Genomic DNA, 288358 nt, shown 5'->3' with positions numbered 1-288358 from the left:
AGCAGGACCAGTGGTCAGGGATGATGAGAATTGTAGTCTCAAAACATCTGGAGGGCTGAGGTTGAGGAAGCCTGCCTTAACTCCTATGCTGCAATAATAGAGGGCAAAATATGTCCAACAACAACATGAAATGTGGAAATGGGAAACACTGTTTGCGGGTGTTTTTAACCTGCTTGACTCTCAGCGCCAGATGATGATTTGGCCCAAGTGTGGGTAGGCATAAAATGCAAATCAAGACACACTCCTTTGCTTTGGAATCAAAGGAATATCTAGCAAAACAAATCTAATGTAGGAAGGACTGGCAAATGACAGGCTGTATCTAAGTTAATCAGGTGCATGAATTTCAATAGGTCTACTCTCAGCATGGCTAGCATTGTCCACAGCCCTGAGTTCTTGTGTTTTGTAGGCTTCATCAGTGTCCATAGTGATTGATGCCATCAATCTTGGAACAATTATTATCGTAGACTGCAAGGGAGAACTCTTCTTTGTCCTACTGATAATAGGTTGAAAGAAATGAGACTCATTCCATCCACAAGGTACTACGTTCCTTCTCCCACTTGAGTGGGCGCATATGCATGGCCAAAAAGAAGAAATTAATTGTTGTAAAAGAGGGCAGTAATTCACAAAATAAAAAATAAAAATATTTTTTTCATTTTATTTGGTTCTTTTAAAGTTTTTATTTATACTTTTCAAGTTTATACATTTCATTAGTTTTACAATCAATTTAACATTTCAAAGCTTGACTTCCTTCCCCCTTCCTTTAAATTTATTTTTTAATATCTCCTGCATATCAAAATTCATTTAATTTAGTTGTTTAATTATCTACTTTAAATATATACTCTTAGGAAACTGCAGGTTGATACCATAATCCTGCAAATGTTTTTATCTGTTTGCTATTTATCTGTAAATATGCAATAAACCATTTCAATTCTTTTATAAAAAGTTGTCTATCTTGATTTTTTATTCTTCTGGTAAGTTTTGCCATTTCTGCATATTCCATAAGTTTTTGTATCCATTATCCATTATCCATTTTATTTGTATTCCACGTTTACACACCCACACACCCATACCCACAACCCACACACTCCATGCTCAAAGCAGCTTGCAAGAAACAAAACAACACATTTCAAAACTGAATAGTGCAAAAGGAATTCCCTACTAACACAGCAAAACAACACAGTAGCAAATATAATAATGTACAGAGAACAACATTTCAGAACTACAAATATAACAAGATTACGTAAACAACATCCCAGCATCCAATAACAAAAATAACAAGGGACGTTGCTAGCAGTCCTCCACCACAAACCCAGACATTTGCTTAAAATTGTAAAAATCCGCCCAATGAGCATGTAGGTCCCTCAAAAGAGGACGTGTCTGGGATTTCCCAGATATATGGCAACCCTAAGTACACAGCTTTCTCCCTCTGTATTCTCCAAGCAGAAGGACCGGGTGCGCAGCCTGGGGGTCATTCTGGACTCACAGCTGTCCATGGAGGTGCAGGTTAATTCTGTGTCCAGGGCAGCTGTCTCCCAGCTCCATCTGGTATGCAGGCTGAGACCCCACCTGCCTGCGGACTGTCTCGCCAGAGTGGTGCATACTCTAGCTAACTCTCGTTGGGATGACTGCAATGTTCTCTATGTGGGGCTACCTTTGAAGGTGACCCGGAAACTACAACTAATCCAGAATGTGGCAGCTAGACTGGTGACTGGGAGTGGCCGCCAAGACCATATAACACCGGTCCTGAAAGATCTTCATTGGCTCCCAGTACATACCTTTAAAGCCCTAACCAGCCTCGATCCTGCATACCTGAAGGAGAGTCTCCACCCCCATTGTTCTGCCCAGACACTGAGGACCAGCGCCGAGGGCCTTCTGGTGGTTCCCTCACTGCGAGAAGTGAGGTTACAGGGAACCAGGCAGAGGGCCTTCTCGGTAGTGGCGCCTGCCCCATGGAACGCCCTCCCAGCAGATGTCAAGGCAATAAGCAACTATTTTACTTTAAAAAAAGCAACTGATTAGGCAAGTTTTTAATGTTTGATGCTGTATTGTTTTTAATATTCGGTTGGAAGCCACCCAGAGTGGCTGAGGAAACCCCGTCAGGTGGGCAGGGTATAAATAATAAATTGTTGTTGTTGTTGTTGTTGTTGTTGTTATCCTCTGAATTTAGAAAAATAACCACAACAAAATTACCAGAGCTTTCTGCACTCTTTGGATTATGTGAGACTCTATGCGTGGATAGGCGAAGTCCCCCAAACCCTGGGCGCCCCCCCCCCATGTGGAATAAGACAACATGCTATGGGATTAAAATTGGCCACAACTTTATTATATTTCAGATGTGGGTAGACCTTGGCTCAGGCATTGGGCATTTATCCCTACCAGTCCCCAGCTGGGGATCTGGGGAACATCAGAGTTATCCAGTGGGGGGGGGGATGGGCTGGCTCTGGAGAATATATGTTCAAGCAGAGAGAGCTCGCCCCCGTTACGCCGTCGTCGTAGGGGAGAGCAATGACAACCTCTAGGCGTACAGTTGAATCCTCCCCTCAAAAACCCCTTTAACGGGGAACCCTGGTATCACTGCCGCAAAGAGGAAGGGGGCATGGGTCACCGCTGCACGCCCCCCCCCCATTCAGGGAAGATAGATTAAAGGATTCCGCCCAAGGCCTGATACCGCCAAAGTTGTGATGTTTTGCTACGGGGAAGGCAAAACCTGCCAATGCAGGAGAATTCCTTTCTGGCCCTTCAACAGCGACCTTGACGTAGCAGCGCCCGCATACCTGTGGAGAAAAGGTTAACCTGAAAAAGAAGTCTTAAGTGAGGGTGGGTAGGGTGGGAGAAGCTCTGGAGCCAACTGAAGATTCCCAGGTAAGATCCTCCCTCTATTGTGTGGGCAGGTAGTCCCTCCCCTACTGGCCTGGTCTCCTTGGCAACGCTTCCCCAGGCAGGATTGGGCAACTGACTGAGGTAGGTGGAGTCCTCCAGGTATCCCACCTGGGGGAAGGCGAAGGCAAGCCTGTGCTAATGGAGCCTCACAGGGTCCAGGGTCTGCGTGCAACCATGCAAAAGCCCCCCCCCCATTTAATGTGGGGAGCGGTCATTACCAAAAAATTCTTGTTGGAATGCATTGCATATTTCATGCTGTTGCTTTTTCAGCAAGACCAAAGAGAAATGACTGATAACCATGTATGACTTCTTTCATACAAGATTCTGCTTAAAGACTGAGAAAAAGCATGAATGGCAGCTTTTCAAACTGTGAAAGGCAGAGGCATTGTTCAGCATATATGAAAAGATGTAAGAACTATGGAACTGGTGAACATATGAATATCTAATGCACTAAAAGGGAACGATAGGAGATGATTGACTAGTAAAGTGAAATATTGAGCGAGCCCAGATTTGTCACTGAACATTTCTGTGCCTGACTGAGTTGCTCTGATTATATGCAACTGTGGTTCGTACAATGGATGGTGGAGCTTAAGAGACAGTTTGTGTTGAAGTGTGAGCAGTGAATCGCTTCTGCTTTCGTATTTCCATTACTCTGTAAAACGAGCTTCTTCTAAGTACATTGCCGCGTGAGATTTGGAAGGATGGAGTCCACGAAGGCATCTTATGTTAAAAATGACAGGATGGATTGTACTAAGGAATGACACACTTCTTTGACACAGTCCCTTAGCATATCCGAGCGAGGCTGAAAGCAGCTGGCCTTGTCAAAGAAGAGATTACAAGAGACTCTCACGGCTTCCATGGACTTTTGCCCCAGGGCCTTTAGTCAACCATGATGGGGATATTGGGCATATGCTAAAGCAGTGAAAGTAAAAAGTGGCACGAGGCAATTTTCTTATTACATTTTGGCACAGAAAAAGAGTCAGCAGAAGATGATGTCATTTTGCACATTTTGAATATTTCTGAATGTACCTGACAGCTGAGGAAAACAGCATACAGCCTGCAGAATTTTTACATCCATGTACTCTTCAGGAAAAAGGGACGCGGGTGGCGCTGTGTTTAAATCACTGCACTGCTTGGACTTGCCGATTGGAAGGTCAGAGGTTCGAGACCCCATGAAGGGGTGAGCTCCTGTTGTTCGGTCCCAGCTCCTGCCAACCTAGCAGTTCGAAAGCACATCAAAGTGCAAGTAGATAAATAGGTACCACTCCGGTGGGAAGGTAAACGGCGTTTCCATGCACTGCTCTGGCTTCGCCAGAAGCGGCTTAGTCCTGCTGGCTACATGACCCTGAAAAACTGTCTGCAGAAGCAGACAAAAACCAGCTCCCCTGGCCAGTAAAGCGAGATGAGCGCTGCAACCCCAGAGTCATTCGTGACTGGGCCGAACTGTCAGGGGTACCTTTACCTTTACTCTCATTCTACCAGGGAACATTCAGAGGACAGCTGTGGGCAGGATTCCTGGACTGCCAGAGATCACACTAGAGGATCCTTAGGTTCACCTCCAAATCTATGATTCGATGATTCCAAAGCTATTTTATTCTGATTTTAACAGAATAAAGTCACCTTGAGTTTTGGTGATGGGACGATCACAAGGGATTCTCAGTGTTTTGCTGATACATTGGAGCACGGTGAAACTGTTATATCAGTGTAAAGGCTGTGCCATTGTAATTGTGCCAGTGTAGGAGGAAATGGATGTAGATTAACTGGTAAAGAAAAAGTAATTTACATGCATTGTATATGCGATATAATATTGTGCCACAAGATGGCGATATGGAGTCCTGTTTTTCTCTACCTGTTTTCACTGTTTAAATTTGTGCTTTTAACCAAAACACTTCTTTGATGTGTCTAGATCAGGAGTCACCAAACTAAGGCCCATGGGCCAGAAGCGGCCAGTGGAGGTCATGTGACTAGCCCACAAGCCGCCCCTGAACCGAACCAAACAGAGCCACCCGTCCACTGCACTAAACTGGCGCAGCGCGATGCGGGGACTTGCTTCTGCGGCACTGAAAATTGCATCTGCACATGCGCAGATGACAAAAATTGCGGGCAGGCGTGCAATCTGACCCACGGAAGGATCTCTGGGGGACCAATCCGGCCCTGGCAAGATAAACCTTGCCGACCCCTGGTCTAGATGTAGCTGGGTTCTGGCGGAAAAGGAATAGGAGGAGTGGCTAGCTTGGTTGAAATCTTATGCTTTTTTGTGGGTTTGTTATGCCTCTCCCTCAGCTTTAGAGGTCCAAAAGTCTATGCATTATAAGTCTGTGTGGTTGTGAAGTTGTTCTCTGGAGCACGAATTCTGGGTTCTAGTTCTGTTGTCTCTGTTTTCCATTTGAACAGACTGTTCAGTCTGTTTGAACAGTTTGAACAGACCTAAACGGCCTCGGTCCAGTATACCTGAAGGAGCATCTCCACCCCCATCGTTCTGCCTGGACACTGAGATCCAGGGCCGAGGGCCTTCTGGTGGTTCCCTCACTGCGAGAAAGCAAGTTACAGGGAACCAGGCAGAGGGCCTTCTCGGTAGTGGCACCTGCCCTGTGTAACACCATCCCCCCAGATGTCAAAGAGAACAACTACTAACAGACTTTTAGAAGACATCTGAAGGCAGCACTGTTTAGGGAAGCTTTTAATGTTTGATGCTTTACTGTATTTTAATATTTTTTTGGAAGCCGCCCAGATGGGCGGGGTATAAATAAATTATCATCATCATCATCATCATCATTATCATTATTCAAAACACACCAAAATATTAGGCTTGCCCCATAGATAGATGTCCCTTCAACAAGAACCCACATTGTGCTTCCCTAACACACATCCCACTGAGCTAGGAGCCAGATCGTATTTCTTCTTGCAACCTTACTGATGTAAATTTTGAATTTGCCAAGAATAGGGTGGATGGAGAGAAATTGAATCTTTTTTTCTTTTACAGGGATTTATTATTATTATTATTTTTAGAAATTGGAGAACAGATTCTGAGACAACCCTAGGTACAACAGTTGGTCTTAATAGACAAGGGGATTCACATAAGTGGACATAAGTGGCTTCAGATAGGATCCTTCCCAAGCTGTTTAGGGATTTAAAGATAATAATCAGCACCTTGAATTGCACCTGAAAAGGATCTGGAATAATAATAATAATAATAATAATAATAATAATAATAATAATAATAATTTATTATTTATACCCCGCCCATCTGGCTGAGTTTCCCCAGCCACTCTGGGCGGCTCCCAATCAGTGTTAAAAACAGTACAGCGTTACATATTAAAAACTTCCCTGAACTGTGCAGTCAGTGCAGCTGACACAATAAGTGGGTCACATGATCGCAGCCCCAATAGAGTTTTTAGCAGGAGAATTCTGAGCCAATTGAAGTTTCTGGATGATTTTTAGAGGTGGCCTAATACCCATAAGGGATGCAGCTGGCACTGTGGGTTAAACCACAGAGCCTAGGACTTGCCGGTCAGAAGGTTGGCGGTTCGAATCCCCACAACAGGGTGAGCTCCTGTTGTTCAGTCCCAGCTCCTGCCAACCTAGCAGTTTGAAAGCACGTCAAAGTGCAAGTAGATAAATAGGTACCACTCTGGCGGGAAGATAAACGATGTTTCCGTGCACTGCTCTGGTTTGCCAGAAGCGGCTTAGTCATGCTGGACACATGACCCGGAAGCCGTACGCTGGCTCCCTCGGCCAGTAAAACGAGATGAGTGCTGCAACCCCAGAGTCGGTCACGACTGGACCTAATGGTCAGGGGTCCCTTACCTAATACCAAATAAGAGGAACCAATCTTACCATCTCACGAAATGGTACTTTGTCTTTAAAGTCATGCTGACTAAACCTTAACAGGCATGGTGAAGATGGGCCAGGTCCGTCTCATATCATCTTCAGAATAAAACAACTTTATGGAAGCCTGAGTTTCCACAGATCCATCAGTAAGTTTTAAATACTTAACAGCAGAAGCAGCTCTCTAAAGCTTAATGAAATTAACGTGCTAATGAGTTTTTAATTTGAACTCTATTTTTCCTCACTTCATTTCACAATATGCTTCTAATTATCTGCCATCAGTGACATCAGGAAATATTGAATGCAGAAATTGTTCGTAATGTCTTCTAACCTGGTAGTTAATACAGGCTCACTGACAATGAGAACATATGCTCAGGTCATTTTTTTAGGGTGCATTCAGATGCAAGGAGCATTGTGTTAGTTTTCCTAATTAGCTATTTTTATACATCAGACATATAAAGAAGCTGAAAACCAAGACCAAATAAACCGAATGAAGAGAACCTTTTCCTCAATTTTGCATTTAGTATGTTCTCCTTTTAATTCACTTCTCCCGTTATTTAAATCCTCTTTTTCCTTTCTATCAAATAAATCATTTTTCTTTCCTCCCTGCACTGTCCATTACCCTATTTCCTCAATTTATCCTATGTCTGTTTTTATAATTGTATCCAAGTATCCTTTTGTAATTGTAAGAAAGTATTTTTATTTGTTTATTTTTTATATATATAGAGGGACGCAGGTTGCGCTGCGGTCTAAACCACTTGGGCTTGCCAATCAGAAGGTCGGCGGTTCAAATCCCCACGATGCGGTGAGATCCTGTTGCTCAGTCCCTGCTCCTGCCAACCTAGCGGTTCAAAAGCATACCAAAAAGTGCAAGTAGATAAATAGGTACCACTCTGGCGGGAAGGTAAACAGTGTTTCCATGCACTTCTCTGGTTTCGCCAGAACTGGTTTAGTCCGGTTGGCCACACGACCCGGAAAAACAGTCTGTGGACAAACGTCGGCTCCCTCAGCCAGTAAAGCGAGATAAAGGCCACAACCCCAGAGTCGTCTGTGACTGGACTTAACTGTCAGGGGTCCTTTACATTTACCTTTTTATTTATTTTTATTTAATTGTATCCAGGTAATTTTAAATTGTATCTAGTTTTTGCTTTTTCCCTCTTGTAATTGTGTCTTTACTACTTGTAAATGTGAATCTTTACTGTGACCCTTATTGCAATTGTGACATGTGGCGTCTTTGCAAATGGAATCGACCCCTTTGTATCCTTGTGCCTTATCAGTGTTTGTTCAACTTCTCAGTGATTGTAACTACTTTCAGGAGAATAAGAATTGGAACTCATGTATTCAGATTGCATCACTTTATTGTAACCATGAAAGCATAAATGTTATTTTTAGCTTCAACCCAATCACTTCCACTCGGCTCCCCTTCCATCTTTCGCAAAGTGCCAGACAACCAGATCCGTTTCCTTTGACCCTCCAGGGAGAGGAATTCAAATGTTAGATAAAACTCCAAGTATTCTGGACAACAGCCGTACGAGAAAATATGTAAAATAACCAAGCAAGTATTAGAAATCACCCCAGAATTGGCCCTACTAAACATTTTCCAAGACAACAATGCCCACTTACACCACAAAGAACTCATAACCCACCTACTCTCAGCAGCCAGAAACACCATAACCGGACACTGGAGAGACCTGTCAGGAGTAAGCATGGGGCAATGGTACCAAATAGTATGGGAAACAGCCCTACTAGAAAAATTAACCAATAAACTGAAACTGACACAGGGACAAATAGAAGAAGATGCCTTCACCCCAGTATGGCTCCCCTTTATCACATACACAGCCCAATAAGACAAGGACAAAAACCCACCAACAGCATACAAATCAATATGGCTAACCTGATCCAAAACACTCACCCACCCCACTCACACATGAAAACAAAGACCACCACAGCCAGTCACAAACAAACAACCACACCCTAGGCCAACCCCAACCTCTCTCACCACCAAAGGAACACAAGTGAACAGCACAAGCAACGCTGACACCAAACCCCACATATATTAAGTAAAATAGAAACATCACCACCCGACCCCACCCCACTCATCCTTCCCTGCCTCCACCTCTTTCCCTCATTCTTCCTAATGTCTCAACAGGTGAAACAGATTTGTAAAAAAAAAAAGAGAGAGATGCATGGGGGGGAAATACAAGAGAGAGACACTGCACATACCTTTGTGAATCAAGGAAATCTTTAATAAAAATACATATTAATTTTTTTTAAAAAAACTCTTATCCAGGGGTGGGCAACCTAAGGCCCGGGGGCCGGATGTGGCCCAATCGCCTTCTCAGTCTGGCCCGCAGACGGTCTGGGAATCAGTGTGTTTTTACATGAGTAGAATGTGTGCTTTTATTTAAAATGCATCTCTGGGTTATTTGTAGGGCATAGGAATTCGTTCATTTTTATTATTTTTTCAAAATATAGTCTGGCCCACAAAATATAGTCTGAGGGATAAAAATCTAGGATCCTGAAATATTTTTGGCCTCACTTCTTGAACAAAATCAGTCTTGTAATGTTCCACTTCTTTTCATTTCCGAAGCATAGCAAATGAACTGAAGCGCAGCTCTGAAGCATCCTTTGGTAAATGATTTGTTGTTTTAGATGACTGCATGAGGATATTGAACCACAATATGAGCTTACTGAGTTAACACTGTTAAAGGTTTATTCTTCTTAATGAAGGGCTATAAAAATGAACGTGGTCTTTCTTGAGTGCTGTATGCACATTTCTTTTCTCTCTTTTTTAAAGAAAGGGCAAGACTGCTCTTGGATTTAATCAAGAAATAAGTGGTCTCTGAAAAGCTAGCCCTGTTAAGTTTAATTACCAAAGTGTTTTTTCAGCTGTAGAAAATTGAGCTACGGGTGTTTGCTCTTTGGCGTGGTGTTAACATGGTTTGGAATTTTAACTTATCAAAGAAAAGAAATTCAAGGGGCGGGAGGTGACATTATTCAAGAAAGTGGCAGATGCACACTTCATAAAAATGCCATGAAATGCAAATCGTGTCCTCCCTCAAAAAGGGCACCTGTTGCGGTGTGACCTGGCAACCAAACCCTGTGTTGTGGGTGGGTACGATTGGATAGCCACAACACCCGATTGGTAGGTCCCTTGATGCTGGGTTTAATCAGGCCAATGGGACGCTAGCCAAACGGATTGAGGCACCTATATATGCTCATGCACTGAGCTTCCTCTTTGGGCCAGTGCATTGGAATACCTGCCCAGCTCTCCCTATATTTAGGGCTTGCGCTTGTCCTTGCTATGCCGTTGTGTGTTGTCGGTCGTTGGGACAGGGGCACGGCAGGAATTTTCCCCACTTGGCTGGTTGGCTGTTGCCATTTGGGCTTCGCCTGTCACGTAGCAAATCGTCACAACTTGTAAGGTTGCGGATAGGCTCTGGTTCAGGTGATAGGGATGTGACAACACTCTCGCCATCCCTATGTGAAGGGTATTCCGTTAAAGGAATCCAGGGACTCGATGGTTTGGTCAACCCTGAGAGGGGGTTTTGCCCGTGCCTGAGTCCAGGGGGACTTCTGGGTGGTGGACTAGCCTGTTCCCGACTTTCTGCCTATCCAGGTGTTCACCCTAGGCTGACCTATGCTGGTGCCCTGGGTCAGCGCTACCTGCCATGGTGCAGGGAGCTAGTCGAACCAGAGCCTATGCAACCAGTCACTTGCTGTAATCAATAAAGTTGTGGCCTAAATTCTGCCAAAAACCAAACCAAAATTTGAGTCTTGTCTGAATTTATTTAAGGGGGAGGTTAAAAGGTCTAAACACGCAAGTCCATGGCATCTGCAATTTATTTGCTCTGCCTCTCTGCAACCATCAGCTATCTTACTTTCATAGCTGTTATCTTGAGCCTAAAATAGATATCTGCCCATAACGATCAAGGAGGAGGTTTGACCTTTCACAGGATGGGAGAAAGCCTACACAGTGTGGATGAGTCATTCCCAGATTTAGATACTTTTTTTGGCATTTCTTTTCACACCAGTGAGGTCGGGCCATTCTGTCTTTGCCTTCATGGCAGCTTTGCAGAGCTCCATTGAAACTGTGCTCAAGAGGTATTATTTATTGCCTCTTACCTACAATTAGAGGGATCTCGGGTGCAAATTAGGAATAATAAATTAAGAAACATTTCAAAATTTGGTTTTGAAGATTGGTTCGATGAATAACTTGGAAAAGACCCTCTAGATCTTCAGAATAATGGTATATCAGTTTGACAAAGTTAAGAATTTTGCACAGCATTTATTATAAGAGCATTGGAAAAACCTCATACTAGGAACAACAACATCCAGGAGTTACATGGGGCCAGGTGGCACATAGCCTCTCACATGCTTTTTGATGCTTTGCCTCCCAGTAAATATAGTTTACATGACCCGTGATAAAATGTAACTTTAAACAGGTTGATAGGCTTAAAAAATAGACATTAATTTAATAAAATTTCTCACACAAAATTTCTAATATGACCCCAGGGTGGGTACAACTACAGGATAAACAATGAATAAAGCAGATAAAAGCATTACATGTAAATAAAAAAAGCTCATTTTAAAATTAAGAACAGAAAAGGTTGTGTGAATTGGTCCTTGATATATAAGTTCCAAGGAGCTTTATGTTCAGTAAATAATAACCACAGCTGAAAATGCTTTGGAATATTTTTGCCATCCTTTTCTTTACCGTTTACCAGTAATCCCAGGATGAAAACACTAATTCCTTCAAATTCACTTATAATGGAACATCTGGTTTCCCTAAATAACATGTGCTCACGGCTCGTCCTTTGAGATGTTTGCATTGTGTGACTGATGAAAGCTGAGCTGAAGTGTCTTCTACTGCTCCCTATGCACCCTTTTTTCTCATTTAATTGAAGCGCTTATCGTGTAGGACGGACATACATAGAAATTTAGTAATTTTGCATTACTAATGCTGTAAGCCCAAGAGAGTATTGGATACTGAAGCAAGTAGTAATAATGAAGCAATGTATATATTCACATATACGCTCGTCGACCTGGTGTGATACAGCTGTGAAAAAGTTGCTAAGGATCATTAGGAAAGGAATTGCATATTGTTTAACAAACAACAACAATTTATTCATACCCTGCCCATCTGGCTGGGTTTCCCTAGCCACTCTGGGCAGCTTCCAACAAAAGGTTAAGAATACATTAAAACATCAGTCATTAAAAACTTCCCTAAACAGGGCTGCCTTCAGATGTCTTCTAAACATCAGATGGTTGTTTATTTCCTTGACATCTGATGGGAGGGCGTTCCACAGGACTGGTGCCACTACTGAGAAGGCCCTCTGCCTGGTTCCCCGTAACTTCGCTTCTCACATTGAGGGAACCACCAGAAGGTCCTCAGCGCTGGACCTCAAACGACAACTGCCAATGTCATAACTCAATTATACAATTATACAACTCTATGGTGAAGCTGCGTTTGGAATACTTTAAACCTCAAAAACACATAATTACATATTTCTGCCTTAAAATAGAAACACAGTAGCTTTTAAAGTGCGAGTAATAAGTATTTTGCTAAAGTGTGTTCTCCTTCATGGAGAGCACGTGTTGCGGTGGGGGCTGCCAGGACACTCCAAAGTTGGGGGGCGGGCTAATTGATCGTTGGCCACTGATACGATTGGGGCTTCCCTTGTTGTTGGGAAGAAGTTAATGTTGCCATTTTTTGATTGACAGCCAGAAATGCTAAAACTCCTTGCACGAGGCTAGAGCTTCCTCTTTTCGCCCGTGCATCAGATTGCCCGTCCCTCCCTCCCTAGAATAGGGTTGTTCGCTTTGACCATGCTATGCCTGTCATGGGGTCATCTGCTCTTGGGGCAGGGGCCCGGTAGGAATTTTGTCCATCTGGCTGATTGGCTGGGGCCATTTGGTTTTTGCCTACTGCGTAGCAAATCGTCATAACTTGTAAGGTTGCGGTTAGGCATTGGTTTATGGTTTGGTTGGTTGAGGGGCATGGATTGGCTGTGCCTGCCCCTCTAATGCTGCTGCTGCAAGGGATTCCGTTAAAGGAATTGGGGGCTAACTATTGCTTGTCCACTCTGTCAAGGGGGCTCGGGCCATAGCAATGAGCTCCTGGTTGCATTTGGGGTGAGGGCAGGTTCCCTGCTCCGCGTAACCCCCAAGTGTATTCCCCCATTCTGACTTTCGCATTGTGCGGAATGTCAGTCTGTCCCCCATGGTGGGGGCAGATAGTCGCAACCAATGCCTATGCAACCACTCACAAATTTGTATTTTAATAAAGTTGTGGCCAAAATTATGCCAAAAATCTTAAACAAAAACTTCTGTGTGATGTGTGAGTTATTGGGGTGGACCTGGGGACCTTGACAGGCAATCTATTTGATGCTGGAACACAGTCTGTGCATCCTGTGGGCCTTACAGAATTTCTCCTTAGGAACGTTTACTGAAACTATCTCCTCAGGGAGCCATTATTATTTATGCTGACTACCTAAGTCACACACTGTTCATCATGGAGTCTACTTAAGACATAAATAAATAAATAAATAAATAAATAAATAAATAAATAAATAAATAAATATCAACTGCCAATATGATTATTTTGTTGTTTTCGGAGGAGGGGGAAGATGCCAAAAGGATATGAAAGCTTTTCCATTATTCTCCTACCAGAGAAGAATGGAAGATGATGGACTATGCTGAAATGGCTAAAATGACCGGAAGAGTCAGAAATCAGGAAGACCAAAATTTTAACAAGGAATGGGGAAAATGTGACTTTTGGTTATTAGCCGTGACCCCCGCTAATTGATTTACGAACCTCGATTAGCGATTTATGGCTGCCCGGTCCGGCGCGCTTCCCTCAGCTGCGCCACTCAGTCACGGCTCAGCAGAGTTTCACACAGCGGTGTAGAACTGTCACCAGCTTGATTCAGCTTCCAGACAAACACACAGAGTCCAGCTTGTCTATTTACAGCATTTATTCCAACATTTCTCAGGAATTTCCAGGACTATTTGCAGCCATGCCAGACTTGCGTCTTTTCCCCACGGAACACAGAGTGGGACTGGCTAACTCCTCCCAAACTCCTCCCAGCTTCGAAAGCTGACGTCAGAATGGTGTGGCATCATGGGAAGAACTTAACTCGTTAAGTTCCAACTCCAACACCCTCCCTTGCCGCACCTTCTGACAAGACCCTTTTGAGTTCAACACCTTCCCCTTTGCCTTGTGCTCCTTCCCAGCATCTTTCCCAGGCACCTGTTGAACCCCTTCAACATTCCCAGAATCACACTGTGCGAACCAGGCCCACGCACTTGTTGCTTGGTACCTTTCCGGCGGAATGCCCTTTGTTGAGCGACTAGACCTTCTGGGCACAAACTCAGATGTTGCCTCTGACTCACTGCCACCAGGACCTGTGTCCTCAGCCTCACGGGATTCCCCCTCTGACTTAAAACGTTTTCGAACCCTCTCCATTACACTCACCGGAGAACTGGGCTCGCTTTTGGGTGTTCTCTTAACCTGTGGAGAAATTACAGATACCTCCTCCTGTTCCTGACCTTGGTCAGTTACCTGATCGTCATCATCAGACTCAGTTTCTTCTTCCTCCCCCTCAGAATCTTCCTGTTCTGAATCAGAAAGACATTCTGAAAGAACATCACGCTTGGAAGCAGGTTTTGACTTTTCATCCTGCTCATAGAACTCAGCGTGCTTGCTGATCAGTAACTTACTCTGATCACCTGATGGAAATGCAAACCTCCATGCACTTGCTGTTGGCTCATACCCACAGAAGATCATTTTCCGGAACTTGGATCCATCTGGCCCCTGCAACGCAGCAGGTACTGACACAGACGCATGTGACCCGAACATACGCAAAAAATGAATCTGGGGTTTCCTGCCATGCAACAGCCCAAACGGTGTGTCCCCTACCATGGAATTGTAGGTGCGATTCCAGGTGAAGCTCACATACTTGATTGCCTCCAGCCAAAACCTTGGAGGTAACCCAGAATCTTTCAGCAACACCTGTGCAGTTTTAACCAGAGCCTGACACTTGAGCTCTGCCTCCCCCCTCTGATTGGGTGAAGTCACTGTGTGACGTATCCCTTTCTTGCGAAAGTACTTCTGCAAAGCAGAACCTGTAAACTCAGCTCCCCTGTCACTTGTGACAGCTTGCACTTTGGTGGAAAACTTTACTTCCACCTCCTCAATCCAACGTTTGATCAGCTGTGCTGCATCACCCTTGGATTTGAGACCGTGTGTCCAGGAATTCTGTGTAAAATTATCCTGTATCGAGAGCAGAAACCTTGACCCTCCCAGACTTGGTTCTTTTACAGGACCCCACAAATCTACGTGAATTTGTTCAAAAGGCCTAGTGGTTGTCCTCTCAACTTTTGGATAACTGCATCCTTTTACCTTTGCCAGCTTGCAAGTTTCACAACTTACAGCATGTCCACATTCTAAAATCTTACACCCCTTAGAAACCTCCGGCAGCACCTGTAGTTCTTCTACTGAACTATGTGCCGTCCTAGCATGCCAAATATGGACACATTCATCATGATTGGGAATTGTAGCACGCAGTGCTTGTGCTTTCTTAACCTTCCCATCACCCTCCAGAGACGTTTTAAGAATGAAGAGATCATTCTGCCCCTTTTTAACCTTGGCAAGCATCCTCCCTCCTTTGGAGATTGTGCACACATCACCCTGAAAACAAACCGTAAATCCCATTTTCAGTAGATAAGGCACAGATAAAAGACAGTGGTTCATCCCAGGAACGGTATAACACTCCAGCGTTTCCTGTAAAATACGAAAATGCAGATTTACAACGTTAGTCAAATTTCCTTTCTGTCCATTTGCAAACAGTACAGATTTCCCGGCAGGAATTGCCGTGCAGTTCCACCTCTCGACAGCAGGTGTCTCTGGAATCAAATTGCGATTAGCTGCAGAGTCAATAACAAAACGAAACTTGGAATTTTCCACACGGCCGTCTTCGAACAAAGCCATGCTCGCTGCTATCTGATACGTCTCCTCACGTTGTTTTCCACGTCCTCCTCTTGCGTTCCCAGGCTGGCCTGCTCTCCCAGACTGGTTCCCATGGAAACCCGACTGATTCCCATGATAGGTGTCCTTGAAGCCTTCCTGTCCAGCTGCCCTCCCTTTCTGTGGGCAGTCTCTTTTCAAATGACTGTGAGATCCACACACGTAGCACCGACGAATGGCAAAAGCCTGAACAAAGCTCTCATCTTGCTTAGCCCCCCCCCTTTTTCCCGGTGGAGCTACCTGCACCAGACTTGCTCTCCCTGATGCGCCTTTCCTGTTCGTCGGCCAAGCGTCCTGTGACGTACGCCAAAGTCAGATCCTGCGGACTCATAGACTCCAGAGTTAGACATAAATTGTCATAACTTTTGTCCAGAGAGCTTAGCAAAATATAAACCTTCAATTCATCTGTAAAGTTCACCTGCAACAGCCGCAGTTCATTAAACACAGAGAGCATCTCTGTAACATGTTGTCTTATGTCCCCACCTGGACGCAGCTTCATTTCAAACAAACGCCTGGTGGTGTGGATTTTAGCACCAGCCGTGGTCCTGTGGTGCACTCTTTCAAGAGCAGCATAAGCTTCATGCGCAGTTTCCAAACCCTCCACATGGGGCAGCTCTGAACCCTCCAAACTGAGCACTATAGCTCCCAGGGCCTTCTGGTTTTTTCTCTGCGAAGCATGCGCATCTGCAATTACTGCTGCTTCAGCTCCGGCGGCTGGTTGAGGCAGTGGAGGCCTTAAGACCGCGTCCCACAGACCCTTGGCTACCAGCCAGGCCTTCAGCTTTCTGCTCCATTCTCCCCAATTTTGGCCGTTTAACTTTTCAAAAGGTACGGAGAATGAATCATGGCCGTCCGCCATCTTCTTCCGTTCTCCCAAGGGGGCCCCAAGCTGTACTTACAGTAACGTCAGCTCCTCTGGCTTCTCTCCTTGGAGAAACGATATCCTGCTGTTCTCAGCCCCTGGCTCCACAGCAAACCTCTGCGTTTTTCAGCTAGCTGCTTTCAAACTCCGCAGCTGCTCCTTTGCCTCCTGCTCGACACCGCAGACTTCAAACGCATTCCAGCAGTATCTTCCGTGACAGTTTTACAAGCGATGATTTAGGATCCATAACCTGTGACTTTTGGTTATTAGCCGTGACCCCCGCTAATTGATTTACGAACCTCGATTAGCGATTTATGGCTGCCCGGTCCGGCGCGCTTCCCTCAGCTGCGCCACTCAGTCACGGCTCAGCAGAGTTTCACACAGCGGTGTAGAACTGTCACCAGCTTGATTCAGCTTCCAGACAAACACACAGAGTCCAGCTTGTCTATTTACAGCATTTATTCCAACATTTCTCAGGAATTTCCAGGACTATTTGCAGCCATGCCAGACTTGCGTCTTTTCCCCACGGAACACAGAGTGGGACTGGCTAACTCCTCCCAAACTCCTCCCAGCTTCGAAAGCTGACGTCAGAATGGTGTGGCATCATGGGAAGAACTTAACTCGTTAAGTTCCAACTCCAACAGAAAATTTATAACTTATCTTAAAGACCATTGTAAACAGTTAAAATCATTGGTGGGACTGGAATATCACTTGTAGTTTAAGGATGAATTCTGGATACAATGGAGATGTAAAGGATTTGGATTATCATAAAAGATGCGGGAGGAAATGATTAATAATAGGACTCACAAAGGGGAGGATGGAAGTCCAGGAGATTCCTTGGAATCTTGTTTTTATGATTTATGTTGGATATATCTCTGTAAAATTTTAAATTGAAAAACCAAATAAATAGACACACTCTCTCTCTCTCTATATATATATATGTGAAGGCTTTGCCAGTATTTAATGGCTTCATCTAAAGAAATAATGGAAGCATGTTCAGGTCTTGGAATTTCAATGGTGTGGTTCCAACTTTGCGTCCTGTACTACAGTGATGACACATCCCATCATGAACGATTTTCAGGTGATGATGAGATGTGTAGAGCAAAAATTCTGGGAGCCCCACAGGTTTCCACAACTATGGCCCTATAAGGCAAGTGCATACATATTAAGTGATTGTGTTGAGAATATAACAAGGGGTGCCAAAACATTTTCCACTGGCTTGGAAGTCCAGTTTCACCAGCTGAGACACTTATTGAAATGTTGTGTCAGAACGAATGACATGCCATAAACCGCTCTGGTGGTAGAAAATGCTTCCTTCTCTGTGTATTTTTGGTCTTTATGGAAGCTGCCCAGAGTGGCTGGGGAAACCCAGCCAGATGGGTGGGGTACACATAATAAATTATTATTATTATTATTATTAACCATCACCAATCTGTGAGGACGCTAGGTATGAGAGGGATCACAAGGTATATTAAGAAGTACTCCTGGGTTGTTTTTTTTACAAATGTAAAAAAACCAGAAGCATTTTTGTTAGGGATTGTAGGACAAGACCTGCCAAGGAAAATAAAGAACTTATTTATGTATGCCACAACAGTGGCAAGAGTCTTGTGCTATCAAGAGAGCAGTGGCAAGAGAAATTGATGAACTATGCAGAACTGGAAATATCTATGCAGAGAAAATATGTGCAGCGAAATCAGGGAGAGGAGCTGAGGGAAGTCTTTGTGGGGGGGGGGGAGGGGAAATTATGTAGGTGATTATATGGTTTGATAATTTGTTATGTGGAAATTGAGCAATAATTGAGAGCCAGTGTGGTGTAGTGGTTAAGAGCGGTAGTCTCGTAATCTGGGGAACCAGGTTCGCGTCTCCGCTCCTCCACATGCAGCTGCTGGGTGACCTTGGGCTAGTCACACTTCTCTGAAGTTGTAAGCTGTGGCCTAATTCAGTCCAGAAGGGGTTATATTTAACACCTGATGTAGCTCCCAGCTGAAAATGGCCCTTGCAGATGCTGCCAATCAAATGACAATCAGGTCCCAAAGACAAGAAAAAGAATTTAGACCAAACATTAGGAAGAATTTCTTTGCTGCGAGTAATTGTTCAACAGTGAACAGGCTGCCTCTTAAGGTGATAGACTCTCTTTCATCAGAGGATGTGAAGCAGAGGCCTAACAACGACAGGGGCAGAGCGGGTCAGACTAAGTGACTTTTGGGGCACCTTCCAATTATAAGATTCTATTTTTGTTACATGAATCTGTTGAAGTAGGGTCTCCTTAGCAGGTTCATATCTAAAAAAAACTCCATGCCACTCTCTTTCTCTTCCTCCTCCCCCATTCCTTTATTTTATCATCCTCTTTTATTTTATAAAGGAAGATGTGACAAAATGCAGCACCATTTCCTGAATGCCGTGACAGTGCCTTTGCTAAATTCACTGTTTCTTTCTCCTCTGTAAATGAACTTGCAATTTACATTATAGTATGCAGTTCTGCATTGGTGTTGAACGATGAGTTCTAACAGCTTTAAAGAAAAAACATGGAGGTGGCCTTATTGTCTGTTCAACGTTAAGGCCTTAAAAATCCATCCTGTAATATATTTTGAAATATACTCAGAGTCGCAAAGTGATTTCATGCTCTTTATTCAGCTCATAGTGGTGAGGAGGAATGAATGAATGTCCCCTCACAGTATCTGCTTTATATACATTATTTACACAATGGGCTGCACATGATTGGCTAATTCCGGAATTCTACTGTAAGCCAATCAGGTTGTGGATTCACTTCTATCTGGAGCAGGATTGGGTGGTTCCTGCCAACCAATCATACTGCTGCATTGTTCTAGGACCAATCAGACTGCTGCAGTTTGGATCCTATTCAACTCAGTACATAACTATTTGCTAGATAATTCACGTAAAAAGAGGTGGCTGAATTTGACTCTAACCTGGCTAAACTTTGTTACAGCTAACAGCACAATCCTATGCATGCTTACTCAAATGTAATCCCTATTGAGTTCAGTGGGACTTATTCTCAGGTTTGTACAAGGTTGTTGTGGTTGTTGTTGTTGTTGTTATATTTCTCACCCTTCCTTGCAAAGCATTGAAACCGTAGTTTCATTAGAGGCCAACAGAACAGGTTAATTGTAAATAACTTGTTTATTTCAGTGCAATTCCATGCACACTTTTGCGAGAGTGAGTCCCATTCAGTCAATGGGACTTCTGAATAAAATTGCGTCAGATCTCACTGATAGCCGTGAATTAACTTTAACTGAACTGAAGCCTTTTCATCATGTCTCTAGCAGTGCTAAAACTGCACAGACAACAACAGACTGGGGAAATGTAAAGTAATGGAATGTAATTGTGTGCATCTCAATTCATACACTTGCACATAAAAAGGTTTCTGGAACAATGTATTTTGTGGATTATCAAGAATGAATACCTTCCCAAATACATGGCTAAAATATTTATTTTTGTAGATGGAAAAATTCATCATAATCAGTATTCAGAATTACATGCTGTGGGCTTTTGGAGAGAGGTACTCGGAATAAATAGCACATTTTCTCTGTTGTTTTAAGGCATACTTCAGAATAATGCAGCCTGATTTTTGCTAATAGTCCTAAAAAACATTGTGTCTGTTGGGGTTTGTGAATATTTTCAGCGTATCTATCTTAAAAATCAACATCAGGCTGTAGCTCCACACTGACAATGTCAATGGTGACATTTTTTTCCATTCTCTGTGTTGGCTAAATGCACATAACTTGCCTATAACAGGCACACAAGGACTGTAGGTCAGTGAAAGGATGTATGTTGCATGCAGGATATATGTTTATGATGTTAGGCAGCTCCAAGATGAGATGCATTGAACCACATTAGATGCAAAAATGGACCATTAGCTAATGACACTCAGCTCTATTTCATAAGAAGAACAAATTGTGTCCTCCCTAAAAGAGGGCACGTGTTGCGGTGAGACCTGGAGACTGACCTCCTGGTTGTGGGTGGGTCTATTGGACAGCCACAAGACCCAATTGGTAGGTCCCTCGTTGCTGGGTTTCATCTGGCCAATGGGGTGCAGTCTAAATGGATCGAGGGACCTATATAAACCCATGCATGTGTCCCAGAGCTTCCTCTTTCGGCTCGTGCATCGGAACACCCGCCCACCTCTCCCTAATTTTAAGGCATTTTGCGATTGACCTTGCTATGCCATTGTGTGTCGCCTGTCATTGGGACAGGGGCATGGCAGGGATTTCCCTCACTTGGCTGATTGGCTGGTGCCATTTGGGTTTCGCCTGCCACGTAACAATTCATCACAACTTGTAAGGTTGCGGATAGGCACTGGTTCATGTGATAGGGATGGGGAAATGGTCTTGCCATCCCTATGTGAAGGGTATTCCGTTAATGGAATCCAGGAACTCAACTTGTTTGGTCAATCCCTGAAAGGGGGTTGTGCCCGTTCCTGAGTCCAGGGGAGCATCTGGGGAGTGAACAGAGTCTGTCCCCAGGCTTTTCACTTGCCTCAGGTGTTCACCCTTGGCTGACCTATGATAGAGCTCTGGGTCAGCACTACCTGCAAGGGTGCAGGGAGCTAGTCGAACCAGAGCCTATGCAACCACTCACTTTTCTGTAATCAATAAAGTTGTGGCCTAAATTCTGCCAAAAACCAAAACTAAAATTTGAGTCAAATGTGTCTTTATTTAGGGGGGAGGTCTCTGGATCTCAACATGCAACAATTTGTACCCCGTCCATCCTGACTGGGCTGCCCCAGCCACTTTGGGTGGCTTCCAAAAGAATGCAAAGAACACACAATACATTAGACATTAAAAGCATCCTGATACAGGGCTGCCTTCAGATGTCTATGGTAAATTGTATAAATGTTTATCTCTTTGACATCTGAGAGGAGGGTGTTCCACAGGGTGCCACTACCAAGAAGGCCTTCTGCCTGGTTTCCTGTAACTTTACTTCTTGCAAGAAAGGAACCACCAGAAGGTCCTTGAAGCTGGACCTTAGAGTCCAGGCTGAACAACAACCCAGGTGTCCAAACACTCACCCCCCAAACCACTTTCTGGACACGGCCCAGGAGGAAGGAATGGAACCATGGCACAAACAGTGCCCCCAACTCCTAGGCGGTACATAACATCTGAATCAGAAGAGGCCATGCAGGGCTTGGTTGTGAGATGGATGGAGAAAAATGAGCTGAGCCAGAATCCTGGCAAGACGGAGACACTGGGGGCGAGTAGCTCCCGTGTCTGAGAAACTGGTCAATTGCCTACCCTGGATGGAGTTGCATCCCCACAACTTTCTTGGCTTTGGTGGTTAGGCATTGGTATGGGTATTGTTATGTAGTATTGAAGGGTATTCCGGTAAAGGATTCTGGGGGGCATTGCCTTGTCCGAAGCCTATGGAGGTCAGGGCCTAAAGCGCGTCCCCGAGCAGTGACCCCGGGGGAGTCCCTAGTTGACGTGCATCGGCAAGGCTCCCCCTGCTGGTGTTAACCCTTCCCTGTCTTCAAGCAATTAGGCGATAGGACCAATGCCTAAGCCAATACCGCTCATCACCTGTAACCAATAAAGTTGTGGCCTAATTTTAGCCCATTAACCCAAATTACTGTGTCCTGTGTCTTTATTTCTACTGCTGGGAGGCGGGATGTCACCACACAACCAGTTTTGGAGGGTCAAGTAGTCTCAGTCGCTAGAAGCACCCGTTTCCATCTGCAGTTGGCTTGACAACTATGACTACTGAATTAAAAGAGCTTGGCTTTTAATTCAAAATGCAAAAAGCCTTGCAAAGAAGCGTTGCATTGACCACTGAAGTGAAGTAAGTACTCCCATGAAAGAAAAAATGGGGAAAGCTACCTGCCTTTGCTGGACTATTTTTCCCATTCTTTGACTTCCTTTATACAAATTTGTCACAAACTTGAAAGCTTCATTATCACTCCTCATCCCCTTGGCCGTGTAAGGAGTGTCCATCAGTTACCCTGGTGTTCTGGCACGTGACATGGAATCAAAGGATTGTAGAGTTGGAAAGGACCATGAGTGATCTAGTCCAACCCCCTGTAATGCAAGAATCTTTTGCCCAACACAGGACTCAAACCCATGGCCCACAGGTTAAGACTCTCATGTTCTATTGAGCTATCTGTTGCTTAGAACCCCCCCCCCCAAAAAAAAACACCCCACACACATTCCAGACCTGCGCTACTCTGTTACTCGTTTCCCCCTCCTCTAGCTGTCCACCTGAGATATTAAATTCTACTCTGGCTTCTTAAAAATCAAGTCTCTTTCTAAATTTCCCAGTTTACTGGAAGAGAACGAAGGTCATCGGCAGTTGTTTGATTGAATTCATTGAGATTGCCCAAGTATTTTAAGACTTGTTCTGTTTCATGCACATTTGAGTCCCTTTGCCTCCGTTCCTGTCAATATTGCTGGTTGAAACATTGCAGCGAACCTCATTCGCAAAGGTGAAGGCACAGCTGACACAGAGCCGTTCTGTTTTCTTGGCATCGCCTGTCACTATGTTTCCCTCTGAGCTAAGCGGCTGACATTGTGTATCCCTCAATGCCCTCCTTGGCTTTGAACAAGTTTCTAAATTCCCCTCTTATTGTTCTGAGGCATCTGTTCATAGTCTGCATTTTAATCAAGGCTTATATTTTGATCAGACACCTGTATTCTTAAAATGAGCTTAAAATATATTTTAAAATATCTGTATCTCTCATGCCAGGCAGCATCTCTCATGCCAAGCAGTGAGTGCATCGGCAGATGTGCTCATCTTAAAGAGGGCCCCTGGTTTATTGCGGTCATAAAAAGGCTGAGAAGCGAGGTCACTGACCTTACAAATTACAGAATAATCAAGTTGCAAAAACAATTATTATGCCTCCCATTTTAGACTTAAGCCCAAAGGGTAAATTGAAGAAGTTGCTTTTAGAACAGCAGCTGTTTTAGCAGCAAAAGGGGGCTGTAAACTAAGAGGCTTCTCTCGGAAGTTGCTTTTGGAAACTGGTTTTTTACTAAGTTCCCTTTCTTCTAAATGTATATATATATTAATGTATTAAATATATAGGCTTAAATGTAATTATGCAAAGGATTTAGAAAGCATGAAATTTAGATGTTAGATTCTTATTTCATAGAGACATAGAGTCCTAGAGTTGGAAGAGACCACAGACCCATGCCAAACGGGAGGCACTATCGGAGCACTCCTGACATCTGGTTGCCGAGCCTCTGTTTAAAAATGAAATTAAAAACCATCTGGTTTGTAGGGAATAGGGAAAGAGAGGCCAAAGGTTATCTGGTAATTAAGGTGCCTTGTAGAGGTTAATGGCTACTTGTTTGCCATTTATAAATAGAAGAAAATATAGCTCTCTGTCTCCCATAAAAGGTAATAGGAAATGGGTGTATCTGATATGATTGGTTCTAGCAATCAGCCAATAGGAAATTCAACCAGGCTGATTGGACAGAGGCAGCCAAAGGAGGAGCAAGGGGACTGGGCTGAGGGAATATAAGTGCTGGCCATGAGGGCTGGCAGGCAGAGCATTGGTAACCATATACCACTGTGTCTCTCATTTATTTGTCTGACAAATAAATAATTATTTTAATTTCTCTATTGCTGCGTTGAATATTTCATTCCAGCTAAGCGTTAACCACAAGCAGGGTGCTACATTTTATGGTGCTCTTGTGACTCGGATAAGTGGTCTGCTGGAACGCAGCCCCTTCGCCTTACTGGGCGGGGTACAAGAGAGAGGACCACTCACTGCCTACCCAGCGCGCACTGGAAAGTCTTTTTCCAGGGGAACGCAGAAGTCTCGTCTGTCTGATACCCTGCCCACTGACGGCGACGGACCGGGGGGAAACGGAACCAACCAAGGGTAAGTGCACAAAGGGGTTTTTGGCCCTCCAATTAATTGGGAGGAAGAGAAGTCTTGATCAAACTTCTGCGTCTCAGTAAGTGGGAACTGAGTACGCTAGGTGGTTGGGTACATCAGATGGTGATCTGGTGTAGGGAAAAGGGAAGAATGGGAGGTAGTGTGTGGTGAAGTATCCAGCGCATTGTATGTATGAGAAAGTACAATCTGCAGCTGACCTGAGTGTGAAAACGAGTGTGTGAGTGACTGAGTGGATACTTCACAGGGCCATACAATGGGAGTTGGAGGTTCAAAGGGGGAAAATACACCTCTTGAATGTATGTTAAATAATTTTAAGAAAGCCTTCTCAGGGGCATATGGAGTCAAAATGACGCCAGAGCACTTGAGAACGTTATGTGAATTAGAGTGGCCAAAACAAAATACTGGATGGCCATCTCAGGGAACCTTTGATATAAATTTAGTAAGTAAACTTTGGTCTAACATCGCCAAAGAAACTGGAGGGTGCCCAGAACAATTTTCATATATAGATTCCTGGCTGAGCACATTAAATAAAAATCCTCCATGGATAAGGGAATGCAAAGTCCAACGATGCAAATTATTGGCTGTAAAAGCCGAAGCTAGGAAAGGAATCTTGCCAAATAAACTCAAACCCATTTTTGAGGGACCAGAGGAAGAGGTGCTTCCACCTCCACCCTATGCTCCACATCGAAGGGAGCCTAATCCAAACACTCCACCAGTTGTAACCCCAAGGCAAGAAAGTGGAATGAATAATGGGGCTGGAGTCACAGAACTTGATTCCTTGATAGATTATGATAAATATCTTCAGGAGGCATTGGAGGCCTATAATAAAGCCCAAGCAGAAGTGGTTATTCCATCTGTGAGTCCCAGTAGAACTCCATCTACAGTCTCCTTTAGTGAAACAACTGATTGCCCACCCCAAACCCCTGTACATCCAAGTCCTAGAGAACTATTACAGACGTTACAGGGAGACCTTAACCGGTCAGCAAGCAATACAGCCAGGCGTATAAAGCTGTTAAAAGAACGCCTTGGGACAAATACTATCCCCTATGATTTGAGGCCCCTAGAGCAAAGCGAAGAGAAAGATCACGTAGTAGCCCCTCTCAGAAGAGTATTTGATGCACTTGAGGAGCCTGTGCTGGTTAACGGGCAACCTGGACCACGGCCACCTCGAACTTCGACCCTCCAGTACATTCCATTCACAACTACGGATCTGATGAATTGGAAAACACACACCCCATCTTTCGCAGAAAAACCTCAGGCTATGATGGACTTGGTGACTTCAATAATAAATACTCATAGTCCTACTTGGACAGATTGCCGCCAGCTCCTGAATACTCTGTTCACCACTGAGGAAAGGAGAGACATAATTGAAAAGGCACAGATATATTTGCGTGAGCAGGCCAGAGTGGGAAATATTTTTAATATTGACCGTCATCTCCAAGACAACTTTCCCTTGGAAGATCCTAATTGGGATCCAAACAATGTAATTCACCTGGCCAGACTTACCACCTACCGCCAGACGCTTGTGCAAGGTATCCGCAGGGCATGCCAGAAGCCCACTAATATGTCTAAAGTCTCAGAAGTAGAACAGAAACCAAATGAGAGTCCAGGAGACTTTTTAGAGAGGCTGCAAGAAGCCTATCGTATATGGACTCCTTTTGACCCTGAAGCCCCTGAAAACAGCAGAATGATTACTGCTACTTTTGTGGCCCAGTGCGCTTCTGACATTCGTAAGAAAATTCAGAAATCAGAAGGATGGGAAGGGATGCTGATGAGCCAAATTATGGCCATTGCACGCCGAGTTTATCGGAATAGGGATGAGGCTGAGAAACAAGAGAAGAAGAAGTGACAGAAGGAAAAGATGGTAATGTTAGCCACAGCAGTGAAGCAAGACTACCGCCCCTTAAATGGAGGGAGAGGGCGGGGAAGGAATCCACCACTGGGAAGGAATCAATGTGCGAATTGCAAGAAGGAGGGTCATTGGAAGCGGGAGTGTCCTGAACCCCTGAGGTTGGAAGAAGTACGCCCAGGCCCAGGCCCAGGCTCCGGCCCAAGAAACCAGGGACGGGGACGGGGAATGACCCGAGATGGAAGATATCAGAGACCTGGACAAGGACGGGGTAGGGACAATGTCATTGGACTGGCAGAGGAGGATTTTACCCAAGACTAGGAACGACCGGACTCCATAAAGTTAGGCTTCCAGGAGCCCACGGTCACGATTCAATTAGGGAGCCATTTAATAGACTTTATGATTGATACTGGGGCTGAATACTCAGTACTCCCAGAACTATTGCAGAAAAAGGCATCCAAGAGTGTAGTCATTAAAAGTGCCACTGGTCAGTCAGCTAAGAGGTCTTTCCTCCAACCTTTGGAATGCCAGATTGGGGGACATCATTTAACCCATCAGTTTTTGTATATACCTGAGTGTCCAATACCTCTCTTAGGTAGAGATATGCTGTCCAAATTGCAGGCCCAAATCACCTTCACTCCTCGAGGTCCAGAAATGAAACTGCCATCAAAGGCAGCAGGAATAATTTCCCTCTCAGTACCTAAGGAACAATCATGGCGCCTAATGTCAGCCCTGCAAGTCCAACCCACATTGGATACAGAGTTAAACAAGCTCCTCCGAACTCTACAGGTGCCACCAGGAGTATGGGCCGAAAATAGCCCACCAGGAATGGCCAAGAATATAGCTCCAATTGTAGTAACCCTAAAACCTATGGCTACCCCTGTATCTGTAAAGCAATATCCTTTACCCCGGCGAGCAGCAGAGGGCATCCAGAAACATTTGGACCGCCTATTAAAATATGGTCTGCTTAAGCCCTGCCAATCAGAATGGAACACACCCCTTTTGCCTGTTCGAAAACCTGGGACAGATGAATACAGGCCAGTGCAGGACTTGAGGCTCGTAAACCAGGCTATCGAGACCTTGCACCCAAATGTACCAAACCCATATACCTTGCTGAGTTTGATCCCACCAGAAGCAACATTTTTTACTGTATTGGACTTGAAAGATGCATTCTTCTGTTGCCGGCTGGCACCACAGAGCCAACCTATATTTGCCTTCCAGTGGGAAGACCCTTTGACAGGAACAAAAGGCCAGCTAACCTGGACAAGATTGCCCCAGGGATTCAAAAATTCCCCAACTTTATTTGGCACTGCCTTGGCGAAGGATCTAACAAGTTACCCCTCAATACCTGGAGAAAAGGTGGTTCTGCAATATGTAGATGACCTTATATTAGCGGCAAAGGATTTTGATACCTGTAAAGAAGGGACAGAGGAACTGCTCCACTTGCTCTGGCAAGCTGGCTACCGAGTTTCCCAGAAAAAGGCACAGTTATGTTTAGAAAAGGTCAAATATTTGGGCTTTGACATCTCACACCAACAACGAGCATTGAGACCAGAGAGGAAAGAAGCTATTTGCCTTATCAAGGAACCTACCACAAGGAAACAACTCAGAGGATTCCTGGGAACAGCAGGGTTTTGTAGACTATGGATACCTGATTTCAGCAGTCTGGCCAAGCCCTTACATGAAAGCACTCGAGGTGCAGAAAAGGACCCATTCGTATGGGGACCTGAGCAGCAACAAGCCTTTTTAGTTATCAAACAACGACTTATGGAGGCCCCAGCCCTTGGACTGCCTAATTCGGAAAAACCCTTTCAGCTGTACGTACATGAACAGAATGGGATTGCAGCGGCAGTCCTGACCCAGAGATTAGGAAGTTGGAACCGTCCAGTAGCTTATTTGTCAAAGCAATTGGACTCAGTAGCAAAAGGATGGCCTCCATGCCTAAGGGCAGTAGCGGCCACTGCAAGCCTTGTCAAAGAAGCTGATAAATTTACCTTCGGCCAGACGATGTATGTGAATGTACCTCATGCTGTTCTGACGCTCATGGAATATAAGGGTAGTTATTGGCTAACGAACCCAAGGATGGCTAGATACCAAGGCCTATTGTGTGAAAATCCCAGGATTCATCTACGAGTAGTGAATATGCTCAATCCAGCAACTTTGCTGCCCCTACCAGAGGTAGATGATGAAGAATCACATGATTGCCTCCAAATAATGGATGAAGTTTATTCCAGTAGACCCGATCTGAAAGATGAACCATTGAAAAATCCAGATGTTGTATATTATACTGATGGTAGCAGTTACCTGCATGAAGGTGCCAGACGAGCAGGATATGCTGTGGTCACCAATGAGGAAGTTGTGGAAGCTGAAGCTTTGCCTGCTGGCACCTCAGCACAAAAAGCTGAACTTATAGGTTTAACTAGAGCTCTGCAATTGGCAGCCGGATGTAAGGCAAACATCTATACTGATTCTAAATATGCCTTCTTAACCCTGCATGCACATGGAGCTCTATGGAAAGAAAGAGGTCTAATAGGAGCCCACGGGAAGGCCTTGAAATATGGACCTGAAGTAGAAATCCTGTTAGAAGCAGTATGGGCTCCAGAACAGATTGCTGTAATGCACTGTAAAGGTCATGGACGAGGAAGGGATCCAATAACCAGAGGAAATCATGCTGCTGACAAAGCAGCCCGAGAGGCAGCCCAAAAGCCTGTGGGAGGATTTATAGCAGCCCTCATACCAGAGGTAGTTCCAGAAGAAGTTAAACCTCACTATACCCCAGAAGAGAGGAAGTGGGCTGAACAGGAAGGAGCAGTTGTGAAGGACGGTTGGATGATCCTGCCGGACAATAGGATTTATGTACCTCATCACCTAGCAGGCACAATTGTAAGAAATTATCATGAATCTACTCACCTTGGCGGTACTGCAACCAGAGAGAGTCTCAGTCGGAAGTTGTATATTATTAATCTATCACAATTAGCAACTTGCATTTCACAGAAATGTGTTCTTTGTGCTAAAAACAATCCCAGGCAGGGACCGGTACAACCTCCTGGAATCCAACATGTGGGATATGTCCCCATGGAAAGCCTAATTGTGGACTTCACAGAGCTGGTCCCTTCTAAGGGATTCAAGTATCTCCTTGTGTTTGTAGATACTCTTACCGGATGGGTTGAAGCTTTTCCCACCAGAACTGAAAAGGCACGAGAGGTAACTAAGAGACTCCTGACTGAATTGATCCCGAGGTTTGGGTTACCTAGATGCATTGGAAGTGATAATGGGCCAGCGTTCATTGATCAAGTAGTACAAGAAGTATGTCGAGTCCTACAAGTGAAATGGAGACTGCATGCAGCATATAGGCCTCAGAGTTCAGGGAAAACTGAAAGAATGAATCGGACTCTGAAAACCCAATTGGCAAAATTAACCCAGGAAACGGGATTGGGATGGGTAGATGTGTTACCCATAACACTGTTTCGTGTTCGGTGTGCACCCACCAAAAGACTTAAATTGTCACCTTTTGAGCTCCTGTATGGGAGGCCGCCCTCCTTTGTTCAGGATATTCCAGCTGACCTCAAACAAATAGGAGACCATGTGACACAGGAACAAGTGCAATCTCTCTCCCGTGTTTTTGTTTCTCTTAACAGGTGGGCCCTCGAGCGCACGCCGTGCAGCATTGCCGAGCCGATTCATCAGTTCCAGGCTGGCGATAGCGTATGGGTGAAAGAGTGGAAACGAGATCCACTTGCACCTAAGTGGCGTGGACCTTACACCGTCTTGCTCTCTACTCCAACAGCGGTGAAGGTAGCTGAGGTGACCCCCTGGATTCATCACTCCCGTTTGAAGAAGTCCGAAGGCAGTTGGACGTGCAAAGGTGACCCCTCTAACCCTCTTAAACTGACTCTCTCCAAAAACCCCTGTATCTAGCCCTACCGGGAACGGGCTAGGTCACGGGCAACATTAGACGACCGGCCTGCTGCAGCCACAACCTGGAAGCTGGCTGACCTGCGCACGCCTGAAGCTTGAGGAGCATCTGAACCAGCGATTGTGAAAGGAAAGATTCTCTTATACAATTAATTAACTGCCCCCCCTTGTGGAACAATTATCAGAGATATTACTCATTGGGGATCCTCGGGATATATGTTTTGGTCTTGGTGGTTCCCCATTTCTGTCACTGGGGGAATTATATTGGGACTAATATTTATTTGCTATCACAATAAGGTAATCTTTTGTGGAAGGAATGCATATGCTAGACATCAACATGATTTTATTATTAATCCTGATCCCTTGGGAAGGGGAAGGGTCCTTGAATCTGACCAAATTGACTAAATATGGATTCCGCCATGACCACAATATGTGGGTAGGTTTGGCTGAAATGGTAGCCAATGTTGCAAATAGGACCAATTGCCTTGTTTGCTCTCTTGGGCCAGATGATTCAGAGGGAGGTATGCCCTTATTACCGATACCATTAGATGCCATTGGTATGGTAAGCGAAATACCACACCAAACAGAAGTACAGAATTTCCCCGGATGGAACTCAACTAAACCATTACGAGTTATACCTGTACAAGGGGAATTCTGTGTACATAAATCATCAGATGCAGCTGATTCTACCATGATAGGCTCTTCTCATTGTCACTATACTTGGGATAATATTAAGAATACCTGGGCACACGATACTACCTATCGAACTCGGAATACCTTGCCCTGTGCACCTCCTTTTATTCATGCATGGAAAGTGGTATGGAACATAACTGTGACAGAAAAAGGCAATCTAACATACTGCACTGTGAACTCTCTACCTCTTTTACTATTTCGCCTTATGTCCTCCACATACCAAAAACCTCAGACCCGATGGTTGTGGTGGATATGTGGAGAATGGGCATACAAGAAACTCCCCTCCAAATGGAGTGGGACTTGTTTCCTGGGATGGGTATTACCACCAATGTGGATTATGCCCACTAATTTGGCCAAGCGTACACGAAGAAACGCTGATATTTCTCATATAGCAGGAGGAAGTACCCAAAGTTGGAGCGGTACTGATGATTGGCCACCAGAGCGCATTATAGCCTATTATGATCCTGCCTCCTGGAATCCTGGTGAGCTCATACAAGGGGCACGGGATCCTATTTATAATCTAAACAGAATAATTCGATTACAAGCAGTAGTGGAACTTGTAACCAATGCAACGGCTCAGAGTTTGAGACTTATTGCACAACAGTTGGATGAAAGTAGAGCCGCCATTTTGCAGCTGAAAATGGGAATGGATTATGTACTTGCCAAGCAGGGAGGCCTATGTGGAGTCTTGAACTTGACAGGGAATGCCTGTTGCTTTAACATTTCTGATAATGGTGAGGCAATCCGTGTGTTGGCCACAAAAATGGAGAATATAGCACATGTCCCAGTACAAACATGGGAAGGATGGGATATGGGATGGCTCACCAACTGGTTACCTAATGTTGCGGGACTCAAAGGGATATTATTGTCTTGCTTGTTTTTCTTGACAGTAGTGGTAATGGTTTTATGTATGGTGCCATGTATCATTTCATGTTTTAGAAGTACAATTAGCAAGATGATTTCAAATGAAACTCTACCTCATATCATGGCCCTATACAGAGCTTTACCTCAGGAATATGATGAAGGTCAAGCTATCAAGGACACTTGGGATGAAGGTCCTTGAGCTTGAAAGGGGGGAATGAGGCATCTGTTCATAGTCTGCATTTTAATCAAGGCTTATATTTTGATCAGACACCTGTATTCTTAAAATGAGCTTAAAATATATTTTAAAATATCTGTATCTCTCATGCCAGGCAGCATCTCTCATGCCAAGCAGTGAGTGCATCGGCAGATGTGCTCATCTTAAAGAGGGCCCCTGGTTTATTGCGGTCATAAAAAGGCTGAGAAGCGAGGTCACTGACCTTACAAATTACAGAATAATCAAGTTGCAAAAACAATTATTATGCCTCCCATTTTAGACTTAAGCCCAAAGGGTAAATTGAAGAAGTTGCTTTTAGAACAGCAGCTGTTTTAGCAGCAAAAGGGGGCTGTAAACTAAGAGGCTTCTCTCGGAAGTTGCTTTTGGAAACTGGTTTTTTACTAAGTTCCCTTTCTTCTAAATGTATATATATATTAATGTATTAAATATATAGGCTTAAATGTAATTATGCAAAGGATTTAGAAAGCATGAAATTTAGATGTTAGATTCTTATTTCATAGAGACATAGAGTCCTAGAGTTGGAAGAGACCACAGACCCATGCCAAACGGGAGGCACTATCGGAGCACTCCTGACATCTGGTTGCCGAGCCTCTGTTTAAAAATGAAATTAAAAACCATCTGGTTTGTAGGGAATAGGGAAAGAGAGGCCAAAGGTTATCTGGTAATTAAGGTGCCTTGTAGAGGTTAATGGCTACTTGTTTGCCATTTATAAATAGAAGAAAATATAGCTCTCTGTCTCCCATAAAAGGTAATAGGAAATGGGTGTATCTGATATGATTGGTTCTAGCAATCAGCCAATAGGAAATTCAACCAGGCTGATTGGACAGAGGCAGCCAAAGGAGGAGCAAGGGGACTGGGCTGAGGGAATATAAGTGCTGGCCATGAGGGCTGGCAGGCAGAGCATTGGTAACCATATACCACTGTGTCTCTCATTTATTTGTCTGACAAATAAATAATTATTTTAATTTCTCTATTGCTGCGTTGAATATTTCATTCCAGCTAAGCGTTAACCACAAGCAGGGTGCTACAGTTCTACATCCCACACTCAGTGAGGTTCATACTGCGGTCATGTTACTTCAGTATGCTTGGCTTAGAAACATGCAACGCTTCCCTTTGGGATTGCTGCCTTATGCAAATAATACGACACACTGGCTTGCAGGCATTGTTTTACGGCAGTATCATTTGGGTATATCCATAGGGTGATGGTCAATGCAAGCACTACTCAGAGTAGACCCACTGACATTAATGGGCATGATGTACTTAGGTGCGTTTCCGAGCACAATTCAAAGTGTTGGTGCTGACCTTTAAAGCCCTAAATGGCCTTGGTCTTATGGTGGTTCCCTCGCTGCGAGAAGTGAGGTTACAGGGAACCAGGCAGAGGGCCTTCTCGTTAGTGGCGCCCATCCTGTGGAACGCCCTCCCACCAGATGTCAAAGAGATAAACAACTACCTGACATTTAGAAGACATCTGAAGGCAGCCCTGTTCAGGAAAGTTTTCAATGTGTGACATTTTAATGTATTTTTAATCTTTGTTGGAAGCTGCCCAGAGTGGCTGGGGAAACCCAGCCAGATGGACGGGGTACAAATAATAAATTATTATTATTATTATGGCTGTACTCTTAGTAGGACTACATTGAATACAACCCATAGACCAATATGTACAACAACAATATACTGCCCATATGATCGGGTTGCCCCAGCCATTCTGGCCTGCTCCCAACAAAATACTAAAAACACAATAAAGCATCAACCATCACAAAGAGGGCTGCCTTCAGATGTCTACTAAAAGTCAAATAGTTGCTCATCTCCTTGACATCTGATGGGAGGGTGTTCCACAGAATGGGTGCCATTACCGAGAAGAACCTCTGCCTAGTTCCCCATGTCTCTCAGTGACGGAACTACCAGAAGTCACTCAGAGCAAATAGTAGATATATATGTCTTTCACAACCAGATTCATGTTCCCGAGAGCCACTGTTTGATTTATACTTTTTTTTAGTTATTTGACTTATCTCCTGCCCTTTCAAAGGAGCCCAGGGCAGCAGGTGCAATAGTAATAAAACAGTAAAAAAACCAGCAGCAACTAAAAACAGTTTTAAAAAAAGAAAATGTCAAAATGACAGTCGATCCTAAGACTGAATGTGAAACTTACTTGCGCAGCCAGTCCAAAAACTGGGAATGCACTATAAGACTCCCAGATGCTCACCAACAGCCACATCTACACCTGCCCCATGCCTGATGCCACCTGTGACTTCAAAGGTGAAACAGGTGGGAATGGTTTAAGGATATCGGCCAAATTTGAAGGTTTCCCACCCCTGATGTATGCTGCCCTGAGCCAAGTGGAGAAAGGGTGGGATTACAAAGGCAATAAATAAGATACTGTATGTGATTAGGTGAGTGGTGAGTGTGTGTGATTAGGTGAGTGGTAACTTGCTTTCCCCAATAAATATATCCAGAGTAGACTCGTCTGACAAGTGAAAAGAAATCTGAGAAATTAGAGAAAAGTCAGATAGGATGAGCTTGCTAAAGTCAGTTGAACCAATCCAGTTCTTTCCTTTCAACTGAACCACACTGTCATATTGTTCAGATGTACTTTTTTCTTTCTTTCTCTCCTTTTCATATCAAAGGCTTCTCTCTCTTTCACCCCCTCTCTGCATTTTAGGCTTCACAGTGAATTCATTTAATATGTATTACTTTCATTTGCTTATTTGGCTTCAGTGGAGCCTATGTTGTTACACTGCTTTCTAGCAAGGCCTGTTTCCCAGCCCACAAACATCCCAATTTGCATCCTTTTTCTTCTTTTCTTTTGAAAAAATAATTTTTCCACACTTTGGGATGTTTTGTCTACTTACCTGACCATTCCTTTCCCATGATACCTGCCACAACTCTTTTAAAAATGTAACTTGAAGCATCTGATTTCATTTGAATGTGTTTCTTTTGGTTAGATTAGGAGCACGGCTCAAATGATGTATCTGTTTTGAGTGCTAGTGAGAAATACAGTGAACAGGATGTGCCTTTTGATGAAATTTCTCTTTAAAATAACATGTGCTAATAGCATGTTACATTTCTCCCCTCAAACATAATCTTCTAATAAGGGCTCATATGCTCTTATATTTTGCCCTGTACTTCCAAGGCACAGGTTCATGCTCTAAAGGTACGAGTGGTTCGGAGGCTGGCAATACGAGAACGGGGCCTTCTCTGCAGTGGCTCCCCATCTCTGGAATGCTCTCCCCAGGGAAGATTGCCTGGCGCCTTCATTATACACCTTTAGGCGCCCGGCAAAAACATTCCTTTTCAACCAGGCCTTTGGTTGATATGATTTATATCCTATGCCGTTTTAAAATGTGGTTTTTTTTGGGGGGGGCTATTAGGTTGTTGTTTTATTTTTATTAGGTATTTTGTGGTTTTATGTCTTGATTTTATTCTGTGAACCGCCTTGAGACCCCCGGGTATAGGGTGATATATTAATGATGATGATGATGATGATGATGATGATGTGCTGTATCCAAGCATCCCTGCCCCCCTTTTTTGCTCCTGTGCTTTCTCTGTGAAAACCCACTCTTTAACTTTGAATTGCAACAAACAGTATTTTTTAATTTCTGTGGATTGCCACTCACTCCAATTCAGTGGTAAACCGTGGATTTTTACAAGGAAAATGCCAGGGCAACAAATTGGGTCCTCCCTTAAAGAGGGCACGTGTTGCGGTGGAACCTGGCAACCTAACCCTGTGTTGTGGGTGTGTACGTTTGGATAGCCAGAACACCCGATTGGTAGGTCCCTTGATGCAGGGTTCGATTAGGCCAATGGGACACAGGCTAAACGGATCGAGGGACCTATATATATACCTATGCACATGACCCTGAGCTTCCTCTTTGGGCCAGTGCATCAGAACACCCGTCCACCTCTCCCTACCTTTAGGGCTTTGCGCTTGACCTTGCTATGCCGTCCGTCATGTGTCGTCTGTTGTTGGGGTAGGGGCGCGGCAGGAATTTTCCTCACTTGGCTGATTGGCTGTTGCCATTTGGGTTTCGCCTGCCACATAGCAAATCACCACAACTTGTAAGGTTGTGGATAGGCACTGGTTCAGGTGGTAGTGATGTGAAAACACTCTTGCCATTCCTATGTGAAGGGTCTTCCTTTAAAGGAATCCAGGGACTCAATGGTTTGGTCAACCCCTGAGAGGGGATTGTGCCCATGCCTTAGTCCAGGGGGACTTCTGGGTGGTGGACTAGCCTGACCCTGGCTTTCCGCCTATCCAGGTGTTCACCCTAGTCTGACCTATGCTGGTGCCCTCAGTCAGCGCTACCTGCAACAGTGCAGGGAACGAGTCAAACCAGAGCCTATGCAACCAGTCACTTGCTGTAATCAATAAAGTTGTGGCCTAAATTCTGCCAAAAACCAAACCAAAATTTGAGTCTTGTCTGAATTTATTTATGAGAGAGATTTAAGGGTCTCAACACACAACAGCAACAGCAACAAAAGCCCCTGGACATGACACCTTAAATTGTGAACCTGTGCCTAGAAATGAGCCACAAAAGAAAGTCTGGATGAGTCCTAATTCTGTGCAAAGAACCTTTCGGTTTTCTTTATAATGGAAATATACAGTCAGAATGAAAAAGTATATGTTCTTTGAACTTAATCTGCGGCATTTGAGTGAGATGGCTGCAGAAGAGTCAGGCCCCCTATTTAAAACATCCAAAAAGCAATGCTCTCACTCTGAAATGGCTTTATGACAAGTCCATACTATGCTGCCAATCAGATTTGGCTATGCAACATCAGCAGAAAACTAACCAGTAAAGGCTTCTTTCGCTTACTCTGAAATCAAGAGCAGAAGAGTGAGTTGTGGACCAGGGCTCTTGTAAAATCTTTTGCTTCCTGAAAAGCCCTCTCTTGGAGCTGAACATGGTTGTGAAATATGACATACAGCTCTACCCTAATTTTAAGCTTTGTCTCTGAAGTGTTATGTATGTATTTTGTACTTTGCTATGAGTATCCAAGAAGAAGGGGAAATATTATTTTTTATTTAAAAAAATTATTATAAAATACACACATATTGCAAATATACGAGCATACAAACATACATTTCATACAATCCTTAAATATATATATACAAACATACCTACATTCAGTCCCACAGATAATTCCTTTTCCCATCACCATCCACCACCCCTCACCCCACCTTTGTGTTAGACTTCCAATCTACTCAATTGCAATTTCTTTCCACTTCTATTACTTTCTTTCACACACCTTTAACCTAATTTAATGCTTCTTTTTCTATTACACATTGTTATCCATCTTATTTAGTATTTCAGTATTTAAAACGGAACTTGTTTATTCTAATAGGAGTTCTGATTTTTCAATATGGTTTTGTAAGTATCCTTTAAACACCTTCCAATCCCTGTCTATCTTCTCTTTTGAGATCCTTCCAATTTCTCCCATTGTTTTGGATATATTGTAGTACTCCAATAATTTGGCAAGCCACTCTATTTTTGTCGGTATAATACCACTTTTCCAATTTTTTGCAAAAAATTGGAAAAGAAGGGGAAAAATAATTAAAACCACTCTAAAGTTGTTGGAATGGCCTTCTAACATGTCTTTGGTGTGGAGCAACCTTAGAAAGCAGAATGTTTTTACATGGTTTGCTGAGGGTGAAGGTTATTTTTATGATCTCAGCATTTTCATTTAGGTATAAGTTAATGTATTTTTAATAGGCTTTTGTTTTGTCTGATTATACCCAAAGACTTCAGAATGTAGACTCAAACACATTTCTTAATAGAGAATAAAACTCTGCATATAGAGTAGCAGTCTTCATGCAGAACAATCAACAGAACAGTTGCACACGTTTTGCAAGAAGGTGTCTGTCGGCCTGCTTCTTATTTCTCCTATTATTCACTCGGTATTTTGTGCAAAACAAGTCAGGGAACTTCAGGGAGCGAAGTAATTTCCCCTTAACATTCTGATCCTCAACATTCATTTTGCCCGCATTCTTCTCTTCTGCCCCAGGGCTATAAAACTTAAAACCACCTCCGCTCTTTTTAGCAATGTATTTGACACTAAAATGGGGATAAAGATCTGGTTTTGAAAGTGGCGTTGCTTTTGACCACTTCGTGATGAGCTCACAGAATAGCAGAGGCAAACAGTCACCGCCGCATGCCTTGAAAAAGCCTTCGTCACATGTTTAATGTCTATAGAATGAGGATAACCATCGAGAGAAAGATGCAGCCATCCTGAGGGCATGCCATTTTCTGCCCACCCTCTGTCTTACTCAAACACATTCAGGTCACAAAGTACAGTTAATTAAGCGGTCTATTTTCCATGCTGGAAGCACAGCTGAATATTCTAGTCATTTTAATTTGTTTCACTTCCAGAGCTCGAAGGGGAGAAAACAATTATATACTGTACAGCGATCCAATTGCTTGGCAATTATCTATGTTATTATCCCATTGGCTCATTCTGAATGCTGGTAATGGCCAGCAAAGCTGAGATATATTAGTAGGAGACAACTTTTATTCAAATTGATGAGGCTCAACTTCACACAGCAGTGTTGCAAAATTTATACCACATTGTTATCTCAGGGGATTGAATAAATCAGACATTTTAAGGGGATTATTGGCGGGGATATCCCATGAAATGGGATCTCATTGAATCACATCCTTCCCCCACAATAGATCCTGATGCCAGTAAGAATGCTGTTTTCCATCCAAGTCTGTTTGCAGACGGCGGGGAAAGGAGGCCAGATTACAATTTGATTCAGTGTGCAGTAGGCCTTATAAACACTGAGGTAGAACACTGCACTTAATAATAATATAATAAAATAATGATAATACAATTTATTATTTATACTCCACCCATCTGGCTGGGTTTCCCCAGACACTCTGGGCAGCTCCCAACAGAATATTAAAAACACAATTAAACACCAAACATTAAAAATCTTCACAAACAGAGCTGCCTTCAGATGTCTTCTAAAAGTCAGATAGTTGTTTATTTCCTTGACATCTGATGGGAGGGCGTTCCATAGGGCGGGTGCCACTACCAAGAAGGCCCTCTGCCTGGTTCCCTGTAACTTCGCTTCTCACAGTGAGGGAACCACTAGAAGGCCCTCGGAGCTGGACCTCAGTGTCCAGGCAGAACGATGGGGGTGGAGATGCTCCTTCAGGTATACTGGGCCAAGGCCACTTCATACGCATCCCTTCCCTTCGATGCATGTAGTAGAAGCAAGGCAGGTATAGGCCAAAGCCTATACATGTTTTTATAATAAAACAAAGGAACAGATGAATCCGTCAATAGCACCAGCAACCTTAAATACAGCAGAGGGTTTGCCAACTTCAGGCTATGTTGAACAATTAAAACTCGCTAATGCCCATGAAGACAGAGTCAGGTCCTAATCTATAAAACAGAAGCAGGATTAGTGTCAGCCAGGCCAAACTCTAGGAGGACCTTCCAAAATTGGGTTGAGTGTCAAGACACCGAAGCCACCCCTTCGTTGAAAACACACACAAGGATACGGATATTAGGTTAATGTTATTGGGCAAATTTGGCCACAACTTTATTGATTACAGAATGTGAGCAGTATTGGCTTAGGCATTGAATGGACCCGACTATATCTGACTCCTGCCCGATGCACAGGAAGTCCAGTAAGTGTAAACCACCTGTAGGGGGAGCCCTGTCGATGCAGACCAACTTGAGCTCCCCCTGGTGTTCCCATCGGGGTCGTGTCATGGCCCTAGCGCCCGACCTGGGCTTTGGACAAGATCAACACCCCCAGATTCCTTTAATGGAATACCCTTAAGCTTGGAGGGGCAGGTGATGGCCACACCTCCCCTCCCCCATCACAAGGTCAAACAATGCCGAACCTTAACCCTAACAAAGTTGTGGCGATTGCTATGAGGTAGGTGAAAACCAAATGGCCTGTGCCAATTTGCCAAGTGGGAAAATTCCTACCAGGCCCCTCAACGGCAACCAAGTGAGGTCCATAGCAAGGCCAGTGCCTAAAACCTGCAAAATAGGGAGGGAGGGCGGGTGATTGAGGAAGCGAGCCAAAGAGGAAGCCCTCCGGCTCGCACCTCTGTTTAAATGGTCCCGGACACGCCCCCCAGCCAGCGGATTGGCTGGGCGGGCTCTGACCTGGCCGGGATCCCCTGGGCAATGGGGGACTAAGTCCCCTGCCCCCGGAGGGGAGTGGATGGCCACGCAGTCCACCCCAACTCCTCCCCACTTAGAAGTGGAGTGGATATGCCAACATGGAGAAGCCAGGAAGACATAATACTTCATGAGATTCAGAAAGGCATCTTACCTGCTTTATTTATCATGAATTTCCCTCTCCACAGGATTATGAATAAAAACCAATTGATATTTATTTGCTTACTTGCGTAAATTGTACTATCAGTGTACATCTCAATGCCTTTGTTTCCCTGCATAGGTCTCTCTTTCTTTCACAATAACTTGCAAGAATATAACACATTCTAAAGAGGAAGTTAAGTGTATGCAGATGTATATTATTTTGTTGTATTCAGTTTTTCCTGCCACGAAACTGTATTATTTTTAGCCCAGAGATTATTTTAACTCCCGCCACAGCTGTTTTTTGCACATCTTCAGCTAAGCACAACATGGAAAGCAGCCTTCATTGTCAATTTAAATGTCACAGGAGTTGCCATTCCTCCGCTGATCAGCACCATTAATGGATTATGGCTCATTGTTGATCAGACACTTTCACACTCCCCAATAAACATAAATCATGCTTTGTTGACAAAGGGTTGTATCTAACACTGTTGTTGCATGAGTGGAACAGGCCCACCTATGCAATAGGACTTCCTCTTCTCTCTTCCTCGTCCCGCCGCAGTCCTGTGCACCCTCAGAAATTTTGTGGAAGGTTGGAAGAAGGTCTGGAACAAATCTGGGGGCACAGGGGTGTCTGCAGGCGAGGAAAGCAAGGAGAAGTCCCATTGCATGAGTGAACTCGATTCATGCAGCATGTGGTATGTACAACCCTGTGCAGGTATGCTTTCGCTCTTCACAGGCATTCAGGAGACTAGCCAAGTTTATGCTCCCATTCATATGGAGAGAGGAGGAGAATGGAAAAATCCTGTCTACAGCTCCAATTATTGGTGGGAGCTTTTCCTGCATAATGAGTCATGATCCATTATGCCACTATGGTCTAAACCACTGAGCCTCTTGGGCTTGCCAGTCAGAAGGTCAGTGGTTCAAATCCCCATGAGTTCCCATTGCTCCGTCCCAGCTCCTGCCAACCTAGCAGGTCGAAAGCATGCCAGTGCAAGTAGATAAATAGGTCCAGCTGCGGCAGAAAGGTAAATGGCATTTCTGTGTGCCCTCTGGCTTCCATCACGGTGTCATGTTGTGCCAGTTTAGTCATGCTGGCCACGTGACCCGGAAAGCTGTCTGTGGACAAACGTCGGTTCTCTCAGCCTGAAGCGAGATGAGCGCCACACCCCATAGTCACCTTTGATTGGACTTAACTGTCCAGGGGGCTCATAACTTTTACCTTACTTTAGTGTCATACTGGAAAATGTTGATCACTTCTCCTACCTGAGCAGTTATCTTTCCACAAGGGCTGACACTGATACTGAAATCCAGCATCGCCTGAGCTCGGAGACTGGGACATTTGCAGGGAAACCAAAATGATTGTTTACAAAGCTATTGTAATTCCAAGCTTACTGTATGCTTTTTAAACATGGACGACTTATAAACACCATCTCCAACTCCTCAAAAGATTCCATCAACGGTGTTTCTGAAAATTTTACACATCACTTGGGAAGACAGGCGAACTAATGCCAGTGTACTGGAAGAAGCAAAGATCACCAGTGTCGAAGCAATGATTCTTCAACATCAACTTTGTTGGACTAGTCATGTGTGGATGCCTGATTGCCGTTTGCCAAAGCAACTACTCTATTCTGAACTTAAAAATGGAAAGTGTAATGCTGGTGGTCAACAAAAGAGGTTTAAAGACTCTTTCAAGGCAAATCTAAAAAAAAAATATAGTATAAACACTGACAACTGGAAAACACTGGCTTGCGAGTGCTCCAATTGGAGAACAGCCTTTACCAAAGGTGTCATGGGCTTTCAAGACACTTGAACTCAGGACGCAAGGGAGAAATGTGCTAAGAGGAAGGCACAGATCAACTCCTGCCCGGAAACATATGTCCCTACTGTGGAAGGACATGTGAATCCAGAATCGGCCTCTACCGTCACTTACAGACTTACTGTTAAAACTGCGTTGATGGAAGACAATCTTACTCGGCTATGAGTGATCACCAAAGAATAAAGACTTTAGTGTAAAACACCTGTTATGCACACACTCTTCATTAGAGCATCTTGGACATATTTATGCTTGTGACATTTACCATGTAGAGCAATGAGTGTCCTGTGGGAATAATCATCTTGGCAGCTTGACTCACAGGCCAGTATTAACAGCGTTGAGAATAAACAGATAAAATATAACCCACTATACGAGAAACAATCATTTTTGCTTGCTAAGATGGGAACAGATATTGGTTCCTATGATAACAATGAAAAGATATGTTTGGAAAAACAGCCTTTTATAAGTATAATTTTAAGAAACAGTCTGAAATCCACTGCAAATTGGCTTACAATTGAATCAAAACAATACAAACAATTGTCCACGGAAGTCAGTGATTGCTAGCAGCACATAATTGAAAGCAGGATTAATGTAAGAAGGCAAAGTTTGGGCTGAGAAACTTTAGATACTAGAAATGTTTTTAAATTGAAATGTGTTTGACTGGTACACATTTCTTTCTTTCTTTTCTTTTTGGTGATATAATGGCCATTACTAAAAACCAAAATGTGTAGTAGCAAGGTGTTCCCCATACAATAGACAAAGCAAGCAACAAATAAATAATAGGAGGAAGAAATTGTAACACGCCAATAGAAATCCAGACACCCATATTTCCAGAAACATTTTCTATGTGTCAAAGCAAGAATCACATTTTTGTGGCACCTTGAAGACTATCCTGTTGTGACGATAGATTACAGCTCTGTTAATTGCATCAAATGTTATCCACGATTGGCAGATGAACATATACATATATACATGGGAACAGGAGGAGGTGGCGAACTAAATTTAGGTGTTTGACTAGGTGTGAAGTCTGTTGGACAAAAGGTAAAAAAGGTAAAGGACCCCTGGGCAGTTAAGTCCAGTCAAAGGCAACTATGGGGTTGGGGCACTCATCTCTCTTCCACGCTGAGGAGGCCGGCGTTTGTCCACATACAACTTTCTGGGTCATGTGGCCAGTATGACTAAACTGCTTCTGGAACAATGGGACACCGTGACGGAAATCATAGCACACGGAAACGCCGTTCCTCTTCCCACCACAGTGGTACCTATTTATCTACTCACACTGGCGTGCTTTCGAATTGCTAGGTTGGCAGAAGCTGGGACAGAGCAACGGGAGCTCACCCCTTCATGGGGATTTGAACCGTCAACCTTCTGATCGGCAAGCCCAAGAGGCTCAGTGGTTTAGACCACAGCGCCACCCGCATCCCCCCCCCACTGTCGGACAAGCAACTACTGGTACACATGCTTCTCTGTCCCTGTGGTATGTGGTGCAATTGTCTAGCAATATCTGAAGGTCCACTGCTGTATCCTGAACAACGATGGGACAGGGCTAGACCGGGCTATGCAAATACTGTCCCTGTACAATGCCAGAAGTTCTTGCTTGTCCTGACACAACAGGACAATGTTCCTCCCATCCTGCTTAAGTTCTGACTTGTACAAGGCATAGTGTAGCTTTTTAGATTGGGGCAGGGTGTTTATTTCTATAATATTCTGTACAGGCACAGGATTTTGGTGATGGTTTCCATTTCCATGCACGTAGCTGTGGTTTGAATCACCCTTTCATTGCAATTTGTTTCCAGAGTGCCACACTCCCTTGAACGCCTTGATTTATTCTCTGTCTTCAGAATAGAGAAAGATAACGATGAAGTGTTGTATAGTTCTGAATTCAAAGCATTTGGACATTTTCCAAATATTTTCAGTAACACGAAGCCAAAAAGGGACCGATATTGTGAAATGATCCATTAGAATCATAATCCTTCCCGTTTGATTATTTCTCCTTATGAAGGGGGTGAGAAATTTGTCCCTGATTGCCCATGAGATTCTGGATAGGAAGCATTGTCACACTCTGAGGGCTTGCATGTGCCCTTAATATCCTCACAATATAGCTGAATCCAATTGGCTCATGATGTTCTGACAATGTCCAATCCAGTACATAAAACCCTTATTACTTGAGGAGGAATACCACAGTCAATATTGCAGCTGATTAGTAGCATGGAGGAAAAACAGTGTCAGAAAACAGTTCAATACGACTGTTCAGCAACTGCAAACAGCCACAGAAAAGGCTATTGGGAGAGGGAGTGTCAGTTATCCTTGAAATCACTACTTTTGTGGTAAAAATCAAACCCAGACAGCATTTGGCATGGTGCTAATTTTCAAGCCTTTCTGCTGAATTGCATTCAATACACCACCAGGGCAATGAGCTCACTAAACAGAAGTCTAACAATACTAACACTGATGTTAGAGAAGAGACACTTGGCTAAAACATAATGTAATTGCCAATTTCTTTAATGTGCATTTGTAATGAGTTTTATCAGAAGCCTGATTCACATGAACATGCACAATTAGCTCTGACCAAGGCGAATGCGCCACTCTTGCCACATTAGCCGCAGTTTCATTACCGTTCGGAAGTGTGTTTTCCAATGCGTAACTGGGCTGTGTAGCAACCCTCTCGAGTCTTCCTTAATGCACTGTGCAGTCTTGAAGGACACCGGCCTTTCAATCGGAGATGCTCAGCATGCCCAGTTGGGTAGATAATTTCTTGAGGGGGAAATGAGGGCGATGTTGCCTCATCACTGCCTGGCTTCAGAAGCAGGTAGCAGGATGAGACACTGCTGTTGAGCCAGCCTTCCAGCAGCACCATCATGACCACTAACTGTGATGGTGCAAAGGTGGGACTGGATAAGTGGTGAGACTGCAGTGGTAGTTCTAGCACTCTTAACTGTTCACCACAAACCATTTACATTGAAGGAGACTCCTTTGAAATGGGGTCGCCATTGTGCCTTGCAAGGAAACCAGAACTTCTGCTTTGGGTACACCATTTCCTTAAGGGCCAATAAACTGATTTTTGGTTGTACCAATTTAGCTCCAAACCCTATAAACAGAAAGTCATCAGTGTTATGTATTGAAGTTCTCACCCTGGCCACCAGGAGTATCATGTATATAGTTTTCACTCAGGCCCACGTCAGTTACTTTAGGTGGGAAACCCTGGGATGTTGCTACAATATTGACAGCCGCCTGCCTATAAAAGCAGGCCGGCTGAGCTGTTTGCTGTTCAGTTCTGTTCCAGCTTACAGATAAAGAGCTGCTTTGAAGAAATCGCTGTGTCTGTTGGAAATGTAAAGAAACAGAAGATACATTCTTTCACCTTTGGTGGATGTGCCCAAAGATTAAGGCTTTCTGGGAAATGATATATAATGAACTGAAAAAGGTATTTAAATATACCTTCCTGAAGAAACCAGAGGCCTTTCTCCTGGGCATTGTCGGCCAATTGGTGCCAAAGAAGGACAGAACTTTTTTCATGTATGCTACAACAGCAGCATGAATACTCATTGCAAAGTATTGGGAGACACAAGATCTACCCACTCTGCAAGAATGGCAGATGAAGGTGATTGACTACATGGAATTGGCAGAAATGACTGGCAGAATCCGAGACCAGGGAGAAGAGTTGGTGAAAGAAGACTGGAAGAAATTTAAAGACTGTTTACAGAAATATTGTAAAATTGATGAATGTTAGAAGAATGTTGGAAAGAAACTAAGGGGTTTCCAGCTGTAATGCTTTAGGAGATACGAAAAAAAAGGTTTACAAATGGGTAAAAGCTTAATGGTAAGGATTTGCTGAACTAACAAATTGAAGTGGAATACAAAGAAGGAAGGTATGAGGAGGTCTGGGGAAATAAGCGTAAGGAAGATATGTTATGGGAAATTATTTGTTTTTTAATTGTTTTTATGTTGTATTTTGTATTTTGTTTCTTTTTCTTTTTCATTTTCATTGTTATACTTTAAAAACTTTAATAAATATCTTGGGGGGGGGGGGAGAAATGGCTGTGTCGTCTGCTATGTCTACCCACTATTCAACAATCTACAGTCATACCTCGGGTTTCGAACGTGATCTGTGCGGGAGGCACGTTCGCAACCCTCAGTGTTCGCAACCCGCAGCACCGCGTCTGCACATGCATGTGGTGCGATCTGGTGCTTCTGTGCATGCACGTGATGTCATTTTGCACTTCTGCGCATGCACAAGCGCTGAAACCCGGAAGTAACCCGTTCCGGTACTTCCGGGTGCGGCGCAGTCCACAACCCGAAAACGTGCAATCCGCAGTGTTCACAACCTGAGCTGTGACTGTACCTGATCTTGAGCAAAATGAATCTGCTCCATCCCTATTTGTTTCTATTCTGAGCAAAGAAGTAGCCTTTGAGCCAACGGAACCTACTTCATTTGGATTTAAATTTCTAAAATCCTTCCACTCCTCAAGGCTTGGTTGTTCTGGTATTGACAAAGTAGATGTCCTAAGGAGGTGCACCATCAGCTGTCATTTCTAAATCAACTACCTTTATAAGAGAATGAGTGACTAGGCAGCATCAACTAGGTGAAATCAAGCCCTGAATTTGGGAGCTTACACTCTAGAGTTCATCATATATGCAAAATTGCCCTCTGCTGAACAGGTAGCTGAGGGATCAAAGCTATGGTGATACAGTGGTACCTCAGGTTACTTATGCTTCAGGTTACATACGCTTCAGGTTACAGACTCCGCTAACCCAGAAATAGTACCTTGGGTTAAGAACTTTGCTTCAGGATGAGAACAGAAATCGTGCTCCAGCTGCGCGGTGGCAGCTGGAGGCCCCATTAGCTAAAGTGGTGCTTCAGGTTAAGAACAGTTTCAGGTTAAGAACGGACTTCCAGAATGAATTAAGTACTGTATTTTTCGCTCTATAACACGCACCCGACCATAACACGCACGTAGTTTTTAGAGGAGGAAAATCCGTAGGCATGCCACCCGTAGGCATTGCCTCCATAACACGCACAGATATTTCCCCTTACTTTCTAGGAGGAAAAAAGTGAGTGTTATGGTGCAAAAAAATACGGTACTTAACCCAAGGTACCACTGTACTTTCCAGTATTGCCTGTAATTGCCAACTCCAGTTTCAAGCTTGTACAGAGGAGTTTGCTCATCACCAAATGAGAGCTACTGTATGTGTGGCACTGTGTTGCTGCCGTCCTGACAGGTCTTGAATGATGGGGAATAGCTGCAGGCAGAATCAAAGATAATAATAATAATAATAATAATAATAATAATAATAATAATAATAATAATAATAATTTATTTATACCCTGCCCATCTGACTGGGTTTCCCAGCCACTCTGGGAACATTAATAGTCCCAGAGTAGTCCATCTAACATTAATAGTTTCCCTAAACAGGACTGCCTTCAGATGTCTTCTAAAAGTCTGGTAGTTGTTTTTCTCTTTGACATCTGGTGGGAGGGCGTTCCACAGGGAGGGCGCCACTACTGAGAGGGCCCTCTGCCTGGTTCCCTGTAACTTGGCTTCTCGCAGGGAGGGAACCGCCAGAAGGACCTCGGCGCTGGACCTCAGTGTCCGGGCAGAATTATGGGGGTGGAGACGCTCCTTCAGGTATACTGGACTGAGGCTGTTAAGGGTTTAAAGGTCAGCACCAACACTTTGAATTGTGCTCAGAAACATACTGGGATCTAATGTAGGTCTTTCAAGATCTGTGTTATGTGGTCTTGGCGGCCGCCCCCAGTCACCAGTCTAGCTGCTGCATTCTGGATTAGTTGTAGTATCCGGGTCACCTTCAAAAGTAGCCTCACATAGAGCACATTATAATAGTCCAAGCGACAGATAACCAGAGCATGCACCACTCTGTCCGTGAGCAGATAGAAAGCAAGCAAGGTCTTAAGTAGAAATGAAGGGTTTAAAATGTGATTTTGTAGGAGTGCACTGTCAACTGATTAAATGATTCTCAGGATACCTCCCAATTCTATGATTAGTTAGACTAGTTTTGGTAAGAAAGCAGTGAACGGATTCAGATGGATCAATAGTCTTTGGCCAGGCAGGGCCAGACAGGCTCAGCAACAAGGCTGTTGCTGAGCTCATGCTCCCAGCTGCAATCCTGTTGTCCACACGGTCAGAACTCTCTTCCTGTTTGCCAGCCAGGGTCTGGTCCTCTAGCGGGAAAAATAGTAGCCAGTGCAATGGGGCAGTGTTGCTTTCCCTCTACAAAATAATTTTCTCTGGAGGGACATGGCAGGGGGTTGCAGGGGAGTGAGAGAACTTGAGAAAATTGACCTTCTGCCCATTCTGCAGATGGATGCCTTCTCTCAGCAGAGGAACACCTGTTGAATCCAACCCAGAATGTTGCTGCATGTGTGTGTTTTACTTCTCCTGTTCCTCTTCCCTTGCCCACTCTCACTAAACCCTAATGGTTCAGATAACCAATCTGATTAAAAGCCTAGATTTCTCTCTCCTGGTTTTTCTTTTGCACATTTTCCTACATCACAACCTTTTCGTTTGTTTGTTTTAAATCACTTTATATACTGCAATTAGTCATATATGGTAAAGTAGCAGATTATCTACAAAACTGTTCTGTAATGGTATATTACCACAGTTTCATGGGATGCACTTTTATTTTACAATTTGCTGTCTTGCATCTTATCAACCAAGGGAATATTTTCTCTTTTATTGTCGTCAGAATTTACAGCAAGCCGTATACAGAACTTTGGAAACCCTCAAAGCTGATCTCTTTTTTTGCAATAAGTTATGCTGAAGAAAGTCCCTTTGAAATTCTGATAGAAACTATTTTCCCCTGTTGATAATGAGGAATGAGAATCTATTAACACTGATTATTTTCATGACGCCAATTCATTACTTTTTGTGGATAATCAAATCAAAATTCATCATATAAATTGACTACCCCTTTTCATCTGGCAATGATCCATTTTTCTTTCTAATTAGTGTCTTAATTCTCTCCAAGCTGTGCACCAAACTATTCAGATTCCCTCCCCCACAACTTCATGACAAGTATTATTAGAACTAAAAGCCTTTCAGAAGAGAGAATTTCAGTGAAACAGAAAACAGCTCCTCCAAAACAAGCCCAGAGTTATTATGGCAGGCATCAATAAGCAATAATCTATAATCACTGCATTGCCAAATGGATGAAAAAGGACCCTTATATCTTTCTAAAATAAGCTGTTGTGTGAGCTAGTTAGATTTAATGGTCAATAAGCAAATTCAGATTCGGAATATTTATTTGTGCTAAGATGACATCTCTTTGGAAAGCTCCATTACGATCAAGGGCAACAGATGGGAAAACAAAGTGATGATTTTCAGGTTATGTAATATTGCACCAATTTATTGCCAAGCTGTCCTTTTAAAAGCATATCCCCCCGCCTGCATTAAGACAGAAACATCTGCCCCTCGGATCCGGCGCTTGGGTCCTCCTCGCAAGTTAGCCAGCATAAAGCAGCCTGACTTGGCGGTGTTTGCGAGCAGAGAGCAGGGATATGCAGAGCAAATCAATACAGGTGACTCCAGCCAAGAGAGCAAGAGGCAGCCAAGGGAGCAAGGTCTTTAGCCAATAAAAATCAAAATGAACCTCATATATCCCCAGTTGCAGAATGAAACACTGGTGACACAGACGCTGCATCTAGACACATCACAAAATCGTTTCAGTTAAAAGCAGTGTAAATTTAAACAGAGAAAACAGGTAGAAAAAAGGTGGCAGGTGGGAAGAGGGCAGGGGATCATGACTTTGAGCAGAAAAGTTATGTCTCTGGTTACAGAGCTCAGTCGTTGTTATGGGAAAATCTTTGGGCTCACTTGGATTGCCAGACAAAGACATCAGCCAAGAAGCAAAACAGCAGCCTGTAGGCCTGATCTTTATTCAAGGAACTGTTGCAACAGGACTTCTACCCACCACATGGAAGAAGCAGGAAGAAGCCCAGAACAAAGGATAGCTCCAACTTTTATGTTTCCCTTTTTACCCACAACACCCTTAGTGAAGCATCACACATACATCATTTATACATCACAGCTATGCCATAATCTGGGAGGGGTCTTCTGGCAGAAACCTGAGCATCACGTTTCCCCCAATCCCTCCCTTGACCTCCACCTCACACTCATTAACTAAAACAAAAGGTAAGTATGTACATGTTCCTATTCTCCCAGTCAAGTTAATCGCACCCCTTTGTCTTGACCAAGGTCCTAATCAACTGAAGTTGGGTTTACCATTGTCTCTGGAATAGCTCTCCCTGTCTGGCGCTCAGGGGCCAGGATGTCAGAGATTATCTCCCATGCAAGAGGCTGCTGAGTACGTGGTCTCAGGCTTGAGGGATTATGGCCGCCCACATCCCAGGTTTCCCCCTTGGTAACCGTTCCTTTCCTGAACAGAACAAAGTTGGAACAGCACAAATCTGATACTGGAGCGACTTTCTATGACTTTGCGTGTCAAGGTCCCCAAGCCACCCCTAAGTGAACACAATTCACACAGAATTTTTGTTTAAGGTTTTTGGCATAATTTTTGGCCACAACTTTATTAAAATACAAAATGTGTGTGGTTGCTTAGGCATTGGTTGCGCCCAGGGACAGAACTGGCATCTGCAAGCCTGTGAAGTCAGTAAGGGAAAACATTTTATGGGGAGTAAATGGAGCTGGGTACCAGACCCTCACATCTCCCCAAATGCCCTAGCCCCCTTGACAGGGGTGCGGACAAAAGCATGGTGAGCCCCTGGATTCCTTTAACGGAATTCCCTTGCAGCAGCAGCAGCATTGGAGGGGCAGGCACAGCCAATCCATGCCCCTCCACCAACCAATTCCCAAACCAATGCCTAACTGCAAACCTTACAAGTTGCGATGATTTGCTACGCAGCAGGCAAAAACCAAATGGCAGCAGCCAATCAGCCAAATGGACAAAATTCCTACCCGGCCCTTGCCCCAAAAGCAGACAACCCCATGACAGGCATAGCAAGGTCAGTGCGAACAACCCTAAATATAGGAAGGGTGGGCGGGTAATCCAATGTGCGCAGCAAAAAGAGAAAGCTCAACGCTGCACGCAGGGAATGTAAAGCTTCTAGGCTGTCAATCAAAATTAGCAACATTAAAATCTCCCCAACAACATAGAAGAGCCCAATCGCATTTGTGGCCATCTAAACTTACCCGCCCAGCAACAGAGGGACGACTTGTTAGACTCCACTGCAACACACGCTCTCCATGAAGGAGAACACGCCTTCTAAAGTTTTCCCATTGAGCCTGTATGTAGACACATTTATCAGTGAATTTTTGGTAATGTGCAACGGAGGTTCTTTGAATAGAGATGGGGGGGGGGAAACCTGTGTGATAAAGTATTTTGTGGGGATGCTTGCAGGAGTGATTGTGTTTTTGGTAGTCAAGGGGGGGGGGGTGTATGATGTCTGCTGGAGGGGCAAATCTCCCCTCCAACCTTTCTCCAAATTCTGATAACAGTCGTGGATCAAACACTTTGCTTCAAGCAGATCCTGCATTCAATCCTCAGCATCTCAAGTTGAAAGGCTGAGGGAACAGGTGTTGTGAAAGACCTCAGCTAGAGTAATCCTGCGAATCAGAGTGTGTTGTGAGCCCTGTGGAGATGTCATGGAGGGAGGGAGTGGATCCTGAGAAAAGGGGGAGGGGAGAGAGAGAGATCATGGAGTTGGAGATGATCCAGGGGAGGGTGAAATAGGGGCTTCAAGAAATGTCTGAGTTGAAAAAGAAGGTCAGTGATGAAGACAGTGGCTGCCAGGACCATATAACACCAGTCCTAAAGGATCTTCATTGGCTCCCAGTACGTTTCCGAGCACAATTCCAAGTGTTGGTGCTGACCTTTAAAGCCCTAAACAGCCTCGGCCCAGTAGACCTGCAGGAGTACCTCCACCCCCATTGTTTAGCCTGGACACTGAGGTCCAGCTCCAAGGGCCTTCTGGTGGTTCCCTCACTGCAAGAAGTGAGGTTACAGGGAACCAGGCAGAGGGCCTTCTTGGTGGTGGTGCCCACCCTGTGGAACACCCTCGCATCAGATGTCAAGGAAATAAGCAACTATCTGACTTTGGCAAGACATCTGAAGGCAGTCCTGTTTAGGGAAGTTTTTAATGTTTGATTTTTTATCATGTTTTAAGCCACACAGAGTGGTTGAGGAAACCCAGCCAGATGGGCAGGGCATGTATAGATAGAATAATAATAATAATAATAATAATAATAATAATAATAATAATAGCATGCCCCAAATAATCCCTGTTACTATCATTCGCCCCTCACAGAGCTACCATTTCCAGTGCCCTTAACAAACTACAGTTCCCAGGATTATCATGTTTGTGTGCGATTTAAATTTATGTTGTGTATGCAGCCTATAATTCTTTTACCTAAGTTTGTTTTAAATGAAACGTTCGGGGGGGGGCTCAGAAATCTAGAGCAGAGGATCTGTAGGGGGTGGAAAGCCTGTTTAATGTTTTATCTGCTTGCTGCTCATACAATTCTCCTCCTGTCCCAGCTGCTTTCCCACCCGTATCTCTGTCCCCACCCCCAGGGCAAACTGCAGATCAGGTGCATGTGAAGCTGAGAAGTCAAACAGCAGGCTGGGAAACAGTTATGTTGCCCCTTACCCCTGGGGGTTATTCTTCACTCCTGTTTTTAGCCAGGATTCGGGAGGAAAAAACCATGGGAATGCTCATCACACAAAGTTTTGTCTTTGGTGTTAACGTTTGCCTTGGGCAAGCTGAACCGCCAAATTGAATTTCTTTACCCACTGAGCTCCATCTAAAGGGGAAGAAAAAGTTTTCTTAAATTAAGTATTATACACCTTTGTGCATTATTTGGAATCATAACGACACATGGATTTCCTAAGCCTCTGCCGTTTCCCAGGAGGACTGCAAGAAGACAATCAGTATATTTGCTAGAAGAGAGACCAACTTTTGCCGTTGAGAGTCTGACCACTTTTCAGGCTTCGTGGATCTCTAATTGGTAGTGAATATCTGGTTAAAAGCTGCAGGAGAAGGAATCTGGACGGACTGATTAAAATAACAAAAAAAGTTAATAGCTAATCTATTCTTTCCTGTGACATTACTTTGTTAATCCATTTAATCAGATCCAATAATTAGCCCTTGCTGAAAGAGTGAACATTTCATTTGAGAGCAGTACGAGGCCAGGAGGAGGTAGGATTTAAAAACCTGTCCCTGTGCTCCTGTTCTTCAGTCATCTCTGTGAGAGATCCATTATTATTATTTTCCCTGAGAAAAGCATCCAAGAAGGGGGATGAGCCAGCTTTTCCTTTGTGAACTGAGGAATTAACTCCACACAGAAATATATATTAATTAGAGAACCAGCATGGTTAAACGAAAAACAAAAAAACCACTTCTCTGAAATAAATTAAACAGAATCATTGGACCTCTATTAATCTCAAGTAGTTCATTGCATTGAAAAGGGTTGTGAAATGGATAACATCAGGAAGAGGATGCTAGAGGAATAAAGTAATAAGAGGGGCAGGAATGGGGATGCAGCCTGGAAAAGCAATGGAAGTTCATCTAAAGCAGGGATGATAACCTGGCATCCTCCAGATGTTGTTGGACTCCCATTTCCATCAGCTCTAGCTGGCAAGGCCAATGGTCAGGGATGATGGCAGTCATCCATCAGCAACATCTGGAGGGTACATTGTTGGGTTTCTTGTATGCTGATACAACTACAATGCCTCAGTTCTTGATGCTAGGGTGGTTTGTCCCAACATTTCGGAGTACAGGGACCCCTCATTCATTCATTCATTTGTTGCAGGACCACCCCCCCATGATAATTATTGTAATTTTAGGCCCTTTTGTCCCAGAGAACAAATAATCTAAATCAATAGTGTTTTATTGTTGTTGTTTAGTTGTTTAGTCGTGTCCGACTCTTCGTCACGCCATGGACCAGAGCACGCCAGGCACTCCTGTCTTCCACTGCCTCCTGCAGTTTGGTCAAATTCATGCTGGTAGCTTCGAGAACACTATCCAACCATCTCGTCCTCTGTCGTCCCCTTCTCCTTGTGCCCTCCATCTTTCCCAACATCAGGGTCTTTTCCAGGGAATCTTCTCTTCTCATGAGGTGGCCAAAGTAGTGGAGTCTCAGCTTCAGTATCTGTCCTTCCAGTGAGCACTCAGGGCTGATTTCCTTCAGAATGGATAGGTTTGATCTTATTGCAGTCCATGGGACTCTCAAGAGTCTCCTCCAGCACCATAATTCAAAAGCATCAATTCTTTGGTGAACAGCCTTCTTGATGGTCCAGCTCTCACTTCCATACATCACTAGCCTATTTCAGGCTTCCTCAACCTTGGCCCTTCTAGATGTTTTGAGACTACAGTTCCCATCATCCCTGACCACTGGTCCTGCTAGCTAGGGATCATGGAAGTTGTAGGCCAAAAACATCTGGAGGGCTGAGAATGAGGAAGCCTAACCTATTTCATAATTTTTGTTGCCAGATTTGCATGGGTGATGCAAATACCTTTCATTTATTTGCATGCATGTATCTGATCACAATCTCTCAAGGTCACTCACATATTGTTTGTTGAATGGGCACCACCAGTGTTGTAAATTTCTGCGCAATTCATTGCAGGTCAGTGTGTTGCCAGCTTTGCAAGTGAAGACAAACGGTTTTCACTATTTGTTTCAGCTGCAGAGTGCATCGTTTAGTAAATAGCCCTTAAAATACATTCTGCAAGCCTTATGCCTCATGTTTTCAGTTTGGTATCTTACCCTCTTCTCCAGGCTGGGACTCTTGGCTATGGATGTGAGACTACCATTTTGAGGTAGGAAATAAGTGTTTCTGAGGAACTTTACCTGCACTAGAGCAATTCATAATGTTTTGGATATTATTTAATGCAATAGTACTTAATGCAATACTGAGGTGGGAAGTGGTGCAAGGTGATTCTAGATGAAGCTACAAATCTGGAAATAAAAGTTGTTACACAAGTTTTTCAGCTGCAAAATCCAAAAGGCACATTGCATCAATGCCTACCCAAGAGTAGCTCTGTGTTAGCTAAAAAGTCTTTGCAGTTACAGGGAGAGGGCAGAGAAAGGTCCACATTAATACTTTTCACAATTGTTTGCTCCGTTCCAGGATGAATACTGGTGAAATTATACAGATGAAAGAGAACGGCTTTCTCCCCAGCATTGATCAAATGGCATGGAAGACAGGAGAACCCAAATTATCACTTGCTGATTTACTGTAAGCGAAATTGAAATGTCACATTGTTTTGAAAGGAATATGCAAACCTTAAAAGCAAACAAGAAACCTATAATCTATGGTTCAGTTGATAGAATATTAAAAATAAGAAGAAAGAGAAAACTGGGAAGAACTTTACCACAAATTGCAGCCAAAGAGTCACACACACCCTTTCCAGCAACTACTCAGAGTTTATTTGCTGAACCTGCATTTAAGTAAAAAGCACTTGTGTCGCCCTCATTACGATTCCCATGCTGTGCTTTTCTATATATATGCTGATCTTAATATTTGACAAGCGATGGTTTTATTTTGGGGTGGGGTTAAGAGAGATCTCAGCAGGGACTTCAGTTCTCTTCAGCAGCTCTTCCTCTGAGTAGGAACAATTCCCCCCCTCGGAGACGTGATACGCAGAGCTTTGCTCGCGGTGCAAATCCTAGATCAGCAACAGAGCGAATTGCAAACCATTTCAATGTGCTTCTGAGGCAGCAGTGCTGTCCTCTTCTTAGTGCCAATTTATAGTGCACTAAATGAACCATGGCTCCTTATTCTGCAGAATTATGATGTTTCCTCGCATCCTTTCTATTGCATGGGTACCACTTTTCCCACCATACTAATCTAAATAACCTTATTTTTCCATCTATAAGATGCCCCCAAGTATAAGACGGCCCCTATTTTGGGGGACTCAGATTTAAGACAATTGGGGGGAAATGGCCCCATGTATAAGACACCCCCTAATTTTTGACATTATTTTTTAGGAAAAAAACTTAGTCTTATACATGGGGAAATATGGTATATTGTATTACCAGGGAAGTGTAACATTTTCTTCAATGATCACATCCCATTCAATATGAAGTATTGTGTGAATGTCAGCGGCACCAATTGGTCCATGCCAATAATGTCTCAAATATTTGAACATTTATGTCCTCAGTGGCTGTATGTTCCCCAAAGCATGGCCATAAGATTTGAGTGCCCATGGAAGAACTAGTTTTTGCTTTTATTTATTGTGTTTTAAATCTAAAGCTTGGAAAGCAACCAGGGTGTCTTCCTTTCTCTTTGTGACCATCCAAGGAATTTGTAAGGTGGGAACAGGTCAAATCTAGCTTGAATGCATTTTATTTTGCTGCTTCTTCTTTGGTGATCACTCAAAGCCGAGTAAGATAAACATAATAAAAAAATTCCTTCCAGTAGCACCTTAAAGACCAACTAAGTTAGTTCTTGGTATGAGCTTTCGTGTGCATGCACACTTCTTCAGATACACATGTATCTTCAGTGTATCTGAAGAAGTGTGCATGCACACGAAAGCTCATACCAAGAACTAACTTAGTTGGTCTTTAAGATGCTACTGGAAGGAATTTTTTTATTTTGACTATGGCAGACCAACACGGCTACCTATCTGTAAGATAAACATGGTTTTAACAGTGCGTCCATAAGTAACTGTGGAGACCAATTCTGGATCCACACATCCTTCCACAGTGGGGACATTGGTTTCCAGGTGGGAGTTGATCAAGGTGAGGGTTTGCCAAGCGTGCCTTCCTCTTAGCACATTTCTCCCTTGCGTTCTGAGTTCGAGCATCTTCAAAGCCCATGACACCTTTGGTAAAGGCTGTTCTCCAACTGGAGCGCTCACAGGCCAGTGTTTCCCAGTTGTCGGTGTTTACACTACATTTTTTTAGATTTGCCTTGAGAGAGTCTTTGAACCTCTTTTGTTGACCACCAGCATTACGCCTTCCATTTTTAAGTTCCATTTTGAAGTGCAACAGGATGTTGATAAATCTGAAGGAAGAAAACTCGGAATGAGTGAAGTGACATCTCTAACTGGTTACAGCTTTTCAAGCATGTAGGGTTTTCAATGTGCAGGGAACGTTACGTGTTGTATAAAACCTCCTGAGGGGAATTAATTCTCCTTGCCCCTCAAACTATTGTCTTTGATGACTGTAATTTGGTCCTTTCTCTACTATCATAATGACGATCATTTGCTGAGCCTTTTCACGGCTTCATAGGTATTTAGAATGCAAATATGAGACATTACTAATTATTGCCTGTTTACACCATAGGCTCTGCATAGCTTGGGTGCTGTGCCTGAGGTTTTTGACAGTCTAGGTGTGACTGCATTGCACATAACAACAAAGCATATATATATATATATATATATATATATATATATATATATATATACACATTTGATCCTGTTTCCACCAGCACTTTGCATTCAGAATTTGGCCATCTCTAATTCTGGAGTGCCTTGATTTTTATCTCAATTATTTGAACTTGCAACCATTTCCCTATATATATCTTTTATAGTGAGAGGGTAATGCAAATCTGTTGTTGTTGTTGTTCTAAAAAAAGCATTAGCATCCCACTCTAATCAGCCTACTGCTTTTTATCTGTGGGTTCAGAAAGACTGCATGAGCAACATATGTCGCTTCAAACTATAATAGGTGGGGGGAGGAGAAAAGGTTCTTGTTTTGGCTGTGGGTTTGTGTGTTATTGTGAGGGGGGAGCTGTAATTTCTAGCGAATGCTCAAAGTGCAGCTAGCGGCACTCTTGTGTTATTAATTAATGGGGAACTCTAAAGATGTTTGCTATGAAAAGGACCAAATGAAAGCGATTTTAAAAACAATTATTGCATTTGTTATGAGCCTCCTAAAAGCCTTACAAAGATAAATCTGCCAATATCCCTCTTGTTTCAACCAGCCTAAAATATCACATCTTAAAATGTCATGCTACGCAATGAAGAACTTTCTATGGGCTCTTTTGGACATAATGCTGAACTATAGTTTAGGGTTACAAGAATAAACCTAGGTGAGCTTTGAGCTTTTGTGTGCCACTCATCTTCCTTTTCTGGAATGGCTATAAGGAGGATTATGGAGATTTCCATTTCCATTTTGGGTGAACTTTAGCTTGCCTTGTCATGTGACCCTAGACAAAGTCTGTTTAAACTTCACTATGGTTCAGTGAAATAAAGAAACTTCAAACCACAGTTTATGAAGCTGTTTTCTTTTCACTAACTGTAGTTAAGATTCACCATAGTTTGGGTTTCAGATGTACTAAATTGAGATGGAAAGAAGATAAAGTCCCTACCAGGGAAAAATGGCAGATCAAGTTGATGGATTATGCCGAAATGGCAAAAATGACCAGAAGAATCAGAAATCAGGAAGACCAAAATTTTAATAAAGAATGGGGAAAATTTATAATTTATCTTAAAAAAAAACCATTGCAAACAGTTAGAATTGTGAGTGGGATTGGAATAACACTTGGTGAATTTTGGATATAATAGAGATGTAAAAGATTTGGATTGTTATAAAAAAAATGCAGAGGGAAATGGTTAAAAATAAGACCCACAAAGGGGAGGAGGGTAGCCCAGGAGATTCTTTTGAATCTTGTTTTAATGTTGGATGTGTGATTGTAAAACTGTAATTTGGAAAACCATATATACTAATCTAAAATGAAATCAAATCTGCTCCTCACGACCACACTGGAGGGAGTGGCAAGCAAACTCTGTGGGGCTCATCCTCATCATGTAAAACCATGATTTGCACAATCCACCATATTCCATCGAAGCAAATTCATTGACAAAATTCACCGACATTTCAGTGGGCTCTCTTTACAATTCTGATTGAATATATGGGCATGCTGCCAATTTTTTCATGGGAAAGTAAGACGGTAGTTGCTGTTCTAAGAAAAGAAAGAAGACCAGCCAAGGCCTCCGATTTTCACTTTGATGAATGCTGAAGAAAGAGCTCATATGGCAGGACAGTGCTGGAGCACTTCTTCCTGTCCTTTGCCAGCAGTGACACTTCCACATATAATATATTTAACCACATCATGAGCATCTCTTACGCAGAAAGTTGCAGAGCTAATTTCCTGAAGCCTCCATGAGCTCTGCTCTGTCACATGAAGTATGTGCTGTGTGCTAGGATGCTTCAGAAAGCCAGGTTGCTTGGTGTGAGAATAGCTCTAGCTAACAAATCAACTCAATTCATTTGCATAAGAAGAGCATGATAATCCGAGCAAGATGACATCTTGGAGGAGACAATGCAAAAGCAAAATAGCATTAATAGAAGAAGCCAATAAATTCAGGAGTGCTGCTGTGCTTTTAATCCTGAGGTGTTGCGTGCTACCAAATGTCTTCATATAATTCTTTGGCAGAGGCCCTCTCCAACACAAACAATCTCACATTGAATGTATAAATAGCAAATGTACTTCAAGTAACATATTTCCTTCCCTAATGACTTTTGAGTTGTAGAGACATAATTGTTCCCCTACACACAAAGCGAAACAATTTGATAATCTAGTAGTGAGCATTTCAGTTCGAAGCTCTTGTGTTATAACTCTGCTTTACCAAATAATGAAAGCATTAAATCCTAAGCACTCAGCAAAGGTTCTATAGATAAATAGCTATCTCATCATGTCCTCTTTTCTCAGAAGGGCTGCTTTTCATTTAAAACAACCAAATGAAGAATTCCTTAATCTCTCTGGCTGTGACAAACAGCATTTTGATGTCCTGGGCGCAATATGCCCATGGAGCCTGTCTGGTTTCAGGTACAAACATTTTTGTCCAGTGGCTCTGTCATTGTTGTTGTTTAGTCATTTAGTCGTGTCCGACTCTTCGTGACCCCATGGACCAGAGCACGTCAGGCACTCCTGTCTTCCACTGCCTCCTGCAGTTTGGTCAAACTCATGTTAGTAGCTTCAAAAACATTGTCCAATCATCTCATCCTCTGTTGTCCCCTTCTCCTTGTGCCCTCCATCTTTCCCAACATCAGGGTCTTTTCCAGGGAGTCTTCTCTTCTCATGAGGTGGCCAAAGTATTGGAGTCTCAGCTTCAGGATCTGTCCTTCCAGTGAGCACTCAGGGCTGATTTCCTTCAGAATGGATAGGTTTGATATGCAGTCCATGGGACTCTCAAGAGTCTCCTCCAGCACCATAATTCAAAAGCATCAATTCTTCAGCGATCAGCCTTCTTTATGGTCCATAGCCTCCAACATTGCTCCGATGAAAATAGGGATGTCCCATTCCACAATGATAATTTTCCTATTTATACCCCACACATCTGATTGGTTGCCCCAACCACTCTGATCAACTTCCAACGTATATAAAAACAAAATAAAACATTAAACATTTTTTAAAAAAACATTCCATATACAGTATTGCCTTCAGACAGCTCAGGGGTCAGATAACTCCATACCCCACAACATTTCTTCAGTGAAAATAGGGACATCCTTAAGAAAAAGTGGGACATTCTGGGATCAAATCAGAAACCGGGACGGCTTCTCTAAATCAGGGATGTCCCTGGAAAATAGGGACAACTTGGAGGGTCTGCTCAGGGGTTCAACTGCATTCCCATTCCAGTTCAGCCCAGGCAATGCATTTGTCGGTGTCCCAATGTCATTAGCATAAAATGGCTGCCCTCACCCATTGTAAACTGGATTGTTCCTTTCTGTAGAACATCTGATTTATTTATTTTAAAAATATCAGCAACACAACAACACTGTTGCCAATGACCCATTTACAATATCTGAATGACCCATTTGAAGTACAGTGGTACCTCGGGTTAAGTACTTAATTCGTTCTGGAGGTCCGTACTTAACCTGAAACTGTTCTTAACCCAAAGCACCACTTTAGCTAATGGGGCCTCCTGCTGCCGCCGTGCCGCCGGAGCACAATTTCTGTTCTCATCCTGAAGCAAAGTTCTTAGCCTGAAGCACTATTTCTGGGTTAGCGGAGTCTGTAACCTGAAGTGTATGTAACCTGAAGCGTATGTAACCTGAGGTACCACTGTATTAAATTCCCATCTTGGAAGCACCCTGTGAAAGAGGGGCAGGGAACTTCATGTGTGAACGGCTGATACATGAGTGGTTCTTGACTGAATGAAGCTTCTGAGCCTGTGCTGAAAGTTCCTGCCTCTGGAGCAGGAACTTCAAATTCATCCCCAGTCAACAAGGTCTGAGCCCACCCTGACAAAAACAATCTTGTTCAGGGCTAGGGAGACTGAATATTCTGGTTTGCAGCAGTTCTCCAGCTTCTCAAGCTGAGGACTTTCCAGTCCCCCGACATCCTTAACTGTACATACCACTGACTCAGTCTTGGAGCTTCTGAATGCCAAGCATGTGTTCTATCACCAAGCTATGGTCCCAGTTGGAGATAGGTATGTGCTGGTGTCTGCAACTGTGCTGGATTTTGATGGTGAATGAAGTTCTGGTGACCGCCTGTTCTTCAGCAGTTCTTAACACAATGTTGAACTCCCACTCTCATAAGACTCAGCCAGAAATGTTGCTCAGCAATTGGGGATAATGAGAGTTTAAGTCCAACAACATCTGAAGATTCCCTATCCCTGGTGCATGCAAAAGCTATCCCATTTTCCCCCTAGGCTGCTGCATGTGAACAATCCCAGGAAGAGATCTGCAGAGCTTTTTATGACATTGTTGAAAACTGGGCAATGAAGCCCTTATTCTGAGGATGAGGATGATGATTAATTATATTTCTTCTTTTTTTGGTGATCACTCGTAACCAAGTAAGATTGTCTTCCATGAACGCGGTCTTAAAAGTGAGTCCGTAAGTGACTGTGGAGGCCAATTCTGGATCCACACATCCTTCCACAGTGGGGACATAGGTTTCCGGGTGGGAGTTGATCAAGGTGAGGATTTGCCATGCGTGCCTTCCTCTTAACTCATTTCTCCCTTTCGTCCTGAGCTTGAGCGTGTTCAAAGCCCGCAATACCTTTGGTAAAGGCTGTTCTCCAACTGGAGCGCTCGCAGGCCAGTGTTTCCCGGTTGTCAGTGTTGATACTACATTTTTTTAGATTTGCCTTGAGACAGTCTTTAAACCTCTTTTGTTGACCACCTGCATTAAGCTTACCATTTTTAAGTTCAGAATAGTTGCTTTGGAAGACATCCGGACTACATGACCAGTCCAACGAAATTGATGTTGAAGAATCATTGCTTCAACACTGGTGATCTTTGCTTTTTCTTTATTATTTATACCCTGCCCATCTGGCTGGGTTTCCCTAGCCATTCTGGGTGGCTTATAGCATATATTACAAATGTTCATTCCTATTTCTTTCTGGTCTATAGTTTTATTTTGTTTTTGTTTTGTTCTGTGGTGTTGTTTTTTTTAAAGACAGTGTTCTACTCATTCCTGACTTTTTAAAAAAGGATGAGATTTCTTTTATAGCTATTTTTATTGACTCCTTTTGTAAGCTGCTCTTTTAAAAAAAAATCAGTTTAAAGGCAGAATATATTTGCTTTCAGCAAACAAACCAAGAATAATGATTCCCTATGGGGCATGGATGACTTGATGTGTTTGCAGTTCGTTGACCCACAAGGGCTTACCCCTTCCACTTCAGAGAAAACGGCAAAGACAGGGAGGCGTGGAGCTGCCCTGTCCATTGACATGAATGGGTAAGCCTACTCAGAAGTAAACATCTGAATGGAAACAAAGGATTTCAATCAGATGCCAGAGTGTATATGACATTTGCTCCTCAGCTAAAATAATATAACTCTTCTAAATCTGTAAGTCCCTGAAGGCTTGAAAGAGCTGGAATTAGTTTAGCCTGGGTTACATCCCTAATTGCCTGATGTCGCAAGACATGTCAAGAAAGAGGCAAACGCACATTTTAGGAGGACAATAAAAACGGCAGTCATTTTCCTGCCATTGCACCAGCCTCACCCCCTTTTGCTCCCTAATGGAGAAAGATGATCAAAGTTGAAGTCTCCACTGCCCATCACCGGCTATAGAAAGAACATTTCATCTTGAAACAGGGTGTCAATTTCCACACAGCAATGACAGCAGCAGTACGGTGGCTTGACCAGTTGGAAAAGTTTATTCTCTGCTCTGTACAGCTTTCCCGCCCCACACATGCAATGAGAAGCATCCATCTGGAATGAAATAGACCGCAAACTAGAAATGTTTCTTAGCCATCTCCAAATCCACAACAAGGTAATTCAGTCTTTGAAAGACTGGAAACATTCTGTTTTTGTTTGCTTGACATTACAAGAGGAAAATACTTTCTTTTCCCCCTCATCAAGGTCTGTGCAGAGGGATGAGTTCCAGTTTCTCTCAATTTATCATTTTTACCATCTTACATTCAGATCTCCACCTTTCCACATCAATTTGTGGGTTGTTGTTTTTTTTAAAAGCGCTCATGAAAATTCACCACCAAATTTCTCAGAATATATAGTTTTCTGTATGCAGTTTTGTCTAAAGTCTTTTTTTGCAAATATCCCCCCCCACACACGTGATGGATTTTTCTGTGTTATTTTCACTATATACATTTTACTGCACACTTCACCCTAGCATCTGCATTTTTTGTACACATTACTTGGCTGTAGAACTGTGGTGCAGCATTCAGAGAACTGAAAAATTTGAAGGATGCCTGGGTTTCATTTCTTGTATAGTTTCAGAAAGGGATATTTAGCCTTGTAAGTGTGCCCTAAATCAAATTTCTTCTCCTTCCCTACAGGATACCAATTGCTAAGGGCAAACTTGCAGAAATCAGAAGTTGAGGTTCCCCCAAAATGTGTTTGTACATTGTATAGTAATAATAAAACAAAATTATATATGACAATAATCAATTGAACCACAGCCCAGTCTACCTGGGCTCTTACATAAAACTGATTATAACACTGCTCCTGTAACAAAGGCATGCTCCCTTAACAAGTACCTTATGTTTTTATTTTTAGGAAATCATCAATCTGCATTACTAATATGAAAGCTTAATGAAATGATCTTTGTTTAGTCAAATTATTCCTATACCACAGAACTGTGTTTTGCTGGAATGCTTCTAATACTAAAATTACATGTGCTGAACTTCCTAGCATGGCAGGCTTGAGATTGTGTGTGTGTGTGTGTGTGTGTCCTTTTCACATTATATCATGCTTAGATTCTCTGAACCAGCAAGAAAGATCTATGTGCAGAAACAACCTTCTGTATGTAAGGACAATGTGGCTATATGTAGGTGTATTGGAAGAAGCAAAGATCACCAGTGTGATTGTTCCACATCAACTTCGTTGGACTGGTCATGTTGTGTGGATGCCTAATGATCAGCTTCCAAAGCTCTATTCCCAACTCAATAATGGAAAGTGAAATACCTGTGGACAACAAAAGAGGCTTAAAGACTCTCTCAAGGCAAATCTTTAAAAATGTAGTATAAACAGCAACAACTGGGAAACACTGGCCTGCGAGCACTCTAGTTGGAGAACAGCCTTTACCAAAGTTGTAATGGACTTTGAAGAAGCACAAACTCAGGACGAAAAGAAGAAATGTGCTAAGAGGAAGGCACGCATGGCAAACCCTCACTGTGATCAACTCCCGCCTGGAAACCTATGTCCCCACTGTGGAAGGACGTGCGGATCCAGAATTGGCCTCCACGGTTACTTACGGACTCACTTTTAAGACCGTGTTCATGGAAGACAATCTTATTCAGGTTTGAGTGATCACCAAAGAAGAAGAAGATGTAGAGTCATAGATCCTCTCCTGCATCACAATGGTTGAGGATAGGTTTTGAACCGGATGGATGGAGATGCACTTTCCACCGAGAGTCACCAATTAATTGTATGCCTCTATCCTTTTAGTAGGGACGTGGGTGGTGCTGTGGGTTAAACCACAGAGCCTAGGACTTGCCGATCAGAAGGTCGGCGGTTCAAATCCCCATGATGGGGTGAGCTCCTGTTGTTCAGTCCCAGCTCCTGCCAACCTAGCAGTTTGAAAGCACGAAGTGCAAGTAGATAAATAGGTACCGCTCCGGCGGGAAGGTAAACAGCATTTCCGTACGCTGCTCTGGTTCACCAGAAGCGGCTTAGTCATGCTGGCCACATGACCCGGAAGCTGTACGCCGGCTCCCTTGGCCAATAAAGTGAGATGAGCACTGCAACCCCAGAGTTGGTCACGACTGGACTTAATGGTCAGGGGTCCCTTTACCTTTATCCTTTTAGTAAATCGCAGCACAACCCTACCCTCGTCTACTCAAAAGCAAGTCCAGTTGAACTCCATGAACCCACTTCACCTGGGTTGAGGATTGTGCTCTTAGTTGACCATCTTAACCCCCTGAATCAAAGGGGTTCAGTTCAAGCCTAAGGACTGGCTTGAATGCACACGATACAGTGACTTCTTTAAAAGCGATGCAGGTCTGAGTCTGGATGAGTCAGGATGTGGATGGGAGATTGATGGAGAACCTGTAAGCAACGCCTTGACCTCCCCAGAGGAGAGGTGGGATAGAAATGTCAGAAGTTCACAGCTCGGCTTGTAAATACGTCTGGAAACAGTAGAAATCTTGAGCTCTTTAAAATTCAGAATGTCTTCATGTTATGTCTTAGGAGCCTCCAGGAATCAGCAACAATTATCATCCACGTTGCTTAGTTTTGTGAACTGTGAATAATCCAATCCTCACCCTCTGCCTGCATTTTTGCTCTTATTTTCTATGCACAGCATTGCTCAACCGATGTTAAAAATACTCGACGTTGGTATCATTCTGCACCCAGTTTTCAACAGCATTTGTTGCCTTGACAGATCCCCTTCAGTATGCAGCTGCCAAACCAGCTTCCTTTCGTTCTTTTATTACATTTTCTGTGCTTCCCGCTTGTTCTTAGCATTTGCGTTAAATCTCCATCAGTATTTATCTATTGCATCTAATACAAGTGATTATATGTGGGGGCGCGGAGGGAAAAAAAATAAAACTTGCAGGCTTAGCATTATTAGTTTAATTAAACTGGTCTAGATTTGTATTTCCAGTTACTTTAAGTCCTTAGGAAGCGGTTAGCTTTGAAGTTAATTACTGATTGTCTTGCTGGTGGGGAGGCTAAGACCATCGCTTTTGATTTGGTCATGTTGGCATACTTCTAAAGGCTTGCTCGAGGCACCGAAAAAGCTCTGTTGTTTTCACTGAGACAAAGTAAGAACCATTTGACAGTCTCTAGCGTGGATTGTGGCACCTTGAGGAAGTTTTCTGTGGGATATAAAATGCTTGCATTTTCTTTTACTTAGTTCATTAACCCTCTGAAACAATTCTTAGACTTCTCTTGTACAGTCAGCGGGGAAGACTGCATTCCCCCCTCAATTGGGTATATGATTTTTGCATTGTTTGGGGCTCCATGCGGTATTTGTAAGCTAAAAACAGAAAGTGGAAGAAGTTTCAGATGAGGATTGCAAATTGTTGTGCAGGGTACCTACAACTATAGTTGTGGTTCGAGGACCCGAACCTCACACAGTGGAATGAAACACAAGGACACGTGATATAAGGTTAATGGGCAAGAAAAGGCTACAACTTTATTGATTACAGCAAGTGAAAGGTATTGGCTTAGGCACTGGATTACGTCAGCTGACTCCACCCACTTGGAGAGGGGTGAGTCTAAAAAACAAAGGGGGTTTATTCACCAGTAGGTGGTGCCTGTTGATGCTATTCCAACTATAAGCTCTCCCCTGATGTCACCGAGGGTCGTGCCATGGCCTCCCGCCAAGCAGGCATCGGACAGAATACACGACCGCCGGATTCCTTTAACGGAATACCCAAAAGTGAGGGCTGGAGGCTGGCGCCGCAGCAATTTAGGCTGCAGTACACGCCCCCTTGAAGGCACCTGGTTGGGTGCCTGGCCGAGGACGTGGGCGCCAGCCAGGTGGGTGGGAAGCAGGGGGCAAACGTCCCCTGCTTGAGGTGGAGTCCGGCTCCCGGCCACAACCACTCCCCTCTCTTGCAGGGAGGAGAGTCTTTCCTACTGTGGTTGACATGGTGGTTCTCATGCCCCCACCCCACTTGAACAGTATAGAGATATCCAACCTTTTAGAGTCCAGGGGCACATTTTTGAAATCAAACCAGCAGTCATGGGCAGAGGCTTCGTCTTGCGCCCAATACTGAGGGGGCCCAGCGTCACGCACCTGTGATGTCATGCATGCAATGGACACGCATCGTTGGCAGGAGGCCAAGTGCAGAGTGCAACACCGCACACCTTCAATGACCTGTGGCTTCTCATCTCGCATGCTTAGGGGGAGCTTGGTCTCCTCCATTCCCTCAACATTGGGGGGCTCAGCCCCCTGCCCACAAATATTGAGGGGGCCAAATACACCTGTACCCCTATGAGTTGGTGCCTATGGTCATAACATTATATATAGTGGACAGATGAATAATCAGAAGTTATTTATTATCTTAACTTTCTCTCTCTCTCTCTCTCTCTCTCTCTCTCTCTCTCTCTCTCTTCCTTCCTTCCTTCCTTCCTTCCTTCCTTCCTTCCCTTTTTAAAATTTTTATTTCTGGTCTGTGTTTTTATTTAGATTAATGTCTTAGAGTTTTTATAAAAAGATAGTGGATGATAATCTTGATCCCTTTTTCCAAATTCTAATAAAATTACTGGGGGGGGGGGAGAACAGACAAGACTAGGAAATAGTCTGATCTGGCATAAGGCAATTTTCTGTGCCTCAGGGTTCTAAGTAGCACAATATCAGTATATAACCCCTGACACCTGGCTCTTCCTCTTATGTAGATTTTAGGTTGCTGAACACTATGGTGACAAACTGACCATTTAGATAAGATACATTTTGTGTGTATGAAATAGCACATTGACACGGGTATATCTTTCCACACCCCAATGCCCCCCATGCTATCAAATGCATTATTCAGAACAGTGGTTTGCATGAGCCACTAAGATAATAACACAATACAATTCAAAACAGTAACCATGGATTGCACATTTATTAAAAATCCAATTAAAACTATTTATTGTAATTAAGCCAACAAATTTGTTGATCTTGATCTAGTGATTTTAGCTTTTCAAAGTCTGGTAGTTATTTTCACTTCCAGTGACACTCCCCCCACGCCACTCCCTTGCTTCTTAGCACCCCGGGGTGTGTGTGTGTGTGTGTGCCTACTTTGGGAACCACTACGCTAAACAAAATCCAGCTCTGTGGCATGTTAAGATCTTGTCAATAGTAGGAGGTGGCACTTTTCTCTCCCTCTCTACACTCCCTCTTTGTGCGGGTGCCGACATTCTCCAGCAGACACTATGCCTGCCCTCAGACCCCTCATCAAGGCTAAGATCGTCAAGAAGAGGACGAAGAAGTTCATCCTCCATCCTTCTGTCCACTATGTCTTAATTAAGCGTAACTGGTGGAAGCCCAGCTGTATTGACAACAGAGTTCCCAGAAGATTCAAGCGCCAAATATTGATGCCCAGTATTGGGTACTGTAGCAGTAAGAAGACAAAGCACATGTTGCCTTCAGCATTCACACCAAGTAAATTAGCCATAATGTATAGAAGCCAAGATAAATTATGCTGGAAATGTAGGGAAAAAGAAGGGAATTTCCTACATATGTGGTGGACTTGTACTAAAGTTAAAATATTCTGGGATACTATTTATAACGAATTTAAAAAGGTATTGAAATACAATTTTTGTAAAAAAAAACAGAAGTATTTTTATTAGGACAAATTGATGAGGAAATCCACCAAAAAGATGTAAACCTATTCATGTACGCCACAACGGCAGCAAGAATCCTCCTGGTCCAAAGATGGAAACAGCAAGAGCTCCCCACCCCGGATGATTGGCAGATAAAGATGGTAGAGTATGTGGAACTGGCGAAGTTGATGGAGAAAATTAGGAATTGACCCGACGAAAGATTTCAAAGGGACTGGAGCAAATTTATAAATTATTTGAAAGAAAGTTGTAAACACCTAAAAACATTTGTAGCATTAACGTGAAATGTTTTGTAATGTGGAAAGAAGGAGCTAATTTACAAATGAAAGGGTGATTGTTATATGATTATATATGGTAAAGAAGTGATTATAGAAATGTGATAAATATGTTAAAATAGTAGGAAAGTCAGAAAGAGTGACGGAAGGAAGTCATTACTCATTTGGAGTAGTGATGTAAGCTCGAGATATGTATGATATGTATGATAAAATGAAATGAAATACGGAAAACTCAATAAAAATCATGATTAAAAAGGGGGAGGGGGGAGAAGAGGACAAAGAAGTTCATCCGCCATCCTGCTGACCACTATGTCAAAATTAAGCGTAACTGGTGGAAGCCCAGCTGAATTGACCACAGAGCTCTCAGAAGGTTCAAGGGCCAAATATTGATGCACAACAATTGGGTTACGGTAGCAGTAAGAAGACAAAGCACATGTTGCCTTCAGCATTCAGAAAGTTCATTTGACACAACGTCAAAGAGCTGGAGGTGCAGCTGCTGAGCAACAAGTCCTATTGTGCAGAGATTGCTCACAAGGTTTCTGTGAAGAGAATCAGAACTTACAGGGTTAAACAGTTCTGAGTGACGTCTCACATTCTGAGGCGTGGTTATGTTCACATACGGGAATATTTCTCTGTGTGTGAGTTCTCTTTCGGTTTTGACCGAGAGGTGAAAGATGTGCGCTCTGTCGCCGGGCTGATGTATGATGTTTTTCTACACAATTAAAGACTGTTGGAGATAAGCAAGAAAGCCTGCGTGCAGTCCGATTTATTACACACACATTGCAACAGTTTTCTACCGCTGCGAAGACTCTGCTACAGGAAGCTGACGGTGAGCTACCCACGGGAGTCCAGTGTGGCGCAGGGAAACGTGCCGGACTCCATCCAAAAGCCACAGTTTCATCCAAGAATCGGAAGATAATTGTGGAAAGAGCAGCTCAGCTTGCTATCAAAGTCGCCAATCCAAATACCAGGCTTCGCAGTGAGGAAAATGAATAGTTGCTCTTGTCCAACTGTACTATATTTAATAAAAAGTCAAAAAGTGAAAAAAGTGAAGAAGAAAAACCAGTAGGATGTGGCTACATACTGGGGCTTATTCTTTCTTTCTTTGGTGATATTTGCATATTGCAAAGTCAAAAGCATCTTTCACAGCATCATCCAAAGCAGATGGTTAATGAATCAACAGAAAACACGAATTTTATAAAACAGAATGCAGCCTTGAAGCAGGAATGTGCAATTGTGAAAAGGCATTCCTTAGAAAGGAATGCTCAAAGTGATGCTGTGTTAGTGTTTTTTAAATAAGTTTTCCATATTATTGGTGTGTGCAAAATCAGAAATCTTTCTCAACCCGGGTGAGGCACTGAACCCTCTAACCTAGAATCATAGAATCATAGAATCATAGAGTTGGAAGAGACCACAAGGGCCATCGAGTCCAACCCCCTGCCAAGCAGGAAACACCATCAGAGCACTCCTGACATATGGTTGTCAAGCCTCTGCTTAAAGACCTCCAAAGTAGGAGACTCCACCACACTCCTTGGCAGCAAATTCCACTGTCAAACAGCTCTTACTGTCAGGAAGTTCTTCCTAATGTTTAGGTGGAATCTTCTTTCTTGTAGTTTGGATCCATTGCTCCGTGTCCGCTTCTCTGGAGCAGCAGAAAACAACCTGAGCGTTTGGATGATGATGTGTTCATAATGGGAACACCAGTTTACAGAGAAAGTTGCTTTTTAACAAAAACCGTGTTGTAGGTATGATGGGAATAAGCAAAAATGCTGAATGAAAGAGCTTTTCCGGGAGATCAAAGAAGAGTGCTTGCCTTTAATTATTTAAAACATACAAAACTGAGTTGTTTCTTGACAGTAATTACTCTGAACTAAGGTTAAAAGCAATATAATGGCATGTCTTCCTCATCTGTCATGAGCAGAAACTTGGAGAGCGCTTATCACAATGCATAAGCTTGTGGAAGAATGGTAACACTGTGTTTTTTAAGCAACCTGGCTTTTAAAGGATCCCAGGTTTCTTAACTGAAGGATTGAGAAATGTGTTTCTCTACATTGGTGTTAAACCTTAAAAGCAAGGATTTTCTGGGTGCATTTGGGGCACTTTGTGACACGATGCAAAGGGCAAGATGCTACTGCATCCCCATTCCTGTCCTCCAACAAAGGGAAATAGCCAGGGGACTAGGAGGAACACCCAGATTATTGGGTGGAGCTGTGGGTTAAACCACAGAGCCTAGGGCTTGCCGATCAGAAGGTCAGCGGTTCAAATCCCTGCGATGGGGTGAGCTCCCGTTGCTCGGTCCCTGCTCCTGCCAACCTAGCAGTTTGAAAGCACGCAGTGCAAGTAGATAAATAGGTACCACTCTGGCGGGAAGGTAAACTGTATTTCTGTGCACTGCTCTGGTTCGCCAGAAGCGGCTTAGTCCTGCTGGCCACATGACCCGGAAGCTGTACGCCGGCTCCCTCGGCCAGTAAAGCGAGATGAGCGCCTCAACCCCAGAGTTGTCCATGACTGGAACTATCGGTCAGGGGTCCCTTTACCTTTACCTTTAATTCAGTATTATTTACACTGTTTGGCAGAAGATCTACAGGGTTTCAGTCTCTCCTAGCCCTGTCATGAACCTGGGACCACGTTTTCTTGCTGTTGCAGGCTGACATTCTCGCTTAAGATAATTTTGTCTATCATGAGTGTTCAACAACGGATGTAAGCCTGCTATTTTGCAAATAAAAAGTAAAAAATAATCAAACAATATGCCATAGTTATTTGCAGGCACACTGGTTCAGAAACTGGCACCGGCTTTGCTTAATTTCATTTGCATGCAAGTTACGGTAATAGCACAGCAAATTAAATTCTGGTCCATCTTGGGCTCCAAGTTTGTAGATTTCCTCTCCTAGTGAAAGACTGTCTGTTCCAGTCCTAGGCAAAGCTGTGATGGTAGTTGTGCTACCTGGACCTATAAAAACATCATGCTGAGCTCCCATTTTGTTAGCCCTGCAGGCTCATACATAATTAGAGCTTTAATGGGAAGAGCCAGTGGTAAGTGAGAAGTTCTAACATCTCTGTAGAGGGAGATAGTTAAAAGAAATAGCCTATTTAGAAAGTGTCAGCAAGATGGGCCCAGTGGCCTTTACATGTTCCAAGAATATCATCATATACCTTCTGCAAGGTCCTGGTTCACTGGAGGATGACTCCCTGGGTCTGGTGGCTGCATCATTTTCTCTGTAATAGATTTTCCTTTTTCCAATCTGTTGCGTTCTCTGACAGCTGCTCACCAGGGTGACACAATTTGTGGTTTATCTGTCTGTTCTGAAGGCTTGGGACATGTGCGGCGAAAGTGTTGTGACAGTCACGTTCGGCCTGTATTGTACCATCTTCTCTTTAATCATGGATCAATATTGATTGAAATATTTCGCTTGCAATTAATTCTCTCAACATTTCTGCGTTCCAAACAAAGCGAGCAGATTGACAGAGTTGCTCCTTTTCCTTCCAAAATGACAGGAAATGACTTTAGAGTCGCTGCAAAATGGAGTGCAGTGCAATTCATGGTCTCTTGCGACTGAAGAGCAAGACCTGGCTTCGTAAACAAGAGCTTACATTTTGTAAAGCCTTCTAAGGCTAGCAGAACACAATTATATGCCTCTTAGGTTTTCAATAATAATTACTTCTTACTGGGTTAATTGTGCTCCCATTCCACCTCTGGTTTTATTTTGCTATGCAATAAATGCAAGGAAGCACACATGAGAACTGTCACCACCTGTCTTGCCTGTTAATTGATTTATCTATTAAACTACATAAATTTGTACATGGATGAAACGATAGCTATGAAGCAAGAAGCATTGTGTTTCTGTTCTTAAATGACACAGGTGGTCTCGTAACAGGTGCCCATGTTAGAACATTCCCTTCTACTGGGTGTGAAGAGGAAGAATATGTCCTTGCCACCTGCAGTTATCCGGCTCTGCCTGCAGCCTTATTAGGCTGAGTTTATTTATCTCTGGATTAATTGAAAGGGAAAGCAGGATCGAGATTTTTTTTTTTTTAAGCTTTATGCATCTGCATCTAATCTTGCCGCTTTCTAAAATTTATTTATTAGTGTGTGTTTTGCTGTTTCTAATCAAAGAATAAAATAAAATCTGGATTAAGGGGTTTTCTCAGAATGACAGAGGTGGTGTGTGCTGTCTTGGGCTTCCCGATCGGAAGGTCAGCGGTTCGAATCCGCTTGTCGGGGTGAGCTCCCGTTGCACTGTCCTAGCTCCTGCCAACCTAGCAGTTCAAAAGCACGCCAGTGCGAGTAGATAAATAGGTACCACTGCGGTGGGAAGGGAAATGGCATTTCTGTGCGCTCTGGTTTCCGTCATGGTGTCCTGCTGCGCCAGAAACGGTTTAGTCTTGCTGGCCACATGACCCGGAAAGCTGTCTGTGGACAAACGCTGGCTCCCTCGGCCTGAAAGCAAGATGAGCACCGCAACCCCAGAGTCACCTTTGACTGGACTTAACCGTCCAGGGGTCCTTTACCTTTTACTTAGTAGTGGAGTCACTCATCCTTCTTCTTATAGGAAATGCTCTGCAATGTGGGAGGGGGCAAAAATGGCGGGGTCAATGATGATCCTTTGGGAGGAGTGAAAAATTTCTGTATTTTCACCTGAGGAATATTGGAGGGACTGCTGCTTCTGAGCTATGTGACCCATCTAGGCTCTGTGGTAGTCTGTTGCATGCTATAATTCAGGTCTGAGATGTGGTAGCAGTGGCCGGGATATCCAGCCTCCTCCTCTTTCTAAGCATAAACATTGCTTTTTTTAAAAAAGGACAGTGCTTGCAGGCCTGGCTACTTGAAAGCAAGCAACAACCCATTTGCACATGGGATTCCTTCTCAAACCAGGGATATACAAGTAGAGGCCAGCTTCAGTGTTATGTTAAATGAGTGTACATTAATATTTGTATTGTGTGTGTTTCAAACAGAAGCTGTCTGAAGGCTCCCAATGTGGATCAGGACCGTGGCATGTGGGGAGTGGGGTTTTAACCCTTTCACCCATACTGCATATTGTTGTTGTTGTTTAGTCGTTTAGTCGGGTCCGACTCTTCGTGACCCCATGAACCAGAGTACGCCAGGCACTTCTGTCTTCCACTGCCTCCCACAGTTTGGTCAAACTCATGCTGGTAGCTTCGAGAACACTATCCAACCATCTCGGCCTCTGTCATCCCCTTCTCCTTGTGCCCTCCATCTTTCCCAACATCAGGGTCTTTTCCAGGGAGTCTTCTCTTCTCATGAGGTGGCCAAAGTATTGGGGCCTCAGCTTCAGGATCTGTCCTTCCAGAGAGCACTCAGGGCTGATTTCCTTCAGAATGGAGAGGTTTGATCTTCTTGCAGTCCGTGGGACTCTCAAAAGTCTCCTCCAGCACCATAATTTAAAAGCATCAATTCTTCGGCGATCAGCCTTCTTTATGGTCCAGCTTTCACTTCCATACATCACTACTGGGAAAACCACAGCTTTTACTATATGGACCTTTGTTGGCAAGGTGATGTCTCTGCTTTTTAAGCAGATGTCTACTGCATATTACAGTGTTGCATTTTTTAAAGAAGGCACAGGTAAATAGGAGGAAGCAACAACCCCAGAAGTCTTGCACTTTTGAGTTATTTTTTCCTTTGTCTTTTAGTTGTCTGTCTTGCCACCAAGAACTGACACATAGTTTGACAAATTTGTCTTGTTCCTAAATTTCCAGAGGCACAACATGAAAACATACGGGGGGGGGGGGGGACAGCCAAGGAAGAATAAATGAAACTTCTTTCCTAGCTCAAGGTCTTGGATCAAGTTTGTAATCTTTCTAAAATTCTTTATAAACCAAGAAATCAAAGTTGCTTTTTCCTTTCCTACTGACCATAGATAATGGATTCTTTCTAGGGGGATAAACGGCTTGCTCTCACAAAACGTTTTGCTTCTTTCATTGTTTACACTGCCTCCTTTCACTCTCTGCTTCTCCTTCCAATGCTAGTCAAGGTATTTCATCCACTTTTTATATATATGACAGTCTAAAGCAATCAGGAAAGAAAATGACACTTTGTGCTTGTTTTTGAGGTCCCCTGCACCTGGACTGCCAATCCTGTAGCTGAACAAAACAAAAGTTTTGGACAGTTCAGACACCATCTCTTGTGATACGTGAGCAGTTCCACTTACTCTTTGACACAGGGTAACATGGAGAAATGGAGGACTGAGTATTTATTTGACAGAGTATATCGGAGTAGCATGCAGTGCTCTTTTTCTAGAAAAATAGGTGCTTCTTAAAATGACGATGGCGCCCACCTGAGAGGTGCCAGAACTGAGTTCTGGTTGGGAAAAAAGCTCTGGGTAGGAAGTCCCCATTTTCAATGGAGAAAAGTTGGAGGTTATGGAGTTATGTGACCTTTGAGCCAAGTAGATAAGTAACTATGCAACCTTTAGAAGACATCTGAAGGCAACCCTCTACATGGAAGTTAAAAAAAAGAAACATTTAATGCTTTATTATGCTATATATGTTGGAAGCTGCTCAGAGTGGCTGGGGCAACCCAGTAAGACGGACGGGGTATAAATAATGGGATAGGACATCCCTATTTTCATCAGAAAAATGTTGGAGGGTATGGAGCAAAAGGTGTGACTTTTAAAAGTAAAAGTCATTGTGTGGAAAGGCTCTATGTGTAACCCAATTTCTGAGGTGATTAAGGGAAGTTACTGAGATTTCTGGGTCACATTATTAACAAAAGCATCTTGAGGTGGATCAGGGTGGATTCACAAGGCAGTTTATTCCATTTTTGCGTCTTTTCCAGAACTGTTAATTAGGGATATAGGTGAGTTTCCATATGATGTAAAAGTCACTTCTGGAACTATAGTGGAATATAATGCAAGCTTAGCACTCATTTCTATGTTATTTGGAGTGGCTGGGGAATCCCAGCCAGATGGGCGGGGTATATATAAACAAACAAACAAACAGACAGACAGACAGACAAACAACCCCCCCCACACAAGTTAACAACACAGAAATGAGCACTCAACTTGCACTATAATTTCACCATAATTCCAGAAATGGCTTGAAAGCTCAACTGTAGAGCGGAACCTAACAGTTCAGTTAGGGGGAAAGCACGAAAAGAGAATAAACTGCCTTTTGAATGTAGCCAGGGACTCCCTACATTCCAAATGGCTCTGTGACCTTGGCTGTTCAAAAAAACAAAGGGCCATTTCCCCCCTTGAGAAATGAAACCAAATCAGCTGGGGAATGTCAAAAGCATGAGACGGTGGCTGTATTATTAGGCAATGACACAGTCCAAGGACATGATCCAGCCAGGCCAAAGCACTCAATGAGGATATAGAATAGGTAGGGCCATTGAATCACGTAGTTTAGGGATGGGGTGCGCCCTGGGAAAAGTATCACGAGTTGGATGCAGATCCTAGAGGGCCATACAGTGGTGCCCCGCAAGACGAATGCCTCGCAAGACGGAAAACCCGCTAGACGAAAGGGTTTTCTGTTTTGGAGGTGCTTCGCAAAACAAATTTCCTATGGGCTTGCTTCGCAAGATGAAAATGTCTTGCGAGTTCCTGCAGGTTTTTTCCCCTCCCCCCCTTTTTCCCAAGCCGCTAAGCCGCTTATCAGCTGATCCTAAGCCGCTAAGCCGCTTAACAGCTGATCCGCTAAGCCGCTAAGCTGCTTATCAGATGATCCGCTAAGCCGCTTATCAGCTGATCCGCTAAGCCCGCTAAGCCGCTAATGGGCTTGCTTCGCAAGACGAAAAAACCGCAAGACGAAGAGACTCGCGGAATGGATTCTTTTCGTCTTGAAGGCACCACTGTATTTGACACACACCAATGAGGCTCGCAATCCGTGTTTATATTGCATTGCAGCCATATTGCTTTTTGACACTGCTGGCGCGCAAAGGTATTTCATTAGTTATAGCTAAACAATACACATTTTACTATGAGTCTTGGGCCTTAGAGGTATGTAGCAGTGATATGAGAAGTAAGTAAAAGTAAAGTAAAGGACCACTGGATGGTTAAGTCCAGTCAAAGGTGACTAGGGGGTTGTGGCGCTCATCTCGCTTTCAGGCCAAGGGAGCCAGTGTTTGTCCACAGACAGCTTTCCGGGTCATGTGGCCAGCATGACTAAACCGCTTCTGTTGCAACAGGACACCTTGACATAAGCCAAAGCACACAGAAACACTGTTTACCTTCCCACAGCAGCAGTACCTGTTTATCTACTTGCACTGGTGTGCTTTCGAACTGTTAGGTTGGCAGAAGCTGGGACAGAGCAACGGGAGCTCACCTTGTCAAGGGATTCAAATTGCTGACCTTCTGATTGGCAAGCCCAAGAGGCTCAGTGGTTTAGACCATAGCGCCAACCACATCCCAAATAAACAAGCACACAATCACTGATAGGTCTGCCCACCATTGTGAGGCTCAAAGCAATGAAGATGATGTCTCCCCAGCTGTTGCCATTGACTGAGAGTTTCTTGTGATGTCACAAAAGCCCTTGGCAACTGAGTGGATATAAAGGCAGGCCAAGGGGAAAGCCCTTTTCTGTTTCCAGCAGGGCACACCTGGCAATGGATGTGACATTCAGCCCTGCCCAGGTTTCTTCCACTTGGAGGAGGCAAAGTGGTGAATGGAAGGAGGCAATCCTCTGGCAGTGGGATGCTAGGGAGCGATAATAAGTCAAGTTTGCTTGCTTGAAGGCTGCTGGTATCTGTGGTTGGAAGCTGGTGGACGTCTCATGATGGACCTAAGAGAAGCTGGCAGATGTTCGTGAAAACATTATCTGGAGAGTTCATCTCAGACTGCAGCAAGCAGAAGAAGGGTAAAGGTAAAGGACCCCTGGGCGGTTAAGTCCTATCTAAGCAACTATGGGATTGTGGCGCTCATCTCGCTTTCAGGTGAAGGGAGCTGGCATGACTAAACCGCTTCTGGCTCAACAGAACACCGTGACAGAAACCTGAATGCACGGAAATGGCATTTACCTTCCCGCCACAGTGGTACCTATTTATCTACTGGCTTGCTTTCAAACTGCTAGGTTGGCAGGAGCTGGGACAGAGCAACAGGAGCTGACCCCGTTGCGGGGATTTGAACCGCTGACCTTCCGATCAGCAAGCCCAAGAGGCTCAGTGGTTTAGACCACAGTGCCATGTGATGTAATAACATTGGCCTGTCCACTCTATGTGATTCTGTTACATGCTTCACAAGGAACTAGGCCACTTGGGGGTAATAATAATTATTATTAATATCATTTATACCCCACAAATCTGGTTGGGTTTCCCCAGCCACTCTGGGTGTCTTACAGCACATATAAAAACATATGAAAACATCAAACATTAAAAACTTCCCAATACAGGATTCTGCACAGTTAGACATCCAAATTCAACCCTTAAGGGGTTTCTGCAGAAACAGTGCTAGTTCTGCGCTTCCATCCCCACATCAAAAGTGTGCTGTCCACCTCTCTGTTCTCGTTTACCATCTCACAGAGTGTCTTTTCCTGCAGAAAAGAGAACGTTAGGTACATGCATACATTTGCATTTGATGTGTACGTTTTGCCCTGAAGTCAAGAAATAAATGGGGAAAACACAACTTGAACTAAATGACCCGGAGAGTTTTCATTTCATAAGAGTTAAGGACATTAGTGGAACACAAGCAACATTTTAAGAGAGCATGGGGAGAAGAGACAAACAGCAATTTTTGGCATTCATTCAATGTACACAAGTCTCCTTGTGGATTAAGTGAATACTTGAGGGTCGATTTCAAAATATTCCACTGGAAAAATGGTTATGTCCATGTGGGGATGGAGTCCATGGCTCATGTGCTTCTGGCTTGCACTCTTTATAAAGATGTAAGGAGTGAGGTTATTTGTTGTTGTTTAGTCATTTAGTCGTGTCCGACTCTTCATGACCCCATGGACCAGAGCACGCCAGGCACTTCTGTCTTCCACTGCCTCCCACAGTTTAGTCAAACTCATGCTGGTAGCTTCGCGAACACTATCCAACCATCTCGTCCTCTGTCGTCCCCTTCTCCTTGTGCCCTCCATCTTTCCCAACATTAGGGTCTTTTCTAGGGAGTCTTCTCTTCTCATGAGGTGGCCAAAGTATTGGAGCCTCAGCTTCAGGATCTGTCCTTCCAGTGAGCACTCAGGGCTGATTTCCTTCAGAATGGATAGGTTTGATCTTCTTGCAGTCCATGGGACTCTCAAGAGTCTCCTCCAGCACCATAATTCAAAAGCATCAATTATTCGGCAATCAGCCTTCATTATGGTCCAGCTCTCACTTCCATACATCACTACTGGGAAAACCATAGCTTTAACTATACGGACCTTTGTTGGCAAGGTGATGTCTCTGCTTTTTAAGATGCTGTCTAGGTTTGTCATTGCTTTTCTCCCAAGAGTGAGGTTATTACCCCTATACAATTGTCCGTGCTACTGTGTTCTTTCTTTTAGCAGATCAAGATGATCAGGTGACAGCAAAACTGCAAGGTTTTTAGTGCGGGCAATTAGAATAAGATCTACTATTTGATTATTGATGTAAACCTCCAAAATATATTTTCTATAGTTTTTACCTCTATCTTCAGTACATTTTATTTTATTTTATTTTATTGCTATGGCTAGTGGCTGATGCAAATGGGGATTCTTCTGATTCTGAATGCATGAGGAGAAAAATGTACAGGCTGCCTGCACATCCATCTCCATCTCCCTCCAACTCGCCACAAGACTTTCGCCCCATTTGACAAACCTTGGATTGCTCCAGGTGAAGACAAACTGACCTAGGACAATCCAGGACTGCCTCAGTCCGATATGTCCAATTCTTGGATCAACCCAAATTAGCCAGGTTAGGGGTTCAGGATTTGGCCAGATATGGTGCCCATTCCCAATGAACGTAGACTTTGTGCTGAACAAATTCAGCAGGTCCTACAATGGAAGGCAGAGGGCCTTCTCGGCAATGGCGCCCCCCCCCTGTGGAATGCCCTTTATCAAGGAGATAAAGAACAACACAAGTTTTAGAAGGCATCTGACATTTATTGTGTTTTTATGTATGTTGGAAGCCACCCAGAGCGGTTGGGGCCAACCTACCAGATGGGCATGGTCGGGGACAGAGGGTGGCGCTTGGGGGGGGAACTGTCATCGTGCCACTCCTTGGTGTGTGGAGTGCCGCAGGGTGCGATACTCTCCCCGATGCTTTTTAGCATCTTTATGCACCCCCTCGCCCAGCTTGTCTGGAGTTTTGGTTTGGGCTGCCATCAGTATGCTGATGACACCCAACTCTATCTGTTGATGGACGGCCATCCTGACTTGGCCCCAGACACACTGATCAGATGTTTGGAAGCAGTGGCTGGATGGTTACATGGGAGCTGGTTGAAGTTAAATCCTTCGAAGACAGAGGTCCTTTGGCTGGGTCGGGACGATATAGGATTGGGGGGGGGGGGCAACTCCCATCTCTTGTGGGGGCGCAATTAGTTCCAGCACCGTCTGTTAAGAGTTTGGGTGTAATTTTTGACACCTCCCTTTCCATGGAGGCGCAGATTGTAGCTATAACAAAGGCGGCATTTTTCCATCTCCGCCAAGCTAAGCAGTTGGCTCCTTACTTCTCTCACCCTGACCTAGCCACTGTGATCCACGCGATGGTCACCTCTAGACTGGATTATTGTAACTCGCTCTATGTGGGGCTGCCCTTGCGACTGACCCAGAAACTCCAGCGGGTGCAGAATGTCACGGTGAGACTCCTTACGGGGTCCTCGCCGCAGGATCACATTCACCCTGTGCTATACCAGGTGCACTGGCTCCTGGTGGAGTACAGGATCAGGTTCAAGGTGCTGGTTTTAACCTTTAAAGCCCTATACGGCTTAGGACCCTCGTACCTACGAGACCGCCTCTCCTGGTATGTCCCACGGAGGACCTTACGGTCTTCAAATAAAAACATCTTGGAGATCCTGGGCCATAGGGAGGTTAGGCTAGCCTCAACCAGAGCCAGGGCTTTTTCGGCCGTGGCCCCGATCTGGTGGAACACTCTGTCACAAAAGACTAGGGCCCTGCGGGACTTGACATCTTTCCTCAGGGCCTGAAAGACAGAGCTGTTCCACCAGGCCTTTGGCCAAGGCACAGTCTGACCTCCTCCTTCAGTAATCCTCACAGAACTCTAGCCCAGTGGTTGTCATTAATTTGATTTTGAATTGATTTTAGAATGAATTTGTTTTAGAATGCATTTCAATCAATTGATTGTGATTTTATGTAAATTGTGTTACTTTTATTGTTGTTAACCGCTCTGAGCCCAGCTTTGGCTGGGGAGGGTGGGATATACATAAATAATTATTATTATTATTATTATTATTATTATTATTATTATTATACCTGAAACTCCAACAAGGGATGTCCTGTTTTTCACAGCTAAGTGAAACATTTGAAACAGAGGGAGAGGAGACTCATTGCCACTTGTCAAAAAATTAAAAAGGCAAAATATGTTCCTGAATTGACAGTATTAAGAAGCAAATTGCCTCATATTTCCATTATGCACTGGCTTTTTGTCTGTGTATGTGCTGTGGGTGTTAGCTAGAGAGACATTTTTCTGCTTCCTGACTTCCAAAATTAATACAGTATTTATTTTGGTGCCTATCTGAATGTGTTAATAATGCTGTTGCTGAAAGGCATGCAGAATGCTAACTAAAGAGAAATATGGATATTGCCCAAACTAATTGGTTTTACATTTTAAAACGAGTATGCATAGAAATTTTTCACTACAGCTACCCGTTTTTGGGGTATTTTATTATATCCTTATTAATCATCAAATAGGCAGTAAGATTTGACCTACTTCCTTCCGTCCTTCACTAGCGTAATAATTTAAGGAAAGGGTCGGATTCTAAGGACCAATTCCAGTATTATAAGCAGGAATGACTGATGTGAACAACACTTGTATTGCTATATCTGTTCAGTTTCTGTTAATTGGTTCTCGTGGGAAACTTGCAGATTCTGGCTAACACAATTAACTCAAGCTGGTGTCAATTTACTCTTGGCAGAAAGCCCAGGTCTGCTTGACCTAGAAACTACTCACTCTGATTGGTTAACGACCAGCACTCAACTCTGTTATCAAGGGATTGCTAGCTCAGTTTGATGTTAGGTGTGTTAGGAGTAAAGTGCTGTGTATGGTTAAGAGAGAGAGAGAAAGAAAGGATTTATTTTGCTTTGTTTTATATGCAGAAACTCTGCTGGTTTTATTTTTCCTTTTTAATAAATCCTGTAAATAGTTATTCTGAGTCTAGCTGACTAGTCATTACCGCCGCAACTAGCTTCCTCGCTGTGCAGGAAAACTCTGCTACGTTTGGGCTAAAGCCAGTAGGGCTATGCCTGACACTTCAAAGTTCCATGAGGTTATGGGCATTGTGCTGCCAGCCTGAGTTGTGGTGGTGCCAGCATCAACGGCGTTGGTTCCAGTAGTTCCAGAAGTTGTTGTTCTCTGGCTGGTTCCTGACCGTGGTGAGCTGGTGACGCAGTGGACACAAGGACAACAGCTGCAGCGTGTGAGTGCTGGGTGCTGTGGTTCCTGTTTTCTCTCTCGGTGGTCGTGAGTAGCTGGTTCCGGGTTCCAGGGACATCGCTCTCAAGATGGCCTCACAACCTGTTCAGATGGCTTTTGAGCGTCTGAATGACTCCAATTACTTGCTGTGGTCGGAACGCATGCAGGCAGTGCTGCAGAGGGATCGTCTCTGGCAAGTGGTGAGTAAGTTTCCTACGAAGCCTGATGATGAAGACCTCGATAAAGACCAAAGAGCAAGGGCCACAATTGTCTTGGGGCTGGAAGATTCCCAGTTGCCGTATGTGAGGGGAATCAAGACAGCTAGAGGTGTGTGGCAAGCACTTAAAGAACTCCATGTGCGTGAGACAGCGGTTTCCAAGCTGTTCATTCGCAAGGCATTGTACAAGGCAATGTTACAGCCTGGGGTTACAATGCAGGAACACCTACACAGTTTACAGTTAAAGTTTTCTGCGCTACAGGAAAGAGACTGTGCGTTAGACCAGCAGGAGAAGGTGGCTATTATTTTGAGTTCTCTCCTGGAAAGCTGGGATAATTTAGTTTTGTCTCTAGAAGGCATACAGGAGCGTGATTTATCAGTCAGTTACGTTACTGGGCGTTTGATTGAAGAATGGCAGAAGAGGCAAGAAAGGTCGTTGGCTGCAGAGGCTTCTACAGGTGGGCGGTTTGGAAGGAGTTCTCATGCCGTGCCAGAGGTGAAGCAAAAGCAGCGTACTGGTGAGGAGTCAGCGTTTGCTGTTAGGCGTTGTTTCCGATGTGGGTCTTCAGCACATCTAAAACGACAATGTCCGGAGTTGGTCAAGTCTCAGTTGCCGGTGCAGGAGCAGAGACGAGATCAGCAGCAGCGTAAAAAGAAATTCTTCAAACAAAAACAGTCGGCTCAGCTGGTGACCGGCGAGGTCAAGATTGCTGATGAGAAACAAGCGGTCTGGGTGGTCGATTCTGGAGCGTCTCGGCACATCGTAAATTCAGATGAATTGTTTGTTTCCAAGAACTCAGCACAGCGCAGCCAGGTGGCTCTAGCAGACGGAAGTACTTCCGAAGTGATTTCGGGGGGTGCAGTTTTTGTTCCTTGTCTGCGTGAATGCCTGCAAAATGTACTTTGTGTGCCTTCATTAAGGAGCAATCTGATGTCTGTAGATTGTTTGCTAAAAGCTGGGTTTAAAGTGTATTTTGAAGGAGACAGTTGCATTATTAAGAAGGCTGGTGAGATTTTAGGCACTGCTAAGTCAGAGGGAGGCTTGTTTTGGCTTAAAGCAGGATCTCAAGTTGCAGCAGTAGTCAGTAAATCTCAGCCTGCAGTGAATAACAAAGCTATACATGACAACTGTGTGCACTTATTGCATAGGAAAATGGGGCATGCTTGCTGGAAAAGTGTACTAAAAATGTCTGAATTGGCTGATGGGGGTAATTTAAAGAGTTGTAACAAGTACCTTGATTGTAATATTTGTAAAAAGGTTAAAACCCACAGAGTCTCTTACCCCAGAAGTGACAGAGTTAGTGAGTCACCGCTACAGCTGGTTCACATGGACGTAATTGGTCCATTTGCTGTAAGCAGGGGTGGAGCGCGCTTTTCACTAACAATTGTGGATGACGCCACGCGTTACTCTTGGGTTCTTCCCATGAAGAATGAGGGTGACGTGTTCACTAAGTTTAAAGGCTGGGTGGCATCTGTGGAAAGATTTCTGTCCATTAAACTCAAAAGGATTCAGACGGACAGAGGTGGCGAATTTATGTCAAATGCCTTTAAAGATTGGTTACAAAAGCGTGGCATTGGGCATAGAAAAACGAACGTTTTTTCCCCAGAGGAGAATGGCGTTGCAGAGCGAAAAAACAGATCTTTACAAGATATGATGTTTGCCATGCTTGATGATGCTGATTTGCCCATGTCTTATTGGGGGGGAGAGCATGCTCACCGCGTGTTATCTCCAAAATAGGCTCTTTCATCAAACAATAGGTACAACCCCGTACTTCAAATTGTTTCAGAAAAAACCTAAAATTGACCATTTGCATGTGTTTGGATCAAAAGCCTGGGTATTAATTCCGAAACAAATGAGAAAGAAGGGAGATCCTAAGACCAAACAGTTAGTGTTTGTGGGTTACCAGGAGCTGGGAAAAGGTTTCCGCTTTGCTGAAGGGACAAATGGCATTGTGATCTCCAGGAATGCCAGTTTTTGTGAACATAGTGGCTGGGAGAGACTACATGCCAATACTGAGGTTTGGTTTGAACCTTCCCAGGAGCTTCATGACTCTGAAGGTAGACACAGAGAATCAGAGTCTGAGGGGGAGGAAAGTTCAGATAAGAGCTCTCAAGAAAGTGGAGTTAACCAGAGACCAGTTGCTAAGCAACAAAAGAGAGGTCGTAGTTCTGAGGAGGAAAGTGGGTCAGAAGAAAAATTTTCTCCCAGAAGATCTAAAAGACAAAACAAAGGAGTGCCTCCGGTGCGTTTTTCTCCAGATACTGCAAATGTGTTTAGTGTAATTGCAGAGCCCAAGAGTTTTCAGGAGGTGTTAAAGTTACCAAAAGAGGAGGCAGAGCTCTGGAAACAGGCAATGGAGGAAGAGATGTCCTCTCTGAATGAGCACAAGGTCTTTACACCAGTAGCAGCGCCTGAGGGGGCAAAGATTGTAGGCTGCAGGTGGGTGTACAAGCTTAAACCTCTGGTGACAGGAGAGTACAAATACAAAGCTCGTTTAGTGGCTCAAGGATATTCTCAGAGGCCTGGAAAAGATTATGACGAAACTTTTTCCCCTACTGCTAAGGGGGACAGTGTAAGGCTGATTTTAACGCTTGGAGCAAAGAGAAAACTCCTGTTAAACCATTTTGATATCCAGACTGCATATTTACATGCATCAATATCAGAAGACCTGTATCTAGCCGAACCGCCTGGTTATGAGACAGGTTCCAATAGAGTGTTGAAATTAAACAAAGCTCTATATGGTCTCAAACAGGCTGCAAGATCTTGGAACAAATGTTTCCATGAGGCTTTAGTGTCATTTGGTTTCAAGCAGAGTACAGCTGACAATTGTGTTTATGTACGTGGTACAGGCAGTGATCAAGAATTTTGTCTGATTTATGTAGATGATGTATTGTATGCCTGTAAAACAGATAAACAAACTAAAAGGTTTGCCAAGCAATTGTCCAGTAAATTCAAAGTGAAGGACTTAGGCCCGGTTAGGACATATCTAGGGTTGGAAGTGTGCTGGGCCCAAGATGGCAGCTGCCTAATTAGTCAGCAGAACAAAGTTAAACAACTACTGACTACATACAGGATGCAGGATTGCAAAGGGGCAGCGGTGCCTATGGATCCAGGTTTCATAAAAACACTTCATATAGATGAGAGTCCTGAATTTGAACATCCTGATGTATATCACTCTGTAATTGGAAGTTTATTGTATATAGCACAGTGGTCCAGACCTGATATTAGCTATGCAGTAGGCATATTAAGTAGATTGGTCTCAAAACCCACACTAAATGCCTGGAAAGGGGTAAAACAAGTTCTGAGGTATCTCAAACAGACAATTGGCTATATGTTACAATTAAATTCTTCCGAGGACGAAATGTTGAGTTGCTACTGTGATAGTGACTGGGGAAATTTGCCGGATAGAAAATCTGTCACAGGACTAGTTATAATGGTCGGTGGAGCTTTAATCAGCTGGCGGTCACGCAAGCAAGACGTTGTAAGTGTGTCATCAACAGAATCAGAGTATGCCGCATTGAGTGAATTGTGCAACGAGGTGATTTATTTCAAGCATTTGTTAGCAGATTTAAATGTAAATTGTGGAGAACCAGTACAAGTTTACATTGATAATCAAGCTTGTATAACCTTAAGTAAAACAGAGGGTTTCAAATCACGTTCAAAACATATCTCTGTAAAATACCAAAATGTACGTTGCTGTGTACAAGACAATGTAATCACCTGTACTTATGTATCAAGTGAAGAAAATGTAGCAGATGTATTAACTAAACCATTGGCAAAGATAAAGAACAAGCGAATGTGCAAGGGTTTAGGTTTGCTGGAAAAATAATCTCCTACATAGGTGTATTTGGTGTTAATTGTTCAGCAGAATCTGTGAGGGGGTGTTCAGTTTCTGTTAATTGGTTCTCGTGGGAAACTTGCAGATTCTGGCTAACACAATTAACTCAAGCTGGTGTCAATTTACTCTTGGCAGAAAGCCCAGGTCTGCTTGACCTAGAAACTACTCACTCTGATTGGTTAACGACCAGCACTCAACTCTGTTATCAAGGGATTGCTAGCTCAGTTTGATGTTAGGTGTGTTAGGAGTAAAGTGCTGTGTATGGTTAAGAGAGAGAGAGAAAGAAAGGATTTATTTTGCTTTGTTTTATATGCAGAAACTCTGCTGGTTTTATTTTTCCTTTTTAATAAATCCTGTAAATAGTTATTCTGAGTCTAGCTGACTAGTCATTACCGCCGCAACTAGCTTCCTCGCTGTGCAGGAAAACTCTGCTACGTTTGGGCTAAAGCCAGTAGGGCTATGCCTGACACTTCAAAGTTCCATGAATATCTGCAGTAAAAAGAAAAGGGGAGAAAAAGCATTTGGTATCTGGTCAGAGCTTGGGATTTTGTGGGAATATATATTCATACCTAGATAATTTAGATATGCATTTAAATGCAGGATTATTATTTTTTTAAAAAAATGCCGATTAATGCAAAAAATGCAGAAATCACCCACCCAATGGCTGGAATGCAAATACAAATACTATTTTTATTAATCTATTAATAAATGTTAATTTATTAATTTATATCCACCTTTTAATCACGGTTCCAAAGGCAGCTTACATAGGGATAAGATACTGCCCTGTCCCTGCAAAAGGTAACCTGGAAACTAAAACCAAAATTAAAAATCAAATTAGTGTAGACTAATATATGAATGAGGGACGCAGGTGGCGCTGTGGGTTAAACCACAGAGCCTAGGACTTGCCGATCAGAAGGTTGGCGTTTCGAATCCCCACGACGGGGTGAGCTCCCGTTGCTCGGTCCCTGCTCCGGCCAACCTAGCAGTTCGAAAGCACATCAAAGTGCAAGTAGATAAATAGGTGGGAAGGTAAACGGTGTTTCCATGCGCTGCTCTGGTTCGCCAGAAGCAGCTTAGTTATGCTGGCCACATGACCTGGAAGCTGTATGCCGGCTTCCTCGGTCAATAAAGCGAGATGAGTGCCGCAACCCCAGAGTCAGCCTCGACTGGACCTAATGGTCAGGGGTCCCTTTACTTTAATATAGGAATGTGAACAGTCTAAACCAGGGGTAGTCAACCTTTTTATGCCTACCATCCACTAACACATCTTTCTTGATGGTAAAATTTCCTTACTGCCCACCAGCGCTCGATGGAAGGAGGATTCCGCTTGTGCTGTAGAACCGCCCACCTAGAATCCTGAAATGCCCACTAGTGGGTGGTAGGGACTGGTTGACAACCCCTGGTCTAAACAGAGCAATATCAGATTTCTGAACAAGGCTGCCCATGTAAGATTCTTTTTCCTATTTGCCTGGTGTGAAGGGATCAGGTGAACCTTCCAAGTCCTGTGTGACGCTACTGAACAGCCCCTGCTAGATATCTACTGTACAACATCTGTGTATCCATTTTTGAACGCTAAAACACCTTCGGTTTTCAAGGAAAGCAGCCATTTCTCCTCCTAGAACTATTTCAGTTTTGACTTCCAAATGTAATATGAGAACCATGCCTTTTCAAGCTTGTGTAAGATGCCCAGTTGAGTTCGGTCGTTGGCTGAAAAGGTGAAGTACAACAGAATTTTATTTAGACAGTTTGGTCTTCTACGAGCTGAGAAGAAAGTGTATAGGGTAAACTTGTGTTGCCGTAAGGCAGGAAAATGATTGATTGTGTGTGTTGAAAGGAACTCAACAAATGTGGGTCCTCATGTGTGTAATAGGTTGTGCCAGAAGCTTGTGTTGGGTGAGGAACTGGAAGAAAAGAAAATGGCAATCTATTTTTGAAAGGGACTTTTTGTTACTAGTTCCCCCCCCCCCTCAGTATTAACAAAAGCTGAAATGATTCACAGGAAAACAGGTGTAGCTAAACAGAAACTTAAATACTTTTCTCACATTATAGTGCATATTTAATACCCTAATAAAGTGAAGAAGCTTTTAAAATCTTAAAAATATGTTTGGCTATTAAGTTTGTTGATGTATTTTACCTAAAAGCACTTGGTTGCAAAGGAATAAAACTGCCTTTGCAACATCCATTCGTAAGGTACTGCTTTTTGCCTTGCAATATGACCAAATAAATATGTAGTCTACAGTAACTGAAATTTCCCCCTCAAAATAATAATAACTCTCAATGTGTGGATCATTTAAAATATTGAATTCCATGAATGCAATTAGTATTAGATGCAGGTAAGTTAATAAAGACAAGAATTCTGCCTTTTAGACCCATCTATACAAGTAAAACACAAGTTTATTTTTTATTGGAAATCTAGGGCACTTTTGCAGAGGAGATGTAAGTATTTTTGAGATTTTTTAAATCTTCACCACACAATAAATCTAGAGATGTTGATTTTCGTTGCCTAAAATGATCAACCGGAGGCATCTCCAAGTCTTTTGCCTGAGGCAAAAATTCAAATTTTACTCTGTTGGGATAATGCAAGGCTCCAGGCAAGCTGCTTTTTAAATTTCTCACAGTGGCGTAGCGTGGGTTGTCAGCACCCGGGGCAAGGCAAGTAATTTGCGCCCCCTAACCCGTGGATTTGCGCCCCCTAACCCTAACCCCCAGATGTTGCGCCCGGTGCGGCCGGCCCCCCCTGAACCCCCCACGCTACGCCACTGGCTCCATGTGCCCTGGGGGGTCTCTTTTCTATGGTTCTATTAGGCCGCTCAGTTGAGAAGTGTAGGCCGAAGGAGCTAATCATCCTTGCAGAGTTGGAAAGGGACCACAGGGCTCATTTAGTCCAACCCCATCTTTTGCCCAACAGGGGACTCAAACCCAGGACCAAGGTTAAGAGTTGTATTCTCCAGCCTGAGCACCCCAAGGAGCAAGAGTGATGGGGCTGTAGGGAGAAGGGGCAAGTGCCCCACAGGAAGTGGCCCAGGAAACATGATAGATGGCTGGTTTGCAATCCAGGGGCAAAGGGAGGGGTGGACACTGCAGCCTCCAGACCTCTCCCCCTCCCCCCAGGAGAGGAAGGTAATGAGACCCTTTATAAAATACTTTGTTTATCCTTGACACTTTTGAAACTCCCACACACATAGAGATTATATTATATTATTATTATTATTATTTATTATTATTTATACCCCACCCATCTGGCAGTTTATTCAGTATGATGATGCAATGTAGGGAATAGGTTTTTTCCCTTTAAAATACGTTGTTTGTCAGTTAAAAATGATTCTTCACAAACAAACCTTTATTTTGGAAACATAACAAGAACTGACCACTCTCTTTTATACTGTCACTTTAAAAACAAACAAGCAAAAAAACCAACCCCTGTCTCTCCCTGCCTACTTTCAAATTGGCAAAACCAAAGGGGGATTATGGAAGTTGTGCTTGCAGAAAGGTTACAACGTTTTTAGAAGGGGGAAGGGGCAGAATGGGTGGGAGGCTGGGAGCAAAAGGCCGTTCAAGCTACAGCTTTGCAGCTACAGATTGTGGTGATCCCTCGTTTTAGGCGGCTTTATAGATCCTAGAGGTGGAGAGTTGGAAGGGACCCTGAGGGTCATCTAGTCCGACCCCCTGCAATGCAGGAATCTCAGCTAAAGCATTCTTTAAAAAGGGGCTAGACATGTTGGCAGAGGACCAGAGGCAGGGGGCCTCTGGGAGACCAGTTGCTGCCCCCCGGGGGCGTGTCCCGCTTACGGCCTCAGTCGTGGGGAGCTGCTGCCTGGCAGAAGGGCGGAAGGTTTGCTTCCAAGTTGAGGCGCGGAGAGCGCTCCCACCTCCGGCCTGTTCCTCCCGCGCCCGGGCGCGCGCCTCCCATGCCGCTGACCCTCCCCGCCAGCCGGGGCTTGCCACCTGCTCCCGCGGCCCTTCCCCCTTTGCAGACAGGTTTCTCGTGCCTTCCTTGTCAAAACAACCCTGCCAGGTAGGCCACCACCGCCGGCCCAGGTTGATCGTGCCAGGGCCCACAGGGCTGGGCTGGTGGGACCGAGCGGGGGCATTGCGCAGCCCGTCTGGCTAAGCCCGTGGAGATCACCTGCCTTCTCCCCTCGCCCCGCTCCCAGTTTCTGGCGCGGCGCTTCCCTTTTGCACCGGCGCTGCTGCTGAGTCACAAGGGAGCCCCAGAATAGCTCGGGCTGCGACTTGACACCCGGGCACGCAGCGCAGGGCGCGGCGAGGCCCGGCGGCGCGTCGGGGTGCGGAGGCTGCCCGTGCTGGCCAGGCGTCGGTGGCGGCGTCGGCGCTGCTGCAGCGGCTGCTCCTCCTGCAAGCAGTGAGTGGAGCGCAGCCGCAGCGGCGGCGGGGGGCGCGCGCGCTAGGGCGCAAGGCTGGCGGTGGCTGCAGGGAGCCCGGCGGAGGAAGGAACTTGTCCCTTCCCTCTGGACTTGCGCCCCCCCAGATGTTGCGCCCGGTGCGGCCGGCACCCTTGGCACCCCCCACGCTACGCCACTGATTTCTCATCCTACTTTTCCTATCTGTGAATCCTTCCTTCCCTCCACAGGTTAACTGGGATAATACAGAATAAACAGGAGCAGCTAAGAAGTAAGTGTTGATTCTAAGCAAGTGCTTGCAAGCTGAATGATTAGAAATTCACTACAGGGTAGTTAGAACAGAAGAAGAAATATGTCGGTTACATGCATGGTGAAATAAGATGATGACCAAGCCTGACTGCAGCTTATAGTTAGTGAACTCAAGTTTGAGACTGGATTGGGATGGCATGCCTTTAAGCCAAGAATGGCACAGAAGCAAAAAGGACTGCAAAACAAAGTGGCTGGGAGCACTTCTCTGAGGACTCAGCTACGTTGGCAAAGAAAAAGTGTTTTATATGCATTGTATATGCATTATAAGGGACGCGGCTGGCGCTGTGGGTTAAACCACAGGGCCTAGGACTTGCCGATCAGAAGGTGGAGGTTCGAATCCCCATGACGGGGTGAGCTCCCGTTGCTCAGTCCCTGCTCCTGCCAACCTAGCAGTTCGAAAGCGCATCAAAGTGCAAGTAGATAAATAGGTACTGCTCTGGTGGGAAGGTAAACGGCATTTCCGTGTGCTGCTCTGGTTTGCCAGAAGCGGCTTAGTCATGCTGGCCACATGACCCGGAAGCTGTATGCTGGCTCCCTCGGCCAATAAAGCGAGATGAGCACCGCAACCCCAGAGTCGGTCACGGCTGGACCTAATGTCAGGGGTCCCTTTACCTTATATGCATTATAACACTGTGGCAGCAGAGGGCGATATGGAGTTCCCTTTTTGCTAACTAGATTTCTCAATCAAAGTTTGCAACACGTTTAATTATTTGATGGGTCTAGATCCAGCCTTAGTTTGGCTTAATGTATCATGTAAGGTAAAGGGACCCCTGACAGTAAGGTCCAGTCATGGATGACTCTGGGATTGTGGTGCTCATCTTCTTATTTACTGCCACATGGGAGGAAGCTGAGTCCCCGAAGTCTGACACTACCCCACTGAAGAAGCAGGAATATGTAAACCAGCATTCACCAACTTGGAGCCCTCGAGATTCTTTGGTTTAGAAAAACCATCAGCCCCAGCCAGGGTAGCCAGAATGGTTGGGCCTGATGGGAGTTGTGGTGCCACACCTCTGGAGGACACCTGTTTGAGGAAAGCTGAACTAACCAAACCTCCCATTTCATGCAAATCCGGATGTCTCAAAGGAATGTGCCCTCTAACCTTCTTCTGAGAGGCTCTGTTAATCTCAAGACGTCACTTTTCCACGGGTGGTACTGATGCATGCTTTGAAAAGAGTGGTGCTCGTCTTCTGCAAGGGCAGCGAGGAGAACAAAGGGCAATGACATACATGACCAAGTGTTTCAAAGCCAGTTAATGAGACACTCTGCATAAGAATGAGCTTCTTTGAAACAGACACCATCTCAACTTTAGTGGCTACATGGAGAATAGATTCTCATTAAGTTTTGAAGATTAATGATCAAAATCAGAATTCTGAATGCCATATGTATGACAGGGATGTCAGAGTCAAAAGGATAAACACCCCACTCCCCCCCCTCAGCCTCTAGAATATGTGCCACATGATGCGATGCAAATTCAATTGTGTCTTGTGAGGCCTCCTCATTCATTTGCTAGATTTTTTTAAATAAAAAATAATATATAGAAATCATGTCTTGTAAATCTGACCTTTTCAGTATTCTGTATTTTGACTAGCTATCTAATTCAGCCCCCTTTCACAATTCACTCTGAAGCAGTAAACAAGGTAAGAACAGAAAAGGACCAGTGAATGGCATCATGGAGCTTTGAAAAGGCCACCATGAAAAGGCTTAAAAGGATCTGTCAAAAATCCAAGGTGCTATAAAGAGTTTGATGCTGTTCTCAAGACAAAAGAAACACTGTACAGGCAGTCCCCATAAACCAGAGAGCAAACAAAGCCTAACCTCAACTTAATATTAGGTTCTACCGCAGGGGTCAGCAAACTTTTAAAGCGGGGGACCGGTCCACTGTCCCTCAGACCTTATGGGTGCCCGGACTATATTTTGAAAAAAAATATTGAACAAATTCCTTATGGGTAAGGAAATAAAAAATGAAGATAAAAAAAATATTTCTCTATGCCACCACAGCCGCAAGAATTATGCTGGCACAAAACTGGAAAACAGAAACTATACCTAACGTAAGTGACTGGCAGGTCAAAATGATTAACTATGCCAAGCTAGATAGATTAACAGGCAGAATACGAGACCAAGACGACCAGAAATTTCAAAAAAATTGGAGTAAATTTTGGAAATATATTGGAACAGATATATAGGAGGAACTGGCGGTATTAGAAAAACTTTATCAGCTAATAATTATAAACTTTAATAAACTAATTACGCAACCCGGGATTTATTTGATACTTACCAAAAGGGTGAAGGGAAGTCAAAGGCTAAGTAGAGCCTAATGTTTATATTATTTTTTTGTATGATTGTACGCTTACTTTTTGTATAGCATGAAAATAGGATGAATAATTTATGTTAAAATGTTTATTTTTGTATTTGTTTGTCCTTTTTTTTTTCTTTTACAAATTCTGAATAAAAATTTACTTGCAAAAAAAAAGAAAAAAAATATTGAACAAATTCCTATGCCCCACAAATAACCCGGAGATGCATTTTAAATAAAAGGACACATTCTACTCATGTAAAAACAGGCTGATTCCGGGGCCGTCAGCGGGCCGGATTTAGGCGGCGATTGGGCCGGATCAGGCCCCCGGGCCCTAGTTTGCCTACCCATGTTCTATAGGGTCTTGTGTAATGCAACTTTTGTCAATGTGGTCCCCCTCGTTTCTGGTTGACTGTCAGGCATTATGGGAGATTGGCCCTTACGGGGGATCTATATCTATATCTATATCTATAACACCCCCCAAAACACCCCCCAAAACACCCCCCAAAAACCAAGACACAGAAGAAAACAATGGCATGGCCCTCCTTCCTTATATCAAGGGCACTACAGATAAAATTAGCAAAATCCTCCATAAACACAATATCAAAACAGCCTTTTGCACCAACCAAAAAATAGCCAATATCCTCAGAAACCCCAAAGATAAAATCCAGTTGGAAAACCAAGGGGTCTATGAAATACCCTGCAAAGTCTGCCCAGCCACGTACATTGGACAAACAAACAGACGAATAAATGCACGTATCGCAGAACACAAGAATGCCGTCAAAAAAGAAGAAAAAACTTCCTCTCTTTTCCAACACATGAAAGAAACAGGACACGAAATTAATTTTGCAGATTCCAAATTGCTCTTTAACATGGAACATCACCACAAGAGAATAATCATGGAAGCCATCGAGATAGAGAAACACCCTCACAACATGAACAAGCGTGACGACACGTCCCGCCTGCCAGACATCTGGAAATTAGCCCTCCCCACAAAAACCGACACCAGAACCAGAGGCACACAGAACGCCATCACCAATCAACCACACCAGACCCAAACCCAGACCCTCTCCACAGATAAATTACAGACACCATCCAGTAGCCAAACCATAGTGGCACCTCCGGATGCTGCACCCCCCTGCAATCCCTACACAGATCTGGCTGGCACAGGGCACAAAACCACAGCTCGCCCCTATACACGAAGCCAAGCCAGAGCACAACTAAGTGCAGTACAGCCATCTTCTCAGAAAAACTCTTCACAAGCTCAAGAGGTCAAGACACGAAAGCTTTAGCAACTAATCCACACTTAATGACCCACCTAAGTGGTACTCAGAATATCACTCAAGAAATCACTCAAGATATCCCTCAAGTAATTAAGGAACAAAAGAAGAAAAGGCACACTAACCTGGGAACTTCCTCTCTGCCCAGAACGTTGGAGGCTATACACCACACCCCCTCAACAGTATTTATAGGAACTCAAACACTGAGATCCTGCTCTGTTCCAGTAACAAGAAGCCGAAAGCACCAGCCTGAAGATGACGAGTGAGACCTCGTCGAAACGTCGCCTAGACACCCCAACTCTTACACGGGAAGACACCCGAAGACACCAAAACCTGCATCTATATCTATATCTATATCTATATCTATATCTATATCTATATCTATATCTATATCTATATCTATATCTATATCTATATCTATATCTATATCTATATCCACAGTGGTGCCCCGCAAGACGAATGCCTCGCAAGACGGAAAACTCGCTAGACGAAAGAGTTTTCCGTTTTGGAGGTGCTTCGCTAGACGAATTTCCTATGGGCTTGCTTCACAAGATGACAATGTCTTGCGAGTTCCTGTGGGTTTTTTTCCCTTCCCCCCTTTTTTCTAAGCCGCTAAGCCGCTTATCAGCTGATCTGATCAGCAGATAAGCCGCTAAAAGCCACTAAAAGCCGCTAATAGCGCTAATCCGCTAATCTGTCAATGGGCTTGCTTCGCAAGATGAAAAAACCGCTAGACGAAGAGAATCACAGAACGGATTCTTTTCGTCTTGCGAGGCACCACTGTATATCTATATCTATATGGATAATAATTTTCTTAGTTTTCAATTACAGTCCAATAGTAACCTCATTATAACAATGCCAAATTACAATATAATTACTAATACCAACCTTTCAAATACCAAATTACAAAATTTATGTGCCCCCCCCACATGCTAGAATAGATGGCCATTATGGGAGATTGGCCAGAATGGCTGGTGTATTTTGCACATCTGCGCATAATGGTAAAAAAATGGGCTGTTAGCAGCTGTCTGGTAGAAGACTGAAGGTGTACAAAACTTAATAACTAAAGTTATTGCTTAGGTCACTCGTATATATTAACCTACCCTTTTAATCATAGCATTCTTTTAACCTATAAGAGGGCATTATCGCATATTCACTTTGGCAGTTTTGAAGGCATATTGCTTTTCTTCACAACTGGTTAGTGGTACTGAAGGGGGTGGAAAGGGACGCCGGTGGCGCTGTGGTCTAAGCCACTGAGCCTCTTGGGCTTGCTGATCAGAAGGTTGTCATTTTGAATCCCTGTGATGAGGTGAGCTCCTGTTGCTCAGTCCCTGCTCCTGCCAACCTAGCAGTTGGATAACCCTGATGTTCCCCAGATCCCCAAACAGGGACTGGGAGGGATAAATGCCCAGTGCCTAAGCCAAGGGCTCCCTACATCTGAAAGTTGAATAAAGTTGTGGCCAATTTTAATCCCATAACACGTTGTCATGAGTCATTATTCCTCCTGGGGGTCGTCAGAGGGTCTCTGCCTGGCCACACAAATGGCACAGCTCACTTTCAGCAGAGTCCCACTGGGGACCTGAACTGGCAGCTGCATGATGGACACAGTGCTTGCTTACCAGCTTGGAAATACTATTTGATGATGATGACGACAACTACTACTAAACATAGAGGGGTGAAGGATTGAACAGGGGGCTTCTATGCAAATCATGTGCTCTGCCACTGGACCATGCTTTCCCCCCACAGTCTGTATTAAATGGATGGATTGAAAATGTGGACTATTTGTTAATTACAGATGATAGAGAACATTGCAGGAGAGAAGAAAGGAATTTAAGCAAAATGGGAAAATGTTGACCAATGCAACTACTGTTTTTGGTGTGCCACACACAGACACCTTTAGGGTGCTTTGTGTAGTAGCAGTGCTTTCTTTTAGGGGGTAAAAAGTAAAGGTAAAGGGACCCCTGACCATTAGGTCCAGTCGCTAACGACTCTGGGGTTGCGGCGCTCATCTCGCTTTACTGGCCGAGGGAGCCGGCGTACAGCTTCCGGGTCATGTGGCCAGCATGACTAAGCCACTTCTGGCGAACCAGAGCAGTGCACGGAAACGCCGTTTACCTTCCTGCCACAGCAGTACCTATTTATCTACTTGCACTTTGACGTGCTTTCGAACTGCGAGGTTGGCAGGAGCTGGGACCGAGCAACGGGAGCTCACCCCGTCACGAGGATTCGAACCACCGACCTTCTGATCGGCAAGTCCTAGTCTCTGTGGTTTAACCCACAGCACCACCCATGTCCCATCTTTTTAGGAGGTACGTACCCCTAAACATTTTGTGTTGCCCCAATGCACTGACATGCCAGCTGTCTCCACAGTAGCAGCACGGACTGGAGCTCTGTCATTCTCTCCACTCCAAGGAGGGGAGTCTGAGGTGGCCATGTTGGAGGCGACAGCACTCCTCCTCCCCCTCTTGCCGGCTAGAGTCAGCTGGCAAGAGCTCGCCCCCCCTCTCTAAAGCCGACCCTGCAACCACCATCACTGGGGGCCCTCCTGTCCTCTCAGCACCGCCTACATCTTGAGTTCCTCATCTGGGGGTTGGGGGGGGAGGAAGAGGGGGAGGGGATGGGCAAGCAGCCAAAATGAGCGTACCCCTAAACAATTTTTTAAAGAAAAAAGCACTGTGTAGTAGTACAGTGGTACCTTGGGTTACATACGCTTCAGGTTATATGCGCTTCAGGTTACAGACTCTGCTAACCCAGAAATAGTACCTCAGGTTAAGAACTTTGCTTCAGGATGAGAATAGAAATCGTGCTCCGGCGGCGTGGCAGCAGCGGGAGGCCCCATTAGCTAAAGTGGTGCTTCAGGTTAAGTACAGACCTCCGGAACGAATTAAGTACTTAATTCGAGGTACCACTGTATATAGAAGTCTAAGCTAAATTCAGTCCTGACAGTTTAGCTGGAAACAACTAAAAATCAGGACAGGTCAGGGCCTTTTTTAGTACCACGTGCTTCAAATATTCTGCAATTTCTCCAGAAGAGCATCTCTCAGCCACAAAATTCAACAAGTCTGCTTCTTCGCAAAGACTTTTGTGAGTTGTCACTCTTTGAAGGAAGTGGGGAGTCTCTAGCTCAGTGTGCACAGCTGTTTCACAAATGCTCAATTTCCTTGGAGGAAGCAGGGTGGTTAAACCAGCATAAGACAAATTTATGTCTGTAGCTTACATGTGCTCTAATGCAACCTCTGCAATACAAACCACGGTACCTATCCTTTTAAAAGCACTTAAAAATGAACAATATTTTATGTCTGCAATTCACTATTTTTTTTAAAAAAACACACGTTTCTACTTCTCCCACTAAAACCAGACATGTCTTCCAGATTTTAAAATATAATTTCAGAGTCTGCAAATGTTGCAAAGGGTGGGATTAATGGGTCTCTTCTCTATCCCTTTAGGACCTTACAGCTGGAAATTATCCTGTATACTATATATAAACTACTATTTTATATATATATATATATATATGTTTTCGTAGATTTTCACGGGTACAGGAATGCAGGTTTTGGTGTCCTCGGGTGTCTTCCCGTGTAAAAGTTGGGGTGTCTAGGCGACGTTTCGACGAGGTCTCACTCGTCATCTTCAGGCTGGTGCTTTCGGCTTCTTGTTACTGGAACAGAGCGGGATCTCAGTGTTTGAGTTCCTATAAATACTGTAGAGGGGTGTGGTGTATTGCCTCAAAAGTTCTGGGCAGAGGGGAAGTTCCCAGGCTAGTGTTCTTTTCTTCTTTTGTTCCTAAATTACTTGAGGGATATCTTGAGTGATTTCTTGAGTGATATTCTGAGTACCACTTAGGTGGGTACTTTTCCAACACATGAAAGAAACAGGACACGAAATTAATTTTGCAGATTCCAAATTGCTCTTTAACATGGAACATCACCACAAGAGAATAATCATGGAAGCCATCGAGATAGAGAAACACCCTCACAACATGAACAAGCGTGACGACACGTCCCGCCTGCCAGACATCTGGAAATTAGCCCTCCCCACAAAAACCGACACCAGATCCAGAGGCACACAGAACGCCACCACCAATCAACCACACCAGACCCAAACCCAGACCCTCTCCACAGATAAATTACAGACACCATCCAGTAACCAAACCATGGTGGCAACTCCGGATGCTGCACCCCCCTGCAATCCCTACACAGATCTGGCTGGCACAGGGCACAAAACCACAGCTCGCCCCTATACACGAAGCCAAGCCAAAGCACAACTAAGTGCAGTACAGCCATCTTCCCAGAAAAACTCTTCACAAATTCAAGAGGTCAAGACACGAAGGCTTTAGCAACTAATCCACACCTAATGACCCACCTAAGTGGTACTCAGAATATCACTCAAGAAATCACTCAAGATATCCCTCAAGTAATTTAGGAACAAAAGAAGAAAAGAACACTAGCCTGGGAACTTCCCCTCTGCCCAGAACTTTTGAGGCAATACACCACACCCCTCTACAGTATTTATAGGAACTCAAACACTGAGATCCCGCTCTGTTCCAGTAACAAGAAGCCGAAAGCACCAGCCTGAAGATGACGAGTGAGACCTCGTCGAAACGTCGCCTAGACACCCCAACTTTTACACGGGAAGACACCCGAGGACACCAAAACCTGCATATATATATATATATATATATATATATATATATATAGACGCGGGTGGCGCTGTGGGTAAAACCTCAGCGCCTAGGACTTGCCGATCGTATGGTCGGCGGTTCGAATCCCCACGACAGGGTGAGCTCCCATTGCTTGGTCCCTGCTCCTGCCCACCTAGCAGTTCAAAAGCACCCTTAAGTGCAAGTAGATAAATAGGTACTGCTTTATAGCGGGAAGGTAAACGGCGTTTCTGTGTGCTGCGCTGGTGCTGGCTCGCCAGAGCAGCTTCATCACGTTGGCCACGTGACTCGGAAGTGTCTCCGGATAGCGCTGGCCCCCGGCCTCTTAAGTGAGATGGGCGCACAACCCTAGAATCGGACACGACTGGCCCGTACGGGCAGGGGTACCTTTACCTTTAATATATATATATATATATATATATATATATATATATGTTTTCGTAGATTTTCACGGGTACAGGAATGCAGGTTTTGGTGTTCTCGGGTGTCTTCCCGTGTAAAAGTTGGGGTGTCTAGGCGACGTTTCGACGAGGTCTCACTCGTCATCTTCAGGCTGGTGCTTTCGGCTTCTTGTTACTGGAACAGAGTTACTTTGTTACTCTGTTCCAGTAACAAGAAGCCGAAAGCACCAGCCTGAAGATGACGAGTGAGACCTCGTCGAAACGTCGCCTAGACACCCCAACTTTTACACGGGAAGACACCCGAGAACACCAAAACCTGCATATATATATATATATATATATAACTAATGGTATATTGAATGAGATACAAATAGGCAAGGATGATACACTTGTGGGGAGAGCTTTTCAGATGGCAATATATACACTAGCTACAGAAAACAATGGGGCTTCATTTGCAGTGAGAATCAAAGAGAGCAGGAAAAAACCAACATGGATCTTTTTGTACTGCTAGAAAGTTGTATTGTTGCTTAAGGTCATGAGTTGTCCTTGTGGAGATGTCCAGAAGAAGGGTTAAGCTCCGTTAAATTGAACTTCTGTAAAAGGTTGAATTACACACATGAACCAAGTTTCCAAGTCTTAGCACGAGCCAATTGATTTCATGGGAATTTTGCTTGAGTAAGCAAATTCCACAGTAGGCTGGAAGGCCATTTTAAAGATGATCTTTTTAAGCCCAGAAAAAGGAGAAGCATCAATTTCCCGTGTTTCAGCAAATGGCTAATGTGCTTGTTATGGTACCACTGGAGGCAAAAACAAGCTGTAGCAGTGGAAGAAAACTGACAACCATTTTTCACACACAGACTGTCATAATACTGGAAAAAGTGAAGCATGAAAATATTGCCTTATGGGACATACTAAGCCGAATGAGCAGAATTTCCAGGAGTTCATAGATTTAAAAGAAGATACAAACCCTGTACATGATTTCATGCTGGACATGCAAGGGCAAAAGTGTTTAGAGGGGTGCATGTCAGCCCCTAAAGGCAAACTTAACTAATTCATATTTTCCCAAACAATTGGTGGACCAAAACGCAGTGACCTCCCACCTTAAAAATTGCATTGCTCAGACTTTTGCAGTGGAGTTCTTCAGCCAAGTAATTTGTACACAATGCACAAAATAACAAAATTTACTATATATGGGGAAACCGCTTTGAAAAATGTGTATATCAGGCAAAATGCCCCAGAAAACATATTTATTAGGAGGAATTTGCATAAGACTGACCATCTGGAGAAATTTGCAGTACAACAACAAAAAAAGACCTGGTCAACAGCTACTATTAGTCTTGGGGAGATGGAAGCTGTCAGTGGCACTAATGGGAAATTTACTTCATGCCAAACTGGTAGTACCTGGAGTGGGTGGACTGTTTCTTGAGACTGCAGCAGGGAAGGGAAGGACTCTCCAGATGTACCTCAGTCCAGATTCTCCTGCAATTTGTGTTTGTGTGTGTATGTGTGTGCAAATTTTTTATTAAATTTTCTATTTTTACAATGTAAAGTACTCATTTTTACATCTTTAAAATGACAATGACGCCCCTTCTTCTCTTTCCATGGTTCATTTTACATATCATAAATCCCTGCATATTTTAAAAAAACTATATCATTCAGTATTCCATTATTACATCCATCATGACTTATTGACACTGTTGAATTTATCTTAATGCTGCCAGTGTTTTTAGCTGTACACAGTTATTTCTCATATATTCAATAAACATTTTCAAGTCTTCTCTAAACATATGTTCTTCTTGTTCTCTTATTCTATATGTTAAGTCTGCAAGCTATGCATATTCTGTCAATTTAAGTTGGCACTCTTTGGTTGGGGCCTCGCTCGTTTTCCATTTTGGGGCTAACAAAACATTTTGGGGCCACAGTAGTAGCAGACATAAATAATCTTTTTTGTCACCTGGAAATTACAGTCTGAATTATCCCCAACATAAAAGACTGTGGTGTTTTGGGCGAAGTACTTCTAATCATCCCCCCACCCAATTCATTATGAGTCATTTCCCAATACTCTTTTACCCTTTTACAAGTCCACCACATATGAAAAAACATTCCCTCAAACTCTTTGCATCTCCAGCACTTATCTGATTCAGTCTTATAAAAGTCTACTTGGAGATAAATACCATTGTGAATCATTTTCAGGTAGTTCTGTGAACTTCAAATTCTGCACACACACTTGGAAGAGGCCAACTGGTGAATGGAAGGAGGCAATCCTCTGGCAGTGGGATGCTATGGAGCAATAATAAGGCAAGTTTGCTTGCTTGAAGGGTGGAAGTTGGCTGATGTCTCATGATGGACCTAACAGTAGCTTCTGGCACAATCGGTCACCGTGACGGAAACCAGAGCACACAGAAATGCTGTTTACCTTCCTGCCACAGTGATACCTAGTTATCTATTTGTACTGACATGCTTTCGAACTGCTAGGTTGGCAGGAGCTGGGACAGAGCAATGGGAGCTCACCCCATCACGGGGATTTGAACTGCTCAGCTTCTCATCAGCAAGCCCAAGAGGCTCTGTGGTTTAGACCACAGCACCACCACGACATGTGGTGCCGCCACCAGGAACGAGTCTTAAAAATGATTGACTGTAGTATACATCATGAATGCAAATTTCACCCCCCCACAAATCTGATTTCAGGGAAGAATCTGGCAACCCCTGGCCATGCTCTCAGCAGAGAATACAAGCTTACAGGATGCTAGGCTCATCGAACATCCGGCTACTGCATTCGGGAGAGGGTAAAACATGAGCATCACAATATTATCGCTGCAACAGAGGAATGGTTACGAAATATACAGTTACGCTGATGGGTGTTCCAACAGAGAAATAAAGGTTCGTTCCCCATGTTCGAGGCTGCTTATCAGTTTCACACCGGCCACATTGCCTAACTGCATAGCTTTGCATAGAATTAGAAGAAGGTCGAAGGTGAATATCCATCTTCGCAGCAATCATGGCTTGCTTTGGAATACACTGCAGAGCTCAGCCTGAAATGGACAGATGCCAAAAATCAGTGATGTGCCGAGCTTGTGCTTTGTTTTCCTACTCATCAGAGCTGTAGCACATCAGACGAATGAAACAAAAGCTGTCTCTTACACCTCCGAATGCCACAAAAGACAAAGCGCACAAAAATACCTGTGGGCTCCTGATTACAAATTGCTGCGATGTAAAAACCAAACGCAGGAAAATGTAAACATCAGTTTAAGTGAAGTAGCATGGTGGGTTGTTGTTGTTGTTTTGAGGTTGTTGGGTTTTGTTTTTTTGCACACTTCAGGAAACTATTTTTGTCCCTCATCCGGCAGGAGCCCATATGTTTTATTTGTCTGCACATCATTTTGTGTAGTGAAGGCCAGCTATTCACATCAAAGTTAAGCGTAAATGACATCTGCTGGAGGAAAGCATAAAAATGGCGGTACTGTGCTAGGAATGCGTAGTATAACACATGGAAGTATATAAATTTCAGAGATCCTTAATAAAAGAGTAGTTAAGCCACCCAGGACATATTTATAGTAGCTGTGAAGATGTGTCATTTTTGAAAAAGAAACTTTCCTCTCCATTATGATGAATAAGCAGGCACTAATCCCTAAAGCTCCAGATATTTGACAATGAGTCTTCAAAATGGGTTATGCATCATATTTTTGAATACTATATAATATTATTGTATGTCGATTGTAACCACAAAATTAGCCAGTCTAGTGCTAAGTATGCTCATCTAGTTAGTGTGAATTGCTTAACTTTTTTCTAACATATGGAAGTCTATTGTACATTGAAAGATGAGTTGCTACCTGGCTGAAATTATGTACATGCTTTATTCAGTTTTTCCAACTTTATTTATACTTTTCAAGTTTATATATTTCACTAGCTTTATACATTTCACTAATTTCACAGTCATTTTAACATTTCAAAAATTGACTTCCTTCCCTCTCTTTCTGCAGTTCCTTAAATTTATTTTTAATATCTTCTGCATATCCAAATTAACTTTATTTGCTCATTTATTCATCTACTTTAAATATATACTCTTATAAAACTGCAGGTTGTTACAATAATCCTGCCAATGATCTTATCTGTTTACAATTTATCTGTAGATATTCAATAAACCATACTTTTATAGAAAGTTTGTTAACGGAAAAATAAGAAATCAAGATAAGTTTCGCCATTTCTGCATATTCCATAAGTTTTTGTATCCATTCTTCCTTTGCTGGGACTTCTGCTTCTTTCCATTTTTGGGGCGAGTAACATTCTTGCCACTTGTAGTCACATACATGAATAAGTTTCTATACAGTTTAGGTAGTTCTGTCCCTATAATTCCCAAAAGAAAAGCTTCTGGTTTTGTTTTGTTTTGTTTTGTTGTTTTTTACAAAGGTTATTTTAAACATCGTTTTCGTTTCATTATATATCATTTCATGGGAAATGAAATTATGTACATGCTTACCTTGAAGTAAAAACTACTCAAGTCAGTGTAACTTGGGCCCCATAGGGGATATAAATTTAAAGCAGTATCATATCATTTTAAACAGGCACATCTCTCCTCAAAGAATCCAGGAAGAGGCCATTTGTTAAGGATAATGAGAGTTGTTAGGAGACCCCTATTCCCCCCACAGAGCTGTTTAACAAACAATTTCTCTTCATGGGGAATTTTTGGGACTGTGGCGAAGTAGCAGCCTCAATGTAGCACATACATCAAGAAAACAGAAGAAAACAAACACTGAAAAACATATTTCTATATGTCCTGCTGCCCAGTTTTGCCTCTCAAAATGGCCAATATTTCATGCAGCTGCTGAATAACGTGCAGGGTTGGGAAGAAGATTTCGACAGCATCGAATGTGCCAGTGAAAAACTAACAATAATTTATTTTCATCATTATTTTGTTTTCAGCCAGCAAGACAAGCCTAGGAGGGCTGTCACGCGGAAGCAGGTGGCAGGTCTAATTAGGTTGGTTGGCTGTATCAGGATTGTTTCAAATGCACCTTTTGTCTTATTCTTTCCACAGTATGTACCACACGGTCCTTAATCCAAGGATTAAAATAAAAATAAAAATCAAGAATCAAGCAGTTAGCAGTTTTGTACAGACTAGCTACCTGAAATTGCTACCTGTCATGATCTGCTACATAGACTACTGTCTCTCCCACCTGCCCTCCTCTGGTGTAGACAAGGTATCGTTATAAGTTTTTGTCACAAATTCTCTGCGGCGCTTTAGCAGAAATGCTCAGAGTTCCAGGTTCTTCAGTGCAGTGCAGTATATTTACTGTGAGCTATATATACAAGTATATACAAACCTAGACAGCATCTTAAAAAGCAGAGACATCCCTTGCCAACAAAGGTCCATATAGTTAAAGCTATGGTTTTCCCAGTAGTGATGTATGGAAGTGAGAGCTGGACCATAAAGAAGGCTGATCGTCGAAGAATTGATGCTTTTGAATTATGATGCTGGAGAAGACGCTTGAGAGTCCCATGGACTGCAAGAAGATCAAACCTATCCATTCTGAAGGAAATCAGCCCTGAGTGCTCACTGGAAGGACAGATCCTGAAGCTGAGGCAACCTCACAAGAAGAGAAGACTCCCTGGAAAAGACCCTGATGTTGGGAAAGATTGAGGGCACAAGGAGAAAGGGAAGACAGAGGACGAGATGGTTGGACAGTGTTCTCAAAGCTACCAGCATGAGTTTGAGCAAATTGTGGGAGGCAGTGGAAGACTGAGCTTTTAGCGCCCTATCCCACGGGGTCATGGTTTCACCGAAATCTGACCTTGTCCGATTCACAGCAAAGTGCTGCTATACACAAGCAAAAGCCCCCCTGCAACGTTTGGTGGTGAAAACCCCATATTTCATGGTGCATCCCCAAATGAACCCTTGGCATCCTATCCCGTGGGGTCATGGTTTTTCAGAAAACCCGGTGTCGTCACTTTCACTCCACAGTGGTACAAAATACCTGCAGAAGTATTGGCAGTGAAAACCACACATTCCATGGCACCGAATACAATGAGCCGATACAATGAGCCTTCAGCCCTATAACCCACGGGGTCACGGTTTTGCCAAAACATAATACAGTGGTACCTCGGGTTAAGTACTTAATTCGTGCTGGAGGTCCGTTCTTAACCTGAAGCTGTTCTTAACCTGAAGCACCACTTTAGCTAATGGGGCCTCCCACTGCCGCTGCGCCGCCGGAGCACGATTTATGTTGTCATCCTGAAGCAAAGTTTTTAACCTGAAGCACTATTTCTGGGTTAGAGGAGTCTGTAACCTGAAGCGTATGTAACCTGAAGCATATGTAACCCGAGGTACCGCTGTAAATAGGTTTTAATAAATATTGTCATCCGGTGACAACACCAGGACGCTTTCTGATCCTCACTTCTCTTCCCCACTCTCTGTCATTGTCTGTTGGATAATCTAAAAAGGTTAGTATAGAAAATATTGTTGCATGCCACCCAAATCTCCAAGTGGTGTGTGAGATTTCAGGGGTTACTGGAGCTTACCCAGGGGCTTAATTTCCTTCTGGAAACAACCTAAGCCTGAGATGGAGGGCTTCACAGCATTAACCCACAAAAATATTATTGTTTCTCCCATTCCCACAGCCTTGGATTCAAGCAGACATCTAGCATGTCTTTCTCTCCAGTGGCAGACTTGGGGTCTCAAATTTCTGTGGCATCCTGTGCGATGCCAAAATTGAGTGCCCCCTGCCTCTCACCTTCCAATCTACATCATAGTTGTTGTGCTGCCTGCAGTGCTCCTAAGGTTCTGCACCGAGTGTGACCAAACCTGTTGTGCTCTCCTAAATCTGCCTCTGTTCCCCTACTTTTGGAGAAAAGGGGCAGGGCTTCTTCAGTCATGAAACCTGCACTGTGGAATGCATTCCCCAGGGAAATGCTCCTTGCCCCATCTTCAGAGTTGTTCCACCATTATTCTGGGGCTTTTTAGGGAAACTTTTGTGGGATGATGACTCCTTTTGTGGGATGCTTGACTCCTTCCAAACACTCTAAACTCTGGATTTATCTGTTGCTGCCTTGCACTGAACCCCTTAATGGCCCATCACCCAGGCTATCACATCACCAGGAGGCTAGCCTGGCTATTCCAAGAATTAAAAACCTTGATTAAATTCTAACACTTGCTGGATCCAGGATTAGAGGGGTCTGGCACCCAGCTTAACATCCCAAACTCATAATACCATGCTTGGCTTTGTCTAGAGAATCATTGCTGTTCCTCTCCAACCCATGCTCCCTGCTTGATGCATGTCAGCTAAAGATTTACTTTCCTTTCCTGTCTAGGATTAGTGAGCAATTACTGTTTATTTTCCTTTTGATGCATCTTCTGCTTCCTCTCCCTCACTTTCTCTGGACTCCTGTAATAAAAGGCTTGCATTAAACCTACAGACTTGAAATTGAAGGTACATTCTTTCACCTTTGGTGGACGTGCCCAAGGATTAAGGCTTTCTGGGAGATGATCCATAATGAAATGAAAAAGGTATTTAAATATACTTTCCTGAAGAAACCAGAGGCCTTTCTCCTGGGCATAGTTGGCAATCGGTGCTAAAGAAGGATAGAACTTTCTTTATGTATGCCACAGCAGCAGCAAGAATTCTCATCACAAAGCATTGGAAGACTCAAGACTTACCCACTCTGGAAGAATGGCAGATGCAATTAATAGACTATATGGAAATGGCGGAAATGACTGGCTGAATCCGAGACCAGGGAGAAGAGTTGGTGGAAGAAGATTGGTGGAAATTTAAAACTTATTTACAGAAACATTGTAAAATTTTTGAATGCTGATGACATTGAAATGAATCGAAGGGGTTCTAGCAACAAGGTAAAATGTAAGATGGGATTGATAATAGATAAACTAATAGGATATGAATTTGCTGAACCAATTTTTAAAAGGGATACAAAAAAGGGAGGCGTGAGGAAGTCAGGAAAATAAGTTAACTAAAGATGAGAAATTAAAAAAGAGGGAGTTTTATTTTCTTTTTTATGTGTTTTTTTCTTCTTTTTTGTGTTTAATGTTTGTACTTTTGTATTTTGTAACTTTGTATTTATTTTTTTGTCTTTGTATTTTTCTGAATTTCTTTATGGATAAAACTTAATAAAATATTTTTTAAAAAAATAAATAAATAAACCTACGGACTTGATTAAGCATTTTGCTAACTGAGGATCAGTCTCACCCACTTGCCTAACTTTCAATCTGTGCTCCAAGGTTTCACGAGGAAAAGAGGAGTCTTCTAAGAGACCTGTCTTTTCTCTGTGAATACATTCAGATTACATGTACTCAGATTTTGGAAATTCTTTGAAGTGTGTGCCTTCCCACCTGTCCTACCTTGCAAGTAAAGTGTGAGCAAGTGAACATTTCGTTACAGTCTATCAGGTCCTCTGCCCCCCCCCCAATAATATGTTCCTCATTTCGACGAAGCTACAACTTTCCCCTTGCTTCAATGAAGAGAGACAGTTCTAACCTCCTTTCTGCGACGGATGGAGGTTTCTTGGCATTTTGCTTAGAGACAATTTACACCCTTGTCACACAAGATGAACTAAGATTTATAAGACAATACAGAGCAGATCTGAACGCCGTATCCCCTGTAATGAAAACAAAAACTCATCGGCCTGGGAAGGTTCTTTTCCAATGAAAATAAGCAATTCTGGAGAGGGGGTGGTAAGCGACTGCTAAAATTGTATGTCAATGGCTGACCTGTGCACATGGCGTATAGAAAAGCTGAACTTTGATCTCCTCTTGTATACCTTTCCTTTGAGACTAAAAAAGAGAGAGAGAGAGAGAGAGAGGGAGAGAGAGGGAGAGAATCCAAATGCCAAATAAGCAAAAAGAGGTCATCAACTCAAACAATTAAAAAGAGAGGTCCGTAGAAGAGATTGTTTTCGAAGAAGAGCTCTAATTTCATGCAAATTTCCAAGCATAGAGGACCCAGCAGTGTTTCAAGAGTACAAACCATGTCAGAATAAGAGGATCTTGACATTTTATCAATGGTCAGCTAATTGAGTTTTTGATGGAATATGTATTAGTAACCAAGCCCAAAGCAAGCCTTGAACTTGATGACCTGAAGGATGGTAGACAGGAATTTAATCTATGCTCAAACCATTTAACTCTGGCCATGGAGGGGAAGTTCAGGGACACGACCACGCTACTCATGGAAGCCTACATAGGTTGTGCACACACCAGAGTGTTAACGCATATATGGGATGCACAGATCTGATTTTTCTCTGTGTGCTTTTGGGCACATTTATTTGCACATGAGTGATTGTAATTGAACTCTCTCAGGGTTTCCCATCCACACTAGTGCTGTTTACCTTCTCACTACAGCGGTACCTACATGCACTGGTATGCTTTCAAACCCCTGGGTTGGCAGGGGCTGGGACAGAGCAACAGGAGCTCACCCCATCATGGGGATTCGAACCACTGACCTTCCGAACAGCAAGCCCAAGAGGCTCAGTGGTTTAAACCACAGCACCACCTGCATTCTGTTTCTTTACCTTTACCTGCAAGTAGGACCTGAGCACAACAGCACTCTGCCGACATGTGATTCTGAGCAACTAGTATTCGGAGACAGCGATGTCGTGGATGTGCTTAGATATATTTTCTTTTCAGAAAAACAGACCATCATGTCATCCAAAAAATAAAAACAAAAGGTATCTTTCACACAAGAATACTATCCAGCTTTTCCCTTGTTTTGCTGTTTTTGCTTTTTCCAACTGCAGAGCTTTGTGTTCAATAAAACTGTGCTTAGCTAGTTGTTTATATTCCATTATTGCAGCTATAAAACATCTGCTTGACGTGAAGTCTTAATGCTATTCCCATAAGCTTAGTATGGCCAGAACTGGCTAACTTTATCTTATGAATAACATTAATTAAAATAATAAAGCAGGATTGTTAATGCGATGCAGTCTTTTCATTTAAAATATTATAATTCAAAAGTATAAATGTGATCATAGTCAGGCCAGCATAATTCATGTAAACCTGCTGTGAAAATGTTATTCCAAGCTAGCTGCTGCTTATAGCATATAACAACCGCTACCTAATGCATGGCACTTTGATGATTTCCACAAACGATAGATGATGCTTTTTAAAGGTTATATTCCAAACCATAATATATGCTACTGTGCTTGATGGATTAAAACAGCATGCCTTCCATTTGTGATATCTTTTAAAATAGCTGGAAACGAGTTTTGAAGTATGCTTAATGTTCACTTCTGACATGAGTGAAAGATGCTCTTCATAATGTCACCATGATTTGTCAAAGAGGTGTAGTAGACAGTAAAATTACAACTACAAAAACTACAACTACATGGTAACCATGATTCTTTTGAACATGTCTATTTTCAGCCATTAACACACACACCCTACCCCAACCCCCCCCCCCACCAAAACATACCACCCCAACAATTGATGAATTACAAATCATTGTCAGAGTGATAACCAGGATTAACAACATCACATTTGTTTTATTCCTGTTTAGAGTAGCATCTGCTTTGGTTATGAGCAGAGCTTTAAATCATTGCAAACATGAAGAGCATTTTTTATATATTGTTGCGAGCTTCGGGGGGCAGGGTGTTAGTCTGCATGCTACCTAAATCTCTTGTAGTTCTTCAGGTCTTGGATCTAGCAAGGGTTAAACTGTAATGGAAGATTCAATTGTTGAAGGAGTTCCTCAGCGATACACTGGGTATTAGATATTAGTCATTACACACACACACACACACACACAGTGGTACCTCAGGTTAAGAACTTAATTCATTCTGGAGGTCCATTCTTAACCTGAAACGGTTCTTAACCTGAGGTACCACTTTAGCCAATGGGACCTCCTGCTGCCGCCACCTCGCGATTTCTGTTCTCATCCTGAGGTAAAGTTCTTAACCCGAGGTACTATTTCTGGGTTAGCAGAGTCTGTAACCTGAAGCGTCTGTAACCTGAAGCATCTGTAACCCAAGGTACCACTGTATATATATCTTTATTGCGGTCCATAGACCCACAACACAGTTTCAAAACAAGATACAGTTAAGACAACCAAACAACAGGTGAAAGAGACCGAGGTAGTCATTTTGTTATGTCTGGAGCATAGTGGTCTGCGTTTCTTGCGACCTCCAAAAGACACTTTGCCACGGTCTGTGTAATATCATTTGACCTATCCTCCAGAAGTTATTTAATATGGGAGGCTTCAGATTTCCCTGGCCAATTTGCTAGTAAGGATTTGATCAGTTGATCTCTTGCTTGCTCATACTGCCCACAATGCAGTAGGGGTCATAATACAGATATGGAAGCATGGGAACGATTGTGGAATATGGATATAAAATTTACAGCACGTTAGGGTTTAAGAGAAAACTATATGAAAGTGATATATCGTTGGCATCTAACTCCAGCCACATCAGCCAGGACACTGAGGTCCAGCTCCGAGGGCCTTCTGCCAATTCCCTCACTGCGAGAAGTGAGGTTACAGGGAACCAGGCAGAGGGCCTTCTCAGTAGTGGCACCCTCCCATCAGATGTCAAGGAAATAAACAACTACAGTGGTACCGCAGGTTACACACGCTTCAGGTTACATACACTTCAGGTTACAGACTCCGCTAACCCAGAAATAGTGGTTCAGGTTAAGAACTTTGCTTCAGGATGAGAACAGAAATCGTGCTCCGGCGGCGTGCCGGCAGCAGGACGCCCCATTAGTTAATGTGGTGCTTCAGGTTAAGAACAGTTTCAGGTTAAGTACGGACCTCCGGAACGAATTAAGTACTTAACCCGAGGTACCACTGTTTCTGACTTTTAGAAGACATTGAAGACAGTCCTGTTTAGGGAAGTTTTTAATGTTGAATGTTTTACAATTTTTTATGTGCTGTACACCACCCAGAGTGGCTGGTGAAACCCAGACAGTTGGGCGGGGTAATAATAATAATAATAATAATAATAATAATAATAATAATAATAATACAGTTGTTGTTGTTGTTGTTGTTGTTATTATTATCATTATAATTATTAAACACATGTGTCTAATGGGTGGTGGGCAGCCCTCTTCTTCTTCCTCCTCCTTCTAACTATTCTTCATTCTGTCTTTCATGTTCTGAAAAGTTGAGAAATAGAAAGGAAATGTGTGAGACAAAGAGTTCACATTACTTTGATACTTATTTGCACTGGAAGATTATTTGTTACATTGTGTAACACCCTTCACCTAAGGCACTTGGAGTAATGTTTTCCGCTTGGAATGACCCAATTTAATAAATTAGGGGGAATGAGAAAAAGCTATGCTAGGCTATCTAGTAAGCTTTATGGTGGAACGGGAATTTGAACTTTTCGGTTGTATCCAAAGTTAGTCGTACTTAGAGCAAACCCAGAGAAATGAATGGACATGACAAACTTTCAGTGGGCCTACTTTGAATAGCTATAGGTCAATGTTTTCTATGTATAAGTTTAATATGGAAGTTACTACACTAGACTGATATCATGAACTGCAATTTATGACCCATTTTCCAAGGCATGATAACTTACTCCACCCTGTGCTATTTTGACAGCATCTTGAAAAGCAGAGACATCACCTTGCTGACAAAGGTCCATATAGTTAAAGCGATGGTTTTCCCAGTAGTGATGTATGGAAGTGAGAGCTGGACCATAAAGAAGGCTGATCACCGAAGAATTGATGCTTATGAATTATGGGGCAGGAGGAGACTCTCAAGAGTCCCATGGACTGCAAGAAGATCAGACCTATCCATTCTGAAGGAAATCAGCCCTGAGTGCTCACTGGAAGGACAGATCCTGAAGCTGAGGCTCCAATACTTTGGCCACCTCATGAGAAGAGAAGACTCCCTGGAAAAGACCCTGATGTTGGGAAAGATGGAGGGCACAAGGAGAAGGGGACGACAGAGGACGAGATGGTTGGACTGTGTTCTTCTTGAAGATACTAACATGAGTTAGACCAAACTGCAGGAGGCAGTGGAAGACAGGAGTGCCTGGCATGGGGTCACAAAGAGTCGGACACGACTAAATGACAACAAAAAGCTATTTTGATCAGGTGAGGATACTGATAACTTTTCCCTTTGTGATTATTAAGAACTTTGACATTACCTTATAAGAATGACAGTGCACTGAACTCCAAAGGGACACTTTATTGCTCAAGAATGTATATGAGTGATGAAAACAATTGATGGTTTACAAGGAAGAGCGAACATGCTTGTTTTTTCCTGCTCTGGAGGGTAGGACTCAAATCAATGGCTTCAAGTTACAAGAAAGGAGATTCCAACTAAACATCAGGAAGAACTTTCTGACAGCAAGAGCTGTTCAACAGTGGAACGGACTCTCTCTGGAAGTTGTGGACTTTCCTTCCTTGGAGGTTTTTAAGCAGAGGTTGGATGGCCATCTGTCATGGATGCTTTAGCTCAGGCATAGGCAAACTCAGCCCTCCAGATGTTTTGGGACTACAATTCCCATCATCCCTAGCTAACAGGACCAGTGGTCAGGGATGATGGGAATTGTAGTCCCGAAACATCTGGAGGGCTGAGTTTGCCTATGCCTGGTTTAGCTGAGATTCCTGCGTTTTAGAGGGTTGGGCTAGATGACCATTGAGTTCCTTCCAACTCTAAGATTTGATGATCTGTAACAATTTATATATATCCAGAAACACACATTTCAAATAAAATACTTAGAGTAGTATGTGGCTTTTGGGTCTGCCCCCAGGCTCCTGATGGCAGGTGCATTAAGTGATATTGCTATAATTTGGCTATTATTGGGGAAATATTGGACAACTAACAAAAACCTATTTGCAATAAAATAAAATAAAATAAAATAAAATAAAATAAAATAAAATAAAATAAAATAAAATAAAATAAAATAAAATAAAATAAAATAAAATAAAATAAAAGAAAAGTGGCAGGTGCAGTCAGGTTCCTGGTGCTGCTCAGAGTGATTCTCAGCACTGATCCTGCCTTTCACCAGTGACCCCAGAGAAGCCAGCAGGAGGAGGAGCTAAGCAGAGAGCCAGTGTGGTGTAGTGGTTAAGAGCGGTAGATTTGTAATCTGATGAATCGGGTTCGATTCCCCGCTCCTCCACATGCAGCTGCTGGGTGACCTTGGTCCAGTCATACTTCTTTAAAGTCTCTCAGCCCTAGAAGAGAAGAAGAAGAGTTTGGATTTGATATCCCGCCTTTCACTCCCCTTCAGGAGTCTCAAAGCGGGGCTGAGAGACTTCAAAGAAGTGTGACTGGCCCAAGGTCACCCAGCAGCTGCATGTGGAGGAGCGGAGACGCGAACCCGGTTCCCCAGATTACAAGACTACCGCTCTTGACCACTACACCACACTGGCTCCCTACTCACCTCACAGAGTGTTTGTTTGGGGGGGGGGGGAGGAAGGGAAAGGAGAATGTTAGTCGCTTTGAGACTCCTTCGGGTAGTGATAAAGCAGGATATCAAATCCAAACTCTTCTTCTTCTTCTTCTTCTAGCATTTTGCCTAGAAGCCTTATAAAGCTTGTGTCTCTTTGTTATGTTTTGTCTTTATAAATATGGACTTGATTAAGGTATTTAGTTGGCTTTTCCTTCTAAAAGGCTAGCCAATGAAAGAAGGACTCCCAAGAAAACAGGAGCCCCCAGGTCTGCAGAAATATGGCAAATGAGAACATAACCCTGCTTTTCTGTTTATGAAGTTCTAGCTGTGGCAGTGATATATTGGTGTGACCTTTGCACTGAGCTTTCAAAACTTCTCTGCCTTTCACTTCCTGCAGCTATTTATTTATTAGTTACATTCCTCCTGCTCCATCTGCCTGCCCTTCCTCTCTAAGGAGTCACACCTACAGACGTTGCTATGGGCTTGGAGTGCCGCAGGTGATTTTCTGCTGAAGCAAAAGCTTGCTTGCACGATGGGAAAGATGTCAAATTCAACTTGCTTCCACTGTGCTACTTTATTTGTTTGTTTCGTTGACAGAAATAGTCACAATTAGCCAAAGCGTATGTCAGAAATGCTTATGGTCGATGTCATATTTTGGTGTCTGCATTTCTGCCATTGGTTGCATAGGAAAGTACCTAGCAAAAAATCAGACCGAAAGGAAGGGAATATGCTGAATGCTTTTCCAAATAGGAAATGCCATTCATGGGAATTGAGGAGGAATACCTCAGTTTTGGAAGCAGAAGGGGGTTGTGTGATTTGCTAAAAGGGAGTTTGAAAATAAAAATAAATAAAGAAGACTTAGAATAGGGAGGTAGAGTCATGTGAGAGCTTTCCAAATTAATTTGCAATGATTCAGGTAGTCTTTGAGTAACGTCTTGAAGCTGCAACCCTTTCCACATTTATATATGATGTGTCTCATTTCATTTCATTTTCCCACACACCTGTGAGTAGGAAGAAAGTGATTCCCCCCCCCTTTGGCATTCACAATAGAAAGAGCAGATTGGAACATCAGACTGGCTAAGGGAACAAGAGGAATTGGAGGGAGAAGACAGTTCTACCTAAAGCCCGGATGCTGAGATCCAGCGCCGAGGGCCTTCTGGCGATTCCCTCATTGCGAGAAGCAAAGCTACAGGGAACCAGGCAGAGGGCCTTCTCGGTAGTGGCGCCCGCCCTGTGGAACGCCCTCCCATCAGATATCAAAGCGATAAACAACTATCTGACATTCAGAAGACATCTTAAGGCAGCCCTGTTCAGGGAAGCTTTTAATGTATGATTTTAGTGTATTTTTGGTTTCTGTGGAAGCCGCCCAGAGTGGCTGGGGAAACCCAGCCAGATGGGCGGGGTACAAATAATAAATCATTGTTATTATTATTATAAAGCGTTGCGCAAAATAGGAAATGAGGAATGGAGAAATGGCAATGGCATCATTGAATAGAGACAGAAAATAGTCCAAGGTGTATGCAAGCGAGATTGATGGTGAGATGAAAAGAGGGAGGAAGACAGCGGAAGAGCCAGGTGGGTGTGAAAGTTGGGTCAAGGTGAATTGAATCTGAAACAGGTCAGTGAATCAAACTTCATCTAAATGTTCTCATTTTGAGCACCCTCAGACTTGCATTATAGGTGGGTGTAAGAGCCCAGGAATGAATTAGAAACAGCTCCTTCAGGTATTAAATCGAAGTCCAAAGGTCACTGCACTGTGATAACATCTATGAATTTTATCTGTCTGCATAATTAAAGCAGCACTGAATGAAAAGCTAACACCGAAACATGGCCTATATTAAAATGCTGTTTGAGTACTTTTTAGCTGCAGAGAAGTTAGAATGTCCCAAAGTTCCTCCAAAGTTGAGACTTGACTCCAGAATCTTATCTACATCTATAAAATTATATTATGGCTTGTGAGGCAGTAAACACTTACAGATTTTTATTTTTTTCCGGCTCAGGGTTTGTTCACGATATGGACATTGTAGGACTACAAAAACCAACATCTACTGGCCATGCTAGCTACATTTGATGAGAATTGAACAACATCTGGAAGGTCATACAAGTTAGTTACTCCTGCCTTACTAGTAAACTTCTTTCCCATGTATTCTGTTATTGTCCCTTTAAGAAACAAACAAACATGGCACATTGAGGAAACCCGGATAATGGGAGAAATTCAACGTAGCGCTAAGTAGATCACTCTGTCGGCAGAAGCATTTTTGCTTGCCTGATGATGGAATTTTCTCTGTCCACCCCCCACAAAAAAACACGTTCTGGGAGATTTTCTCAACCTGAGGCAATATGGGGAGGCTATGGGGATGCATAGGGGGGGGGGGAGTAAAGAGAAAAGCCCCATTGCATTAGATATTAATGCCCTTGCTACATCTGAACAACACCCACTTGATGAACAAATTAGATAGATAGATAGATAGATAGATAGATAGATAGATAGATAGATGATAGATAGATAGATAGATAGATAGATAGATAGATAGATAGATAGATGATAGATAGATAGATAGTATAGTGGTACCTCGGGTTAAGTACTTAATTTGTTCCGGAGCTCCGTACTTAACCTGAAACTGTTCTTAACCTGAAGCACCACTTTAGCTAATGGGGCCTCCTGCTGCTGCCACACCGCCAGAGCACGATTTCTGTTCTCATCCTGAAGCAAAGTTCTTAACCTGAAGCACTATTTCTGGCTTAGCAGAGTCTGTAACCTGAAGCGTATGTAACCTGAAGCGTATGCAACCCGAGGTATCTTAGGATATTTTGCTTTGCCCAGGCAGGTGCATTTTGTGACCCATGAGAGCAGCAAAATAACCAGACTGTACAACGGTGATGGGATAAAATCAGGCCAAATGCTTATTGACACCAGCAGGCAGGGCAAGGGTTGGCATGGCATTGGGACCCAGGATCAGTTCATCATTCCACAAGCCCCACGTTGATGGAATAGATCTGCTGGGTTTGGATCACTCCAAACCAGTATGACAGGAGTCGGCCAGTGTTGAACCTTGTTGTGGTGCAAGCCAAGCAAGCAAGGTCTCACTGGGGAACCAGGGTGCAGATTCCAACCAGGCAGATACAGAAACCACGCTTGGGTTTGCTGTGGTCAATGCTCCCCTCAGGCCCCTTATAGGGAGCCCCCTATACTATGCTGATCCTGACCAATGCCATTTCCATGTTCTTCCACCTAAGAAAGGGAAGCCATAACTTGACAGAGGGAAGGGCGAAAAAACCCACAACCAAGTGCCAATCAGGTTGAGAGAGAGAAATTTCTTTCCTGCCTGCCCTGTCACCCAGCGACCCAAAATTGCTTAGTGAAGGGCTCTAACCTGAGGGCAGGTGTGCAGGAAGCAATATGGCTGTGAGCTCCAGGGGAAACAGCCTTATATAGGCTTTCCCCTCCCCACTTCAGCAAAGGCTCATGGGACAGCTTTTCCCCACAAGCCCATCACACAGAAAAGATACTGGCCAAAACGTTGCCCAGCATTTTGCTGCAATCTATGGGCCATGGCTCTGCCAGGTAAAAGTTTCCCAAGATTATTGGGCACAGAACAGGACTTATTAAAAATTGTGATTGAATAGAGAAATGTAACATAGGTTCACTTACATCACCCTCAAGGTGCTTCTGATTATATCCATTCATTTATTAGCTTTATATAGCTGGCCTTTCTTCCAGTGAGCTCAAGGCAATAGGCATGGTTTTTCTCTTCCACGTTTTATCAACCCTGTGAGGCAAGTTAGGCTGAAACATTGTGAGTTACCCAAGAGTAAGGTTTGTGGTAGAATGGAGATTTGAACCTGGGGCTCCCCACTCCTGGCCTTCTTGCTTAAGACAAGAGTTTGTGATTTAGGGAGCATTCTGTTTTTCTTACTTTTATCTCCTTTTTTTAAAAAATGCGAACTGTTCCTTTTGGTAAACCAAATAGAGAAATCTCCATTTACAGGGCTTCTGGTTCAGAAATTTAATAATGTTAAAATCATGGTTTTTGTGTGATTTTGTGAGCTGCCTTTCTTCTTCCAGCCATGCCATTTGAACTGTGCTTAGCAAATCCATGAATTGCTTTTCTTTTGCACCTCAGATGCGTCCATAAAGCCTGACAATTACAATGCACTTACATTATTATTATTTTTTTAGTATGTATGAAGGCTCTTGAAGCATATTTCCTCATGACAATCTCAAAATGTCTGGTTCAGCATTTTCTAATCCAATGATAAGAAAAATACAACTGTAATATTTTTTTTGATGCTATTGGCTGTGAACATTTTCTCTCTCCTCTGCAACAGCTGCTGCTGAGGCACTGAAACATTTGTCAAAATATCAAGAGTTGCTGGCAGATATTTATGGATTATTTTTCTATTGCCCAGGTGGGTTGTATTTCCTGCTCCCTCCACGAAATATCTGCAGTTTGCATATATTCCCTGTATATCGAACAAGACAACCAGTTTCTGCCCCCAATCCCACCACAGTTTGATAATGTTACACTATTGTTTGCAATATGGAAGGCGCTGTTGAGGCACCTCAGAAACGCATACAAGGAATCATTTTTTCCTTACAAAAAAAAACCTAGGCTGAATGTCAGTCTTTTACTGATTGCCCTTTACATCAATTTGTATTTCTGCTCCAACAGGCTTGCTCAGAAAACTGAACTCAACACCTCCACAAAATCCATTTTCTAGCTTTACATCTGAATCATGACCTGATTTTCCACATTTAGTCATAGAGAGCAGAGGACTCCCATTTTACTTACTTCCCCTACTCGGCTGTGACTCAAATATTAAACCAAAGGCACAATCTTGGTCTCTCTCTTGGGGCCTCTTCGATTGTTGTGGTTTTGCTTTTTATAAGTACGCCGTGTTTGTGGGAATTGCAAAGCTATAAAACACAATGAGGCAACCATATCTGCAAGGTCTAAATAGCACATAAAAGCTTATTGTTTGGGATTCATAGGTTCCCACTGTGTTGTCACCAATGGGGAGAAAATATTTTCCCTTCCTTCCATGATATATGAAAGTTTTTGGATGACTACATCTGTTTCTTAGGGTGCTTAGATGGATGCAAAGTATCTATGGAACGGTACTGTAGCAATCTTGTACTCACTACCTGCGACAAAGGAAAAGCAAGGTAATTTGTGTAATACTGCAAATAATCCAATCTTGCAATTGGACTGAAAAGCTGAAAAAGTTTCCAAGAACAACTCAATACATCTATGCCAAGGAACTTTCACAGCTTGCACCTTTGTAAAAGGGAATTAAGGTTGAAGAGCAGAAAAGAGGCCGATGATAACACAAAACAAAGAGAAAGCAAGGAAACGCAAGGAAAGAAGGAAATCAGTTTTACCAATTTTCTTCCCCATAAATGTCCAGAAAAATGTGATCAAGTTTTCTGCAATGTGTCCCTTTTGTCCAGGTAACTAGTACATTCATTTATTCATTTGCGACTAACTCAGGCATTCCCTCTAAAGAGGCTTCAGTTTAGGGCTACTCTCAGCCTCCATTTATTCAGAAGTAGCCTTTCTTTTTCCATTTTTTTACAGCAAGAGTTGTCCTGACAAACCAGAAGAATCTGTGAGGGTCCCTGCCAGTTGGGTCCCATTGCGGCAACTGTCACACCCTCCATTGCTTAGCTGGCAATTGGAGGTATGGGTGCAAAGGTTGGGATAGGATATCAGACCTAAACTCCAACTCAGAGGGTGTAGAGCCCTTCTTCATCATGGGCTGGAATTGGAGAAGAGTCTTTGCCTGTTCTGCACTTTCTCCCTAGCTAAGGTGAGAATGATTCTCCCTTGATGGACTACATGGAATTGGCGGAAATGACTGGCAGAATCTGAGACCAGGGAGAAGAGTTGGTGGAAGAAGATTGGAGGAAATTTAAAGACTATTTACAGAAATATTCTAAAATTAAGGAATGTTAGAATGATGTTGGATTGAAGTTAAGTGGTTTCTAGCGGTAATGGTTTAAAAGAATATGGAAAAATTGGATTTTTAATAGGTAAAAATTTAATGCTATAATATAGTAAGATTAAACATCAGGATAATAAGGAGGGAAAGGAATTGCTGAACTAATAAATTGAACTGGAATACAAAAAAGGGAGGTTTGAGGAGGTCCGGGAAATAAGTAAATGAAAGATAAGTGATGTAAAGATGGAATTATTTTTAATTTTTTTATTTTTTTATTTATTTTTTCTTTTTCATTATGTAATATTGTGAAAACTTCAATAAATATTTATATAAAAAAGAAAGAGAATGATTCTCCCTTTTTTAAAAAATGAGAAGCCTCCCTTTATTCCTGTTTTCTGCTGTCTTCTCTGGAACGTCTCATTGTCTTGATATTAAATTCAGTATAATAAGGATAGTCAATGTGGTACCTCCCCAGATGTTAGGCTACAGCTGTCATCATCCCTGACTGCTGACTGGGATTGATGGCAGTAGTGGTTCAACATCTGGAGGACACAACATTGGTTGCCCATGAAGTACCAGATATTGGTGTGGACCCTTGAAGTTAAGGAAAAGGAAACCAAAAGGGAAGTTTCCTTTCTTACTTCTTTAGCACTATATGATCCATGCTGACTGGATAATTTGTCAGGAAAGAATTGGACATTTCTGCTGAATATAGAGTTCAAGCCAGCATATAATCAAATTTGATTCTTGCTACAGAGTTCTTGCTATCTTTACTGCTCTTTCCGAGCAGTTGCACACCGATTCAAGCTACTCCCTTAACCTTGCGTCTTGGTGGGATTTGTATTGATAAGCATTCTTGAATTCCTGAAGCTGAGAGGAGTTTTGGGGCAGCGTCACAGAGTTGAGTTTACTTTGGATGAGAGGGCACAGGAGAACTATGGTGCGTGTAATATCTGCTTATTTACAAGCATGTAAGCATTTCCTCTGTTGCAAATAGCAGGTTTCCACACAACACAACCGCTAAACCCGCTACAGGTTATTCAAGTGCATATTCATGTCAGTCAAATTCAGCCATAAGTTTTCTTTGATCTGTTATAAGAATTTAAGGTCTCAAATATATAAATTAAATGTTATAAATTTACAAGGCAAACACATACATAAGTATGTTAACCACGTCTGAAATAGTATAGGAGAACAATCCTGAAACCATGTTGACTCTCCCAAATTGACTTCAAATGTTTCTCTGCAAAGAGGAAGGAATGGGGAAAGCCTCCCCATTGTCTCTGTGCTCACAAATCCTGCCTTAAGGGCACATTTGGGTATGAATAGGGTGAGCCTGTGACCTGGGCTCAGGAATTAAGTATTTATCATCAGAAAAGAATGGCCAGGCTGTCCAGGTAAACCCATTAACAGGTTTCCTGCCAGACAACATTCTGCTGTAGAATCTGTGATGTATGTATGTTGTACAGTGGTGCCTCACAAGACGAAAAGAATCCGTTCTGTGATTCTCTTCGTCTAGCGGTTTTTTCGTCTTGCGAAGCAAGCCCATTGACGGATTAGCGGATTAGCGCTATTAGCGGCTTTTAGCGGCTTATCGGATCAGCTGATAAGCGGTTTAGCAGCTTAGAAAAAGGGGGGGGAGGAAAAAACCCCCGCAGGAACTCGCAAGACATTTTCGTCTTGCGAAGCAAGCCCATAGGAGATTCATTTTGCGAAGCACCTCCAAAACGGAAAACTCTTTCGTCTAGCGAGTTTTCCGTCTTGCGAGGCATTCGTCTTGCGGGGCACCACTGTATTGGGGGGTGATCTTGAGCTATAAGGTGGGCAATTTCAAATGTCTATATAAGGGTTTGCGCACCATTGTTCGGGGTTCCTCCTCCCTCCTGCATGTGGTGAGTGAAGACCCTGCTGCAACAGTTTAATAAAGATCAGGCTTGCTAGCTGCTTTGCTTCTCAGTACAGTGGTCCCTTGGGTTAAGAACTTAATTTGTTCTGGAGGTCCGTTCTTAACCTGAAACTGTTCTTAACCTGAAGCACCACGTTAGCTAATGGGGCTTCCCTCCGCTGCCCCGCCACTGCCATGTGATTTCTGCTCTCATCCTGAAGCAAAGTTCTTAACCCGAGGTACAATTTCTGGGTTAGCAGAATCTGTAACCTGAAGCATCTGTAACCTGAAGCATCTGTAACCCAAGGTACCATTGTATTCTCTGGTTGGCCTCTGTTATTTTTTCCTACTGATAGGGAACCCACTTAAGGACTCTATACAGGCTCTTGGAAACCCCATAAAGGAAAAGCACCAGATTTTTAAAATAACAGATCGCATCCATCTAAAGCACTCTTGTAGCACTGGGAGGGGTCCCTTAACAACTTTCAGCATCACTACAGTTCCCAAGATTCTTTGGGGGATGCCATGATGCTTAAAGTGGTCTAAGAGTGCTTTAAAAAGGATGATGTGAATCCATTGTATATTGTACATTGTCAATCTTTTGTGTTTGAATCAAACTTGCAATGAACTATGTCTCTAATCCTCCAACTAGCTGAAAACAGGAGAGCGATTTACAACGGAAAACATTTACAAGAAAGCCAAACTCAAATGGGAACTTTCTTCCCATTGCAAATAAGAAATTTTGGGCAAGATAACAAACTTTTTATAAAAGAATAGAAATGGAATATTTACAGATAAATTGTAAACAGATAAAAGCATTGGCAGGATTATTGTAATAACCTGCAGTTTTATAAGAATATATATTTAAAGTAGACGAATAAATGAGTAAATTAAGTTAATTTGGAATGTGCAGAAAATATAAAAAACAAATTTAAGGAACCGCAGAAAGAGGGGGAAGGAAGTTGAGTTTTGAAATGTTAAAATAATTGTAAAATTAGTGAAATGTATAAAACTGACAATGATAAATAAAATAATAATAAACAAATAAGAAATGTGTTGGGTGATGGTGATAGTTCATGACTGATAGTAGCAGAATGAGAATATGTTGGGAAAACCTCTTCCTCCAATGTCCTGGTCACATTCTGGTTCAGCTCAACCCAAAAATATCCATTTTTTAAAAAACAAATAAACAGCTATGGTTTGCTGAACTACATGAGAAATGTTGCATTTTCCCTATCCTGAGGGGGGGGGGGGATTCTATACTTGGAAGTCCATGAATGTAAATCACAGTATTCTAGCCTTCTGAGCACAAGTAGTAGAACTGAATTCATTTCTTGCAACACAGGGAAAAGCAAATCACATTCAACCAACTTGGGAACTTGCAGCTAACTTCTATTTCATGTATTACCTTTGAATGTAACTGATTGGTTGCTTAATGCTGGTAATGCAAATATCCTACCAATCCTAAGTAGCTGAGAAGTTAGACACTATCCAGCTGCTTAACACATCTTGGTGGGGAATATGACCTCATTGAAATTGATCCACAAATTCACTTAAATGAGTGTCAGACAGACAAGGACTCCATTTGACATACCCTCCAAACTCTTCTTTAGACCATAGAATACATTTTTAACATGATATCTCTTACCAAGTCTCTGACACTGATCAATAACTATTTTATATGCTTTAGTCTCATGTGCCATGACATACAATGTAGGATACAAAAGCCCACTGTAACAGATAAAGTTATATTAACTATGGAATGCTCCATTTCTTCTGAATAGGTAGAATTCTGCCATGTTACCTAGTGCCATATTATGTGATATATACTAAAATAAAACATACATACTTTTTAAAAATAAGGAAATGTTGGGGGGGATCATTACAGTGCTGCAAATAACTGGTGTTTTAAATATGATGACCAACTGAAACTGAGAAAGTCAGTTGAGGCAAAAGGATTTTGGACTTCTGTCACCTTTACAGTTTACAATTTTGCAAATGTAGGAAAAGAAGGTAAGAAGCCATGATTCAATTGTTAACACAACAAACAGCAGTACTATTCCCCACAGAGACATGATTTCATTATTTTGCTCATTATAATGACAGACTGACATTAAGTAAGAATTCTGCCCCAGAAATCCATCACTAATGAAAACCACATCTACATCTATCAGAGCGAACATATTTAAAATAACCCACAGATATTATTATACCAAGTGAAAATAACACACATGCAGAGTACAATGTCACCAGAGTCTGGAGGGGCTGCGGTTAATAGGGTACTTACATTCAGCTGTGGTGGAAGTATCTACAGGTAGTAAGATTTTGAGACGGGCAAAAAATGGTTAGAACATCAAAATGAATGCTATTTACACTGTTTGACTTGGGAGGGAGCAATTAATGACATTATTAGATTCACATTATTTGAAGGCAGACAAAGCTGTTATAACACAACTCTGGAAGAGTAAAGCAGCCATGACCATAGCTCACTGGGACAGTAAACATTAGAAAATTGCAACTGTTTATTCGTCCAAACCTTGCAATCACGGGGGAAAGTGAACAGGATGCCCCCTTTTTTTGGAAGAAAAGAGTAGCTTGATTTTTTTATATTAATAAGATTAGCAGTACAAAGGATGCTGTTCAAAGATCTCTAAATGCAACCTTCAGCAAATGGGATGGCCAGTCCTCCAAGCAAAAATGGTTCTTTTCCAACTGTCTAGGATGTCACTTTGACAATGGGACAGGCAGACAATGCCTGGTCTTCAACCAACACAACAGGAGCTAATTGTGCTTGCCTTCTGTTGCTTACTTTTTGCTTTTCCCCTTCCCCTTTTATAACCCCCTTGCGTACCCAGTCTCAGCACCCCGTCCCCCAGCAACCAGGCCACCAAGGGTGACTAAAAGGACAAAACAACTATTGTCCTGTTGAGAACAATGCTGGCCTGTTTTTAAGCCCTGGGAGTGGACCAGAGTGGAAACCTTAGCAGCCCTGATCCCTGCGCTACTGCGGATTGGCCCAAAATCTAACAGGGCCTGGCAGGAACCCAGTGAGCACTGCAGCAGCCAAGCCAAGGGAAGGGACCAACAGCCAAAACAATCATGGCATGGCTCCATGGGGGGGAAGAAGCCACCTTGCCAGGTCGCAAGTGCTGCCCACTCTTGGACCGGGTAAGCGGCCATTACCTTCCTAATGCTACAACCTTCTATCCCCTGTTCTTGCAAAAAGAAAAAGTGGTTGATAACCTCATACTACTTATTTTCTTAAACTACCAACCTGTAGTGGGTGGCGTTGTTGTCTAAACCACTGAGACTAGGGCTTGCCAATTGGAAGGTCGGTGGTTTGAATCCTTACGACGGGGTGAGCTCCCGTTGCTCGGTCCCAGCTCCTGCCAACCTAGCAGTTTGAAAGCATGTCAAAGTGCAAGTAGATAAATAGTTACTGCTCCGGCGGGAAGGTAAGCAGCATTTCCGTGTGCTGCTCTGGTTTTGCCAGAAGCAGCTTAGTCATGCAGGCCACATGACCCGGAAAAACTGTCTGTGGACAAACGTCAGCTCCCTCAACCAGTAAAGCGAGATGAGCGCTGCTACCCCAGAGTCGTTCGCAACTGGACTTAACTGTCAGGGGTCCTTTACCTTTACCACCTGTGCTGCATAAAATGGCTCTGTAAAGCCTCTGCGTAGGAGGAAGTCATCCTCCTCTTCAAATGGATCAAAGGTGTGATCTTTACCAAACTTTCAGAATACCCCTGACTATCCAGCTTAATTACTCCTCCGTTGTTACCTTGACCTCTCTCAACTGCACATTGCACTTCTCCTTTTGCTTCTTCCAGTTTCTGCCAACTCTGCATGGCCTTTCACAATTCAGTTCACAGTTCAGCTTGTCAGCTCTCCAGTGCAGACGAACGGTTACATATTTCACACATTTCTACATTTTTGGTTAAGTGCAAGCATAGGCATAATTGCTTCATGCCAATTCAAAGTACTGTAAAAGTTTTCCTCGAGTCAAGTTAGCTCTGCTCTGTGCTTCTGTGTTGTGTAGCATCACTATAAATTACCCGAATGAAGGAATAGAGGAGATGTTTATCAAATTTGCAAATGACAACAAACAGAATTCAAGATTATCTCGACAGGACGGGGAACGGGGCTGAAGCTAACAAAATGAATTCAGCAGAGATTAAGGTAAAGTTCTCTCCTTAGGTAGGGAGAATCAGATACATAAATCTAAGATGTGGTGCACGTGGCTTGACAGCCGTGCATGTGAAAAGGATCTAGACCACAAATTAAACATGAGTCAGTAGTACCATGCAATGACTTAGAAGACGAACACAAGGCTAGTGTCAAGATTGCAAGATGCAGATGTATCATTCTATTATGTTTTAGTCAGACCTCACCTGTGTCAAGTTCTCTGGTTTCTGTCACGGTGTCCCCTTACACCAGAAGCTACTGTTAGGTCCATCACGAGACGTCCACCAGCTTCTAATCACAAATACCAGCAGCCTTCAAGCAAGCAACCTTGCCTTATTATCCCACTGCCAAAGGATTGGCTCCTTCCATTCACCAGTTTGCCTCCTTCAAGTGGAAGAAACCTGGGCAGGGCTGAATGTCACATCCATTGCCAGGTGTGTCCTGCTGGAAATAAAAAAGGGCTTTCCCCCTGACCTGCCTTTATATCCACTCAGCTGCCAAGGGCTTTTGTGACATCACAAGAAACCCATAGCCAATGGCAACAGCTGGGGAGGCATCATCTTCATTGCTTTGAGCCTCACAATGGCAGGTGGACCTATCAGTGATTGTTTGCTTGTTTATTCAGGACATGGGTGGTGCTTTGGTCTAAACCACTGAGCCTCTTGGGCTTGCCAATCAGAAGATTGGTAGTTTGGATCCCTGCAATGGGCTGAGCTCCCACTATGCTCTCCCAGCTCCTGCCAACTTAGCAGTTTGAAAGCACACCCAGGCATCTAGATAAATAGGCACTGCTGTGGTGGGAAAGTAAAAGGCATTTCCATGCACGCTGGCTTCCATCATGGTGTCCTGTTGCAACAGAAGCGGTTTAGTCCTGCTGGTCACATGACCCAGAAAGCTGTCTGTGGGCAAACACCAGCTCCCTCGGCCTGAAAGTGAGATGAGCGCCACAACCCCATAGTCACCTTTGACTGGACTTAACCGTCCAGGGGTCCTTTACCTTTAAACCACAGTTTTATAAGGATACTGACAAACAAACATAAGGATGTGAACAAATGGAAAATGCCCAGAGGAGAGTGACGAAGACAGTAAGAGGTTTGAAAGCCAAGTCCTATACAGAAAAGTTGAAGGAACCAGGTATATGTAGCCTAAAGAAAAAGTGATTAAGAGGCGATATGATAGCTATTTCAGATATCTGAAGTGCTGTAACAAAAGGTAGAACCTAAACCAGTGGGTTCAAATTACAAGAAAATTAATTTCAAGTCAACATTAGGAAGAACTTCTTGATGTTACAAGCTGTTCCAGCTATGGAAGAGACTACATTGTCCTTTGTTACAGATTTTTAAGAAGGCTTAAACATCAGTAGTGAATTTCTTGCATTAGTAGGAAGGTTAAACTGGATGACCTTTGACTTCCCTTCCTACCTTAATTTTCCATCTATTCTGGGATTATTTTTCACACTGAGCACTGAGATGCTTGCCAGACTTACTTGCACACAACGAAACTAACATGTATCGGTGCTTTCAGTAATCTTTGTAGACTTCATTGTAAAAATCATGTTCAGTAGTAAAGCAACTCATGAAGCATACTTTAGATAGGCTTTCCTGATGTGCACCACTGGCAGATGGCTCAATACCCTCGGCTTTATTGAGGACACTCTAGGATATGTTTTCAAAGAACTGCTCATTAGCTGTTCAACTTGCCTTGACATTAATGGTAGTCATACTGCTAAATCACGGCATGACATGTTGATAGTGTTCTCTCTCATTCAGCTATATCCATGTCAAAGGATACCAGAGCGAGATACATGCACTGTATACTAAAGCATCTGCCGATTTGCCATTGCTATACTCTCCCACCTTTAAAGGATAATGAAGAACTCTGATTTGTAGGCAATAGATAGAACTATCCAACCCAAACCCCAAGACACCAAATCTCTTCTTAAGGAAAGAGGCTTTTGAACTATCAGTTATTACACATCCTTTTGACAGAGCTTAGAAATCTGATAACTGTACATTGTCTCAATCACCAAGGACTGCAGAACTGGGTAGCGTGTGTTTCTCTTAGTCTTGTGTGTTGGGTTGGAATAACGACAGACAAGAAGCAAGTGTCATGTGAGAGGCATCTCTCGAGCGAGTCCCGAGGGGATTCTTTTATTGAATATTACAACATTGCCACAGGTGCGCTCGTTGCTGACTGGTTGACACAAATACAATGTAAGGGCATTAATCATGAAGGTTGGGAAAGGGAACACATGGTTACTAATGATTGATATTGCATGACTTGAAAGAACATAACAATCGCAGTCCGTAGATGTGGTCAACAATGCATTAAGAACAGGTCAAGGTACACTGTTTCATGAACTCAATGGGAACTGTTCAGAACATTCTCAGACTCATGTGCAGAGGCAAAAACTTCCCAGCACTTGTGTGCAGAGGGGGAAAAGTCCATGTTTGAACATCTCATGCCTGGAACACCATCTTTTTCTCCTGTTCAGGCAACTGAATAATGGGGGCAGGAGGACAAAAGAAGAAACTTTCCACCTTTTCTTTTTCTTAAAAAACAGAGTTCTGAGAACTTGGGTAAATTTGATCCATGTGTTTCATATTATATACGTGAGCGTGAACCTAGAAGAAATATTATTGCTTTTGAAAACACACACTTCTCAGGATCTACTGTGTACATTGTCTTATTCTTCAAATTTGGGGAACAAAACTGCAAACTGAAATACTTCTTTTCAGGATCTCGTATGCTGAACTTTAGTTCCTTGTTAGGTCATGCGATGTGCCGCCTTAAATATGATATTACCAAATAATAACTTGGATGGAAATGGGAACTGTGTTATAAAGTGTGTCTAGCATGTGGCCGATTGGATGTTGGGACTATAATTCCCAGCACACTGATGATGTTGGGTGGAGCTGATGGAAGCTGGTGTCCAATAACATCTGGAAGACCACAAATTAGCCTCTAATTATCCATGTTTGAAGTTGGCTTGTTTCCCTAAACCATAGATAACATGAGCTGTAGTTTGTCTGAGTTCAGAGTAACTGCAGATAGATGAAAAGAGAAGTGAGAACTTCAAATCTCCTCCTCATAGTTATGCTAGGCCAGCTCTCAAGAGACTGTTATCTACTTTCAGAATTCAAAACTGGCAGTGATCTACCCCCAGTTTTTTTTGGTAGGAGTCAGTTTTAGTGATGCGAAGGAAAGGGAGACAGAGATAGACCGTGATCTACCAAAACCTCACCAGGATCTACCAGTAGATCGCGATTGACCTGTTGGACATCCCTGTGCTAGAGGATTTTCACACACAAATTTGGAAGGTCATGCATTCAATGCTTAACCATAGTTTGGCATTCCAATGCTGACCAGCAAATATTTTTATACCGAATACAGCATAAGTTTACAATGAGCAGATGCACTTAATTTCACATAATTTACAAACTTCTGACATGAGGTCATCAAGTAGAAAAATGGAGACAATTACATCTTCTCAGCATAAGCTCATTTGGCCATATATCCCCATATCAGTAATTACAAAATCTTTTTTATTGCCAGAAGCCTAGAAAAATAAATACAGGAATATTAAATAATAGTGCCATTTTTGCTTGCTGTACTAACATTATGAGTTTATCCATTGCAAATGAAGCAGCTCAACTGACGAATGAATTGGAGTTGTCTATTCAAATTAGAACAGCAGCCTTTTGCAAGCACAGCAAAACACCAGTTGCTACAGCACATAATTTATTTTCACGTTAGAACAACTGGTGCATGCACTCTCAAACGGGATATAATTCCACAAAGGGAACAGTTGCTCTCAGGAGGTGAAATCATCTTATTGTATGTCTATTTCTGTGGTTAAATGAATCTGTTTGCAATATACTCAGGACAAAATTGTAGGCAGCAAATGGAAGGAATGAAGTCTGGAATTCTCCACTAACTATGCATCATGGCAATAAAGAAGAGTTTCACAGTGAGGCAGAATGGGGTAGCGTTACATCTCCAAGTCATCTAAGGTTGTTGAGCATTTTAAGTACAATATAGAAGGGTCTCATTTCAGCCATACATTCAGGCCCTTTAAAAAGTCTCGTTTTGCTCTGGAAAGAGATTCCAAAGACTTCTGCTACTTATTTAGGCTTCTATAAATATTTATGAAATGTATAAATATTTTATTTATTCCAAGACTTGATGGTGGAACAGAGGATGCCCATAAAATGCAATCACTGGGGAAATATGTCTAGTAGCAAACTAACAGCCAGTTACTTTTTTTGTGTAATTGTGGCACAGCACCGATGCCATTCTCTTCTCTTGGTCTACAAAGCTGGAAACTGTTGACCTTCAGCCAGCTTGTACATAATACAAGAGCATGCTTATTTAGGTTATCCTCCGCCTTTGTTTTGAGGTTTTAAAGCATTCTAATTAGCTACGTCTTTCTTAGACCTTGGATTGCTAAAATGAGGACAGATGGCTTCAGTTCTGCAGCTCTTTCATTCCAAGTGCCTATTACACCACCAGAGGAACTTCTCAGGGATTTGAGACTGCAATACTTCCAATACAGGTCACGGCAGTTGGATTCTGTACCACAAGGCTGCTAAACATGTCACACTCATCCCTGCTCATGAGATTCATGTGCATCTCAAGAGTTCAACTGAAGACTTTCTATCTTGCCCTTAACCACCATCCCATATGAGTTCCTACCATCCACTTGGTGGTGGTGGGGAAAAACCATATGTCATTATGTTCAGAAAGGATGAGTCAATGCCCATTTTTTCTTCTAGGTTGATGCTTACATATATGATATGAACCACATGAATCAAATTTTCCCAAGTTCTTAGGCCTCTGTTTTTTAAGAAAAAGAAAAAGAGGAAAGTTTCTTCTTTTGCCTCCCCCCCATTCAGTTTTTAATTCATTTAATCCATGTGGCCTAGGACCCACGTACCTACAGGACCTTCTCTCCTGGTATGCCCCGCAGAGGACCTTAAGGTCCACAAATGACAACACTTTGGTGTTCCCAAATCGTAAGGTGGTTAGATTGGTCTCAACTAGGGCCACGGCCTTTTCAGTACTGGCCCCGACTTGGTGGAACGCTCTGCCACAAGAGACTAGGGCCCTGCGGGACTTGATATCTTTCTGCAGGGCCTGCAAGACAGAGCTGTTCCACCTGGCCTTTGGTTTGGACTCAGTCTGCCCCTTATGTTTTCCCTCCCCTTATGGTTTTGATCCATGGGCTACTTTTAAAATGACGCAGCAATTTAAATTGTATTTTAACTTGTATTTTAACTTGGTTCCCCCCCCCTCCTATTATGTTTTTATTGTAATTTTACTGGTATTAGCTGCCCTGAGACTGACTCTGTCCGGGGTATAAATAAAAAGTTATTATTATTATTATTATTATTAAACCAGAGCAGCACACGGAAATGCTATTTACCTTCCCATCAGGGTAGTACCTATTTATCTACTTGCACTTTGATGTGCTTTTGAACTGCTAGGTTGGCAGAAGCTGGGACCGAGCAACGGGAGCTCACTCCATCACAGAGATTCAAACCGCTGACTTTCTGACTGGCAAGCCCAAGAGACTCAGTGGTTTAGACTACAGCACCACCTGCATAGCATGTATATTCTTATAATCAAAGTGTTTGGCCAAAATATTGGCTCTCTTTAAATCTGCCAGTAGACCACTTTTTACGCCTCCTTTGCAATTTTTTTTTTTAAAGCTACCACCTTGTAACAGCAAGCAACAATGTACCATTTGTAAGAAAAGCAATTAATGTTATGTACTGAAGTTCTCACCCTGGGCCAGCAGGGGGATACTGTAGATAGTTTTCACTCAGGTCCACATATGCAAATAAGGGACTGAAAGTGACGTTCAGTGATTGGATAGTTACAGAAAATGGTTACTGTTGCGTTCTAGTGGAGCTGTATATAAGCAGGCTGGCTGAACCCTTCAGTTCAGTTCTGTTCTGGCCTGTGAATAAACAAGAGCTGTTTGAAGAATCGCTGTGTCGTCTGATATGTTCACCCACAACTTAACAATGAATATCTTCAAGGGGAAGAAAGGTTCTTTTTTGTTGGTTACGACAGCTTAAAGAGCTGTTCCTACCTCCCCTTTGGCAATTGCACTTTCATTATCCATCCCATTATAACTCCCCAAACTGCTATGCCCAGGAGTCGCTATTAGAAAGTTTCACTGTAATTTCAAAATACATGATATTCCTGTGGTCTTTAATGTTTCACATACACATTCATATAGAATATATGAAACCTTAAATTATAGCAGGTAGCTTTAACAACAGGAATATTTTTAAATAAACTGGATAAGCGAAAACGGAATCAGTCATGACTGCCACACAGACCCTCTAAGTGTTCCTATTTTCCAGGGACAGTCCTGCATTTACTGAAGCTGTCCTGGTTTATTATTTGATCCCAGAATGCCGCCTTTTTCCTTAGGACTGTCGAACACTGTCTTACGTGTGGAGGAAAAAACTTAAACATGTTGCGGAGTTCAGCAGAGTTTCCAGAAATAAACCAGAGGCAATATTTCATTCAGCAGAGCTTTTACTTGTGCTGAAGGCAAATGTAGCTGAATGGTTACAAGTCCAATACAATCGGGATTGGCTCAGTTCATACAGAATTCAGTTGCAGCACATAAAAACTTATAACAAGACTAAACCTTAACACTATAGCATACAGAAACAGAAACACCACACCAGAAGGAATGGAGATAGCAAGGGACCCAGGCTCCTTCTGCCCTATATTTATAGTCAGCGTAAATGCAAAATAGAGATAAGAGAACCAGATATCGCTCTTATGTGATTGTAATTGTGGGGCACCGGAATCGTTGCATCACATAATTTTTGATTGTGCTTTTCACTCATCGGCCAGGAGCAAGTTTCTTGCTCAATATCTAAAGGGAATTGCCGATGATACGAATGAAGCCAAACTGAGATATCTATTAAATGATGATGACCCCCTAAGATCACTCACGGTTGCCAGATTCTTGATCAGCGTCCTATCCCTAAAGAAGAGAAACGGACTCCTGTGCAGCTCGGAAAATCCCTTTAAACCATGATCTATGTTTTAAGATGTAACTAGGTGAATCACCATTGATGTCTTCTATTAATTTATGAGCAGAGGGTGATGTTTATGTTACAAATTTATTGTAATGTATGATGTTGGTCTTTTGTTTTTGTTCTGCTTTGGTTCTTGTCTGTTTTTTGTAAGTTTTGACGGTTTTAAATTTGGAGGTTCAAGTACATTATGTTGGTATGGGAAACTGTCGTGTGACGGGCCAATGGCCGTAATAACGATCAATCCAATCCAAAGAGATAAGAGAACCAGTTCAAACCAGCTTCCCAGAAGGTATAACCCAAACTTCCCAGAAGTTATAACTCCTCTGTCTGCTTCTCTCACACAGAGAAGCTTCTAGTAGCTTCTAGTATTACTCAGAATAGAAAAGAATCTTTACACATGAGATCAATACTTTCTGCACCAAGAAACGCAAACTGACAAGGACGTCCCTATTTCCCTCAGAGAAATGTTGGAGGGTATGGAGTTATCTAACCCCCAAGCCAAGGAAATAAGTAACTATACTTAGAAGATATCTGAAGGCAGCACCATATAGGATAGATGTTAAAACATTAAAAAAAAAATGTTTTATCATGTTTTTATATATGTTGGAAGCTGCCCAGAGTGGCTGGGGCAACCCAGCCAGATGAACAGGGTATAAATATGATTATGATGGTGATGAAATAGGATGTCCCTATTTTCATGGCAGAAATGTTGGAGGGTATGCTTACCCACTAAACTATCTCCTAGGTGAACTGGTCCCAAGTTGTCAAGAGCTTTAGATGCTAAGAACAACATCTTGAACTTGGCCCAGTAGCAAATTGGCAACCAGTGCTGATTTCTGAGCACAGATTTCATATGCTGACAAGACCTCGCTCCTGTCAGCAATTGTGCTGCAGCATTCTGCACTAACTACAGTTTCTGGCTCAAGCTCAAGGGAAGCCTCACATTGAGTTCCATGGCTGCAATTCTCCATCGACTGGTTTTTATTCCCTGGGTTAAAAAACCCCCACACTGTATATATATATATTGGAAACTTTGGGGTTCCCTGAGTACACTGCTCTCTCTGTTTCTCAATGACCTCATTCCTGTCAGCACCCAACACCTGAGCACTATTGGAAGCAGAAATAGATATCAGCCAGTTCCAGCATTTTGTCTTGTTCTGCCAAGACTGCAATACCCTCTAGCATGGCCAAGAAACAGAACTCAGGAAAGGGCTATACAGATTGTATACAGGGTGTGTGTGGTGAGGCAAGAGACTTGATTCTTAACGCCTCGTGTCACTAGGGGCAGAGTGTAATTTCAGCTCTCATCCCCAAGCTGCATTTCCTTGCTTTCCTTGATATAAATTAATGGTTGCTATAACAGGAGATTAGATCACTCAGAATTTAATGGATACAAATGTTGCTGCAATTAATTAATTCATCTCTAGCTCAGGGATACAGCAGCATTTATGATACCGCAGGCCAGGCTGGAAGGCAATCAGAATTTTAAATCTGATAGGACATCCCTTTTATGGTAAGGATGAGAAGATCATTTGTAAAAATAATAATATATTAACTGTAAACAACTCTAGGTGCCTGTAGTGGTTCTAGGGGTTGCTCGTGCGTAAGCCGGTGCCCACACCTGGCTGGGTTGCCTAAGTGAACCTTTTCTGTCCGGACAGCCACTCACCCGTGGCTGTCTCAATCGCTGGCAGAATCCGTCAGTGGGCGTTTCTTAAACTTCTTCCAACAAAGAAGTTCTTTCATGCCCAGTCTCCTCCTACTTTCCCTGCGCGGAAGCCTTCTGCGCAAGGAGGGCATAGGCAGCGGAGGACACTTCCTCCCCCCGCTGGTCCCCGGCAAGGAGTCATATGACCCCCTCTCAGATTCCCCCATCTGCCCCCCTTCTCCACTGGAGCTGAGCTGATTCCCTTCCCCAGAAGATGGGCTGCCTCTCCCAATCCCGGGACTCTCTCTGGGATCCCTCTGGAGCTTGCTCTCTCACTCCGGCACTGATAGCAGTTCCCTGACAGTGCCCCATGACTCTACGTAATAAATCATTTTTTGGTGTGTGAGCACATGCAGAACTGGCAAAAGGCTTTTTTGGGGGGTGTTTTTTTCTGCTCCAGGGAAATTAATTTTTTGCCATCCTCTGCCATGTCACATTATATGCATTCTTATTGTTTGCGGACATCTTCTCAACTTAGCTTTCACAAACACAAGCAGTGTCTGAACAGTCTGCATGTTTGAACTCAAGTATACAAAGGTATGGCTTCCGTTTAAAAAATGTTACTTGAGCAGCTGCGAATTCTAATGCCAGAATTGTCAGTAGATGGGAGATCGCATCCTTCTGAGCGCTTCAGACCATCATCTCCTTTGATCTGTAGCAGACATGTGACATTATTGTTATATGTCTGACCTGGAGCTGAGTTGGTAGATATGGCATTACACAAAGAACAAGATAAATCTTCATTGCCTTTTTACTCTTCTTGTCAGTTGCCGGGAAACAGCTTTGGTGGTTTTATATAAAAACATTCAACACTGATATGAAGATTTTAGGTATCCTATCTTGAGCTGCTATTGCCATTCATAAGAGCCTTGACTGCAGTGGTCCATAATCTTGTCACTTTGGAGACCCACCAGCAAAGTTTTTTTGCTTATTTTCCTATTCATTTTCCACACATTTCATTTACTCTTTTGACCTTTTCTCTCCTTTGGGTTTTGTGCAATGCTTGGTGGCAAACACTTGACCATCTCATTAGTGGTTACCAAAACATCATTGTAAACAATGATGACATTAACACAATAACAGTGAGTTCAGAACTTCCAATTGTCCCTATTTTCTGGGGGGCAGTCTTGGATATACAGAAGCCATCCCAGTTTCCAATTTGATCCCAGAATGTTGGAGAGAAATGTTGGAGAGTATTGAGTTATGTGACCCCTGAACAAAAGAGATATGTAGCTATACAACCTTTAGAAGACACCTGAAAGCAGCCCTGTTTTTAAAGGTTTAATGTTTTATTATGTTGTTATATATGTTGGAAACTGCCTAGAGTGGCATGGACAACCCTATCAGATGAGTGGGGTAGAAATATAGTAATAATAATTAAATAGGATGTCACTGGAAAAATGTTGGAGGATATGTGAGTTAGACCTAAAACAGTTTCCTTCACTATAGGAAGCACCATTTTCTGTTGGAAGAAATGCTTTCCTTCCTCTCTTTCAACAATTTATATATTGGGTTTTCCAGTGGAGGGAGGTCTATTGGGATGAATGGGGCATTGCTCAAACAACCTCAGCCTGCCCCACTTTACTTACATCCAATCCAGGGGGGGGGGATCTTTTGCAGGATCTAAACTTAAAGCAGAAGCTTGGAAGACACCTTGTATGCAACTGCAATCTGTCCAACCCAGGAACCTCCTAGTTTCTGTCTCTGGTCCAGATGCACTGAGTGCATCAGAACCGTTTGAGGTGTTTAGGTGACCATTTCTTATCCTAAGCAGTTTTTCTTATGGAATGGGAGCAAATGGGTTTAGAGGGTGAGAGGTTGGGAGCAAGATCAGAAACTGCATCAGAACAGTTATTGAGTTAATTTGTGTTCTACCAAACAGAGTTGTTCCACCAGGCCTTTGGTCAGGGCCCAGCCTGACTCCCTCCTCTGGCAACCTGCACAGAACTTTGCTTAACGGTTGCCATTAATTTGATTTAAATTAATTGTTATAATGAAATGTTTTAGAATGTTAGATTATTTGATTGTTTGATTATTTGATTGTTGTTAGCCGCCCTGAGCCCAGCTTTGGCTGGGGAGGGCGGGATATAAATACATTTTATTATTATTATTATTATTATTATTATTATTATTATTATTAATTGTAATTACCAATTGTACATATTTTTCTGCAATGATTACCATTTATATGTTGCACTTCTTACTGAAGCTCCCGGAAAAGGGGAGGGCAACAAGAAAAGGTTTTGTTTTTTTAAAGAAAATGTTAATAAGTAAATTTGAAAAAACCAGAAATTTCTGAACTCAATATGAGCTAGAGTTCACCACGGCTCTGCCCCAGAAACAGGGTTTAAAAATCATGGCTTCCACCACTGAATATAAAGCATAATAATTAAGGTTGCCTCTGATCATATGTAATTTGACTGTTTCCTCCCTCTGAGCACCCTAAAATCATCTGTGATTAGTGCGTCGAGTGTTTAGGTCAGGGGAGTTGAGCCTAGTAACTCTTTGTAAAGATCAACCATTGATTGCTTTGTTCAGCTTTCGTCTGCTCTATTTTAGTCATTGATGGATTTAAACTAAGCAACTAAGTAAAATTGTACTGTAATTTATATGCATAACTTGTAAATTCTGAGCAAATACTGTTACTCAAAGATATGTTTTCAGGCAAATCTTTTGGGGAGAACTTTATCTATGAACCTAACATGTTGACTTAATTAAAGTTTATTCATTTTATAAATGTGCCGTCCACTCGACCAGAAAGCTCACCAAGTGATGTACAAATAAAAGTTACAGATAGGTAGCCGTTTTGGTCTGCCATAGTCAAAATAAAAAAGTTCCTTCCAGTAGCACCTTAAAGACCAACTAAGTCAGTTCTTGGTATGAGCTTTCGTGTGCATGCACACTTCTTCAGATACACTGAAACAGAAGTTGCCAGATCCTTCTATATAGTGAGAAGGTGGGGAGGGGTATTACTCAGAAGGGTGGTGGGAATGGGTGATTGGCAGATAGCTGAGATGAGCCTATTCCCACCACCCTTCTGAGTAATACCCCTCCCCACCTTCTCACTATATAGAAGGATCTGGCAACTTCTGTTTCAGTGTATCTGAAGAAGTGTGCATGCACACGAAAGCTCATACCAAGAACTAACTTAGTTGGTCTTTAAGGTGCTACTGGAAGGAACTTTTTTATTTTTACAAATAAAAGCATAGCTAAAACACGGCTAAAATGCTTAGGTTACAGCGAGCCACAAAATAGCCCAGGTTTTTCATTTGAAAATGTCACTGCCATTTGGCAGTTCCTTCCTCTGATTCTCTCATTCTTTTTTTCCCAGGCCATCGTGCAGCACCGGTTCATGTTGTATAAAAATAAAAAGGACTATTGAATATCCCCCATAGTTTTCTATTCATCTGCTTCAACAAAATCCTGCCGGAAGACTGGAAATGGCTTGCTTTGGTCCTCCTCTCCAATGCACTTCATGGACATGGTATTATTGATCCTTCTGAAGTATTTCTTTATCAGCCTGGCCTTGGAAGTTGCTGAGCTACACCCAGGAAGTACTGAAGCCTCTTATTTCTATTGAATGTAATAAGTTGTGGTCTTGAGTTCCTTGGAGAATTAAGTGTATACTAAGTACTGCACTAAATTGTAAGCGGGATATTCGATCAATACTTTTCTGTATCACAAGAGGCTAATCCAGTCATAAAAGAATATTTAGATCTGTTTCTGGAAGCTCACAAGCTTGTAATATGAAGCTACTGTATAAGTTTTTCCAGTAGACATGCAGACAGATGGCTTCTAGCATTTTCCACAGGAAGTTATAAAGTCCTCACATGCATTTGAATTCTAAACATGGCTGATTAGAAAGCAGAGTTCAAGTTCGGAACATAGGAAACTGCCTTTCGCAGGTCAGAGCATTGGTCCACTCAGCTCAGTCTACTCTGATAGGTAGCACCTCTCCAGGATTTCAGACACAGCTCCAGCTCCAAGGGCCTTCTGGCGGTTCCCTCACTGTGAGAAGTGAGGCTATAGGGAACCAGGCAGAGGGCCTTCTCGGTAGTGGCGCCTGCCCTGTGGAACACCCTCCCATCAAATGTCAAGGAAATAAACAACTATCTCACTTTTAGAAGACACCTGAAGGCAACCCTGTTTAGACTGGGGTAACCGAGTCATATGGATAACATATAAATAAATTATTATTAATATTAATATTAAAGATATCTAGAATTCTAAAGAGAAATATCATTGAATAAGAAATAGATGTTTAAGAATGAAAGTGTTAATGGTTAATGGCATTGTGATCTTAGGACATATTGCTTACCAACATGAAAATCCCAGAGTTCTAAATCTGATTTCTTTATTGACAGCTGCTCGAGTTATTATAGCTAGGAAGTGGAAGGGGCAAGGTGAATATAAAATGCAATAATGGTATAAAGAGGCGTGGGATATAGCAATTGATGATAAATTAACATGTACAATTAAGGTAAGATGGGGAATATGCAAGAGAAATGATTTTGAGGAGATATGGAAGGTGTTTGTAGAATTTGTACTGTTAAAACAGAAAGGGGTCAAACCATCGCAAGAGGTGTTGATATTTTGGGAGGTCGGATAGTTACAATGGAACGGTCTTGGGGTGGGGTGAACATTTTTATTCTTATATATTTATTATTACTTTGTCAAAATAAAAAAATATTTTTTTAAAAAAAAATCTGATTTCTGAAGCTATGCGTAGTTAACCCAGTATTGAATTTGGCTAGGACACTGCTCAGGGACACCAGTGCAGCTAAAATATAATGTATGAATGTGGGAAATCTATATGCTCATTCTGGTGTAAAATTGCCGGAGGGGCACGGTTCAATTCTCAATCTACACCAGCTGGTATTGAACTTGGAAGACAAAATCAGAAGAAGCATTTGAGGCCGAGGACCTTGTTGAAAGAGATGCCAAGTAGGAAGGGTGACTTCTCAGTGACTCATATTTGATCCAAAATAAAATTGATGTTAAGAGAGCAAGACTAATTCTACACTGAAATGAAGAGGACTGTGGACTGAGTCACTAAAATGTCGTGCAGATTGAAAGTCTGTAGCGCTTCCATTAGAACTGTAAATTATTAGGAAGTTATTAGGGAGCGCAAGAGAGAAACATGACCCTTACCACATAGACAGCATGAGCTCATTATAACCGAGACAGATAAAATCCACTTTCAGGGCTAGGTAGTAGCTGGCGCTGTTGCATTAGAAAGTAATATCTGGATCCGAGTTGCTTCATAAACTCTGCATTTGGATATTTGTTTTGCCAGTGTCAATGCCAGTGTCTTTGTCTTTGTGATTGATTTCGGGTGAGTACATGGAAGAGTCAAGCAGAGTTCACAGTAGCCAACGTGAGGTGGACAATTGTACGGCATGACTAGATAAATAACAGTTGAGAGCGGGGAGATAAAGAATGCAAACCTCTGCACTTTGGAAGGAAAATTGTTTGCTGAGCCGCCAAGGCAAATCTAACTGCCTGAATATTATTAAATGATGGCACAGCAATGATATCAATCTCATATATCCAATCAGGGTGCATAATTAAAAACATAAACTCCTGTGGGGCTGGCAATTTTTCATAAAACAGTCCCCTAACTCCCTGCCAAATCTCTCTTCCTTGTCTTCCGGAATGGAGAAGCCTGGAACTTGGATGCCATCATCAATTGCAAGAGACCAGAAGAGGTTGCAGATGAGCTTAAAGGTTGCACACTTCAGCTAGTTTCTCATTGTTCTCCTGTAGCATGAGGAGGACTCCGTGGTACCATTGTACGTGGTATTTTACTTAATACGGATGGCTCCTGCTCCTAAGACTTTGAAACAGATAAGACGGTGGGGAACAGGATAGGGAGGGAACAATTCTAGAGTGAAAGAAAGTGAGCAAGGGTCGTCATGAGTAAGGTAAAAGGTAAAGGTAAAGGACCCCTGGACGGTTAAGTCCGGTCAAAGGTGACTATGGGGTTGCTGTGCTCATCTCACTTTCAGGCCGAGAGAACCGGCGTTTGCCCACAGGCAGCTTTCTAGGTCATGTGGCCAGCATGACTAAACCACTCCTGGCACATGGAGGACCGTGATGAGTGCCAGAGAGCACGGAAACACCGTTTACTTTCCCGCTGCAGTGGTACCTATTTATCTACTTGCACTGGCATGCTTTCAAACTGCTAGGTTGGCAGGAGCTGAGACAGAGCAACAGGAGCTCACCCTGTTGTGGGGATTCGAACCGCCGACCTTCTGATCAGTAAGCCCAAGAGGCTCAGTGGTTTAGACCACAGCACCACCAGCTCACTAAAATCAGAAGGTGTCCAACCTAGGGTGGAGGCACAGTTGATGACAACAAGAGAAAGGACCTTTTCACTCGCTGCACTGATTATTAAAACAACTTTGAACATTCCAAATAAACAATCACACAATCACTGATAGGTCCACCCGCCATTGTGAGGCTCAAAGCAATGAAGATGATGCCCCCCCCCCAGCTGCTGCCATTGGCTGTGGGTTTCTTATGATGTCACAAAAGCACTTGGCAACTGAGTGGATATAAAGGCAGGCCAAGGGGAAAGCCCTTTTCTACTTCCAGCAGGACACACCTGGCAATGGATGTGACATTCAGCACTGCCCAGGTTTCTTCCACTTGGAGGAGGCAAAGTGGTGAATGGAAGGAGGCAATCCTCTGGCAGTGGGATGCTAGGGAGCGATAATAAGGCAAGTTTGCTTGCTTGAAGGCTGCTGGTATCTGTGATTAGAAGCTGGCAGACATCTCATGATGGACCTAACAGTAACTTCTGGCACAATGGGACACCGTGACGGAAACCAGAGCGCATGGAAATGCCATTTATCTTCCCACCGAAGTGGTTCCTATTTATCTACTTGTACTGGCATGCTTTCAAACTGCTAGGTTGGCAAGAGCTGGGACAGAGCAACGGGAGCTCACCCTGTCATGGGGATTCGAACCGCCGACCTTCCGATCAGCAAGCCCAAGAGGCTCAGTGGTTTAGAGCACAGCGCCACTCACTTCCCTGTTATCATGTGTACAAGTTTGGTGATAGGTGGGAAAGAGCTCACAGGGTAAGTAAAAAGCAGGGGTGGGGGTGAGGAAATGATGGGAAGGGTTTTGAGAAAGAGGGAAGGAGGGGTGGCACCACATACAGGTTGGGAGGAGTAGGCCAGGGAGAAGACTATTTTTAAACAAGGACAGAAAACTTCCATCATTTTGTAGCCATTATCCTTTTTTTAAAGACTGTAGGTGCCTGATTTACAAATGGTCATATCCTAATATTTTGCCCTTCGCAAGATTGTGGGTCTTTGTATCTCATTTTCTTTTTAAAAAGTCCTGTGGAAAGTATAACTTTGTATTGTAGTAGTTGTTCCTCTTTTTTTCCATCACCGTCAACAGCATAACTGGCCAGAGCAGCTGTGGCAACTCAATCAGATGGGTGGGGTACAAAAAATAAATTGTTCTTGTTCATACCAAGAAGCTCTATTTATGAGGAACAAAGGAACATGGTAGGCTGCTATGACGATTAGTATAATTTCCTGCCTTGCTGCCAACATTTAACTCAGAAGCAAGCCACGTTTTGTTTTAATAGGATTTACTTCAAAGCAAATGAGCATAGCCTTCCCTAATTGGATGCTCTCCATATGTTGCTGTACTACAGTTCCCATCATTCTGGAGTAACATCTGTGTGGGATAGAGGTGTTGGGACTTGTAGTCATTTGAAGGGCTCTGCGTTGGTGAAAACTAGTATATGGGCATGCATCCCTTACATGTTTAAATTTTATCAAAAAATAAAATACAGAGAATAATAAGTTGCTCTTGAATTGGATTTTGGGTTTTGTTGTTGTTTACTTCTAGAAGTATTATTTGACAAATAGCAATCCCCTTTCTTTTAAACGCAAGGTTTGAAAGGACAATTTTATGGAGCTTTGTAGATAAAAGTAGCCTCTGGTGCTTTTAGCAGTGCAGAGAAGCAATTCATAAAAATTAAGAACAATAAATAAAATGAATAGCCATCATGGCATGCCTTGTGTTTATTTAAAGGCATAATAAAATAAATACAAACAGAAAGACCACGCTTTAATAAATGGATGGGGGCTACAGAGAAATTACTGTTTTAATAACCGAGGATTTCCAATAGAAATCTCTCCATTTCATCTTCCCTCTGAGGAGGCTGAGGCCTCAATAGGAATGTGAGGCCAGGAATAAAGGAACATGGTAGACTTATTAACTTGTAGAGCACTTTCTTTAAAAAGTATCCTAAAGCTGGATATTCTCCGAAGGTAATATTTAAAAATGATATTTAAATGTCTCAGGCGCTGCCTGCCTGCCATCATGTCCAAAGCTAATGTATTTGACAACCGCCCTCACTGCCTTATGATCAGCCTTGGCATTGAGTGAAAATGTTAAATTTAATAAACTGAGTGGTTTTTCTTGGTTAGTCTTTCCAGAACAAAATTCTAAGTCCATATTTCCGGCCATATTTTTTGTGACCCTGCAAAATATTTTTTCCATGGAAGGAGAAACTCATCACCCCTTGTCTTGCAGTTTTAAAGCAACCATCAGTCTAACAAGACGTCTCCTTTTTTTCCCTTTTTCTGCAAGGCATTATCAACCTTGCTAAATATGATCTCTTCAGTCAGGATGCTATTAGCAAAGTCTCAATTGCAAAGAAATATAATCTTTTGAAATTGGTTATCCTGGACCATGCCAAAAGCTTAAGTGTCATGTTTCATCCCATTGTTGTTGTTTTTTAAACCCATTCAGAAAAACTGTATTTTTATTAATAATTTTTGAAATCTGTAGAACTAATTCTATGCCTTTCTTGCTATGGCTGGGCTACCGTGCAAACATTTTAAATTTGTGAGAGTAATTATCCGATGCGTCTTATTTCTAAAACATAAAATGTGAATGTCCTATACATGTGCTGTATACTACCAAGGGAGACACGAATACTGTCAAATGACTCTGTCAAGGGCTGGAGTTTCAGAGGGTGGGAAACAAGGCAGAGAGTTGAACTGCTAAGTGGTTGGACTGGCAAGCAGGTGACAGAGACACAAAGGCAGGTAGGAGCACTCTGGTGACAGCTTGAACTGAGCAATTCATGGTACTAAGACTTGGATCGCTTTTAGGGCCAGTCAAACCCTATTGGCTCCTTATATCAGATGATCCCTGCCACACTAGTCACTATGTGAGTGGAAAGCAAGCTAGTAGCATCTTCTTTCATTCTTGGTATACAGTGGTACCTCAGGTTACAGACGCTTCAGGTTACAGACTCTGCTAACCCAGAAATAGTACCTCGGGTTAAGAAATTTGTTTCAGGATGAGAACAGAAATCGCGCAGCAGCGGCGCAGCAGCAGCAGAAGGCCCCATTAGCTAAAGTGGTACCTCAGGTTAAAAACAGTTTCAGGTTAAGAACGGACCTCCAGAATGAATTAAGTTCTTAACTCGAGGTACCACTGTATTCACCTTTTGGCAGATCTTCCAAGTGTCCCTATTTTCCAGGGACAGTCCCAGATTTATGGAAACCATCCTGCTTTCTGATTTGATCCCGGAATGCCCCCATTTTCCCTAAGGACACCCTTATTTTCATTGGAGAAATGTTGGAGGGTAAGGAGTTATCCGACCCCCTAGCCATCTGAAGGCTGCTCTGTATAGCAAAGTTTTTAAAGTCTGATGTTTTATTAAGTTTTTATCTATGTCGGAAGCCACCAAGAGTGGTTTGGGCAACCCAGGCATATGGAAGGAGTATAACTAGTAAAATAATAGTAATAATATGGTGCTACTACTACTAATAATAATTGAATAAAAGGTAAAGGGACCCCTGACTATTAGGTCCAGTCGTGGCTGACTCTGGGGTTGCAGAGCTCAACTCGCTTTATTGGCCGAGGGAGCCGGCATACAGCTTCTGGGTCATGTGGTCAGCATGAGTAAGCCACTTCTGGCGCAACCAGAGCAGCGCATGGAAATGCCGTTTACCTTCCGCCGGAGTGGTACCTATTTATCTACTTGCACTTTGACGTGCTTTCGAACTGCTAGGTTGGCAGGAGCAGGGACCGAGCAACAGGAGCTCACCCTGTTGTGGGGATTCAAACCGCTGACCTTCTGATCGGCAAGTCCTAGGCTCTGTGGCTTAACCCACAGCGCCACCCGCGTCCCTTAATAATTGAATAGGACATCCCTATTTTCATAGGAGAAATGTTGGAGGGTATGCCTTCAGTGCAGTTGGTACAGGGCAGTGGTCACGAATTTTGGGGGGCCAATGAGGATATTTGGAATTTTGAGAGAGGGTTGCAGGGAACACAGAGCCGTGAATCTGCTCCAGCAAAAAGTAAGCAGAACCTGAACTCTTGCATAACAGTAGCAGTAGGTGCTGCCTAGTTGTTTGCTGCAACCCTGTTGCAAGCTGCTGCTTGTCTTAGAGGGCCCCAGAATATTCCAGCAACCAGCTACTGCAACAGAGCCTGTGGTCTAAACCACGGAGCCTCTTGGGCTTGCCGATCAGAAGGTCGGCGGTTCGAATCCCTGCGACAGGGTGAGCTCCCGTTGCTCTGTCCCAGCTCCTGCCAACCTAGCAGTTCGAAATCACGCCAGTGCAAGCAGATAAATAGGTACCGCTGTGGTGGGAAGTTAAATGCTGCTTCAGTGTGCTCTGGTTTCCGTCACGGTGTTCTGTTGTGCCAGAAGCAGTTTAGTCCTGCTGGCCACATGACCCAGAAAGCTGTCTGTGGACAAACGCCGGCTCCCTCGGCCTGAAAGTGAGATGAGCTCCACAACCCTGTAGTCGCCTTTGACTGGACTTTTCCATCCATGGGTCCTTACCTGCAGTGGTTAGAGCGTGGAACAAGAACCTGGGAGACCGAAAATTCAAATCCTTACCTGGCCACCTTGGGCCAGCTACTCTGTCTCAGCTTAGCCTATTTCATAGGGTTGTTCTGGGGATTAAATGATGAACAGGAGAGCCCTGTAGGCCACCCAGAGCTCCTTGGACAAAATGGCGGGATCTAAACGTAACAAACAAACAAATAAAACTCTGCAATGGAGCCTTCCAAATCAGGCAACCCTTTACTATGTATACATCCCATTGTACATTTTTAAATCACAACTTTACCTCAGAAAAAAAATACAATTTCTCCACAGAAGCAAGCTGCAATGTGATGTTCATGGAACATAGTGTAACCTTGTGCTCTTTAATACACCTGTCACACCTACGTCATACATTTTAAATCACTTTAAATACGTTCAAATCACTCTCAAATACTCTCAAACAGTCATGTTGTTGTTTAGTCGTTTAGTCGTGTCCGACTCTTCGTGACCCCGTGGACCAGAGCACGCTAGAGCACGCCAGGCACTCCTGTCTTCCACTGCCTCCTGCAGTTTGGTCAAACTCATGCTGGTAGCTTCTAGAACACTATCCAACCATCTCGTCCTCTGTCGTCCCCTTCTCCTTGTGCCCTGCATCTTTCCCAACAAGTGCGCCTTCTTCTTTTTTGCATTCTCTACCTCAGGCACCCGTTGTGCCTTTCAGGGGACGAAGATGACATCAGGGTATGATATACTTTGAGCTACATTTCACAGAGGGAGTGGAAGGAATTTGGCATAGGGCTGCCATTTTAGTTGACAGCTCATAACACGTTCCACCTTTAGAGCTGACAAAAAGTTACAAACACAGTTATTATTTTTCACCTTTAAAAAGGGGACCAACCTTCTAAACCTTGTTTCCTGGGTACATTTTGTACCCGAATACAACAGGCAATGTCATAAGAAAATGGCATTTTCCAAAGCACTAGAGACTGCAGTAAACAAGAACGCTGAGTTGATCTACTTCGATTTTATTCTTCGAAAATCTAGCAAGTGAAATATGCGAACGGGCAGGTGTTTTGAAAGGGCATCATTCTCTGTAGCTGCCTTATGCTAGCAAGTGTTCTCCACCCTTCCAGTAGAGGAAAATCTTCCCACTTGCCTGCCATTTGATCAGCTGGAGTCTTGATCTAAGTCAAAGACTAACTAACTTTAATGTTCAGATTTCTTCAGCGACTCTGCAGGCATTTCCCAGTAGCATGTTTTCACACAGCGAGGCTTTCATTGTATCACCGCTCTTCATTATTCACAGCATATTCAGTCACGTAGAGAGTGAAGATCGCGGGGCTCATTTTTCATTGGCACCACGCTGCCTTGCCTACTCTGCTGGCTGCCTGTTTAGAGCTTGCACATTCCCGGGAACCTGTGTTTAATACTCTCTCTTCCTTTCCTTCATCCCCATCCATCATTTGTACTGTAATTATTGTTTATTTTTTTTATCAGCTTTAGTTATGGTGTTGCCCCCAGAAGCTGCTTGGATCAATGTGTGAACGTGTTGTGCTCACTTGATTGATTCCTCACCCCCTGTATCTGCCACCAGACTCGCGGTGGAAATCTAACCAAGTTATTTTCACATTTTAAAACAACTTCTGGGAACTTTGGGTGATGCGATTCATCTGAAAGCTTGCAGGAAATATAAACCTATATTAGTAATAATTTTATTATTTATGCCCCACCCAACTGGCTGGGTTTCCCCAGCCACTCTGGGCGGCTTACAGCACATAAAACATGGCAAAACATTAGGCATTAAAAATTTCCTGGCACATGGCTGCCTTCAGATGTTAATAATCAAGTTAATGCCCTATCTTCATTATCGAAAAGTTGAGTATGAAAATGCAATATGAATATTCTTATGAGAGACAAGGACAGCTATGGCAAATTCAATATGTTTTTCAAAACATTTTTTCATGTTTAAGAAAAAATGAAAATAATATATCGTTGGTATCTAACACTGAGTAAACTGGGGGGAAATGTATAAATCTAAATCAAACAACTCTTGGAAATGTAAAGAGAAAGAAGATTCTTTTTATCATATGTGGTGGTCTCGTAGTAAGGTTAAAGTTTACTGGGAAATGATATATAGTGAAGTGAAAAGGATGTTCTAAATAACCTTTGTAAAAAACAAACAAACAGAAACACCCAGAAGCTTTTCTTTTGGGAATTATAGGGACAGTACTACCTAAATTGTATATAAATTTATTTATTTATGTATGCTACTACAGCAGCAAGAATGCTACTTGCCCCAAAGTGGAAAAAAGTCCTAGTAAAGGAAGAATGAATACAAAAAACTTATGGAATATGCAGAAACGGCAAAACTTACTGGAAGAATAAGAAATCAACAAACTTTTTATAAAAGAATGGAAATGCTTTATTGAATATTTACAGATAAATTGCAAACAGATAAAAACATTGGCAGGATTATTGTAATAACCTGCAGTTTCATAAGAGTATATATTTAAAGTAGATCATTAAACAAGCAAATTCAATGAATTTGCATATGCAGAAGATATTAAAAAATAAATTTAAGGAACCACAGAAAGAGGGGGAAGGAAGTAAAACTTTGAAATGTTAAAATGATTGTAAAATTAACGAAATGTATAACCTTGAAAAGTAAAAATAAGAAGTTTTTTTTTTAAAAAAAAGATTTTTGTTTTTGTTTTGTAAAAAGCATTTTTACAGCACTTCCACTACCAGGATGTGTGGGAAGCTGAACATCACGTATGGATGCTGCAATGCCGGAATCCTACCCTTCGCTTTGGGGGAAGGTGATGGTCGGAGAGCCTAACCTAAAGGGTGGGCGGGGTGGGAAAATCCAATCAGCTGGAGCACAGAGAGGAAAAGAGGGCGGTCCTCAGCCACACCGACCCTAAATAGGCTGGGCCATGCCCGCCACGCCAGCCAATTGGCTGGCCAGAGGGAGTGACGTGCCCAAGGATTCCCTTAGTATTGCGGGGGCTGTAAGCCAGCCCCCGCATGCCTGGGGAGGGGCTTGAAGCCCGCAACCCCACCTCCTCTTCAGTTCAGAAGTGGCTGAAGCTGAACATCAGTTATAGATGCTGCAATGATATGCAAATGGAACTCACCCAATAATGCCAGAGGAACACTCTGCAATTTTGGGAATAGCGATTTTCTCCTCTCTTTTTATTTATACAGTAGTACCTCGGGTTAAGTACTTAATTCATTCTGGAGGTCCGTTCTTAACCTGAAACTGTTCTTAACCTGAAGCACCACTTTAGCTAATGGGGCCTCCTGCTTCTGCCGCGCCACCGGAGCACAATTTCTGTTCTTATCCTGAAACAAAGTTCTTAACCTGAAGCACTATTTCTGGGTTAGTGGAGTCTAAAACCTGAAGCGTATGTAACCTGAAGTGTATGTAACCCGAGGTACCACTGTATTTTATTAGTATAGGACATGCTGGGAAGTAAGTCCAATGGAACTCATCGGAAATACTGGCTAAAGAGTTGTAGCTGGTGCCCATTGAGACTGGTGGGGTGGTTCCCTGAACCAGATAAGTGCTGGAGATGTAACGAGGTTGAGGGTACATTTTATCATATGTGGTGGACTTGTAAAATGGCATTGGGAAATGATATATAATGAACTAAAAACAATCTTTAAAAGTACCTTTCCAAAAGAACATTATCCCCAATGAAAAGAGCTTATAGCAAATTCAATATATTCAAAACACTTTTTAAAAAAGCATTTTCACTGCACTTTTTAGGTGGAATCTAGATAGACACGTATAAGACTAAAGAGAGGAAAGCTGTCAGACAGTGTCAGTGTCACTTCCTGAACTGGTTGTAAGTAAGAAGGCAGGCAGGCAGCAAGGACAGCCTGCAGTTGGTGGGGCAGTGCCCCATTCACCCCAATAAAGCAGCCTCCACAGGCCCCCAATAGACCTATTTAGGATCAAGCAGTTGGTATTAATGGACTTTAGCTTGGCTTCTCATGTCCTTACTGTGTACAATGTAACACATGCACAATGGTGGATTCTCTTTCCTAGGGAAAGCGTGTTCTCCCTAACAGCACGTGTTGCGGTTGGGGAAACAGGCCACCCTACAGTGACTCGGCAAATTGTTAGCAACCCAAGCACTAAAGGGTTAATTGGGTTGCTGGAGAGTTCTAATTTGGCAATTTGGAGGAGGGGCCAGAGGCTATAAATACAGGGGCCAGATGAGGGAACGTCCTCTTGGCCGTTTTGAACCGGATCACGTGGAGCACTTGGACAATCTTCTCATTGTCTGGTTACATTTCTTTATTTCTTTATTTTCCCCTTCTTTTTAATCCTCTCTAGTCCCTTAAATAATTTAATTCCCCCCTTTTCCTGTTCAATTTCCCACCCCACCCCTTACCCTGCCCTGTAGGAAGATTCTCCCTGTATCTGTGGCTTGCCTTTCCCAATAGTGAGAGAGCCCCCGTTAGGGGCTTTCTTTCGCAAAAAGGTTTCCCCCATTTCTCTTGTTGAAATTGTGGGGCTAGTCAGGGCTGTTCCCAGCTTAGCTGGTATCACTTTCGTTTATAGTATCCCCGAAGGTTGGCTTTATGGCTCCCTGTGCCTCCAAGGACTATGAGCACTCTGTATATGCTCTTGAACTATGCTGTTTCTGAACAAGTTTATTTTCTTTAAGTTTGTTTTGCCCTGATAGTGGCGACTGCCATTTTAGAGATGAGCCATCGTGGCTTAGTGGCTAAAGTGCAGGACTAGGACCTGGGAGACAGGGTTCATATACCCCTCTTAGCCATTGTTATAACAAAACAAAACAAACTGCTCCTTTTGAGCTATTCTGTTGCTGGGTAGTTCGGCCCATTTGTGATAAAAGAACTTTGGGTTTCTTGAAGGGGTGCTTCCCTCTAAAAGGGCAAGCAGGGGTACCTGGACAAGCTGTGGGCTACCTCAACTCTGCTGTTTCACTGGAAACATTTATGCCTGGCCTAGCAGGTGATCCTAGGGCTTTGCCCTGGAATTCGATGGCCTGGAAGCGTTTCCGGCCTCAATAGTGTCCCCATGTGGTCCATGAAGCATTGGTTTCACTGGGTCAGCGGATAGTGCCGGTAATGCCTAGGTTGCAGGATTGGTCCCTGTATGGGACAGCTGCATGCTCCCCCATTGCTCTACCTGGACACTTAAGTCCTTTTGGTGGTTACCTCACTGCGAGGGATGTAACGGGCGCCATGTTTGCAATATGCAACTGGGAGAAAGCACCTTTGCGTGCCCGCATTGCAGTTTGCTCTGTGCGTTGCAGAGCACGGCGCTGCACGGGCTGCAATTTCATTGCATTGCTAGGAGATTTGCAGTTGCAGTGCACGGAGGGTGTGTGCATTGCATGGAGGATGTGTGTGCATTGCACGGAGTGTGTAGTTGCATTGCACGGAGTTTGTTGTTGCATTGAACAGAGGGTGTGCAGTGCACGGAGTGTGTAGTTGCATTGCAGGGAGTGTAGTTGCATTGCATGAAGGGTGTGTGCATTGCAGGGAGTGTGTAGCTGCATTGCATGGAGTGCGTGTGCATTGCATGAAGGGTCTAGTTTATTGCACAGAGTGTGCTGTTTTTTGCATTGCACGGAGTGTATGTGCATTGCACGGAGTATGTAGTTGCATTGAACAGAGGGTGTGCAGTGCACGGAGTATGTAGTTGCATTGAACAGAGGGTGTGCAGTGCACGGAGTGTGTAGTTGCATTGCATGGAGTGTAGTTGCATTGCATGAAGGGTGTGTGCATTGCAGGGAGTGTGTAGTTGCATTGCACGGGGTGTGTAGTTGCATTCCACGGAGGGTTTGTGTGTGCATTGCACGGAGTGTGTAGTTGCATTGCATGGAGAATGTGTGCACTGCACGGAGTGTGTTTTTTGCATTGCACAGAGTGTGTGTCTGAAAAGGAAGCTGGCTTGGCGGCAGCTTGGTTGGGACTTCTTTAGGGGTTCTGGCCAGCGTCGGCCCTGTAAATTTACATATCATGATGGCAGCACAAGATGCCCCCTGCCCAAGCGGGGGCTGGAAGCTGGCAAGCAATAGCTCAATACCTTTGGCCCTTATTCCCATTTTATTTAGGGATCCAGTTGGATATCGTTGCTAAAACATACCACTTGGCTATGGAGAAGCTGTCTGCCTTGAAGGAAGTTAATTTGTAATACTTCCTCTGTAGCAAGTGATGCTTCACCAGATCCGATCTTGCTGGGTCACTTAACTAATCTTCCCACTAGACCAGGCTGCCTAGATTTCACCCCTCCCATATCCAAGAATCTCCTGAGGAGTCTGCTGATTCTCCAGAGAGGAGGAGGCGTGTTCTGGTCTCTACTTATTCTGCTCCAGCACCAAGTCAGTCAGTGAGTGTCGGAGAGGGAGAGAGACTGAGTGTTAGAGATCATGTGTAGAGATAAGGTTGCTGCTAAGGGCAGCTGCAGACACTCAGTGCACTGCAGCGTTTATTTATACTTAGACCTATTAAGCTCTGTATATAGTTTGTATAGTTGTAGATAGAATAAAGAAGATATTCTACAGAGCTGCTCTCCGAGTTGTTTATATACTCTGATAGACTCTGCTGTGCGACGACTGTCTTTTGTTGGAGTGAATCCGGTGCTCACAACTCTAAGCTGTGAGTCCACAGCACTTTGACCTGTTCCTGTGCAGAAGGTGGTCTCTGGAAGTGCTACCCAGCTTGCCTAGCCCAGTTGGGGCTGAAGTGGATGAGTCCAGTTGGTGGCACTGGCTCAAGGGCGATGCTGACAGAGGTCCCCTTACCTTTGTGTATGCCTACCAAGTGTGGTGAAGGCAGATATCAGGCGATGGTAGCAATTCCTGAATGTATGCAATAGTAGTTCGCCATGGCAGGATACCTTGAACCCGCTCAGGGATTTTCAGGTTCATGCTGGTGCTGCTGGATCTTTGCCCTTTGGTTTTTATTTCAAGGGCTGCTGGTGTGCAAAGCTATGGCCTCAAGCCTGGTGTGGTGAGGCAATCATGTGACATAACTTTTCTTGAGTTTTCCCCATTGTAGTAGCAGTTCACATGTGGCCCGGGGAGTTCAGTGACCATCGGATCTGCTTTTGGTCTGATAACCAGGTAGTGGTGAACGTCTTGGCAAAACAGTCCTCATGCTGTAGCACAGTCTCTGCCCCTCCGCTCATGCTTTCGAGCTGCGCCACTTAAGGTTTAATATTGTGCTTTCTACTCTCCAAATTACCCTGACACTATCCGATTTTCAGATGAAGCGCTTCAGATCTTGGGCTCCAGACTCAGCTATTGCCAGACTTTTCCAGACCTGTGGCATTTTGACAACAATTAGTAATTTCAGAGAGCGGCAGCTTCCATTTCCCCTTCTGCTTTTACCTCTTATGGGAAGGCCTGGATGAATTTCTTAGCCTTAAGCTGGCAGTTCTCGGCCATTCAGAAGAATTGGCCCCCATCCTCTGAGCAGATCCTGCAGTATTTGGTCCACCTGCTGCAGATTGGGCATGCGGTTATAACTATCCAAATTCAGTCCGCTGCAATGTCTGTTACATTGAAGCTTTATTTTTCAGAGACCCTTGTATAAAGTTTGCAGTGCGCAGGGCCTTGGAAGGTTGGAATAGGCTCCAACCTCATAGGACAGTGGGCAGGAAGTCGGTCAATTTTTACCTATGCAGTATCTGCAACAAGTTAAAACTTGTCTGCGGGTTAAAGATCAAGGTGAGACTCCTTTCAGTAGTCCATTGCATTTTCGCACTGAGGGTTGGGGAAATGGTTGTTGGAGCCAGCACGGGGCTGAGAGTCTGGAGGCTTATTGCTTCAGGACTTTTCCTTATCCATTGGAGCTTGTAATTAGAGTTGGTAACTCTAAAACAGACTTAGTGGGCAGGAGTGCCACAATCAGGCTTCCCGCCATAGGTGAGGAGGGCCCTTGCCCGGTTATGGATAACAGAATATTTGGCTTTTTATTCCCTGGGGGCTGGCCTGCTCCTAGTGCATGAAAATGGGTTCCCATTAGCCCGGCATCAATGTGCTTACGTCGTGCACCAGTTATTACAGCCTGCGGCTTGCTTACCGCTGAACACTCCTCATTCCTTACAATTAGGTGCTGCTGCAAAGGTTGCACACTGGGTGCCTGTCAGTAGACAGGATTGTGAATACGGGTCATTGGAAGTCTGACGCTGACAAGGGTTATATCAGGAAGTGTCACAATGATGTCTGTGCTGATGCTTGTCTGTTATTTCCTTTTTTCATAGGAGCAGCTGTGCACATTTGAGCCACAGCATTGTACACTAGGCTGGCAAGCATGTTGACGAGTTTGGACTGGGGCGCCATCTCAGTCTTTCTGCCCATGTGAACATATACAGGATGTCCAGATGGGGAATGCTTTGGGAGGAGATCCTTCCTTTGGTGCGGTCGAGTGTGTCCTGTGCAGGTCCTCCCGCAGTGCTGGTGGTACAGCTGGGCGAGAATGTTTGCTGTCTTCCTCCAGCATAAGTTTGCATTCCTGCATGCAAGAGGGCTTGGATTGAGTTGATGGCAGCTCTGCCTGGACTCAAAATAATTTAAGGCATTGGTTCAAGGTGGTTTGGAGGGGGGGTTGGAGCACCTCTCCCCTCCAATGCGCAAAGATGTTCCATTAAGGGAATCCAAGGATTCGCCATGCTTTTGTCGACCCCTTTCGAGGGTTAGGGCCATGCCAGAGTCCCTGGGAGCATTTGGGGTGAGCTTGAGTCTGATCCTGGTTCATTGCTCCCCCATGCTGTTTACTGCAACTGGCGACATGGTGGGGCCCAGTCGTCAGTGCTGCCCTGCTGAGGTCAGGTGCAGCTAGTCGGGAACCAATGCCTAGACAAACTACCACCGAGCAGGCCAAAAACCATGTTAATAAGGTGGTGGATAATAGAATAAAGTAAATAAAGTAAATAAAATAATAAATAAAATAAAATAGGTCCTTGCTTTAGGTGGTTCTGTAATATTGCACCCGCCTAATTTTCTTCAAGGCTATTGCCCTCTTTAAGGCAGATGGGGTGCATCTTTCCCCTAAGGGGAACGACACCTGGCGGGATGCAATTGCCTTGGGATTCATTGCTCCCCCACAATGTTTGCTGGTACTGACGATATGGTGGGGCCCAGTCGTCAGTGCTGCCCTGCTGAGGTCAGGTGCAGCTAGTCGGGAACCAATGCCTAGACAAACGTACCACCAAGAAGGCCGGAAAGCATGTTAATAAGGCAGTGGAAATAAAATACAGGTCGTTGGAAATCGAATGCATTCAAAGATTATGTTCGTTAACATTATTGGTGTCTTACAATTTTTGCTTGTTTTATCTTATTTATCAGGTTTAGCGGTGACCCGTGTTTGGATTGTGGGGCACAGTATCGTCCATTGGGCTGGCGTCGCAGCACGGCAATCTGGATTGGGTCCAGATTCCGGCTTTCCTCCACATATTCGCTTGTCTTGGCTGTCCAGACGTGGGATGCGCTGGTCGGAGTTCCTGCCAAGTATCCGGAGGCAGTTGCTCTTGGAGGGGCCGCCAGCTGCTATTGTGGTGCAGCTTGGTGAGAACGACCTGGTGCCCATGGACTGTTTGTCACTACGTGCTGCAATTTTGGGTGACCTGGAGACGCTGCGTGCAATGGTGCCGACAGTGAAGAATTTTTGGTCAAGCTTTTGCAACGCTGCGTTTGGAAGGGCGGTCGTTGCCCGGCTGCCACTGAAAGGGCCAGAAAACGCATCAATTGTGCTGTGGTCAGAAAAGTTTTGGAGCTGGGTGGCGATGCAATTTCCCACCCCGAGATTCTTTTTGAGAGGCCATCCTTTCAATGCTGCTGTTTCCAGAAGGATTGTGGAGTTGGGTGGAGAGGTGATTTTTCATCCCGAAATCACCTTTCAAGCGGCAGCCCCTTTTTAGGGCTGATGGAGTGCACCTGTCGGCTTCTGGGAATGAGGCTTGGATAGGTGCAGTGGTGGCCAAGCTGAGGTCTTGGCTGGGGCTGTGAGTGGTTGGCGGGGAGCTGAGGGCTCCATGGCGGTTAGGCATTGGTTAAATGGTGCTTGGAGGGGTAAGTGCCTACCCCTCCAAATGATGCGAATGGGAATTCCGTTAAAGGAAATCCAGGGGCTTGCCATTCTTTCGTCCTTGTCCCCGGAGTCGGACTTGGGCCGGGCAAGCCCCACCGGAACATGAGGGTGAGAGGTGTTAGTCTGATTCCCAGCTTCATTCTCACCCAATACTTGTTTCCCACGCTGGCTTCCGTCGGTGTCCGGAAGGCCAGCACTGTCCCTGAGGGCAAGGACAGATAGTCATAACCAATGCCTAAGCAACCACTCACGTATTTTGTATTTGAATAAAGTTGTGGCCAAAATTATGCCAAAAACCTTAAACAAAAATTGAAGTGTGAAGTGTGAGTTATTTGGGGGGTGGCTTGTGGGACTCAACACGCAATATCAGTTTGGGAAAGAGGAGGAGAGGTTGGATGTAAGAAAACAAAATTTGCAGAGTCGTCATGGACTTTGAAGAACCGCAAATTCAGGAAGAAAGGGAGAAACATGCTAAGACGAAAACACGTTTGGCAAATCCTCATCAGTGATCAACTCCCACCCGGAAACCTATGTTCCCACTGTGGAAGGATGTGTGGATCCAGAATTGGCCTCCACAGTCACCTGTGGTCTCACTGTTAAGATTGTGTTCATGGAAGACAATCTCACTTGGCTATGAGTGATCACCAAAGAAGACACCAAGTATGGTTAACCTGTGGTCCTTCAGATGTTGCTGGACTCCAACTCCCATCTGCTAAAGCCAGCATGGCCAGTGATCAGGGCTGATGGAAGTGGTAGTCCAACAATATGTGTAAGCCAGCAGGTTAGCCACACATGCCTCAAAGAATTATCTGGTTGTATCAATGTCCAGTGTGTTATGTGTACTGGTAAACTGGTATAGCACTGAAGCTGTAGGCAGTGATAGCTAGTTTCCTAGAAGTAAGTCCTATAGAACTCAATGGGACTTACTTCTGAGTAGGTATCTATAGGCGTGCCCTATTGATCTTCAATAGTTGGGTTTTCCTTGCTGTAGTTACGGATATAATTGTGTCTTCATTCCAGCATCCAACAAAACAACTCAGCACATGGCATGGCTGTTGCGTGTCGAGGTCCCCAGGGCCACCCCAATAATTCACACATCACACCAAAATTTTTGTTTAAGGTTTTTGGCATAATTTTGGCCACAACTTTATTAAAATACAAACAAGTGAGTGGTTGCTTAGGCATTGGTTGCGACTATCTGCCCTCACCGTGGAGGACAGACTGACATTCCGCACGCCTGATAAAGTCAGAAAAGGGGAATACACTTGGGGCTAGCGACGGAGCAGGGAACCTGCCCTCAGCCCTCCCCAAATGCAACCAGGAGCTCTTGCAATGGCCCGAGCCCCCTTGACAGGGTGGACAAGCAATAGTTAGCCCCCAATTCCTTTAACGGAATCCCTTGCAGCAGCAGCATTAGAGGGGCAGGCACAGCCAATCCATGCCCCTCAACCAACCAAACCATAAACCAATGCCTAACCGCAACCTTACAAGTTGTGACGATTTGCTACGCAGTAGGCAAAAACCAAATGGCACCAGCCAATCAGCCAGATGGACAAAATTCCTACCAGGCCCCTGCCCCAAGAGCAGACGACCCCATGACAGGCATAGCAAGGTCAAGTGAACAACCCTAATTCTCGGGGGGGGGGGGGCAATCCGATGCACGGGCGAAAAGAGGAAGCCCTAGCCTCGTGCAAGGAGTTTTAGCATTTCTGGCTGTCAATCAATCAAATGGCAACATTAACGTCTTCCCAACAACAAGGGAAGCCCAATCGCATCAGTGGCCAACGGTCAATTAGCCCGCCCCCAACTTTGGAGTGTCCTGGTGGCCCCCACCACAACACGTGCTCTCCATGAAGGAGAACACGCTCTATCCAGGAACAGTTTGAAAGCAACCTTCCTGTAGTAACTGTCTCAGAGAAAGTAACCCTCAAGCTGCATGGGAAAAAGCTGCTTTTTGACAATTTTTTCAGTCCTATGTTCCACTTTCGGGTGACCTTTAATCACACCTTGACTTTTGCTGTAAATTAGATTCCTTGCACCAAAGGGGTCCTTTCTTTCTCCAGTTATCTGCTGCCTGTTTCATGGATTGTGTCATCTTTTTTTGATGGAGCTTTGTTCTTCTGCAAAGTAAAATGCCCCATTCTTGCTAATTCCCTTTGTATCTGTCTCAGTAGTAGCTTTTAAGGCTGCTAAAAATATCGGCGGAAACTAATGCGTACGGGCAATCCAGCCTGATGAGATAGTTGGAATACAAAACACGGCTTTATTCTGGAAAGAGTTTGAACTTGATAATGCTTCTAATCCCAAGCAGTAGTTTAGATACTCATCTAATGTGCTGGGCAGAGTTTCAATTAACATACCATTGGTATGATCCTATGCAGTATCTTCTCAAAAGTAAGTTATAAATTAAGGAGCCAGAATAAGTATGTTTAGGCTTACAGTACAAAGTTGCTATTCAATGCACAATATTTGGAGAAAGTCCCATTGAATACAGTCAGAGTGGGGCTTGGGGAAGAAGAAATTCCTCAAGGTGTGGGGCCACCACTGAAAAGGACCTGCCCCATGTTCAACCTTAGCAGCAGGTCCAAATGCCTGAAAGGTCTTAGTTTGGAAAAGATCAGTGGTGTAGCGTGGGTTGTCAGCACCCGGGGCAAGGCAAGTAATTTGCGCCCCCTAACCCGTGGATTTGCGCCCCCTAACCCTAACCCCCAGATGTTGCGCCCGGTGCGGCCGGCCCCCCTGCACCCCCACGCTACGCCACTGGAAAATATCATATGGTTATAGGTGGCCCTTGGCCTAACCTGATCCTAGAACATTCAGAATTTTAAAGATTAGTTCTAGCACTATGAACTGAGGTTAAAAATTAACAGGTGCAAAATTGAGGTGACCTGACCAATAATGTTTTTTGCTGGGTAGGGAATTGTGCAGACCTATCTCAAACTGAAGTGACAAAATTCTGCTTTTGAAGGTTTCTGCTCTGATGTGCTTCCTGCGATGTTTGTCACATGAAAGCAGTTCTAGACAAATGGCTCCCTATCACTCAAAGGAAAAGGAAAAATCAGTGTGTAAGGACTTAATTTCAATACTTTTAAGCACGTGCCACATGAAATAAAATGTCCCATATGTTGTCATGCTTAGGGAGGAATAAAGTAGTTCTAATTAGAAGCAAGCCTGAAGGATAGACAGAATGGACTTTGCAATAATAACCATCCCTGCTTTCTTCTTCTTTGGTGACCACTCATAGCCGAGTAAGATTGTCTTCCATGAATATGGTCTTAACCAGGAATCAGCAAACTTTTTCAGCAGGGGGCCGGCCCACTGTCCCTCAGACCTTGTGGGGGTCCGGACTATATTTTTTGGAGGGAAATGAACGAATTCCTATGCCCCACAAATTACCCAGAGATGCATTTTAAATAAAAGCACACATTCTACTCATGTAAAAACACACTGATTCCCAGACTGTCCGCAGGCCGGATTTAGAAGGCGATTGGGCTGGATCTGGCCCCCTGGCCTTAGTTTGCCTACCCATGGTCTTAACAGTGTGATAGTAACACTGCTGAGACTTGCAGTCCGAATAAGCTAAACTGGATTGTGTGTGAACTAAAATCCCATGTATTGGTTTGGAGAAGCATTCCAAAAACTGAACACAAAACTGTTGGCTTTTTGCAGTATAGTGACGCTGCAGAGAGCTTGCTGGGGAGATCATGCATTAAAAAGAAGGGACTCAAAAATAACTTAAAGGTTTTAATAAGAAAAACAAAAACTCCATTTACACTAAATATATTAACAAACAAACATGACCCAACCACCAACCCATCCCCCAGGGTAATGGGAGAGCTAGATGCTGCTCCTTATATACTCTACCCAAATGCTGACACACCTTAATCAAATACAACTCAGCAGCACCTGCTATGTTACACAGCTGTAAAGCTGGGTCTCGTTATCTTGCTCTGGCCCTTGCTCTGGCCCCTTAAAGACATACACATGGAGTGGAACAATGATGAACCTTTACATTTAAAGAAACCATTCAACAAAAACTGCTAGACAATCTTTTGAAAGACTTAATGTAGTTGTCCTGCAGAACAGAAGACTAATTTGATGAAAAGTCAAGCCTTAATTCAAATATTATCAGATGTATCACCTGAAAACACTATGAAGCCTCTGCTATTTAAAAAGTCCAACAGAAAGAGAGATTAATTGTAAGATAATGCTTTTAATTACTAATGGGATTTCCCTTTTGAGCTAACTCGGTTTCTTCTTTTCCAGAACTGAACACTGAAACTATTATTATTCATGAGGAAGATGTTGGGTTTTTTAAAAAAGAATTTGTTATGAAACAGTAGTTAAAGTAGATGCAACTTAAGTGTCTGTTTTGAATTACTTGCCTCTGAGCAATTCGATGGATCTTTCTAATTTTTATGTGTATTTTGGGGTGTAGGATCCTGATATTCTTATTTTCATATTATTAGATGAGGCAGTATTAGGATGGCTAGAAATCTCATTTTTAATCCCTCCAAGCAAAAGATAAATAAAGCAGAAATAATTAAGCACAAGAAAAATGGGTATCATATAGGTAAACCTTGGTAGTTGAAATCTTCAGCCTTAAAGATTATTTTGTGTTTGCTTTTTCACTGCAGTGTTTATTCTATTTTGCTCCTGCTCAAGTTATCAGACTACTTCATTCACATTTTTCAGTTTTTGTTGCTGCAACCATTAAAAAATTCCAGCAGATGTGCTATTGTTAACACAGCTGTGCAGACAAACTATTTCCTTTCCTTTTTTAAAAAAAGAGCGCCCCAGGTGCCCATTGAGCCATTTAATTGATAGCTGCATAAACAATCACCCCCCAAAAGCTACCCAAATCTCCTCCAACAATAAAATAATTTGTCCGCTAATTGAAAAGGCCTTAACTTTGGTTGTCAATGGAAAATGCTTACTTTAGGGAGCTAAGGCGATTACAAATAAAGCACGATAACTGCAAACTAAGGAATGTGGTGCAGCAGCTGCCACAAACGCAGATAACTCCTAAAGTTTGGTTCCCCAGGAGAAACTCCTGTTGTGCATAAAGCTAGGTGTCTAGTAGTTATTAAAAGGTCACTGTTATCTGTTGGCTATTTCATGCTTCTACTGATGCTAATTGTTTGGCTGTGATCTAGACAGCCCCTTCTCCGAGTAGAAGGTACCTTTGCTCATACAAACAGATATGATTTCAACTGATTTCCACCTCCCACCAACCGGAGCCCCCACTTCATGCCAGGTGATTTTCAGAAATAATGGAACACTTACCTGAGGCAGTGTTGGGTTTGTGGGCAGGTGGCGCTGTGGTCTAAGCCACTGAACCTCTTGGGCTTGCCGATCAGAAGGTCAGTGGCCAGAATCTCTGCAGTGGGGTGAGCTCCTGTCGCTCTGTCCCAGCTTCTGCCAACCTAGTACAGTGGTACCTCAGGTTAAGAACTTAATTTGTTCTGGAGGTCCGTTCTTAACCTGAAACTGTTCTTAACCTGAGATACCACTTTAGCTAATGGGGCCTCCCGCTGCCGCCACGCTGCCGCCACATGATTCCTGTTCTCATCCTGAAGCAAAGTTCTTAACCTGAGGTACTGTTTCTGGGCTAGCAGAGTCTGTAACCTGAAGCGTCTGTAACCCGAGATACCACTGTAGTTGGAAAGCATGCCAGTGCTAGTAGATAAATAGGTACCAGTGCAGCGGGCAGGTAAGCAGCGTTTCCATGCACTCAGATTTCTGTCACAGTGTCCCATTGCGCCAGAAGCAGTTTAGTCATGCTGGCCACATGACCCAGAAAGCTGTCTGTGGATAAACTCTGGCTCCCTCGGTTTGAAAGCAAGATGAGTGCCACAACCCCATAGTTGCCTTTGACGGGACTTAATCATCCGGGAGTCCTTTATCGTTAGCTTTTTGGGGGTTTGTGGGCATCCCTTAGTCACTGTTGCCAGGCATGGCCTGCTGGTGCTAGGGGTGCCCTTTGGCCTGATGGACACATCGGGGTGAACATTGGTCAGTGGTGCCACAGTGTGCCTGCTGAGCTCTAACATGCAAGGTTCATGCAGCAGGGAGAGATAAATCTCAGGAAACCTTGCTGTATGCACACAGAGTGAGGCTGTTAACTTGTCCAGGTGCTGAGAATAGAAATTACCCCCATATATCAATGAACACCTGCCCAGACTTAAGTTGATTTGGTTACATTGGTTGAATCTGACTAGTTCATTTGTTTTGCAGATCCTCAAGTTGTCATATTTAATAAAGAGAACCTATTTATTCACATCTGGTTGCCTTGACTGTTCTTCCTGGTGTGCTGGCAAGGAGGAGGAGGAGGAGGAGGAGGGAGGCGCAGAGCGGGAGGGAGGGAGGGAACCCCAGGGGTCATCTAGTGACGGCGCCCCAATCGAAAATTTGACTTTAAAAAAAAAATCTTTCGAATTTTTTAATTTTTCCCGCGGCACACCAGGCAACATCTCGCGGCACACTAGTGTGCCGCGGAACAGTGGTTGGGAAACACTGGGTTAGATAGTGTTTCAGCACAGGTAAATGAGGATCAAAGAGGCCCAAGGGAAATGACATAGTCAAAGACAAACGGACAAAGGGATATTGGCAAGGCATGGTGCTTTGATTTTTGATTTAGCCGAGTTTGGCCCAGCTGTCAAAGTGACAGAAGGAATAAGCCGTGTGGACCCTTCTTCCAGAGTTCCTGGTTCCTCATTTGTGGTGTGTGGCACCTCAACGCTAGCTTTTGAGGTGACACAACGGTCCACAGTGGGAAGGAGAAGGCAGGAAAACTCCATTGCATGTAATCCTATGCACACCTCTCTGACCCACTCAAGCAATTGTGATTTCAATGGTCAGTGCATGATGTCATGAAGAGAACTTGTCATGAGCCAGGAGTCAGCTTTGCCTGCTGAACAGCAGCATGAAGGGAAAGAAGGTAGAGGGACTCCACCTGTAGCTGATCAGCCTTCAAGGACTCTGAAGAGAAGGCACTGATGAGAACCAGCTGGCTTCAGTCAGATGCTGGAAACAGCATGTGTTGTTCCTGGCCCAGTACTGCTGTTTCTTGATCCTCTTGACCTTTGATCATCAGATTCCCTGACCCCTAGAGTGTCTGACTGCATGAATCGCTGTTGCCTGATCTTAGGACTGGACCTGACTTTGGATCCAGACTCTGCCTACAGGTAAGTGCACTCCTGAGACTCTTGGTTGGCTGGCCTCTCCCTCCCCTGAGCTCGCCCGTTGCTGCTCAGCATGGGACTGTGACAGTATTCTGTATAACTCAGGATGCCCCATGACCTTGTCCTTTAGACTTATTTGGTCTCTAAGTTCTGTTTCCATACCTGACTGTTGCTCTTCACATCTGAAATTTCCAGTTGTGACAATACACTAGTAGCCAAAATTGTGGAAACCTATTGGGGAAAGTGTATTTCTGAGGTTTGATCATTCACTTACTGCAGCACATTCTTCATTAAATTATATTTCCATTGATATATAATTTTATGGTATTACTCCAAAAAAAGGGGGAGTATTATGAGCCTCGGAAATACACTTTTTCCAAAAGGTTTCCACAATTTTGGCCACTAGTGTATCTTAAGTCAACATAAGGATAAGGACTGTACCAATTCACTTCTAATGCTTTTAAGCGCCGCAAGACTATAATTGACTGTATTGATATGGGGTTATCTGTTTAGCCCATTTTAGTGTTGGCTAAGTTCTAAAATCTTCTTTGATGTTTTAACTGTGTATTGACAAATGTACTTTTTTCTGACTGACGGTCGAATAAAAGGTTGATGATGATGATGATTCACTTCTAATGCTTAACTTGAAAATGATGATTACAACAAGGAGGTATAAATATTTCTCCTATCTTTCTATTAGAGAGGCAGTCATAATTTCCATTATTTGCTACTGCTTTTTGCACATTTCTTTCCCTCTGGTGCCCAACTTCTTTCTCCTTCCTGGATTGGTCACATGGGTGACTCCAGCTCATCAATAAGTAGTGAGTAGGATAATACCTTCCAGGGGAAGGCGACCTGATGCTCTGCATCTATTGCTGGTCAAACAATTCCCATCAACCGGAGCCAGCATTGTCAATGGTCAGAAGAGAGGAGAAATGTTGTCTGAAAAATCTGAAAGGTACCCAAGTTTGCTGCTGTTGTCCTGCACGACTAATCAGATATGGGTACATAATAGAATTGCCATGGGCAAGGACAGCAAGAAGAGAGGGCAATGCTATGACTAGTCATACTTCCCCCCCAAAATGGGGGGTTGCCCCAAAATTGTAAGAAAGTGAAGACATTGTCAGCACCACTGAAAATGCTTATAAAAGAGAAAGAAAGAAAAAATTGAGTTTATTTGTAAGAGGGAATAGAGAACCGTTTCTCTTTTGTATTTTTATTTTTCAAAAGCATACTGCGCATCCATGGAAATGACTTACTGTTGAATAACTTTTGATGTCAATCAGTGTCGAGTTTCTGCTTTGCATTCCCCACAGGGACTACCATGGTAGTTTAGCGTGCCTGAATGAGCTAAGACAGATAGAGGGATTCTGATCTCTTTGTTAGTTGCAGCTGATTTTTATTCTCTCGGAGGATCTGAGGAGAGAAAAGGAGAACTCTAACAAACTGTTGTGACTCCAAGTATGCCACTATTCATGATCATATCCCGGCGAAAACCTTAAGTTCTGTATTTCCCAAAGAAGTTTTGTTTTGTTTGGGTTTTTTGAATGAGCTTTGTTATTCAAAAGAGCTTGTGGCGTTTTTTGCTTAACGTTGGCATCCTGCTGGCTCTGAAACACACTTGCAGATTCCTGCTGAAACTGATTCAATTAAAAACAGAGAAATCAATATAAATTTGAGAAAAGGCATTAGACAAATGATCTGCCACTCACAGAGCTTTTTGTACTGGGCAGGTTACCATGTAAGAAGCAGGCTTTTCCAAGTGGCTTGCATCTTTTGGTTAATCAAGAATAATTTCATATAATGAGTGGAAGCCACTGCTGCTGTGTGTTAATTTGTTTTGGTACAGCTGTAATGGCATGTGTTTATATAGTTAAATAAAGGACATTATTTAAGCAGCTTATGGTTTAAAAACATTTTGCAATTACATTTTTAGAATTATGCTTTAGAGTTATTAATACTTAAATGGGGAGAAATCATTCATATTGATGATCAAACTACACAGGAAGAAGTTTTTTCACCCAAGTTATCTTGATTGACTATGCAAGTCTGGTAAGGAGGCTTTAATCAGATATCAGGTACATCTGTGTAACAAAATATATGTTTTGTGATAGCCTATATTTGTAATACCTAATAAAGGTTTGGCGAAGTAAGTCTTCAAGGAGTAAGAGACTCCACAGTTTCCAGCTCTTACCTCTGGGTTTGGTTTCCTTGAAATGAAGGTCACTGAAGATTGTGGTGCCTTCATGATATGTCAATTTATTTACGCATACATTCAAACTGAACATATAAAGGATTCTTCAATCTATGAAAAGGCTTTTGATCCAGAAGGATCTGGGCAGGTGACTTTTGACAATTTCCCCTCCTCCTGCTATCCCCAGAAGGACCCTTGGAGTAGGCAAAAGTCAGCTCTAGTTGGAGTGAATTTCTGGATCTTAGTCACTGTGTCTTTCCCTTTGAAACAAATTGAGAGATACTTTAGTGTCGTACCATTGATTGCTCCCACTCGACCAGTGGATACACTGCTGTCAACATGTGGCGGGAGCTTTAAATTGCTCCATGTGGCTTTGGGGATAGATTAGTCGCTGAACACAAATGTTTCCATACACAGACCTTTGCTATATGAAACATTTCAGATTACCTCTGCCTTGGATGATTCTAGATCTGGATTATTTAGCAGCACCTAACCACTGCTGTTTCACTTTACGCTGTCCAGGAAGTGGCTTGCTAAAAAGAGTTGACTCCTAGAGAGAGGAGAGGGACCATAGAGAAGTCAATGTCTACAGCGTGGGTTGGCAACCTAAGGTGCGGGGGCCAGATCCGGCCCAATCACCTTCTAAATCCAGCCTGTGGACGGTCCGGGAATTAGTGAGATTTTACATGAGTAGAATGTGTGCTTTTATTTAAAATGCATCTCTGAGTTATTTGTGAGGCATAGAAGAAGAGTTTGGATTTGATATCCCGCTTTATCACTACCCTAAGGAGTCTCAAAGCAGCTAACAATCTCCTTTTCCCTTCCTCCCCCACAACAAACACTCTGTGAGGTGAGTGGGGCTGAGAGACTTCAGAGAAGTGTGGCTAGCCCAAGGCCACCCAGCAGCTGCATGTGGAGGAGGAATTCGTTCTTTTTTCTTTTCTTTTTCTTCAAAATATAGTCGCCCCCCCCCCCAAGATCTGAAGGACAGTGGCTCACTGCTGGAAAAGTTTGCTGACCCTTGGTCTAGAGTAATCTATACAAGCTGTAACTAGCTCCCCAAATCCCACTGAACAGCTGTGTGATCTGTGTTCTACAACTGAGGACATTTTGCAGTTGTTCCTTTGGGTGGAGAAGTCAGATCTTCTCATCTCCGGAATAAAAAAAAACACATGTTATTTTCACAGAACCAATCTGTTAATTTTGTAAGCAGGTGCCTAGCATAGAGTTTGGAAGGAACATCGAGTAAACGAATGGGACAGTATGTTTTGGGGTGGGGTGGGGCCGTATCCCCTTTCTTGTGAATTGGCATGATGATATTTAATTTCCATAATTTGTATGTGTGAAGAGCCTGGCCAAGATGGGTTCCCACCAGTCCATATGTGCCTTTAAGAGCTCCGGTTGCATTGTATTCTCACCTGGGGCTATCTATGAGAGATCTTATTTCTGTAGGGGATACTGCTTGCCATTCTGGTGGTTTTGACCAGTCAATGGACACCTCAGCATCCGATGGTTGCCTTGCCTGTTCTCCAAAAAGTTCTATATAGTATTTCACCCAGTTGTGCCAGTGTGGTGGCATCTAGTGCTGATTTTGTTTCATTCATGCCCCAAGCCACCGGGTCCCAGAATTTATCCTCCCTTTGTTCAGACACTGCCAGCCCTAGTTTTTGCCACTGACGTCCCACAAAACTTGCTTTTTTTATTCTTAAGGATTTTCTTGTATGCTACTCTGATCTTACTCATATTTCCCTTATTAATTTCAGAGGGTTTCCCCCCTGAAATGTCATAAGGGCTCTTAAAAGGTCTTTCTTTGCCTCCTTATATATGTAAAATGAGCTGCTAAGCTCCAAAGATGTTTCTGTAGGACAAATGTCCAGAGAAAATTCCCTGCTGCTACTACTCGCGGGTAATGTGACCTTGACTTTTTTTTTAAGTGTTCCGTCTTGGGTATATTTAACATTTTATGAACCGTAGATAGTTTGTGAAATTGAAACAAGAAAGTAACATTCCAATGCTTTGTTCACATCTGAAATGTGCCATTGCTTTCAATCATGCATAGACAACAGTAATCATATCAGTGTTTTTCTCCTCAGCTGACTAAAGGCACTAAAGCCCTGTGTGATTTTAAAATGGCAAAGGAAACAGATGCCCAGTCTCTTTGTCAGCTTCTTCCACTCAACGCCTTTGTGTTGTTCCTATCAAATATTGCTCTGCAGAGAGTTTTGCTGGAGCTGATGAACACAAAATGAATGCATTATGGCTGATAAGGAGCTGCAGCCAAAACTGGCAGCCCAATGGCCCTGTAATTCGCCAAGTGACAGGACGCCATCTTTCCATGAGTTTCCCCACCTCAGTGAGTGGCAGACAGTGACTTGGACCTGGGCCTGGGGAAATACACAATGTAATGATGCCACATAATACTACTAGAAATTACATGAGAGCCAGAAATGGGATCTTTTTTTATAAAAAAGCACCACTGTATTGTCCATAATACCTAGCGATTGCTAATATACCTTAAAGCTTCTCTCACCTTTCATCACCCAGTTTCTTGTTCATATTGTGTTAGACACAGGTTACACAGAAACTTTATTATTATTATTATTATTATTATTATTATTATTATTATTTAAAGAAAAAGTATTGGGATGGTGTCTCCAAACCAGTAAGGCAAGGGCCAGCCCAATATTATTTTTTCCTGCCTGAGTCGAAGGACAAAATTGCTCCCCATTCCATTTGCTCAGGTCAACTGGTCTGACAATACTTCTACACTGACAATGGGATGGCGTTTCTGTGTGCTCTTGTAGCCTTATTGGAGTTCACCGATTGGGTCTGCGTTGCTCCGTGACAGGAGGAAGGAAGTCAAAATGACACTGAGTTGGTTCAAAGAAAGAGTTTATTCTGCTCTCCGGATAGCAGAAGGCACTTGCGTGGTGAGTCCACAGCAAGTCCAAAGAAATGACAAGTTTCATGCAGTATATATACCCTCCAGGCACCCTCTCCCTCCTTCCAACCACGTCAGCTTGTATACGTAGGTTGACATCACATATGTTCCTGCTCCGGCACTCTTAACCATAAAAGGGATTTCCTTCCTGCACTCCTGACCATAAAAGGATATTCCTGTTCCTACTCCTATCTTGGAGCAAGAGGTCACTACTTCTGAGAACATGCTCTGGCGTTAGTCCCAGACTTGGGTCTCTGCGTCATTTGTGGTCAGGACATAAGATATGTCTGTGTCTGTTCTACTGGTAAAGTCAAGGCCAGTCTTGCCGTCAAACTGATAAGGGAGAGAGCTGCGTTCTTGTTTTGCATTTGCTCAACGGCTAAACTTTATGCATTTTAGCTAAGGAGAAATGGGGATTTTGGTGCAGTTCAAAAACTGCCTGCACAGTCAGTTTTGGATTTTGGAAACCCATTCCTTCACTCTGGTTTCCGTCATGGTGTTCCATTGCACCAGAAGTGGTTTAGTCCTGCTGGCCACATGACCTGGAAAGCTGTCTGTGGAAAAACGCCACCTCCCTCGGCCTGAAAAGCTGGAAGGAGAGATCGTGAAGCTGAGGCTCCAATACTTTGGCCACCTCACGAGAAGAGAAGACTCCCTGGAAAAGACCCTGATGTTGGGAAAGATGGAGGGCACAAGGAGAAGGGGGCGACAGAGGACGAGATGGTTGGATAGTGTTATCGAAGCTACCAGCATGAGTTTAACCAAACTGTGGGAGGCAGTAGAAGACAGGAGTGCCTGGCGTGCTCTGGTCCATGAGGTCACGAAGAGTCAGACATGACTAAACTAAACAACAAGTCACACTGTATTCATTCACAATTACTCCACAGTTGAGGGCTACAGCCTCAATCCACACTAACTACAAGTTCTATATATAAATTCCATGTAAGCTTATAAATAATGATTCTCAAAACTGATTTGCTAACCATGAAATGTTTTATTTGTAGAAAGATTACTAGGACTCTGCATGCAACAGCTTCAAAATATATTTCCATGCCTTTTAAAAGCTGGATCTTAAAACATCTGAGGAAGAGAAGGAAGAACAAACAGACTCTTTAACACTTCTAAAATCAGAGCAAATCCCAAGAGCCAATTTTAATTGAAGACAAAGAGCAAGGATGTCCTGGGACCTCCAGATATCTCATTATTACTTTAGCAGACTGGTTTAATAAGTGTCAAGTAAAATCTCTCTATTTTATCTCTTTAAAAAGTCTTGCACACAGGAGATCTCAAATCAGTCGGCCTGTAGGTTGTATTCCAATTCTTCTTTCAACTGAAGAACTTGATACAGAAAATATAATAAAGCTACCTTCTTACGGTCCTTTAAAGTAGGAATTATGAGTTATATTCACAATTAATGATTGCCGTGTGTTTTTTTTAAGTATCAGTTTAAATGATGCTTTGTAGAAAAAATGTAAGTACATAGGTCCTTGCCCTAAGAAATTTAGAGACCAAGTCTATGCATATCACAAGTCAGGGGTCAAACTGTACATGACACTTAATGTAAATTGTACAGTTATGTCTCTTGGATTTTGCAAGATGAGCTACAGCTGTTTGCATGGGGGTGACTTATCAGGACCACTGTGTGCTGAGAGATGCGAAAAGAGATTGGATTTTTTTAAAAAATAAATAAATAAAAATTAAGCACAGATACGAGGCAAATTGTGGGGCCTCTGCCCATCCCTGGAATATATCCCAAAGGGCTTGATATGATCTCCTGTTGCCATGTTTCAGAACTCAGAAAGAGCTTTGGTGTGCACATGAAAGTTCACATGAAGGGGCTACCCAATGCATATCGGTGAAAAGAAAAGCTCTTTACATGGACGGACTGCATATGTTGAATATTTTCTGCTTTGAAATGAATTGAGCAACCCCCACCAATGTGACACACCTGTTGCCCGAGAGCAGGAAAACTTTCCCATGTCCATATTAAACTGAACACATTGATCCTTGCTGTGTCTGCTTTCACTGTATAAATAATAAATAATGTAAAATTGAATTTATAATCTTTAGGGACCATATTTTTCTCTCTACGTTCAAGATAGAGTGGGTTTTTTTTAAAAAAAAACCATAACTTTTTATTGATCTATTTCTTCTTTTAATGTTTCTAACACAGCAATCCTACATTCACATTCTGTGAAAATAACACACCACAGTTATGCTGGTGCAACAGCTGTTGTATCCAAGGCACACTCGGCCTGGGAAAGGAGGGGGAAAGATAATAATAATAATAATAATAATAATAATAATAATAATAATAGATGTATTATTTATACCCCACCCATCCGGCTGCATTTCCCCAGCCACTCTGGGTGGGGAACAGAATATTAAAGAACCAAGAACAGAATATTAAAAACCCAACGAAACATTAAACACTTCCCTAAACAGGGTTGCCTTCAGATGTCTTCTAAAAGTCAGATAGTTATTTATCTCCTTCACATCTGAAGTTCCACAGGGTGGGCACCACTACCGAGAAGGTCCTCGCCTGGTTCCCTGTAACCTCACTTCTTGCAGTGAGGGAACCACCAGAAGGCCCTCAGAGCTGGACCTGTGTCCAGGCTGAACAATGGGATGGAGATGCTCCTCTGGGTATACTGGGCCAAGGCCATTTAGGGCTTTAAAGGTCAGCACCAACACTTTGAACTGTGCTCGGAAACATACTGGGAGCCAATGTAGGTCTTTCAGGACTGGTGTTATACGGTCCCTGCAGCCGCTCTAGCTGCCACATTCTGGTTTAGTTGTAGTTTCTGGGTCACCTTCAAAGGTAGCCCCATGTAGAATGCATTGCAGTAGTCCAAGCAGGAGATAACCAAAGCACACACCACTCTGGGGAGACAGTCTGTGGGCAGGTTGGGTATCAGCCTGTGTACCAGATGGAGCTGGTAGACAGGTGCCCTGGAGACAGAATTGTCCTGCACCTTCATGGACAGCTGTGAGTGTAAAATGACTCCCAGTCTGTGCACCTGGTCCTTCAGGGGCACAGTTACCCCATTCAGGACCAGGGAGTCCTCCACACCTGCCTTCCCCATCCCCCCAAAACAGTACTTCTGTCTTGTCAGGATTCAACCTCAATCTGTTAGCTGCCATCCATCCTCCAACCACCTCCAGACACTCACACAGTGTGTCAGGGCTTGGGGGAAGAAAACAGTTGTGTAAAAAGGATAGATGACCGTCAGGTTCCTTCCAGCTGTACAGTTCTGTGATTCTATGATACATTTCTCAGAAATACTAAACAGTGTTGGACATCAGATGATTTCAGCAGCCTGTTGTTCATATGGGTTTTCTTGAGGTTCCATCTTAAAGTTCTGCATGAGGATGCTGTCATCTAGGTAACCTAATTCATACAATTTTCAGGAGGAAGCAACATTTATAACAAATACTATAATTTGTGACCCAAAGTGTTATGCTGTAGCAGTTATAATTGTCAGCACGCCCTTGAGCCAGTGCCACCAGCTGGACTCATCCACTTCAGCCCCGACTGGGCTAGGCGAGCTGGGTAGCACTTCCAGAGACCACCTTCTGCACAGGAACAGGTCAAAATGCTGTGGACTCACAGCTTAGAGTTGTGAGCACCGGATTCACTCCCACAAGAAGACAGTCGTCGCACAGCAGAGTACAGCAGAGTCTAGCAGAGTATATAAACAACTCGGAGAGCAGCTCTGTAGAATATCTTCTTTATTCTATCTACAACTATACAAACTATATACAGAGCTTAATAGGTCTAAGCATAAATGAATGCTGCACTGCACTGAGTGTCTGCAGCTGCTCTTAGCAGCAACCTTATCTTTACACACGATCTCTAACACTCAGTCTCTCTCTCTCTGACACTGACTGACTGACACTTTGATGTGGTGCTGGCACAGAATAAGTAGAGAGCAGAACACACCTCCTCCTCTCTGGAGAATCAGCAGACTCCTCAGGAGATTCTTGGATATGGGAGGGGTGAAATCTCCTCAATAATTATAATTATTTATTAAATTTCTATTTTTTTTATAATGATATTTTATTAGAAATTTTCCACAAAAAAAGTTAACATCCACAAAGGAAACAACAAAGATGAGAAAAAAACAATCAACAAACATCAACAGTTCCAACAGCAACAAACAAAAAGAAAAAACAGAGAAAGAAGAAAAAATACAAAAAAGAATTTTAGCATAAAAAGAACACTCTTTTATATTAGTAACTTTCAAAACCTTACTCTCTTTGCTTCCACCCGCCTTCCCTTCTTGTATTCTATTTTAAAAGTTAATTCAGCAAGATTGTTTAATATTCATTCTAGATTTTTATCCATCCCTTTTGTAATCTAAATTATCTTAATCGCTAGAACCCCTTAACTTCATTTTCAGAGCCTTCAAGATTCATAAATTTTACAGTATTTTTGTAGATAAATTGTAAACTTCTTCCAATCCTCTTCCATCTGCTCCTCTCCTTGATCTCGGATTCTGCCGGTCATCTCCGCCAGTTCCATATATTCGATCACTTGCATCTGCCATTCTTCCAAGGTGGGTAAATCTTGCGTCTTCCAATGCTTTGCGATGAGTATTCTTGCTGCTGCTGTGGCATACATAAAAAAAGTTCTATCCTTCTTTGGCACCAGTTGGCCGACTATGCCCAGGAGGAAGGCCTCTGGTTTCTTCAGAAAAGTATACTTAAATACTTTTTTCAGTTCATTATAGATCATTTCCCAGAATGCCTTGATCCTTGGGCATGTCCACCAAAGGTGAAAGAATGTCCCTTCGGTTTCTTTACATTTCCAAAATTTATTATCAGGCAAATGATAGATTTTTGCAAGCTTGACTGGTGTCATGTACCACCTATAAATCATTTTCATAATATTTTCTCTTAAGGCATTACATGCCGTAAATTTCATACCGGTGGTCCACAACCGTTCCCAGTCAGCAAACATAATATTATGACCAATGTCTTGTGCCCATTTTATCATAGCCGATTTAACCGTTTCCTCCTCCGTATTCCATTTCAACAGCAAATCATACATTCTCGACAGTGTCTTAGCTTTGGGTTCTAATAATTCTGTTTCTAACTTTGATTTTTCCACCTGGAAACCTTTTTTCCTGTCCAAGTTATAGGCCTCTCTTATTTGAAAGTAATGTAACCAATCCCGCACCTTATCTTTAAGTTTCTCATAACTCTGCAATTTCAACCTGTCCTCTTCTTGTTCCAAAATTTCCGAGTATCTCGGCCATTTAGATTCCATATTAAGATTTTTCAGAGCTTTAGCCTCCATTGGTGACAGCCACCTAGGGGTCTTACTTTCCAGCAAATCTTTGTATCTCATCCAGACGTTAAATAGTGTTTTCCTAACAATATGATTTTTAAAACCTTTATGAACTTTAGCTTTATCATACCACAGATATGCATGCCACCCAAAAGCATTATCAAATCCCTCTAAATCCAATATGTCAGTGTTCTCAAGAAGTAGCCATTCCTTCATCCAGCAGAAAGCTGCTGCTTCATAATATAACTTAAAGTCTGGCAGGGCAAACCCCCCTCTGTTCTTAGTATCAGTAAGGATTTTATATTTTATTCTGGGCTTTTTGCCCTGCCAGACAAATCTAGAAATTTCTTTTTGCCACTTCTTGAAACAGTCCATCTTGTCAATGATTTGTAACGTCTGAAACAAAAATAACATTCTTGGCAATACATTCATTTTGATAACCGCAATTCTACCCAATAAGGAAAGCTTCAAGTTTGTCCAAATTTCAAGATCTATTATTTATTAAATTTCTACATCATCCTTCATCTGAGGATCGCGGAGCAGCTTACAAATAGTCTGTGGTAATTGCTACAAACAGATTGATACAAAATATCAGTGCTTCTGTAGTTTGAAATTAAGAGGAGATGTTGGAAACAATTTATGATGGAACCTTTGGCATTGAAATACATAGGTTGAATAAAAGTATTTGCTTCTTTTGACAAATATACAGTGGTACCTTGGTTCTTGAATGTCTCCGTTGACGAATGTACTGTGCATTTGAGTTTTGAAATTGCTCAGTGGTCTCTCCTAACCTACAATTATAGCTTGCCGCAGTCTAGTTAATCATGAAAAATCCTAACTGAAAAACAAGGCTAGTTGGGAACGTCTCAGAAATAAATACTTTCCCCCCCCTCCAAATTCTGAGAGTGAATGTAACAAAATGTATGAAGAGAAAATATGAAAAAATCCCTCATGTTTGGGCAATATTTGTTCTACATAAACTCCATTTAGGTAAGCATAAGATGCTTTTATGACTACTGAATAAAGTATTTTTTATTTATTTTAAGGTACGTATTAAATAGCAAAACTAAAACACTTACTAGTCAGCAGGAAAGAAAACTTTTATGATAATGTATAATCAGGTCGTACAAATGAGCAAGGTTCAAGTAAACATGAGAGTATAGTAGCACGAAACTAAGAGTGCCTTGGTATTCTAATCTCCTCCATAATAGAGATAAATATTGTTAAATGACCTATAAATTTGCATGGGTAACATTTTAGAGGCCTCTGTGTGGTAGAAGTCTACACCCCAATTTATACACAGGTTTTTCTCTCCTAAATCATGTGTGACCTTTAAAAACCATTGAATCACTCCTGATTTATTGACTACTCAAGCTGAGGGACTGAAGACAGTTATTAAAGCACATTAGACCTTTCTTCTCTGGATGCTTTGTTCAAAATATGTTGTCAGCTATTGAAACTACCCACTCTTGGGGGAAAATACATAATCTCCCAAGGGCCAGTATTTTCTAATTACATCAGGAGCCAAGCAGCTAGTTTTGCTCTAGTGATCAAATGGGTGCAATGCTGCAGCTTCAAAGAGACCCAAGCGATTTTTAAGAGTCCTTAGTTGCCTTGTAAATATCTTAATTCTTTTCAGAGATGTTTTGCCACATAGACTAGGTTGCGTTGGGGCTCATGCAGCAAATCTTACATTCTTCGGATGGCCCAATTGCTGCTTCCACATAATTCTGCCCCACTCAAATTCAGCAATGTTTGAACAGGTAAATCCCACGAGAGAGATAAATGGTTTGGCAATTTCTCATGTTCCTTTTTTTATTTTACTTTTTATATAAAGTTTTATTGGTTTTACATAAAATTTATACACAACAAATGTAACATTTCCAAAAATAAGAAAAAACAGTTCTTTTGAACCTTTGCACCTCCTTCTCTCCCTCCATGGATTCTGTTTCTATAGTTTATTCCTGCATATTTTAATGTAATCTATCCATTATATAATAATGCTTTCCAAAGGTCATGTTACTTTACAAGTGTCCTTGTATTCCTGCCAATGACTTCAACTGTTTACAGTGGTCTCTCAAATATGTTAAAAAATTATTCCAGCCTTTTAGGAATACTGGATCTTCCTGGTTTTTTAACAAAAGTTTCCTTAAACCTTTTTTTCAGCTCATTATATATCATTTCCCAGAAAACGTTTACCTCCCCACATGTCCACCACATACGATAAAAAGTACCCTCTTTCCTTTTACATTTGCAGCAAACATTCGAGCTGCTTCTATACATTTTCACAATTTTAAGGGATCCCTGACCATTAGGTCCAGTCGTGGCCGACTCTGGGGTTGCGGCACTCATCTCGCTTTATTGGCCGAGGGAGCCGGCGTACAGCTTTCAGGTCATGTGACCAGCATGACTAAGCCGCTTCTGGCGAACCAGAGCAGCACACGGAAACGCCGTTTACCTTCCTGCCAGAGTGGTACCTATTTATCTACTTGCACTTTGAAGTGCTTTCGAACTGCTAGGTTGGCAGGAGCAGGGACCAAGCAACGGGAGCTCACCCCGTTGTGGGGATTCGAACCGCCGACCTTCTGATCGGCAAGTCCTAGGCTCAGTGGTTTAACCCACAGCACCACCCGCGTCCCTTCACAATTTTACTGGGTGCAAAATATCAGCAGTACATCATTTTCATATAGTTTTCTTTCAACAAATAGCAGCGTGTAAACTTCAAATCCTCTTTCCATAACTTTTCCCATGATAAAAGCTGTATACTATAACCAAAATCTCTTGCCCAGTGGCAATTTCCCATGTTCCAGTGTCTCCTGCTGAATTATGAAGAACATGTCAAATTTCCACAGTCTTGAACCGGGCAGTGTGTGCGACTGTGCTTGCAAACTTCTGAGAACAATCCCCTTAAACCAAGCCTGCTCTCTTGCTTCAGTTGTGATTTGGCTCTTTGATATAGATAAAAAATGTATGGCACAGGCCATGTTGCTTCCAGATCCTAATTCTTCATGGTTTAAAGAGAAAGGCAGATGCTAGTTTTACTCACTGCTACTCTTGCAGGAAATGAATATACAATCTCAGTCTGGTTTTCCCCTGCCATCTGCAGGCAGTAGGGAAGGTACCAACCTTCTCTGCTCTTTTTTCGTGGGCTTGGAAATTACTGTATTTTTCGCTCTATAACACGCACCAGACCATAACACGCACATAGTTTTTAGAGGAGGAAAATAAGAAAAAAAATATTCTAAACGAAATAGTGAATATATGAGTTTTGTGGTTCATGCTGTGGCCACAGACATGTGATCTGACAGTGAGTTTGGGGTAGCCCAATGCAAAAATCCTGAGGATCCATGTGGATCCATGCTTTGTAATCATGGAGGAGGGAAGGAAGGGGAACCATGGATCCTCTGCTCACGACTGCAGCAGATCCCTCCCGCCACCCGCAGGCATTCGCTCCATAACACACACAGACATTTCCCCTTACTTTCTAGGAGGAAAAAAGTGAGTGTTATGGTGCAAAAAATACGGTACTATTCTCATAGAAGACGTCGCCGTTCCCACAGGTGTCCAAGTTGCTTTAACACTTTCACTGTGGGAGGACTGCTTCAGATGCTTCTCTCTCTCTCTCTTTTTTTTTTTAAAAAAAAAATTATTAACAATTTCAACATAAAAATATATCAAAACATATCACATTCATTATTTCCCCCCCATTCCCCATCAAACCCTCCCCCCGAGACTTCCCTCAGCTCCTCTCTCTCATTTCTCAGCACATATTATTCTCTGCATATTATAAAATTATTTCAGTCCTTATATTATCTGTCTACCATGTTGTCAATCACTAAATTTGTGTATGTTTATTCAAAACCTGCCAAGGAGTGCAATTCATTTTGTTGTCTTTTTAAATACTTTGCAAAAAGTTCCCATTCTTCTTTGAAGCCACAGTTGTCCTTGTCTCGCAGTTTGTATGCCAGTTTAGCCAGTTCTGCATAGTTCATCAGTTTCTCTTGCCACTGTTCTTTTGCCGGGGTTTCCTCATTCTTCCATCCTTGTGCTATCAAAACTCTTGCCGCTGTTGTGGCATACATAAATAAATTCTTTATTTTCCTTGGCAGGTCTTGTCCTACAATCCCTAACAAAAATGCTTCTGGTTTTTTTTTTTTTAAAAATGCCATTTTAAACATTTTCTTCAATTCATTTATAGATCATTTCCCTTAAAAAAAAAATTATCTGCATTACCACCACATATGATAAAAGGTCCCTTCCTTTTCTTTACATTTCCAACATATTTTCAACCTGGCTTTGTACATGCTTCAGATACTTCTTGGTTGTCTAATTCTAGCAAACAGTAGCAGCTAAAAACTATATTCTTATTTCTGGAAACTTGAAACACATTGTACAACTAAAGTAGGGACGGTCATTTTTATGAAAACGTTCGAAATCCTCATCTTTTTGACCCTGTTTGAAGAACTTGGAAGTTGATTTTCTAACGTTCTTCTGTCTTGATGTTCTACCCTATGTAAGAACTTTGGGAAGTTGCCTTATTCTGAGTGAGACCATTGGTTGTTCTGTTGTCCACAGTTACTCTCCGGGGTTTCAAACGGAGATTTGGCCCAGCCCTTCCTGAAGATTCCAGGGATTGAGCCCTTCTGCATGCAAAGCAGATGTTCTGCAACTGAGCTTCCGCCTTTTCCATAAAGGTAGTTGTCTTAGACATAATACTGTTATAGAATGGGGGGGGGGGACTCTAGAAATTAATAAATGGTAGAATTTTGATTAGTTTGGATGCAAAGGGAGAATTGCATGTTGAAATGACCAGGCTGTAAGATCTGGGCTCTCTCCATGCAGACTGAAGGTGAATAAACTATATTTCTTACAGCTACAACAGTTTTTTTTTAATGTTTAATGTTTAATTATGTTTTTATATATGTTGGAAACTGCCCAGAGTATCTGGGCAAATCAGTCAGATGGGTGGAATATAAATAGTATACTAATAATAATTGTTATTGTTGTTAATTGAATTTTTATACCTCCCTATACCCAGACATCTCAGGGCAGTTCACAGAAAAGATCAACATAAAAACTGCAATATATATAATCAAAATAAAACAACAACCCAAATATTGTTAGTGTTATTATTGTTATTATCGGTGCTTTTTTCTAAAAAAATGTTTAGGGGTACTCTCATTTTGACTCAAGGAAATCACCATTTTATAGTTCCAATCGGGTATGTGATATATTACTGGAACAATCTCAACCTGTCCTTAATTGTTGGTGTTTTTTGTTGTTACTGGTTGTTGTTGTCTGTTCTTTGTAAAAAAAAAAAAAAAAGTCAACAAAACGTTTTCAAACCCCCAACTATATAGTCCTTTGCTGTTGTTCTTAAAGATCTCTAGAATGCTTTTGAGGCTTAACAGAGGCTGTCACCAGGTTTCTATAGTCCTGTGCCTCTAACAATTCTGTGCCAGGCAGAAACAGTACAGTGGTACCTCGAATTACAGATGCTTCAGGCTACAGACGCTCCAGGTTACAGACTCCACTAACCCAGAAATAGTACCTCAGGTTAAGAACTTTGCTTCAAAATGAGAACAGAAATCGCGCGGCGGCCGTGCGGCGGCAGCAGGAGGCCCCATTAGCTAAAGTGGTACCTCAGGTTAAGAATGAACCTCCAGAACGAATTAAGTTCTTAACCCAAGGTACCACTGTAATGGGATGAGAGTTGCACCTTGAAAGTAGATCTGTCCCTTTCACTTGAAGGGCAGCTCTGCCGACAACCTGACGACTTGCTACTGCTGTTTATGAATGCTATGTTTATTATCCTTCAGGGGCATCTAACACCTTGCTATACGACAGCAATAAATGTTATATCTGAGACCTAAGCTTCAGAAAAGCAGAGCACGTGTTTTGAGGTGTCCAATTATTATTATTTTTTCAAAAAGCTTTATGGTTCAATTAAAATCAGACAGAATGTACATTTATCATAATTAGGGAGCTGGCAGATTGCTCTAACACTTGCTTGTGAGCAAATAAACGGCATTCAATCAGCCAGAGCCTGCCATTTCAATGGATAAAAGAACACAACCTTTCCTTAAGGCCACCTGCTGAATTATTTCTGAACATTTGCCACATACCGTTTAGACTCCAAACACATTCTGTATGTACCAGGTAATTATTTTTGAAAACACATTCCAAAGGAGTACTTTCTTAGCTGCTATAATTACATTATCTCCATTAATGTCGACAACACTATTATTTAGCCGGTGCTAGCAGCAAATATAGCCGGTTGCTCAAATGTTAAGGTGCACAAATGTTTAAAGTATATTCACTCCAGGCACATTTCAGGGCTGCTTTGCATATTTCAGAGACGTGGCAAGAGAAGAAGCACGAGGGGCCTTCATCAGCCGAGTGTTAGCTGTGATTATTGTACCCTCCATATGAAAAGCTCATCCATACTTTCCCCATGCTTAGGAAGCACAGTCCGAGAGGTTTTCCACTTGTCCTGCATAACCTCCAATGAAAATTGGGACGCCCTGTTCCATACTAATATTATTAATAAATGTTTTACTATTTATACCCCCCACATCTGTCTGGGGGGCCTCAGCCACTCTGGGCAGCTTCCAACATATATAAAAGTAAGGTAAAGGTAAAGGGACCCCTGACCATTAGGTCTAGTCGTGGCCGACTTTGGGGTTGAGGTGCTCATCTCACTTTACTGGCTGAGGGAGCCGGCGTACAGCTTCCAGGTCATGTGGCCAGCATGACTAAGCTGCTTCTGGCGAACCAGAACAGCACACGGAAACGCCATTTACCTTCCCACCAGAGCTGTGCCTATTTATCTACTTGCACTTTGACATGCTTTCAAATGGCTAGGTGGGCAGGAGCTGGGACAGAGCAACGGGAGCTCACCCCATCGTGGGGATTCGAACTGCCGACCTTCTGATCGGCAAGTCCTGGGCTCTGTGGTTTGACCCACAGCGCCACCCACGTCCCTTATATATAAAAGTATTAAACATTAAAAAACCAAAAAACTTCCCTATGCAGGGCTGTCTACAAATGACTCGGGGGTTGGCTAATTCTACACCTTCCAACATTTCTCTGATGAAAATAGGGATGTCCTAAGGAAAAGGGGGGCATTGCAGGATCCAGTCAGAAACCAGGACGGCTTCTGTAAATCTGGGACTGTCCCCGGAAGATAGGGACACTTGGAAGATATGGTCCTATGCATTTGGGGCACAGGTCAGAGCATCATTTCATTTGTCCTGATTCTTTTCCTAGGAAAGCCTGCTGTTTACTGCTGAATGGGAACAAATGTTAATCTGCAGAAAAACTGAGGGGAGGAGTGTAGATGACCCTATAGACTTACCGCATGGTGAGAAGAGGACTCATGGCCGCACCTCAGGAGTTCCATACCCAGTAGAATAGCTAGGGGTGCGTGGGGGTGGGGTTGGATGGCCCCAGTAGCACTTAGGGGCATGCTGGAGCCCAAGGTTTAAGGCTGTGAGAACTTGCTCTCTGTAGCATTCAACTACGGGCAGAGAAAAGCAGAACGTTAATATTAGCTAACATTTCAGGAAACTGAACAGTACAACTTCTGCCTGCAGAATTAGTGCATAAGAAAGGGGCTTAATTGCTGCATCAAGAAACGTTAATGATTTTGCTTTTCCAATCAGTCAACATAAGCTTTTATAGGTAAGATTGATTTTTCCCCCCAGAGAGCTCTTTATTATCTACAGCATTCATCTGTTTTGCAAAATTCAGTTGTTTGTTTAATGTGCATCTCCACCTACCTAGATTAAAAAGAAATTAAAAATTATGGGAAATCATTTTGAATAGTTAAGCAAATGGTAATTAAGACTACTCTTCTCTTTTTCCTCTTTGAAATGAAAAGTCTGATATCTCCCTGTGTATTGGAAACCTGATTAACGGCTTTAAAAATGATTTAAATAGGAGAATGCTAGAAAGTTCCGAAATATGTCCTTTGATGTAAAAACATATATTCTGGGCAATTTCCCCCATCAGAAATAAAATGTTTCGATTCAATTCAAATTGAATTAAATGCAAAGAGGATGGTAATTTCATCTTCTGATATTCAGCTTTGCTGAATGCCCCTGAATTCTAGTGTTATGTGACATGTGCACAAGCATACTTAACCGTTGGTTAGGTTGGCCGCTCCTAAGAGTGCAGGCCCAGCAGGATGGAAATATCATGCTACTGCTTGGCACCCCCTGCTAAAAGTTTACATTGAGCAGTAGGGTTGTGGAATCAAGGGGTCTCTCTCCCTCTCTCTCTGTAAACACCTATAACAAATGTGAGGAGGTTGCTATGCAGCTCCTTGCCAAGGGCGCTGTCAGTATTTTCATCCCTCCCATTGCAAGGATCACCTGTTCATGTTGTTTTACTTTCTGTGAGGAAGGAGGGGGCAGAAGCTACTCTTTGAGACTTCTGTCTCTAGGCACACTTTCTTTGATCTGCCTTGCAGCAGGATGGCTGTATGATGATGATGATGATGATAATAATAATAATAATAATAATAATAATAATAATAATAATTTATTATTTACACCCCGCCCATTTGGCTGGGCTTCCCCAGCCACTCTGGGCGGCTTCCAAATATATATATATTAAAATATTGTATGAGAGCTGCTCCTCTCGTACATGTTTGTTATGTTCTTTCATTTACAGTGGACGCTCGGGTTGCAAACGTGATCCGTGCGGGATGCACGTTCGCAACCTGCGTTTGGGCATCTGCGCATGCACATGTTGCTATTCGGCGCATGCGCGGCTGCCAAAACCCAGAAGTAACCCGTTCCAGTACTTCCGGGATTCGGCAGTCCGCAATCTGAATAAGAACGCAACCTGAAGAGGCTGTAACCCGAGGTATGACTGTATTTGTTTGGTAGAAATAAATTAGGTATGCTATGAAAAAAGAAAGAAATTAGGTATGCTGTTAAAAGAGGAGAGACCTCACCTTGCCAACAAAGGTCCGTATAGTTAAAGCTATAGTTTTCCCAGTAGTGATACATGGAAGTGAGAGCTGGACCATAAAGAAGGCTGATCACCGAAGAATTGATGCTTTAGAATTCTGGTGCTGGAGGAGACTCTTGAGAGTCCCATGGACTGCAAGAAGATCAAACCTATCCATTCTGAAGGAAATCAGCCCTGAGTGCTCACTGGAAGGACAGATCCTGAAGCTGAGGCTCCAATACTTTGGCCACCTCATGAGAAGAGAAGACTCCTGGAAAAGACCCTGATGTTGGGAAAGATGGAGGGCACAAGGAGAAGGGGACAACAGAGGATGAGATGGTTGGATAGTGTTCTTGAAGCTACCAGCATGAGTTTGACCAAACTGTGGGAGGCAGTGGAACACAGGAGTGCCTGGCATGCTCTGGTCCATGGGGTCATGAAGAGTCAGACATGACTAAACAACTAAACAACAATGAAACATCCACAGCTTTGCTTCCATTTACTCTGCTGAATTCTGGTGCTCACAAGAGCAGATGTGAGTCCACAGCACCAGGACCTATTCCTTGGAATGCTGTGTTGGTGCTCCTGCGTTTCTGTGATCGGAAGGTCGGAGAAGGTGCTCCCGTCGCCCAGCCCATGCAAGCGCTGAAGACGTGGGTTGAACATAGGTGTAAGGAAAGGGGCAAGGGATAGAGTGGCGGCAGGAGGGGCACCAATACAGCTCCTTGCCAAGGGAGCCTCGGTATTGGCAGTGACTGGGCAGAGGAGGAATGGTGGAGACCACCTCTCCAGAGAGGAAGAAGACAGTTCAGAATTACAACAGGGGTTTGAGGGAGGTCAAAGCTCAGCGGAAGATGAGGGGGAAAGTTAGGAAATAATGGGAGAGGAGGAGGAGGAGTGAGAGCCGGAGCAGCAGCTGGCTGACACGATGTCACTGGAAAGTATTCCAGATCCTGTTAGTTTCTGTTTGGGCCACTGTGCAGTTGCTTGGAGTCACAGGACTCTGTTTACATTCCAGGGACTCCAGACTGTTGGAAGTCTCATGGAAGACAGGAGACGGATGTGACGTTACTGGTTTCCTGTTTCTTTGTTTTTCAGTTGCTCTCTGATCTCACAGAGAGAGGATGTATTTTCTTTTCTGTCTGTGTAGTTAACAATAAAACCCTTTAGCCATGTAGCTCATACTATCTCGTCCTTCCACATGCTGCTGTATATTCTGCGTAAAGGGGGGGGGGAACGTGCTTGGAGCCTTATCAAAGCTCAGGTCATTAATCATCGCTGGAGATTTGGAAGGCTCGACTGCAGGAGTCATTTGGTCGACAGATCCACCCCCACTCTCCCAGAACCCGGCAAGCATTGAAAATAGGAGAGAAAGAGCTTGAAGACAGAGGGCACTTAGCAGCACTCGTAGAGGAAGTGATGATGATGGCGAATGAGGAAGTGGGAGAGAAAGGGGGTAGAGATTCATTCAGGACAACACCATTATCCAAGAGGCTGCATTCCCAAGTCTCTCTCTGTAAATATTGAAGAAAAGCAGATAGCAAGGACTTTTCCTTGACTTATCCATTCCTGGCAACCTGCCATGGGGGTTGGTTCCTCTGCCACCTGACAAGTACACATCTGGTGACAGGAAGAAATAAAAATCTTAATAATAATAAAAATTATACCTTGCCCTCCCTGGCCAGAGCTGGGCTCAGGGCAGCTAACACCAGTAACATTACAATAAAAACATAATAGGGGAAAAACACCAATTTAAAATGCAGCCCCATTTTTACAGTAGCCCATAAATCAAAACCATAAGGGGAGGGAAACATAAGGGTCAGACTGAGTCCAAACCAAAGGCCAGGCGGAACAGCTCTGTCTTGCAGGCCCTGGGGAAAGACGTCAAGTCCAGCAGGGCCCTAGTCTCTTGTGACAGAGCGTTCCACCAAGTTGGGGCCAGTACTAAAAAGGCCCTGGCCCTAGTTGAGACCAATCTAACCACCTTGTGACTTGGGACCTCCAAAATGTTGTCATTTGTGGACCTTAAGGTCCTCCACGGGGCATACCATATCCTCTTTCTCAGTGCTTTTCTTCAAGAAAAAAGGGTGCTGGTACATATTGTGAAGTTGTTCTCTAGATACACTTTTATAGTATCACTTCTTAATGCCCTTTTCTCTAAACGAAAAAGCGCAAATGCAGTGTCCAGTGTCTAGTGAGTAGTAGTGGCTCCTCCTCCTCTCCTCCTTCGTCTTCTTCTTCATCATTTCCCCAGCACCACCACTTCCTCCACCTCCATCTTCACAGTCTAAAGCCAGCCTTAGTCCGTTGATGGATAATAATTTAATGAGAACAAAGTGGATTGTTTTCAGACGAATATGACAATGTTCTGAATTTTGAATTAATCAACTAAGCAGAAGGTAAAAGGAGCTTATTCAGGAAAGAGTGTCGAAATGCAATTGACCCAACCTGGCAGCAGTCTCTTTATTCAATGTAATAATTGAATTTAGTCTCCGCTATAAACGAAGCCTATTTGCACCATCCACTTAAGGAGTCTTCTCAGAGAATAGTAGACTTTATGGACAGGAAACAGAGAAGGGGCTGTGCCTGAAAAGAGTTTTTCCTTGAGCAAGTTGAACAACATCTAAGACAAATACAATAATCTCCTTTAAACGCAAAAGTTTCCAAAGCGATCTTAACGAAAGGGGTCTGAATTTTTGTTCCCCTGACAATTGTTCAGAATAGAAAGGATTTCCGTTACCTTAAGATACAATTTGACACATGGGAGATAATCTTCACCCTTCAAATGCAATTAACACTGTCTGAGTGAACACTGCAGAGTGTGAAATGGGATTTAGTAAAACAAATGAGATTTTTTTTTCCCGTGTACCAGAAGAGCTATTGAATTAAGTATAAATTCAGCATTGTTCTCGTTGCATTGTCTGTAATCCGGAGATGTGCTGTCTCAGAGTACCTGACACTCTGTATAGCTAGAAGTAGATGCAAGTACCTTTACCAAATATGCTAGCATTAAAAAAAAAAGCCTGAAGGTTTGTCCATTGTCTGGAGCAGCGGCAGTAAAGTACTACTGAGTGATTACCAAGAGGGAGAAGTTGGGTGCTGTGTGACAGTATTGGGGGCAGGGAGAAAGGTCAGTATCATGGAGGCATTTGGCTGCTGATTGGCCAACAGTGTTTTGCATCAATGTTTATCATTGGCTCACATGGGCTGCTAGCCACATAAATGCTGTTGACCTCACTGTCATTGGTTGGTTAGAGAGTGGTGCGGATAATGCCAAGGTTTCAGGTTCAATCCTTGTATGAGGCAGCTGCCTAGTCGTGTCTTGAAGTAGATGATCCTCAGGGTCCCTTTCAACTCTATGATTCCATCAGATGTCTCAAGTAAGGTAAAAAGGGAATGGACAGTCAAAGGCGACTATGGGGTTGCGGCACCCATCTCGCTTTCAGGCTGAGGGAGCCGACGTTTGCCCACAGACAGCTTTCTGGGTCATGTGGCCAGCATGACTAAACCGCTGCTGGCACAATGGAAACACCATGACTGAAACAAGAGCACATGGAAACACTGTTTACCTTCCCGCCGCAGCGGTACCTATTTATCTACTTGCACTAGTGTGCTTTCAAACTGCTAGGTTGGCAGGAGCAGGGACCGAGCAACGGATGCTCACCCCATCGTGGGGATTCGAACTGCCAACCCGATTGGCAAGCCCAAGAGGCTCAGTGGTTTAGACCACAGTGCCACCCGCGTCCAGTGGTTTTCTGTCTCCAGCGCCAGTGAGCTGCATCCTCTTGGTCACCATTCAGAGGTGACAGTCGTTTGCCAGCATCTCAACATTTCAGTAGCTGACGTTGCTGATAGCCAAAATAAAAATAATTTCCATTTCCGTGAAAATATCTATCATTTCTGGGGGTTTGTTCTTTCACAATGTTTTGGAACCCATACTGAGGACATTCATCATTCTTTATTGGGGTCCTTCGGCCTGCATGAAATTCTACTCAATATTGGTCCAGAGCAGATTCCAACGTATACTTAGCAGAGTAAAAACTTAAACATGTTGCAGGATTCCCCCCACAAAATAGACCAGATGCCATTGTATTTCATCCAGCAGAGCTTTACTGCTATTGAAGGCAAATGAGCATAATGGTCACAAATCCAGTACATTCAGGATTGGCCCTGTCCATAAGAAATCCAGTTGCAGCAGACTAACTTTCAATAACTTATAACAAGTCTAAACCTTAAGAGAAAGAGAAATGAAATCCAGGCTCCTTCTGGCCTTACTTTTATAGTCAGCAAGACCTTGAAGAAGAGATAACAGAACCAGTTTAAGCTTCTCTGAAGGAATAACTCCAACATCACGAGCCTTCTGCTTGTTTCTTTCACACACAGAAGCTTCCAGAACCCTCTTGAATTAATTAAAATAGGAAAGATCTCTACACATCAAATCAATACTATCTGCACTAAGAAATGCAAACTGACACTCCCCCCATTTATCAGGTGCAGGAAGTATTGATATGCAAAACACCTATAGAAAAACATTGCATGTGCACCTTTTCTTCTACAAGAATAAATCCTAGCCTTCCCCCCCCCCCCCAGACCTGCAATTCCCAGCAGAAAACACTGTCTTACCAGCATGTCATAAAGCAGGGGCGACCCTCCAGCTATTTCTGGGCTACATTTGCTGTCATCCCTGATTATTGGCCATGCCATCTGAGGATGATGAAAGCTGGAGTTCAGCAACATCTTGAGGGTTGTTCTAAAGAGACGTGCTGTGCATCAGCTGTGTAATCCCTACATGAGCCCTTAAAGGACATATATGAAGACGTTCCACAGCTTCAGCAGAGAAGTTATGAAGGTTTATACAATCCATAATGAGTCCTGAAGGGACATTCTAGGAGAAGCTGCCCAGACTTCCAAGAGGAGAGCTGTGTAATCCCCAGCTAGCCTGGCTTCTCCTGTCCCTCATTGAACTTTGTAAGATCTGTCCAGCCTGGATGCAGTCCAAGCAGACCTTGCTTGGGGATGCTCCATGGCCCAACTGGGAGTTCAGAAGGCTTCTTTTTTATATATCTAGTTTATATTTCTCCTCTCACAGCACAAATCCTTCCAGCAGCCTCCCTGCCCCTTGCCTGACCTCAGAAACAGAAGAGCTATGGGGAGGGCTTTGCACAAAAAGCCTGGGTTTTCACACAATGCAATGTTTGCTTTCAGTTTCAGCACTATGCTAAAACCCTGTGTCCAGAGGACTCTTAATGAAAGCCCTTTTCATTCCAAGTCCTAAGGAATGAGAAACACTGAGGGCCTTTTTTAAGGGCTAAATGCATCTCTGTTCTATAAAACATGCAAAGAAATCATTTTTACTGTATTGCGTGCTGAGGTCCCCCAAAACCATCCCTAACCCAATAACTCACACATCACACATAATTTTTGTTTAAGGTTTTTGGCATAATTTTGGCCACAACTTTTATTATCATACAAATTTTGTGAGTGGTTGCGTAGGCATTGGTTTATGACTAGCTATCCCCCCCCCCCCGCCTTGGGGGATAGCACTGACTCCCGGATTCCAGCGTAAGTCAGTGTGGAGGAACAAGCAGGGCAACTGGAGCTGCGTTACAGACCCTTCAGTTCCTCCCTGCCTGCGCCTTGGGGTCTTACACGGCCCGCACCCGGTTCCAGGGGTTTGGACAAGGGGATGGTAAGCCCCAGAATTCCTTTAACGGAATTCCCATGCCGCAGCAGCATTGGAGGGGTAGGCACAGCCAATCCATACCCCTCCACCAACCAATTTAACCAATGCCTAACCGCCAACCTTACAAGTTGTGACGATTTGCTACGTAGTAGGCAAAACCCAAAAGGCACACACTAATCAGCCAATTGGAAAAATTCCTACTAGGCCCCCGCACCAAGGCGGACGACCCCATGACAGGCAATAGCAAGGTCAAGCAGCAGCCCCATTCAAGGGAGGGCGGGCGGGTGATCCGGTGTCCACAGCGAAAGAGAAAGGAACAAGCTGTGGACCCAGTATAAATAACCTTTGACTCCACCCCTTAATTGGAAACATTACTTTTTCCCCAGTAACAGCAATCACCAATCAATTCAAACACTTGCCACAGCCTGGCTGCAGCTGAGGATGTTTTGTCAGGCCCCATCCGCAACACGTGCTCTCTCTTTAATGAGAACACGCTTTGCGTGCTGAGGTCCCCCAAAACCATCCCTAACCCAATAACTCACACATCACACATAATTTTTGTTTAAGGTTTTTGGCATAATTTTGGCCACAACTTTTATTATCATACAAATTTTGTGAGTGGTTGCGTAGGCATTGGTTTATGACTAGCTATCCCCCCCCCCCCGCCTTGGGGGATAGCACTGACTCCCGGATTCCAGCGTAAGTCAGTGTGGAGGAACAAGCAGGGCAACTGGAGCTGCGTTACAGACCCTTCAGTTCCTCCCTGCCTGCGCCTTGGGGTCTTACACGGCCCGCACCCGGTTCCAGGGGTTTGGACAAGGGGATGGTAAGCCCCAGAATTCCTTTAACGGAATTCCCATGCCGCAGCAGCATTGGAGGGGTAGGCACAGCCAATCCATACCCCTCCACCAACCAATTTAACCAATGCCTAACCGCCACCCGAGCCCTTACGCTCGCCGCCAACCACTCACAGACCAAACCACACCCTCAACCTGAACTTTACATCCTCCAACCAGACCTCATTCCCCAATGTGGAAAGATGAACACCATCATCCCTGTACAGTGCTGCGTCCTTGAAGGAAATAAGAGGGTGAGGAATGACCCAACCTCCCAAGCCCACCACCAAACTGCCCACCGCGGAATTGATCCGCTTCCTAGCTCGTTCGGCGGTCGCCGGGCTGGGACTGCCCCGCCAATTGCGACGTTGAAGCAGCTGCGACCAAATCAATTTAGTATTAGGGACCATTGCCGCCAAATCCTTAAGGTCCTGTAACATAGCCATACGTAAAACTAAGCAGGGAGTGGACACCAAATCATTTTCCCCCAGCTGTACCACAATCGCCGAAGGAGGGCCAAACCGAAGGACACGCCTATGCATCAGTGGTAAGAATTCCCTCCAACGCATCCCCCGTCTGGAAATCCAGGACACTTGCACTTGCTGTGGAAGGCCCAGGCCGGCTCCCAATCCCGACTGGCGAGCTCTGTCAGCGGCCCAATGCACAATACTGTGCCCTACTATCCAGATACGGATAGTGACCAGACCTAGGGTGAAAAACAAATATAAGTACACCAAAACACATTATCTGCGCACATAAGTCTTGAACGCATCCGACCTCCACCGCCCCATGTCTTTTATCCTATTCACCGACAAACCCCAATGGGCAGCCGTCGTTGCCGCCCCAATCCGGAAGGAATGAGGAGCAAACTCAGATGCCTCAAGGCCACATGCAGCAACTGCTTTACGCAACACCTTAGTGAATTGATGGCGCCCTAACGGGCGCCCATTCTCATGAATAAGCAGGGGCCCTTCACCCACAGGACGCAAGGCAAGGTACTTTCTAAGATCCCTTACCGGGCAAGGTCCCCCAGCCCCTGTCGCTGGGAGCCTAAGCATGGCTCCCCTACCCAACTGGTCCGTCTTTGAACTTCTGATATTAACATGCAATTCCGATGGAGATATGCTCACATCCTGCAACAACAGACCCCTAGATCTCCCATCTTGCGTAGTCTCAAGGACCACCTCACCTACTCTCAGGGCCCCAAAGAAAGCTAGTGAGAAGGCTGCAGAAAATAAGCGAGCCTCAAATGAGGACCAACAGATGCTACGCAATTTAGTACGCATCTGGGCCAGCAACCCCAATGTGATAGGTCGTCTGGGGGTAGGTTTCGAGGGAGTGAGACGCCCCCAACCTTCCAAGGCTCTGCGAACCACAAACTTCCCACAGGGATCCTTGTTAAAAAACGCCCTGCTAAAAAAGGAAATTGCTGCCGAATGAAGTCGCAGCGTCCTGGCCGCCCTACGCATCTGGAATAGATGTGCTAAATACTTGAGTACCTGCGAGGAAGAATGGGGGGCAGTAACCTCCCCCGTCGCCTGTCCATTAAATAATAAAAAATCTGCCCAGGCCTTTTTATAAGACCTCAAGGTAGAAGGGGCAACAGATGCAGCTACTCCCTGTAAAACTAAGTGCTGCCAAGGTTCCAGAGATGATCCGGGAAAATTTCCGGACGGTCTCGAGCCACTGGCGCCAGGGATCTGAATCGCTCCATCTGAAAACGGGACAGAGCATCGGCAATCTCATTATATATGCCCGGAACAAAACGGGCAGAAAATACAATATTACAACGCAGACAATGTAAAACAAAGACCCGTAGCAAGGCCGATACCCTCGGAGAACGTGAAGACTGCTTGGCTAGTATCTTCACCACCGCTTGATTATCAGACCAAAAGCAAACACGGTGGTCCTTGAATTGTTCAACCCACAAGTGCACGGCTACTACAATGGGAAAAAACTCAAGAAAAGTTAAATCCCGAATTATAGCTTCCCCACGCCAAGCGGAAGGCCACCGCTCGGCACACCACCTGCCATCCCAGAACAACCCAAAACCAAGGGACCCCGCTGCATCCGAGTGCACCTGGAAGTCATTGTGGAGGTTTAAAACGTCCTGCCACAAAGACACACCATTGAATTCCTGCAGGAATTCCAACCAAATACTGAGGTCAGCACGCACCTGGCCAGACAGGCGCACCCTATGCTGCGGGGCCCGCAAACCTGATGTGAGTCTAGCCAAGCGGGAGCAGAATGGTCGCCCAGGGGCAACCACCCTGCAGGCGAAATTCAAATGACCTAACAACGACTGCAGCTGACGGAGAGTGACCTTCTTCAAGGGAATTAACTCCTCAATGACCCGTCTCAAGGCAATTATCTTATCCACCGGCAAACTGGAGGTCTGGGCCACGGTATCCAACAAGATACCTAAGTAAGTAAGCTGCGTGGAGGGACCCTCGGTCTTCTCCGCTGCCAACGGGACCCCCAGCTCTTCCGTTAAGGAAGCAAATGCCTGCAACAAAGCAACGCAGTCCCCAGTATCACTCGCTGAGGCCACCAAAAAATCATCAAGATAATGAGTGACCCCTTCCAGGCCAGTTTTATTGCGCAAGGCCCATTCGAGGAATGAACTAAAACACTCAAAGGCTGCGCAGGCCACAGAGCAGCCCATGGGCATGGCCTTATCAAAATAAAATCTCCCCTCGAAATGAAAGCCTAACAACCAGAAATCATCGGGGTGGATCGGAAGTAGCCGAAATGCCGACTCAATGTCGCATTTTGCCAGAAGGGCACCAGGCCCAAACTTCCTTATCATCTTGATCGCGTGATCAAGAGACGCATATCTCACCGAACAAAGCTCCTGGGGAATCACGTCATTTACTGATGTGCCCCTAGGGTGAGAGAGATTATGAATGAGGCGAAATTCCCCCAGAGCTTTCTTGGGAACAATACCCAAAGGTGACACATGCAAATTAGGAAAAGGGGGGGCCGAAAAAGGACCGGCCATGCGGTGCAAAGCCAGTTCCTTTTCGATTTTCCTACGCGCCACCTCTGGCATCTCCTTAACAGATTTCTGATTAACCAACTTCCCCGCTATAGGATCCGACGCAACCGGAATCCTGAAACCCAATGAAAACCCGTCACGCAAATAGGATGCCGCTTCCTTGTTAGGATATAAGCCTAACAAGGACAATAATGGCTGAAGCCTCACCGGGGTATAGGCTAAGGAGGACAGGGTGCTACTTTCCGGCTCCGGTGGCAGGCACCTGGGGGGCGGCCTTCGGGAGCTGCTGCGAGCCCCCCCCCTTGCGAAAGGGTCGCCGCACCCCCGTACACACAGAAGCCGAGTGGCTCCCGGAGCACTTCTCACACAGGTGCGAATACCTGCAGGGTTGCCGCTGGCAAACCCCTTTATTGAAATCCCAACAATACAACCGGCGGCCTGACTTCTGAGGAAAAGCCCTGAACTTCTGCTGGTCAGGGGCCTTTTTCTCGATGCGTGGAGCAACATAGGTGGTCCAGACATCCAAGTCTTTTCGATCCCAATGGGCTGTGGGGATCTTGGCCGCCCTGCGCCTAAAATTCTGATCATAAGCCAACGCTGCGGTCTCACCAGCCATTGTGAAGGCCGAGCGGACTATGGACAAGTAGACCCATAAATGTAAGGACCTTCTAGGGTAGGCTGCGGAAACTACGCCAGCGAAAACTTGGAAACTGTCCAACCAACGCTCGAACGTCCTATCCGCCTTGGCTACAATAGCCCGCTTCTTGGCGGTAGTATAGCCCTTGTCTAAAGACTCCTGCCCCTCCTGCGGAGGGGCTAAACTAAAAATATCAACATAACGACCATTCAAAATCCTGGACCTCAATTTGGCTGACAAATGAGCGCCAGGAATAAGGTCCCTGGCCGAATTGGTGGAGACTTTAACGTCAGGCACCAAAACCCCTTCCTGACAGTCCTGTACAGCCCCATACTTTGCTCTGTGAGAGTTCGCCCTACGCTCCCAAACCCACTTAGGGAGCCCCGAAGTCTCACCAAAGCCCCAGTAAAGCTTCATGGAAGCTTCCTCATCGCTGCTGGAACTCTGCGAAGAAGTACCTGTCGAAGAGGACGAAGTATCCTTCCGTCTCCGCTTGGAGCGCCTCCTAGAACTTCTCTTGCGACGACGGTGTCCACCAGAAGAGGCCCTTGGCGGAGGAGGAAGACTGTCCTCGACCGATGATTCAGATAAATCGCCACGTTGCGTAGAACCTGGGACTGACTGAAAAGAGACAGCCTGTGAAAGATCTAGTAATGAACCACCATCTCCCAGCGGCCGCGGCGAGGGACCCCGCCCGGCTCGAGCCCGCGTTGGTGCCCTGCGTCTGGCCCCTCCCCTCGCAACACTCCGACCCCTTGACGCAGCAACCTGCTGCACGGGTAAGGCCGGGGACTGGGCCAGCTGCGAATCAGGTAAGAAAACCCCAGCAGATGACGATTCTCCTTCATCTTCACTAGATGTTGGCGCTGGCAAGGAAGCGACACGTAGAGGTGCTGGTCGTGCCGAGGAGGTCGCCGGGGATGAGCGGCGCTGCATCATACTCTCCACCTCAGCCTCGACCTGTGCCAGAGCGACCGGGTCATTCGCCAAACCAGATACCATGGACTGAAGGCGCTGCAACGACGGGTTGGGCTCAGGAGAACGCAAGGCCTGGGAAGGGCCCTTAATAGGCCGCTTAGCCGAGCGGACAGGAGCAGACTTCCCTGTCGCCTTTTTAGGAGCCATCCCTACTACTGGTATGAAAAAGCAAACAAAATTAAAATTAATTAAAATTAAAATTAAAATTAAAATTAACTTGTAAAATTAAATTACAAAATTAAGAAAGTTAATAACCAAGATAAAATTGCAGACAGGATTTAGTTCAAAAATAAATGAATAACCAGTAAGTAAGTGGCGCCCCAACCCCACCACTCAGTGGTTTGGCCCACTCAAGGCCAAATTGATGAAAACCCCCACCACCAGGAGGCAATTCGAGCAGCTTCAGCAACCTGCAATATCACAATGGCCACTAGAGGCCTCCCTTGCTGCAAATAAACCGTTCAGTACCAGGAACCTTGCAGTTACAAAGTCTGGCCACCAGATGTCGCTGCGTGGCCAGGAAAGGAGGCAAAATGGCGCTCCCGCCAAATCGCCACTAAATGGAGGGCCTGCAAGCACCTCCCTAACCCGAGCCCACCAGGAAGCCTACCACGGGCTCACGGGGCCCCCAACTCGCCGGGAACCGCCTGCGGAGTTCACCCGCCAAGCAAGGTAAGTCCCGGCACCCAGGCAACTTCCCCCAGCACCAACCCAGCCCTTCGGGAAGGAAGGAAGGGGGGTGAGAAGGCCCCCAGCCAGGCAAGATCAGCCGCGGCGCTCTCCCGGCGCTCGCAGGCCTCCCGGCCGAGCGCCAGGAATTCTCGGCCCCAGCGCAGGCCGCCGGAGCGACCGCCCGGCGCGCGCGCTGCGCGCGAGGATCAGGGCCTCTCCCAAGGCAGGCCGGATCCTCGCCGGGCAAAAGGGGCGATCCCCGGGACCCGCAGGCCCTTTCGGCAAAGGCAGGGAAGCCGGGAGAGGGAAGAGGCCCCCCCGGCCGATCCCCCCGCTCCGGGTAGTGGGGAGGGGGTAAAAATGAAAGCCCCGGCCAGGCGAGAGCAGCCGCGGCGTTACTCCAACGCCTGCAGGCCTCCCCGCCGCAGGCCAGCAATCCCCGGCGCAGCGCCGGCCGCCGGAGCTACCGTCCGGCGCGCGCGCGCTGCGCGCAAGGATCAGGGCCTCCCCCGGCGCCCCGAAGGCAAGCCGGCTCCCAGCCGGCCGAGGGGCGATCCCCGGCACCCGCAGGCCCCTCCGGGGCACGGACAGGGAAGCCGAGGGGAGAGTAGAGGCTCCTCAGTCGATCCCCCACGTCGCCTCGAGAAAATGGGAGGGGGGGTGAGAAGGCCCCGGCCGGGCTAGAATAGCCGCGGCGCAAACAGGACGCCCACCGGGCACAACGCGCCAGTCAGGCAGGGTTGTTTTCCCTGGCCCCGGTCCCAGGCTCAGCCGAGAACCGGGCCGTAAGCCACCCGGGGCCTAGGGCACCCTCCCCCTCCCAGACACAACAAGGTCCAATGCAGGAAGGCAGGGGATAAAGGAGGAAAATAAAATAAAAGCGACAATAGCAACAGCAACAACAAAATAAGAAAGGAAAAGGAGATGAAGAAGGGAGGTAAAATGGGGGAAGATATACGACCAAACTCTCGCTGATATCACTCCGGTGCTGATCCGGTGTCCACAGCGAAAGAGAAAGGAACAAGCTGTGGACCCAGTATAAATAACCTTTGACTCCACCCCTTAATTGGAAACATTACTTTTTCCCCAGTAACAGCAATCACCAATCAATTCAAACACTTGCCACAGCCTGGCTGCAGCTGAGGATGTTTTGTCAGGCCCCATCCGCAACACGTGCTCTCTCTTTAATGAGAACACGCTTTCCCATTAGTGCCAAGTTGCACTCATCATGACAAATGTCATCGTATAAATATAAATACTGCAGGGATTAATGTGTAGGTCATTAATTTTTGAGTATTCCCAAAACAATTTTTATAGAAGCCTGATACAGTTAACTCATCTAAATTGTGTATTACAGTATATAGTGATGTTGTGTGTGTGTGTGTGTGTGTGTGTGTGTGTTGTTTTTTAAAGAATCCTAGAGCTATGAAAAATAATGTATTCAAAAGAGTCGCTACCATTGCCTATATTTCAGAAACCTCGGCAGCACACCCTCACGCTAGCTTTACAAATCATTCTCCCAATTTTACAATCAGCTTTAGACAGATGCCCAAGATCTTAACATATTGTTTGCTCTTATTATACAGCCAGCCCAACCCACAGCTGTGCAGACTTAAATACACAAGCACGGAGGAGATGCTTGTGCTGAACTCAGCAGTTCTGTACACACGATGGAGGTGCACTGCACTGGGGAAATGTACACAAATGAATAAAATGATCAGATATTTTAACAAAATTTTACAGCGGATTTATATAATTTCAGAGACTCTGATTACGTACATGCTTGTTCAGTGGGTGCAGCAAGCAAGGTTTCCTTTTCCTTTTGCGTGTTGAGGTCCCCAATCCACCCCCAAAATAACTCACAACGGACACGTAATTTTTGTTTATGATTTTTGGCATGATTTTGGCCACTTAAATGTCTTGTGGGAGAGTTGGGTTTCATTTTCCATCAGGAGACCCTCATCCATTGCACTCGCGGTGTGCTGACCCTTGTGATTTCCCCAAATGCAGGAAACTCCACTTCCTAATCTTCAGGTGAAGGAAGGGTTCGTTCCTAGAAGCAGTATGACATGTTGCCCATCTGATCATTTGAGCGGAGTAGCCAGATGCATAGGGAATTGCATTTGAATTTTAAAAAGCTGCTCCCAGCATCTGTCTGCTGCAGAGTAGCTCAAAAACTGACATTAAAGTTAGATAGGTTTTTAAAAAAATTTTCTTTGGAAGAGCACAGGTGAATCTAAACTGATCATTTGGAGAACTACTTGAAATATTACAGCCACTTAGGCTTGTACTTTGTGGTATGACTGGCACAAAAAGAAAGAAAGGGGGATTTTGTGTTGGCTTATCATACATTTATAGTGTTGGAAGGGACTCTTTGAGGTTCCCTTTCCTCAATGCAGGATCTATAATGCATATGTAACTACAATATGTAAGGGATGCGGGTGGCACTGTGGTCTAAACCTAGGGCTTGCTGATCAGAAGGTCGGTAGTTCGAATCCCCACGATGGGGTTTGCTCCCGTTGTTCGGTCCCAGCTCCTGCCCACCTAGCAGTTCGAAAGCACATCATAGTGCAAGTAGATAAATAGGTACCACTCCAGCAGGAAGGTAAACAGTGTTTCTGTGCGCTGCTCTGGTTTGCCAGAAGCGGCTTAGTCACGCTGGCCACATGACCCGAACACCGGCTCCCTTGGCCTATAGAGCGAGATGAGTGCTGCAACCCCAGAGTCATCTGTGACTGGACCTAATGGTCAGGGGTACCTTTACCCTTTACCTTTAACTACAATATCCCTGACAGATGGTTGTTTAGCATCTTTATACATGCCTCCAGCTGAGGGTGAACTGAGCAGTTAACTCCTGAATCAGGGCTTTGCCATATTGCAAGCTCACAGCTCACTCTATCAAAGGGGTCAGCAACCCTTTTCTGCCATGGGCCAGTCCACCGTCCCTCAGACCATGTGGGTGGCCGGACTATTTTGGGGGGGGGAGGGGAAGAATTAATGAATTCCTGTGCCCCACAAATAACCCAGAGAGGCATTTTAAAGAAAAGGGCACATTCTACTAAAACACACTGATTCCCAGACCGTCCGCGGGCTGGATTGAGAAAGTGATTGGGCCACATTTGGCCCATGGGCCTTAGGTTGCCTACCCCTGCTCTATCTGAAATGTCTTCCTTACATAAGGCTGAGCTGAGAGGGAAGGCAGAATCTCATGGACATTTTGAATTTTTTTTCAATTTGTAAGGATTGTTGTGAAAGGGGGAATAACCATTCACTTATTCAGGAAGCTAGAAGGATCCATCCTTTCGAGAATTTGCTTGTTTCTTTTGGGTATGGTGTTGATTCTGTTGGTTTTAGAGAGCTTATGCCCAGCTTTCTCCTTCAGAGATTATCAAGGGAAAGCTGGGAAGATTCCATCAGGCTCTGGGGTGGTTTTTTTTTCTTTTATAAAATGTAGATTTTCTATTTTAGGTGTTTGCTCTGGTCAGGGGCATTCTCTCCAGGTTTATGACTCATGGGGTACCTTCACCCTTCAGGCTTTGGGTTTGGACCTAAGATGTGTATATTTTGAGTGCAAATCTAATATTGCAAAGTGTATATGTGACAAATATATGTGCTTGAAAGCATATGTATCATATGGGTAGATTATCCAGAAAGACACAACTGACCGATGCTCTCTAATGAGGGTACACTTAATGGCAAACCCAGTTTTACTTCTGTCTGGTTGTTAGTAAAGAAAAGGTCCAGTTTGCATTTCTTGCTGAATTACTTGGCTTACTTGCATTTCCTGTTGCATATATTCTTTACTGAGAGGCCGTTGCTTTTAGTGTTGTTCTCTGCGACATATTTCCAAATTTGACCCAAACACGGCGTAGTGCTCTACACAATTCTCTCACGCAGCTTGTGCCCATGAGAAAGGAATCCAGATTGATACAACCAGGGCATATCTTCTAACATGCTTTAAACCCATTTCATTTTTCATGTACTTTCCCCTAACACCTTCTAAAAATGTACATTATACTGTACATTTAGTACACCACGCACTAATTATATATTGAGACACTGCTTTTACTGCGTCAACATTTTGTGTGAAGCGTTTTACAGGTAGGTGTATGTCATTCTTTTAATTTCTCTGCCATACGCTCACTGTTTTAGCTAAATGTGCTTTCTGCCTATGCATTTTAAATTTTTGCGACCAGCGTGTATTTCTTTACATTTGTCTATAAGTTTTATTGGGCAAGTCAGTAAACATAGTTATACACTATGACTCAAGTCCTTTTGATTTTTACTTCCTGCTTGCTCTAACTTTACAGCACATCTTAAATTTATATTATCCACAAATTGAAGTTGCTGAAGATGCTTCTCCGCCTCTCTCTCCCAACGTCCTTCTGTTCCCCGCTTCTGAATGTAACTGTATTGCAAACCAGGGAAAGGAGAAACAGGAGCTCTTCCACTAAGACTGACGAACTCCTTGTTTCAGGACATAAATGCAAATGCCTGTCTTACATATTTTAGCCTTTATGGGACAGTTGTGCAATTCTGGACACAAGAGCAGGAGCTCAAAATCCAGGGCATATTGGAGGGGGAGTAAACTTGCTGTGATTTCAGGTTGGTAGGGGAAGAACCATGCAATTGCTTCTGCCCAGTTCCGGATTTACGTATAAGCTAAACCAGTGGCAGAGCTTCATGCTCCAGCACCGGGGGCGGAGAGCAGGTAGAGGCGTGGCAGGTGCGCATCCCGGGGGTGTGACGCGCCTCCTGCAGGGGCTCGGCACACATCCTGGGGGTGTAGCACGCTGCCTGCAGCGGCATGGTGCCCAGTACGGGGGGGGGGGCAGCCGCAATGGCACCCCATCGGCCTCGTGGTGCTGGGGGTGGTGCGCTCCCCCTGCATAATGGACTATGCAGAATTAGATAAATTAACAGGAAGGATTCAAAACCTGCGGGATCAGAAATTCTTAGAGGACTGGAGTAAATATTTGAACTATTTGAAAAGCAATTGTGATAAACAGATTACGCTAGTAGGACTGCAAGAAGTTCTGTAAGGAGGACTTTGTGAAATATTGCAAGGAAGACTTTGAAAAGAATTATTAGTTAAGGACAATTAAAAGTAATAGAGAATTTAAGAAATGCAGAACAAGTGATAAAGAACGGAAAATCTTCAGAGGTTGTTGACGGAAGTCTAAAATATTGTATAAGATAAGAAGTTATGTTAAATGATTGTTGGAACTTATATGTTAAAAAATTTAGAGAGAGAGAGAGAGAGAGAAGAGAAGACTCCCTGGAAAAGACCCTGATGTTGGGAAAGATTGAGGGCACAAGGAGAAGGGGATGACAGAGGATGAGATGGTTGGACAGTGTTCTCAAAGCTACCAACATGAGTTTGACCAAACTGTGGGAGGCAGTGGAAGACAGGAGTGCCTGGCGTGCTCTGGTCCATGGGGTCACGAAGAGTTGGACACGGCTAAACAACTAAACGACAACAACAGCATGTAGTGTCATACATACACATATATCCTTAGGCTGTTATTTTCATTACACCATTGCACTGTCTTTCCCATTATTGTGTTATGCCGCATTTGGAACCCAGCCAATCACACCAGAGCAGGGCTAGAAATATTCATGATGGGAACATTGAACATTCCATTGAAGCCTCTGCATTGCCATTCTTCTTGAATACAAAGGACTCAGCAACTTGTGCTTAAGTATTGTGCTGGAGCTAAGATAAATATGTGTAATGAAATCTGCTCTTAGTATCATTATTTTTTGAGTACAAATACTACCCAGTAAAACTGGGCAGATAAGTCAACATGATGGAATGAACTACTTGCATGAGTAAATGCTACTCTGTGTGAGTGAAGGTTGCCAAATTATTCCCTGAAGGAAAACTTCCGAGAGAAAGAGAGAGATTACCAAGCCATTCAAGCTCGATGTATAATATAAACGGCCAAAGCTTTTGATCAAAACCCAATTAACTTGTCATATAATCTTTTCTTTAGCCCCTTTTCATTATTGATGATGAACCAAATTTTCTGTTTGCAAACAGAAACTCTTTTCCTGGGAGACTTTCAGACCTGATTTATTTAATGATACTAGACAGTGGGTATACTATCACACTTTCCAGTGGTGAGTTATGATGATAAAGTGAGAACTAGTGATGTGTGCAATGCACACAGCTTCAGTTAAATCTGAATCTGGATGGCCTGGCTATGAAACCCACACACCCCTCTCCAGAGATTTCTGCTCCTATCACTGTTCTGTGGCTGTTCTTCTCCTTTCTATAAATTGTTTCATTGCTCTGATTGCTATTGGAGTTTCCTGTTTGGTATGACAATTAAGAGTGAGAAGAAATATGGAGGGCTGGGGAGAGAGGGAGAAGTAACCAGCATCACAAGACCCATACAAGAGCAATGTTTCCTACCCACACTCTGATTTATCCAGTGCAACTTTGTCTTGAAGCCAGTACTAAGCAAGGAAAATGCTTCCTGATTTCACTCCGAATGGGCAACCCCATTTCCCCATGCTCTCATCCTCTGAGGGCACCTTTTGCAAAGGACAAACAGTTTTCACTATTTATATGGCTATGTATACAGATACAGATATAGATGTAGATGTAGGACTTACCTTATTTTTCTGATTGCAAAACGTTTTAGATGATTTCCACATTGTATTTTCATGTTGTTGTAACCCACCCTGGGAAGGACAGGCAAGAAGTAACGCTGGTTCTGCTTGCAACTCACTGTGGTTCAGCTGGCAGGTGGCTGTTGTGTGGAGGAGACATAGGAAGGCAGTTGCTTGTTTGGTTCTAGTCCTTACTACCACTATAAAAATATTATGTTGATATTACCATTATATAAATATAGCAAGAGGATCCAGCCAGGTCCAGTTGTGCCTGAGCACATGGGAAATGAAATGTTAGAAGAATTATTTAAGAAACTCATAATAATTTATGTTGATAATAATAATTATTATCATAATAATAATTTAGTTGATCTTTAACGTGCCACTGGAATTATTATTAAAAAAAGATTTTTTTCATCTTTTTGTTTATTAAGAAACTCAGACCAGGTCCCTATCACCCATAGGTAGAAAAGGAAAACATGGGTGGTGCTGTGGTCTGAACCATGGAGCCTCTTGGGCCTGCCGATCAGAAGGTCAGCGGATCAAATCCCCGCAATGGAGTGAGCTCCTGTTGCTCTGTCCCAGCTCGTGCCCACCTAGCAGTTCGAAAGCACACCAGTGCAAGTAGATAAATAGGTTCCGCTGTGGCGGGAAGGTAAAAGGTGTTTTCGAGCACTCTGGCTTCTGTTACGGTGTTTTGTTGCACCAGAAGCAGTTTAGTCATGCTGGCCACATGACCTGGAAAGCTGTCTGTGGACAAACGCTGGCTGCCTTGGTCTGAAAGCGAAATGAGCACCATAACCCATAGTCGCCTTTGACTGGACTTAACCGTCCTGGGGTTCTTTACCCTTTTAGGTAGAAAAATGTCATAAACTGAAGAGATATACAAGTGGCTACCACGAGCACAGCAGTCATGTGCTGTGCCCCTCAAGGACTGAGAAAATGCCAGTGTGGATTTTCGAAAATTTATTTCTTCCATTCATATCTCCCCCTTTCCTCCAAAGAGCTCAAAATGGTACACATGGTTTTCACTCCAATCATTTAATCCCCACCACAACTCTATGAGACAGGCTGGGCTTAAAGGTACTTTAGTGACTACCTGCCTAAGATAATCCAGTGACCTTCATGGCCGAGTGGGGAATTTGAACCCTAGTCTCCCAGGTTGTAGTTCAACATTTTAATCTCTATACCCCACTGGCTTTTGCCTTCTCTGCAAGCCAAAACTTGGGAATTTAATGGAATATTTGTTACTGAATTGTTGGCTCATAGTATGGAGCCGAGTTGTTTTGATGCCTCAGTGCAGTTTCAATATAGGCTTCCTGCATTGCCAATTAGCATGACATAACTGTCTCATACCATTTGTTTAAATTATATTTGGTGATAGACGGTGTATGCAGCTGTTACATCATAATCACTGTTCTTCATTAAATCAGCAGGAGTGGGGTTTTTGTTCTTGCTATTTTAATTTTGTATATTGCAGATACGATCTGTCATGGAAAATTACACCCTCTGAAAGATCTGTGCAAACGACTGTAGGGAAAAGTCAGGTTAGCTGTTGCTTCTGCTGTTGTGTGCATAACCCACAGGGCAGGGGAAAACTGCTTGGTTCTATTTGTCATTCCTTAAACAGTGCTTATTGAATTGTGCATACAAGTGCAAACAGCATAGGCATTGTTTGTTGCGCTTCCTAATTGCAGGTCTGCACAACTGCTGACCCACCAAGATCATCAAATCCCATCAGCTATGCAGTGTGGCCTACCAGATGGGTCCTCCACTCTTCTTCTTCTTCTTCTTCTTCTTCTTCTTCTTCTTCTCTTTTTGCTATCTTCTAAAATAGAAGGTTTTATCAAGCCATGAGTGGTTTGTAGCTCACAAATTGTGTAGTCCTGTACCAACAGAGTGTATTGTTGTGGTCAATAGAGGTCTTGTCAAAGTTCTCTCCAACCAGTTCTGAAAAGGACTTTGAGGGCTCTCTGCAAATTTTCTCCTGCTCAGTTTAAAATCCAGGCAGCAGAAAAAGAACTGTTAGTTCCTCTGGCCAGCAGGTGAATGAAATAAGACAAGGTAGAGTTACTGTATTTAATAAGTGAAGCATTCAGACCCAGCAGGAGCAAAAACATAGGCTAGGAGCCTGCCAACTGTGGGTCACCCTTGGGAGAGGAATCCCCCTCCCTGGTGTTCAGTAGAGCAATGCTACCTTGTTACATTCAACGGACGGAAAGTGGGAGGCGAGCCCTGACTTAGATGTATCCTATAATTTTGAGTTGAAAATAAAGCCTGTTTAGTTCTCTTTGAGACCTCATTTTTAATATCTAATGCAGTCAGAGCTGAAGAAAATTGGGCTATAGGCAGTGTTAGTCCTACTCACAGTAGACCTACTGAAATTAATGAACATGTCTAACAGCATATATACTGGTGGTGATTATTTTTTCCAGCTTCTCACTTAGGAAGTTCAAGAAGGCTTACATGGCGGCTTCCTGTTTCTGGTGGGGATTCGAACTGCCAACTTTCTGACTGGGAAGCAAGAAGCACAGTGGTTTAGACCACAGTGCCACCTGCTTCCTGAATAAACAAGCACACAATCACTGATAGGTCCACCTGCCATTGTGAGTCTCAAAGCAATGAAGATGATGCCTCCCCAGCTGTTGCCATTGGCTGTGGGTTTCTTGTGATGTCACAAAAGCACATGGCAACTGAATGGATACAAAGGCAGGCCAAGGGGAAAGCCCTTTTCTATTTCCAGCAGGACGCATAGTGGTGAATGGAAGGAGAGAATCCTCTGATAGTGGGATGCTACGGAGCGATAATAAGGCAAGTTTGTTTGCTTGAAGGCTGGTGATATCCGTGGTTGGAAGCTGGTGGACATCTCATGATGGACCTAACAGTAGCTTCTGGCTCAACGGAACACCGTTACGGAAACCAGAGCACACAGATAAATAGGTACCTATTTATCTACTTGCACTGGTGTGCTTTCAAACTGCTAGGTTGGCAGGAGCTGGGATAGAGTAAAGGGAGCTCACCCCATCGTGCGGATTCAAACCACCAACCTTCCAATCCCAAAGCCCAAGAGGCTCAGTGGTTTATACCACAGTGCCTTAGAGAGATAATAGAATCAATGGCTGACTCCAACATAACCGGACCCCAGCCATACTGGTAATTCAGGGCTGATATGGGGGTTATGATATGGCAGACTCCCCAGGTTGGGGGAGGACTGTCTCGCAGACCCGCAGATTGTCCGAGAATGCCGACTTGCATCAAGGTGCAAGCGGCAAGACACTGGGTCACAGAGCCGGTACGGCTGGCACTCTCCAATGCCATTCTCATAGCTGGGAATATCTGTTTGAAAAAATGAATAGATTTGGACAATAAGTAGACATGGACTGGGTTGAAGAAGCTTAAGAAAAAACCTGCAGAAGTGTACAGTCCCTGGGGGTTTAAGCTCGGACTTCAAAAAGATTCTCATCATGGTGTATGGATAACGGAGGTGTTTGGTATGGGTTTTCCCCTCTCTACTTAACATCTACAATTGGTTTTCAATGCCAAGCCTCATTAAGAACTTTTTTTTTTTAAAAAAAAAAAGAGTACAGATGGACTTCTATTTATAATTAGGCATTTAATTGTGCAGCTTTACTTAAGACTTGAAAGACTTGATAAAGTTGGAAGAGGAGGCAAGATGGCGTTCACAAATATAACACAACATGGAAAAATATATTCCTCCCTTTCTTTGAGGGAAGTAGGAGTTATGTGCTGGCTGATTTTGCAATGATTTGAGATAACAACTTGGAACAATACACAGTGCAGCTGTTTGTAGAAGTTTTTTGTATTCATTATGGGTGAGAGAGGAGGGTAAGTGGTGTCTAGCAGCCCACCCCCAGGGCCCAGAGGGGGGAGAGTGCGGTCTCCAAAGGCTGATTGATCGCCAAATGACTGATATTTGTGGAATACAGTTTATCTACATTGCAATATTGCAAACAGTTTTGCCTAACAATTTAACTTGGAAGGTATTGGTTCAATAAAGCTCAAAAGGAAGGTTTGGACAATTAATGATTGGGAGTTGCTGCGCCATTAAACTTCAGATAACAGACTTGGACAACATCCCAGATTGGAATGGAGTCAGAGGAAGCTGCGCTCATAAAAAGGCAGTTGGAAAAATATATACTAACAAAGCTGTATTTGACGGATGAAAGTATATTTTGTTTGACATGATTGAGAATCGTGAACTCAGGGACGGAGGATTATAAAGCATCAAAATCGATATGTGGAAAATATGGAAACAACAAGGAGAGGCAGGACTGAGATGTAGAGATGTGCTTCAGAGGCCCAGACAGTGGCGAGCTCCAAAAAATTAATAATCACAATTTGGACTATAATTTGGTCTTTTTATTTTAGTTTTTTATTTTAATTGGAGTGTTATGATTGGATATATTAATTGGATGTTTTTTATTGGAAAATCAATAAAAATGATGTTTTTAAAAAGAAGGCGGCTTATATGGGATTCTCAGTGGTCCCCTCAAGCATCTATGAGGTGCACCCAGTGCCAGATTTATGTATAAGCTAAACAAGCTATAGCTTAGGGCTCCACTCTCTTGGGGCCCCCAAAAAAAATTAAAGGAAAAAAACACACCTGGATGTCCATTTCCAAAATGTAAGCTAAAATAAAAAGAAAATAAAACCTACATACAGCAACAGTGTTTTGTGTTGTGTAGGCTCCCACGATGTAAGTAGTGGGCCTAGCCTGCTACTCTGCTCCCTAAAATATCACTGGTTTGCTCATTATGAGTCTTTGTAAATTGTGTTTCTAAAGGAACTTTTGTTATTGCCAAATGCCAATGTGTTTGCATTATTGTTATGAATAAAAAATCATTTTAAATTTGAGCTTAATAATTATTTCACTATTAATATACTTCTTCTTAATTGTATTTCACTGTTAATATACTTCTTCTTAACTGTGTTTCAGTTCAACAATTACTTTGATAAAATACATATTTTGTGATGTGCAAATGGCTTTAGATACCTACTGGGTCCATAAATTACCACATAGCATACATTCAACACAAAAACCAGCGACAATTTGTTGTTGACAAAGGACAGCTGGACATATAAAGGGCCCCATTACCTTCAGTAGCTTAGGGCCTATCAAACCATAATAATAATAATAATAATAATAATCTGGCCCGGGTGTACCCATGCTTACTTTCAACAGTGTGCAATATGATGTGCTTCTGAACTAATATAAAAACACTGCAGTGTCAATACTATGAAGAAATAGTAGTGTCAACTCACCATGAAAATTGTCAACCATCCATGCAGTTCTGTAGTGTATGGGATTTTGTTCCTTAAACACTAGCGTCCTCAGTATTCCAGATAGCAGGAATTCTTGTGGAAGACATTTCAGTTTTCACAATAAAAGTTGGAATGGGGAGCTGGTTAAGCTTTTCCTCCTGATGCAATTATGAAACTTTTCCACTTTATCATTTTCTCAGTTGTCTGCAGCTGTTTCATGAACATTTTGTTGCTCTTTAAAGTTAAACAGTCTGACTTTTCAAAAGTTTGGTCTTGTGAAGGCAGGCGATGGAGACTCAAAATTCATTTCCACCTCAAGTTCCACGGCGACAACCTGTGCAAATGAGCCGCTCATCTGCACACACTTTGTCAAAATAGGAGCTAATTTGTTCAAGTTACAAGTCTAAAAGTAGCAACAGGAGCAACTGGCATTTGGATATAAAATTATCTCTTCCGGCTCCTGCACTTTCCTGCTTAATACATAAGATTTTCCCTACTTGGATAAGACAATGATACAAGGCTCCTGATAACTTTTTTTTTTTAACCAATAACTTTATGGAGTGTAATAAATACCAGCCCCAGTGAAACATGCTGTCAAAATATGGATCAAAATCACCGTGAGCTATCAAATATTTCAGCTTGAGTGAGAATATATAAATCTTTTTGTTGAATGTTTGGAAGCTATACTGTGTCTGCATGGCAGGACGTTAGTCTAATTACTGTTGTGGTTCCTTCTAAGGCTACAATTCTATGATTTTATGGGACTGAAGAAGCAGTGTCAGGTAGTAGAAACAAATCCTAAAGCAGGCTTAGGCAAACTCCAGCCCTCCAGATGTTTGGGACTACAATTCCCATCATCCTTAGCTAACAGGACCCAGTGGTCAGGGATGATGGGAATTGTAGTCCCAAACATCTGGAGGGCCGGAGTTTACCTATGCCTGTCCTAAAGGATGCCTTGGCTTTCTGCCCTGGAAGCATTTTTGCTAAACTCAGATTCTTTACTTATGGCCAAATTATTATTATTATTATTATTATTATTATTATTATTATTATTATTATTATTATTATATTTTATTACACTATTTGTAAGAATGGATTCCAGATATCATTGAATTTTTCCACGGCAAGTCTGCGTTTACATGCAAGTTGTTCATATGTTGCGAGTTTGTATAAGTCTTCAATCCAATCGCAGAAGGGAGCCGCATTTTAATTTTTCCAGTTCATCAGTATCAGTCTTTTTGATGTGGCAAAGGAACGGAGATTCCACTCGTATTGTCCACTTAGGGCCAAATTAGATGCACCAACTCACCTCTATTTGCCCTGTGTGTATTTTACTTTCAAAATTCTAGCCAAGCTTGTTTCTCCAGAAATTCCCTTTTCGCTCTTCTGTGCCCCATAATATTCCCCAGTGCCATGTCTGACCAGATGTTTAATCAAAGAGCTATTAATAAGATCCTCCCTATTTTTTGCTTTAATTTAAAAACAGATATTGAGACACTGGCACTGTGGGAGGAGGTTTAACCCTTCCCGCGCATCAATTTTCCTGACTGAAATTTCCACTGGAGTTGTTAGTCCCACGGGGAGAGCACAAAAGTAGCTCTGGAAGGAGAGAAGAGAGAGACTTGCCACCTTTATCTCACTACCACACTGGAGTTTTGTTGTTGTTTTAAGACAGTTGTGAAGATGTGTGGGGGAGATAATTTACATTTTGTGGGAAAGAAGTGAGTTCATCTCCTACTCAGAGAAAACGTTGTTGGTTCAAAATACTTATGTTCTCTAGATATAGTTGTCTCTTGTCCTCTTCTAGTGCCCATGACCACTCAAGGTAGTGTGTGAGGAATTGACCTCAACAGGTAATACTTAGCAGGCAAGTGTGTGCTGAAATAAAAATATCTTTACCAGCTGGTGATAGGCAAGCAGAGGGTAGAAGACAGGGGGAGATTTTACATATATAAGCAAATTTAAGGTTGTTTTAATGAATTATCAGTGCAGCCAGTGAAAATGCCCTTTCTCTTGTCATCAACTGTGTGTGATGGCCTGGGAATCTGATTCAGAGGCTGGAGGAATCCCAGCATGCACAGGAGTCCCCACCTCCAGGGCCGGCTGAGCCAGGGCAGGGGCTTGAACCTGAAGCGCCTGCACCTGTGCCGGATCCTCAGGAGCAGACACCAGATGAATCCACTCGGCTCCGGAGTTGATTGGGGACCCATTGCCTACAGGTGCGCCTCTCCCAGCCCTGTCAGGGGAAGGTGAGTCTCCCCCTGGGTCCAGTAACCCTCCAGCCTCTCCTGAGCTGCAGAGGCTCAGGGCAGAGAGGCGGAGGGAACTAAGTTCTCCCAGGAGGAGTGCTCGCCTTAAGGCCAGGAGAGACGGGTCACCTGTGGGCCGGGACCGCCCCTGGCCTCAGAGAAGATAAAGGCCAGTCAACCCGGTCCCAGGTTGCGGGAGCAACGTCGTTGGAAACCTGTTTCTGCCAGCACCCAGACCTGTTCTTCCAGAGTTCCTGACCTTGCCCAGCTCCTCGCTTTAGACCCCGCTTCGCCCTTAGTGGACAATCTCCAGACCCTCGACCCAGGACCGGGCTCTGACCACGCCTCACAGTAACCTCCCCCCGGGACCAGCACACTGTGCCTCCACCCTAGGTGGGACACGAGAGGTATCTCCTTCTGATTTTAGTGAGCGGGTAGCGTTGTGGTCTAAACCACCAAGCCTCATCGGCTTGCTGATCAGAAGGTCAGCAGTTCGAATCCTCGTGACAGGGTGCACTCCCGTTGCTCTGTCCCAGCTTCTGCCAACTTAGCAGTTTGAAAGCATGTCAGTGCAAGTAGATAAATAGGTACCACTGTGGCGGGAAGGTAAATGGTGTTTCCATGCACTCTGGCACTCATCACGGTCCTCCGTGAGCCAGTAGCGATTTAGTCCTGCTGGCCACATGACCCGGAAAGCTGCCTATGGACAAACGCTGGCTCCCTCAGCCTGAAAGCGAGATGAGCACCACAACCCCATAGTCACCTTTGACTGGACTTAACCGTCCAGGGGTCCTTTACCTTTACCCTTCTGATTTTAGGGGTCCCTCAAGTACCACAACCTCCTGTGCCATCTTACCTAGCTGGTACTATGAGTTGTTGAGGTTCGTTTTCTAAATAAATGAATTACAAAGCCTGGCAGCCTCTTTAGCTTAAAAGCGGGTGTGTGGGTGTGTGTATGCTTGTGAACACACACTGGTAGTCCTACACCACCTGACTCAAGGGCCACCTCATGAGTGTATGAAATGGATCTCTATTTTTGCCACATACAAGAAAGACTCACATATTGCCAAGCTGTTCACCAAGCTGTTCACAGAGCCAGCGTGGTGTAGTGGTTAAGAGCGGTGGCCTCGTAATCTGGTGAACTGGGTTCGTGTCTCTGCTCCTCCACACGCAGCTCCTGAGTGAACTTGGGCTAGTCACACTTCTCTGAAGTCTCTCAGCCCCACTCACCTCACAGAGTGTTTGTTGTGGGGGAGGAAGGGAAAGGAAATTGTTGGCCGCTTTGAGACTCCTTCGGGTAATGATAAAGCGGGATATCAAATCCAAACTCTTCTTCTTATGCATGTGGCTTGATGTGGTTCTTGATATGGCTGCTTACTGCTCATAAAGATCTACCCTGGACAGGATTATTCTTTTTTTAATGTTAGCTTTATGATTGCTTTATAACAGTTTATTTTGGACACTGGCAGCCTTGAGTGGCAAAGAAAGATGGGGTACACATTTTGACATAAATAACTTCTGCTGTCTTGGAAATAAACAGCATTTTAGAGTAGGCAGCAGGGAAATGCTTGAGAATTTCACTTTTACAACAATGTCATTGATTTCATAGGGCTACAGTTCAACAAATTAGTTAATACACACCAGGCTCGTTTATTATTCTTTTTATATATCATTTCCTGCATGATGCTAAGCAAGGCCTTCTGCATGAAACTTGAGTAATAGTAGGTACTGCTGTTCATAGAAATACGCAGTAAATATACAGGCCCCCCGATTGCTCATAAACATCTGCTATTTTGCAGTATTCAAAGCAAAGTTCCTGCAAGAGCGCAGAAAACAGCTGTCAATGTTCAATGCAGTCTTGATGTTGCAATGAATTTTACTGCCTCCCCCCTTCCTTTATGGTAAATATGAGTCTTTGCAAGCTTATGGTATACATTTTCCCTGTTAATAATTTACATAATAGGTTGGTTAATCTTCAACGCATTGTAAATGCACAAAAAATAATAGTGATGAACAAGCAAATAAAAACACATTCCTACCTTGCATATAGCATGAGTATTTATTTCAGTACAGTCCATAACCTTGAGTCCAATGAGACAAATATTTGAGACTATTTATTTGCCACAAGAACCCAAAACAATCATAATATTCTTTTCAAACAAATTTCATTGAGACTAAGTGTATATAGTGGTACCTCAGGTTACATACACTTCAGGTTACAGACTCTGCTAACCCAGCAATAGTGCTTCAGGTTAAGAACTTTGTTTCAGGATGAGAACAGAAATCGTGCTCTGGCGGAATGGCGGCAGCAGGAGGCCCCATTAGCTAGAGTGGTGCTTCAGGTTAAAAACAGTTTCAGGTTAAGAACGGACCTCCAGAACGAATTAAGTACTTATCCCGAGGTACCACTGTACTGTATTGTTTGTTTAGTCATTTAGTCGTGTCTGACTCTTTGTGACCCCATGGACCAGAGCACGCCAGACACTCCTGTCTTCCACTGCCTCCCACAGTTTGGTCAAACTCATGTTGGTAGCTTCGAGAACACTGTCCCACCATCTCGTCCTCTGTTGTCCCCTTCTCCTTGTGCCCTCCATCTTTCCCAACATCAGGGTCCTTTCCAGGAAGTCTTCTCTTCTCATGAGGTGGCCAAAGTATTGGAGCCTCAGCTTCAGGATCTGTCCTTCCAGTGAGCACTCAGGGCTGATTTCTTTAAGAATGGAAAGGTTTGACCTTTTTGCAGTCCACAGGACTCTCAAGATTCTCCTCCAGCACCATAATTCAAAAGCATCAATTCTTCAGAGATCAGCCTTCTTTATGGTCGAGCCACCACAATCTCAGAGTGGTGCGAGATTCCAGCGGTTCCAGGCATTCATCCAGGGTTTGTGCTTCCTTTTGGAAATAAGGCATAGCGGAGACTGTGGGGTCTTTATGATATATTGCTTATTTACACATATATACAACCTGAGCCTATAATGGAGAAGTTCACAGCATCAGCACCCCAAGAGAGTCTTGTTTCCCCCATAGCTGCAGCCTTGGATTCAGTCAGCCATCAAACCTTGTTCAGAAATGTTGCTTGGACTCTCCTACTTCATGCCTTACTCCTGGTTCACATCACGTCCCCAAAACTCTGCTTCAAACACCTGCTTTGTCTTCTGTCAGCTGGGGGGGGGCAACCATTTGCCTTCTAGCACAGAGCTTTCTTAATGGCCCACCACCCAGGTGAAAAGCAGCCTGTCTTGATGGGCTTTCAACACTTCCTGGGTGCAAGGATGAAGTGTCTGGCACCCAGTTTAACACCCCAAGCCTTGATTAAATTCTAACACTTACTGGAGCCAGGAATTTAGAGGAGTCTGACAACCCTGAACTCATAACAATATTTTTATAATGAAGCATCTTCTAGAGCAGAGTTCATGTGACTGTTTACACCATTGCCTATCTAAGAAAACTTATAGCACTTTGATAAATTAGCAATAATTCAGTAGTTGATCTCACTGGATAACAGATTCCATACAGCTTTTAAAAAATCTTGCTGCGCTACTTATGATATGACCATTCACCTGGCCCTCGTGATGAGTAACATTTTGCATTTAGAAAAGGCTGGTACAGCCATTTCTTCTTGAGTAGAATTTGTAATTCCTGGCATGTCCAAGGAGTGACTTGCAAGATAATGTTAAGTTCTTTGAGGGAGCAGGACAATTTAGAATGTTCATTATAACGAACTGCACATTAATGCAGCCTTAAAAATATGCAGTCCAAAATACACTGAAAAATTGTGGTTGTTGTTTTTTAAATAAAAAAGTAATATCCTCTATTTTCAAATGTCTTTTAAAAAACTCAATGTTGTACTCAAATTAGATGCTAATCAGATTCATCTCATATTGTTCAAGGTATTTTGACATTTAATTTGTGGGGGGGGGGATCCACAATTTTTATTTGAATAGCCTTTTATATTAAAAAAAGCTGACCTTCTAGCTGATCACCCTCAAAGAATTAATAAGCTCTGTAAACATGGTATGTATGAGAATGATTAAAAATTGACAGAAAAGCCAACACCTGATAGTTTTGTGAGGTCTCTATATTTTGGATATATCATATCCACATTTTTTAGTTCCCTGTAATGTCTTAGCTTTTTAATGGAATATAAGCTACTCTCCCCTCTCAGTTGAATTGAGTATTATCAATGACTTCTATTATCAACAATTAACCTTAATTAGTCAAGTTCCATGGGAAGTTTCAAGTCCAAACAAATTACAGTTTGGAGGTATAAGAATACATCTTGAAAATGTCCCATGATTTGAAGAAAGGTCTGTCTGAAAGCAAGCTGACAATTTAGCTAGTTAGTTACTTTCAAGGCCAAATGCCATGATTTGCCCATAAAATAGTCATCATTTTTATGTTCTGAAATAGTAAAGGTACCACAGAAAACATGAATGGGGTCTATCTGCACAACAAGATTTCTAGACAGCCTGTTAAAAAGTGAATGTGTGAAAACACTGCAATAGCACACAAATGAGAATCCTTTGAAGTCAAATCAACTTGATCTTCAAACCAGGTTATGGAATCCATGTTTCTGTACAATACCTATGGCAATGGATAAATATTAGGATTTAAGCCCCTATGTTATCTCACCAATTGCTCCCAGAAAACATCACTAAAATCCCAAACAGGGAAATGGGAAAGTTAGATACCAGTAAAATAACCAATTTTAAAAGCTGATCTTTATTTTCTGTTCAGAGTAAAATAGCACACACATACACATAGGATGGCATAACATTTTTAAAAAATGCAATATGATTAAGTTTTTATCTTTAGTCAAGGGAACAAAATTAGATTTTAAATCAGTGCAGGTAAACAAATAAAACAGCTGGTGTGCAGTCTTCTGTAACGTGTTAGAGTACGTGTTCAGGGGTGTGAGTGGAATTGGAAAACGAAAACCACCATGAACAAGTGATGAAGAAAATTATAGGTTTTATTTTCAAAAAAAAGACAAAATAAGTAAGAGGGTAGATGCTATTGCGCCTGGTGAAGAGTATTAATACTCGAGCCACAGGCATATTAGGAACAAAATGTAAAGCTTTTATGAATAAAATTTCCTTTTTTGTTCAGCATCTTTTGAGATTCCATCCTTTTCTGCTTTTGATGGGCATTCTTACCTTTCCAGTTGATAGTCCATCCCTCATCAGTTTAATCTTAGAAAGCGTGTTCTCACTAAAAGAGAGCACGTGTTGCGGATGGGGCCGAACAAAACTCCACTTGGTTGCCAGGCAGTATTAGATTCAAGGGGCCTGGAGCAGATTGGAAGATGGTGTTACTGGGGTAAATTTGATGTTGCCAATTTAGGGGTGGGATCAGTGGTTATTTAAGCAAGGTCCACAGCTTTCTCTTTCGCTGTGGACATCGGATCACATGGAGCACTTGGACTGTCTGGAGGACAGTGACGCAAACTTCTCATTGTCTGGTTACATTTCTTTATTTCCCCCTTCTTTTAATCCTCTTTAGTCCCTTAAATAATTTAATTCCCCTTTTTCCTGTTCAATTTCCCACCCCACCCCTTACCCTGCCCTGTGGGAAGATTCTCCCTGTATCTGTGGCTTGCCTTTCTTTCGCAAAAAGGTTTCCCCCATTTCTCCTGTTGTAAATTGTGGGGCTAGACAGGGCTGTTCCCAGCTTAGCTGGAATCACTTTCGTTTATAGCACCCCGAAGGTTGGCTTTATTTGAGTGTGTGCAGCGCTGTTGGCCAAATTTTAATCTAGCCTTGGGCGGGAGCACTATTTTGAGTTCCTTTAATATTGCTATGAGACTAAGATTCTCAAGAGCAGAGGCATGGAGCCCTATTCGGCCCGGGCATAACTTCCGAGCCTAAGTATGCTACAGGTAGCAGTTAATTGTTAAGTCTCTGACCTCTCTATAAGAATGTACCTGCTTGCAGGCTCAGTTGCCGCTAATGTATATCTGAGGCAGACAGAGGGCGGCAGAGGCTCTCTGTGCCTCCAATGACTATGAGCACTCCGTATATGCTCTTGAACTATGCTGTTTCTGAACAAGTTTATTTTCTTTAAGTTTGTTTTGCCCTGATAGTGGCGACTGCCATTTTAGAGGTGAGCCATTGTGGTTTAGTGGCTAAAGTGTAGGACTAGGACCTGGGAGACAGGGTTCATATCCCCCTCTTAGCCATTGTTATAACAAAACAAAACAAACTGCTCCTTTTGGGCTATTCTGTTGCTGGGTAGTTCGGCCCATTTGTGATAAAAGAACTTTGGGTTTCTTGAAGGGGTGCTTCCCTCTAAAAGGGCAAGCAGGGGTGCCTGGACAAGCTGTGGGCTGCCTCAACTCTGCTATTTCACTGGAAACATTTATGCCTGGCCTAGCAGGTGATCCTAGGGCTTTGCCCTAGAATTCGATGGCCTGGAAGCGTTTCCGGCCTGAATAGTGTCCCCATGTGGTCCATGAAGCATTGGTTTCACCGGTTCCTTACATTGTTTAGTTTTTGCGGACTATGTCTGGGCTTTTGCAAATGCCTCAAGAGCTTGCCTCTCCTGCAGGGGATGACTTGTGGACGCCCCAGGTGTCTTCTTCCAGAAGGAAGCATCTTCGAAGGCTGCAATCCAGGAGGAGGGCAAAGAGGAGCAGGGATCATGATTCAGACATCACCTTGGACCTCTACAGGGGTCAGGGTGAGGCTGTCCTGGGTCTTTAGGGATCGTCCTGGATAGCTCAGCTGGTCAGCGCATAGTGCCGGTAATGCCTAGGTTGCAGGATTGGTCCCTATATGGGACAGCTGCATGCTCCCCCATTGCTCTACCTGGACACTTAGGTCCAGTCTCGAGGGCCTTTTGGTGGTTCCCTCACTGCGAGGGATGTAACAGGCGCCACGTTTGCAATATGCAAGCGGGAGAAAGCACCTTTGTGTGCCCGCACTGCAGTTTGCTCTGTGCATTGCAGGGCACAGCGCTGCACGGGCTGCATTTGCATTGCATTGCATTGCGTGAGAGATTTGCATTTGCATTGCACAGAGGTTGTGTGCATTGCACAGAGGGTGTGAGTGCATTGCACAGAGGGTGTGTGTGCATTGCACAGAGTGTGTGTGCATTGCACAGAGGGTGTAGTGGCATTGCACAGAGTGTGTGTGGTTTGGTTGTTTTTTTTTTTTTTTTTTTGCATTGCACAGAGAGTGCATTGCATGGAGTGTGTAGTAGCATTGAACAGAGGGTGTGTGCAGTGCACGGAGTGTGTAGTTGCATTGCATGGAGGGTAGTTGCATTGCACAGAGTGCGTTTTTGCATTGCACGGAGTGTGTAGTTGCATTGAACGGAGTGTGTAGTTGCATTGCATGAAGTGTGTAGTTGCATTGAACAGAGTGTGTAGTTGCATTGCATGGAGGGTAGTTGCATTGCATGGAGTGCGTTTTTGCATTGCACGGAGTGCGTTTTTGCATTGAACGGAGTGTGTAGTTGCATTGCATGAACTGTGTAGTTGCATTGCATGGAGTGTGTAGTTGCATTGCACAGAGTGGGTAGTTGCATTGCACAGAGTGGGTAGTTGCATTGCACAGAGTGGGTAGTTGCATTGCATGGAGTGCGTTTTTGCATTGCACGGAGTGCGTTTTTGCACTGAGTGTGTAGTTGCATTGAACGGAGTGTGTAGCTGCATCGCACGGAGTATAGTTGCATTGCATGGATTGTGTGAGCACTGCACGGAGTGTGTTTTGCATTGCACAGTGTGTGTCTGAAAAGGAAGCTGGCTCGGCGGCAGTTTTGTTGGGATTTTTTTTTTTTTTTTTTTTTTTTTTTTTTAGCGGTTCTGGCCAGCGTCGGCCCTGTAAATTTACGTATTATGATGGCAGCACAAGATGCCCCCTGCCCAAGCGGGGCTGGAAGCTGGCAAGCAATACCTCAATACTTTTTGCCCATATCCCATTTTATTTAGGGATCCAGTTGGATATCGTTGCTAAAACATACCACTTGCCTATGGAGAAGCTGTCTGCCTTGAAGGAAGTTATTTTGTAATACTTCCTCTGTAGCAAGTGATGCTTCATCAGATCCGATCTTGCTGGGTCACTTAATTAATCTTGCATGCAGAGTGGTTGCCCCAGGCCGCCCCTTCCCTTCCCACTAGGCCAGGCTTACCTTTCTCGTGCAATGGTTGCAATTCCTAAATGTTGAGGTCCCCTTACCTTTCTCATGCAATGGGATCTCATGCAATGGTTGCAATTCCTATATGTATGCAATAGTAGTTGGCCATGGCAGGATACTTGCACAGGGATTTTTTCAGGTTCATGCTGATGCTGCTGGATCTTTGCCCTTTGGTTTTTTATTTCAGGGGCTGCTGGTGTGCAAAGCCATGGCCTCAAGCCCGGTATGGTGAGGCAATCATGTGACCTAACTTTTGAGTTTTCCCCATTGTAGTAGCAGTTCACATGTGGCCCGAGGAGTTCAGTGACCATCGGATCTGCTTTTGGTCTGATAACCAGGTAGTGGTGAGCGTCTTGGCTAAACAGTCCTCACGCTCCAGCAGAGTCTCCGCCCCTCCGCTCACGCTTTTGAGCTGCACCGCTTAAGGTTTAGTATTGTGCTTTCTGCTCTCCTGATTACGGGATCATCTAATGATGTCTCTGACACTCTATCCCATTTTCAGATGGAGCGCTTCAGATCCTGGGCTCCAGACTCAGCTATTGCCAGACTTTTCCAGACCACCTGTGGCATTTTGACAACAATTAGTAATTACAGAGAGCAGCAGCTTCCATTTCCCCTTCTGCTTTTAGCTCTTATGGGAAGGCCTGGATGGATTTCTTAGCCTTAAGCCGGTAGTCCTCGGCCATTCAGATGAACTGGCCCCCATCCTCTGAGCAGATCCTGCAGTATTTGGTCCACCTGCCGCAGATTGGGCGTGCTGTTATAACTATAAGAATTCAGTCTGCTGCAATGTCTGTTATACTGAAGCTTTATTTTTCAGAGACCCTTGCATAAAGTTTGTAATGCGCAGGGCCTTGGAAGGTTGGAATAGGCTCCAACCTCATAGGACAGTGGGCAGGAAGTCGGTCAATTTTACCTATGCAGGATCTGCAACAAGTTAAAACTTGTCTGCTGGTAAAAGATCAAGGCGAGACTCCTTTCAGTAGTCCATTGCATTTTGGGCACTGAGGGTTGGGGAAATGGTTGTTGGAGCCAGCACAGGGCTGAGAGTCTGGAGGCTTATTGCTTCAGGACTTTTCCTTATCTGCTTTGGAGCTTGTCATTAGAGTTGGGAACTCTAAAACAGACTTAGTGGGCAGGAGTCTCACAATCAGGCTTCCCATTACAGATGAGGAGGGCCCTTGCACGGTTATGGATACCAGAAAAATTTGGCTTTTCATTCCCCTGGGGGCTGGCCCACTCCTAGTGCATGAAAATGGGTTCCCGTTAGCCAGGCATTAATGTGCTTACGTCGTGCACCAGTTATTACGGCCTGCAGCTTGCCACTGAACACGCCTCTTGCCACTGAACACGTCTCATTCCTTCCAAATAGGGCTGCTGCAACGGCTGCACACTGGGGGCCTGTCTGTAGACAGGATTGTGAATACGGGTCATTGGAAGTCTGACGCTGACAAGGGTTATATCAGGAAGTGTCACAATGATGTCTGTGCTGATGCTTGTCTGTTATTTCCTTTTCTCATAGGAGCAGCAGTGCACATTTGGGCCACAGCATTGTACACTGGGCTGGCAAGCGCGCTGACAAGTCTGGACTGGGGCGCCATCTCAGTCTTCCTGCCCATGTGGACATATACTGGATGTCCAGATGGGGAATGCTTTGGGAGGAGGTCCTTCCTTTGGTGCGGTCGAGTGTGACCTGTGCAGGTCCTCCCGCAGGGCTGGTGGTACAGCTGGGCGAGAATGATTTGCTGTCTTCCTCCAGCATAAGTTTGCATTCCTGCATGCAAGAGGGCTTGGATTGAGTTGATGGCAGCTCTCCCTGGACTCAAAATAATTTAAGGCATTGGTTCAAGGTGGTCTGGAGGGGGGGTTGGAGCACCTGTCCCCTCCAATGCGCAAAGATATTCCATTAAAGGAAACCAAGGATTTTCCATGCTTTGTCAACCCCTTTCGAGGGGTAGGGCCACGCAAGAGTCCCTGGGAGCATTTGGGGTGAGCTTGAGTCTGATCCTGGTTCATTGCTCCCCCATGCTGTTTACTTGTACTGACGATATGGTGGGGCCCAGTCGTCAGTGCTGCCCTGCTGAGGTCAGGTGCAGCTAGTCGGGAACCAATGCCTAGACAAACTACCACCGAGCAGGCCAGAAAGCATGTTAATATGGTGGTGGAAAATAAAATAAATGAAGTAAATCAAATCAAATAAAATAAAATAACATATAAGATAAAATAACAAATAAAATAAAATAGGTCCTTGCTTTAGGTGGTTCTGTGATATTGCACCCTGCTATTTTCTTCAAGACTGTTCCCCTCTGTGGGGCAGATGGGGGTGCATCTTTCCCCTATGGGGAACGACACCTGGCGGGATGCGATTGCCTTGGGATTCATTGCTCCCCCACAATGTTGCTGGTACTGACGATATGGTGGGGCCCAGTCGTCAGTGCTGCCCTGCTGAGGTCAGGTGCAGCTAGTCAGGAACCAGTGCCTAGACAAACTACCACCAAAGAGGCCGGGAAGCATGTTAATAAGGAAGTGTAAAATAAAATAAAAATAAAATAAAATAAAAATAATAAAGTAAAATAGGCTTTGCTTCAGGTGGTTCCGTGATTTTGCACCCTGTGATTACCTTCAAGGCTGCTGCCAGCTTTAGGGTGAATATTTCCCCTATAGGGAATGACACCTGGTTGGCTATGGTTGCTTTGGGATTGAAGGAAGGGTTGCATTTGTGAGTGGTTTGGCGGTGAGCTAAGGCTCTGTGGCGGTTAGGCATTGGTTAAATTGGTTGGTGGAGGGGTATGGATTGGCTGTGCCTGCCCCTCCAATGCTGCTGCAGACGGGTATTCCGTTAAAGGAATTCTGAAGCTTACCATCCCCTTCGTCCAAACCCTTGGAGCAGGGTGCGGGCCGCGTAAGCTTCAAGGAGCAAGCGCGGAGTAGCTGAGGGCCTGTGACGCAGCTCCAGCTGACTCTGTCCCTTGTTCCTCCGGGACTGACTAGGGAGTCAGTGCTGTCCCCCAAGGCGGGGGGTGACAGATAGTCATAACCAATGCCTAAGCAACCACTCTCAATTTGTATGAAAATAAAGTTGTGGCCAAAAGTATGCCAAAAACCTTAAACAAAAATTATGTGTGATGTGTGAGTTATTGGGGTAGGGGTTTTGGGGGACCTCAGCACGCAATAACAAGAGGATGAAATATTTTCTTGCAATCATTATTCATGCTGCCGTGGTAAGATCTTACCTCAGCAATTGTGCAAGTGTCAAAGTAAGGCTCCTGGCTGTATTCTGCTTTTTCGCACCAGACTTTTTCAGTTACTCCATGTAGGTAACTTCTCACATCCCAACACTTAAGCAAACTGTGAGTTACTTGTGCTGTGCTTTATGAGTACTACACATAAAAGAAATACCCCCGTTTTCTGTCAGTTCCAGGGATTATACTAGCATTAAAAGATTGAATTGGAAGTCTTGAGAAATGAAGTATTTTTCAACATCACTTTTGCTTTCAAAAGAATACATGAAAATATATCACATGAAAAGCAAGGCATGCAATTATATAATCACATAACCCAACACTTTCCTAAAGAGACAGTCAGAGCAAAAACACACAGAGAGCAAAATTAGCTTAGAGTGCATAGAAGAATAACCAGGATATGTTTTGATGTTGACCCATGCTGTTCTCAAAGAACCAAGAGGCTGCGTGACAGAATTCTTTGCTACCTCAACTTCTATATTTATACTGTTTCGTGGTGGGTTCGTATGTGAAATCCTACACAAAACTTCCAGCGGCTCTCAATTTTATCAGAAAGCCTCCATTTTGAGCTGAGGATTTTATGCTTCCAGTATCTCTCTTGCTTTCATCTTCAAACCAAGATTTTGTCAGATGTTCTACTTGAGCCTGAGGAGGGGAGTTCAATCTTGTTCACCACTTGACTGTGGAAAGCCAACAAGTCAAAGGTAGCATACGATAAAAGGTTAAACAGGATGAAGACATCTATTGAAATAATGTCCTTGGCACGCCATTATTGCAGGAGCCTGTGAGGTCCCTCAGATTTCTCTCCAGGGAATTTTCTATCCCCCCCCCCCCAGATGATCTTTATTGAATTTTTAGTTACATACTGTACATACACATACATTATATTTCACATTTGTTCTTGCTCTCCTGAGCTGACTTCCCTCCTTCCTTCTTCTGGCTTTTTTGTGTCCTCTTTGACTTTTCGCATTGTCTTTGTCCATTTTCCACAAGATTGTTGTTCTTCTTCATTTTTTTCCCATTAAATGTCCGTAAACAAATCTTTCTATATATACAAATTCTTGCTGTCTGTCTATATTCATTTACAAATATTGTTCAATAATAATCCTAATATACATTTTTAATTCATTTTGATATTATTATCCAGTAAATTTCTTGTATTTTCCTGTTATGAGATATTATTTTAATTTTACTGGTTTCCCTATTTCACATCATCTTCTCTATATATAACATAAATTTTCCCCATTCTTTTTGATATGTTTCATCCCCCCTGATGTCAAATTTTTGTTGTTAATTTGGCTATTTCTACATAAATAGAAATATCCAAGGAATTAGCTCCAGCAGTGTCATGCTGCAACTGAGCTCTGCTTAATTTTTTCTCACAACTTCACCTTCTCATTCAAGTCTCATTCAAGAAATCCATGGATAGGAAATGTCCTCAGGAAGAGCTCTAAACCCTTGCCTTAATTTCCAGGATGAATGAGTCAGGTCTAAAGGAGCTCTACCGCTCTCTCTCTTTGGGAGGGGAGGCTGATAAGATGAATATAGGACCAAGAAAAAAATATTGTCTGGGAAAATGCATAGTATGAAGTTAAGCCCTTCTCCATTGAGTCATAGAGGGAGAGTTGGGCTGGGCAAAGGAAACACCAAGAAGATACCGATCTCTTGTCACAAAGCAATCCCCCTTGAAATAATAGCTCTTTAGTATCCTTTCCCTCTCACATCTAAGACCACAATGTTATCTGAGTGGGAAGCAATTATTTGGATAAGAGTTGACTCTACTGTAGAGAGGAGTGGAGAAAACTTCTTCAGGGTGGCACTATGGTTAGGAATGAAAAATTGGAGACTTAATGGTGTAGCGAGACTCTATTCTGTCAGGCCATACTTTCTTACATTGCTGCAAGGACGCGAGTGGTGCTGTGGTCTAAACCACTCAGCCTCTTGGACTTGCCGATCAGAAGGTCGGCAGTTTGAATCCGTGTGATGGGTGAGCTCCCGTTGGTCTGTCCCAGTTCCTGCCCACCTAGCAGTTCGAAAGCACTGCAGTACAAGTAGATAAATAGGTACCACTGCGGCGGGAAGGTAAACAGCATTTCCGTGCACTCTGGTTTCCGTTACGGTGTTCCATTGCGCCAGAAATGGTTTAGTCATGCTGGCCACTGTTGGGTGATAATGCTGAAGTCTGGTGCCTCCCCCAATTCAGCATTGCCCGGGATTCATTCCTCCGGTCTCCCGTTACGCTGATGTGGCCCATATCCAGGGACATGAGCACACGAGAAGCAGAGTTCAAAATGAAAGCTCAGCCTTGAGGAGTAACACCTAAGCCTAATTTATTGAAAATTAAATCAAACGTAACAGAACAAAGAAAATATGTCTCCTCTCTCTGTCTTTCTTCCTCCAAGGTAAAGGTAAAGGGACCCCTGACCGTTAGGTCCTGTCGCTGACGACTCTGGGGTTGTGGCGCTCATCTCACTTTATTGGCTGAGGGAGCCGGCGTACAGCTTCCGGGTCATGTGGCCAGCATGACTAAGCCACTTCTAGAGAACCAGAGCAGCGCATGGAAACGCCGTTTACCTTCCTGCCGGAGCGGTACCTATTTATCTACTTGCACTTTGACGTGCTTTCGAACTCCTAGGTTGGCAGGAGCAGGGACCAAACAACGGGAGCTCACCCCGTCACGGGGATTTGAAACGCCAACCTTCCGATTGGCAAGCCCTAGGCTCTGTGGTTTAGACCACAGTGCTATCTGCGTCCTTGAAGAGAGAGCTGCAAAAGCAATAGCTATACTGAGCGGAAACAGCGTATCTCAATTTCCTTTCACAAGACTCCAACAATCAGCGCTGGAATGTAAACAGACATGTGACATGTAACAATCCCCCCCACATCTGCAGCACGGGAGCTATGGAATTCTCAACAGCCACATGACTTGGAAAGTTGTCTGTGGAGAAATGGTGGCTCCCTCGGCCTGAAAGCGAGATGAGCACCGCAACCCCATAGTCACCTTTGACTGGACTTAACTGACCAGGGGTCCTTTACCTTTTACCTTTTTACATTGCTGCAAGCAGGCAGTTAATGCTGGATCCATTGTCTTGGGGATAGGGAAGAATAATGCCTAAAGACGTAGTCCCCTCTCCGCCCTGCCTCCAAGCCATTTTTGCATGTTTAAGGTGTAGTTTGTTCCTAAGGTTGCAACCTTTTACCTGCTTAGCTGGGAGTAATCCCTGGTGAACTCCAGGAGACATACAAGTATCGCTCATTCAAGATTTCCCCTTGCACACTTCTGGTTATCGGAGGAGGATGAAATGGCCCATGTATAATGATACATCTCCCCATAAGTAACGTGGTAATTTGTGGTGCTCAACTCCTAACAGTTTCTCTGCTACTGGTGCTAATGTGGAGTCACGTCTGATAATGGAACCAGTTGAATGCAGAGCGGTCATCAGGTTCCTGTACTTGAAAGGGTGCACACCAGGGGAGATGTTCAGTGAGATGGAAGGGACTTATGGGGAGGATGTCCCATCATATGACGTAGTCAAGCACTGGCATCGTCAGTTCAAGTGTGGACTTAGGTGGAACGGCTCCAATTCCTGGGCGACCACAGTCTGCCATTGCTGAAAACACCATCCAGCAAGTGAAGGCCGCCGTTTTGGAGGATCGCTGCATAACTGTTCACCAACTAGCTGCAGATGTCAAGATCAGTGTGGGCTCTGTAGAAAAAAAACCTCCATGACCATTTTCACATGGTAAAGGTGTCCGCACGGTGAGTTCCTCGGCTGCCGACACTTTTCCAGAAGCAGAAACAAGTCACATGCTCAGGGGCTCTTTTGGCCATGTGTCACGAAAACCATGATGACTTCTTCGCCAGGCTGATTGCTCAGGACAAAACATGGGTCCTTCATTATGACCCAGAGATTAACTCCCAGTACAAACACTCTGTCTCACCACCTCCAAAGTAGGCACGTGTGATAGCCTGGGACTTGGATTCAGAGGCTGAACCTGAGGAATCCCAGCCTGCACAGGAGTCCCCGCCTCCAGGACCGGCTGAGCCGGGGCTGGGGCTTGAACCTGAAGGGCCCTCACCTGTGCCGGATCCTCAGGAACAGACACCAGCTGAATCTGCTCTGGCTTCGGAGGTGATTGAGGACCCATTGCCTGCAGGTGCTCCACTCTCAGCCCCGTCAGGGGAAGGTGAGGTTGCCTCTGGGTCCGGTAACCCTCCAGCCTCTCCTGAGCTGCAGAGGCTCAGGGCAGAGAGGCAGAGGGAACTAAGTTCCTGCAGGAGGAGTGGTCGCCTCCAGGCCAGGAGAGGTGAGTCACCTGTGGACCTGGGCCGCCCTATGCCTTGGGGCAGACAAAAGCCAGTCAGCCCCAGTCCCAGGTTGCGGGAGCAAAGTTGTTGCTAGCCTGTTCCTGCCTGCACCCTGTCCTGCTCTTCTGCCAGAGTTCCTGACCCCACCTGACTCCCCGCCTTGCACCCAGCTACAGCTTTGATGGACAGCCTCCATAACGCACCATCGACCTTGGACTGGACTCGGACCACACCGCACAGTAACCCCCCGGGACCAGCACAGCACGTGTCCAACCGTCAACAGGCAAGGTCATGCTCACAGTCTTTTGGGACCAGCTACAGAAATTGCAGAAGGCCATCAAAAACAAGAGACATGGTATGCTGACCAAAAGTGTCCACCTCCTGCAGGATAATGCCCCGGTTCACAACTCGCATGTTGCTCAGACGGAAGCATGGTTCTGTGGCTATGAAATCCTTCCTCAACCCCCTTATTCTCCCGACCTCACACCATTGGACTTCCACCTCTTTCCAACCATGAAGTTATTTTTGAGAGGCACACTTTTTCCAGACAATGAAATGCTGGTTTCTGAGGTCAAGTCGTGGCTTCTGATGGAACCTGCCGACTTCTACAGATGATGTCTCCACAGCTGCATAAAGTGATGGGTAAGTGTTTGACTCTTGCTGGTAGCTATGTAGAGAAGGACTAATAACTGTGCCCAGTTTCATTTGTCTCAGTCCACAGGAAGTACATCAGGGGAAATCTTTAATGAACGCCCCTCGTATCTGTCAGTAAACTGATAAGTAGCATGATTTTGAATGTTGGAGACATTCATTTATTCATGGAGACAAGACAGGTAGGATAATAATACTGTTATCAGACCTAATTCCACAAAGTCTTCGGTCCATAATTTCTCTATAAGGACTTGTCAACTGAATTAGCCATATCATGAGGGAATAAGGTTGAACCCAAGTGGAATTTCAAGCTCTAGGGTATAACCATGTTGACAAATCTCTACAAACAGCAGTCTTTCTACAGTGTCTGCAAATCCATTAATTCATCAGCTCACACATAATGTAAATTCTATTTTGGTCCTCCTCTAATAGTCAAATTTTGGTCCCTTGAGGTTTTCCCAAATTCTCACACTTCCTTTGCAGGGCTGTTAAAAATGGAAAATCCCATTTTCAATTGTAAGGATACTCCTTAAAGCAAATTATTTAAAGTGAGAAATGTTTACTAAAAGCTGTTAATGTAAGTGGCTGGGGTTAATAAAGAGGAGGGGGGGAGCCTAACTGCACCCAATTTGCGAGTGAATTGCTAGCTCACAGAGCTATTAACATTAGGAAATGGATTGTGGCAGGAGTGCTGAAAGCGCCTTTGACTTTTCCTTTCCAGTAGTGACACGGTCTTGTATTTTTCTTATTGAAGACAATAAATGACAGCCTCAGAGTGAATTTTGCATAGCCACAAATGTGTCGTGTCTACGATAATGCATTAACTGAAAGAGTAACAATGTGCCAAACTATCAAATGAAGGTGTTTTCTTTGGAGGGGGAAAGAAAATGAAGAGCAAAGGTCAGCCAGTGAACTGAAACCAGAATCCTCCTGGACCAGTGAACCCTATACTTATCAGTTATCATTAACTATGAGGTATGTATGAGGAATGGGACGCAGGTGGCACTGTGGGTTAAACCACAGAGCCTAGGACTTGCTGATCAGAAAGTCGGCGGTTTGAATCCCCACAACGGGGTGAGCTCCCATTGCTCAGTCCCTGCTCCTGCCAACCTAGCAGTTTGAAAGCACGTCAAAGTGCAAGTAGATAAATAGGTACTGCTCCAGCGGGAAGGTAAACAGCATTTCTGTGTACTGTTCTGGTTCACCAGAAGCAGCTTAGTCATGCTGGCCACATGACCCGGAAGCTGTACGCTGGCTCCCTCAGCCAATAAAGCAAGATGAGCACTGCAACCCCAGAGTTGGTCACGACTGGACCTAAATGGTCAGGGGTCCTTTAACCTTAAAAATGTATGAGGAAATTGATCTCTGACCACATCTTTCCCTCTAAGGTGACTAATTTGTAGATTGGAACTTAGTAATTCACTAGCTTTTAATATCTCTGTACTACTTGTGCAGTTCTCAGCCCAAGAACTCACAAAAATGTGTTTAAGTATTTATGTTTTGAGAGAAAATGCACCTAAAGATTTGTTTAAATGTGAGTTTTCCTATGCTTTTCCTAAATATCAAAAAAATAGATTGACAGAGACACTGGATAGAATGGACAGGGGTAAATATATGCTGAAATGACACAGATTTAAAGAATTTCCATTCCATTCTTAAGCAAAAACTGGCTTCCAAAACAGCTTACAGTTCCCTACATGAAAGCCAGTCCCTGAACTCAGGCTGAATGATCTGAAAAAGATAAATGCTGCATCCATCTGGATCTCACCCTGTCAATAGTCAGGAATGTTGGAGGTTATACTCCCAGCAACCTCTGCAGTGCCACAGGTTCAACAAGCCAATTTGACACTTCTATCAGCATGGTACAAATTCAGATTCTTACACTTTCCCATCCATGCCTGTACCTTCCCCCACAACAGAGCACTTAAGCACTATATCCCTGTCAGCTAGCATAAATTGGTTCTAACAATTCACTTAATAGATCACAGAATATTAGTCTAAGGGCACCTGCAGAACAGTGAATAGAGACCTGGGACAGACAGATTTCAAATCCCTCTTTGTGAAGCTTCTTACATGAACTTGGCCTTGGAAAGATCAATTCACATAACCACGAGGTGATCAATGGTCATTGGGAAGTTTCTGGAAATCCCGGCATCCATTGGCTTGCTGCCTAAGTCAAATGGTCATGTGCAAGAATTGTGCTTTAAGCTCATCTTCTCTCTCTCTCTCTCTCTCTCTCTCTCTCTCTCTCTCACACACACACACACACACACACACACACATTTTGAACTGTTTGTGTCGGTGGGCAATAAGAGAATTCATCAGCATTATGTCTTCATTCTATATGCATATAATATGTGAAATTGGGGGTTGACGCCTAAAACTAAATGAGATGCACAGAGATACAAAGCCTAGTCCTATTGGCGTAGCTAGCCATTTTTGCACCATTTGCCATTAAAATATTTATATACTGCCGATTATGGAAACATCTCAAGACTGTTTGCAATAAAATCTATTTAAAACGCAACAACACATCAACAAACGAGAGCAGCTCATTTCAAAACACAAGAAAATACCTTGAATTGAAGCCAAAATGGGAATGGTCTTTTGGTCCCCAATTTTAAAAAATATATTAAATAGCAAATTTTATAGACTGGATAATAGAACTTTTGCCCAGTATATCATGCTTCAAAAGCTAAAGAATAAAAGCTTCTTTACAGACTATCTTGAGGAATAATAGCAATTGCAGATATAAATGTTGTTGTTGTTTAGTCATTTAGTTGTGTCTGACGCTTCGTGACCCCATGGACCAGAGCAAGCCAGGCACTCCTGTGTTTCACTGCCTCCCACAGTTTGGTCAAACTCATGTTGGTAGCTTCGAGAACACTGTCCAACCATCTCGTCCTCTGTCGTCCCCTTCTCCTTGTGCCCTCCATCTTTCCCAACATCAGGGTCTTTTCCAGGAAGTCTTCTCTTCTCATGAGGTGGCCAAAGTATTGGAGCCTCAGCTTCAGGATCTGTCCTTCCAGTGAGCACTCAGGGCTGATTTCCTTAAGAATGGATAGGTTTGATCTTCTTGCAGTCCATGGGACTCTCAAGAGTTTCCTCCAGCACCATAATTCAAAAGCATCAATTCTTTGGTGATCATCCTTCTTTATTGTTCAGCTCTCACTTCCATACATCACTACTGGGAAAACCACAGCTTTAACTATACGGACCTTTGTCAGCAAGGTGATATCTCTGCTTTTTAAGATGCTGTCTAGGTTTGTCATCGCTTTTCTCCCAAGAAGCAGGTCTCTTTCAATTTCGTGACTGCTGTCACCATCTGCAGTGATCAGGGAGCCCAAGGAAGTAAAATCTCTTACTGCCTCCATTTCTTCCCCTTCTATTTGCCAGGAGGTGATGGGACCAGTGGCCATGATCTTCGTTTTTTTTATGTTGAGCTTCAGACCATATTTTGTGCTCTCCTCTTTTATCCTCATTAAGAGGTTCTTTAATTCCTCCTCACTTTCTGCCATCACCATCATCTGCATATCTGAGGTTGTTGATATTTCTTCTGGAAGTCTTAATTCCGGCTTGGGATTCATCCAGTCTAGCCTTTCACATGATGAATTCTGCATATACTGTATTTTTCGCTCTATAACACCCACCCGACCATAACACGCATGTAGTTTTTAGAGGAGGAAAATCCGTAGGCATGCCACCCATAGGCATTCCCTCCATAACACGCACAGACATTTCCCCTTACTTTTTAGGAGGAAAAAAGTGAGTGTTATGGTGCAAAAAATACGTTAAGTTAAATATGTAGGGAGACAATATACAACCTTGTCGTATTCCTTTCCCAATTTTGAACCTATCAGTTGTTCCATATCCAGTTCTAACTGTAGCTTCTTGTCCCACATAGAGATTTCCCAGGAGACAAATATAAATACGCATGAATATTTTTAAAATATCAAATTGGTGGGAAACATGGGAGTGGCAAAGAATAGCCAGTATAGATATGTGTAGCTTGCTTGCATTTCTACAGAGCAAAGCACTTCATATATGTTTTGAAACAATACAATAACCAAGCAACTAAAATGCGAGCAATGAGCCAGCTAAGATAACTTTAAATGAGAGACTGCCCTGGTTTTATTTCATGCTCAGATTGAGGGCATTGTACTGACAACAAAAAAGGAAATTTTCTCCAGGCTAAAATGACCGGCTTCTGTTGCTTTTGCCTCTGTGGGAGTGCTTTGCTTCTTTTGTAAGAGTGTCTCTGATTCTTGTTTCAAATGTCAATTGGACCTTAGCATTAAAATGGATTGTGTCAGTACCTTGTGTCAGAATAGCTAGTAATAATCCAAACTGTTTTAAAAAACAAACAAACAGGGAATGATCTTATTTTCCTGCCACTCTAAATTTGGCTTTTTAATTTCCTGCGTGAGAACCCTCGAAATTTTGATTAAAATCCAAGTCAGATAGGAATTTTGCTCATCTTGCATTTGGACCCAAATATAGCAAATTTTGCCAGCCTCTCAATTTGCCTGGCTCTTGCCTTGATTTTACCTGCTCTGGCCCCGTAAGCCTACATGCTTCTCATTGTTTTTCCTTTGCCATCATTACTGCTTAGTTATAACATGAAAATATAAAGTTTGGGAGGTAAAATTGGTAGTGTGTTCCATGTAGAGATGATCATCAACTTCAAACACAATTTGAAAAGATGATTTAGATCAAAAGGTTAAAATGGCTGAAAACACCAAAGACGATGTCTTGATTCAAATGAATTGTGGCTGCTGTAGTTTGGGAGTCATCCGCTCGATTATTGCATTTGACAGGTCAAAATCTCCATAGACCAGCCTGACTTTGTAACTCCTGTATCCCCTTTCTTTTGAGCATATATTGGCAATTGAATTAGACATACATTTCACATTCTTGTGTGCTGATTTGGAACAACACTTGCTCCTACAGAGTTTTCAAAGGAGCTGATAGAAAGAAAGGCTGACCTCGTTCAGTTGCCCAATTTCTGCTCACCATGCTAGGGGAGATCATTAAACCTGTTGTTTCCAAGATTCACTTGGAAATGGAATTGCCAGTAGTTGTGTGGTTGTGTGTCTTTTAACAACTGCACAACAGGTAAAAATTGATGAAGGTTTCCATGGCATGTGAAGCAGTTAAAGGAAATGTGTTACCTGTTCAATTTCTATCTGATGGGTAGTTCTTAGGGCTGGATTAGGAATGTGGGTGGTCATGCCAAATGTCAAACCTAATGAGAAAGCAAAGCTCCAGGTCTGGTTGTCCCATCTCATTTATTTATTTATTTATTTATTTATTCATTCATTCATTCATACATACATATATACATACATACATAAGGGACGCAGGTGGGGCTGTGGGTTAAACCACAGAGCCTAGGGCTTGCTGATCAGAAGGTTGACGGTTCAAATCCCCACGACGGGGTGAGCTCCCGTTGCTCGGTCCCAGCTCCTGCCAACCTAGCAGTTCAAAATCACGTCATAGTGCAAGTAGATAAATAGGTACCACTCCGGCAGGAAGGTAAATGGCATTTCCATGCACTGTTCTGGTTTGCCAGAAGTGTCTTAGTCATGCTGGCCACATGAATCGGAAACTATACGTCGGCTCCCTCGGCCAATAAAGTGAGATGAGCACCGCAACCCCAGAGTCTGTCACGACTGGACCTAATGGTCAGGGGTCCCTTTACCTTTACATACATACATATATACATACATACATATATACCCTGCCCATCTGATTAAACCGATTCTGGCACAACGGAACACCGTGACAGAAGCCAGAGTGCACAGAAACACCATTTATCTACTTATTTATCTACTTGCATTGGAATGCTTTCGAACTGCTAGGTTGGCAGGAGCAGGGACAAAGCAACAGAAGCTCACCCCATTGCAGGGATTCGAAGCACTGACCTTCTAATCGGCAAGCCCAAGAGGCTCAGTGGTTTATACCACAGCGACACCCATGTCCCTATTTACTTGTGTAGATTATGACAGGAGCTGTTATAGCTAACCAAGTTTTATTCTCTTTTTTAAAAAAATAAATAAAACTGTCTTTCTTGAAATAAGGATTCCTTCTTGTACCCTTACAATGCTTTGCACATAAGATCGGGCAGTTAATGAGAACTTTTCAGAGTACATGCCTAAGTTGCAATGTCATTCATTTTTTCTAAAGTGCATTTTAAGCCAGGGTTGGAACAAAAGTAATAGCGAATGTTAGGTTTGTGAGTCATGTTAATCAACATAGGCTTTCACTTAATTGCCCAGATGCTTGTGTTGTGTGAATATTGATTTAATTTCAAAAGCAGATATTTGGTTCTTGAAACAAAGCTTGATCCATTGACTAATGCAGAAAGTAAACAGAAGAGGCCTAACATAAAGTTGCACTGGAACACACTGAAATAAAAATATTGACCAATCTCAGATTTGAGAGGGGGGTTGAAACATAAGCAATGTTTCTGGGGAGGAATTATTTAGCCTCACTTTGGCCATAACCTCCTAGCATTATTCCATCAATAGGTATATTCTGGGGAGAGAGGGAAATGATGGCTATTGGCAGTCAAAGTGCAAGTAGATAAATAGGTACCACTCTGGTGGGAAGGTAAATGGTGTTTCCGTGCGCTGCTTCTGGTTCTCCAGAAGCGGTTTAGTCATGCTGGCCACATGACCCGGAAGCTGTACGTCGGCTCCCTCGGCCAATAAAGCGAGATGAGCGCCGCAACCCTAGAGTCGGCCACGACTGGACCTAATGGTCAGGGGTCCCTTTACCTTTTAAGCCTTTGTTTAAGGGAGGGGAGGTTGTAGCCTACACCTTCCCCTCCTCGAAAAGGGTATCCTGTTAAAAGGATCCGGGTGTGTGGATCCTGTCCGAAGCCTGGGCGTGACCTAGGACTATGCCACGACTCTAATGGGGAACCCACAGAGTGCCCCTATTTCATGTAACTCATAGGGCTCCCCCTACTGTTGGTTTACCCTTAGTTAGAATCTCTGCAGACAGGCGGGAGTTGAGATCTAGCCTGGTTTCACCCAATGCCTAAGCCAAACCACTCACATCTGTAACCAATGAAGTTGTGGCCTAATTTATCCCATAAACCTAAAGACTCATGCCTGTGTGTTCATTATCTAAGGGAACTGCAGGGTCCAGGGCCTTGGCAGGCAAATGCAACCCACTTGTGAACGGGGAGGTGAACAGGGGCTTTTTCAGTCCACCCCTAGCACAGACATAAGTCCAGAAACGTCCCCATCAGGAGACACTAAGATGGTGACATAAATCATTCTGTACATCTCAGTAAAAGCAGAATGTCCATTTTACTCAACCGTGTTTAAAGAAAAGTTTTCTAACCTGCCACGATTTCGCCAATATCAGGGTAAATGGAAGCCCACGAAAAATGTAAAGCCCCCTGGTTGTTTTGAGAAGTTGACAGTAAACACACATTGCTGTCGACAGATGCCTCTTGCAAAACACACAATTGGATTGTGGCATTGATTTAAACTGGCGATGAGCTAGGATAGCCGACCAACATTGTGGGGCTCATCTTGTCCTCTTGGATTCATTTTATAATGACTGGCACAGGTATGCATTTGAAAGAGGCTTTCTGCTGAAGACTTTTCTCCCTCCCTGTTCCTCCACAAGAAAACTGTCATTTCGAGAACAATTTATCCAGCAACAGTTTCCTACAAATTGTGTTTTAAACAAGAAAATGTAAGTGTGCCATAGAAGACATTTCACAAAGCAAATAATACAAAAAACTGATACAGTGAAAGCGAGATTGCTTTAATGAGTATTTCTGCAACTGGATGGGGAAATATTGGTCTGCAAGTAAATAGGGGGTAATTACCAGCAAAGTGAATATGATTTGCTTTCTTCTGCTTTGGAGAATGAAAGTTTATACAGGAGTGGATGGTTACAGATTTTGAGTTGACCCATCACAAACATCCTAGGTTGTATTCATGATTGGCGTAGCTGCACTCATGTTGGAGGAAGGAGGTGGAGAGAGATTTTATCCTGTTCTTTCTTATCCCTAAAGCTCCCTGTGCCCCTTGAAAATCTGAGCACCATGAGGGACCGGGTGGGGGGGGGGTGTTCAGGGGATTTGGCCGAAACCACCCAATTTGCTGCACCAGGGATCCTCCACTGGATCTTAGCCCCTTCCATAAATGGAAGGATCACTGCTGTTCTTGGAAGAGCCAGCCAGAATCCAATCCTGTATGTGAACCTTTACACCATTATCATTGAATTCCATTGTGGCAGCTGTGACCTGCCAGGGTGTTCAGGTTGTGGGCATCTTGGTGGAGTATTCCAGCTCCTCTCTTGGAGAGTGGCCTCGCTGCTTGCTTTTGACGTCTTCCCCGTCTTGTCATCTCCACAAGGGCTACGTTTTACTGTTTGGAAGATGCTTCAAGTCAGGAATCTTATATGCCCCTAATCAACATAACCTGTTCCAGTTAAAGGGGAAAGAGTGTGGCTGATTGGCTGATTCACTGCAGTGATTTGAGGCCGCTGCTGTTTAGGAGTGGAGCAATGAACTGCAATAAGATGTAACATGGAACAGAGATAGCCGTGACAAAAGGGCAAGACCACCTGCCCCAGCTACCTCTCTGAAATTTCTGAAACAATCTCAACCTCTCTAATCTTGGTGATACATCAGTCTCTAAACGTTCCGACCAACTTTCATTTTTAAAAGCAGCTCCTGAGACTGCAGGTGGCACATTTAACATCTCTCTATATAACTTTGGCTTCCGTTTGTACATGACTCCCCACTCCCCCAGAAAAGAATCTAGGAACTGGAACGTCACCCTCACAGAGCTTCAGTTCCCAGAAACCTTTAAAAGAAACCTATAGTTCCCATGATTCTTCAGGTGAAGTCTTGTCCTTTAAAATGTGTATTGGATGTGCTTTCAATGTGCTGTAGATCTGCTCTCTGCTTGTATGAAGGGCTGGAAGGTTGAATGAAAACATCAAATGTGATTCTGATTTGCACCACAAATTCCTTCTAGCAAATGTTTGGGTGGTAAAAAGCAACAAGTAGCCTGAAAATAAATTCCATATGTATCTTAATATAGCTGCCTTTTACATTTCAATACAATTATCTGACCACCACAGAAAACACAACAGATACCATGACCATCAGCTTGAATTTGTCTATGTCCATAGGTTCATGGCAAACTGAGCAATATAATTGTGAATAAACAATATAATGGTGTTCAATCTAGTGGAAAAAAAGAACTGATAAGGAAACTCAGTAAAGTTTATTACCAATATAGGAAATATATTTTGTTAGTTGACATTTACAGATGGATGAGCTGCTTAAGGTTAGCATTTAAATATTTTCAGTTCCTCCTAAACTTTTTATTAAAAATTAATATGCTATATGCTTTTTGCTATTGAATAATTCCTGAAATTTAACACCAGGGAAGTAGCAATCTTTCAAATCCTCTCTCAGATTCTTTGTTTAAATAGAGATGTGTGCAGAAATGTAACGACACATGGCAGAACATGGCAGCTAGCTGTAGTTTCAGTATAAGGGAATGAGTTAAGGCAGGCAGATGCTTAACACAGAGATAACACATTGTTTGGTGCACACAAAATCATCTCAGGGACTTGGGCAAGCTTCAAGCAAAAAAACGAAAAAGAAACAGTCACTTAATCAGTAGAGGCAGAGTTGAGGATGTCAACAAGAGCTAACCAGATGGACAGTGAGGACTCTGTTATGTTGATCTGCAGTGCGTATACAATGTTTATTTTCTTGTCTGAGAGCATCATAGACAACACTTGCAGGAAGGGCAAAGTGGTTGCTCTGTTGCATTAGACAGTAAGAGGAATGGTAAGAGAAGATTTCCACACTTCTGCTCATTAGAGAAGACGACTGCTTGGACAGAATGGAGGAGACAACACTACAGCAAAGACCAAAGAAGGAAGAAACCATCAGGAAATGTCATGGAAGAAAGTGCAAGGAGAGCAGAAATAAGACAATCAGAAGGTATTCTGAACCATGAGTGGCACTGACTATCTTAGCAGAGGAGAGTTGCTGCAGGCCACACTGGGTTCCGAATTTCAAGCTTTCAAGGGCAGAGGGGAATCAACCACAACTTTCAGGAAGAGAGATGTGGTGGTTTGGGATGCCTTCCTGTAAAGGTACAGATGGTCTTCTGCGAGGTGACTGAGTGGAAGCTGCCTCTCCATTTCCTGGCAAAGTGCCTTCATCCACTGGTGACTGGGAATAGGGCCTTCTCCTTGATGGGAATGTTACACCTATTTGTCAAAGCATAGTCTGGGATTTGCAGTCCCCATCCCAGCTCCAGCCAGTAAAAGATGCTCCATCACCTTTTGTCTCCCTCTTACCCTGCATCATTTTTAAAACTATATTTCCTTGCAGTTATATCCTGTCTTTGGCACACATTTTAGTTATCGGCAGTCATCCAGCAAGACACCGAGAGACTTGGATGTGCTTTAGCTTCAGCAAAGTGGTGGATCATGTGTCATTAGACCAGGGGTCAGCAAACTTTTTCAGCAGGGGGCCAGTTCACTGCCCCTTAGACCTTGTGGGGGCCGGACCATAATGTTTTTGGGGAAATGAATGAATCCTGTGCCCCACAAATAACCCAGAGATGCATTTTAAATAAAAGGACATATTCTACTCATGTAAAAACACGCTGATTCCTGGACCGTCCGTGGGCTGGATTTAGAAGGCGGTTGGGCTGGATCTGGCCCCCGGGCCTTAGTTTGCCTACCCATGAGTTAGACCATACTGTTCTCCAGACAACACCTCAGTTTCTACACCTTAGGGGAAGAAGAGGTCCACGTGCCTGCTTTTTTTTGGTCACAAGAATTCCAGGAGTGAGGATCACCGATGGGTGTTCACATACCTGATCGATGGCTTTTTCTCCAAGGAGAGGTGATTGCTTTTCAATTTGTTTGAGCTATGCTGTCCATGATCATCCTTTTAGACTAAAAGAGATCAGTATCCTGAATGTGTGAATTATGGATGACCATAGCTCCGATCCATATTGCAAAGCACCACACCATCATATTCTTCTTTGGCGATCACTTGTAGCTGAGTAAGATTTTCTTCCATAAACACGGTTTTAACAATGAGTCCGTAAATGACTGTGGAGGCCAATTCTGGACCCACACATCCTTCCACAGTGGGGACATTGGTTCCCGGGCGGGAGTTGATCACAGTGTGTATTTGCCAAGCGTGCCTTCCTCTTAGCACGTTTTCCCCTTGCGTTCTGAGTTCGAGTGTCTTCAAAGTCCATGACACCTTTGGTAAAGGCTGTTCTCCAATTGGAGCGCTCGCAGGCCAGTGTTTCCCAGTTGTCGGTGTTTATACTACATTTTCTTAGATTTGCCTTGAGACAGTCTTTAAACCTCTTTTGTTGACCACCAGCATTACGCTTTCCATTTTTAAGTTCGGAATAGCGTAGTTACTTTGGAAGATGATAATCAAGCATCCGCACAACATGACCAGTCCAACGAAGTTGATGTTGAAGAATCATTGCTTCAACACTGGTGATCTTTGCTTCATCCAGTATACTGATATTAGTTTGCCTGTCTTCCCGAGTGATGTGTAAGATTTTTCGGAGACACGGTTGATGGAATCTTTTGAGGAGTTGGAGATGGCGCTTATAAGTGCTCCATGTTTCACAAGCATACAATAAGGTTGGTAGTACAATAGCTTTGTAAACAAGCATTTTGGTTTCCCTGTGAATGTCCCGGTCCTCAAACATATGCACTTTTATTGGGAGAAAGCCACACCAGAGTCTACTATCAATTTTTGAAGCAGTTTTTTTAAAAAAGAATTTTCCCAAAGTTTCCTTAAAGAGAATAATAATAAAGGTTCTGTCATCACACAGCAGCAACCAAGGTAGTATTTTGCTCCTTGCTGACTCTTTAAAAAATGGACCAGTGGAGTCTCAAGAAAATGCTATCAGAATGTTAGTTAGGCACTTCCAGTTTGTCTAACATGCATTAGCATTCGGTGAAAAATCACAAAGTAGTCCTTTAATAAGCAGATATGGTAAAAGGGAAGGGAAGGCTGGGAAAGTAAAACTTTACTCATGGACTGCAGAGGCTGTTTTCCCCTGTATCTGCTTCACTAAACATGAATCCTACCATGAAAACCTTCAGTCTGCTGATTTAGTTTTGGCTCCCTGCTGAGTGCACAGTCTCGGAAATGCAATGTGCAATGTGTATTACCAGCTCATGACATGAATCATTTGTCTCGTATTATTTTGAATCGTTTCTAAAATGTGTAAACAAATTGGAGCCACAGATCAGAATGAGGATTGGGGGCTCTCAGCTTGAAGATTTCTGGGCATTTAACCCTTTGCTCTTAAGACTTCATTGCCCACAGGCGAATTTCCATATTTTACTTATGAGCTATTGGAGAGGGGAGGGTTGTTGGCTATCGTGGTGCCAAAAAGACAACCACACTCCAGCCCACAATGCCATCAAACTCCTCTGAACAAAACCTGCACATGAACAGTTTCAAAGAACCAGCGGTAGCACTGAAGTCCAAAGCCTCTTGTTGAAATGTCACCAATCAGAATATACATATAAATGAACAAGGGGGGAGGTGGTGGTGGCAGAAAGTAACTCATTTATAATCCGCAAGCATTCTCTTAGACATTAATTAAAGTTATCTGAAACACTTGAGATATAATTAAGAAGAAAACAACAAACACTCCAGCCCTGCAAAGATTATCTGGGAAATAATCTACAACAACCTGGTGTGCATTGTTTAAGACGGAAAATATGTAAGGCAATGAAAGGCTTTAGAAGGTTATTGCCTTGCACACAAAAAACCCTAAAGCCTTATGTTGTTTACGTAGATTAGCAATTTACATTAATTTGAAATGTAAAACAAAGGATACATTTCTAATTTGCTAATCCATAAATGATAAACATTTGGGGACCAAGAATTTGAATCGACGTATGTGGCTTGCATGGTAATCCGGCTAAACATGCGATTTAGTGATGCAATAATAAATGACAGGACCATTGAATGCCCTTGGAAACAACATATGTACAATACAACTTTTTGGATAGTAACAGAGAGAGAGAGGTCTATTCTCCTCGTGTCCCGATTGCAATTTTCCCATAGGCTCCTGTGTGCATACTTATCCCAGTGGTTTGGTCTCCTGATGGATTATTGGGAACTCAAATCCTGCTTTTAAATGTTCTCTTAAATTCCTCAGGATTCAGACTAGAAGGATTAGTCTGGAAACAGATGCAGAAACAATGAAGCTGAACGAGAACATTTATATCATCGGTCAATATAGCATTCTTATCGAGGGGTACAAAACAGGAGGAGCTACACAATAAAAACATGAAAATAGCACAAATGTCCAATACGGCTCAGGATCACAATACTTCAAGGAATGCCTTTTCCCATATTAACCTACCCAGACCCTGAGATCATCTTCTGAGGCCCTCCTTTGTGTGCCTCCTCCTTGAGAGGTCCAGAGGAACGGGGCCTTCTCTGCTGTGGCTCCCCGTCTGTGGAATGCTTTCCCCAGAGAAGTCCGTCTGGTGCCTTCATTATACACCTTTAGGCACCAGGCAAAAATGTTCCTTTTTAATCAGGTTGATCTGACAGACATCCTATGCCCTTTTAAAAAATTAGGGAGGGGGCGTTATTGGGTTGTTGTTTTTATTTTTATTATGTATTTTGTGGTTTTATATCTTGATTTTATTCTGTGAACCACCGTGAGACCCCCGGATATAGGGTGGTATATAAATTAAAATACAGTCATACCTCAGGTTAAAGTCGCTTCAGGTTGAGCATTTTCAGGTTGCGTTACTTCCGGGTTTCGCCGCTTGCGCATGCACAGACGCTCAAAATGACATCATGCGCATGCGCAGAAATGGCAAATCGTGACCCGTGGGTTGCGTTCTGCTCTGGATGCGAACGGGGCTCGGGAACGGATCCCGTTCGCATCCAGAGGTACCACTGTAGTAGTAGTAGTAGTAGTAGTAGTAGTAGTAGTAGTAATAATAATAATAATAATAATAATAATTTGTGTCAAAATAAAAAAAAATCCTTCCAGTAGCACCTTAAAGACCAACTAAGTTAGTTCTTGGTATGAGCTTTCGTGTGCATGCACACTTCTTCAGAACAATTTGTGAATAATTTCAGAATAATTTCAGAATAATTTGTGTGTTCGTCTTCCTTGTCAAATCAGCACATATGAGGGAGAGCAGAGCTATGTGTCCCAGTTCCATTCCACATCTCCCTCCACACATCAGAGGGTGGTGACTTGCACTGAGAAGCCTGCTCCAGTTTTGCGGGCGGCTACATGACTTAGAACCCTGTTTTTCCGGTGTTCTGCATCACACATGACATTTACATGAGGAAAGCAAGCTCCCTGCTGCAGGAAACCACTGTCCAATTCACAAAATGCAATGGAGATAAAGACTGGGACTGAGGCAGCCCATTTCTCACGATTCCTTCCTCTCACGTGTCCATTTAATGCAGAAGATAAATACCTGAACAGGGCTAAATTTCAGCATCAGCAATGAGTTGCACATCCCACAATCATTTTCCAGAGAAACTCGCCATCCATGGGTTCCACAATAACAGAATTATTCCTCAAGTAATGGCCGGGGGGGGCGGGGATGATGTGCAAGGAAAAGCAGGTGTGTGAGAGATTTTTTTCCTAAAAGAAAATGGGCACAAAAGCACTTGGCAAAATGTGTCTGCTCAACGTGCACAGGAAAATATCATGTCCTTTATATAATTTATGAGCATGTCTCTGAAACAGAGCCAGGATTTGAAACCCTGTTCTTCTCAGCTAGACCTGATCTCCACAGCAACAATTCTGAGGTAAAGACGATACTGTACAGTGAAACCCTCTAAAAAAAACCACAACAAAAACTCCATTGAGAGTATGTGCCTGAGAGTGCTTTTCCCTTTCACAGCTTAGGCTATACCGGACACCTCAGCTGACAAGTGGAAGCATCTTAATAAATGGTCCTGGTTGTGGGCAGGCCCTCAACCCAGTCCCCCCAACCCTGGCGTGGCTGGAGCCATCACCCTCACGGCAAGGTGGCATCATGATTACCTAGGGCTATTGCCCAATCAATTTGAATGGATGATCGTGAGGAAATGTATAAAGGCATCAGCGCGACATGTGCCAAGCACCTACTTCGCGCTGCCAAACACCTGCTCACCCTCCCTTTAATTTAAGTGTCCTTTGGCCTTTCTTTGGACTTCAGTTGGTTGCCTGACTTGGGTCGGGGACCGGGTAGGAAATTTCCCATTTGGCAAATTGGCACGGGCCACCTGGTTTTTGCCTACTTCTTAGCAATCGTCACAACTTTGTAAGGTTTGGCGGTTAGGCATTGGCTTATTGTTGAGTGGGGGAGGGGAGGTCGGCCATCACCTGCCCCTCCATTTCAAGGGTATTCCATTAAAGGAATCCGGGGCCTGGATCTTGTCCGAAGTCCGGTTGAGGGGCTAGGGCCAGGCTAGGCCTCTGGGAACACGAGGGGAGATGGAGGCAGGTTCTCCCGAAGCAGTTTCCCTTTGGGAGGTTTACAGACTTCCTGCAAAGGGGGCAAGATCAGCTATAGTCTTTTGTCAATGCCTAAGCCAATACCATGGGTGGCGCTGTGAGTTAAATCACAGAGCCTAGGACTTGCCGATCAGAAGGTTGGTGGTTCGAATCCCCGCGACGGGGTGAGCGCCCGTTGCTTGGTCCCTGCTCCTGCCAACCTAGCAGTTCGAAAGCACATCAAAGTGCAAGTAGATAAATAGGTACCGCTCTGGCGGGAAGGTAAACGGCATTTCCGTGCACTGCTCTGGTTCGCCAGAAGTGGCTTAGTCATGCTGGCCACATGACACGGAAGCTGTACGCCAGGTCCCTCGGCCAATAAAGCGAGATGAACGCCGCAATCCCAGAGTCGGTCACGACTGGACCTAATGGTCAGGGGTCCCTTTACCTTTACGCCAATACCACTCTCATTTCCTGTAATCAATAAAGTTGTGGCCAAAAAAATTGCCCAATAACCTTAAACAAAAATTCTGTGTCTGTGTGAATTTCTTTATGCTAATCGGGGGTTGGCTTGGGGGTCTTGCCACACAACCATTGAGCCACTCTCAGAAACCTTGAAGTAGAATGGCAATATATCTGTTTACATGAAAAATTAGGATTTTAGCACCCAGTGAAATAATTGCACAAACACTTCAGTGCACACTGCCACCAAACTCCTTGCACGGATCTCTCCATAACCCACAATCACATAATTTATTCTGTACACAAAACATGAAAACTAAATGGGTATGTTCAGATGGGATGACCACACCTGTATTTACTTCAGAGTGCCTCCTTGCAGTGAGAAACTATAATTGACTGCAACTTGCTGCATGTGCATGCAGTAAAATAGATTAGTGTTGACCTGAAATATTTCCACACCCTAATTTGCTGCCCCGTTCATAGGATATGAAGCTAGGGCAGGGATATTTTCAGATGATTTGGGGCAGAATGACCACTCCCCGCTTAAAATGGGGGGCGCCCTTTGCGTGGACGCGTGCAGCCCCTAGATCTGGAGCGGCTCCAACAGCATAGGCTTGGCTTTGCCTTCCCTCAGGTGGGATACCTGGAGGTCTCCGCCTACCTCAGTCAGTTGTCCAATCCCACCTGGGGGAAGCGTTGCCAAGGAGACCAGGCCAGGTAGGGGAGGGATTACCTGCCCACACAATAGAGGGAGGATCTTACCTAGGAATCCTCACTTGGCTCCAGAGCTTCTCCCACCCTACCCACCCTCAGTTAATGTCTTATTTTGCAGGTTAACTTTTCTTCACAGGTATGCGGGCGCTGCTACGTTAAGGTCACTGTCAAAGGGCCAGAAAGGAATTACCCTGCATTGGCAGGTTTCGCCTTTCCCGTAGCAAAACGTCACAACTTTGGCGGTATCAGGCCTTGGGCGGAATCCTTTTGTCCATCTTCCTCTTGTGGCGGTGATACCAGGGTTCCCCGTTAAAGGGGTTTTCTGAAGGGAGGCTTTGGCCGTACACCGAAAGGTCGTCATTGATCTCTCCTGCGGCGGCGGCGTTACGGGGGCGGCCATCTCTGCTTGAACATATGTTCTCCAGAGCCGGCCCATCCCCCCCCCACACTGGATAACCCTGATGCTCCCTAGGTCCCCGGCTGGATACCGGGGAGGGAGAACGCCCAATGCCTGAGCCAAGGTCTACCCACATTTGAAATTTAATAAAGTTGTGGCCAATTTAATCCCATAGCACATTGTCTTGAGTCGTTATTCCACATGACGGGGGGACCGTGCAGGATCTGGGGACTCCGCCTGTCCACGCAATGCTTATTTGAATCCTTGCTCCCTGGTACTGTCTGTCAATACCAACCCCCCTCCAGCTGTAAAAATAGCAAGTATTCATATAATCCTTTCAAAAAAAAAGCATTTATATGTTGGGTTTTTATGTCTCTTAAACTAAACATGCAATCACACACACACACACACACACACAGAGAGAGAGAGAGAGAGAGAGAGAGAGAGAGAGAGAGAGAATGAACTTGCATTCACTTAGATTCTTCACTGTTGCTTTCATAAGTTGGCAGCAATGCCAGTGTGTGAGTTAAATTTGCCTACAGCAGCAATTGCACTCCAAAATGATGGTGGCCCACCCACCTCCCAATAATTGTGATGCCCTTATTCTGCTTGCTTTATTTTATTCATTCATTTTTATTTTTAATAAAACAATTCTATCTCACCCTTCGGTGCACAAGCACTACTCAGGGAGTCTTACGACGTTTAAAATCATAATTTCGTTAAAAAAGCAAGGGGAGTGAAACAGCAATTAAAATCACGTGTAAAACAACACAAGCCACATGCAACAAATGCCAGACAGAAAAAAAAGTGGTGCTTAGTCACCAAAAAGAAAGCCAACTATACTTCGCAAGGAAAGGTATTCCATATTCTTGGTGCAGCTACTGAGAAGGCCCTGTCTGCTTTGGGATGATACCATGTTGGTGATTGCGAGGCAGTTTCATGGCATCTTTAACCAAGCATTTGAGCGAATACAACGCATGAACTTTCAGCTCTGCTCTGAACTAGAAAGAAATGCAACTGTCTCACACGGATATCTACGTGTGAAGTTATGTTTCTGCTTTGACACATTTTCTACGCACATTATGTACATTTCCCTTCTGTGTAGGAGGTGTGCAATATTTGCGATGGCCCCGAGTTATTCAGATTGGCACTAAACTTGCCCCGCACGGGAGGATAAGCTGCTAAAAAAGCAGCATCCAACGTGAAACGTCCTTCCTGGAAAAACAAAAGGGGGTTTTTGATTAAAAAGATGGTATCTTTCTCTCGCACATGTGCCCACAGATAGTATTTCAAAGGAAAAGACAGTTTCAAACATTCATGGGTTAATTCTGAAGAGTGGAAATCCATTAAATATTTATTTTGCCTGTGTCCTTGTAAAATTGTTTTATCTGTTTCATTTTGTTGTGCTTTTATACATCATTAAAATACAACAGAATTTTAAGTGCCACACGGGGCCAGGGTGGGCATCCGCATGGGCTTTTGCCAACACTTCTAATTAGTTTTTACGTGAGCAAACTATGCATTACACTGAAGGGCAAGTCAAGAAATTATGCTGCTTTGTGGTCTTTCAAGGTAAGGTTTTCTGCATCACAGCCTGTCTTAAGTTCCAGAATTCAGGTTTTCAAACATATGGCAGAAATAGCTAGAAATCAGCTAGAGACCAGAGTGGATCACTCTGGAGTAGCTGAGAATGAAAACAGCTGCCTTTCCCATTCTGTATTCTTCCTCCAACTCTACAATTCTCTGTACCAGATGTGATGGTGATATTGCATCCCTCCCAGCCGCTGCCCAAAATGGTGGCATTTACTCAAAAACCCACTTCACAGCTGGATGCGAATCAGCAATCTGTTCCATGGCTGTCTCTGTGCCTCAACAAATACATTGCTGGAGTGAGGAGCATGTAACTTGCCACAGTCACCTTTATGGGTGTGGCTGTGATACCGACCCTGTCAGAAGGACAAAGCCAATTAATTGAGATAGAGCCACTGTCACAAAAGGCAAAGGAGATGTCACATGTTTCTGTGCTCCCAATTAGCACGCACGAGAAAGCATGGGAGATGTCTCTATAAAAGGCAGCCAGCATTTCCCAAGGGATAACCCGACACTCTTAAATCACAGTGAGACCCACATTTGCAAAAATTATCTCCATCTAGCAAAAAGCAAATGTGATAGTAAAATGTCAGGATCTGTACAATCAGCAAAATCAGGTGGTAAACTTTTTCCCAGGCAGTGTCACTTTCGGTTATAGGTGTGTACTGTCTGTGTACATGTGAGTGTGTACAGGCCAATAGAGAAGCCAAGCCTTTTCTCTGGTGTGGAATTTTTCTTTCTGTAGGATGTTTTTAATTTTGTTTTATGGGTGAGCTTGGAACAGTATAAGCTTGAGCAAATCTGCAGATCCATTGCACACTTTTGTGCCTTACGGCCTGTGTCATTTTATCAAAAGCAGCTGAGTTGTGTTGCATGGCATCAGGTTTTTTAAAAAATAGGTACAGCCTGTTACAGAATAGCATGGCTGTAGGTGCGTGTACAAGCACCTAGCAGCTCAAAAGCAGCTCAAAAGCATGCCAGTGCAAGTAGATAAATAGGGACCACTGCAGTGGGAAGGTAAACGGCGTTTCCATGCGCTCTGGTTTCCGTCACGGTGTCCCATTGTGCCAGAAGCTACTGTTAGGTCCATCATGAGACATCCACCAGCTTCCAACACAGATACCAGCAGCCTTCAAACAAGCAAACTTGCCTTATTATCGCTCCATAGCATCCCACTGCCAGAGGATTGCCTCCTTCCATTCACCACTTTGCCTCCTCCAAGTGGAAGAAACCTGGGCAGTGCTGAATGTCACATCCATTGCCAGGTGTGTCCTGCTGGAAACAGAAAAGGGCTTTTGGCCCTTGGCCTGCCTTTATATCCACTCAGTTGCCAAGTGCTTTTGTGACATCACAAGAAACCCACAGCCAATGACAACAGCTGAGGAGGCATCATCTTCATTGTTTTGAGCCTCACAATGGCAGGTGGACCTATCAGTGATTGTGTGCTTGTTTATTCAGGAAGCAGGTGGCACTGTGGCCTAAACCACTGAGCCTCTTGGGCTTGCCAATCAGAAGGCCAGTGGTTTGAATCCCCATGATGGAGTGAGCTCCCATTGCTCTGTCCCAGGTCTTGCCAACCAAGCAGATTGAAAGCATGCCAGCACAAGTAGATAAATAGGTACTGCCGCAGTGGGAAGATAAACGGAGTTTCCATGTGCTCTGGTTTCCATCACGGTGTTCCATTGTGCCAGAAGCGATTTAGTCATGCTTGCCACATAACCCGGAAAGCTGTCTGTGGACAAACACCAGCTCCTTTGGCCTGAAAGCGACATGAGTGCCGCAACCCCATAGTCGCCTTTGACTGGACTTAACCTTTACCTTTTTTCTTTTTACAAATATGTGCATTATAGTGTGGTTCATGCATCCATCTTCCCCTTCCATTCAGAGATGGGATTTCTGTTTTCTACTTGGATGGGCATGGTCTCCAAACAGCAGATGAGCCCCCCTAATCCAGAGCACAGTTTAGAAGACTAAAACCCAAGGCAATCCAATGAAACTGAATGGCAGGAGACGAAAAGAAAGCATTTCTTCATTCAGATGACAGTTAAAACAGTTGAAATTGATTAACACATGGTGAAGTGGTGGCTGCCAACTTGGACGGCGTTAAAAGGAGATTAGTCTCATTCCTGGAGAACAAGGCTATCAATGACTATGAGTCAGTGTGCCTCTCAATAATAGTTGCTGGGCAACGCAAGCAGGAGAATGCTGTTGAGCACATATTCTGTTGGTTGGCCTCCCATAGGTATCTGGTTGGCCACAGTGGGAACCAAATGCTGGACCAGATAAGCCTTTGGTCCGATTTGGCAGGATTCTTTTTTATGTTCTCAGTGAGAATTCAATTATCCTCTTTCAGGGCTCCAGTTATGAATAGGTTTCTCATTTTTAGTATTTGCAAATAGGTCAGTTGCAGAAGTTTTTGATTCCATTCCCAGTATTGCTGAGGAAGTGGGCTGTGGGTGTTTAGCTGAATGATGTTCAACATAATATTTATGTTATCTATGTTATATACGGTATGTTAGACAGCATATTTTCAAATGGCTGCAGCCATTTGCAGACCATATTTTGCAAATCATTTTGCACCTCTTCAAACTATACTGTTAATAAATGCTAAGCGTCATCGTGAAAACGCACACACATTAGTGTGAAGCTGTGAAGGTTTGCTAAATCTTCTGCAGCACTTAAAAAAAAAGAATTTGGAGATTAATTTTCTAAATTCTCTGAGGATTTGACTCTCTTTCAGTGTGCCACTCCACAAAAGAGATTAATCTACTTGTTTGCTTTTTTTCTTTGAAATGATAGAATAAATGTTTATTTTCCTAATAAACAGCCATTCAACTGTGTCTAGTAAGGAAATTGGTGCATGTTCAATATTTGATTGCTGTTTGCTTATAAAAAGATTTTTTTTCTGTTATTACTTTTCCATTTGCAAAGTAAATATAACAATACCTTCACTTTCAACTGTATTGTATTTTCATAATTGACATAAGATTTATTCAGACTTATTTATTCATGTTTGTTTTATTAAAGAAGTATATAGTCTATTAACTCCATGAGAGCTTTGGAGTTGTATTTTTGGAGTAGGCTAGGATCATCATAAAGTTAGTTAGATTTTTTTTTAAAGAAAAGATCTGCTGTTGTTTGTTAGATAGTTTCCCAAATAAATACAACAAGCCTAAGATAGCCTGCAGTCAGGAACAATGCAAATGTATGTGATATTAAATACTACAATTCCAAGTGACAGGCACTTAACTTAAAATTGCCACTTTCTCCCTTGCTGGCTCTGTTCCTTTGCTGAATGAATGTGTGACAGATTTGATGAAAAACTGGCAGATTTAAACCATTGCTGTAAGAATTTTTGCAGCAAGACTCTGATTTTTCTTTGGAACTGCTGGGTTTGACTTGAATGGCTAGGCAGGAAGAGAATATGTCCCCTGCACTTCTGTGTTCTTTATTTTCTCTCAACCAGCTGCTCTATATTCTAGGGAGTTGAATACACATCCTTTTAAGTATAATGGTATAATGGTATGGAGAGCTGCTGCTGTGTTGGTCTCAAAGTATCAAAGAAACAAAATAGATACAGTGGCTCAATCATGCAATTTTGGGACATCAAAGACACAGAACACAATATGGAACCAGAATGGGATTTTGAGTCCGTCATAAGTAACTGGCTAGGTCTGCGAGCGATTTTAACTGTCTGCATAGTGCAATATTAAACACGGAAGACTCTTGCTATCGCTTGTTACCAACTTTCATATTTAGTAAATAGGGCATTAGTTTGGTATGCAAAACCTGTCTTTGAACTCAGTAGGAGATTAGCCAACAGAGAGCATATTAGTACTGCATTGTGTAAGGAGAGCAATTTTCCTCAGGTGTTGTGAAGATTAATTTGTTAATATTTGTCAATGCGGGCCTTTGATCATGTAAAGTGTTCCTTCTAGGCTGTAATGTAGGATTTTGAATGGAAAGGAAGGGCAGACGAGAGTTGAGGCTCTGAGAGAGAGGCAGTATTTTAATTTTATTTTAAAGGTTTTACATGGAAGTGGTTTGTGGGGAATGGCTTCACAGACCAAACTGGAACCAATGGTGGGCCTAATTAGATCTGCTGGATGTTTCCCATCATAGAGAAGAACAAGACTTGCAAAACTAGGACCACCATGGCTTTTGCAAGAATGTGTCCTGTCTGTAACCCATTGGTTCTCAAACTTTTTTCTCTGGGACACACTTTCAGAATATACATTCGCTTGCACCATATTTTTAATTGATAAGAAATACATTGGAAGGCAAATGAATCTCTTGGCAGTGCTTGATTTATAGCATAGAACTGCTTTAACACATGACCACAGGAAATCCAGAAATTATAAAACAATGCAGCTACGTAAGAACATGAATTATTCCCAAATCATTCCCAAAATAAACGAATCTTCTCCAGCGCTTTGCTCAAATGGCAGTTCTGGGTCATAGCTAGGATTCTCCTCAGTATCACTTGATGTTCTTGTTCTCATCTTGAAAAGATGTCTATCTATATGACCCTTGGTGTCCCAATTCTACCATTCTTTGATTCTGTGAGACCATGTGCACAAGCAAAGGAGACAGACACACCCACAAACTCACAATCAAGGCTCCAAACAGCTCAGACAAGCGACCAGCCCTTAATCCAAAGGACACAAGATATCTCTCTTCCGTCTCCGCCACCAATCCTCACAAATTTCCCTGTTTACAAGTCCTGGTCATGAACTCCCAGAAACTGCAGTCAGCTAATAAATAAATAAATGTGAATCATTACAATTCTTCATGGTGCTATTAGTAATCATTTAAACAGCAATGCATCTTGGATTATTTAGGCAGTGATTGTGCTATATATCACAGGAGGTCGGTTAATAGTAAATTCTGAATACAGGTAGTGGTGCCTTTGAAAGCGTTGCCTTTTGAAATGGAGAAGAATCAACTTTGACTTTCTCCCTATCTGGAGCAGTGAATAGAGAAAGATTACTTCATCCCAACTATAAAGAGCCCTTTAATTTGATATCTGTGCCTGCAATCAGGAAGCATTCGAGTGTAGAACAAACATGTTGAGAGCATACTTGAAAATAAATGTGAGTGATTTAGCAAGGCGCAAAGTTCCCTGTTTTGGAAGTTTGCGGTGATTATATGAACAAGCTTGAGAAAAAATAGGAGTGCCGTGAGGTGACCAAATTATGAATCTTTCATCATTTTGCTTTTAACCTTGAAATTGCCCATAAAGACAACCTTCCAAGTAGATTCTTCTTTCGCGTGTTTCTGCTTGAATGATAGCAACCCACATATTTTGTTTAACTTCTTGATTTCATAAAAATAATAGGAAGTTCTACTACAGAAATGAAAGAGATGGTGTAAACAGTTATAAATCAAATAGAGGGGATTAGTAATAGAGCAATGTTTGGGGTTTTTCTAAGGGCTTTTTGTTTAAAATACCCCCCCCCCTTTGAAATTGGCAAAGAGATAAGTAACTATACATCCATTAGAAGACACCTGAAGTTAGCCCTGGTGATCATTTGATGTCTACTGACTGGGGTATCCCAAAATAACCCCTGATTTTTTGAATTTTATTGATACTGATGTTGTATTTTATGCTGTTTTGTGCTGTTTTTAAGTCGCATTTTAATCAATGTTTTATATTTGCTGTTGGCTGCCCTGAGCTTTGTTTTTAAACTTGGAAGGGCGGGGTATAAATAAAAATGTATTATTTCTTATTATTATTGTGCTTTTCAAAACAACATGCACACAGAACATGCAGTCATCCTTCAGCATGGCCACTTCTCTGAATTTTACAATGCAGTTCCCCATTTGAGGAATGTGGGTGAAAATTCTTCCAAGGCCGCATTCTACCTGCTTTGTTCCACCTTCTAGTCTCTTCTTCTCAATTTGCATTGCATTATTTTACGTACTGTGGCTTGCCATTGTTTTATTGATTATAGTTTAGAAATTATTGATTGTAACTGTTGTGTGGATTTCTGTTTAACTTTTATATGTTGATATTGTTCTTATTATTTCTTTTATACTGTCCTAATTATTGTTGAATGTTACTTTTGTGATGTAGGTTGCTTATTTTAAATGTTATGTTTTGTGTTGTTTTTATGATGTTAGCACTCTGAGCCCGGCCTTGGCTGAGGAGGGCGGAATATAAATAAATTATTATTATTATTATTATTATTATTATTATTATTATTATTATTATTATTATTATTATTATTCTTCATGTTTTATTATGTTTTTATATATGTTGGAAGCCACCCAGAGTGGCTAGGGCAATCCAGTCAGATGGGTGGGGTATAAATAATAAAATGATGATTATTATCATGATGATGTGGTAGGACATCCCTGTTTTCACTGGAGAAATGTTGGAAGGTTTATATACTGCTTCATATTTAAAAATATATATATTATCTGCCTCTATCCCAGTGTACATTACACATTTTTAGTGGTAACATTGTTCAAGTGCTGTCCTTTCTATGGAAAAGGCCCAGTATTTTTTTTTTTGAAAGATTTCTTTAGTTTTTTTTAAAATTATTCATGAACAGGACTAGGCTTTTCTCTGAATATCTTAAAGATCCTGGATGGGCTGTGGGAGAGCACAGGCCCTTTCTTTTCAAGAGTTTTCAGGCAGGATTAAAGGCAGTTTCCTGCCTTTGAAGTTGCCTTAAGAACTCTTAGAACAAAAATATTTTTCCCTTTTATGGTGTAAATGAAGGCTCATCATTAAGGGTTATGTTTCTCCTGGCCATCATTTCCATCATGCAAATAATAACTTATTCTAGTGTGTCCCCACCACCGTTAAAGTTACCGGCAACTTTAGCCAGCCAGAAAAAGTTGCTTTTATACATTTGGACTTGGATGTAGGAGTTTTGTCCTTTCCTATGATGAGCATCTAGCTCAGGGGTCAGCAACCTTTTTCAGCCATGGGCCGGTCAACCGTCCCTCAGACCATGTGGTGGGCCAGACTATATTTTTTGGGGAAAAAATATTCCTATGCCCCACAGATAACCCAGAGATACATTTTAAATAAAAGGACACAGTATACAAGAGACTAGGGCCCTGCGGGACTTTACATCTTTCCGCTGGGCTTGCAAGATAGAGCTGTTCCACCTGGCCTTTGGTTTGGACTCAGTCTGACTCTTAGGTTTTCCCTCCCCTTACGGTTTTGATCCATGGGCTACTTTTAAAATGAGGCTTCATTTTAAATTGTATTTTAACCTGTATTTTAAATTGTCCCCCCCCCCTTATGTTTTTATTGTAATTTTACTGGTGTTAGCTGCCCTAAGCCCAGCTCTGGCCCGGGAGGGCGGGGTATAAATAAAATTATTTATTTATTTATTTATTATCATGTAAAAACACGCTGATTCCCAGACCATCCACAGGCCGGATTAAGAAGGCGTCTAGTCTTAGGTTGTCTAGCCCTGATCTAGCTTGATATAACCAGTGAGGGCAGTAGGTATATTGTGGAAACAATGGGAGGAGAGGTGGATAGAGGGTCTGGCCAGCCTGGAACTAGTCAGGCTGCAGAAGCTGAAAACAGGGTGACCGGGTACTGAGTGCTTGACAGTATATCTGAAGGAGCATCTCCACCCCCATCGTTCTGCCCAGACACTGAGGTCCAGCGCTGAGGGCCTTCTGGTGGTTCCCTCACTGTGAGAAGCAAAGCTACAGGGAACCAGGCAGAAGGCCTTCTCAGTAGCGGCGTCTGCCCTGTGGGACATCCTCCCACCAGATGTCAAAGAGAAAAACAACTACCAGACTTTTAGAAGACATCTGAAAGCACCCCTGTTTAGGGAAGTTTTTAATGTTTAATAGATTGTTGTATTTTAATATTCTGTTGGAAGCAGCCCAGAGTGGCTGGGGGAACCCAGCCAGATGAGCGGGGTATAAATATTATTATTATTATTTATTATTATTATTATTATTATTATTATTATTATTATTATTAACAGTGTAATCCTATGGATATCTATTCACAGCTTCAGACGTAGGTGCCATTAAGTCCAATGGAAATAGCTCTTTGGTGCATCCCTTCCCTTGGCACTTACTGGGATCTTAAAGTCAGTTTGCAGTGGGAATAAATGACTGGATGAATCAAAGAGTCATAGAGTCAGAAGAATCTTCTAGTCCAAACCCCCTGCAGGGATCTCAGCGGCCACCCAACCTCTGTTAGAAAAACTCCAAGGAAAGAGAGTCTAACCTCTTGAGAGAAACTGTTCCACTTTCAAACAGAAAGTTCTTTCTGAGGTTAAGTCTGAATGTTGTTGTTGTTGTTGTTTAGTCGTTTAGTCGTCTCTGACTCTTTGTGACCCCATGGACCAGAGCAGGCCAGGCACTCCTGTCTTCCACTGTCTCCCGCAGTTTGCTCATACTCATGCTGGTAGCTTTGAGAACACTGTCCAACCATCTCGTCCTCTGTCGTCCCCTTCTCCTTGTGCCCTCCATCTTTCCCAACATCAGGGTCTTTTCCAGGGAGTCTTCTCTTCTCATGAGGTGGCCAAAATATTGGAGCCTCAGCTTCAGGATCTGTCTTTCCAGTGAGCACTCAGGGCTGATTTCCTTCAGAATGGATAGCTTTGATCTTCTTGCAGTCCATGGGACTCTCAAGAGTCTCCTCCAGCACCATAATTCAAAAGCATCAATTCTTTGGCGATCAGCCTTCTTTGCGGTCCAGCTCTCACTTCCATACATCACTACTGGGAAAACCATAGCTTTAACTATATGGACCTTTGTCAGCAAGGTGATGTCTCTGCTTTTTAAGATGCTGTCTAGGTTAGTCAGAATCTACTTTCTTGTAACTTGAAGCCATAAAATATAGGCAGTGCATGCCTATATCTGGCCTATCTGAGTCAGGCAGCAGGAGATACTACTGCCCTCCTTTTCTCCTCCTCTTTTCTGTCACTTCATTTCTCCTTCCCTCCTGTCTAGTCATCCTCCTCACTTTTCCCCTGTTTACATTGTTGTTGCTGCTGTTGCGTTGTTGTTGTTGTTGTTGTTGTTGATTGAATTTATATACTGCCCTATACCCGGGGGTCTCATGGTGGTTCACAGAATAAAAAATAAGATATAAAACCACAAAATACATAATAAAAATAAAAATAAAAACATCAACCCAATAACCACCCCCAAAGCCACATTCTAAAAGGGTGTTGGATGTCAATAAGATCAACCAAAGACCTGGTTAAAAAGGAACATTTTTGCCTGGTGCCTAAAGGTGTATAGTGAAGGTGCCAGGCGAACTTCCCTGGAGAGAGCATTCCACAGATGGGGAGCCACTGCAGAGAAGGCCCTGTTCTTGTCTTGCTACCCTCTGGACCTCTTGAGGGCGCATGAAGAAGGGCCTCAGATGACGATCTCAGGGTCCAGGTAGGTTCATGTGGGAAGAGGCGGTCCTTGAGGTATTGAGGTCCTGAGCTGTTTAAGGCTTTATGGGTCAAAACCAGCACTTTGTATTTGGCCTTTTGCTGCTGGCAAGTTCTCCTTCCTACCTCACTCTGGGGAGGGGCCAAGGGGGTCCTTCCTCCAAGTGAGCCATTTTGCACAATGTGGCCAAGACAGTGCCTCTGCCAGCTCCACTCTCCCACACTGCCTGGAAGTTGTCCTTAAATTTAGGAAAGTGGCTTTATCACATTTCTGTGATATATTACAGCTGGGTGGGATAGGGAGCAGGATAAAATAGAGGTGGCCTGGCAAGGGGTTGCGCACTTTCAGAAGGCAATGTCACTTCTGGGAGTCTTGGGGACTGGATAAAGTATTCTGCTGGGCTGCATGAGATATCTGGGACCAGTGCTTTTTTCTGGGGGGACACAGGAGTACACATACCCCTGAAATTTTTGTGAGTTTGTAAAAAGGTAAAGGTGAAGGGACCCCTGACCATTAGGTCCAGTCGTGGCCAACTCTGGGGTTGCGGAGCTCATCTCACTTTAATGGCCGAGGGAGCTGGCGTACAGCTTCCGGGTCATGTGGACAGCATGACTAAGCTGCTTCTGGCGAACCAGAGCAGCGCATGGAAACGCAGTTTACCTTCCCGCTGGAGTGGTACCTATTTATCTACTTGCACTTTGACGTGCTTTCGAACTGCTAGGTTGGCAGGAGCAGGGACCGAGCAACGGGAGCTCACCCCGTCGCGGGAATTCGAACCGCCAACCTTCTGATCAGCAAGCCCTAGACTCTGTGGTTTAACCCACAGCGCCACCCACGTCCCTTTGTCTTTGTACTTTTGTCCAGTTACTGTATTTATTTTCCCCAATTTGAACTATAAAATGGTGGTTTTCTTGAGTCAAAATGAGAGTACCCCTAGACATTTTTTTAGGGAAAAAAAGTACTGTTTGAGACTGGCGTTTGTGGGAGAGGAAGGTTAAGGAGAATGTTAGCCGCTTTGGGACTCCTTCGGGTAGTGATAAAGCGGGATATCAAATCCAAACTACTACTCCTCCTCCTCCTCCTCCTCCTCCTCCTCCTCCTCCTCCTCCTCTTCCTCTTCTTCTTCTTCTTCTTCTTCTTCTTCTTCTTCTTCTTCTTCTTCTTCAATGTCCTACACCAAATCTGCCATTCAACAGTGGGGAGATTAGCCTCCAAGAGCAATGAAGCATTTGGAACACAGGATGTAGCAGAAAAAAATTGCCTTCCGGCAAATTTGCCTACCGGTAGGATGGAGGTTAACATGGATATTATTATTTGGGGGGGGGGGTTAAGGACCAGAATGTATCAACTAAAGCAGGATCCTTCCATCCCTCCAGACTGGTTGCTGGAAAATCTCACTGGCTGCTGAATTATGCAAAAATAACTGCAACCATGTGTGCAAGTGTCCCTGTGAAATGTTTTAAAGTATGTGACTGGCTTACAAGCAAGATGATTAATTCCTTAATACAAATCTGTGTGTAAAAATAGATGAAGGTAGCAGTACTGCATGACGGCTGTACGTGTTAGGGAATAATCCCTTTTATTTCACAAATAGGGGCAGATGACTTAACTGGATGCCCTGAATTTTGTGCTTTAATTTTGAGTGCATCTGTCAGAGTCACGAGGCTTTCATATCATTCTCTAATCACCTGCTTTCGTTAGTAATGTAGGGAAACAATCAAGGATCCTTACTTAAATGCAGGCTAATTTAGCTCTGCTTTTGAAAAAAAAGAAAAGAAACGGAATTCATAGTTTTGCTTAATGTTTTCCCCTGGTTATTATATTTATTTCCAGTTTATGTCATCCGGTTAAGTGGACTAACCCCTCTTCACCTTTCACCTCTGTGGACCCTGCTAAGATGAAGGTCATTTCCAGCTTCTTCAAGTACCTTCAAGTTCTTCATCATCCTTGGCTTTTTTCCCAGGCTCAAGAAGAACAGAATACAAAACAGCTGCTCCACCACACTGGCTGTTTAATAAAACACACAGAAATGCTTCACTTTGCTCACTCTTCATTGTGTTTCCTCTATAGTTAGGCAGCTGCCCAATCAATAAGAGTAATTAAAATCATCCATTATCAAGAACATGGCCATTTCGCGGAGCACCTTTATCTCGGAGCACTTTTCTTCTTCTGCTACCTCAAATTGCTTTGCGGTCTTACAGATCTAATGAGAGTCATCTTATTGAGGCTTCTTTCTACAAGTCATTAGTACCCATTCATTCATACTTTGCCTTCTATATATTAGCCCAAATCATTTGGCAAACTCCAAGGCTCCCTTCTATCTTTCCAGTATCGATGGGATGATAAGGTCTGCTCTGCCATGAAAATAATAACTACCGTATTTTTCTGTCTATAAGACGCCCCCATGTATAAGAAGGCTCCTATTTTTGGGGACTCACATTTAAGAAAATGGGGGGAGATGGGCCCGTGTATAAGACATCCACTATTTTTTGACATTATTTTTAAGGGAAAAAAACCTAGTCTTATACAATATTATTATTATTATTATTAGGCAGTGTTATTGGGTTGTGGGGGGGTATTATTTTGTTGTTTTTATTTTGATTATATATATTGTAGTTTTTATGTTGAGCTTTTCTGTGAACCGCCCTGAGACCTTCAGGTATAGGACAGTATATAAAATCAATAAACATTATTATTATTATTATTATTATTATTATTATTATTATTATTATTATACATTTTTATTCTTCTTCTCAGAAACAGTGCCAATAATAATAATACTAATAATAATACTATTAATAATTTATTATCCCACCCCTGGCTGGGTTTCCCCAGCCGCTCTGGGCAGCTGAAAATACAGTAATCTGTTAAACATTAAAAGCTTCCCTAAAGAAGAAGAAGAAGAAGAAGAGTTTGGATTTGATATCCCGCCTTTCACTCCCCTTTAGGAGTCTCAAAGCGGCTAACAATCTCCTTTCCCTTCCTCCCCCACAACAAACACTCTGTGAGGTGAGTGGGGCTGAGAGACTTCATAGAAGTGTGACTGGCCCAAGGTCACCCAGCAGCTGCATGTGGAGGAGCGGAGACGCGAACCCGGTTACCCAGATTACGTGACTACCGCTCTTAACCACTACACCACACTGCTGCCTTGACCAGCTGGGACTGGAAAAACTGAAAGGAGGGGCCCCTAATGTTGCAGGGCATTCAGAAGATCATAAGGAGAGTTCCTGAAATAATAATAATAATAATAATAATAATAATAATAATAATAAATGTATTATTTATTTATACCCCACCCATCTGGCTGGGTTTCCCCAGCCACTCTGAGTGGCTTCCAGCAAAATATTAAAATATAATAATTCATCAAATATTAAAAGCTTCTCTAAACAGGGCTGCCTTCTTCCTTTTTCTCCTCATCCTATAGCCTTGGAATGTTCTTGTCATTTGCTGCAATACATTCTTCGTTTCCAAACCCGGGTGGGTGAAGGGAAACTGTGTTTCTAACCATTCCCCATTTCTCCATTCTTCCCCTTCCCTAATTTCCCTAAATTGCTGTTGAGTAAATGTCTACGCAATTGCTGTCATCATCTGCAGCTGAAGTGTCGTCAAGAGATGTGCCATCACTGAATTTGGCTACTAATCCATCTCTATCTGTCATCCTCTGTTCTTATTATGGGTTTTTTAAATAGGCTCAATTTCTGATTAAAAAGTGATCTGTCTATTAAGGCAGACATGCTGATTTTTAGCACTAAGCTCAGTACAGAAGAGATAAAAGTATCTTTGCTAAATGGAATGACAGGATCTCAGTAATCATTAACATGCATGAATTATACAGTCACCACTAAGCCTTTGGAAATCAACAAAATACGTTTAACACAGCTCCTGGGGACAAAAAGAAAAATTAAGAAATTAAATCAAAACAGTTCTTGTACCTTTGCTCTCTTTCTTCTTTTATTATAAGATTTTTCATCTTTCTTTTCCAACCCTCTCTCATGCCTCCTTGCACATAAATTTTTCTTTCAATATATATTTGAAAGACTCTAATCCAAAGGTTTCGTATGAATAAAGCTACCGTTGCAAGCTTCACCTGAAGGAGGATAACATTCTAAAGCAGTCTCCTCTTTAATCTCCATTCAGATTGCCTCTAGCAAAGTTCTATAAGAGAATCCAAAAGGCAAGGAAGGTATGCTATTTTATTTCAATAGTGAAATAGAGTCTTTTGCTATAGCTATTCCCTGGAATGTAAAAGAAAGAGAGATGATGACGTTTCACACGCACACAAATTCTTAAAACAGCGCATGATCACATCACTTCCTCTGATAAGAACAGCAGCACTGAGGTCAATAAACTTAATTTCAGGAGGTTTGTGAATGTGTGCATTTAGCTTAATTGCTTTTTTTTAGTTTTAAGGTTTAGTTTAGGTTGCTGAATGGACTGAGCATTTGGTTGCAAAGAAAGATACAGTTCTTTCAACCTTAACTACACCTGACAGCAATAGCTAGAGCTCCAGCAAGTAATTGCATGTCTTTTGGGGCAAGGCAAGAATGATAACGCCACTTTGCATGGTAAATGGAGAAATAAGCAGTGGCTGGCCTATATTTTGTGGGTCCTGCAGCTTAGACTGTTATGTTAGACCTTCATAACAGCAATGAGGTCTCAATAACTACTGCTATCTTCTTCTATGGGATTATTCCATGACAGATCACCACACCTTTACAACATTTGTGCTGCTGACTATCAAACTTTGGGACTGTAGAAATATACACCCCAAAATTTGAGTGAAACCACACAAATGGGGTCTACCACTCAAATTTTTGAAGAAATGTGGACTACAGTTGCTTTTAGGGCCCCTTTGGGATTAGGTGCCCTGTAGCTGAATCTTCATTAGTGTCATTGTCGATCCTGTTGCAGATATTAATATTCTGCTGTTTGAAACAATTGGAAGCATAAGAACCAACTCTTTTTGGAAAGGAATCATTGTCCAGACCCATAAAAACATCATGCAAACTTTTACTGACAGAACTCTTCAAAACAAAACATAAGCATCAAAGATACAACTAAAAATATCCATACTATATCTTGTGCTGTCCAGCACAGGCTCAGCATCCTAGAAAATATGAATTAATCCAAAACAGACCTAGAAGCAGAGGTCTCTCGGTCTCTCCGTCTCTTGGTCTCTTGGTCTCTCTCTCTCTCTCTCTCTCTCTCTCTCTCTCTCTCCACAGCCTGCATTCCAGCTTCCAGGCTGTTTACCCTCCCTTCAGGAGACCTTCTTTTACATCCTGTCTCCATGAAGCTTGGTGAGACAAAGACTAAAGGCAACTCCCTTCAAAATGGAAATTTGCAACTCAATACCTTCATCACATGATCTACGGCTACAACACTCACATTTTAGTTGCGTGGCACGTCCCCTCCCCCATGTGAAATGAAGACACTGGACACGTTATTTAAGGTTAATGGGCATAAAAAAGGCCACAACTTTATTGATTACAGAATTGAAAGGTATTGGCCTTAGGCATTGGCTCCTATCGACTACCCGGCATGGAGACCGGGAAGGGTTATCCACAAGCCGTGGGAGACCTGTTGAAGTACGCCAACTAGGATCCCATGGGTGTCACCGCTCTGGGGCGTGCCGGAGGCCCTTACCTCCCTAGGTTTCGGACAAGGCAACGCCCCCCGGAGTCCTCTACCGGACTACCCTTTCCTTGGGGGAAGGTGATGGCGCTTCCTTCCCCCCCATTCATTTGCATAACAATAGACCCCTGCCAATGCCTAACCGCCACTCGAGCAAAGCTCGCCGCCAATACCTTCAAACCTGTAACCAACTCCTATATCCCGCAACCCCCTCTCCTCCCAAGCTCGGAAATGGCTTTACCAGAGAACAACAGTCAGTTAATCGCTAACCCATTAAGTAGTTCAGAGTCCCTTAGAAAATCTACTGTGGAAACCCCCCAGTGTTACACATTATAAGCCTTTATTAATACACACACATTTTTCATTTCTGTGTGAATTAAATCAATTATACTTAACATGGACAGCCTTTACTGTGGAGTATGTGGTGGTCTAAGCCAGTGTTTCCCAACCGGTGTTCCGCGGCACACTAGTGTGCCGTGAGAGGTTGGCTGGTGTGCCATGGGAGGGAGGCGGGCGAGTCGGGCGGTGAGAGGCGGCGGCGGCGAGGATCCGCGTCGAGCCGGGGACGGCTCCGCGGTGGTGGTGCCGAGGTTTCTCTCTCCATTCTCCCCTCACACACACACACACAGGAAGATCAGCTGACAGGACCCAGCCAATGGGGCGGCGGCGGGGCAGCGCGTGCAAAAGGGAGGAGCGGACGAGGAGGAGGCCGGCATGTCCGGGCAGCAGCAGCAACAACAGCAGCAGCAACTCCCGGCGACGGCTCCTCAAGCCCCGGGCAACCCTACTCCCTCACCGGCCTCGGCCGCCCTCCTGCTCCACCCGCCGCTGCCTCCCCCGCCGCCGCCGGCCACCTCGGCCCCGCCGCCGCCCCCTCCTCCGCCCGCTATCGCCGCCACCACCACAACAGCCGCCGCCGCCTCAGCTGCTGCCGTCCCTCAGTCCCTCGCTTTGCTGCCTCCTCCCCCCCACCCCCAAAGTTTGGAGGTTCCCCGGCAAGGGGGAGGGGAAAAAATTGAAAACTTTCACTTTCGCGCGTCCCTCCCGGCGTGACGCTGCGCGCTGACGTCACGGGGCTGTAATGGTGGTGTGCCGCGAGATTTTTTTCTTCAAACAAGTGTGCCTTTGCCCAAAAAAGGTTGGGAAACACTGGTCTAAGCACCATTGAAAGGCAAGCAAGCTTTGGAAATTGAATGTGGAGTTCCGCTCTTCCAGCCGCATCATACATTCATACCATTTCATAAAGCTTTGATGAGAGGCCTCTTCCTCTGTCTAATAGTCCTATCTATGCAAGGCAATAAACCAATGTTCTCAGTTCCATTCATGATTGGGTAGTGTTACTCCTTATTGTCTAGGCTAGGGAAGGAGGTTGAGCTTCCATTATTGGGAAACACAGTGGGAGGTGGGGCATTCAAAATATTTTGTGAGCATCCTCGCTTTAAGTCTTGAGGCAGTTGTTTGTATTTCCTTAGGCTCGTTCCTAAAACCGACACACCCCAAAGCTGTGATAGGGAGAAGCTTCAGTATATTCTCAAGCTTGACCTGATGAGGCTTGGGCTAGTGAAATTGCCTAGCACTGATAAAAAGGGGTTTTGGTTCCCACAAGTCTGTAAGCTTAAGAGGCTGCTATGGGGGAAGCCATCCTGCCCTTACGTGTTACGCGATACCAGGAGGTGTGCAACTGTGAGCCTGTTCATTTTTTTCTTTCTGGCACAGCAGGTTTCTAGCTTCATACAGTTACAACAGCCATTTATATAGTAGACAATTACTATAGATATTTGAAAGGTAAAGAACAGAGTTAAAGCTGCCATAAATCTTTGCAGATAAGAAAAATATGTAGGAAAGGTCATCATTTCTCATGTTTCAATTCTGGACCTAATTATTTTAGCGCTCAAATGTTCTCTCAGTATCTTACCTGCAATTCTTTTCCTATAATCACTCATTATTGCACATGTAGTTGCATTTAAAAGAAACAAAAGCTAGAATTGCATACATATTTTCTGTAAATAAGCTCTGAACCTATTTTATACTTTTTAACCATTGGTGGCAATATATTTCCCTAGATGACTGTCCATTTCCCCAAACTATATATGGCAAAGTTATTATGGGTATTTCCAGGCCATTGCCTTTGTTCTTGGCTGTTCATGATCTTAAATCACATTTCTCTAATTTGAACGAGTTACACATTGCCATTATAAGCTTTTGCATCTAAACATGCGTTGGTTGTTTTAAATGGCTCTATTTGGTTTTTCTGTAAATGCTTTAAACTCAACTCAGTTATCTTTGCCTTTCTTTTAGAATGGCATCAGATTTTTGTCTGTGAAAATATTCATCAAAGTGATTGCAACGAGTATTTTAAATGTGATTAGCTCTAGTACATGGGCAGATACATTCTTTGCAAATTAACCCTAATTCCTTTGAGCAGACATATGGAATGGTCTCTGGTCTCTCTCCAGCCTGAAGCTGTCTTTGTGTGTTGTGGGAAAACCAACTCAAGGGGACTGATAATCCGGGCCAAAAATCTTGGCTGATAGCTGCCACACTGGTCTCCTGGCCCTACCATTACCCCAAGTCAGACTCTTGCACATCTCCCTCCAGTTCTATTAAAATTCAAAAGGATACTCAAAAGGTCTACTCAGGAGAAGTGGCCGACCTGACCTGACTTGGGCTCTCATTGGTCAGAAACAAACCAAAAGATATGCCCTTCAACAACAGGGCAGACTTTAAAAGTTGGGTGACCCTAGTAACTTTCTTCTCTATCTTTCCACCAGGGATCTAGACCAGATCTTCCATGCTAGCAGGAAGCTTGATCATTCTCAATTTTAGCCTACTCAGCCTACCCTCATAAACAGATTAAATAAAGGTAAAGGGACCCCTGACTGTTAAGTCCAGTCGCGAACGACTCTGGGGTTGTGGCGTTCATCTCGCTTTACTGCCCGAGGGGGGCAATAATGAAGGGGGGAGAATAATGAAGATGACTTGTTTTGATGATTTGTTATGTTGAAATTGCTAATTAAAAAATATTATTAAAAAAGAAAAAGAAAACCACCAGGTCAGAGCCAATTAGCCCTATGGGCAAATTCCTACCTGACCCCTTAAAGAACGGCGACCGCTGTAGCCACCCCAAAGTCATTGACTATCAGCTTAAACCAAGGGTGGACGGGCAGGGAAACCCAGCGAAGGAATGTTAGTATCTTCAGCTCCCCTGAACCACTCCTCCCCTGTACTTCCAGCACAGGTCAGATGACACTCTGAGCTAACATCCGGTGCTCAGTACAGAGAATAGGCTCCACCCTTTCCCCAACAGTACATCTGCAAAACATAATATCCTGTTTTGCATTCCAGCCATCTGGAGCTGGCTTTTGCATTGCTGCTTTTTCCCAACAATTCCTACCTGACCCCTTAAAGAACGGCGACCGCTGTAGCCACCCCAAAGTCATTGACTATCAGCTTAAACCAAGGGTGGACGGGCAGGGAAACCCAGCGAAGGAATGAACAGGTGCAGGCTGCTTAAATGGGCAAGGGGCAGACCCGGGGGAAGCCTTCCCCTTCTGTTGGCTCCGCCCCCTGGCACTGCTCAAGTCCCAGCCTGCATTCCCATTTGGCAAAGCAGGGTGCAGGCTAGGATCTGGTTCCTGATAGGCAGCGGGGGCTTATGCCCTCCCCCGCCTATCAGGAAGGCCACTGAGGTTCAGGTTCCCTTGTCGGGACCCCGGTGGAGCTTCTGCCGTCCTGCAATGTCACCACACCAAGAAGGGTGAGCGGACTCAGACTCTGTCCACAGCCGCCTGGTAGTTAGCTTCACTTATCCCAGTGAGACTTACTTCGGAGTAGATGTGCATAGGATTTGTGTTGTGTTAGTGCCAAAAACAGGGTACTTTTGTAACAGAGAAAATTATATTCATTTTTTAAAAAGATATTTATTAAGATTTTCAAAATATTACAAAAAAGAAAAAAGAAAAATACAAAATAAAAATAGTTAAAAACAATTCAGTCTTTCAATCACTTATCTTTCATTTGCTTATTTCCCGGACCTCCTCACGCCTCCCTTTTCTGTATTCCAATTCAATTTGTTAGTTCAGCAAATCCCTCCCCTCTTTGTTTATCCTAGTCTTCAATCTTAAAATATTGTAACATTAGATTTTTACCTATTAATAGTCCATTTTCTCATATTCCCTTATAACATTACCGCTAGAAACCACTTAGATTTTATCCAACATCATTCTAACATTCATTAATTTTACATTATTTCTGTAAGTAATCTTTAAACTTTTTCCAATCTTCTTCCACCGACTCTTCTCCCTGGTCTCAGATTCTGCCAGTCATTTCTGCCAATTCCATATAGTCCATCACCTTCATCTGCCATTCTTCCAAGGTGGGTAGATCTTGTGTCTTCCAATACTTTGCGATAAGTATTCTTGCTGCTGTTGTGGCATACATAAAGAAAGTTCTATCCTTCTTTGGCACCAATTGGCCAACTATGCCCAGCAGGAAGGCCTCTGGTTTCTTTAGAAAGGTATATTTAAATACCTTTTTCATTTCATTATAAATCATCTCCCAGAAAGCCTTAATCTTTGGGCACGTCCACCAAAGGTGAAAGAATGTACCTTCATTTTCTTTACATTTCCAACATTTATTATCGGGCAAATGATAGATTTTTGCAAGCTTGACTAGTGTCATGTGCCACCTGTATATCATTTTCATAATATTCTCTCTTAGGGCATTACATGCCGTAAATTTCATACCTGTAGTCCACAACTGTTCCCAGTCAGCAAACATAATGTTATGTCCAACATCTTGTGCCCATTTAATCATAGCAGATTTCACTGTTTCATCCTGAGTATTCCATTTCAACAGCAAGTTATACATCTTTGACAAAATCTTAGGTTCTGTTTCTAATTTTGATTTTTCCACCTGGAAGCCAATTTTCTTGTCCAAATTGTATGCCTCCATTATCTGATAGTAATGAAGCCAGTCTCGCACTTTATCTTTTAATTTCTCAAAACTCTGCAGTTTCAATTTGTCTCCTTCTTGTTCCAAAATTTCCCAATATTTCGGCCATTTGGCCTCCATACTGAGCTTTTTCCGAGCCTTTGCTTCCATCGGTGACACCCACCTTGCAGAGAAAATTATTTTCAAAAGGTTAGAATAAGTTCCTTTCGGGAGTAACTAATGTGTAGTTACAGTCCACAGTCATTTTAAAATATGAAGCTTCAGTCTCCTGAATAGGCTAATTCTAATATCCTGTGGAGAAACATTATTCTTTACTGTGGCAGCTTGAAATAGTAAATGCATTATGATTTGGACCGAACGTAGTTTGCAGGTTACCTCAGGTCAAAATCCCAAGAGACATTTATAAAGTTGCAATTTCTCCCTTTTTCCCTTCTCCTTTTCAGCTACTCTGCAGGAAAAAAGGTAACACTAATGGGAATAGCCTTATGGAAAACTCCCCTGCTGTTATGAATATCTGATATGCTCTACAGCTTCCCAGAGGTTGAGTTTGATACCTGCGGAAAACTTGCAAAAAGGCAATCCAACTTTTGCAGAAGCTGTGCGTATTCTTTCCAGCAGGGCGCTATTGTAGGTTGACAGTAACCATCCTTGACTGCGATCAGCTATTGTTATTTCCTGTTTTAGGCCTGATTTGCATTTTGTTGTTTTGTGCTCTTATTTTAGGGTAATCTAAGGCGGTTTTAAGAGATGTGGGTGGCACTGTGGGTTAAACCATGGTGCTGCTTGGGCTTGCCGATTGAAAGGTCGGTGGTTCAGATCCCCGCGACAGGGTGAGCTCCTGTTATTCGGTCCCAGCTCCTGCCAAGCTAGCAGTTCGAAAGCACACAGTGCAAGTAGATAAATAGGTACCGCTCCCGTGGGAAGGTAAATGGCGTTTCTGTGCACTGCTCTGGTTTCACCAGAAGCGGCTTAGTCATGCTGGCCACATGACCTGGAAAAACTGTCTGCGGAAGAGGACAAATGCCGGCTCCCTCGGCCTTTAAAGTGAGATGAGCGCCGCAACCCCAGAGTCATTCGTGACTGGACTTAATTGTCAGGGGTCCCTTTACCCTTTAAGGTGGTTTTAGTTGAGCACAGAATGGAAGACTTGTGACCACACTATCCATTTAAAGCACCAGGACGCCGCTTTGTCCAGTCACGGCTTACCCCAAATAATTTTGGAAACTGTAGTTGATGGTGATGAGAGTTCTTTTGAGGCCCCTGTTCACCCTCCCTGAGCTACAATTCCCAGTTTCCCATGTGAAGAGAAAGAAAGTGGTTTAACAACCGTTGTCATTCCACAGGTAGCTGGTGGGAAGCAAAGAGAGACAAGATAGAAGGAACATCTCTGCCCGGTCTACCTCCTCACCCCATCTAATGCAAAGAGGGGTTGGGTTGTGTTCTTAGAGCTCAGCTACAGAAAGCTATTCAAAGTTCAAACGTTCTCGTAATCCTGATGCCTATAATTGCAGGTCTTCCCCTGGGTTGAGCCTCTTTAATTCCTGAATGCTTCCAACTGGGGAATTATTTTATTATTGGCTATAGAAAATATATATGAGGTGGCTGCATTGGAGACAGTTCAAGGTAAGCAGAAAGCTGTGCTGTCCTGGGATCACTGCCAAGCTGGTGATGGTGAAAATCTGTGGTTAAGCATCTCATTGAAGAAAGATGCTTACATTTAAAATAAAAATAAATCTTGAGTTTATCCCAAGCTTTTCCTGTTTAACCTTTCTTGATATTTGGACTGTTGTGGTGTCTTTGGGTATTTGTTTAGCTTAATGTAAGAATGCAGTCTGAGAACCCACCAGGTTGATGAAGGCTCTTTATGCATTGGTAGATAAAGAGGTTTTCTTGAATTATTCAGGCCTCTCAAATATGGAGTCGAAAGGGCTAACAAACAACTTTGTAAGTGCTTTAGAAATGTCAGTATGTCAGCACAATTATAATTGATGTCTGAGTCAGAACATTTAGGATTCCTTATGGAACAGAGTTGTCATGGGTAATCGAGTTGAATATCTGAAAGATGTTCTAGTGGTACCATAGAATAAACGACTCAGATTTCCTCAGGCTTTAATGCAACATTCAAGGGGAGGAGAAACATAATTTATTAAATGCGAATCAGCAGAACAAAGTGCAAGAAGACCAAGTTTAATATCTGTACATTTCTGCCCTTAACATTTCCCTCAGCTCTGACAGCGAGCCATAAATTTAGTTTGGGGGTGGTGGTTTTACACTTTAAAAGAGTATCATGTCTGCTAAAGGTCTGATAAGATGTTATAAAATGCTCTGCTGCAAAATTGAGAAAAAATGCTTTCTATATCTGTGAGGAGCAACTTCCAAGAAGAAAAACATATGAAAAATTATAGTGCAACTTATGTGAGTTGAAAGTTATTTTATGAGCCTCAAACTTTGTACAGTGTGTAATTGTTTGTTTTTCTTTAGCTTTTGAGGGTTCAGCTTGACGTTACATGAAAAGTTGCGCATGAAAATCCCAAAAGTCCATTTCTTTGCCACAAAGCATTGCAATTTGGAATAGAAAAGTCACGGGGGCCGCATTTTGTATTGCTTTATTGTGTGGTGTGTTTTTTTTTATTAGTGATTGCAAAGCGCTCTGGAAATTTTGACTTGGAAGTAACATAAGTGTTTTAATTTAATTAACTAAACAAACCCAACATGCCACTTGGTTTGCATAATGAGAAATCAATTTGCACAATAGTTATTTAATTTATTTATAAAAGTTACTTATGAACCGCCGCCCATTCATATACATGCTGTATGCGCTAGTTTGCTGTCCAGGTTTGAGGACTGGAATATGGCAACCCTATATTACGGTACATTTGTGGGTGCCCAAATAATCCCATAATTGTAGCTGCAAGTTTCAAAAAATGGTGGCATCTGATGCTACTATATTTTCTCACATGATTATTTCAACAGCTTTCTAGGGAACAGTTTCCCAGTAATGCTGTCTTTCTGTTTTTGTTGGTGTCTGGGGAGAAGGAGCACGGCTCCTGGAAACACTTAGAAGTAGTAAAGAGCTTTCTTCAATATATTTCTTTTCCAGATCCTTTTATCTAAAATAACCTAATTTAACTGACTGGTTACACCAGAAATGTTGTGAGGCTAATTTAAATAAAATAAGCTTCAAAAACACATCTTTATGCTATTTTGTGGAATGCCTCCAATAACTTCTCTGTCTCCTGCTTTTGTAAAATAGCAGGGGGTTCCCCTTCAGTATATTGGTTTTATGTGGCTGGGGGGTGGGATGCACGAAATGGAGATTAAAATAAAATAAAGAACATTATTCCTATCTCTTCCCTGGGAAGTTGCAATACAATCCACACTTTACTCCTTCCACGAAACTGACTTAACAAACGAGGCATTTTGGTTTGCCCTAAGCATATCTGAAGATGATTTACAACCCAGTAAAATCAAATTATTTGAAATTATGCCGATGATTGCCCCATTGACATAAATATGTAATATCCATCTGACATGGCATTGAATCTGAGCTCTGATCACTGATGTCACTGGGCTTTAATATCATTGCGTGAGGCCTGAAAGGAAATAAATAGTACTAAAAAAGAAAAAAGAAACTTGTGATTCATTATTATTTTTAAAAGTCGGCTATTTTTCGGTTAAACAGCTGAGCCTGCAGTATGTCTCTGTCTGACCTGCTCATGTATATCATTTATGCAGCCGTGGTTTCAGTCAATCAGTTTAACTGTTGAGGACAAGAACAGGAAGCCCTAGTGACAGCTTCAAGGTAGAAGAAACCAAATTAAATGCTATCCATGTATTCGTTACTTGGCAGTATTGGTCAAACAATGTCACCCACTATATGCTTCGAATATTGCATTCTGTGAGTCAGATGATAACTATTGTGTGTTATTACGTCAGGGTTTTTTAAATGAAAAAATCTGCCCTAAGGCAATTAGAAATGGCATACTTTCCCCACTCCACAATGAACCCCACATTAAGCAGTCACTAAATATACACCTTTAGGCGCCAGGCAAAGATGTTCCTTTTTAACCAGGCCTTTGGTTGACCTGACTGACATCCTAAAAGGTAAAGGAACCCCTGACAGTTAAGTCCAGTCGGAAACGACTCTGGGGTTGCGGCGATCATCTCACTTTACTGCCCCAGGGAGCCAGCGTTTGTCCGCAGACAGTTTTTCTGGGCCATGTGGCCAGCATGACTAAGCTGCTTCTGGTGAACCAGAGCAGCGCATGGAAACGCTGTTTACCTTCCCGCCAGAGTGGTACCTATTTATCTACTTGCACTTTGACGTGCTTTCGAACTGCCAGGTTGGCAGGAGCAGGGACTGAGCAATGGGAGCTCACCCCACTGCGGGGATTCGAACCACCAACCTTCTGATTGGCAAGCCCTAGGCTCTGTGGTTTAGACCACAGCGCCACCTGTGTCCTATGATTGACATCCTATACCCTTTAAAAACATGGCTCTGTTTGAGGGGTGTTACTGGGTTATTGTTTTTATTTTGATTTTATATACAGTCATATCTTGGAAGTCAAATGGAATCCATTCTGGAAATCCATTCAACTTCCAAAACATTCGAAAACCCAAGCACAGCTTCTGATTGGCTGCAGGAAGCTTAGGTTGCCTACCCCTGGTGTAGAGTAAGTGAACAAGTAAAGTCCAAGAATCTCCCCTCAAAATTCCTTCTCAGACCCTGGAAAACAGAAGATTAGCTGGTAGGCCCATACTGCAAAGCAGGATGGATGCTGAATAAAGAAGGGAGAATGTGGGGTGGAATGTGGGGTGAACGTTGGGTGGAACATTGGGCAGAATCGTCCTCGGGTTGTAACATTTGTTCCTAGAGAGATGCCACCTCTTCTTGCAGGGGGAGGAGGGGTATGGCAAATTTGCCTTCCCCTCCCCCAATAAACAGAGGAAAAGACATTGTTCCAGCTACAAGTGGAATAATTCTTTTCTATTTGACCTTTCTCTAAAAAGGTTTTTCTTAAATGAGCCAGCATGTCAGCACCCTGGAAGCATTTGTGAACAATAGGGAAATTAGAATTTTCTAAGTGATGGATGTTTAACAATTAGGGACCTTACGAAGCAGGTGCGGTAACGTGAAAGGAAAGTATAGGCAGCGACTCTCGAGAATAAATGACTCTGAGAGTTGGATTAATAAAACATGGGCAAAGAGAAAGTGAGTATCCGGGTGGGGAGATGATTTGGGAAAGTGTGGGGAGATGGAGAAAAAGAAAAAGCTCAATGAAGAAAAGGAATATAGCTTAAAAACCATGGACGCAAACTCCCAACTTGCAAAATTCTTATCAACTAGAACCTTCTTTTCATGTTACCATCATCCAGCACCATAGCTTCCTGATACTCTGAATTGTTTTCAGCATGAACTGCTGCTGCAGATGATGATGATTCAATTTCTGAAAAATTCAAAGTGGTTTACTTCATAAGAGAATGCAGTTTTAACATGAAACATCATGTTAACAGATTAACAGCCACAGGAAGCATTAGCCTTGGCCAAAAGTCTTGTAGAAGAGGTATATCTTGCAACCTCCTCCAAAAGTGATCAAAGAGAGTGGCTTATCACTTTAGGGAGGGCTTTCTACAGTTTCAGTTATGGCTGCCTCCTGGCCTTCATTCTCTGGACTTATTGAAAAGAAAGCACAGATAACAACGCCTGTTGAGTAAATCTTAATGTATTCAGTGGTCTGTGTTTGCCTGAGCTTGAGTCTGGACTAAGGATTCTGAGCCCCTGTGTTCAGATTCGATACATGATATCCAATCACAGAACATTTTAGGATTTGGGCCTCCGCCACTGGCCCTTAAACTCTGACTTATGATTCTCAGCTTGGAAGTTTAGACAGCCAAACACGTTCGGAGTGGGAGTGGCCCAGGTATATACCTTCAGAAAGGTATATAAGCAGTTGCTTTGCCCCTGTTGTCCAGTTATGTAGTTCAATTAGGGTCTTGCTGTTATCACTGTGCCTTGCCTTGTGGGAACCCACCTACATTTCCCTTAACTTGGGAGTGTGTTCACACAAAGGATGAGGGCCTCAGACCAGCGGCGTAGCGTGAGTTGTCAGCACCCGGGGCAACGCAAGTAATTTGCGCCCCCTAACCCGGGGCAAGGCACGTAATTTGCGCCCCCCTAACCCCTAACCTGCAAGTTGCCGCTGGCGCTGCTATCCAAACGACGCCGCTTGCCCGGAGGAGGAGGGGGGCAGAGAGGCGAGGAAAATGCAACGGGCCAGCAGCTGCAGCGGCAGCGGCGGAGGCGGGGCTGTGAGGAGGGGCTGCCTGGCGCGTCCTCCGCGGCGAGCGCTGAGAGCCGCTGCCTGCCGGGCGCCTTCAGCCGGGCGCCGTGAGACATGCGGCTCTACTACAGCCTGCGCCCGAGGCTCTTCGGCCACTCCGGAGGCAGCGAGCGCCCCCCCCCCAGATGTTGCGCCCGGTGCGGCCGGCACCCCTGGCACCCCCCACGCTACGTCACTGCCTCAGACTAAGAAAGGCTCTAAAACCAGCATCTTGAACTGGTATCACAAGCAAATTGGTAGCCTATATGACTCATGCAAAACACCTGTTAGAGAACAGGCAACTAGCACTGTGCACCAGGGATAGATCTAGACACTGGTTAAAAAATGCTATAAATAGGACGGAAATTAAAGCATTAAAACAACAACAACAAAGCTTATATAAAAATCCATATGAACTCCTTTTTGCTCTCTGGCACCATATGGTGTTGGATGTTTATAACGTATTCAAAATATATGACGAATGTGGGATGCGGATGGCGCTGTGGTCCAACCACAGATACAAGCAGCCTTCAAGCAAGCAAACTTGCCTTATTATCGCTCCCTAGCATCCCACTGCCAGAGGATTGCCTCCTTCCATTCACCAGTTTGCCTCCTCCAAGTGGAAGAAACCTGGGCAGTGCTGAATGTCACATCCATTGCCAGATGTGTCCTGCTGGAAACAGAAAAGAGCTTTCCCCTTGGCCTGCCTTTATATCCAACTCAATGGCCAAGTGCTTTTGTGACATCACAAGAAACCCACAGCCAATGGCAACAGCTGGGGAGGCATCATCTTCATTGCTTTGAGCCTCACAATGGCATGTGGACCTATCAGTGATTGTATGTGAGCTTCCGTTGCTCTGTCCCAGCTTCTGCCAACCTAGCAGTTCAAAAGTATGCCAGTGCAAGTAGATAAAGAGGTACCACTGCGGCGGGAAGGTAAATGGCGTTTCTGTACTCTCTGGTTTCTGTCATGGTGTTCCGTTGTGCCAGAAGCCATTTAGTCATGCTGGCCACATGACCCGGAAAGCTGTCTGTGGACAAACACCAGCTCTCTCGGCCTGAAAGGGAGAAGAGTGCCACAACCCCATAGTCGCCTTTGACTGGACTTAACCATCCAGGGGTCCTTTACCTTTTTACCTTTTTATTATATTGCAATGGCCATTCACTATAAACAATAAAATCTACCGACTGGCAAGCCAAGATGTTACTATTGGTATATAAATCCTTGGAACAGTTTACTTGTGGGATCTCCTTGCCACGTATGTGTCCATACAACCGCTTTTGATCTACAGTACTGGCACTGTTACAGGTGCCACATAATACTTGTTCTGCAGTTGTAAGAAATCTTTTTATGTAGTCTTTGGAACTCCTTGCCTATTGACACCAGGCACCTGCATTCCCATGAGCTCGTCCTACTCTCAAATAGGACCCTGGCAGAGACACATGCCCGACTGGCATGTTCTCTCTCTCTTGGTCAATCGTTTGGGAGCTTCAGAAGCTTTCTTCAGTCCAAACATCACAGTGACCGATGCCAACAGACATTGGCACACTTAGGGATGTACAGAGTTTGCGCAGCTTGCGTAACAGACCTTAGAAACTCAGCATTTTGGCTAATCTACTTTATTTACATATAAACACACATGGAGCACTGCAAAATGGCTCCCTCTCTCTCAAGCATCAGATAGCAAAGAGAAAAAACAAAGGATAATAGTCCCACTTCATGGATCACAGTAAAACAAACATCCTGTCTCCCTACACCGTCATGTGAGAGACAACAATCCCATGGCTGCAATCACGGAGCAGGAATTCTAACAGCTTTTCTGTGTTCCGCTGTGCCAGAAGCAGTTTAATCATGCTGGCCACATGACCTGGAAAGCTGTCTGTGGACAAACGCCGGCTCCCTCGGCCTGAAAAGTGAGATGAGCACTTCAACTCCATAGTGGCCTTTGACTGAACTTCACCATCAAGCGGTCCTTTACCTTTTTTAAAAAAACAACCTTATTTTGATGAATGTAGCTGAGTTCCAGTTGAAACCTCCAAATCATCTAAGGGTGGACTCCTGTAGATGATATAATCAAGCTTGATAGTTACAAAAGCAAAGGCTCAGCATAGCAGCAGGAGGATCTGGGAGCTTGTTGGCAGTAACTGCAATTTGCTTCTAAGGATGCAGCAAGGAGACCAGGGAGTCCAGGAATACCCCTAGTTTCATTGCCTGATGTCACAGAGACTCATAGTGAGGTCATGCCCCAGCCTAGACCATGGCCATTTGTTCTCAGTATCATCTCCAACTTGTCTGGATTAACCTATTCTCCCTCAACCCTGAAAACACTGGTTTGTGACAGATACAGTTACTCCTGGATTATTTGCAGAAGACGTAGAGAACTGGAGATGGTTGGTATATTTAGGAAACTCAGATGACCTCTGGATGTCCATAACCGGGAGCCTGGATATCAGGCATTTAAATTGTCAACCAAAGGTAACAGGTAAGATCTTGATTTACCACAATGCTGCAAATGATCTTTAAGAAGCATTTGCGGTGGCTTCCTAAATTGCAATGCAGGAAGTGCCAAGACCAGAGCTTGGATATTTAGATCCATTTTGTTGCCAATATATATCAGTCTCAGTAATGCTAACTCATGACCAGGGAATGAAGCAGGGATCAGGATCTAGGGAGCAATCTGTGCAGCAGAACCTAATAACAGGTGAGGTGAAATAAAAATCAGTAGAATTTTGCCATGTTTAAGTCTAGGCTCAGCAGAATTACTGAAAATAGGACTCAAGATGGACACATGAATCAACCCTCATGCTGTAGTTTTAAGTGAATATCCTTAAAATCCAGTCACTATTCAGTATGAAGACTTGTTTGTTTAAGGTCTGTGAAGTACCTCATGTAAGACATTGTCAGACCAGCACTAATGTTCAAGGAGGAAACAGAACAGGGGTCCTTAAGTGTATTATCTTCATTTGTTTCAAATTATTAGAGGGCTTATGAATGTGGACCTGCACTATCCAAAGTAAATACAACTGTCAGTGTTTGGTACTGTGAGAGAAAGAGAGGCAGAGATGGGAAACCACAGACTGCTGTTCTAATGCTAACATTTATTGTGATATGTGTGCCCAATGATTTTTCAAGGGCAAACTAATCTTGCGCTTTTTTATTCTGATGGCAACGGCAGCTCACTTACAGAATGTCCAAATGATTCTGAGCAATGTTACAGACAAAATGCAAATAATATTATATTGACCAGTCAAACGTGTACTTTGCATGTGAGAAATAAAAGCTGAAGAGGTAATAATTGGGCACACATACAGGTTTAAAAACAGCGCGGTGAAAATGATATGAAACTCAAAGCAAGCAGCGAAAGAAGACGGAAAGGAAAACAGCTGAAAGAAATGAACATTCGTCTCTGTTTCAAATTATGAGCATTAGCACTGCATAATGTGTCACAACTTAATGGAAATGAGTCAGCTCTAGACCTGACAATTTGAAGAACTATTTTTGAAAGGTGTGAGGAAAATTTAGAAATTAGCCTTCCAGAGCTAAGAGCTGGAGAGTAAGAACTGTATTTTTCTCCCGTTTTGAGATTTAGTTTCCAATCTTTCTCTGCTGGTTAGAACTGAATATATTAGAGAATGGAAAGACAGAGCATCTACTCTTCCTCTGGTAGTAGGCAGTACATGAATCAACATTTGCTTTATATTTGCTGCTTCCAGCCACATCTTCCAGAAAATTCTTACCGTATTTTTTGCACTCACTTTTTTCCTCCTAGAAAGTAAGGGGAAATGTCTGTGCGTGTTATGGAGGAAATGCCTACGGGTGGCATGCCTACGGATTTTCCTCCTCTAAAAACTACGTGCGTGTTATGGTCGGGTGCGTGTTATAGAGCGAAAAATACGGTAATTTGCTGAGGGAAAGGCAACCTTCCCTGGAATCCCTGCCTCCTCATCTTAAATGGGTGATATCTGAAAGAAAATCTGCATGTGCTCAAGGATGAACACATCACCAGCCAGATTCTGTTCCTCATAGGACTCCTGCAAAATGGTTCTTCGTCAGCATGTAATCCTCAGCTCAAGTTAAACACCAAAGATACTTGTTTACAGTGGTGGCCAATGAAGTGGCGAGGGGATAATTCGGATATCATTGGCCTGTACCTGCTGAAGCAATGCCGGCTGAACAGTAGCAATGTGTATGCAGAATACTGAACGGATTGCTCCCTGCATCAATGTCCATGTATAAGACTATGTTTTTTCCCTTAAAAATCATGCTAGAAAGTGGGGATCATCTTATACATGGGGTGGACAATGGATTGGTTGCTGCTGCGGCTGTTAGTGGCTATTGTGCATGCTATTGGTTGCTGCGTCAATGGGTGGTGTTGATTGGCTGGCAGTCTGTCAGTTGGGTGGGCAATAGGCATCTTCTGCCGGTGATGGGCCAGACAAGAGGCAGATTTTGCGATGCGTGCGGGTGAGTGATTTTTGGCAATCTCCCCTAAAAAGGCTCAACAACCCTGGGCAATCCTCTGCAAAAAGCTCAACAACTCTGTGCCATCTGCCACTATTTCCTTAAATTGAGTCCCCCCAAAATAGGGGGCATCCTATACATGGGGGCGTCTTATAGACGGAAAAGTACAGTACTTACTCATTCACACATATTTTTTTTAAAAAGTTTACTTTCCTCCCCCTTCACCCTCCAAAACCCGTAATGGGTTTCCCTTCATCTCTGGTTTAGATTGCCATATTTCAAAAAGTGACAATCTGGACACAAAAGTTGTTGAGGTCTTCTTTTTTTGTCCCCTTTTTTGCAAAACAAAATGAAGGTGGTTTTTTTTTTGAAAATTCACCCAAATATGCACTTCCGTCATGGGTTTCCATATATCCGAATTTCCGCCCAGACACTGTTTCCAATGGCCAAATCCCAGCTATGTCTCTATATGGAAAATAATATTGCATGTTCACAGCATGTTATTCTTTGAAGGAGAACTACTTGAAAATGATTAACAGATGGTATTTAAGTCCGAGTAGGCTTGCTAAGATATATAAGACTGAATCATATAAGTGCTGGAAATGCAAAGAGGTTGAGGGAATGTTCTTTCATATGTGGTGGACTTGTAAAAGGGTAAAAGAGTATTGCGAAATGATCCATAGTGAATGGAAAAAAAATGTTTAAAAGTACTTCCCCCCAAAAAATTCCAGAGTCCTTTCTGTTGGGGATAATTCAGACTGAAATTCCCAGGTGTCAAAAAAGGTTATTTATGTATGCTACTACTGCGGCCCGTGTTTTGTTAGCCCCAAAATGGAAAATGAGCGAGGCCCCAACCAAAGAAGAATGGCAACTCAAATTGACGGAATATGCACAGCTTGCAGACTTAGCATACAGAATAAGAGAACAAGAAGAACATACCTTTAGAGAAGATTGGAAAACATTTATTGAATACATGGGAAATAATGCTGCCAGTGTTTTCAGCTGTACACATTTAAGATAAATTCAACAGTGTAAATAAGTTTTGATGGATGCAATAATGGAATACTGAATGGTAAAGTTTCTGTAAAATATGCAGAGATTTATAATATGTAAAATGAACCACAGAAAGAGAAGAAGGGAAGTCGCTGATATTTTAAAGATGTAAAAATGAGTACTTTAAATTGTAAAACAGATATATATATATATATATATATATATATATATATATATATAGTGGCACCTCCGGATGCTGCACCCCCCTGCAATCCCTACACAGATCTGGCTGGCACATGGCACAAAACCACAGCTCGCCCCTATACACGAAGCCAAGCCAGAGCACAACTAAGTGCAGTACAGCCATCTTCTCAGAAAAACTCTTCACAAGCTCAAGAGGTCAAGACACGAAAGCTTTAGCAACTAATCCACACTTAATGACCCACCTAAGTGGTACTCAGAATATCACTCAAGAAATCACTCAAGATATCCCTCAAGTAATTTAGGAACAAAAGAAGAAAAGGCACACTAACCTGGGAACTTCCTCTCTGCCCAGAACGTTGGAGGCTATACACCACACCCCCTCAACAGTATTTATAGGAACTCAAACACTGAGATCCTGCTCTGTTCCAGTAACAAGAAGCCGAAAGCACCAGCCTGAAGATGACGAGTGAGACCTCGTCGAAACGTCGCCTAGACACCCCAACTCTTACACGGGAAGACACCCGAAGACACCAAAACCTGCATTCCTATACCCGTGAAAATCTACGAAAGCATATATATATATATATATACATATATACACAGTGGTTCCTCGCGTTACATACACTTCAGGTTACGTATGCTTCAGGTTACAGACTCCGCTAACCCAGAAATAGTGCTTCAAGTTAAGAACTTTGCTTCAGGATGAGAACAGAAATCGTGCTCCGGCGGCACTGCGGCAGCAGGAGGCCCCATTAGCTAAAGTGGTGCTTCAGGTTAAGAACAGTTTCAGGTTAAGAATGGACCTTCAGAACGAATTAAGTACTTAACCTGAGGTACCAGTGTGTGTGTGTGTGTGTGTGTGTGTGTATATAGTACTGTTGCATGAGTGGTGGTCGCTGTACCCTTGCATAAAGCCTTGTTTAGCATGTTGCTTTTTCTTTTAATATTTACACTTGCTGGTTTCTTGGTGTATTTTGTTTTCTGTTTTGACTTTGTGAGCCTTTTTTTTTTTTGCCCCTTCCAAACAAAGCAGAATAATGCCATGCACTAGATTAGGCATTTGACACACTGCAGAAAAATTAAATCTGTACTTGATGTGCTTAGGAGAAACAAAGCTTCATTTGTTCTTAGTGTGATTCTTTTCTCCATTGGCATAGAAATATGGGCATTAAGTAGTTGTTTGAAGGTTCTGTTATACTGCCAGCATTGTAGCCTGTTATGCTTTATGCCTGAATCACTTTGATATATACAGAATATTATTTTTAAGTTTCCCACTCTCTCTCTCTTTTTTAATCTAACAAGGAAGCTTCAGGGATATTTTTTGCACTGAAGATTCACAGGGATTTTTTTATATATACTAAATGCTTCATAAACATCTACCAGGTACATTGTTATGATGTCAGCAATAAAATGAAGGTGAGCTTGAAAGTAACGTTGCAGTCAGTAAGGCAGGATTTTAATTATACTCATCACCTTCCTTACCACCATCACATGCCTCTCTGTTGCTGACTACATCTTTTGTGCCAGGTCAATGGAAGGTGACTTCTTTCCACTTTTCAGTGTATTCTCAAGTGTACTGAATTTATTGCCGCTGTGATTACGCAGAGTTGGCTTCTGATGCCACTGCTATTAGCACATGTTACAGCAATAGCCTCTCTTTTCCATGCAATCTGTGAAGTTAAATGAGAGGTGGGGATCCTCAAGCCACAGGGTCAAAAGTGGCCCTCTGGGCCTCTTTATGTGGCCCCCGGTTCTCTTCCCAGGCCACATCTCTCTGGAGCCCTATGTCTCACCAGCCTTGCTTTTCATATTCATTGAGTGAGGGTGAAGTGTTAATGTAAACTCTGATACTGCTTCTAGCTTGCCTAGATGGTTTAGAAACTTCAGCTAGTGCAGAATTCAGCGGCCAGGTTGCTTAAGGCAATTTGAGCATATTACACTGATCCTGGCCCAATTGCACGGGCTACCAATTGGTTTCCAGGCTCAGTTCAAAGTGCTGGTTTTGAGCTATAAAGCCTTAAACGGTTCAGGACCGCAGTACCTCAAGGACTGCTTCTTTCCATAAGAACCTGTCCAAACCCTGAGATCATCTTCTGAGGCCCTCCTTCGTGTGCCTCCTCCTCGAGAGGTCTGGAAGGTAGCAACACGAGAACAGGGCCTTATCTACAGTGGCTCCCTGTCTGTGGGGTGCTCTCCTTGGGAAAGTTTGCCTGGTGCCTTCATTATACACCTTTAGTCACCAGGCAACAACGTTCCTCTTTAATCAGGCCTTTGGCTGATTGACATCCAATACCCTTTTAAAATCTGTTGGGGAGAGGGAGATTATGAGGTTGTTTTTGTTTTTATGGTGTATTTTGTGTTTTTATATTGTGATTTTATGTTGTGACCACCCTGAGACCTGCAGGCATAGGGTGGCATACAGATTTTAATAATAATAATAATAATAATAATAATAATAATAATAATAATAATAATAATAATAATACAGAGATTTAGTGTGGGAGCAAGTTTGAAGGGAAATACATTCTGATATCTGTGACAGCTGCGTTTGCAAAAGCCAGCTCCATCCATTGTACGTCAGCTGTCGACCAAATCTTTGAGCTTTTCATTCTTCTGATGAGACAAGGGAAAGGCTAAAAAACTATGGAAAATGATTAATCAAGGACTCCATGATCTGTTCATTATTTTTATTCTTCACAGTGACAGCAAGCAATTATTCTAGTAGCTTTTCCCCCAACCTTCCAGTTCTGCTACTGCTTTTACTTGCGGTGGGAGGGAACTTGAAGATTGTCAATGCAGGCCAACTGCTGGGTGAATCAGAATATGCTAATAAAACGGTCTCCTTTGTCCCAGCAACCAAGTTGGAAATATCTCCCAATCTGTTAATGTTGATACAGTCATTTGACAGGCCCTATCAGCACCACAATTGTGCCACAGTAAACAGATTAGAGAGGGACGCGGGTGGCGCTGTGGGTTAAACCACAGGACTTGCCTATCGGTCCCTGCTCCTGCCAACCTAGCAGTTCAAAAGCACGTCAAAGTGCAAGTAAATAAATAGGTACCGCTCAGGCGGGAAGGTAAACGGCGTTTCCATGCGCTGCTCGGGTTCGCCAGAAGCGGCTTAGTCATGCTGGCCACATGACCCGGAAACTGTATGCCGGCTCCCTCAGCCAATAAAGCGAGATGAGCGCCGCAACCGCTGAGTCGCTCACAACTGGACCTAATGGTCAGGGGTCCCTTTATCTTTACCTTTATCAGCACCAAACCTTTGCACTATTTCACTTTTCTTCTGTGCACAGCATTGCAGTTCAGTTTCTTTCACTGGTGACTAAGGCAGACTCTTCATTAGTCAAAAGGGGGTACAGTTTGTTTATATGGTCTCATCAGTGCTGGTTGCTGCCAGTGAGAGGCATCATTCATGGGATTCTCTCGCTGATGCAGCATGCAGTCAATCCTAAAAGATGGCAAGCAAAAAGAAGAAGAAAAAAAGTGCCTTGGACAATACAACTTGCAAGTGTCTTGTTTTTCATTCGGTGAATGCCTCTGAGCACCAAATCTATTTCACATCTTTCTTTTCTTTTTGGGTAGACAAGATCAACTTTTGTCAAAGTCTAAGAGCTGTTACAGACAAGCCCTGGCAGAGATCTGCTTACATTCACCCACATGGCATTGAAAAATATTTCCCTTTCCCCATTAAAGTACTTTGGTCTCCCTGCTGTTCAGGGTCAGATTTAGGTTTGATGAGGCCCTAAGCTACTGAAGGTAATGGGGCCCTTTATATGTCCAGCTGTCCTTTGTCAGCAACAAATTGCTACTGTTTTTGTGTTGAATATAGGCTATAAGAAGCCTACACAACACAAAACACTGTTGCGGTATGTAGGTTTTATTTTATTTGTTTTTTATCTTATATTTTGGAAATGTAGATCCAGTTTTTTTTCCTGTAATTTTTTTTGGGGGGCCCAGGAGAGTGGGTCCCTAATCTATAGCTTGTTTAGCTTATACAGTGGTACCTCGGGTTACAGACGTTTCAGGTTACAGACTCCGCTAACCCAGAAATAGTAACAGAAATCGCACGGCGGCAGCAGGAGGCCCCATTAGCTAAAGTGGTACCTCAGGTTAAGAACAGTTGCAGGTTAAGAATGGACCTCCAGAACGAATTAAGTTCTTAACCCGAGGTACCACTGTACATAAATCTGGCACTGCTGCTGTTCCGTCATAGCAGCATAGATCATAAGAAACAATTTCCGTTTTTTTAAAGGCAACTATGCCCTCCTACCTATGAAACAGAAGCATTGTCAACGTTCACCAACCTTGATTCATACTTAGCCAGCATTCTCATTCCTGGCTCATCTCCATCACAATTTTTGGACAGACCCCTCCCCCCCAAACACCAGGGTTTATATAATAAATACAGTGGTACCGCGGGTTAAGTACTTAATTCGTTCCGGAGGTCTGTTCTTAACCTGAAACTGTTCTTAACCTGAAGCACTACTTTAGCCAATGGGGCCTCCCGCTGCTGCCATGCCGCCACCGCACAATTTCTGTTCTCATCCTGAAGCAAAGTTCTTAACCCAAGGTAATATTTCTGGGTTAGCGGAGTCTGTAACCTGAAGTGTATGTAACCCGAGGTACCACTGTACTTCCTCCTGGCTTGGATTTCAATTGTGCTTTCTGTATATCATATGCAGTAATGGTTTAGTTTGACTCCCCTTTCCCCTTGACCTCTTAGTCTGACCCCGCTTTGTAAACTGCATTGCATGGTGCATGGAAAGATTCATTAGTTCATCAGTTACTTCTGTGAGATTATCTCCTTTCGCCAACTGTCGGGTATCAGTAGGATGACTGATAAAGAGTTGATAATGAGATTACGCTTGAGGTTATGACATTTTAATGAGGATATACTGTTTCCCATACAAAAGGAGTGTGCACAGAGGGAAGAGATGAAAGCGGGCTTTAATTGTAGCGTTTCTGCTGTTGAAGCATAAAGTGATTGCACATCGGGTGCAGTTTGAATAAGAATTTGAATAACAAGTCACACACACCATCCAAGTGGCTGGGATTTCAGAGCAACCTTCAGAGGGCAATTTAGAATATAAGTTTGATGAAAGAGCCCGTAAACTTGGACTGTAGCCCTATGGATGCCCACCTAAGACTCAATAAGCCCCAACACATTGTAATCTTTTCTGAGCAACTATGCATAGGGATTCTTGAGATGCAAGACAAGTACGTTGACTTGCACTCAGTAGATCATTGGGTGACTTCAATATTGGATCACTGCCATGCACTCAATGCAGGGCTTCACTTATGAAGGGCTTCACCCAGAGCTTCACCCAGAAACTGCAGTTAGTACAGAATGCAGCAACATCCTTTCTGACAGGAGTGAGATTCAGTTGCCATAAAAAGCACCTCTGCTCAGAGAGCCATACCGGTTGATGAATTGTTACTGAGCCCAATTCAAGACATTACAGGGGTGCCAACTCTAGGGGGATCTGCACCCACACAAAAATTGTTGTGGGTGCCCAGCACCCACACTGCAGGGCCCCCTACACAACCTCTGGTGCTTTGGGAGGCACCAGAAGTCAGGTTCCACAGTCTCGCGATACCTCAGACAGCATCTCTGAGGCCTTCGTGAGACCTCAGATATGCTTTGCGAGGTCTCAGAACCACTGGTTGGTTCCGTTGCCAAGGGGCATGTATGATGTCATAACTGTCATTTAATTCTACTCAATATTGATCCAGAGCAGAACTCCAATGTATAGTTAGCAGAGTAAAAACTTAAACATGTTGTTGCGTTCCCAAAACATAGACCAGAGGCAATTGTATTTCATCCAGCAGAGCTTGACTGCTACTGAAGGCAAATGAGCATAATGGTCACAAATCCAATTCATTCAGGATTGGCACTGTCCATAAGAAACCCAGTTGCGGCAGACTTAACTTAAACTTACAATAACTTATAATAAGTCTAAACCAGGGGTAGTCAACCTTTTTATACCCACCGTCCACTAATGCATCTTTCTTGATGGTAAAATTTCCTTACCGCCCACCAGGGTTTGATGGAAGGAGGATTCAGCTTGCACCATAGAACCCCCTACTGCCCACCTAGAATCCTGAAACGCCCACTAGGCGGTAGGGACCAGGATGACAACCACTGGTCTAAACCTTAACACTACGCATACTATGTACAGAACACCACACCAGAAGGAAGGAAGATAGAAAGAGAAAGTAAAACCCAGGCTCCTTCTGGCTTCTTATTATAGTCAGCATGACCTTCACAGAAGAGAGAAGGGAATCAGTTTCAGCCAGCGGTACTCAGCTTCTCTGAAGGTATAACCCAAACATCATGAAGCTTCTTTCACACAGAGAAGCTTCCAGAAGCTTCCAGAACCCTCTTGAATTAAGTAGAATAGGAAAGATCTCTACACATCAGATCAATACTTTCTGTACTGAGAAATGCAAACTGACAATAACATCACGTCGCAACGTGACTTCACAATGTCCCATATCCTGGGGCCCAAGTTGGCTCCCCTCAGATGTTCTAGTTGATAGCTAGTCCTCCTTTTTTGCAATAGTTTCCAGATTTGATATGTAGCCTTCTCATACCAATTTGGGTTAATGAGATGTGTGCCGTGCCATCTGCATAAAGCAAGAATGGGATCTTCTGTTTCCCAACTGAAGGGGGGAAAGCATGAGATGAAGAGGAAAGCTCCAGGCGGATATAATTTATGTAAAGATTGAATGGGGTGGCGACAACATCATAGATCTCAATTTTTCCTTTTCTTGCGAGGAATCCTATTAGGAATAAGGAAATTTCCCTTTAAAAAAGGGAAACATTGACAGCTATGCAAGATGGAGCCTTGTTCGACACCTTTTACTGTTGGAATTGAATCACATAGAAAACGTGTCCTGCCAGGAAGGTCTGCAGTTCGAATCCTCGCAATGGTGTGAGCTCCCATTGCTCTATCCCAGCTCCTGCCAACCTAGCAGTTCGAAAGTATTCCAGTGCAAGTATAAAAGTATAACACTGCGGCAGGAAGTTAAACAGCATTTCTGTGCACTCTGGCTTCCATCACGGTGTTCCGTTGTGCCAGAAGCAGTTTAGTCATGCTGGCCGCATGACCCGGAAAGCTGTCTGTGGACAAACGCTGGCTCCATTGGCCTGAAAGCGAGATGAGCGCCACAACCCCATAGTCGCCTTTGAGTGGACTTAACCACCCAGGGGTCCTTTACCTTTTTACTGTATTGTGATGGCCATTGGCTACGGACAATAAACTCTACTGACTGGCAAGTCAAGATGTTACTATTGGTATATAAACCCTTAGAACAGTTTACTTGTGGGATCTCCTTGCCACGTTTGTGTCCATTCAACTGCTTTTGATCTACAGAACTGGCACTGTTACAGGTGCCACATAATACTTGTTCTGCAGTTGTAAGAAATCTTTTTGTGTAGTCTTTGGAACTCCCTGCCTATTGACATCAGGCAGCTGTGTTCCCATGATGCTTTTCTATGCCTTCTTGAAACTTTTTAAATTTTATTTTAAGGCAACACATATTCAGACACATTTATGTTCATGTGTTTTCATCTTTTTTCCTGATAATTTTAAATATCCTCAAGTGTTTTTAATTGTTCTTAACTATTTTTATTGATTTTTTTAAAAAAAATATCTTGGGAACTGCTTAGAGGTTTTAGTATAATTAAACAGTATACATTTTTTATTCAAGAAATAAATTCATAACCGGTGGAGTGTTTTCAACATTAAATAAGTATGTTCCTGCTTGGGCAGCTTTTCCTGGAGAGTTAGCAGGCATTCCCACATCTTTAAGAGCAGGCCCACATGAAACAAATATTTATCTGGCAATAGTTGAGATCTGAGGATAACAGTGCATGTATCAATGTGGTCTGACAGGCTTTTTTTCAGTAGAGAGCAGAGTTGGTGAGCCAACCAAAGTTGGTAAATTTGACATACACAAGTGCTGATTTGGGGTGAGCGGGTACATACTTAAAATATTCACCAGAATTATGAAAATGAACATTCAAAATCACTCCGTGATAAATGATGGTTTCATTTACTGCCCATATAATAGAGGTTGTACAGATGTTGATGGATAGCTTATCCAAAGCAAATATCGATCCCATCCCTAATTAAAACTCGAATGTGTAATAGGAGCATTTTAAAATAAACTTCTTTCGCATGCAGGGAAATTTACTGCTATCCGGAGGGCTCACACAAGGCTTATAAACCACTTGATTCCCACTTAAGCTCTCAAAATAAGACATAAAACACTGTGCCAAAGTACTGAATTGCTCACATAATGCATACATATTAACAAATTACTAGCAGGATGCACACAAAATGGCATCGGAGGTTGTAAGATGTTGGGCTCATTTGCAAAGTAGCCAGTTCCTAAGAAATTCCAGGCTGCCCCCCCCCCTTTTGGGGGTGGGGAGTAGGATGCTGATACACGAAAGTTAGTCCCTCTCAAGAATATTCAGCCGTTGGTTAGAAAGAGACCAAATCTTTGTATTTCTTGCTCTTTAGATTTTGTAAATATATGCAGAAACACCCTGCTGAGTCAATTTACACAGCCATAACTTACTCATTTTTAAAAGAGCTTTTTTACTGGGCCAACACATTGCCCTTTAAAAAATAATAATAATAAGCAAGCCTAAAGCTTTTCAAGAAAGCATTAACACCTTTGTCAATCAAGCAAACCAAACATGTATTAAAATATTTCATTTTCTCAAATGAGACCATTGTTTTCATTCTGTGTTGGTGACAAAATATCAGAAAGCAGGACAATCAACTCCTACTATTTTATTTTATCGTTATCAGTTTAAACGTGATGATTATCCGTCAATGACTGCTTGCAATAGCTCCATATGTCAGCTGCCTCTATACTGTCTGCAAGGACAATTTTTTATGTGCAGCATCTCACTGTGGTTAAATTGGGAAATTTCCTCCTGGATTGACCATTGCCCTGGACAGTGGGATGAACATATGTGTTTCCATCTGTTTCTGTCTTAATACACCTGAGAGAGCACATTCTAATATATTTTGTCTGGAGCCACTATGTGAACCTGGGAAACTGCTTTCCTAGTGAGTCAGAGCTTTCATCCAGCTAACTCATCACTGTTTCACGGTAGCTACCAAGCGTTTCAAATTTTTTATTTACACTTTTCAGGTTTATACATTTCACTGATTTTACAATCATTTTGACATTTCAAAACTTGTCTTCCTTCCCCCTCTCTCCGCAGTTCCTTAAATTTATTTTTAATATCTTCTGCATATCCAAATTAACTTAATTTGCTCATTTATTCATCTTCTTTAAGTATATACTCTTCTTATGAAACTGCAGGTTATTACAATAATCCTGCCAATGTTCTTATCTGTTTACAGTTTATCTGTAAATATCCAATAAACCATTTCCTTTCTTTTATAAAAAGTTTGCTATCTTGATTTCTGATTTTTCCATTAAGTCTCACCATTTCTGCATATTCCTTAAATTTTTGTATCTATTCTTCCTTTGCTGGGACTTCTGCTTCTTTCCACTTTTGTGCAAGTAACATTCTTGCCCTTCACGAACGTGTGTGTCAACCTTGCACTAATATTTTCTGTATTGTTCCAATTTTTTAGTATATGTGCTGCCGAAGCGAGCACAGCTGCCTGGCATTTCAGAACCAGGACTCAGCTACATTAGCAAAGAAACAATGATGTGAAGGCACTATAAACAGGCAACACCATATGGAACCAGAGAGCAGGAAATTTTAAAACATGATTTTCCATAGGGATTTCCTTTTCTTTTGTAATAACCATCTAATTTCTTTTGAAATAAAATCTGTGCTGAAGTCTTCTTCTTCTTCTTCTTTGGTGATCACTCGTAGCCAAGTAAGATTGTCATCCATGAACACAGTCTTAATGGTGTGACTGTGGAGGACAATTTTGGATCCAAGCATCCTTCCACAGTGGGGACATAGATTTCCGGGTGGGAGTTGATCATGGTGAGGGTTTGCGTGCTGAGGTCCCCCGAAATACCCGTACCCCAATAACTCACACATCACACATAATTTTTGTTTAAGGTTTTTGGCATAATTTTGGCCACAACTTTATTATCATACAAATTGTGAGTGGTTGCTTAGGCATTGGTTATGACTAGCTATCCCCCCCGCCTTGGGGGATAGCACTGACTCCCGGATTCCAGCGAGAGCCAGTGTGGAGGAACAAGATCAGGGCAACTGGGGCTGTGACACAGACCCTTCAGTTCCTCCCTGCTTGCTCCTTGAGGTCTTACGCAGCCCGCACCCGATTCCAGGGGTTTGGACAAGGGGATGGTAAGCCCCAGAATTCCTTTAACGGAATTCCCATGCAGCAGCAGCATTGGAGGGGCAGGCACAGCCAATCCATACCCCTCCACCAACCAATTTAACCAATGCCTAACCGCCAACCTTACAAGTTGTGACGATTTGCTACGCAGTAGGCAAAAACCAAATGGCACACACTAATCAGCCAAATGGAAAAATTCCTACCAGGCCCCCGCACCAAGGCGGACGACCCCATGACAGGCATAGCAAGGTCAAAGCACAAGCCCAAAAGGGAGGGCGGGCAGGTGATCCGGTTCCCATATCGAAAGAGAAAGCAGCTTGCTGTGAACCTTGTTTAAATAACCTCTGTTCCCACCCCGAAATTGGCAACATCAATTTTACCCCAGCAACACAAACAGCCAATCCTTGCCAGGCCCCTCTATCTTATCCTGCCTGGCAACTATGGGGTGTCTTGCTAGGCCCCATCCGCAACACGTGCTCTCCTTTAGTGAGAACACGCTTTGCCAAATGTGCCTTCCTCTTAGCACGTTTCTCCATTTCATCCTGAGTTTGAGCGTCTTCAAAGCCCATGACACTTTTGGTAAAGGCTGTTCTCCAATTGGAGTGTTCGCAGGCCAGTGTTTCCCAGTTGTCGGTGTTTATACTACATTTTTGGGGATTTGCCTTGAGAGAGTCTTTAGAACTCTTTTGTTGACCACCAGCATTACGCCACCATTTTTAAGTTTGGAATAGAGTAGTTGCCTTGGAAGACAATAATCAGGCATCCACACATCGTGACCAGTCCAATGAAGTTGATGTTGAAGAATCATTGCTTTGACACTGGTGATCTTTGCTTCTTCCAGTACACTGGCATTTGTTTGCCTGTCTTCCCAAGTGATGTGTAAAAATTTTCAGAGACACTGTTCATGGAATCTTTTGAGGAGTTAGAGATGGCGTTTATAAGTGGTCCATGTCACAAGCATACAGTAAGGTTGGTAGTACAATAGCTTTGTACACAAGCATTTTGGTTTCCCAGTCCTCAAACCAGGGAATACACTTCAATTGTGTTATGTACTGAGTTGAATAGGATCCAAAAGGCAGCAGTCTGATTGGTCCTAGAACAATAGGATTCAGAATGCAGCAGTCTGATTGGTCCTCAGGAGCCACCCAATCCAGCTCCAGGTGGAAGTGAATCCGCAACCGGATTGGCCTACAGGAGAATCCCGGAATTAGCCAATCACGTGGGGCCCATTGTGTAACTAATGTATATAAAGCAGACATTCTGGGGGAACTTCCAGAAATTCCTCCTCACCACTATGAGCTGAATAAAAAGCATGAAATTCACTCTCGACTCCAAGTATATTTCAAATTGGGAGAGAGCTGCACTCGCAGATCTTAGTTGATCCTGGATTTTGGCATCAGTGTCGGCTCTTGGGGAAAGATAGTTTTAATTTTAAAGTAGTTTTAATTTTAGAGATTTGAAAGAAAATCTGTGCTGAAGTACTAAAGGAAGCTGGTATTTAGCCACAGGAGTGATTCCATAAAGAATTAACGTATGCCTGAGCTGCAAATGGGGTGTTGGTATCAGTGTTCGGTACCATAATAAGAGGGCAGAAGAGAAGAAAGGGTTGGAACCTCCAATGGCAGACAACAATGGCAATGGCTTCCGGAGTGGCAAGTGTTCAGTGGAATCTCCCAAACATCTCCAGCGCAGCAACCATAGGGGCAACCTATGCAGAACAATCCATGGTCATTGACTAGGGTTTCTAGTCAATATGTGGTTGACCTGTCCCAAAATTAAAAAATTCTGGGACATGGTCTATGAAGAACTAAAGAAAATGCTCAGAGAAACATTTACTAAAAGACCAGAGGCTTTTCTACTGGGCCTTATGACAATAAACATCCCTAAAATAAACAAAATTGTATTTCTTTATGCAAAAACTGCGGCTAGAGTATTAATAGCCAAGTATTGGAAAGGAAACCAGATCCCAACTAAGGTAGAGTGGAAAAGAAATTTTGTGAATATGTTGAATTAGCAAAAATGGCCAAAGCAGTAAGAAACCACCTGAGCTCAAGGGTGAAAAATGAATGGGATTGTTTTAAAAATTACATGAGTAAACATGGTTCCCAAATCCCAAACTTGGGTGTACCTGGGGAAAAATTCACAAAATAAAAGTTAATTGGAGGAGATATCCTATACAAAGAAAAGGTTGAAGGTATACTGGAACACAGTACAAAGAAAAGGAAATTAAGAGAGACAAGATGAAGCTGTTAAGAGGTAGAGGGAAATTAAGCATGATAGAGAAATAGATTACTATGAATATGTATAGAAAGAGAAAATAGATTATGTATGTAATTGTAAAGGAAAAAGACGCTGTAAGATCTGTAAATTTTTAAATTGCAATAAAAATTTAATAATAATTTTTAAAAATTCATGGTCATTGACTTCAACCCATACCTTGTTATTGTGCTCCAGCTCCTAGCTTTGAGCCCAAACCAGTGATGAGGGAAAACTTACCTCCAGTTGCTCAGAAGCTTGGACCAGATGAGGACAGAGACTTGGAAGTCCCACATGAACAGTCCCAGATTGTGACACCAACAACGAACTTACATAAGCACATTACAAACAAAAAATGTTCCTAATGTCATGAACTGTCCTGAAATAGGACAAGCACATAATGTGGAGTTTGGGAAGATCTTCTAAGAGTACTATTGCATTTCTGATTT

At 43.4% G+C, this 288358-nt stretch overlaps 1 protein-coding gene and 1 long non-coding RNA gene across 3 annotated transcripts; one reads left to right on the top strand and one right to left on the bottom strand.

Annotated features, from left to right (window-relative positions):
- Positions 1-50590: 50590 nt before the first annotated feature.
- LOC310688453 (uncharacterized protein) lies at positions 50591-193725 on the bottom strand. Of its 2 annotated transcripts, XR_014516948.1 has the most exons (3): positions 193045-193725; positions 187886-189657; positions 50591-50638 (listed from the first exon to the last, which is right to left on the bottom strand). XR_014516948.1 is itself a non-coding variant. In XM_083465000.1 (2 exons), the coding sequence occupies exons 1-2, from the start codon at positions 193709-193711 to the stop codon at positions 189083-189085; spliced, it is 1242 nt and encodes a 413-aa protein (XP_083321126.1). In that variant the 5' UTR covers positions 193712-193725; the 3' UTR covers positions 187802-189082. The 2 variants fall into 2 exon arrangements, 1 of the variants encoding a protein (XP_083321126.1); XM_083465000.1 differs by lacking the exon at positions 50591-50638 and having other exon boundaries at positions 187802-189657.
- LOC310688523 lies at positions 162766-169569 on the top strand. Its single transcript, XR_014517004.1, has 2 exons — positions 162766-163049; positions 169186-169569. It is a non-coding gene; the product is annotated as an uncharacterized lncRNA (long non-coding RNA).
- Positions 193726-288358: the final 94633 nt, after the last annotated feature.

Source organism: Podarcis liolepis, assembly GCF_965112155.1.
Source record: "Podarcis liolepis genome assembly, chromosome: 11".
In the NCBI taxonomy this organism is placed as follows: Eukaryota; Metazoa; Chordata; class Lepidosauria; order Squamata; family Lacertidae; genus Podarcis; species Podarcis liolepis.
Note: the sequence above shows the minus strand (reverse complement) of the source record. Positions and strands in the feature narration are given on the sequence as shown.

Excerpts from the sequence above, each read along its gene's own strand:
- LOC310688453 (XM_083465000.1), bottom strand. The coding sequence starts at position 193,711 with ATGGCTCCTAAAAAGGCGACAGGGAAGTCTGCTCCTGTCCGCTCGGCT. Across the intron at positions 189,658-193,044 it reads TACTTCGTCCTCTTCGACAG|GTCTGGTCACTATCCGTATC; the intron begins GTACTTCTTCGC and ends TTTTCACCCTAG.